Source organism: Melozone crissalis, unplaced genomic scaffold (genome assembly GCF_028551555.1).
Source record: "Melozone crissalis strain CALT ecotype California unplaced genomic scaffold, PUWL_Pcris_2 ptg000061l_1, whole genome shotgun sequence".
NCBI lineage: Eukaryota > Metazoa > Chordata > Aves > Passeriformes > Passerellidae > Melozone > Melozone crissalis.
In genome coordinates this window covers 11,354,264-11,608,611 of record NW_026535839.1, presented here as the reverse complement: position 1 = coordinate 11,608,611, position 254,348 = coordinate 11,354,264, and the positions used below count along the sequence as shown (strand labels likewise).

Genomic DNA, 254,348 nt, shown 5'->3' with positions numbered 1-254,348 from the left:
GAGGGATCAGGCTCTGCTGCCACGAGCACGGCGTGGTCAGCTGTCCTTGCTCTGGTTAATGGAAAGATAAAATGAAGTCCTTCGTCAACAGTAGCTCTTCCTTATAAAGCACTACCAGCATTTGTGGGGGGAAAATTTTTTTCCTTATATCATATGCACCTACTGGATTTGAAATACCATCTGCTTTCCCTCTTCTCCTTTCAACGCCATCACTGATTCAGTTTCTCTTCCTTCCTATGATGCTGCTCCAAGGAAGATCAAAATCCATATATCTTGTCAGAGATAACCTGAACTGATATCTTATATTGCAGTTACGCTATCTGTTGCAAACTTTATCCAGATTTTTAAATGAAATATTGCACATTCTGTGCATCCTCATGAAATGCATTATCTGTTTGTAACAGCACAAGAAGATTTTGATTTGACCCAAGAAACCAATGACATTCATAGCTAAGGCTGGCAATAATTTCCAAGGTGGCAGTCATTTTGGATAAGTGCCTGATATAACAGTCCAAACACTGCAATGATTTTCCTAAGCACAAGGAAAACTGAAATTTTGTTTATCAAAGTCCCCTGGTGCACCAAGTTACCCAGTCATTATGATCAGCCCTGAATAGCCACAGGTTATTTTAAAAGCTTGCAATGAACCTTGTGCTTAGTTTCTTGGCATTTCCAATGTGGTTCATCTCATTTTGATTCAAGGCTGTTAGCAGTGCACAGAAAAGTAGGGAACAGAAAAACCTACCCACTTCCCAAGGAAATGATAAGTAGCAACTTTTCAAATCACTATTGCATAGACTTAGTCTTGGTGGCTAGAGGGATTTTTTCAGATATGCAACATTTTCACCTTCATTTGCTCTTAGCTAACACAATTTACTGGTTTTGTTCTTCCACTGAAGTACAAGAGAACTTTGCTTAAGCAACAAGTAAACTGAGGTAAACTCAGCTGAGTTTACAAAAACAACAGAATGAATTTTTATTGAAGTACATGGATATTTTGTGGCTGTAAAACCACTGAGATCCCTTCCCCTGTCAATAAGGAATTAATTGCATTCTTAAAATGACTTTAAACTATTTTTTCTAGATTAATGATATATATTTACAAAAATAATTAAATATTCAACGGAGCTTTGATATTTCGTTTTGTCCTTCATTATTCATGAACAAGGAGGTTGTAAGTATATTTGCTCTGTGTTTGTCATAGGCAGCTGGACAGACAGATGGGCTGAAAGGTGGGTGACTGAATGGACAGAGATTCATGTACCTCTGTGCACTAAAATCTGAGCACTTGGAAAGCTGAGGCAGCTCCAGAGCCCATGAGACACAGCCTTGCATCTTATAGTTTTCTTGACTTATTTTAATTAGTATATAAACAATGGTAACTGGTTTTAGTTTACTGAAGTGTCAAGGGTTACACATGATGTTCTTTGCCTTTTTGCCTCCATGGACACAATTGCTGTGTGCCAAAGGATTTTATATTTTCCTGAGTTCTCACTGGGTGAAAATATTGACCTAAAATCGGAAGTTGCTCATTCTCTCTCAAATTCGCATCTGCTCAGAAAGTAGGACAAAACTATTTTTCCTCCATGGCTGAGATTCCTGTCCATCAGTGCTCACATGTAACCCAGATTTTATCTTTTCCTTTCAAAAGCTGTTATCGCAGTTATCATGTCATTCCATAGTAAACGCTAAAAATATTTGGATGTAATCAAACAAATAGGCTGGTTTATGGGTTATGTTATCAAAACAACTGCTTAAAAAAATAAAAGAAAATACAAATTGTTTTTACCAGCAAAAGTGCTCTTTTGAAGGAAAAAAACTGTCTTGCAATTCTTACTTTTTTCCTTTTCCATTTGAATTCCACTGACCCAATCGAAACATGACCAGGGGTAATGCATTTATCAAACAAGTCCAGCTGTGGATTTCAGGCACCTAACTTAAGAGAATGTCTTTGAAAATCTCAAGCTATATATAGGAATGTGCAGAGTACCAGGGAGTCTTAGGGTCATATGATTTCATTGCTGAACAAATTGTTCAAATGAGAGAGGAAAGAGCCTTTGAACACACATCTCCAGGTAACTCAGGTGATGTGCATCTCTGCAGCTTTACAGGCACATTTGGAAAAGGAAGATGTCAGGCAGATGTGTTCTTTTCAAGCCAGCTTGGTGACTCCATAAAGTTTTCAAAAGCAGTTTATGTCTTTCATGTTACATGGGAATGTAGAACTATATCCTTTATAAACATTATTAAATATAAACAGTCAGCCAAAGCCAGCCTGGCACAGCTCTGTGCAATGCTTTGATGATAGTGCATGTGATTAGTAGCAGTGAAGTTAAACCAATTGATTCCTGATTTGGTAAAATATATTTATTAAATTATGGATTAAAATTGACAAAGAGAAAGATTTTCATCATAGCTAGAACTGTTTTTGCTTTTAAATTTCTAGTTGGCACTTTTTGAAGTCTGGCCTATTCCTCTGGTATATATTCATATACATATATATAGTATTTAAATAAGTCACCTGGAAAGAATATATTTTTTCAGTCTTGTGGTTTTTATCATATTTTTCTTTCTGTAGGCAAAATATACATATGTTTTATTTTAGTTTAGGGATATATAAAACAACTGAAATTCCATAGCAGAATGCTTTGACACAATGTGTCCTGAATAGCCAAGGGATTTGAATAAAGCAAATGAAACTCAGAGATTTACTGGCATACAGCAGATCAGATGAAGAATTAAAACAGAAAGACCATCTGCTCCAAAGCTTTGAGCTCTGTTATTTACAAGTCCTGCTCGTGTGATTAAATGGAAATATTTTGTAAAATATATGACTCCAATTTGATTTTTATTTTAATGTGTTTCAGTGATATATCAAAAGCACAGTTGTTAACCTTTTAGTAGACATAAAAAAATTCAGCGGCTTAATTTTTTTCCCCTTTAATTTATAGCCACATTGAAGAAAATGGGATATATACTTGTCACTTAGTGGTGGAATTTTGTTTTGTTTTGTTTTTGTAAAAGGCAAGTGATGATATATAAAAAGGTTCATTCTTTTTATTCCTCTTTTGTTTTAAAATAAGGTTTTATTCATCATCTCTTTCCTCTTCAAAAAATTAGTAGACAGAGAAAAAAGAGTAGAAACTTTCAGGGACATGCAACTGAGAATCTTCATGAAAACAAGTTACACTCTTTTCAAAGTGTGACTCTCACTTACAATGTCCATAAAGACATTTCTTTCTAGAACTGTGTGAAAATTGGAAGTAGCACTTCTTTGAACCCATTATCTATTAAAAATGAAATAAAGAGAAAAAATAGCCGATGCCCAGAAACTTAGAGATGATGATTCTCTCTTGAGTTTTAAAGTCTTTGAGTACAGTATTTCAAACAGAAAACCCAGTTACTGACAAGTTCCTCAGATTTTCTAATCCACAGAGGCAACAATTAATTATGCCTTGCCATGCTGTTGCCAAACTTCACCACAAATTTAATGTGTAAAGCCAAACATGGAGGATTCTTCCCTAAATAATAATAGGATTTCTTGTTTGATGTCAGTACGGAAGAATGAAAATTTAATCTATTTTCTAAAAACCCATCATGGAATTCACAAAAACCAGCAAAAAGAACCAAAGTCACAACTTGGAGCTTTTGGGGATTACAGGAGACTTGTAAATGCAGTGGTGATCATTGCTGAGATCTTTGTCAGGAGGCTTTTCCTCCAGCAGCTGGATTTATCTGCAGTGGAATCCAAGCACCATATGGGGTCATCTCCACTCTCACTGCTGCTGAGGTGATGCCCTGACCAGAGATCTGCAGTTCCCCGGAGCTTTCACAGCACAACATCAGCTGTCCTTAAACAGCAAGGAGCTCTCCCCATGGAAAGGGAGGTGTGGACTCCTGGAATTTTGGTGTGTCTATCAGTTACACTTCAAAAAGAAGTGAATAATTTTGTGGCTTACTGTCCTTCCTGCCCTGCAGGTGGAAGAAAAGATGTGTTTATGACTCAGATCTCAGAATGATGACTTGCAGTTTGATATACTTCATAACAGTTCATGTTCCTATGGACCAATGAACTCATCTCTATCTTCATAGTTTCTTAAGTAACATTATTGATGATTTTTTCCTAAAGTTGGATAAGACAAAAATCTGTGAAAGGAGAAGTTCTAGATTACTCAAAACTCTTGAATGCTTACACTTCTTTCCTTGAAAAAAATTATCAAACCATACAATGTTTAGTGCATTAAGAAGCCTTGATACTGATTATTTGAGGATAAGGAAAATTAGTGACTATCAAAGGAATGGAAGTAGAGTGAAATAAATATTTACAGAAATAAGAAAAAATAGAATATATTTTTAAAAATTAACAAAAAATCTTTAAGAAAAATTTCAGTTCACCTGTCCTTCCAGAAATACTTGCCTTTGATTGAACTAGAAATGTAGAGTCAGAATATCTCAATCTATATTCAGGTAGATGCTTAAAACATGTTCAAATCCATCCCTTTCTCAGCCAAACATTTCAGAATCCACTTAAGGCCATGGGTCATAAATATTCTTAAACTTAAATGTGTCCCTCTAGGCTGAATTTTGCTGCTTTGCTGCTTTGCAAGCCAAATACCCTGCTGACTTCTCAGGTGACCTTAGACACATTGACTTTCTCTCCCTGTCTCTGTGCCTGTATCTGGACTGAGAGCAGCTTGTGAAGTTCAGTTAGCCCAAATTCCTGTAGATTGCAGTGGGAGCAGTGCTAAGAACTTTGCTGGACTGTTTGCTGGAACTTTCCTGCAGAAATGAAGCCACAGAAGTTTGTGCACAGGTGAGGCACACATTGCTGGATCCCTCCCCAGTTTGGGGTGCAGAGTTCCCCTCCTGCTGCTCCTGCCCCAGCCCCTCCCTGGGATGGTGACCAGGAGACTCCAAAGATGAATTTCTCCTCCAGTTGTGAGCCCCATGCACTCCCTGGCTGCTGGTGTCGCTGCATGGAGCTCTGCTTGCACACCCTGTCAGAGCTGCCCTGCCTGCGCTGTCCTGCTCCAGAGGCCCCAGCTGCTGCAGGAACAGCCACATGAACATTGCACTGATAGTCACATTTTCACATTTAATTTTTGCATGATCTGCTTGGTGCTACAAAGCGTAGTGAGGGATAGCAAATGGAGGTGGGGAATACACTGGGGCAATCATTAACAAAGGGATGTAATTCTATGATTTTTAGCTTAGCTTTTGCATTCATTTCTTTTATAGTCCTTGTCCAAAAGACAAATCTTCTCCATTGTCCTCCTATTTTAAAATTATTTATGTTTAGCTTTATATGTACTGAAATTACATGGGAAAAACCTGTGTCATTTTCCCAGAACAGCTGTGCTGGGAAATTGAAGCTCCAGGTGTTAGTGGTAGGCATTTAAAGGCAATAGAAGAGCAGAGTGTGGTAGATAGAAGCCCTTCTTCTGCCCAGGGATCCTTGTTTCTACTCATTCTCCTTCTAAGGTGGGTTTCTCCTGACTTATTTTCTGATTTGTGTTGCTTGTTTTTTGCTGCTACTGATTAAATCATGATTTATATGTTTTGAATTTCCTTGCAGAGCCCCTGGTGTTAGGCAGAACTTAAATTTTGATGTTAGCTAGAGAGCTGCTTGATGAACTTTTAATTTCTTTTTCTTGTTCATTGAACCACATTGATTCAACTACAATTTCTATTCCATCTATTTAATTAATAGAAAAATACCTTACAGTTGTTATATTTATGTGGCAAGTTTTTCAACATCAAATCTGCATTTGCAATAGTTTGCATGGATGCTTATATTATACTGAGAAATGATTGTTTTCATCCAGAAGCAGACAAAATAATCACTGGGCTATAAAGTCAAACCCCCAAACAATTTAAAATCAATATTTTTTGGACATTATTAATAAATGTAAATATTAGTTGGAATAGAAAGTGTTTTATAATCTAATTCTGCCCTTTATTCTAAGGGAGAGCTCTACCCATACCATTTCTGAAGGTCTTTGATAATCCAAGATGATCCAAGTGATATTTTTGAATGCAACCAAGTAGTTTTTTACTGTTGAACAGTATCAGCAGTGTTGTAGATGTAAGGATTAGGTGCTGAGTGTCTGTGCCCAGCCCACCTGAGCTGAGCTGAGTTAAGCTGGGTGTTACAGCTTGGTCTGGTCCATGCCCACCACCCATTTCAAACAAACTGGGAGCTGATTCAAGCAGGGAGGCCTGCTCAGGTAATGTGTGAAATGAGCCAAGTTCATATGAACCCATATTCAGCATCCATGGTCTTTACTTGCTGCTTCCATAAAAACTCTTAATATTTACCAAGTCTTTTCTGCAGGGATGTTGGTGTGCATTTTTACCAGCATTAATTTGGTTTTGGTTTAGAACTTAAGTTGTTGTTTATGTAAATTAGCAAATGTGTCTGCATAGAAACTGGGCCTCCTAGGTCAGTATTGGTTCCATAAAAAGGATTATTGAGCCTTTTCTCTTTTTACTGCTACCAATAAAGAGCAAAGCAATCGAAATTTGAGGGGTATTTGGGGTCTGACTGGGAGGGAAGCAAATTTTTCATTTGTGTTCTGCTGTGGGGAAAAGGGATCTGTATTTTTGGGAGTAACTTGCTGGCATGGTTATGTGGTTATGGAACCATCCTCTTGATTGCCATGGTCGACTCTTAGCAGAGAGAATGAGACTGCACAGGCTTTGGACAACACAAAGTTATTATTAGCAATATTTCAGAGACTGACAAAAAAGTTTTCATGACTTTCTCATTTTGTGGTAAGATAACCATTAAAGCAGTTCATTTTCAAAGTAAAACTGTTTTGCAGGTTATTAAAGGCAGGGTTCATCTCACCCATCTTCAGCTGTGATTAATTAGATTAAAAGCTTCATGTAGACATCATTTGTAATAGACAAAATATGAGATGTACCCTCACAATACCAATAAATATTTAGCTAAAGCTTAGTTGCATAAATGCAATAAAAGTCTGTAAAGTCAGACCTATAAAATATTGCTTCTGTGTTGTCACAGCTTTGGTGGGTTGTGCTTTTCATACTTTTTAAATTTTTCATCAGTTGAGAGTTTGAGGACAAATAGGCAATACAACAATATTTTGACCCTGAGCAAGGTGTAATGCCACAACAATATCCTCTGTTATTTCAGGAGAAAACCCTAAACCATATTGGTGTACAGGATCTCTTTATACAAAATAAGAAAAAGTGTGTAAACTAAATATAATTGTTGTTATATAGGGAAAAAAATACTGCTCTCAACAATGAAAGGAAAAAAAAATCTGTTTGGGAAAATGTGTGCTAAAATTGGATTATAACTTAAATTATTATTTACCCACATAGATTTTTACTGAGTTCTAAAGGAAGACAGTTTTTATAATTAGGGTGAATGGATGCATTTATTTCAGTATGCCAAGATAATACCTTCAGAGCAGCTTCTTTGACAGAAAAGATTTTTAAAGACCACTGCAATGAAGAATGACTGACAATATGAGCAGCACAGAAGGGACCTCATTAGTTTTTCACAGGAGGAAGAAATTGAAAGCCAAAGCTCTCAGAGGGCAAGAGTCAGGCAATGTAACAAGGAAGTCCTTATCAGATTGTGTCTGCTCATTTACTATATAGCAAGCACTGCAGTTGAAATTCAAGTGAGAGGTGTCTGAAGGTACTGCAGAGAGATGTCAAATATGTTTGTGAGATGTCCAATCCCCACAAAATTATCTACTAAAGAATTCAATGTAAAAATGCGAAGATGCGGACAGAGCAGTCCTGATAATGAGTAAGAAGCAAATACTTTTTAACTATAAGATGTTCTTGTTTGATGGCAATGATGACATCATGGTAAGAAATAAATATCAATATCAAATGCTCTTATGTCACTCATACAGTAGGAATAACTTAGAAGGCTTTTAAATGCTGTAGTTTGGAAACTGTGCTTTAGAGTAGGAGTGAAACTTTAAAGCAATAGCAAGGATTCAGAACTGAACAGGAGTTTCAGGTAATTCTACTCAATTTGTATTAAAATTTAGCAAACAAAAAAAAAAAGGAAGCAAACCGCCACAGAACAAAATTTATGTTGAAACTCTTTAAACTTGCTGGAAAATATGCTGGATTCTTCCGTTATTATAACCACATAAAAGAGTTTTTCCAGTGAAATGATGGGGACAGGCAATTCATAGAAATGCACAACAGGCAAGCTCCCTTCAACTTGTCTTAACACAGATTTACTGCTGTGGAGGAAGAAAGATTAAAGCAATGAAAACTGTAATCTTTAAAAGATCCTGAAGGGTGAATTGTCATCCTTTTCCTCTCTGACCTTCAAATACAGGATCTACATGTATACTCTACTCCTTGATAATTCTCTCAGACTATTGTAGTGTAGAACAGTCCCACACAAAAGGGGTGGTATAGGCTCTACCAGCACTGATAGAAAGTTTTGTTTCAGTTTTTCTTGCTTCAGCACCAGGCAGCCTTGGTCCCAGCATGGCCTGTGCAGAAGCATTTGTGTTCCAGCAAGGGAGCAGGACTTTATACCCCTGAGCTGGTCACAACAAGTGCATAAACAACCTGTGACACCTGAGAGTGTCCATGCATTGACATCTATGTTTCAAGTGTGCAATCATGAGACATAAACTTGCTAAGTGAAGGAAATTTGGTAGTTAAAGGTATAGCAAGAGAATTAAAGACAAGGCTTGCACAGGGAAGAATCAGCAAAGGTGTAACACCGCAGTAGGAGAAGCAAGATGTGAAACACACTCCTGATGCAGCTACTGCTCCTTTGAAAATATGGGATAACACATGTGCTTCTGAATTATGCTGAGAGTAAATCTAGCCAGGAAAACACCTTAAGGATCTTGCTGTAACAAAATGTGGAGAATTGAAAGTCAAACCTATGAAACACTGTCCAATTTATACTGAAAGAAAATATTGCAGCACTGTTAATGGGTCTGGTCTTGAACTTTACATCCATAATTTTTTTAAGCCAGAATGTTTGTTAAATTCCTCTACAGAAATTGCTCTTTAAAAGAGCATTAACATTATGTAATTTTAATACATGCATTATATGCTCAATTCCTAGTCCTAATCTCCCAGCACCATTCTTCAGCTATTAATATGTTTAGTTAAATAAGTTCTTTTACAGGGCTAGAGATGTAGTGAGTGCATGCCATTGATGAATTATGGAAGCAATTTAATATTCTAAACATTTATTTATATTGCAACATTTTTCATCAACTCAGAATTTGCAGTTGTTTGCTTAGAATAGAAACTACTCACAAATCAGGAAGTAAATCAAGGTTTCTGAAATTCAGTGTCAGTGTATGGTAATTGATATTTAGCCATGACAAAGGATCAAGACCTTAATCTTGGCCTGGTTTTGATGCTGTAACTATAGTTGCACTTATATCTTATGCCCTAGGTTATTAAGGATCTCTCTAAATCAAAGCTTGGGGAGCTCAGTAAGTTTGATTTATCTTGGATGCTCATTAGGCAGAAAATGGGTATGAACTTGCTCTTAATGAATGCAGTTATAAGTGTCATTTCTGCTTCGGCCTTTTATGTGCATTTCCAAAGCCTTGAGTTGGTCTGCAGAGGAATTAATGTATTGACTTGCTGGGATATTGGCACTTGTCTTGCTGCCACTTCAAAGCCCCTTTCAAAACTCCTCAGAAGATTAGCACCAGGCATGAGTAGACAGATAACTAACCTTCCCAGGAAAATGTGTGTGTCTTTTAGGAGCAGCTTTGCAGGTTTTTTGATTTTTTTCTTTTTTTTTTTGTAAGACTATCAAGAGAAGTATAAAAACACATGCACTCAAAATATCCTAATTTTCAGTTTCTCCAGGATTTCAAGTCATAAACATAAAACAAGAAAAGCTCCAGCATTAAGTCAATCCTTACTTTTTCCAGCTAAATTATTATTCGTATCTACACTTTACAAACACAGATTTTGACCAGGCACCTAATAAAATCAATCAAAAAGGAAATACATGACTTTATAAAACCAATTCTTTGTAACCTACATTCATTCTTTTTAAAACAGGGAAAAAAATTTAAAAGAATCTCTTCTTTTTATTCTTCCTCTCAGTACCTGGACACCTGCTGACATTCATGTCCAGTCAATAAAGTCAGTAGGCAGAACAAAGCACAGGAACTGATAGAAAATGTGAGGCTTTGTTTCTGTTCCTTTCCCTTGCACAATCACTTCTTTGCACCAGCCAAACCTCTTTTTTTGTTTTGTTTTTGCCATATTTTTTGTGTGACTGTTTCTCCCAAGTTCAAGGGAAAAGACCCTTCACATACGAAATGAGAATATTAACTGCCAATACCAGTTATTTGTGTGTCAAGGCATAAAACTGGTAGGGATTGTCAAGCTGCTAGTTCATGGTGTTATTTTTCATCTTCCCAATGAAAACTTACATTATGAAGATAATATGGATGAGATTTCAATAAGCAGAGAATAATGTCAGCTTTCTTCCCTTGCTAAAATTTAAGGACCTCTCTCAGTAAGAAATTCAGTTTGCACCTCCAATCTGAAGCTCTTTTGCCCTTGCAGTGTTTGTCTCAGTCCTTATCTCAGCTCATGAACACTTTGAGAACTTTTTATTCTCTCCTCTGCCCAGCTGTGGCAGGGAAGGGTGAGCAAGGAGCTTTGATGGTGCCTGGTGTTGGGCCAGTGTCCAACCACATCATCTACAAACAGAATATATTAGTAATTATGTGGGTTTGACTCTCTTAAAGGGTATTTTTCCACTTAATATTGTTATACTTCTATGCTGTAAGGAGATGTTTATGTTAAAATTCATCATTAAGTTTTAAGTTTATAAACAGAATAGGGTTTGTAATTGATAATGATATGTGCAAGATTTTTTTTATTATGTTAATGGAACTTTAACAATAACGGAGAATCTCTGAGACATTTGAAGATTTACTCAGTCAAAATTATGCATTCACATTTTATTTCAGTTGTTATGTCTAACAGACATAAAAGGTTCTAACAGAGCCTAAATAAAGTAGCAATCTTGATAGTCTGTTTAAAGCATGACCATAGGCTGCTTTTGGTATTCAGTTTACACAATCACATCCAGATCTACAATTTCCATAGTATATTTAGCCAGTGTATATAAGTATCCTTCACTGGAAGGTCTGAAAACACTTAAAAAGGAAAGTCTTTTTAAAGATGAATATGAAAATCTTTTCCCAGCACCTTTGTTACCAATATCTTCTCAAAATGGATTCAATTACATTACAGTGCCCTCACACAGTCTTGGAGGACTTCATATTTTAAGCAGGTTAAAAATAAATCAGCCAAATCATTCTGCCTTTGATATCAGTGAACATTTTTCCTCTTGGTTTCAGTTGTGTTGGTGACCTAATTGGTTGGAAAGTTTTCAAGACTTGGAGTTGTTTTGTCAACAGCATCTCTGAGATGAGGCTGGTAAGCCCCAGCACTGCTGGAGGCATCTTCTGCCAGGACATTGAGGAGATCTGGACCTTGTCTTTAGGCAATGGGCTTTTTCTTTGTTTGTGGGGAATGGATATTATTTTTTTTTAATATTAATTTTACCATATGCCCAGGAAACCCAGTTTCCCTGAGAATATGTCTAAGCAGGTCAGCAAAATAAGAACCCTTACATTGCAGTGCTGAAGAACATTATTAAAATACAGTAAAGTGTGACTAAGTATTTTCAGATTAAGTCTCATACCAGAGTAATGTTATTCAAAATAAAAGAAAAAGTCTTGCAGATATTAATGTCATTGGTCTAATCAGACAATTAAAGATGCTGAAATGCATATGGGTGTTTCAGGATGAGATGCAAATGACATAATAAATAGATTGAAATTAGGCTGTCTATAATTAAACCAAAACAGAAGTCTTTAAGTGCTTCCCAATTTTAGTCAATGGCCAGGTAGAAGTGTTCAATTTGGGTACAAAATACTTATTGCTTGATTCTCTGATTATAGAGTAGGATAATTAGAGACTGATGAATGATTTATTAGCTCTCTTAAAATACATACCATCACTTCCATTTTAGCTTCTACTCCTGTTCACTTGCTGAGCTAAGTATAGATTTGAAGGTCTGAGGGCTTTGCCAAAGATTGTATTGTCTATATTTATAACAATTTAAAAAATATAGCAGTCAGTATTTTAACAGGTATTCTTCATTAAGCTTGTATTCTATTCTCTGCCAGTCTCATTCCTATTCTGTGCTCAGCACAATCAAGTCTGAGCACCTGTGGGAGGTGAAGTAGCAAACACCAGCAGTGCCTGGATGTTTCCATCTGCTCTGCTGGAGCTCCAGCTGTGCTGGCTGGGACAGCAAGGCAGCCCCTGGAGGGCGCAAAGCTGGCTCTGCTCCTGAGTTCCTTGGTCCTGGGTTGGAGTCAGGGCTGTGCAGCCAGGCTGGAGATCCCCTCTGGGCTGTGAGAGACTGAGCTGGGGCCAGGAGAGGGTCAGAAAGGGAAATCTTTCCAAACTCATCATCAGCACAGCCACTCTCCCCTTTGGCCAAAGCTTACAAGTAAAAGTATATAAATAGTCCCAGTTAATAGTATAATAAAGTAAAATATATAATAAATATTTATATATATATACTATTTATTATATATTAAATATATAATAAATAATAGATAATAAAGTTAATATATAATAAAGTATGTAAATAGTCCCAGTTAATAGTATAATAAAATATAATCTGTAATAAATATTTTATGTATTTATATACACTATTTATTATGTATTAAATATATAATAAATAATATATAATAAAGTATGTAAATAGTTCCAGTTAATTCAGAGGAGCTGACACTTGAGTATTTTACTGAACTGAAGCATCCGCCTGGATCTTTTGTCTTTGATTGTCTTGTTTTGTTTCTATTTATGCAATAGATGTTTTTAATTTCTTAACTCCTCTATTCAGTGTCAAAGATAAATGGCAAATATAAAATTCATAGGGATTGTGTAAAGGATTTTAAATATTTCAAATTGTAGTTAAGTTCTAACAGAATATAATCCATACTCTATGACAAAGTAAGAAATGGATATTTCTGGGATGAAATTTTGGTAGCTCAAATCCAGTTGTGTCATTACATGAGGTCATAGATTCTGTTGTACCATTGTTCATAAAATAGTTGTATTTAGAATAGTCTTGTTCAGTATCTGCTCTTTGAAGTAGATGTGGACCTGCAGGATCCAGAATCCTTGGGGTTGGAAGGGACCTCTGGGGATTGTCCAGTGCATGGGAGGGTCACCCAGAGCAAGTGACACAGGAACTCATCCAGCTGGGTTTTGAATGTCCAGAGATGAAACATTCTGTATGTATGTAAATGTAGCAATATAAGTTCATAAATGTTGGCCTCATTTGATATCTTTTAGTGATTGAAAGCAAACTGATATGAATATCTGATTTGTAGCCATGATTACTGAAAAATAAAAATAATCATTATAAATTAATAGTAAGAGCTGCAGGTCACAGTTGAATTTATCCTTGACAAGAAAGCTTTGGCTGCAGAACCTAATTGGTGTGAAAAAAGAGTATAACTACTTCTGATATGTTAAAGTCAGCAGTGGTTTTGAGCCCACCCAGAAACTGTAGTTTGTATGGCAAAATCTGAAAGGATCTGGCAAATGATTTTGGCACTTGAAGATTGCTAATTAGGACATAAAGACTAACCAGAGCCCATAAATTTCCCCTTACCATTTCTCCCAGGTAGAGAGTAGCATCCAGCAGGGCCACTGGAGCCTACTCCAATGCCATGTGCAGCCATGAGATCACCAATATCCTCTGTCCTGGCTCTGAGGTGATGGCAGAGCTGCTCCCCAGGCTGGCTCTGCTGGCACAGCCCATGGGCAGGGGATGCCTGCTCTGAACTGGTGCCTCAGCCTGGAGCAGCATCTCCTCCATAACCAGGCACAGGGCTGGGAGCAAACTCAGGGGCTAAAAATGTCCTGGCTCTGAATACATTGCACAGGGAGAGGAATAACAGGGAACCTATTTTGCTGAGATCCGCTTTCTTTTAAGCATATTTTAAGGAGAAGGCAAAGCCACTTAGCAGCCCAACTCTCAGAGAGTGCCCTTGCTGGAAATGTTGCTGCTTTTCAGAAGGGGATGCTGTGCATGCTAATATGCTGGTGCAGAGCTCAGCTGGGGGAGGTGGGTAAAGCAGAGGAGTAAAGACCTTGTAGGGAGGTTATCCTCCTTCAGGAACAAGTCCTCTGAAAATACCTGCCATTTGAGGCAGCCTGATACACTGCAAAAGAGAGATTTTCCTCTGCAGAAGCCTCTCCCTAAGCTCCAGGGAGAAGTAATTTCTAGCAGGGATGATGAAGCAGTATCCAGTGAGGGATGTGCTGTGCTGGGGACAGGAAATCAATCCTGCCCTGGGTTTGGTGCTGGGATTCCAAGGGAGGCTGGTGAGCCCTGAGGGCAGAGCTGGGGCTGAGAGCTGGGCTGCAGGAGCTGGGTGGAGCTGCTCACTCCACACTGGGAAGTTCTGTTTCTCTGTTAGGAAGGTATTTAAATTCACTTGGCAGTCTAAGCACACGAGTTCTCTCTGGAAAAGGTTTACTGCTGAAGGTTATGCTGTGCTTTTCATTAAGTCACAGAGTTTTAAGTGTTAGAGTTCTGGATAGTAAAACTACAAGTAATTTCTATTGACCATGGTCCACTAGAAACTATTTACTGGATTTTTTTTAGATAGGGATAGTTTATCACAGTTCTGCTAATCTGTTCTGCAGGCAGGAGAAGATGTTGCAGCATCTTGATTGCTTTACTCTGTATCAAATATATTCTACTTCACCTATTTTTTGTATTTTATCTGATTTTATATTACAATGGGAGCGCAGTCTTTAATCATCCATCTCAGTTGTTAAACATCTCTGTATGGAGTGAGAGACAATAGAGAAAGCTGTGAATGGCATTGTGGCAAATATTAGGCTATAGACATTGTTTTAAGATGGAGGCCATTTTGACAAGTAAGAATATATATTTTTTGCAGTGTTTATTATTAGTTAATTTCATTAATTTCTGAATATGTTCTTCCTGTACAGTATCAGCCTCCTCTCCTTTGAAATACATAAATGACAAACAATTTCCACTTCAACCTCAGGAAAGCAAGTGTTGCTACTGAAATGTATTTCCATTTTCATTTTATTTGAGAATTATCATTTTTTGTGACTAAAATTTCTCCTTACTCCAAGAAGATATTAAAGCAATAAGGAAAATGGAATCTTGGATTGGAAAATTAGTCACATCTAAGAATAAAACTTGCCTTTGAAAATGGGGACTTTAATTATTAATCACCTCCAGACACTGTGCCCCAGAGGTTCTATGAGTTTTTCTTTATTTGGTTATATGCGTTTTTGACTGATTAACCAATTTTTTTATTCTTCTGAGTCATGAATTTAGGCACCTGCTGATTAAAGTGGAATTTATCAAGTGTAGGACAGCCTCTTGTGACAAAGCAGTTTAAAGAGCAGAGAAATAACAGGAACTGTTGCGTTTAGAAATGTTGAACAAATAGTTCAGAGGAATTTTCTTCTGTCTCTCACACACACCTTTACTGAAGACTGAAAATTTCCAGGCAGAGTCAGATTTCCTTTTATCGGTTCCTCTGTTTTTGTTTAAAGAAACTGAAGATAAAGAGAAGGATTTTTTTCCCTCTATCCCAAGTTGTTTGAGGGTCTCTTAGTTTTCTATTTGACATTGTCCTGCCCTGCAAGCAGCAGCCTTTTTTCCAGCTGCAAAGGACAGCACTGATGCTTTCCACAGCTGCATTTAGCACCACAATGGGCAGTGCAGAGCACAGGAGTTGTTTCCAGGTAACTGAAGCTTGTGCTGCAGGAATGCTGATGGAGAAGGATGTGCTCAGCTCCCTCTTTGCTTTGCATGTCAAACTTCTCTGGTTTATTCCCCAAGTCTGGCTCATAATTTAAGTAGTAGGTTATCAAATACTGAAAACATTAAATGCACTGCTCTGTGGGTTTGTGCTTGTCTCTGAGAATTATTTCAGTAGGAATCCAATAAAGATAATATAAGAGAAGTTTTACATGGTTTTGTTTCTTTTTTTTTTCTAGATTTTCACATATATTATGATTTTCCTCTGAAATGAAAACTTTCTTCAGGTCTGCACTTAATTCAGTAGCTGATGGCTGCCAAAAAATGTGCTTGTAAAAAGGTAAAGGATGTGAGATTGACCCCCTCCATTCCTGTGCCTTGAGTTTGTGAAATTCAGAGTGGTAGCATCATTGGCTTTGCAGGGCTGGCTGGCTGGCCCTGCCATTGGCAGAAAGGATCTCTGTTGGGAGATCTGGGCAAGGATTTGGTTGTTACTCAATTTCTAGCAGCTGTCAGGATCACATCAGTCAGGCTGGCTCAATGGACTGTGGAAGCTGGAGAGGGTCTGACATAATATTGTCCCAAACCTACCTTAAGGAGTTGAAAATCATAAGGAAAGGATTCTCACCAGAGAGAGATTCATAGAAAATAATAACTTTTAATTGGAGAATGTATTTACTTCCTTAACTTAGGATTTTGGCATTTTATTGAGCTATGAGATTAAGGTCAGATAAATTGATTAGAGTTCTACAGAAACAGGTAGGAAGTGAGAGATGCAAAATATCACAAGTCATTCAGTTCAATCAGCATAACAAGCAGCAGTGGTCAGTAATAAACATATCAGAAAAGCGGCTGTGTTCTGAATCACTTTTGCTCTGATTCTGTTCTGTCTCCTATGGATTTATTGCATGCAGTGGCACAGGGAGGCACAGAAAGAAGTTGTATTTTTACTGCAGCAGGCCTTCATTTGCTTGGAATGTTAAATAATTTCAAAATAAACAGCAACAGAAATGACTGAAGTGAATGCAGTCTGCTAAAGAATTTTGCACTAATGATTTCTACAAAGGGAATTCAGCCTTGTTAAGAAGTATGTGAGCAGTAAGAAGCAATTCTAAAGCCCTCTGATGTCAATTGAAGCCTTTCTATCTCAGAAACTCATATATGTTTGCTTTAGAAAAGCAGCTTCTCTACAGTGGAATGCTCACAGCAATTTCAAAAACAGCAAAGCAATTAGTTTTCCTGGGCTGGGGTTGTGAGGCTATGTAAAAAGACAAAATAGGAGGCATCTAAGCAATGGGTTGAGAGGAGGATGGAATAAGGATCTTTTATTGTGGAAAATCAACTTTAGCTTTCAAATCTCTCTATGAATCTTAGTAACCTACAGTGTAGCAGCAAAGGCATTAAAATAACACTAAATTTGCCATGTGATCATGATCTATATAATATTTTATCTAACTTGTTCACTTATAATAAGTTATAAGATAATAGTTCACTTTAATTCTTACAAGAAATGAAAAGTGAATAAATATTTAAATAAATATAGCCTGTTGTGCTGAAACCTTTATGTGAAGTTGGGCTTATCTTTCTTCAATCTTTCCATGGACATATTATAACTTTAAACATATACCTTTAGGTTTTTCATTGTTTTTTTAATGTGCTTCTAGAAATAATCCTGAAGATAAAATTGGTTTTCCATGGCATAAAATACTTATTATACGTAAGGCCAGTACTTAAAATTCAGTGCTGAAACTCATCTAGTTCTTTTTACCTGTCTTAAATGAGCATAGTTATGCCCAGACAAGAAACAGGGAGTAATTTTCTTTACTCTTCACTTAGAGAACACAATAAATCCTTATTGTGTAAGGGGACACAATGCAAGTGGATATTCGTCTTTATTTTTTTTCCTTAGTGACCCATCCAATGAACCCATTAGTGAGAAGCCCCCTTTTGTGACTGACTGTGAAGCATGGTCTACCTAAAATACAGCAAAAGCCTTCAAAGAACTGCGCTTATTCCTGGGAGAAACAAATTATCAGAAATATGTTAATGACCAGAGCTGTAATAGAACAGACAATTCTTGAGACAGAGGGAAGCCTTCTACCTTGATATTAGGAATTAGCAGAATAAAGGTACCTGACTGGTGATACTCAGTGTTCAAAAACAGTTATTGAAACACTTATTTTTGATCTGTCTGATAACCTCTTCCATATGTTGTGGCTTCAGGTATGCACTAGGCTGAGACTGAAGATAGAATGGGAGATTTTACTCTGTCACCAAATAGGCAGTTAAATCTGAGCTGCCCAGCTAGACTTCCTCACAGACTCCTTTCTAGGGGATAATTTTTGTCTGCTGGTTCAGACCATTGCCCCACAGTGGGAGAAGTTGCACCCAGACCCAACCTGGTTCTCCCCTGTCCCTAAAGGAGCCCAAGCTGCTGATGAAAGGGAGCAGCTTTTACAGCATGTGTGACACGAGGGCAAATAAACCCTGCCAGGAAAGGGTGCTCACCCCAAGAGTGGCACTGCAGCCCTTCCTGCCACAGAGCAAACCTTCTGCTGAATAGTCAGAGGAAGGAAGATTTTGTAATGCTCAGAGATGATGGCAATAGAACTTCTTTTGAAAAAAATGTTGTTGCCCAAGGCAAGCTTTTATTAACATTTTGTCTGTTAGTTCAGTTCAGTGAGTAAGTTCATTGCTCATGGCTTACAAAGGAGTCACTACAGAAGATGTTACCCCTTCCCTCTCCCTGAGCTGCCTATACAAAAGGCTCCTGTGCTGCTCATTGTTGTGTCTCCCAAGGCCCACCTTCCCCACTGACACACAAGGCTGAGTGAGTGCCACATCTGCTGAGCCACAATGGCTCATGACGCTGAGGACAGGAATAACTAAACTGTGAATTTCCTTCTACTGCATGCTACTTAACAAAATAATTAAAATTTACAGCCTTCTCTTCACAACAACAATTATTTTTTTCTGTTACACCATTTTTAGCTGGAGAGTTTAGAAGATCCCAAGTGTTATGCTTTCCACTCCTTTAATGTAAGATATTACATAATGTATTTGCCTGTCATGCCCTTGGACGAGGACTCTTTGCTCATTGATTGTTTACACAAAACAGAAATGCACAAGTCTCTGACAATAAGAATCTGGCTAATCAGTGTGACATTTGCAGAAGTAATCAGGGATTACAGAAGGGCATGTAGAGACTGAGCTCAAACTTCCCAGTTACACAATATCAATGCACCCAGCAGAGGTACAGAAATGGAAGTAAGGGGGAAATTTTCCAAGCAACCCAACTTCTGTTCAGTTTTTGTTTGTGACTCTTCACCTCCTAGTTAGCTTTGGCAGGGTTAGCTTTTTCCCTAGCATCTCCATGCCTTAGTCACTCCTCTGGATGCAGCTTGGACTTGCCACTGATTCCAGCTGAATGCTGGAGGCTTCCTCTAAGCTGATCAGTGTTGTAGCAATATCCAAAATATCATCACAGACCTGCAGTTCTCACATCTTCCCACGTGTTTGTGGCTCAGCAAGTATCAATAGGTCACTGGTGATGATCTGATTTAAGTAGAATGAGCAAAGGGATGATGTTTGTCGTATGAAATTTCTCAGGGAGCTGAAAAGTCTCTTTAAGTCATCCTCTTCTTAGGTTAAGACAAGGTTTTTGAGATATGTAGCTCTAGAAGCATGCTTATGTCTATGAGCTCAACATGTGAGTGGTTAATTTTCTTGTCCTAGACTGAACACAAAATCTCTGACTAATTAATGCTCTTGTATTAACTTCATGGGGGTATTGAAAGACAAGTTTTGACTGAGCATTGAACCATGGCTCTAACTCACCCAGAACATCAAACACTGAATCCTTGCTTTTAAACTGGACTGAAATATGATTAGAACTCAGCCCACACCTAATAGCTATTTCAAAATGGCAGTGGTAGCATTAGGTCAGTTCCCCCACTGGCCCTCTTGGCAGAACAAGAGGGTTTATATTCAATGCTCTTGCATAAATGAAATAGCAGCAGATAATAGAAATTCAACACCTTCAAGAGATGACCTGAGAAAGATGATCAGTATTTCTTTATTACAGACTTGTGTTGTGTGTTGGAAATTTGGGATAATTTTATTCCTACTTCCATTGTGCTGTTTTAACAGTTGGTTCAGCCTAGTCATGACTTGAATTATGTCTCTGTACAGTGAATTCAAAATTGAACCAAACTTCACAAAGATGTTAATAGACATAATGCTAGATGGGAGTTCTGGTTTTTCCCCATTTTTCCCTTAAGTCTGGCACAGTCACTAGGCAGGAATGATGTTTCCTCTTTACAAAGGACTGAGCCCTCTGTAGTAACCAAAGGGTAGAGAAAAGACCATTTCATCTCTGTTTAACCGCTCTCTTGTGTAATACTGTGAAGATTAGAAACTAATTTTTCTATGTATTATCAAGAAAATATTAAGATTTAATGACTGAAGAGCAATGAGGAAGTGGTTCTGTTTATACAGCTGTCAAATTTCAGCAAATTGAAAGGTTAAGAACTTGGTGTCTTGCAGCAAAGATTTTTAAGAATCTGATATTCCAAATCTCTATCCAGCATCAATTGCAGCAGAAACTCTCTGAATAATTTGCATAGCAACTGTTGCTAAGAAAAAAACCTGCAGCCTAAACCAAATTTCTGATAAATTCAAATCCTATCAGCATTTCCAGCAGCTGGAGAAGACTAAATATACATAGTTCAAATGGCTGGCTTCCTCCAGCAATAGTATTTTTAGATGTTTCAAAGAAAAATAATGATTCAGAACACACAAATATTCTTGCTATATATAAGCTTGGGGGGAGGGGGAATGGCCATCTCAAGGCAGCAGAGCCTCTGGGTTTCAGATGTGTTATCTAACCATGGGCAGAATTCATGTTTGAAATCAGATGCACCTGCTCAGGCCCAGTGACTGAGGCCCAGAGGAATCTGCTGCTTCCCCCAGGCCCAGGCAGCCTTCAAGGGGAGGGGAAATGGGTGTTTCAGAAAGGCCCCTGAATCAAAGCCTAAATTATCTCCAATTTGTAGAGTTTCCCTTGTTAAGTGGTCCTAAGTCACCGCAGGACTCAGTACAGAACCTCACTTTGGTCCCCACACAGCACTTCCAGCTGAGTTCTGTTCACAATTCCTTGGTGCAGCAGTGCTCATCTCCCTAAGGTTTCCTCTGGTGGAATGTTACTGGGAAAATGTGCCTCTGTAACACCTGAAATGAAGGAATTGAAGGTCAAAGAAAAGTGGAGTATTTCCCTTAGGAACAGGGGAAAAACATCACCCCTATAATGGACATAGTATGCCATACATTGATAAAATCATATTTGTTGACTCAAAGAGAAGACTGGAGTGATGGGAGCTGTCACCAACACTACTGATATCCCATATCTAATATCTACTTCTAAATGGCAGCATTAGGTCCTAATGGTAGCATTAGGTCAGTTCATTAGGTAATGATGATTAGGTTCATCATTAGGTACCGAGTAGTGTACTACAGACCAAATAAATCTGAAATTATTATTATTTCAGCCAAAACCCTTAAGTCTTTGGCTTCTTGCTGTAACAAACACGTCCCAGACAAGATCTAGGATTACCTGTAGACAGGACTGGGTAAGTGGATGACTGGATTGCCCAGCTGAAGGAACTAAATATCTGCATGGTAAAAATAAGGATGTTCCTATTTTGTTCTCTAAAACCAACTCCTGTCAAGCAACTCCTTCATCTGCTGCTAAAGGGAAAACAAATTCTTTCATTGCTACCAGCCTAGACTATGCTGTCTGCAGAAAACCATCAAAGCAGAGAGAGTTGTCTGTAGGTTTTGGGTGTTTTTCTGAGAGAAAATGGTAATCTCTCCTACTAAATGCTTGAAATTATATTTCTGTATGAAGTTAAATCTACATCTATTTCTGCATGGAGTTAAATCCTATGTCTGTGACTGATTTTGCTGATTTACAGATTCACATAGCCAAAACTTTTCAAATTATTTGTGTAGTTCTGCAGAATTTATGGTTTCAGTATTTCATCCTTCTAATGAAAAACAAACAAAAAAGGTAAAAAAAAGCTGTTTTATTTGTAAAGTTCCTGGGCTCTGTGCAGAACATTACTAAGCCAAGCATGCTGGCCATACCTGCTAACCCAACACAAACTGCTCCAGGCCTTATCTGCCCTTATGGCCCATCTAGTTTGTCCCATTTTGATGAGAAGTGGGCATAATGCTTTCAGCAGCACTGCAGGAAGCAGCAGCCAAGACTCCATTTTCAGGTCACTGATAAAAGAGTATAACATTGCACTCTGCTCAAGGTATCTTTTCAACATGCATTCAATCAGAATGTGTTTTTCTCTGAAAGTAGCTGGGTCAGTAGTTTACAAAACCTCAGAGGCTTTATGAAGTACCCAAATCTTGAAAATTTACTAAGTGACCTTTCTGTAGCTTACCTTTAAATTCTGTAGTCCCTATTCAAATTGTCTTTGGGCTAAATTTGCTCTAGTCCTTCCTTTTCGAGTTGAACTGTCTTCTTCCACTAAAAATCACAAAAAAGGTCTCACTATTTTCTTTCAGACATTGCTGCGGAAGTCAGAAGCAGCATGTGTTAGTAGTCCCCTTTTCAGTACCACTATGAATGCAGCAGCAGCTGAATGCCATTTGCTGGGCTGGATCCAGTGGCCTGAGCTTGAACTGCAGAGCACAGCAGCCCTGATCAGCCATGGCATGCCATGTCCATTGAAGGATGGGGTTTTTCCCCTTTGCTAAGGGAAATAGTCCACTTATTTTTCTTTGACCTTTCACTCCTTCATTTCAGGTGGTACAGAGGTGCGTTTTCCCAATAACACTCCACCAGAGGAAACCCTTAGGGAGATGAGCACTGATTAGTGTCCCCAGAGCATGGCAGGAACTGGCACCTGGGTCCCCCCAGCCACCCCCAGTCCCCTGTGCTGCACACAGCAGGCACAATGGAGTCTCCAGCTCTCCTGAGATGGTGGGGAACAAGCAGGGCTTTGAGTTTGCTGTGAATCACACCTCGTGCTTGCTCAGACCCAGCCAGGGCTCCCCAGCCCTGCCTCACTCCTGCTGTGCTCCCAGCACTCCTCAAAGGCAGTGCTGGGGAGAGCTGAGCTCTGGATTTATCACATCGGTTACAGAAACTCAGCCCTGCTGGCACATGCTACAGGCAATCATTTTCTTCAACACTTTCAGAACTTATCTCTGTGCCCATACAGAATAAAAGGGGGTTTTGCCTTTGAACGACAGCTCCATGTCCTACATGGACAGGATGATTCTGTGGCATTGTCAGCCTTGGGAAAATGAAGTCACTTAAGAATACTTTTTAAAACTATTTTTTCCATACAATTAGCACAAGATGGTCTCTCTAACATCAAGGTCAGAGGACCAGCCCATATAAGCCCAGGCTCTGTCCTTCTCCAGGGAAGGGGAGATCTCACAGTGAAATAGGTTTGGCACTTGGCAGCTGGACACTGTCCAAGCAGTCTAGAAAGCAGCAAAGGCAACAAGCACAGGGAAAGAACAACACAGCAGAAAAAGAACAGGGAAAATAAGTACAAGGGAAACAGAGAGACTGGTGCGTGGCCCTGCAGCTCAGTCTGCAGCCTGACAATGGCTAGGGCCCCTGTCCTCCCATTGTCAGAACCTCTGCTTTCTGAGAAGAGCTTTAGATTTCCCTTCCAGTTCCTGTCCTCTGCATTTCTGAGGCAAATGCTCATCCCCTTCCCTGAATACAGCTAATATTTGTTCTGCAGATGAAATTACTATATATCTGGAAAATCTCATGGGACATAGAAGTCTGATGTCAGAGATTCCATACTCCCTTGGTGTCCTGCATGTCTCAGCCATGTGTGAATCCTTCTCAGAAGGGGTTGGGCTAAGCCTGCCCTTGGGCCTGGGCTGTCCCTGCCAGGGACTCTGCATTCCCCTCCAACCCAAGGACTGGGAATGACCCACCTGGTCTTTGACTCCACTTGTCTCTGATCTCACAGTTCTGCTAATCACAGAATCATACAGTGGTTTGAACCGTTTTCATTAATAGCTAATAAATTGGAGAGAATAGAAGCAAAAGAATAAATAGAAAAACAAGAACATTTTGGCAATCAGTTGGAATATTCTACATCTCTAAATTCTTGAAAAGGACAGACTGGCTTTTAAGTACCATTTTCCAGAAAACAAGAGCTGTTCTTGAGTTCTTTTTGAAGGAGCAGATAGCTCTGTATGAAAATAGGAGTCTAGCTGTGGACTGCCATTAGATAATCTTTTGCCTGCTTTTGAGATATTTATGTCCCTTTTTGAGGCAGTTTGGAATGCTTAACTTAAGCATATAACTTTTTTTTTTTCCTTCTCAGTGTGTTTTGAATGAATGCTTTCCAAAGAGCTAGTCTGGAAGCTGGGCATTTAGGAAAAACATCTTTCATCCTGAATCTTCTGATGAGTTCCCAAGTACAAGTTCTATTTGCATGTGCAGTGACATTATGTATAGAAGTGAGAGATTTGTGATACTTTCTGAAAATATTTCTGAAGCTTAGATTCCATTCATAACGAAGACTTTTGTACATAGAAATACCATTTACCTCAAACACTAAATGTGATTGTACATCTGCTGTCTCTTTGTTGGCTTTCCTGTTGGAGAAGTCGAGTCTGTCCCCATCAGAGGTGGGGTGGGACAGAGGCTGCAGGGATGCATTTGGGAATGTTGGCAGCTGCTGCCATCGTTGGGAGCAGCTCAGCTTTTCCTTGGCCAGTGCAAGGCTCCTCTTTCTCTGCTCTGGAGCAGCCCTGGGCCTGCTCTCAGTTCAGCAGCTGGAAAAGGCTGAAAGTGGTAACTGAGGGCCAGGGCTGAGAGCCAAGGTTATTTTGGTTATTTTTTCCTTTCAGTTGTCTTTGAGGGTAATAAGGCATTATTGCTTACTTGAGCACTGAAGATTTGTGCTGATGGATGAAATGTATTCCTGCCTTACTTCCTTCTGTTCATTCATTAACAAATATAATAATAAGAGAAATTCAGCTTTTTATAAAGGAAATAATTTTATCCTGAACAGCAGACATTCTTACAGAAAATGATAGCATGTATTATTATAAAATACAGTGCAATATTAACGAGGAGGACTGACAATATATTAATACTGGCCTCTTAATATATGTTAACATTATTCTGGGTGTTTAAAGGGAAAAAATCCTACCCTTTCTCTCACAATAAGAATTTCTTTTCTTTTATTACACCCATCTGGAAGAAATTTGGGGAAGCTGAAATATAACTAATAACCTATTAAGATCTCAGCATGGCATTTCCTGGGTATTCAAAACGCCAGTGTTTGCTAAAAGGAATATTTTAATATTCTGCTATGCAAACAAGGTCATAATGTCATGCAAATTAACTTCCAGATTGGAGAGGTCTCCCATTCACACATTTGTTATGCTCCATTTTCATGGATGCTGATGACATCAAAGCTTTTAGTTAAACCCAATGTTTTATTGCAAGAGCTGTGCATTGAAATGATCAGTGGGTAATATACCCCCCTAATCACATTGCTTACTGTCACATCAGCAAAATAGATCTCTTAATATGAATTTGAAGGCTGATGCCAATTGAAATTAATGGTGAAACTTTTGTTGGCTTGATAGTCATTAAGACATTTTCAATAGTAAATGTTACGTTGAAATGTCTTCTGAAATGAAAAAATACAGTGGTTGTAATAATGAGCAATAAAGCAGAAAATGCCTTCAATAGTGAACTTGGTTAATCAAAGCTGCAGGGAAAAGAATTTAATATGAAATAAATTATAAATGGCTTTTTTCCCCTTTTTTTCCTTAATGCCACATATGATAGTGATTTTAGAAATAGGAGAACAGTAGCTGTTGTTGAGGGTTTGGTAAAAGCTGTGTGATTTCTCCACATCACTCTTTTGGCCAGAAGTCATGAAAATCACACTGCTGCAATGAAGAGTAAATGAAACTTCATAATTTTGTGAGATGCCAGTGAGTTGTGTGAATTTGTGTAGGTCTCCTGTAAGTGAAGTGGAAAGTCGGTTAAAGAACAAATAAAAAATGGTGATAATTCCTAATTCCGTATAGAAATTTCTGCTTCAGAAAGTAAATTAAGCCATTTTTATCAATTGCTACCTGAACATGGTGGACTTGGTGCATAGGGAGGTAGTTTAAAGATGAGTATTTTATTTGAATAGGTCTTGTAACTCTGTGCTTCTCTGTTCCCTGATTTCTACGCCAGCCCTGCCTGCTTAAACACATTTGAATTCAGAAGAGGTACTGCTAATTGCTAAAAGAAATGTCATTAGAGCCCTTCTCATCAAAGGGTTTATAACAGGTTAACTCTGGTTTAAGTGTTTGAAGGATGTCTGCACAAATGGACAAGTGTTACAGTTCAAGCTCTTTATCCAGATTAATTATTTCTGCTCTGTTTTTCCAAACCCTGTGCTGACCACATACATCTCAATTGCTTTGGGAAATAATTATTCTTATGGGAAGGCATCCCACAGTATTCCAACACCAAATTAAAAAGTAAAACAAAATCTGATTTATGTACTACAGAGAAACTACTGTGTAATAAGTTTTAAAAAATTATTTCAAGAAATACTCAAATGCTTTCAAAATATCAGGTTAGAATTCCTAAATTTTAGTGATCAAATGCCAATATTGAACAACTACATACATGCAGTTTTCTGCTTACTGTATTAAAAAGCTGGAAATTTGGATCATTCTCATTTAGAGGTGTTGGAAGTATTTGTGTAGAACTGGGCATCAAGGCTGCTAACTTTATTAGTGAAAAGGTTTCAAAATGACAGATTTGCTCCTTTGTTCCAAGTCATAGCACTTGTTCTGGAATTCTGACTAGGACTGGACAATAATACCAGCTTTGGTAAGAAAAGCATTATGATGTGTGTATTGCACAGACCCAAATTGTTGCCTAATTTCACCACAAAGAGCAAGAACTACGCAGTAATGTTTTAAAAAATTGATCTTTGGAACAAATTCTTTGTCTGGTAACTTTATCAGACAGCACCATTAAACCAACCCAAACAATTTCTATTTCTGATGGTTTGCACAAACTCTCAGCTTTTGATTAAGAAATAAAATGTTCCTAGAAATTGTAATAGTCTAGTGTTCAAAAAATGCTTTATTCCCTCTGTACTAGATGCATGATGGCAATAAAAGTTTAAAGCAACTTACTTTACAGAGTTAAAATGAATGTTTCTCACATCAAGGGAATCATTGTAATTATTGTACTGAGGACCCAGTGGCAGGATATGAATTTCTTTCAAGCTCCAATTATGAATATTCTTACAAAATTTAGAGGCTAGCAAAATAGCCTCCTATTTTGTCTAGAATGCAACTATGAAAGCAGAAAACTTTGTAACATCAAAAGAGGGAAAATATCAAGAAGGTATAGAATTTAGCAGAAGTTATAGGTTTGTAGGTAAGATTTAGTAAGTAAAAGAATGAAAATAAGTTCTGCATTGATCCTCTCTGGTTTTCACATCAAATTATCTTTCTTTGCCAAGTTCTTCCCCACTGTTTTCTTGTCACTGACTTTTACGGGGACAGTTAGGGCATAAATACATCTGTTCTGATGGAAACAGAAATTGTCACTCATCAGACTCCTATCTCTGTGTGGTCAAAAGTCTGGTGGCAAAAAAAGCTTATAAATTGATTATTTATGAAGCTTTGGCATAGAAAGAATAAATTTTAAATAGAGATTAAATGGGTTTAGAGTATGGATAAAATAGGTTCATAAATTACAGTATTAATGAAGTTTTGGCTGGGAGCTGCTGCTTGTACCCATCCCCTCGTGGGTGCTGCCACTGGGGGAGTGGAGCTGGATCCTCTGTGCCACACAGGGACACCCAGAGCATCCTCAGGGCACAAAGCCTTGCCAGGGTCCTTGGGGAGGCACAGTTCCAGCCCTCCTGTTGGCTGACTCCAAGGTTGCACTCTGGGGATCTCTGGTGCCAAACCTGTGGTTCTTTTGTAGGAGGGTGCTCCAGGATCTTCCTTTAGGAGCCTCCTCTGCCCTGTGAATGAGTGCTTGGTGCCAGACTGCCAAGACCAAAACCTGTTTGTGTTGGTGGAGGGTGAAGCTGAGGAGCTGCTGAGCTCCCTTCCTTCATTTCCAGCTCCAGCAGGTCACCAAAATCCTTCCAGGATTCTGCAAATTATCCAACTCTAGACATTCCAAGGAGATTGTGGTAGTTTAGGCTTGCCAGAACAGCCAGTCACAGGCCCCGAGAGGAGGAGGAGTTTCTAAAACCTCAGTATGACAAACAGAGCACGCTTTCTACAGCGAGTAACAGGAGTCCTTGGCTCCCAAAGTTTCTCTACCAGTCTCTTCATTGTTTTAGTTTCTAAATCCTGCCCCCTTCTGATATCCTTGTCCCTTCCAAAACTCAATCTGAGCAAGACAGGTGATTCATTTTATAGTTACAAGGCAGGAAATGTTTGACATTGAACCTCTGATGTGTGTGCTGTGAATAGATGCCCAGCATGTGTGCAGTTGCATGGGAATTGTATTTAGTCAGCAACACTCAGGGAAGGTTCCTGCAGTGGTGAGCCCCAGGAACACAATCAGCAGCCCCTGGGAGCTGCTGACAGGGCATTGTTTCAGAGTGAGCTGAGCTGGGGGAGAGATGGAAAGGTTAAATGGAGGTGGAAAGGTCAGGGGAGCTGCACTGCAACTTGGTGTGCTCAGACCAGCTTATTATTGCCGGCCAGCATGGGAGGATGCATTTAACAGAGGGTTCAGAATATGATGGCTCGTGTGCTGTCTGCTGGATAATGCAACTCAATTCCCCTTTCCCCAGGTCTCCCTTTATTATCTGAATGGAATCCTTAGGGTTACATCCAGAGAAAGTCTTTGCCTTAACTTAGAATTCCTGAGAGGGAAGCATCTCTTGCCAGGCAATTTTCAACTCCTGCTGGAGCAGACTGAGTTGTTTATCTGCTTTTTACTTTTCAAATGGTTAATGATAATGAACTGTAATTGAGAATTGCTGTGGGCTCATTAATATGCATGTTGTCATCCATTTATCTCCCTGTTTCCTTTGAAATCACCTTCTCAAGGGTTTGAAATTATGTTTAGTATTCATTTTTTCTTCCTGCCTTCCTGTTAATATTCACAGGTTTTTATTTTTGCGCTTTTATAGAACTGCATTCTTCTAAATCTTTTTCTGTGTAAGTTTCTGATTATCTTTTTTTATTTTACTGTTTCTGTAGGTTTTTTGATTTCTACCCACTCTATTCTAGGTTTTTGAATGTATTTTCAGTATACAAATAAGAGTAGAAAAATCTTCCCAACCTAAAACATTCAGGTATAGCTTGCTTGTTATTAATAAATCTACTGCTGCTGTCTTATGGATACCACCGAAAGAAGATGTCATTATTCTAACTTTTGGTTTGTCTTGAGCAAAAACCAATTATGGAGTAAAAATGTATCTGTGTGAGTGTTCTTGGTTTTAGTTTTATTTTGTGTTTGAGCAAGCTTTGCTATTGCTGCATACAAATGAACTCCTGGAGACTCCTTCTTATCCATTCCTGGTGTCTCTCTGCTTCCCAGCCTGTTGGAAGTGTGGGGTTTACACTGAATTATTCTGGTGTAGCCAGGACCTGCATGGCTCATCATCCCTGATTCTGTATGAATTAATGAGTCAGCACTCAGTGAGCACCTTTGAAAAACAGAACATTGGTACTGCTGGAATGCTGTAGGGTGCAGGCTGCTCACACTGCCTCCTTTGTCATCTCACCCCCAATCCTTGCTTGGTGCATCCTGAGGATCATCCCCTGGACCCACCCTGGGTTCATTTTTCATCTTCTCTACTTCCACGAATAGCAAATCTGCTTTCTGAAGCAATGCTCAAAGAAAAAGGGACATGTGAGCTCAGCTCTGAAAGCCTCATTAGTGTGTTTCAATCTGAGTGATCCCACATGAAAGAGTAAGAGGACTGTATCATTAGTAAGAGAAATAAATTTTGTTCATGATCATCCACAGTTAAATGGAGAGCTGAAAATAATAACAGATGAAAACTAATATGAAATTGTGTTTATTCTAGTTCTATTCACTCTAATTTTAGCCAGCCTTATGAGGGTACTTTTCAAACATCAGATTTGGAAGAGATACTCCCATCTTCAAGAAAGCCAACCAAATATACATAAAGCAACAGCAAAACAATCCTGAATATCTGTAACTATTTTTATGTCACATTGGTGCTTGTTTCCTGAAACAAGAGTTTAGCTCTCTGGTTTTAATGACAGCACTTCATTGTCAGCTCTCCTCCCTTGGCAACACAGCACCAAACATCAACAGCGACAGCTGGAAAATCTTCTGAGAGCTTCTGACAGGCACAGCTCCAAAGATGGATTGGACTGGACATGCCTCTGATTTAAAGGGGGGGGGTCATTCAGAATTATTAAGTCCTTATTTAATGATTCCCACCTCACTTTTCTTAACAGGGATCCTTCTGCTTTCTCTACTTGTTCACATTGCTCACAACGTTCACATTCTCATTCTGGCCTGCTACCCATCACCAGGATGCTGGCAGAAAGTTATTTGCTTTCCTTTTGTGTTTTATTTGCCCAAGATTTCATCCTAAAGGTTTTCCTTTACTTGAGAACCTATTTTAAAAAATATTTATTTAAAGGAGGAAATTTAGGTAATAATTACTGTGTGATACTATATTCCATATGAGGCCTTTTAGGAATGACCAACTGAGAATTTTAGGGTGGCACTCAGTGAGTCTGAAAGCAGTATGAAAACTCAGAATTGCTGAAGCTGCCTAAGTCTTTGTTGTCACACCTTTCTACTTTATATTTATATGAAGTATTTTACAGTTCAAAACTGCAATAAGGGGTTCTAAATACACTGCATTTTGGTGGAAAATATTTGTGTAGTGAGTACCAAAACCAGCTGTTAGAGGTGCTGCTCTGAGTACCTGTTTGTGAACCTTGCAGTGATGTCAGGCACAAATTGCTGAGCTGTGCAGAACACTGAAATCTCCATCCAGGTGTGTCTGTGGCCAGTGATGGCCACAGGGCTGCTCTGGCACAGCTCCAATGAATAAATAATGTTCCCTAGGTTCCTGGATTCATGAACTAACTCTTCTCTCAAGTGTCTCAAAGACCAATTCTGATTGCTGTGACTTATAAAGGAAACATTTATGTCACAGACATCTTTTATGAAAAATCCTTTCCTTAGGATTTTTTCCTCCTGAGGAGCTGAGAGGCCTCAGGAACAAAATGTAAACAATGGTTATCTGCTGCTGTGGAATGCAACAGGTGCATCTGTGATTGGTCTCATGTGGTTGTTTCTAATTAATGGCCAATCACAGTCAGCTGGCTCAGACTCTCTGTCTGAGCTTTTGTTGTCATTCTTTCTTTTTCTATTCTTAGCTAGCCTTCTGATGAAATCCTTTCTATTCTTTTAGTATAGTTTTTATATAATATATATCATAAAATAATAAATCAAGCCTTCTGAAACATGGAGTCAGATCCTTGTCTCTTCCCTCATCCTAAGACCCTTGTGAACACGGTCACAGATATATATGTATAATGAAACCTAAACTTTGGCTTCAAATACTTCCTCGTGTCATTTCTTTGCTATTACACCACTGCTGAGTTTCTGTGCATCAAATCACTTGATATCATAATTCTTGTCATTACTTTGATTAGAGGTTGAGAATTGTTTGACTATTTTTTCTGGTATGCAATGCTGATTCCATGTGTGCCTTAGTAAGCAAAACTTCTAGTTGTGCCAATTTTCTCTGCTTTCCCAAGTGGAAAATAAGCAGGAGAGTGCAATTGCATAATTAGAAAATATACATTTGTCTCTTCCCCCACTGGTCAGGAGGCAGCTTTGCCACCATGGCTCTTGCAGGTGGAGGAGCAGCTGTTCCATAGCTGCCATCCCTGCTGCCCCTCAGCCAGCTGGCAGAGAGGGCCATCATTGCCTCCCCCTTGAGCTCACAGATGTCCTGAGACATCTTTACACAGAGGGGGATCCGAGCGTGCCAGGCTGGGCTCTGCTGCTCAGTCCAACGGGGGAGGTCTGTGTCTGTGAGCTTGTGGCGCTGTGCTGGTAAAAAAGCTGAGAATGTGTCTGGGAAGTCGCATGGAATGTTGTGTCAGAGGCTCAAAGAGGCAGAGATGTGGATTGTGATTCCTGGAACTCCCATGGAGACTGTTTTTCGCTCACAAAGCACCAAGGGGACAGTGTTAATGTCAGCTCTCATGTTGCTGCTGCTGCCTAAGCGCTCCTTCTCTGCCTCCAGCAGCCTTGTGCAGGGCAATATCCCACAGGGATCCTCTCCCTGCTGTTAAACTGCCCCAGTTGGACACCCCGTCCAGCTTCTGGGGTGGGGAGAAAAGGAGGGACAAAACATTTATAAGAAATTTCAGAAAAGGAGAAGAGGAGTGAGTTTGGAAACATTTCATCCAGTACAGGGCAAAAAGCAGCAAAATGTGTCACCTCTAGGCAAAGTCAAATTAAAGCAGCCAGGTCATGTAGATGAAATCTTGGCTTTGTTAGGTGGTTCCTGTTTCTATCAGTGCTGCTGTGATCCTTGGGGCAGCAGTGTCAGAGGGCCTTTGCTCTGGCCGAGGAGCTGGGACAATTCCCACAGCAGGTACCCAATGCTGCCCTGCTCCAAAATGGCACCTCTGGAGCTCCTCATGCCTCCTGAAGGAAATCTGCATTTATGTGACTAGGAACAGAAAGGATTCTAAAAAAATATCCTTTCAACTATTACAGGGTGGAGGAATCCCAGAGCAAGTCATTCTCCTTTCTTTTTATCCACTCCCAAGCTACTAAGCACTGCAATGATGTTTATCTAATAACTCCATTCTCCTTGAGGCATATTTTCTATTAATAGTAATTATCTATGACTTATAATTTGTCTTGAATTCTCCTTAGTAGTGAAGCACTTGAACTGATTATGTACTCCCACTATTAGAATAAAAAATGATGTGACTGCATTCTTAATAACAGCTGCATATAAGTGTGTGCATAAAAATATCATATCTTCTGAAAGTGAGAGGTGTTTCTACCCACAGTGAGGTGGATGAATGTTCACCAATTGCAGAATAAGTGGGATGAAGAGGCTCCTGACATTCTCTTTAACAAGATAAAATGTCTCCTGACATTGACTTGCATGATTTAGAATACTCAAATAATTCTTAGTGTATTTATATATTAGGGAAACTCAGAGAGAAATGATGGGTTGGTGCTAATTGGGAATTTTTGGTGAAACAAACATAAGAAGGCAGAGACCCTGATTTGAAGAGTCTGCAGTGTATGTAGGGGAGACAGAAATCATTACTGTGAGGATTTTCCAGATATAAATTCCGGAGAAATCATGAACTTCTCAAGGTCATATGTGGGAATTTTTACTATATCAGCATAGAAATGTCCTCAATAGAGTTTAGTGCATTTACCGGAAACTTCACTATTTAACTGGTGTTCCTTGGGGTGAAAATTGGGTCCTCACTGCTATACCTGACTCTGGACTGTGGCTGAGGAAATTGTGTGTTAGTTCTTCCCTTCTTTAAATGTTGGAGCAAATCCACCCATTGGATACGTGAGTGCTATCCTTTGCCTCAGAACTCAGCTTTTGCTGAATGCACAAAAATTGGAAAGTTGGAAAATCCCAGCTAAAAGAGGAGCAGGTGGACTTTACTTTTCTGCAGAATGTTTTATTTTGCAATGGTACAACCCTTGGAGCTCCTTGTATGGTTATTGTGAGTGTCTGGTAACTATAAAATGTGCCACAGAGGAGGAAAGTGATGAATCCTCATTTCTTTTCTGTCTTGACTCATCAGACCTTGGAAAATTGCATTGAGATCTGTAATTTTGAATGTCTTATGTCATCTGAGATGTATACACAACCTTAAATTATTAAGAATTAGAATTTTCCAGTGCGTAGGATACTGACTGTCATATTCAGCTGGTGACCCTACGATCTTTGTTTTCTCATCAGCTAAAGAAACTTAAAGAAACCCAAAAAACCCACCAAAAAAAAACCAAACAAAAAAAAACCCCAAAAAACCTCTACCACCTCTGCATTCATCTCACAGGAATGATGGAAAATTAAGTAGTTTATCTTGAATAGTCTTCTGAAAAAATCTATTACTAAAAATAATTATGTTGTAAAACTGGACAAGACCAAAATAATGTGGACTTTTTAAAATGATGGCTCTAATTTTAAGCATTTTTAAAGATATTGGGGAAAATCGTCTGGCCCTTTGGATCCAAATCTTTCAAGTTTTATGTTCAGAAAGCCCCTTGTTTCCAGAATGGATCCTAATTTGCATTTCTTCACCCTATTTATAGACATAATCAATGCCTTTTTTCCAAAGGACGTTGCTTATTCTTATTCATGGCAGCTACAGGTGTGGCAGTGGCGGAAGAAAATTGTCAATATTTGGATGTGCAGACTGAGTGAGGGGTGAACAAGGCAGCCTATTTGAATATCAATAGGTGTAGAATTCCCATGGGCAGAGAATTCAGTGATGTTGAGCCCACCCAGCAAATTAAACAATAAACATGAATCTGCATTTAACTGTCTTGAACAGATGTTCATCAGCACAATGTAGTTTTTTCCTTATTTTAATCAAGAAGCATAGAACAAACATTAGTTTATTGGCTTGTGGGGGAAGCAGGGGGGTATGTAAATCCACGCTAAGACTACAACCATTATAAAGGTAGAGGCCACAAATCAGAGAACAATTCCATTTTCTTTTGAAACAAGCAGCCAGTGGAATCTGAATTGCAAAGCAAACAATTATGTTTTATTTTGTTATAGTAAATAATTCAAAACTGAAGGTGAACTCCTATGACCAGCAGCTGCTGCATTTGGTACTACCTGTCATTACAATATGTTCAAATTGCTGTTATATTTAATACATACATTTAATACACAGTCTTGCATGGAACATTAAATTCACATTAATAGTTTCATCTTAAAAATGCTTAATACAAATGCAGGTGTTTAGAATTAGAAAATGAAAGCTGCATCAGTTGGAAGTAAATCAGATGGTGAGAGATTATAATTAAAAGGAATTCAATGGCATGCAGAATTTAGTTTTGAAAACTCTCACAATTCTCCTTGTGCTTTTGGAATCAAGACAGTGAGTTATAGAGCCAGTGTCTTCCAAACTTCCATATGGAGTTCTCATGCTCCATGAAAATAAATGAAGGGGACTTGACATTGCTGAAGCCTATGGAAATTCCCTTATTTTAATGTCACCATAAAAGTGGGATATATTACATTAAATGTAAAAATTTATTTATCAACATAGAAATTAAATTTTCTTCTTCTAACCCTTGAAAAATTCAGTGGTTAAGTATCAGAAGTGCTGAATGGAACCAGCAGAGAGATGCTCTCCACTCACCCCTCAGGCTTTGCATGTCTTTGCTGGCAATGGCACTGAGCAGTTTTAATAGGGCCACAAAGTGAAAATTCCTGTGGAAGGTATGTTTATATATGAGTTTCCATAATTATCTTCTCATATTAACAAGTACCTCTGTCAATTTCTCCATTTAGCAAAATGAGTGAAGCCCCTGAGCCCTGTGTAGAGTTTTCTGTTAATTAAAGCAGGACTTTGATACCAGCTTTTGGCTGCTAGCAGGCAACTGCAAATTTTGCACAATTTGCAAGGAAGAAATGAGATGGAAATGTAAGACCAACAAGCCTAAAGCAGGAACACTGTTCCCTTCACAAAAACCTGTAAAGTTTAGTAACCTGAATTGCTTGAGAATTATTTTCCCAAACAGCATTTCTTCGGCTTGGAAATTTTGAATATGGGCTGATTGTATATATATATATATATATTCTGTATTTTGTACCTTCTTTTATTTTTCTCTCATTCCAAATAGCAGAACAATGCTGCCAAGGGGGTCTTCATGGTTAGTTTAGGATTATCATAGAGTTCATTGCCTGCTCCATTCCTGCAGCGGTAGGGAATGTCACCCTACAGAAATATTATATGAGATGGCAAAATAAGTGGTTATTCTCTAATGCCAGTGATCAGACTTCCATGAATTTGACCTATCTGGGCTTGGTGGTTTTGATTTTTGTTGGATTTGTTTCGTTGTTTTCATTTTGTGTATATGATGATGCCCTCATCCTCCCTTCATTTTCTGCCTCTTCTTGGCCTTATACTCTGGCAAAACTTGAGAAATTACTGTGAAAATATTCTATTTTTACTGTCCATATGCCCCCAAACTGGGGGTGAAGTGTGCCACTTGTCAGTTATGCTTAAAGGTGAAGAAATAGAAGGTAATAATAATAATGGCTGCAGGGAATTAATGTTTTGCCAGGTTATTTGCACTGGAGGGATGTTTTAGGTGTACCTAAACAGAAGCATGAAAAATGTGTCCAAAAAGCTTCACAATTTAAGTGACTTCATTATACATATATCTACATTTAGAAAGTATCACCACAAAGGCTATATAGCAATTTAACAGGTTAAGAAGGAAAAGAAACTTCCTTTTTGCTATTAAATTAGGCTTGCTAGAGCTGTTTTTGCTTAGTAGTGAGCTGCAGGTTTAAGCTGTCATAGTACTCATATTTTAACCAGGATAATAAACCCAGCCTGAAGAGCTGATAGATGAGACACAAAACTGCTTTCTCTACAATGACAAATACATCCAAAGGATCAAGCAGTTGGGTTAACAAATGTGCAAAATGGATGCCAAGTAGATAGAAACAAGATGTAAAAGACACTTTAAAGAAATGTTTGCTCAGACCTTCCTCAAAGTGACATTTGCAGCCAGAGAGTTACCCAAGGCACTTTCTGAAGTGAACCACTTTGCTCTTAGCAGTAGAAAAATGACAACTCCATTTCAAAATTTCTCTAAATATTTCCAGAGAGAAAATACTGGTCATAAAGAGACCAAGCAAAGTTAATGGGTGTTATTTAGCCCCAGTTTATCTCAATCTGATTTGATAGCAGACTGGGAGCTGAACTAGACTGAAAATCAGATGCTGACTTAGTGCTGAACTTTTGACTCATCAGTGCTTCATGATGTACTTGAATACATTTTTATATCCTGCATTACATAACATACAACCACAGCAATAAAATGAGATGGCCCTGGTATATTTAAAATTTACAGATATGTTTCTGACAATCTGTAAGAATTCAGGTAGGGTTTTTTTTTTTCAGTAAAAGATTTTGGGCATTCAATTTTTTTCTCAGTTTTGAAAAGCAACTCCCAGCTCTCTTCTCCTCTTCCTGTTCACCACAGATTAGTCTGCACTTTTTACATAGATACTATTAGAGAAATAGTACTGGAGAGTTTAATTGCAATTGTTAATCCATCTGTTGCATGACAAGATGTTTAGAGGCCTCTCAGCATATTTGTCTGTTACATTGTTCTGACTGGAGACATTTAAATCCTACATTTTCTGAACAATTACTTTGTCATGAGATTAATTAATCTGTGCATTCACTGGCACATACATACAACTCTTGCATTATTCTATTACTTAAGTGCAGCAACTCAATAAGATATTGACCTGAAATACTGTCTGGGTTCCAGCAAACCCTGGCATTTCTGTTCATAAACCAGCATTATGGGCACTTAATTGCATACACTGAAACACCAGATGAACATAAGTGTGTCTGCAAGTTACATAAAATTCAATAAATTACAGGGACCTCATAAGAATTTCAATCAAAACATTAAATAGTGAAAGGTAAAAAATGAACTCTTGAAGAAACTATTATGAAAAAGTAGCTTTGAGTCATTTGTAAAATATTTTTAAGACAAAGTGACAGCATCAACTTGATGGGAGTCTAGTACAAGGTTTTGTAACAGTGAATTAATTTTGATTTACTATAAATATCTGTATTTGGATGCAATCATGAAGGGACTTGCACAGAGGGTTTCCTTTCTGTAAAAAGTTGTGCATTGGACAAGCACTTGTTTGGAATTTGGGGATTTGTGAGTGGCCTTGGCCTTTTTCATGAAAACTTGAAATATTTTCACTCTTTTAAGTTGCCTCTCTCCTATTTAGAACTTGCTTAAAGGACTGTAAGAACATGAAAACTGAGGGGGTGTGGTGTTAATGAAGAAAAGTTCACTGACTGGCAGTATCAGAAGTGCCATTTCCTACAGTTTTTAGCAGCAGATAATTCAACTTTTAGCAGTTAAATTGTGATAGAGATTAAATATATGATATTAAAATACATAATTTTTTCTGTATTGTATGTGTGATAAAAAATTAAGGCTTACATCACTTTGCTCATGGAAAGTAATGCTGTATTTAAATAAAGACAGAGATATCTGTCTTTTCCTAAACCTTTCACTCTAAGGTGGGCATAAACCACAATTATGTACTATTAAAACCATGTTAAGAGCCTTGGATGTGAATTGGCATTAAATTAGTGGTAAGGTAATGAAATGTTTAATATCTCAAATTGCTCTCAATTTGGCCTGTCCCAGTGTATGTACCTACATATTTTTGTAAAAACACAGCATTTAGAATAACATAATGATTTAACTGAATTGTGTACCCAAGAAGGACCATGGGATGTAGGGTGATCACTTGTCTGCCTTTAGAATACTTTCTTTCTATCTTTTCAATAGCTATCTGGAGATGTTCTAGTCCAGCTTCCTTGTGGGAAGGCATTTATGAAAATCTAACCAGAGTACACTGCCTTAAAATGAACATAGCACATTGAGTTAAAAAACAATACAGTCCCAAATTATTTGGTTTATGAAAATAAAAGGTACACTAAAAGTATTTAGTGGATATTATTTCACTATTTCTAGAGCTGGTTCAGCAGTAATAAATAAACATTCCTGAATAATGAATTCAGCAGTCAACAAAAATTTCAGAAAGCAATGATTTGTATTACTCAGCCACATGTACAAAGACTATAATGTGAAAAAAAAAGAGATGAAGCAGTTGTACAAAGCAAGTTTGGGGTTTTGGCATTATGAAAGTCTTCGTATTTTGGAAGAAAATTCTTGAGTGCTGCTTTAGATGATGAGACTGAGATTGTGGGAACCACATTGGCAGAAATGAGGAAGGAATGCTGAGACTGACTGCCATGGCCTTGGGTGGGTGACAGTGGGTGATGGGACAGCCTTGTTATAAAGCCACAGCAATGCCCATTCCAAACACCTCAGTGGGTTACAATGGAGTTTGCTTCTCTTTCCATCATTTTTATTGGAATGAAGTGGAAAACAAATTCAAAAACTCCTGTGAAATTCAGCAAGCGAGGAATCTGTGAACCAGTTAGTTTCACAGATCTGGAACATTCCTGGACACGAAAAACCCTTTTTTGGCAGACTCAGCCAGCTAGTTTGATGACTGAAATAGCTGAGGCTGCTTGATTTCACAGTTATGAGAGAATCAGAGTCCCAGCTTGTCCCAGCTAGCAGCAGCTCATCACCAGTAATGAGGCCTTGGGTCCCTGTCAGGGAGTGTCTGGAACAGAAGACCTTTGGCTGCCTAAATCAGACTATAACCATTCTCTGGAATTAGGTCACAACTCCTCACTGCTGTGCATGACTGTCCTCACCTCCTCCTCTTACCCACAGATTGAGCAGATTACATTGCTGGCACATTCCTGGCGCTTTGTTCATTCAGCTTGTGTCCCTTTGAAAAAGTCTCCTGACACTATTGACTGTATTTTGTATCTTGGAAAAGTCTGGGGAGGCAGCCACACTTCTCTTGGTCCATGTGGGCTCTTCCTCTAGATTCTACTGCATTTTTACATGCAGTTTTACATTTTTATATGGCTCTGCTTTGTGGGGATGGCATTGGGTAGTGAGAGTCCTACCATGTTCTTTGTTTCATCTTTAAATTTGCAGCAGGAATTGTTGTCTCAAATTAAAGTAGTTACAACCCTCTGAATTTCTTCATAATGAAGGGCATGCCATCCCAGGAATAGTATTCTGGATGTGTGTCCTGCATGTTATCATTAATTCTGCTATGAAGTGATCCTTGTACCATCATTAGGAAATAAGTAACTTCCTTGAATGTCACTTTTTTACTTTCCCAACTCTCTTGCCTCTGGGATAAATTATAGATAACTAAATTTTGATCCATTTCTGGTGATATTGTTTTTGAATGGAAAATTGGTCTCTTCAACAAACAAAATTTTTGTTCACTAGAGAATGTTTTCAGGATTTTTTTAGTGAAAAATTATCTAGCATCTTTAGGGAAGGTGTGGTGGGGATGGTGACTTTGGACCCAAACTTAAAAAATTTTAGCCAGAACCATTAAAATGAACACAAGAAACAATTTTGATAACCAATGTTTTGATTTTAAGAGAATCACAACTTACATGAATACTCTGACTTAACCTGGGCTGATGAAAATCTCCTAGGGAGAGAAGGCAGGCTCATTTCTCTGTCCAGTTCTAATTTAAGCTCTCTAGTTCAAGAACTTCTGTGTATTTGATCCTCAGCCCTTTTTTTTCTTTCTCCAACTGGAGAATCCATCCAGCAGCCTTGGTGCAGTCCTGTCGTGCAGATCCAAACAGGTTTTGCATATGACTTCACAGAAATAAAAACATTACTCAGAATTCCTCCTAGACAGAAGGACCTGCATTTGTATTAAAAATGGCCTAAGAGGAAGTGACACATTTGTGGTGTCACTCCTGGCCACCACAAGCTGACCTAACCTCTCCAGTTTTCATTAAACTGCCTAGAAAAGAATGCAGAATAAAATGAGAACTGACAGAGGAAAGATGTACCCTGATAATTTCCGAGGAAATTTTTTACTGTCTCTAGAATGAAATGTTTTTCTTTGAGAGCAATGTCAAGCAGAGTTGTGCTGACTTGAGTGCTTTCTGCTTACCTTGTTGATGCTAATTTTCATGTGACACCTTGGCTTCCATGGGCGATGACATGTCAGTGCAAGAACACTTGGCAGCACGTGCTTGCACTGCACTTGGGTCCAAGTGTTATTTCATTTCTGCTGCTCCAGTGATGTGAAGGAACTACAAGGCTCCCTGTCCTTCACCACCATAAAAAATAGCTCTTTGCTCCTTGTTTTCTCTGCAATCATGCAAAAATCATTTCCATCTTCTCAGCCCTTTAGGAAATGTTAGTGTGGCCAATAAGGAATATAGCTCAGATGGTAAATGTAAGTTTTAATTTGTCTGTAATTGTCACTGTTCCTTTTTGGATACCATCACAAAGGACATTTATCTGAATAATCTCAATCAGCAAACTCTCCTTTGCAGAAATGTAGAATAACAAAGTCCAGTTTTGCCTTCTCCTTTCAGTACTAAAATCAGAACAGCTTCCAGTGACTCTTTTCCCATTACCAACTCCAGAAACTATTTTTTCCTTGCAAGGGGTATCATGGGAGATGTTTTGAGATTGCTGCACCTTCAAATGGAACTTGCAGGGAGAAAAAGTCTTAGCTTGCACATCACTGACCTGGATATTTTCCTGGTGATTTCAGAACATTGAGGTGTTCACTTATAAAATTGGTGACTCCACAATCAGCCCACAAAGGGATGATGCCTTGTGAGTGAATAAATTACTTTCCAGTCTTAAAATAAAGGCAGGCTTTCAGTCATGTGGATCTTAACTTGTAGTGCAGCTGGAATTATAAGATCACTTAGCTTTGTTTGTTCTTTATTGGTCCTGAGTAGAGCACATTTACCTGGTGGTTTTAATTTATTTCAAGCACACAATAATACTCCTGTGACTACTCTATAATGAGCTGTTAATGAACCGATCTCAAACATAAAAAGTGAATTTCTCTTTTCTGAATTTTATAGCAGATTTTCTGCTATAAAATCTGCAGAAGAGAAGTACAAATAGGTCCACTCTATATAGAGCTTCTTCTAAAGACTCTGTGTCTCTGTGGTGGTTCTGGCTTTTAAGTTCCTGCACCTATGAGAGTTTTCTTCTTTATTCACTGTTATAATCTCCTCATACTGTCTTCATAGGGCACATAATCAATGGCTTGACTTTTTTTGTTTTCACTCTTTATAAAAAGTAAATATAATGGGATTTTTTAATACAGCATTTAAGGATACATTTGCATTAATTCAAGTAATTGCTGAAAGTTATAGGTCACCCCACCTTTTTTTAGCAGGTCTTTTTTAAGCAATCTCAGTCTAAATTGATTTATGTAAATTTTTTTATTTGTAGTAGTTGGTCTATATGAGTTTAAGTAGTGCAGTGCTATTTCAACTGAATTATCAAATAGGCTTAAAAGCTGGTATTAAAAATAGTTTATTATATGTATCACTAGTTATTTCCTTTCACTTTGGCCTTACTCAGTCTGCTTCACTAGAATTACTCCACTTTTATTATGTTGGCAGTGACATCAGAATAAAGCCCTCAAAGTAGTAATGGTAAATCTCACAGCTTCATTGGTTTAAAAATCCACCTGACAAAAACTGTAGTCACTATTAAAACCATGAAGTCAAACTTATTTTTACTTTTGAATACATTTGTGTTGCAAGCAGACATCTCATATCAAACAATTAATGTTGGATTTTATGTGAAGACTGTACCAGATAGGAATAGTTTTTATTCATTTAAAATGAAAGGTTTAGGGTGTGTGAAGCATAATACATTTTAGCTCACAAGGAATTTATAAATTACTAAAACTTGAGAATGCACATTAATTATATTTATGGAAAAAACTTTAAATTTTGTTCACACAAAGATGTTTCTACCTTAGTTTTTAAAATTTCAGTTCAGTGAATTTTGAATTTTGGATGAAGCAGTAGGTTATTTCTGATCATTTCTAGTTACTCTCATCATCACTATCCGATCTTACCAACAGACTCATCTACGCAACAAACAATTCATTAATTTAACATCCTCATGTTAAAACCTGTGACTTTATTGCTTAGATCCCACTTTTTAATCTCCCATCCACTTCTTATGTGTCAATTTGGAGCACCATGACTTCATCTAGTTTACATGAGGGCACAGAGTCTGTAGCCCTTAGGAAAGTCAACTTCTAACAATTGATACTTTCTAGCTTTTTTTTCAATGTACAGGAATAACTATTCCTTTATTAGTTTTATTTAGTTTTAATTTATAAAATATTTTTATCTTCTCCATGAAAATGTTATTATAAACAAAGCAGATATGAGGTGGGGAGAAAAACCTTTGCTTTAATACTTAAATATGTAACTACATATGGCCTGGAGGAGGTTTATTGGCTCCTTAAGGCATGTAAAGAATTTAATGCCTTTAAACTATTAGAAATTACTCTTATTCATGGAGGTTAAAATAGTCTGGTCATAACTGAGGCCAGATCCTGTTTTCATGAACTAATGACTCCTTTGAGAACCAGCCAAGTGTGCTGCAAAGTGATTCAGTACAGATGCATGTTACAGGGTTTACGGGATTCCCCGATGCCTTGTATTGTCCTGCTTTTATGGAACCACATTAAATGCATGGGTGTGGGGTTTTCTCTAAATGTGATTGGAAAGTCACATATAATTTGGTTTTGGGCAGGAGTAAGAGTTTGTTTAGTCGGTTTTTTGTTTATTTGTTTGTTCTTTAAGGATTCCCAATAAGTATGGAATTCCCTTTCCTACTTGACAATTGTGGAGATGCTTTGGTTTCTTTGAATTCCTTCATTTCTCTTGGTAAAACTTGCTGGTTTATGACTCATATCTCAAAGCATGGCTGAGACTCATTTGTGCTCTGTCACCAACTTCTACTTCCAATACACTTTTCAGAGTTGCTGTGGGCTGTACCCAAGTGCTGCCTGGAAATGAGCTGCAGAGTTCATTCTGTGTGCACAAGCACCACTCCAGCCCTGGCTCAGGGATGATTTCACTGAAGCAGTGATGCAGAACTCAACTGTTTACTTCTCCATCCCTACCCATTCTGAGTGTGGGTAAGGACTTTTTCCTTCACAGATTTCTCCATAAAGCCAGGTGACAGACATCATTTATGCAGAGAGTTGAAAGGTCTTGATTGATTACCAATTAGAGGAAAATTCTGCAAGAATGAATTCATTAGAGAAGGCAGATGAGGAATGCTGCTCTTGTCATGAACTGGAAGAGAACCAAGAATGTAATGAACTAAGCAATGACAAAGTCACCTCTGAATTTATTTGCATATGAGTGAAAGGCCTTGAGTTTGTTACCTGGCAGGTAGCATCAAAATATCAAAACACTGGACAGGTCCCTTTATCAGGACATTTTCTTCACATTTATGGGGTTTATGCAGCTCCTGTTCTAGCTGCTGGGAGGACAACCCTTTGAACAGGAGTGGATGATCTCAAGGCTGATCTAGTGTGCCATTGCATAATTTCTATGTCTTAAAACTGCTGGGTTCTCATTTGGCTTAGAAATTATGAAAAAAAAAATGGGGGAGGAGGGGTAGAGCCCAGATGAAGAATAATAAAATTTATATGTAATCACAGGTTCGAATTTACTATGAAATAATTCTGTATTGTTGTTCATAGTTATGCTTTTTCTTGAACTTCTGATCAAGCAGAAAAGGCTAAAACTGAATGTAAACTACATTTGGTCACTTTGTATGGGCTAAAACCAGAGCATCCTTTTAACCAAGATCCATAGAAAGGGAAGTTGGTGGTGAATGATGGGCATCAGAGTGCAATAGCTCAATGAAATTGCACATCTCCTCCCCACAGTGCCCTGTTTCACACACAGAAATTCCCATCTTAGAGCAACCTTAGCTTCTGCTCTTCCTATTGCAGTACAGTCAAAAATACTGGGAAAACCCATATCCCTCAATTTCCTTTCAACTGGTGATACAGAAAGAAATATATACTCTTTATTATGGTATTATTTATTTATTATTTATATTTTCTACAGAAATACATATGTATATATGCATACAGAAATATATACATATAGTATATAACCTTTTTCTATTTCTCTGCTCTTTTACTGTCGTGCTTGGTTGATTAGTGTTTGACCATAACCAGGATTGTTAATAAGTGACATTAATTGTAAGTAATTGCATTTATCCTAAGATATAACTTGCCATTATTAACATTATTGATTACACTTGTGTCTCTACAAAGTATGTAACAGGAAAAATACACATTCCCTTCCTACCATTCAAAAAGCTGAGGAGAAACAACCCTTCTCTGTCATATCCACAGAAAAAGCTCTTTGGAGAAAAAAGATAAGCAGTCTTTGTGCTGATGTTGAAATCTCTTTTGAAAGACCAAGAGCTACTAAAACAATTTTAAGATGATGATACAGCTTCCTAATTGGGAAGTTACCACCATTTTATACATTGAATTACTACATTTCAAGGAAATAGTCACTGTTTAGTAACTCTCTGCATCTGCTGTGAAATTAGTATTCAGAATTCTATTAAGCAAAGACCAGATACAAAATTTAACTCCTTTAGTGTCACATGTTTTATCATAGCTTTTAAAAATTTTCATATTGTGCATAAACCAGTTTTAAAATACTCTGGAAACTCTTACAGATATTAATGTACTCAAAACAGGAATTAGTCAGTAAAGCAAGAATGAGTGTAGTTATTCAAAAAAATAACTTCTGGGTCCCTACTGCATAATTTGCTTTTTTCAAAATAAGATCTATTTAAAAATTATAAAATATTTGCCCAGTATGCATAGTTTAATTTTTTCTTAGAACAGTATAAAAAGGCTGAAAATAGGAAAATTTTTCACCACTTTAGTTTGAAAGCAAAATGTAGACAGAATTCCATGCACTTACAAATACATTCAAGTGTGCCAGCCTTCAGCCAGTCAGAAAAAGCAAATAGCAAATGTGACATTTATGTACAAACAATATTTATTATTGAGTAGAATCCTTAAATTGTTCCATTTAAGCCCTTCAAAGTTAGAGAATAGGGTGTGCAAAAAGGATTTCCCATGATCACTCCAGCTACCACACCAGTAAAAGCTCTAGAAATAGGAGGAGGAGAACAGCTGGAGCAAGGCCTTCAAACAGTTAAAATGGTCATGGTACCAATAAAAGAGTTGGTGACTTACAGGAATTAAGATGTTTGTGTAGACAAAGGAAATGCACCTGAATATCCTGAATCTCTGCATTATTTCATGTTTCTGTTAATTTTATTGTACTGAAATTTCAATATAGGATGGAATCCTTAATTTTTATTTAGCTTTATATAAAACTTCTTTGTGTGCTTCTGACTCCTCCCAATGTCCATTACACCTGCAATAATTTGGACTTAGGTTTGGTTTGATTTTGGCATGTGTTTCCTAACTACATTCCTGAGAAGGATCATGCAGATGAAGGGTGAATGAAGGAATTCTGTGACTGTTTGTGTTGAGAGTGGCAAAATATTATTTCCTTTAGACTCTGAATGTGCTGGCAGCTCTTTGGCTCTAGAAAACATTTCTAGGGAGTTTTCTACAGGCAATTCAGTAGAATCAGCTGATAAAAAGCTGTTCCTTAACTAGTAATCAAGGCCTGCTTCCAGGAAGTTCCCTGGAGCTGGAGGCTTGCATTCAGCCTGATGGGCAGCTGCATCTTTCTGTCTATTCATCTTTAGACCTTGAAAACTCCCTGAAATTCCAGTCCTCCATTTCTGCCAAGAAATTGCTTGTTATTAGTCTGGTTGTACTTTAATGGTGACTTTCAACAAAGTTACATTGTGGTAACCAAACAGCTAAAGCACACAAAAAATAGCTTATATTTCTTTTTTTGTCTTGTATCTCATTCTTTAGAAGTATCATCCCAAAGATGAAAATGAAATTAAAAATAATTAATAAATAATCCCTTATCTTTTATATGAAAAGGTTAAAACAGGATAGAACTACAGCTCCTTTACATAGGATTTCTATCCATCATTGTTTTGGGTCAATTTCAAGTGCTGAAATCAGTACAACTCCTAGATTTTCGCTGAAACTATGCCAAGTTCTACCATTTCAGAATCAGCTGAGTTTAGCAATCCTTATTCTATTAAAAAAAAACAAACCCTTTTATTGGTGTTTCATATAAATGTAAACATTCAATTGTTTACAAATGTTTTAGAAAAAATGAGCATTCTTTCCTTTGACAGTTAAGCAAATAATTTAAGAACAACTGTAGTACAATCATTGTAAGAAATCTTAAGAAAATATTAATTAGATCCCTAAGAAGTTTGCAGCTTCTGATTTTTCCAGAGTTTGCATCCAAGGTAATGTCCAATAAAAATATTCCCTGTTTGAAAACTGAGATCACCTGTGGACAGACAAATCCTTTGAAGTCTCTTCAATGCTCTGTGACCTTGAGTGATTTCCTTGAAATCCTGAGCTGTTCTTCAGTTGGACTGAGGGTCATTTCGAAAATGCATTGCTGAAGGTTCAAAAAACTGGAAGAAAAGTTTAGAGAGGTTTAAGCTGTGGATTGTTGACCACTTTTAGTAACAACTGAGTTAACCCACAAACCCATGTGATTTCTGACTCTCTCAGCAGACTCAAAATAGAACTGCACTACAAGGAGAATCCTCTTAGAATTTGATGCTCATTACCTGGATCATCAAAGCTCAGTTGTTATGCATGTATGGCAATGACTGTTCCTCTTAACCTTTATTTTTCCAGTGCTTAAACTGAAAAATGATGTAATGATATGCACTACAAGCTTTATAACACCAATGTACTGAAGCTAAATACTTTTCCTGCTCTTGTTTCTTTATTTTTTTCTTCCCACCTGACATCATTAGCATCTTTGACTTATTATGTAACTCTTCTCCTGCCATCCTGCTATGTTCTCTGCATCCAAATAATATCCAGGACTCAGCAACTTTGGTCCATTCAATGACTTTGTATCTTCCTGTGCTCCCAAACATAAAAGCTGCCTCTGCTTCTTTTTCTGGATTTATCATCAAAATTTTAACATCATCTCCTTATCTAGCTTGATTCACTCCATTATTCCATGTTTTATTACATGAAAAACTGTAATATAATGTTACATATAAAAATTAAGATAGATAAATTTAGAAATAAGGTGTGTGAGATGACGTGGCAGTGGCATATGCATTGTGAGTTATGTGGCAAAGGCAGTACTTGCTGCTCTTTAAAAGGGGGCTCTTTGCACTCTAAATCAAGCAAATTTTAAAATAAACTAAGTGTGAAATTCACCTGCCAAGGTCACTGTCATAAATTAGTATTCAGCTCAAGGACTTAGGAAGATTTAAAACAGAAAACAAAGCCTAAATATGCTGTATGACAAAGTAAAAATCGAGAATATCTTTTTCTTCATTTGTCAGAAAGGTTTGCTCTTCTTTCAAGAACTTTTCTATTTGTCAAATTTAGACAAATGTGTCTTTTTCATTAATGTTTAGAGCTTCTTGTGGATGGCAGATATTACTGTACCCTACAGAAGAACATGAACCATAGAAATGTGCCACAGAAATGTTCCATCCCCCATGTATAAATCATGGGGATGCTATATCCTCAAACTTTCCACCTAATTTAATTCACCTTACATAGAGAGGGACTAAGTCCTCTCAGAGTAACTCTGATGCTTTATTTTTTCCATACTATAAATAGCACAGTGATATCACTATAATTAGCACCTGTAGCATTAACTTATAAAACCCTTTGAGAGACAAGGGGCTTATCTTACAAGTATCTTACAGCATTTTCTGTGGTCTGAAAACTAGCATCAGTTATTTTGTACATTCTGTAGTCCTTTTCTTATATTAAGTTCTACCAATATACAGTTTTACGAAATGCAGACAGAGAACTTTGCTAGTTTAATTAATTCCTTTGTTTTGACCAGTACAATTTTTGTTCTTCAATGCTCTTGCTACTCCCCATCTACACTGAAATATCTTATGTATCAAGTTGCACAGTGGATGACTGCTATTGAATAAGAATGTTTTCCCACTTGTTCCAATAGAGAATTAAACCCTTTATTTAAATACTAAGACCAGAAGATGAATGTTATCCCCATCCATGTAAAAAAAGCATTCAGGTGAATTACTTAATTTTAAGCTGGATTTTTTTTTCATTTTTTTCTTCAGAGAATGGTGCTGGTTTTGATTTAAAATATAGAAAAACATTAATCTTGTAATGAAAGTTTGCTACTAAGCTTCCTGGTTTGCAAAGTTTGACTTAGTGCAGTATGTATGGAAGTATAAAATACAGATTTCAGTTTAAGATACTTTTGCTGTCTGTCCAGTCCTGGCTGCCCTCCCTGTGAGGGTGGTGAGGGCCTGGCACAAGTTACTCAGAGAAGCTGTGGATGCTTCATCCCTGCAAGTTTTCAGGATCAGATTGTATTGGACTTGGAGCAGCCTGGTCTAGTGGAAAGTGTCCCTGCCATAGGAGGGACGTGGAATTCTATGATCTCTAAGCTGACTTCCCATCCAAACCAGTCTATGATGATAACATTCAAATGTTTAAAGGTGTACGTTTTATTAAAAACACCTTCTTCTTTATACACACTTCCAAATCAAAAAATATCTGTGTAATTTACATACTCTTAGCTTACATGTATAGTAAGAGAAAAGATGATTAACCTGAAGAGAAAATTATTAATGGCAGAGGGAGAAAAAGTTATCCAAGGAGCACTTTCAAAAGTAGTCAGTCCTCAAAAGTTCTCATAAATCTTATCAGATACTGTACATAAAAATGCCTTTTTCATTTCTGTAACATATTATCTAAGCCAAAGAAAATTGCTTAGTAGTGTATTGAACTCGTACCAAACAGCTCAGAAAAGAGCTCCTCATTTCATGCAGCCCTGTGTCACTACACTAACAAGGCTGCTCCTTCCAGCCGAGACTCTGAATCCAGAACATGAAGTAAAAAACTCTTCTTGCTCCTCCTTCAAAGCCAAAGGCAGAGCCTGCCCAGAAAATAATGATAGGAGGTGAAAATGACCTTTGATTCCAGTGCTAATAACCTGCTTTTACAAACAGGGCTATGAAATGCCTGATCCATTCTCTGTGTACCTCCAAAGACAGGAGGTACCTGCTTGGCTTGAGCACATGAATTGCTGAATGATCTTCTGTGGTTCTAACTGCACTAATAAAAATCCTAGAGAGTTGCAGTACAAGAACTGGTGTACTGGAAATTTGTCTATTTCAAAAAATTAATGAGATTTTTTTCCTCTGTTTTTTAAACAAAAGTCCCATGAACTCAAAAAAGCAACTTAAAAAAGCTAATATACCTGAAATACTGCACAAAATGCACTTTTTAAATTGAATAAGCTGAATAATACTGTAACAACATTAAATCTGTTGAGCCTGAGGTAGCAAAAGATTAACTGCCCTTGAAGCATTCCATGCTTTATTCACCCAACTTTTGTATCTCCTCTCTTTGGAATTAAAAGCTTATATATTTTAATATATTTTTAAAGCAAAAAGAATCCTGGTTGTTGTAAGTAACAACTGGTGGCACAACGTTTGGATTAGAAACCTAGCAGTGTATATCACAATTATTATTAGTTCTAACTGACTACACAAATGCAGAAATGTAATTTAGGAAGAAGAGCTTGGTCAAAATTTACACAATTGTTTAAATTCTTCATAATTCAAAACACCCCAGCTGGATTTCTGTTGTTCTGTAATGCTACTACAGAACATCATTTCTCAGCTTCTGAGCATGTTTGTGAGCTTTCACAGTAGCATTTAAAAATATTTATAGTCAGCACTTAGTCCTAGATTTTGGAAGTATTTTAAAAGCCTGGTTCTAATGTTATTATTAATATACGAGGTTCAGTGTAAATATTTCATCACCACCAGGGGAAATGGCAAGTATATTCCAAATATTTCCAGATCCAGAATGTGAATGGTTTAATCACTGGAGTCTTGGCAAGCTGAGGAGCTGGCCTCTAAACAGAAGTTGTCATGATCAGACATGAGCTTTTCCAATCCCTCCTCTGAGATAAGTCATTTGCACACATAGTCAATATTTTAGCAGCAGGATCAGTGACTCTGGCACAAATGCTAAATTTAGCACTGGGCAGGGCTGGAGTGGCCAGGAGCTGGCAGCTGTGACCTCTTGAGAGACATCTGCAGGAACATTTGAGAGACAGTGTCTCCTACCTTCCTGCCCTCACAATTCCACAGAAGCTGCTTGGCAGCACACCCCATCTCTGAGAGACAGTATTTTCAGATCATATTGATAGCAGAAATTAGAGTCTGCTAGAGCAGCAGCCCTTCAGCAGAGGTGAGGTGCCACCATCAGCTGATCAGCGCTGACTTGTTTCTCTGAACTGCAACATCTCTGGCTGCCCACAAGATTTCCCTCAGCCTGCTTCACCTTTGATCTAGGAAATAAAGATACAGCCTGATCCCCACTCATACCACATTTCTGTTTTTATTGATGGAGGGACTTTGTGCATTTGGTGCTATCTAAATACCATCATTATCTCCTAGCTGTCCTAAATAAACTAAATGTACCAATCAAACTGACTGCAATGTACAGTGAGATCCAAAACTCTATAGCAACGAGGCAAATGAATATATTTTTTACCAAGGAAATAGGACACTATTAACTTTATTTAGGCAAAAAAGGGGAAAAAATAGAGATTTAAAGCATTAAAGAATTAAAGTTTAATGATTGACTACTGACTGATCATTCCAGACATGCTCAATTTGCAGGGCACATGTCTCTTCTGGACCTTATAGATATTTAAAGGTGTAATCACTCTCTGCCTGATTCAAGGAAACTTATGAAAAGATTTTTCAGCTTTATTTGCATAACACAGTATGATATATATGAAAAAAACCAGGAAACATATATTGAAATGTACAAAACTAGGGACTCTTGATTCACAAACTTCATACTGCAGTTATTAATCCTTTATAACAAACTTTTTGGGGAAACTTATGGTACTAGCTCCCTGAGAAAATCTTATGATAAAGTTCTTATCTCTTTCACTTCATGGCTTCAACAGATATTTCTAGCATTCCTTACAACAGCTAAAGAAATCGAAGATTTAAGATCAGTTTGTTTGCTAAGAATGTCATCCTGTGCTGTCTCACAGAGCATTTTCTGCTCAGTGCAGCATGAGTTAGAGAGAAGTGTTTACATTTCCCCTCCTCAAACAGCCTTTCTGCATTGTACTGAGTGCTACAGCTGATTTTTTTTGATAAAAATTCTAGTGTTACTCAGAAAGGACTGATGAACTGAGTTGAAACAGTAAATGAACAACTGAAATAATGCTGGGCAAGTAAACATATTACACATTATAGATGAGTATAAAGAAAATTTACTACTCACCTCCATAGTGTCTTTTGAAAGATAAACAACCCAGTACACCAGGTTGAATCCTGCAAATGCCACTGGAAAGAGGATCCTGGAATACTGGTCTATTTTACTTGCACCTCCAATGGCTGGTGGCTGTGGTGGGGCTGGTGGAGGAACAGGCAGAGGTTGACACTGGGATGCAGTGTTTGATATTATGCTGGGCTCAGGAGACTGCTCTGCCTGAGATGCTATGGAGTTCACCCTCTTCTTCAGGTTGGAGTTGGAGTCGGAATGCTGGGAAAGAAAAAAGAGGAAAAAAAAAAAGATGTTATTTGGATACAGAGTCTTAGGTTTTGTGACCTTTAGACTTCTTTCCACCTTCTAACTTAAATTTCTGATTTTACTGTTGCTTCTCTGCTATAGTGCAATATCACAAAATCACAAAAATAATGCATCTATACAGAAGGATATATATTTTTACAGCCTAAAGCTTTCTTGTAAAGCCGTGAAAGAATATGTGCTTTTCACATTGTTAACACTGTGATAAGTGGAAGCTCCAAGAGAGAAAAAGAGAAGATGGAGCTAAAAGGGAAAGAAAGTAATGGTGTATCCAAATTGTAGTAGGTTGGTGTGACTGAAGTGTGTGCAGATATGGATCAAGATTAAACCAAGCAGCAATATGGGCTGGCTCAGGTGCAATCTTCCTGGCTGGACCCATTGATGAGTTTGGTAAACACTGAATGGAGTCATGCAGGAACTAGAAAACTGCTGCACAAAAGGCACTGGGCTACCTTTACAGCTGCTGAAAACATGAATGCTGAATTGTCCTCTCGTTTTTTCCAGGATAAAATTTCATTTTAAAATATATCTCATAATTCCCACAGCAGTTCCATGCATACAACTGAAGACAAATATACTCAGCTGTAATGGGACTATTTTTATTTTCATTTATGGTGAAATGAAACCAAATTACTCCCATATTTTGTGCAGCATTTGCAGCCAGGTCCAATTACTCTTCAGAAAGCTGTATTAAAACTCTTCTGAAAATTCAGCCAGAACTCAGGAACATGTAGAGCTTACTAGGCTAGTGTGTATATTAATTTTGTACATCTGTTTTATTTGGGTCCACGTTGCCATTATTTTACTTTCCCAAGATTAGAGTTCTTCCTTCCAGAAATTATTAGGAACAGGAGCTACCCCAGGCTCTGAGCCTGCTCTAATGGATATCAATTGCTCACTTTCACAGTAGCGTCAAATAGGAGGGAATTTTCAAAAACCTTGCTGCTCCTGCCATATCCCAGCATGGCCATTTGTGGATGCATGGCAGCAGCTCTAAGATTTATCTGATGGCTGAGAAAATACAGAAGGATGACGTGAGTGACTTTGTTTGTTTGTTGTTTGTTTTGAGATGAAGTACTGTAGCGTTCTGTTATATGGAGCTTAAGCCTAAAACTTTGTCCATAAAACTCATTTCCCTGATTATTGAGGAAAAATCTTGTGCACAAAATCACACAATGTACACAGATGTTCTTGGATTTGAATACAAAGATTTTCTGGTCAGCAGAACGAGATGACCAAATGACTGAAGCAGATGAGGGAAGTCTTGGACAATGTAAATAACTCCCAAAATAACAGCACATACATCTATAGTGAAATGGAAGACTAACATTGGAATGATTTTAAGGTAGAAAAATGCTATTAGATAGGCAATTTCCAAAGCCATTCATTGGGAGTGATTTAATGACAACCATTCACATAAATGTAGCCTGCTGTCAGCATTTTTGGGATTTATCTTGCAGATTTCTAAGCATAGGAACAGATTTTAGTCAATCAGATAAATGACTGAGTCACTAAAAGGAAAGGAAGCATTTTCTGAAATGCATTTTCCACTCTTGTACTTGGGCCACAATTTCTAGATAACAGACTAACCTAGCACAGCTGGTGTCTCCTGGGTGACTTAGAATAGTTGTAACAGGAATTATCCTTCCAGAAGTCATCGTTACTGTCAGAGAATCAGAACAATTGACATTTCCACAACAGGATGCCAAGTTTTGTTCATGAATGAATGGACTGGTATCCAACTAAAATTAGGGAGAGATGGATTCCTCACAGCTGATTTTAGTATAAACAAAAGGTGAAGAGTTGAAGTAAGTTTTCCTTACTTCAAAAGGAAAAAGGTACTTTTTCTGTATGTATTTCCCTTACCTATTGCCTTTTTCTTCCCCTACAACCAATCACCACTTCCAGTTTGCCCTCCATACATTATATGGCTGGTGATGTTGTGAATGGGTATTAAAAAGCATTCCTGCTCTGTGCCTATCTGGAACACAGATGGTTCGTTTTGCATTTTGCAGTAACACAGCAAGCAGCAGACAGATTTAAATGGAGGATGAGCTACAGATGTGTCACAGAAACAGAAAGAGGGTTATCCATGTCCACTTGCACTAATCATAATAATAATAATCCCCTTCTATGAACAGACTGGCTGGCTGAGCCTGCCTTCCTGCTTTCACTCCACTTCTGTTCCATTTGCCTGCATGCCCTCCTTTGAACAGAACTGTACAAACTGTGAGGCATCTTGTTTTCTCAGTCCTTCTCAATTTCTGTGGAATAACTTGACCTTTTGTGAAGACTGTGTGGTTCCTAAAAATACAAGTGTTAAGGTGAATATTGGTCCTTTTTATCAACAATATTCTGGTATGAGGTAGGTCAAATTCTACTCTGGACTATTCAAGCATAAATCAGGAATTACAGTGCTGAGGTGATGGAGTTAATAGTAAGTAGAACAGATGTAGTGTATGGTCACTGGATGATGTTTAGTACTGAACATATTTAGAATGTGGAGGTAGGAAAATCTTTGTGATCATTTGAATAAGCACTTGGAAAAGTGTAATCCTGGTTATTATTTTATTTATATTTATTAAATCTCATTCTTACAGAAGGGGGACAGCTAAAGTAGGAGGATTATCTCAATGTGATTTCATCTCAAGAAAAAACCCTGAGCTGTTCTTCTCGCTGTCTTTAACAGTCCTGTGTCCCCACAACAGCAAGTACAGGGTCAAACCTATTTTCTTCTAAATCCCTACTCAGGATATGGAATTCTAAGTCCAAATTTATTTCAGATGTAATGAGGATGTCTCTCAGTATGGGAGTTTTTTGTAGACCAGACTGCTGCCCCAGAACCACAACTCATATTTTTCATTGGAATTCACTGCTAAACCAAGAACAGGAGGCCTGAGGATAAGAATATAATTCCTTATTACAGTCGTTCTGAACAGCAGCTACAGTAATTTGTCTACTGTATCGAGATTTAACTTCTCCTTTTGACAAAGATTACATACAATAACATCATGAAATGTTAACAAAACAGAGAAAATGGAAATGAATAGCCTATTTTGCATAGCTCCCAGAGCCAATCACTCAAGTAAGGACTGTTTTACAAGCAGCAAGAACAAGAAGCCTGAGGCACAGTACACTGTGTCGTAAGGAAATAATGGATTTTCTGGAGGTACTGAACCTTGATTCAGAGGTACTCTTGCACTCATGTGGAATGTTAGTCCCATCAGGCAATTAAACTTGCAGCTCTGTCTGAGCAGGCAGTGACACAGAGCAGATTGCCAGGCCATTGTTTAATGTGAGACACCACCACACTGCACTGCTATGTAGATGGCCTGTAAGGTACAGTCTGCCTTCTCACTGAGCTTTGCAGCCAAGCTACCTCATCCCCTGGAAAGCTCACAAAGCACTCTCATCCTCTATGTAAAGCTCTGCTCTCACAACCCTCCTCAATATCACTAGAAGCTGATTATACTCAGAATATCTCAGGAGGTTTTCACCAAATTTCTTGCCTTCCAGATCTAAAAAAATACATCACACATAACCTTGGAGTAAATAAAATTCTTTGTCTGCTTTTTCTGATTCCTTTGGTGCATGCTAACTGTGATTTATGAATGCACTTTGTTCTTATGTTTCTTTCCCTCAAGAGATTTCTGTAATTCATATTTGTAGAATTCTCTCCTCCGTTGCTTTGTACTGCAAATACATATTCTCACTATCAGTTTAGTTTATGATCTAACAGTAACATCAGTCTCTTATATATGCAACCCAGATACTGGCTAACTTGAAAAAAATGAATATCTGTATGTCCTTCCTTATCTCTCTTTTATTCACATCTTTTTTTCCTGCTAGCAATGCAGTAAAAAGAAGTTCATGAGAAAAAAACCCTAAAAGTTTAGATAAAAATAACGTGTTATTTCTTCTTCATAATTTATTTGATTAAAGACACTGAACTTTCCTTATATCAAAACCCACACACACACAAACCAACCTAGAAGTAGAGCTCAGTGCCTAAAAGGCAGAATGCCTAATTAAATACATAACATTTTTTGCCTCTGCTCATTAGTAGATACAGTTTGAGAAATTTCAACCATTACAAACATAACAGTATGCTAGTGACTTATCTCCCAAAGGGGGAGTTAACCATGGTTTAGCCCCTACATCCACCAGTGTGATCTGGAAAGCCTCTCCTTAGCTTTTGAACAATCCACATGCAGCAACCTCCAGCAGGAAAGTTCATTGCACTGCGCAACATCATCTTTTGGCCATGTACTAAGGAACCTCCTTCAATACAGTCCTGGGCAGTTTCAGTATCCATCTCATGGCTCAGATTCATTATAAACCCTAATTTGGACACTCTGAATGTCTCGTCTGTGGAATCTGATTTTAAAAGAAGTATATTGCAAATAATGTGTAAATGGCTATTAGCAGTGTCCTGCATAATCAAAAGCTGAGTATAGTTTAGAAGTCATTAATAGCCCTAGCTTCAGGCATCTCTTAAGGAAATTTAAATTACTTTTCCTAGAAACACTCAGGAAAAACATGCAGACTTGTTTTTATCATTTTTTACCCTATTAAAAGGGTTAAATCACTTAGGTTAAATTGCTCACTTGGAGCAGGAGGAAAACCATGTTCAAAATCTTTCTTAACCTCCAGGAAATGAAATTAACTTTTCTCAAAATACAGCCAAAACATCAAGTGAAGGTGAAAAGGGGGAGAGTCTGTTACCTATTACTTCAAAGCTATTTTATTTTGCATGGAAAAATCTAAAGATCTATATAGGCAGGAAGCATAACTGAAAAATACCCAATGCCCATTGTATTAAAACTGCTGTCATATAAAGCAGATATGCAGTAAGGAGAGCAGAGACTGGAACCCTGGTCATTCTCTTTTCAAAGGGAATGAGCTATGGTAAAGTTTCTTCACAACATTTATTTGTAGCATGCCAGAAAAAACATATAATTGGCACAGAGCCTCTCTGCTGTCAAAATATGTTTTTACATTAAACAGATTTAAATTTTCAAAGCCACATTTGGCTCTTAAATCTATCAGTGTCTGCCCATATGTTTTTTTCCCTATAATTAAATTTACTTTATTTTATTCTCACTAGCCACCTGAAAAAAAGTTGCTGGGATTATGTCTCAATGTTGTCAGTGAAGACTTTAAAGCATATAGCTGTTTTAGGGTGATCCTAAAGGGCAGTTGGTGATCCAGACAGAAGTATTCTGCTACACCAGGATGCTCATTAAACAAACTCAATATATTCTGACATAATTGTAGGAAACTAAATCCTCTGTACCAGTGACAGCTGTTCTGCACTAGCCAGGTTAAAGGGAATAAGAATCCTTTCCTGCCCAAGTTGTGTTGTTTTGAAACACAAAGCTGGAGGGAGAAGGAAGCTCTCCCACAGGTATTGCACTGCTCTGTGCTGATTTCTGTTAAAACATGAGGACTTTCAGAACATAGCTGTGAGCAAGCTGTTACAGGGTGGTTATCTTTCGTCTTTTACATGTAGCCTCTGACAGGGAAAGGATGTCTTTTGATCCATGGGGTTACTCCCTGACCATCCCACAAAGCATTTCTGCAAATAGTGTGCTCCTCACAGTATCACCAACTCCCTTCCCCTGCAAGTTCAGAATGGGGATCTCCCTGGGAAAAGAAAGCCACCAAGAGGAAACAACACAACTGATATGGAAAATATGCATTTGAAATGGATTTAAAAGCTAAATGCCATCGTGGTTTTATATGTGCATGTATAGGATGTTTGGTTTTGGCATGTTAAGCCAGCTTGGCCACCGCAGGAGTAAGAACAGGTTTGTGTCAGGGTCCAGATGAAGGCTCAGCTTGCTCCCCTCGTGTTCTGCAGAGGAACACCCAGAGTTTTGTATTTCACACAGGGATTGCCTGCAGCTGATGGAGAGAGCAAGCCAAATCCTGCTCTCAGTTAACTGAGGTAAATAGAGAGGCTTTCCTGGAGCCAGCCCAGGCCTGCTGGGCTCTCAGCTCTCATACTGACCCCACCACAGTTCAGTAGCTGCAGCATTTTCTCCTGCTTTCATTCCACACTAGAGCAGAATTTGGTCTTCTGACATATTTCTTTTCTGAGTGTACAAGTTTTTTGGCTAGATGATAAAAACCTGCATGAGAGACTTAAGTTTATTTGAATCAAATTTTTAAAAATGATAACTAGACTGAAGGGGAAAAAAGGCTGCTTAATATTTTAATTTTTTTGGTTTTTTTCAAAAAGCATTTAATCTGAAATTAAATATATATATATGTGTTCTGTAGATATGTTTATCTTGACTTTGGGCCCTCACTCTAGCAGAAAACTGAGTATTATGCTGTGTGCCTTAAAAATATCTGCCCTAGGATCAGTAATGCAGTTATAAAAGCACAAGGCTCAGGGAGAATGACAATCCAGAGGAAATGGTTATACACGTGCAATCAGCCTGTATTAAATACACTGCTAGCATTCAAATTAGACACTTCAGGTCTGTTTCATATGAAATTATATCACTGACTGCAGTATATCTATGGATGTGTCAACATAGAAAAGTTCCTTCTCCCTTATCTCTACCAAAGGGGAAAAAAAAAAGGAATGAAAAAAGAAAAGCTTCTTAAAATCTGTTATCCCATAATCACTCCTTTTTCCCAGAGTGCTCTTCTGGAAGGGAACCTTTTAAATCCAATAGCTAATTCTTCTAGAAACCTTTCTGACTACATCATCTTGCCTTCAGTTGTGAGTACCTTTTGTTTTTATGATCTCACTGAGGTTTGCTCTTTCTCTTACTGCAGTTCTCATAGACAACTGATCCTGGGAGAAAAACGTGGTGGATGCACAGGGCTTGAAAAAGGCTGTCTTGCTTTGAGCAAGATCAGGTCTGTCGAATTTTGTGGACATTGTGAGCTGTTTCAGAGACTGAGTTTACTTTGGGGTCTAAATGTTCTTGGATTTACTACTCTTCTAAATCTGTATGCTGTCAGCTAGATGTAAATAGTTTTCTTGAGCAGATTGTTGCAGTGAGATTTCTAGATGTGTATTTTATTCCTAGATGCTTTCTTTTTTCTTTTGTTGGTTTTTACTTGGAAAACCTAATAAGCTAATATTTACAAAACAGGAAAGAAGGTCTTCAGTTTGCTCTTGGCTTTTTAAGGCTGAAGAACTTGATAAGAAATTTGAGCCTTTTAACCTCTTTATCTTTTATTCATTTGTTCAACAGAAATTTTATGTCTGGTGTCTACCTTGGTCTGCTGTGATTCATAGATCATGTAAATCTGGAGGAGCCCTATCATCAGGAACAAGTTCTTAGCTTATCTGGGCAGAAGCAGGAGATTATTTTTTGGATCAGTTGTTTTCCTGAGACTGGGAATGTGAGGGGGTGGCCACAGTGGCTGTGAATGCACCAGCAGCACGTGCAGAGTCAGCCTGTTTCCATATTGCTCAGCAGGGACTTTTCAGTGAAAAAAAAAAAGTAGTATTTTTTGTTTTGTTTTTTCCTTTCTAGAAAGCCTCCTTATGGTTAACTCAAATTTGAATAAGGAAGTGTGTGAAGGACAGGTCCAAGCTGTTGCTCCTCTTCAAGATGTAGTAGTTATCAATATTTTCTTCATGCTATCTAAAACCAGGTAAACTTTTTCACTTTTCTGATAGCTTGTCAGCAAAACTTATTGATTATGATTTTAATAGTTTTAAAGTACTCAAATGTTGTAATTTAACTGCTATTTATCAGCAAATGTGGAAAAATTACTCTGTGGTGAGTAAGGTGTTGCCTTGGTATGGGCACCTCTTAGACTGACTCCCTTATTCAATTATGGATTTAGAGGTTTTGCAAAATGTCATTCAGATTGTTATTTCTCTAAAAATGGAAATCATGGTGGTAGTAAAACTGTTTTTGAAACAGGAAGGCCACAATGATAAATAGATGAACATATGCTGTGAGACAGCATTCACAATTTAGCATGAGATTTACAGAGTGAAATTTGCAAGCAATTCTGGCACAGATTTTGATACTAGAAAGACTTCCTCTCTTTTACGTGTACCAAAATCTATCCTTCGTTTATGTTTTTTTTCCCCCCAAAGCTTCCACCAACACAGATTTCAGTTAGGTAAGAGATGCCAAGTTGATGTATAGGCTAATTACCCATCTCCCAAATGTCTCACTTATAGTCTGTACCCTTGCACTACAGTGATCCCACAATCATCTGGGCAATGCACACGTTCATTCCATTGAACACTGTCCCACAAATTCTGCAGACTTGCTGGGAACTACAGCTGCCTGACCACACTGCCTACAGCATTGCTCAAGAGAAGTATCATGGATAACAGTCTAATGGCTTTCCTTAAATATCTAGCCAAATAAACATCTCCCTAGAAAATCATATTGCAAATTTAAATACACACTACAAACAAATGAAGTATTTTCATTTTCTGGAATCAGAACAATGTCTTTGATAAATAGACACAATCTGCTTACATAATCTGCTTCAGGTTAAGATCACTTTAATATTGTTTTGCATTCTCTACTTCAGCTGCCTGTTCCTATATGATGCTTATTATCAGAAAAGCAAGCAATTACCGAGACAATCTCGTCCTCTGCCGGTACAGTTGCTGCTGATAGTGCTGCTGCCAGTGCTGCTGCCCTGGCTGCCTTCCTCATTGCTCTCTGAGCCTGGAGATTGGTGAAGTAGTTGACAGCTGCAAACTCAATGAGTGCAGAGAAGACAAAGGCAAAGCACACGGCGATGAACCAGTCCATGGCGGTGGCGTAGGACACCTTGGGCAGGGAGTGGCGAGCGCTGATGCTCAGGGTGGTCATGGTGAGGACTGTGGTGATTCCTTGGAAACAGGACAAAGAATGGGGGGCATTAGAACTTGGCTTCAGCCCTGATACTCTTAAATCCACATATATGAAAAAAAAAACAAAGCACAGCACCCTTTTTTGATTTTAGTTGTCATCCTACTTCCCAGCAAGACTCCTAAGTATTTTGTATCCTTAAATAACTCATGTGTACTGGATTCAGCATCTAAAACGTCTTGAAAAATTTCCTTAATGCACTGATGAGACTGAAAGATAACAACATTCTACATGGGACAGCTTCTTAGAATTGGATAAACATGGCTATAACAAAATCCAGGCTCAAAATTTGAAGATTTTCCTTGGTGTGTTAGTAAGTAGAATGTTTGGCAGAAACCTGGATTTATATATCGTCATTCCCCAACAGTGATCCTCTCTTTCTCCAGTTGTAGTACAAGACATGGCTTACAGAACCCTCACTAAATCAGTCAAATTCTACATTAAAAACAGTCAGAGCCTGATCTAAACATTTCAAGTAATAATGCTTTGGTCCCCTGAGCTGTTGTCTTTAATCACTGGATACATTTTTTAGGATTCACTAAGAGTATCTTGATTTGAAAGCTCCCCTAGCTACAGATAGGGAAAGACAGAAAAGCTTCTCTAGAGCTGCTTATCTATTTTCACAGAGCAAATCTGGTCATGTAGCTCATGGGCCCCATGGTGTTCTTCACATGAATTCATGAATTTATTCTTTCTGTGTTGGAGTGTACAGCATTAATAATGTAGGAAATATACTTACTTCCTACTGCTGCCTGATACAAGCAGAAAATGCAAGAACGAACTCAATCATTTACATACAAGCCTCTGTGACTCATATTTACTTATAATTATGCCTGTTAGAATGTAAAACCTGTGGGTATTTAAAGACAGTGAGGTGGAGAATATCCTCTTCTATTTTCTGCAGTTGGGAAACGGTAGGTGGCAAAGTGAAAGATGTTTTAATGTCATACTGTGATGGTCATGTTGAGTTGATGAAGCAGTATGCTATGAGGGATGCTTGGAGGAAAGGATGCAGTGTCATAGCATATTGCAGCATACAGAAAGGGTGACATTATTTTCAGTTTCTCTGCAACTCTTTCACATGATGTGGCTTGCCAGCTGTCTGAGGTTAACTACATCCCAATGTCATTACTTATCACATATTAATGAAATACAAACAGGAGATGGTATAGAAATATGTAGCATTCCTACTTCTCCAAAACTGCCAGACTCATTTTATTATATGAATACAACTATGCTGAGATGCATTTCAATTTCAAAGGTCCAAAATGAACTTTTAGAAATGATGTGTGATTAGATTAGAATCTGTCCATGTGCTAGTTGGTAATAAAATAGATATATTCTGTGTCTGAATAAAAACTTACTGCAGACGGAATTTAACTTAGGAATAGGTCTCCTATTCTTTTACAGATATAGATAAGAATTCTCTCCATGTGGAGTGAATATTGATGAAATGCTTTTCACTGTGGAAAGCTACTTCATCAAACTGAATACCAAATTACAGTTGGTAAACTGCAACTGCTGATTGTTTACCCTTGTCTTTACATTTTGAACACTTCTTGGTAAGTTTTGAAGAATATGTTACATAATGCAAACACTGAAATCTGATAACTGGCATCCATTTTGGAGGTAAACAAAGTCCTTGAATTATTTTGTGCTGAAAAACTGGTTTAGGCACATCATTATTCTTCTACTATTAATAGCTCTTCTCTCAAACTTAGCTTTCAGACTTACAAGTACAAGTGAAAATTTATAATTCAAGTAGTTGCAAGATGATGCATTTTAAACCTTTACCATTTTAAAAATTTCTTTTTCAGTGAAAAAGACCAGAAGTCTTTTTTGGTCATAAAGAATTTGCCCTCTTTTCCTTAGATTAAGGTATTCAGAATCCATGGGATTTTGAACGAGTCTGGACTCCAAATTCAGACTATGTCCTGGGAGAAATGGAATAAGGATTGAAATATTCTTTTTAAATGCTAACATCACTATTTTCCACAGAGGTGGAGAGTTGCTTATTTTACTCTTTTTATAAAATGTTTTCTCAAATCCATGTCACTCTTCAGTACAACACCTAGGAGCTGTTATTCCAGTGTTTGGGGTATTTATATAATTATTACCAAATTGACTACAGACCTACTTGCACCCTCTTGAAGCATGTATTTACCTTCCATGCCCACTATGTTGAAAGCATGTTTTACTCAAAATGTAGAGGATGTAACTCTACAATCCCCAGATGTAACATGAAGGAAAATCAAGTAGCATCATATTTGGAGTATAAACCTCAGATATGTATGAACCAGGAGACTCAAAGCTTTGAGAGCATTAATTCAAACCACTGGAAAGAAAGAAAAAGGCCCTGCCATGCAGTATGGATACATCTTTCTCATTCTAACTTCAACCTGTGCTAGGGACATTATTCATCTCACTGATCTTTATCCATCTAAAGCCCTTGTTAGTTGTTTAGATACCTTTGTAACCAAGGGGAAGAGAGCACTCCAGGATGAGTGTTAGATGGGGTACCTTATGTTAGATAATAACTCCATTCCATTTTTTTTCCTTTTAAAGCTTTAACTCATATTGGTTTCATGAGACAGTAAATCCATAGGAAAAAAAATCCTCTTGAAAAAATGACATTTGCTTTGAAATTGTCCCTTTCTGCATATAAAAATACAATTGGAATACAATTAAAAATTGTCACAAACAAGTCTGGCCACCCAAACATTCTGAGTCAAGAATTTTGACCCTCATAGGCAAATTGACTATCATTTCACTTTAGTATTTACTTTTGCTGAAACCTACTGCTGCCTTTCCTAATCCCCCCTGGCTTGCAGTATCTGATTGATAGAACAGATTCAATACAATGAATGAAATGAATGACAAAAGGAAAACACAAATACCAGCCACGGTTCTTGCTGGAACAGATTCTTTGTTAATCCAAAACACAACTTGAGACAAGACGACAGTCATGATGCATGGAATGTATGTCTGAATGAGATAGTAGCCTATTTTCCTTTGCAGATGGAAATAGAGCAGCTGGAGTGAATATTCCCCTAAAACAAACAAGTAATGAAAGGAATGAATGAATGAATGAATGGTAGATGCTGAGCTCAAAGACCTTAACACAGCATACCAAAAACTGTCCTGGCTGGAACAGACTCCTTGTTAATCCAGAAAGACACCTGAGAAAGAATGACTGTCATAATGCAAGGAGTGTATATCTGTATCATGAAGTAGCCCATCTTCCTTTGCAAGTGGAAATACACTGTCATGATTACATATTCACCTGTTAAGAGACAAGTATGTCAGCATTATTCTGGCAACATGTGAGTGAACATTATTGGCTTAAACCCAACATAATATGTTCAGATGAAATCACAGACCTCTTAGTGCATAATAAAAATAAGCTGCTTAAAAAAAGGTAAAGTGACCTTATGGAAACAGAGCAGAATAATATTCATTTTATGCACTGTTTTTACTGGGGTGGAGAGGTAGTGGGAATTCTTACAAATATCATGAAAAAATTTTGTGTTTGATGGGAGGACTGTTTTGAAAAGCTGTCTTTTAGGAGACAATGGCTAGAGTCTTTATAATTATTTTTTTAAATGGCAAAAGATAAATTAATTCATTCTATATGAAAAAACCCTGTAATTTATTATCAAGATGTTGCACAACACCAGTAGTTTCCACATGGCTCCATCTTACCTGTGTTAGACTTAATTGTTTCACTAGATACAGTTTGTCCTATGAGGTCATACTGGAGAAGACTGGAAGACTCCTGAGGTACTTCTACTGAATGCAATGGTCCTTTTTTCCAAGTATAAATTATTTCACTTTTTGGATAAGCATCTGAGTAACAGAAGGGAAAATTACCATTACTAATTATGTATTTTATAAGCAATTAAAAAATAAATAGAATAATCCCTTTTGTAGCTCAAATGCCCACAGAAACATGCATCCTACTCCAGGAAGTTCCTAACCTCATTAATTACAAAATGAGAAAAAAAAGCAATGACAAGAGAATGGCTGAGGTGGGACCTGAGAGGAACTAGCTGTCACTTCTCAACTTGCTATAAAACATACATATTGATTACCCCAGCTCAACTAAATATTTTCAAAATTATATTACCACAATATTTCAAAATTGATTACCACATATTTTCAAAATTATAAGTAATATACTAAATGTAGCAGAGGTTTTAATATTTGTTGAAGGACCAATTTTGACTACCAGAAGTGTAAGAATAATAAACAATAAAACATGCTTCAGCAGTCACTCTTCAGTGGATAAATCCATGTCCATATGAATGGTCTGAGTCTCAGAGAAAAAAGTAAAATTCTAGTATAAAAATACAACTTAAAATTTCAGCCAGGTCACTAAGTAATATCTTACAGAAGGATATTCCTTCTGACCAAATGTGTTACTTTAAAACTGAAAGATACAGAAAAACTTACAGCTTCCAAATTTCAGTGGACAAGCATGTCCATCCATTGGGAAATTCACCAACCTCATAGGACAGTCAGCATTAATGGTTAGTCTAGAACACACAGTTGTAGATAATGAAAAATATGGTATGTAGGAAAATGCTGATAGCATCAGAAATACAGGTCAACAAAAGCAGGGCAAGCTCTCACCTCATAGTGTAAAGAATAGTTCCATTCTGCATAATTCTGAAAAGTTTGTTAGGAGTTGTCATATTGTGAGCAATTGATTTTTTTCCATTTCTAAAAAACGTGTCTGGTGTCCAAATTTTACTGACCATTAAATTGTTCAGTCTCAAAATTTCAGTTGGCCCACTAAACTTCAGCCTCTCATCAGTCCATGTCTGACGAAAGAAGACATCCATTGTGTATTCCTGTGGGAAATAAATAGGGTCTGACATCTGTGTGGGGGTCAGCAGTCCCAAGTGCCTATGGGGACAGTAACTCCATGAGACAATTTAACACACATGTCAATGGCATTTCATTTACTGCTTAAACACTCAATCCTATTATCATTAAGTAGTTACTAAAAAAGTCATCCATGAAAACATATTTGAAGAATAGTTACAAATGAATCATTGAACAGATAATTAGACATGATTAAGGAAAAGAAACTAACCCTCATTGTACTCTCATAGATACTAATTTAATTCAAAGTGACTGAGGTCTAAGGAAATACAAATGTCTCCCTTTCAAAGTGCAAGACCAAGCTATCAGTGTTTAATTGCCAGAAACAAAAAGACACGCTCGGTGACTCTTCTGCAGCTTCCTTTGGATATTCACAAAGTGAGGACTGATCTGAGTCACATCACAGTAGGATTATGGTGTCAAGTTAATATTAATCAATGAGACTTTTTTCCAAGAATTCTTAGTAATATTTTCACAACTCTTGAGAAAAGAGGCCTCTGCGGAAGTAGCTTAGGAAACAGAGCTAAACCCGGCCAGGGGCAAATTTTGTAAGAATGCTAGGTTATGCCTTCTCTTTGACTGATGAAGAGCAGTGGAAAAACTTCGGTATTACTCGGAGCCCACAGTTCCAGCCTGCAAACTGGACTGCAGGCTCATGTGAGCTGGTGTTAGAGGGGTGTGCAAGGGCAAAAATAGCAGCCCAAGTCAATGTCTAGAAAGAGAACAGCAATGCCATCCTCACTTCCATGACTTAAAGAATTCCAGAGTGCACCCAAGTCTGAACCTCTGTCTACACAGACTGAGTGCACCCAAGTCTGCGGCTGCCTGAGTTTGGGGGCACCCAGCAGGACCAGGGGCAGCTGTGTCAGCAATGCCACCATTCCCCTGCAGCTGCTCATTCGGTGTCCTCCCAGCAGGCAGCGTTCTGCAGAGCTGGGCTGGCACACGGCGCTCACCACCTTCACAGGGTTCCAGAGGCATCTTTTACCTGAGGCTGTGTGTGCCCAGCCCCGGTTGGCGGGCCGGGAAATAGCTGTATGCAGCTCTGGGCACACTGCTCTGCTGGGCCCTAGAGATTGTCAAAGAGATTAAGCCTCGTAATCTGCTTTAATGACGGTCAACTCAGATGCCACCGTAATGAATCCCGGGAAAACAGAGCAGGGGCGGCGAGCGGGGCCCTTACCATCTCCACGTCGGACACCGGCCCGAAGCTGGTCACGTAGATGTCCGTCTTGACTTCTGTCACGGCGCCTACGGGACACGGAGAGGGGCTGGGAGAGGAGCGGGACCCCTGTTCGAGGGCAGCGGAGCCGCCCCGCAAGAGCGGGGGCTGCGGGGCACGGCAAACTTTGCTGTTCGCTTTTGGGGCCCCACCGCCTCCCTCCTGCCGCGGGTGCGGGACGAGCCGCTCCTGCCCGGGCAGCCGGAGCGCCGCTCGCCCTTCCCCACCCGCCGGCTCCCCGAGGGGACGAGGCTTCCCCGCTACCTCCAAATCCCGGTCGGAGCCTGTTGTCGTAGCCGTCCAACAACTTGTCGAGGATGCGAGTGATGTTTTCCGAGTAGAGGTCCGCCCCGTCGCCCTGGTCCCCCAGCGCCGTCCCCACGCTGCGGGCAGAGGCGAGTCCCCGTCAGCCCCAGCCCCGGGGGGCGCAGGGAGGGACGGCAGAGCCCTCGGCTGCGGGGAGCCCTCGGGGATCGGCGTGGTGGCGGGGGCTCACTCACCTCACAGCCACACAGGCCCAGGCGAGCAGCAGAGCCATGCCGCAGGTGTGTGCCGAGACGCTCGGTGCCCTCAGAGCCGTCAGCTGGAACCGGTGTCGGCGCTCATCCTTCCCCCGGGCCCGGGTGAGGCTCTGGCAGAGCCCGGCTGGCTCAGCCCCGATGAGGCTCTGGCACAGCCCGGTTCCTCAGCCCCGGTGAGGCTCTGGCAGGGCTCAGCTCGGTTCCTCAGCCCCGGTGAGGCTCTGGCAGGGCCCGGCCGGGTTCCTTAGCCCCGGCCCCTCGCTCCCGGGCCGGGCTGTGCCCGCGGCCGTGCTCGTCCCTCGGCTTCGCCGCCGCCGTTCAGCCTCATCTGACCGCTCCACGGGGGGAATTAGGGTTTGAAGGGACGGTGCGCGGCCGGAGAGCAGTGACAATAATCGAATAAGGCATTAGGGGAGATTAAAAGGAAGAAATCCACTGCTAGTTTTGGCATGGAATTAGCAGGGACCCGTTAGGAAATCTGGAAAAGCGCTGGCATCTTGCTGATAGAGATTATGTTAGAAATGGCCTCAGCTTTTATTATGTTTATGGTTCACAGGGAGATTATTATGCAGCTTCCACATCATTAGAATTTTGGGGGGGGGGGGGGGGGAACCCAACAGTTTGCAATTTATTGGGGATTTTAACCTTTCTCAACAGTTTTCCTGTTGATCAGTTCTTCAGAATTATGCAGAGATGTCCAGTATGTAAACGTTGGTATCTGAACATTAGACACAAAAAGTTGGTTCTGGTTCAGATTTCTAGATTTGTTTGTTTGTTTTTCTTTTTTATTTGTTTTTGTTAATACTAAGCTGTTTTGGAGGGTTACACACACAGATTTTGCTCAGACTTTAAACCAAGGCATTACCAGGACTTTTGTTAGAACTGGAACTCCTTACTTTTAAACCACTGGGATTATATATCATTACTAATTTTGTCCTGATAAGTACTGGCTGGGTCATTACTGTCCCTTCCTTCAGTAAGTGTGTTAATGTAGTCTGCCCTAAAGGAAAAAAAGTTCATGCTGCTCCAGCTTTTTGTGTCGCCTTATTGCTTCTGAAGAAAACAGTGAATGATGTAACACTTATGTCATTTAGCTACTCCGTAAAAAAAGGAATTGAGTCAATTTTCTTTACATGGTAATACAGAGGGACTGATAAATACACCCAAATAAATTAATTTTTTTCATAATATTTTGTTGCATAAACCTCATTTTCTCAGCTTCTAAGAAAACATTTTAACTGTCAAGAAATGGAAAAGTGTAATCCCTTGAAACTAGGAAAATCATATATTTATTCAGGAGTAAAACTAGATTAAGACCGACACGAGGGTTCTGTGCTCAAGTTTTGTGTTTTAGAGAGAATGTGATGCTACAAAACCAGGAGAATTCAATAATGTAATTAAAAATACAAGATACCCTCTGTCATTGAGTCCCTTTCCCTTTTGCCATGGGCAGTGTTGTGATATAATCCACATAGGTGGGCTCTGCATTCTGCCAGAGCTCCAGGTCTGCCTTTAAACAGCTGGAAACATGAGCTCATGAGGGTCCCTGGAAGTGCTCTCTGAATACACCAATGTGAATTCTGTGAACTCACCATGGGCTGGTGTAGCTCAGGATGTTTGTTAATATTCAGAACCACTTATCTGCATTAATTTATTCATGGACAATACTTTTGCATCTATGAAAAATCAAAGGTTTGTGTGAAATACTGAGTGGACCAGGGAAAAGAAGAAAAGTGAATTCAACAAATCAGAACCTTCTGGGGTTATGTTCTTCTCTCTGGTCTTGATTAAAATCTACCATTTGAAACTTTACCCTATTTTTCACATATATTAAATCTGAGACATGTTTGAGTTATTTGAGTGCATCACTCTTGTCAGAATATTAAAACTGTACTTAGCATGTAAACATCATTAATATTCATCTTTGTAAATATGCTCACATTAATATTAAATATGAAAATACACTTAAAAGTTTAGGGCTCCTTATTTCTTCTCTTTTATTTTTCTGGACCCATTGGATCACTTTATTTACTTCTAAGGGGTTTATGTTCTGTGTTTTATCTTGCATCTCCTCTCGGCATAATGTCCTGTTCCTTTTTCAATAAAGGAAAAAAGTCCTGGCAAAATATTAACAGGAGTATTCAAATTTCCTTCACAAAATGTGCAAGAAGAGTTAACTTTATAAAATTAAGCATATGCTGTGTCCCATCAGCATCCCCCAACTGAATAGAACACTTCCAATTTGTCTTCTTTTAAAAGGTTTATTTTTGCAGCTTCTTTTAATAAGCATCCCCTGAGTATTAAAAGGCCAGTGCTACATGGGGCCACCAACCGCTCCTTCCTTCTTTTGTTCCCTTGTTTTATTGTGAATTAGGTAAACCGCATTTTCTGCTAATTGCATAATTGTCAATTACCTTTTCTTCAATAGCACCCTGTTCCAGATTAGACTCCTATTGTGCAAAAACACAAACTATTTGTCTCTTTCAGTAAGCGTAGATTAGGATGTGAGTCAGAGAGATAGAATTTTTTTTTCCCTTTACCTGGAAATTGGGGAGTTTAACATTTGCTTTTTGGACCAGGTTGGGATACATCCCAGGCTGGGATGTTCTCTGGACTCCCCTCATGGTCTGTTATTATCCCACTTCTGGGTCTAGCCCAGCAATTCTTGCATGGCAGGAAGGATCTCTGATGGCAGAGCAGGAAACTTGGGCAGTGGGCTGCATTCTTTCAATAAATTCTATAATTTCAGTATGGGATTTCTCTGCAGGAAAATAATGATAATATTCTTCATAAGAAATTTGCAGTTAGAGTGAAAGACATTAAAAAAAATCTTTAAACCTCTCAAAATATTCCAGCCTACTTTCTAAAATGCTAAAAGCAGCCTTTGCTTGGTAAAGGCAGTAGAAGGGGTTTTGCTGTCACAGAGCTGGATGGTTTCAGGAGCTGAAATAAGCTTTGGACAGATTGTTAGAGCTAATTTACCTTGAAATTTCTGTTAATGTTTTCTTTGTGTGGATGTGAAACTTTCAAGAGTGAAACAGATATATTCCGCTTCTCAGCAGTTTGGAAATTCTCTGCACCAAGGAGTACTCTTGTGTTTGTTTTCTGTTTATGAAATGTTCACACTATCAGTTGTACAAATTTCTCTATCAGAGAAGATCAAACCAGCAAATTGTATGAGGCTGATTATCAAACCAGTTTGAAAATAAGCATATCTGAGAAAATCAGTTGGAAATTAGAACTTTATAAGTGAACTGAGCACACTTTAAAAAGGAATAGTGATCATGGAGACGGCAAGAGATGTTTCTTGGTAGACAAAGCTCTCATGAGAATAATGAAAATGTTATAAAAGGCTTGTCAGCAACATATGCTTTGGACTTTTAATTAAACAAACAATTTGGAAATTTGTTGAGAAAATCGCAAGAGCTGAACAACAGGCTTGAAAAAAGTGAATGGCAAATTGAGAAGTGTGGTGGCAAGATTACACTTTCCAGCTGCTAATTTTATCACCTTGTAGGGTGTCATTAGCACTGAGATGAAAAATGAGATTTCTGATTCATTTGGGAATACTGTTGTTGAAAATTAGATCTTTTGCAACAGCTGAAAACTTCTTGAGAAATGTGTTTGTTTTCTTCTTGAAATTGAGGCATTTTGAAATGAAAATAGTCTGGCTGAAGTTTCTGTGGCAACTAGGAAGTTAAAATATGACAAATTTGGCACAAAGTTTACAAGCAATTGATTCTCTCATATTTGCATTTAGTCTGATACCTGCTATCTGTTCAGCCCCTGACAGAGAAACGCATCCCCCATTTATTTTTGTTCAGCATCTACATACCTATATATATATAAGAAGAAATAAGATTTTATGCTGTGGATGAGATTATAAATTAACTCAAGGGTCATAGGGAAACTTTATTTTAAAATTGTTCTTGCTTTGTGGGAAAAGCTTTCATTTCAAGGTTTTGTTGGCTTTTCTTTTTACAATCTTTATTTCCCAGTGAATTAATTATTTTTACAGGGAATATACAGCAGAGGTATGAGGCAAATAGTTTTAAGATTGTACAGTTCTGTGTAAATGGAGTGCCTGCCAGATTGGTATTCCTTCATGTTCATCTTGCTGTCGGAGGACAGTGTTTACTCTGTTTACCCTTTCAAGTGTTTCCTCTGCCTTCCAAAGCCTTCAGAGAGAATATATGCACATATTGTTACCTGTGCTGCTCACCCCACTCTGCCACAGGCAATTCCAAGTGTGGATGAGTCATCTGCTCACAAATTGCCTTCTTGGTACCTTGTAACACCAGGAGCTGGCACAGGACAGAGCAGCTCTCAGAGCTGAGGGAACACACTGAGGTAAAGATGCTGCTGTCCTATTTATTCTTGTCCTGTACAAAGCTCCACGACTGTGAAAAATTTTCTAATTAGTACGTACAAATTTATGCACCTGCAAAGACATATGCAGACATACATTCTTATTTTTCATATTAAATGCTTAACATTTGAGCTTATTTGCATAGGAGATTGAACCTGTATTTGCTTTTATGTCCAAGGAAGTCAGAGGTTCAAACAGACAGAAAAACCATAACACTTCAAATCTCAGGCTGGTTCTTAGACATTATTCAGTGTGCAGTCTAGCATAAACATTTCAGTAATAGAAAGAAGCTTGCTTTTGGCAGATCTTCTGGTCAGAAAATGAAACAAATTCTTCATTAAGCATTTTTGAAGGATATGGGACAGACTGCTGTTCAGTTGTTAGTACCTATTCCACCTACCATGCAGATACAAAAATGGCATTTCAAGGTACAGCTAGAGCTGGCTGACACTGTGTGTACAAATCAATACAAGTATTGTGTGGTTTCTTGGTTTTCTGAGTATTTCTGTCCTCATAGGAACTGATTGTTTCTGGGAAATGTGATGTATCCATGAATCATTCTGTGAAAGCTGGGGGCTCTGTCAAGACTCCTACTGAGGCATCTTCCAACAATCTAAACCAAACTGAAGGCCTTAGGCTCCTCACTTGCTGTACAGAGGTGAAACACCACAAAACAAACCTGGCAGGAACCACACTGGAACAAACTGTGCAACCCTCCTTTGCCCCAGAGCTTGAAATGATGCCTAATGATTTTTGCGTTTTTTCTTTTCTATATTCTGTGTATTCTTTACACATCTGTTTGGAGCTCTGTGCCTGTTATTGCATTCATAGCTAGTTCTCCCAAGACTATTCCCTGCCCTGGTAGGCAGAAAGACAAAACACATTTCAAGAGCCCTATGCTATCTTGGTTCTCCTTAGAAACCAAGGTTGAGAAACAGCTCTTTTAGACACATTTTCAACAACAAAGTTTAGCCCCATCTTAGGGGAGAGGATTTAGAAGGGGCTGAACTGAGGGGAATTATATCACTACTAGTGCTCCTTATTGGTGATTTTTGTCAATTATGCTAATTTACTAAACTTATAAAACGGTATTCACCCTGTGGAAGGGTGAGCTTTTGTGGACATTTTTTGTGGGCATTTTGTGGACATATCTGCTCCTGGGGCCTTTATATTACCTCCTATACTATTATCATCTCAAAGGTGTGTGTTGTTTCATTTAGAGATTCTTTGAGGCATTAGAAAGACCTTTTCTTTTGCCGGCATTTTTGCCACATGCCATTCCAGTCACCTCTCAATATTTTGCAGCAACTGTTTTGTGTCCTGAGCTGCAGAGGGAAGGAATCAGGGAGTGGCTTCAATACCGCTGTGTCATCATGTGCCTCTATGTGTCTCAGTCATCTGGTTTTGAAGCACCATCACTGACAGCAGAGCTGATGGCAGAGTGATCATTCTGTCACTGAACTTTTTGAAGCCTTGCTGGCTTTCCAGATCATCTCATTTATGTAGTCAGATTCCCAGTTACTAAAAGAGGGTGTTCTCTTGTACCTCAGAGATGCAATGCAGAAAGCAAAATCTGATTCACTGGGTTAATTGTACTTGGTAGTAGCTATCCATTTTTATTTCAATTTAAGAAATCTTTACAGAGCCATTCACAACTAAAGAATGAGGCTTAATATTAATTTGTCAGGAATAATATCCTTTATCTGAGGATAGACATTTATAGTAGGGGAGAGACAGGTTTTACTCCACATTCTCTGGTTTTTCTGGATCTTGCATAAACTCTCCTGTCTTGACTGTATTGGCAAGTGTCCAAGTCCTAATCTAGCAGAAGGAAGTTCTCCTTATGTCACTGTCAACCTGGGACACATTGATTCTCTGATTGTTTGGATAAGTGTCTGGAACAGGTGTAAGATCCAAGCTCCAAATGAGAAGGAAATCCTTCTTTAGCAGCAGCACCTGCGGTGGGAGGTGCTGGGAACTGCAGGTTCATTGTCCCTGACTTGGTGTGGAGCTTAGTGAATTCAACAGTGTTAACTAACAGTAATGCTTGTGATTATATAACTGTAATGTGGCAATGCTTTCTTTTCACTGAACAGGAACTCTGTGATGAGAGAGAGATGGTCTCTAGCCTGGCATCCTTCACATTTGAATAATCAGTGAACACCAATTGTTAAGTCTCAAGATTTTTCCTTTTCTGTAAGTCAGTCCTTTTTTACATAGCCTAGAGATAATGCTGAGCCCAAAAGCACAGTGAAAAAAATCCCAGCAAGTCTATGCTGGCTTTCTGTTAACTGTGTGGCAGTAGTTAAATGGGTTTCTGTTCAGCCATGGAGGTGGTGGGCTGCCAAGGATATACAGACAGAGCATTGACACATTCAATATCTTTATATTAAAGGTAAAGCTATCTGGTTAAACATATGCATGGCTGCACAAGATACATAAATTAGACTAATTGTTTAAGGGATTGTAATGTGCTGGTTGGTATTTTTTCCTTGAGCACATGTCTTTAGAAACTCACATTTAGAAAGTAGCCTAAAGGAACAAACCAACTTTCAGATGTGTTTAAAAAGACTTTGCCAACTATTGCCTAATGAGGTTTGTTTTATTGTACAGACTTAGGGTTAAAATTAATTTTTTTAAATTTAGTTTTGGATATAGATTTACTTCTGAGATATAGATATTTCGCTACATAATTTTTTCTTCCAAAAAGAAGATTAAAACTCCAGCTTATTTTAAACTGAAAGGAAGGTAAAAAATTAACTTCTGAATTAATCTTCAGTGGGTTTTGTTTGTTTCCTTTTACACAAGGCTTTAAAAAAAAGTGTGTGTGTGGAGCTTGTCTCTTACTCAGAGTCACTTAAACCCCTACATTGCCTGGATGACTTTTTTTGTGTCTAGTGAATCCATATTTTTCTCTTGGAATCTCCTAGTCACTGGTTTTTGGGTTGTACGGTAGCTAATAAGCTAACACAGAAGTGTTACTTTATTGTAGGGGCTCTGAATAAGATGTTAGGTCCAGAATTCCTTAAGTATATAATTTATTACACTAAACACATGAATATTGCCCTCTGGAGTGACTGTGAAATACATTGGTTACCACTATGATCCCTTCCAGCTCACATTCCTTGCCTGTCGTCAGGGGTTGGATTTATGTCACTTCCCTGTAGATACTCACCTAAGCACTTGAGCAAAATTAATTCATCTATATTTGTCTCTGTTTTATATATTCTCTCAAAAACGGTTATATAATTGAAATACATCATTTAAATGCATGAGTTCCAAAGTCATGCACTTGCATTTCTCTGCATTTAGGAATGTGCCATTAGCTGGGTACTCGAACAGAAAGCAAGAGCCTCTTGTAAGTTGTTTGGCAGTCACAAGTTAGACCAGCTTTTAAATCTTGCATACTGCAGAGCACCATTTATACAAAATATGTTAAGTATTTGAAATAAAAATTTTTAATTGTCCCTTTTAGTGTGGCAAATAATTTTCCTGTGTTTATAACCATGAGGCTTTCACCTGCTTCTTTGCCATCTCTGGAGGAAAAAATGAGGGGAGGGGGAAGGAGCAAGATTTCTGAAAGTATTACTTGTGGATTATTTGGTAATCCTTAAAGGTTTCTACTTATTTTCCTTCATTGCACAATATTGAAATTTCTTTTACCTGCCATGTTGGAGAGTATTTGGGTGCTTGCATAAACCACCCCATCTGACATCTGAATCTTTCCCTCTTGTTGACTGTTTGGATAGAGATAAGCCACTTAAGTGTCTCTTAATTAGGTTCATTCCCAATGTTGCTTGAAGTTATTAGAAAAGATTAGATATTTGCGTTACAGAAAGCAGCAAGATGCACATGTACTACTCTGTATTAGTAAAAAAATATCAAAACCATTTTATTCTGAAATTTCCTGTTATAATGTCAATAAATACAACAACAATGCATTTTATATTAATAACAATACAAATTATATTTCTCACACATTTCCCCTGTGGAGTTAGCAACTTTTCTTTCTCTCTACCTTAGTACTCACCCAGCCTGCATATTAATCATAATATTGAATGGGCTTTTTATTTTACACCAGTCCTAGCATCATCAAAGTTATGGTGCTGTAAAATATTAACTCACCAAACATCTCAGAAAATGTAGCCTTTGTAAATCTCCTGAGGTATTTTACAGTCAAATTTTTTGCTTACTTGTCTGTAAATATTTTGGACTATCAAACAGATGTGTTAAAATATTAATTTCTCATACTGCAAAAAATTTCTGTTCCTTCTTGTGTTGCAAGTAAATCACTATATATTTGTATACAAGGTGCTGCATTCGTTTGTTTTCTAACAGAATTTTTTAGGCCTCCTAAAGAACACCACAGTTCTGTGACTTTGCTGTCCACATCTGTAAAGATTGTCCTTAAATGCCTGTTACAAACCAGTTCAAACACAGAAGGGTGAGGGAAACTGAGCTTCTGTGAATAAAACATTTTAAACCCAGAAAAGTTCAAAAAATATCCAAGAAACAAGATTAAACCAAGCAAGGTTAGATGTTGGTGCCAAAAAATATTGGCATATTTTATTTAATAATAAAAGAGGCAAAGAGAGCCCAAAATTGAATCACTTTATTTTATTTCTGTCAATGAGCAATGCAGGTCAGGAGGGCTATGGAGGTTGTGGTGGTTTCTCTGCAGTTTTTGTTACTCAGTTTTGCTGTAATGGGCAAAGATGCTTCATGAAGATGTTAAAGCCATAAATGATAACAGGCCTCACTCTAAATGGGAGCTCAGTATGTCAGCCAATTGATAGATGGATTGAAAGCTTCAGATAAAGCCAAATGCAATGCAGTTAGGGAAGTATCTATTTATGTATCTTCTCTTAGCTTAAAAAGTGAGCATTGTTTTTGTGTAAATGATAAAAAAAACAACCCGACCAAAATTAAAGTGTGAGCTGCAGGGAAAAAAACCTAAGCACAACAAACCAAGAAAATGTAGTTTATTTTCAATAAATATAGTATGTACCCTCTTCCATTGCAATCCTGAATTAAAAAAAAAATTAAAGATGAGTGTTCATTTCAAAAATTTAATGCAGAATTATTTATATAGAAAATTACAGGAATCAAAAAAGATTGTTATATTAATCATGTCTCTGCCAAATATTTCATGTAAAATAATTTTTGTTCAATTTCATAAACCCATATAGTCTCTCAAAATTTTAATCATGTGCTGATTAGTGGTCCTCCAGTTCTTAAGAATTTTGAATCATCTGTCTCTCTTTTACAATAACCTTCAAAATTATAACTTATTGTCGTTTTTCCTATCTTTGGAAGTTTGTGGTACTGTATATGCTATTTACTACTATTTTTACAGTGGATAAAATTGTATTTCTTGGATGCGCATCTTGGAATCAGTAATTTGACACTGGTTATAAAATATAGAAATACTAATTAGAATAAGTGGTTTATAGGTATTTATAGCCTTTACTAGAAAGGGGATCTGGCAGTGGCTGAAATGAAAGACACGGAGAGAGAAAGAAAATAGATAAATTGTTTGCTTCAAATATTTGCCAGATGTTCTTTGACATGATATAAGGTAAAATAATTAAATATACTCCAGAGTAATTTTATTACAACAGATATAATACTTAGAGGCTTATCAGGTTGCTGACGCTTTTACATTAATGAAAAATGATCCTTTTAGTCTTTAAATAGAAAGATAAATAAACACAATGTCAAGAGTGGATTGAAGTGGATCTTTGATAGTTCTTCACATATGCATGATATAACCCAACCTGTTTATATGAATTAGTGAACTCTCCCATCTTCTACTGTCATCATCAGGACCCCTGCAAATAAAGAAATACAGACAAAGCTTAGAAAATCTGATTTGGAACATGAATTTTCATCCAGAACATTCTAATTGATAGACCTGGGGAGGGAGAGGTGTGATCCAGGATTCCTGCTTTTGCTGAGCACCATGAAGGGACGGCAGTGAATGCTCTGTGCAGGGCTCAGACCTTGGGCACAGAGCACCTGAGAGAGCTGGGCTGTGCCTCAGGACCTTGGGCAAAGGCAGTCCAAGCCAGCAGCTGAGCTGTGCCTCTCACAGCAGGAGCAATGTAGTGCCTATGACTGCTAACAGCAACCAAAAACTCCACATGTGCTTTCTTCCCAGCCTGTACAGTTCTAATTTGCACAGGGAGTGGGTGCAGCATAAGCATGGACACTGGATTTTGCAATCAAGCAAGGCTATAGTTTAGCAGATTTATTACAACGCTCACTAGCAAGGCTATGGTTTCATGGGATTGTGCCCCTCTGTTCCCATTCATCTCCTCCTGCTTCACTGTTGATAATTTTACTTTCTGTAACTTCATTCAAACTTGATCATAGGAAAAAAGCCCATCAATTTAAAATTAAATCCATCTGAAAATACATATTTGCTTCACCTAAATGCTTTCTATTTCCTCCACGATTTTTGCAGTACTGTGCTTATCATTTCTTGTATATAGTAGGTAATATATTTTTATACATAACCATATAAACATACAATCTTATTCAGCTGTGGCATTTTTTCATATATGTGCTAATACATGTAATATATGAGAGACAGAATAGTTTAGGCAGTGGACAAAACCCATTATAGGACAACTGGAAGAAAAATAACAGTTTAATGACAGCTATTTTTATCTTCTTTATCCTATTTCCCAGTATAATTATTTCTGGATCAGTGTCCTCCTTTTTGGATGCTGGCTTCTGTGAAGATACTGATTTTTTTTTTTTTTCCTTTAATATATCCTTACAATTTATTTTCCCCAACTTGCATAGCTATGTTTTCTCCATTTCTCACAAAACTATTTATAGCATTAAAAAAAAATTCAAATGCTTATATTATTTTAATGCTTACATGTCAGCCCTTTCTTCACAACAGTAATGGAATTCCTAATTGAATCTTTCATGTGATTTCCCTATGCAAATGCTACAGTTGTAGAAAATTAGATACAGATGCTGTTCCTCTCAGTTTAATCAGTGTGTTGGGTCACAGTGGCTTAAGTTCTTAACATAAATTCAGCTTTCTAAAGTCTGAGTGCTTGAGTGGATAGGAAGAAGGATGCTGGGTCTATTTTGAAATGCCTTGAGATCTATGGGAGCAAGTGGTGATCAGTGGATGAAAACTATTGTGTATAATTTCTGAACTGATGAAGTGGTAATGCTGTGTTTCCTCTAGGACGTGTATTGTAGGGGGATAGAAGATAGGAATAAAGATAGTGTAGAAAGTAATCTTACCCCTAAGGAGTTGCAGCTGGGCCAATTATCAAAGATCAGGAACAGGCCTGACTTTAACAGGCCACAGCTGTGAGCAATGAGAAGAAGATGCTATAACAGAGTGGGGTGGCTGGGTGAGAGGGGAACTGGAGTCAGTGGCTGCTTTGTGAAGAAGAAAGAGTCAGTGCTCTGAGGAGATGCCCATGAGAAACAGCAAGGTATGAAACTTTTGTGATAAGGAGACAACAGTATGGAACCCCTGCAATAAGGATGGCAATAATTTATGGGACCTGAGTTGGATAAAAAACAGCTCCTGCCTAATTAATTTTTGCCAGAGACTGCCATTCTTCTTCTTGGACATTTTGTACATTACTGGGCTTATTTTTTAATGCAATTTTTACCCAAAATTGATGTGAATAGAATTGTCTATCACCATGCTCTAAACTTTTTCCCAGGTAGCATTTGCTTTAAAAGTAGTGCCTGAAAAATACAGCAACAGTAATTTTAGATTGACTTTTGCCACTTTTTATTGTGTCCTGTGAGTTCCATCCTCCTTTGTATTCCAGTAAATGTAGTGCCTCACTGCAGGCTCATCATTTTACATTTTGAAGCCTCAACTGCTTCTGGTTTAGCTTATGTATCCCAAAATCTGAAGTTTTTAGTGGTGTGCTTTTTGGGTATACTATTCTAATTTTAATATTACTGAGTATGAACCTACAAGAACATACATTTAAGTTCACATGAATGCAAGAAGATTGATTCATGAGAAGGAACTAATATAGGTAAATCTTGTCTTATGGTAAAACTACAGCTGACAAGAAGATATGGGAGTCTGTTAATGGCCCAGCTCTTCCTAAAATTTATTTTCATGTTAAAATTTCTATAAAAGTCTATGCTAGTGATGAAGGATAAGTTGTAGCAATAGCCAGTTGGAAAAATTATGATGACAATAAAATTTCTTACTCATGACTTTTTATTGAAATAAATACTCTGAGAGACCTCTGAAGTTCTGTCTCAGCTGCAGAGAATCTGGGACTTCTTCCTATGAGGGGCATCTGTAGGCTTTGGAAGCTTTGCTGACCCAGGTCCTCAGCAGGCACATTGTCCCCTAAATAGGGGAACATGATCTAAACCTGCTCTAAGGACTCTGCCCTTACAACAGCAGCTCTGAACTCTTGCCATGCCTTATTAACTGGGCTCCCATTAACCACAGATCAGGAACACTCTCTTGGAAGGCTGCAATAAAGTCAAAGTTTTGCAGGAAACATCTGCATTTTGGGATTTTGTTATCTTTCAAAATCTAAATGTCAAAATCCATTGCAAAAACCCTTTGTCTTTTCTCAGTCAAAGGTAATTATGATACTGCTTTCCTTTTCCTTCTTTTCTATTATGTGTCTGCCTTTCTGATTTCGATGATGTAGCTTGCAGAAGTCATGATAATCTGAGTTTCTGCAGTGCTGGTACAGTTGGCTCTTGTGGAGTTTCTGCATGACAGCCTTCATTGATGTGGTAATGCTTATCTACTGCAGCTTTGAAAACTATTAATCAAATGCCTCATGGGAATTGCCAGCTTTCCTCAAGAATGTCTTTTCTAAACCAATGGCAGATTGAACAGCTAAATTTCAGTCAAAAATTCTTTCTGTGGGAGTATTGTTGAATGTCTGTCAGTTTCAGCAACCAAAGACTACTAAATAATCCCAGTTGTCATTGTCTGACAAGCAGCTTTTTATCAACAGATAAATTACTAGTTGTACTAACAGTTCTGCCCTAGTAAAATATTGTTCTGATTATTTTCTATTATGTCCTAAAAATGTTTTTAAAAACTCATATTTGCTTACTTTTTCCTTGTATTGTTATAATTATATTCTTGTTTGGTATATCTGAAATAAGGAAAGCAGCCATATGCTTTCATAAAAACCTAAAATAATTTCAGTTGAAAGGAACTGCTCTAGTCCTCTGCTCAAAGGTTGGATCTGGCTTCAATGTCAAATCAATTTACTTATGCTCAAATCTACCTCAGCTTTTCCAAGGGTAGGTTTGCAGAACATTTTTGGCTAGTCTGTTCCATTGTTTGACCAATCTTCCCATGAAGTTTTATTTCTATTTATCTAGCTGGAGTTTCTGTTCTTGCAGTTGTTTCTGTTTTCTTCATGTTTTATATCAGTGCCTTAATACTGTTTATCAGAAAGTGAAGAAAAATGTTCTCCATGTGTAAGGAAAACCATATCTAGAAATGGGAGGAAAGGTTTGGTGCAGGACAGAAAGACTAAACCCTAAACAAAAGTTCATCCTCTCATCGGGGAAACTCTTACTGTGTGAAATGGAACTTTCCAGGTGGGCTGAGTATGGTGTTGCTAACACAAAGGTTGAAGGTTCCATCCTTGTTTGGGCCATTCACTTGAGAGTTGGATGGATGATCCCTCCCAACTCCAGCTGTTCTGGGATTCCTCCCACCCTCTCTGATCTGCCTTGCACATCCAGATGTGCAAGCCTGCACGAGGTACCTGAAACACCACAAAGAACACAACACAATTTGATACAGTGAGCAACAGGAAACAATAACAGTCTGTGTGGCAGAGTTTAGCAGAGAATGTGAAATTCCAGAGGAAATGGGAAAGGAAAGGAGTGGGGCACAACAATGACAGAGTAGCAATGAGCCTCCTTTAGGCCACAGTGCAGTTGCAGGAATATTCCTACTGAAAGTGCCCCGAGTACCTGATGGGGAGAGCAAGTATTCTTGGCAACAAGAGCAGGAAAAGAAAACACGTTTTTTCCTGTGTCCCTGGCAGCACGGTGTCAGGTGCCAGGAGCTGGCCAGCAGCTGCTGCCTGCGCCCATCTCGTTTGCTTTCCTGTCTCCATCTGCTGGAGGCAGCACTGCACGGTGCTGCACTGCCGGGCGCTTACCGGGCTTGGGGCTGCCTCAGCACACAGATAAACCTCCGAGTTCTGCGACGCACCAAACGTGTGCTGCAGCCAGTTAGGATAATTTGCATAAGGACCATATTGGTTTAATTCAAATTATTGAAAAAATCCTATTTTCAGCTTCCTTTGCCCTGTAATATATAGGCACAATGTTAGGGAGAGGAACGTTCGTCATGAAATCTATTGATATTAACAGTTGATGCATCACTGATTTTTATTAAATGGTTTTGCTTCATAGCATTAATTAATTGTGTTAGTACTAATGTGCACTTATTAAATATTTCACAAAAAAATTATTGCAATAGGGGTCTTTAAAGTTTTAACAGTTTGGTTATGACTACAGCAGCAAATATTGTGTAATTTCACTCATAAATTCCCTAAATTAGAGGCATTAGTGCTTCAAAGTTGTCCTAATAAAACGTTTATTATTTTCCATACCCTTATCAAAGTTACTTTACCTTTTAAGTCTGCTATATACTTTCATTTGCAAAGTTTGGTTGGGTTCATAAGTTTTATTATCCACAATCTGCTGAATTTCTGTGTTGTAGGTATAGAGGAAAGTGGGGTTTGACATCTTTAGCTCATTGGTTGAGATTTGCATGATTATTGGTGATCAGCTGCTCTAGAGGCACTAAAAATTCCTGATAGGAAAGCTGCTGGTCTTGAAGTTGGCTTTTTGTGGTACAACTGAATCCCAGTTGGAGTGTAGAGAACAATCCAAGGAGAATATCTTTGTGCCTTTACTCTGTGCCGTATTTTACTGAAATATTTTATCTGAGAAAAAAACCATGTACACAGCTGCATGTGAATCCACCCAGCCATCTACTCAGCTCTTGCTTGAACTTCCCAGCTTCTTTTTACTTTTGTCTGAACATCATTATGTAACTTTTGCTCATTAGGAGGACTGATCCTGATTTTTTTTTTTTTTTTAATGTTAGCAGTCTGAAAATTTTGTTACTTATTCCAAGGTGAAGATCAGGCTGGTATTTATGTGCTTTCTTCTACCTGAACTATGCTGAACTATTATCAAAATCAAATTTTGATCTACATTCCTTATATCAGGATTTGTTCATTTCTATCCAAAGCCAGCAACAATGGTTTCAGAATGTTTAAAATATGAAGAAAATTACATTGGTCTTCCACTGCCCTGTGCTGAGTTTTTCAGTTTATTTTAACAATCAACTAAGTTAGATGTTATGTAACCAACTGAAATGCACATTGTCTTAATTTAAATGCGTATACTACAGGCAAGTGTAGTAATTTTAAGTAATTTAAAAAACCTGCCCTATCTAACTCTGAATCTTTGCATAATTCCTAAAATATTGTAATTTCATGCACCAAGAGAAGTCTCAATTTTGTGATTACCTTGCTAGCAATGTTTTAATACTCTAAAAAAAGTTTTTAGTAAGTTTTCCTCATTTTGTCCTCTGATAAATCTTATTGTTAATTTTCCATTATAATAATTTTTTCCAATAAGAAATAATACTTTAATTTTTTTTTCCAGAATCATAGCACAAATAAATCATCCAGTTTAATGAAACATTAAAAATTAAGCTTAAGTGTGGTTGAGTAAAATCATTAGTTGATCTACAGTAGAGATACATGATAATGATTTAACTTTCAATCTGTCCAGTCCTTTTGGGACCTCCCTTGTCTTTTTCAGTACAACTCTGCCATTGGAGTGGGGATGTTTCAATCTATCTATCTTTGTTTTCTTCTAATATTTTCAGTTATTTGGATGACTGTTAGGGCATACAATACCTAAGTTTCCTGAATAATGTCAGAGATAATTGAAGAAGAAAATCAGATCCTTTGGAATAGTTCTGAAGGTGCATAAGACAATGACTGAAACTAAAAAGAAATTTGCTGGTGTACTGAAAGAAAAATATTTGGTCTTTTTGGTATAACTTTGCCGTTTGATGTGTACAATTACATCTGTCACATGTGCTTCATTCCCTATAAGGACCGTTATTTCTTTCAGCACGTTCAGATGTTATGTTCAATACCTGTGTGTATTCAAGTTAACTAATTTTTCTCATTTTCAATACTGTAAACTGATGATCATTTTAGTTCTTTCAGGTGATAAATTTGTAAGTTTTGTCAGCAAATACAGTTTAGGTACTAAAAATTAATTCTTGAGGCAAATGAGAGAGATTTTTAAATTCTAAAACTGTGTTAATGGGGCAGAATGAGACCTGATAATTCAGAATAACTTTTCCTTATTTAAAGAAGACCTCCATTGCGTGAGAGGACTGAGAATTCAGGAGCCTTTGCAACATAAGCAAATTCTCCTTACAAGTCTTTCTGCCCTTCATTTCTGAAACAATGACTATCCCATTGTGAGGGAACTCACTTGGGTAAGGGAGCAAGCATTGGATGTTAGTATTGGTTTTATTTTGGAACTCAATAATATAATCAACAGAATTCACAAAATTGTCTTTTCCTTTGAAATATCCAAACTGAAAGCTAAAACATAATTCAAGGGAAAACTACCCCTACAGTAATTAAATTGGAATTCTGAACTTTATCATCTTTTGCTCAAGATTTCAATTTGATTCTCCTGATCGTTTCAAAGCCTCTAATTTTTTTGCTTAGTAAAAATAAGGTAAGGCTTCCCCTACTGGTCTATTTTTTTACTTTTTGTATGCAAGTAGGTTAAGCTACAGAAGTTTCATACACCGTTTTCCTGCCATTTTATTTATGACCTTGAATGTTAAAAAAAAAAAGGCAAAATAAAAAATTCCAGTATTCCAGAACTACCATAGTACAATTCCAATTCTTGTGCCAATCAACTGGACTGTTGATGCATTGCCATCCTTCTCTTCTGCAGGCTGTGGTAGCTCAGAAGTGTTGAGTTCCAAGGGTCACTTCATCAAGGCATGACCAGAATGGAGCCTGTCAGTAAGATGCTCAAAGTGTCCTGTGACTAAGGAAGCTCATTAATGCACTCAAAGTGAGCATTATGCAGAGATTGACTAAATTCTAGCTGCAAATATATAATCACAAGATAATTTTGGATAAATAACCACTGATTAGATCACTAGATAGGGTCATGGAATATGAATATGTGGAGACTTTTCCAGTACTCTGGAGCACAAGGTGTTTTAACATCGCTTATTTAAAACATTCTCGTTACTCGAATTTTAAAGCACATCTCTTTTTCCTGATTGTAAAAAAATTTGACAGCACAGGTTCACCAATAACAACAAAACTTCATCACATTTGGGTTTATAATCTGTAGTATAATCAGTGGGCAGTGGGCAAAACCTGCAAACATGTCTTTAGATCTGTAGAGTTATTCTTTTGTCAGATGATGGGCAGCAGCTTATTTGGAAGGAGAAATTTAATTCATGGCTGCCGGAATATCTGTAGAGAAAGATGAGTGGACTAAGTGAGGCTTTTCTGGTGAATGTGTAGGACCAGAACCTAACTTTGAATAGTTAACACTTTCCCTTGGGCTTTCAGAGAGCTTTAGAAATTGCTTCTCTCCCTTCATTCAAGTGGGAATAAGAAAACGCTTGGAACGGAAAGCCATACATGATAACTAGAGTACTCGAAGGGTGTGTGTTTTAGTAATCTTCCTTTGTAAAAACAAAACATATTTTTAATTTTTTTTAAGTCACTTAAGAATCCACTGCACTGAGTTCTCAACAGTTTTTTGCTCCTTTCACTGTTAACTTCAACTCCTGATAGCAAATATGGTCTCTTTTATCAAGAGTTAGACAGGTGACTTTAAAAATTAGTAGGCTTGTTAATCGCAGCTCATGCCTTTCACTTATCTTTCAAGTCCTTCTGGGTAACCACACTTGATTATTTTCCTCACACCATTTGAATTTGAAGTGTTGACTTGAGTGACGATGTACAGGTGGATGCTGTTTAGCTGGTTTTGTCCCTGTTCTGAGGATTTCTGTGGCTGGAAATAGAAAGTCCCATATAATTGGTGTCACCTCAGTCATGGAGGACAAGGTGGAAGATACAGCTGGAAAATACTTTCTTCTATTGCATTATATCTGTCTGATAGGGGCACATGGCATTTTTCCTACTTTAACTGTGACTTTGTGACCTAAAGGAGGCTTTGCAGAGGGAATGAAGAGGGGAGGGATGGGCACCTGGCCCCTGTAGCAGGAGGGAGGCAGAAGCTGTTCTCCTCCATGTCCCATCCTCTCCAGGGCAGAGCCTGATGACAAAGAAGCCTTGCTTGGTATGAATTCTTCTCTCAAACAACCCAGGTCCAATGATGACAAAATAACTTTCCTGTTGGTTTGTAAATTGAATCTAAATTAAGAACCCCAGAAAGATAAATTGCTGTCTCAGACATGCGTCTATGATACTGTCACCTCTCCCTTTCTTCTTATTTTTTCTCCCCCTGGGCACATCATTTGGACATGACCCCCAAAAAGTAATGATAAAATAAGTGTAACCAAATCATTGGGAAGACATTTTATTTTGAAAGCAGTGAAATTAAATGAAGACTTTATTTTGTACAATGAAGGCTAAGTAGGAAAACTTGGCAGTATTCTGGTTTTGAATTTGAGAGACTTCAATGGAATATGACTTCTGGGCTCCAAGACACTCTACTTTTTTAGTTACTTCAAATAATGTTTCTAAATAACTCATTGCCTCTTAACATCTCAATGTTGGTGTGACTGCTAAGCAAAAAGAAAATCTCTTTAACAGCTGAGCACGTTGTCCAGCAATGCTGAAGATGAAGAGAAGCATTTACTAAAGAAAGATCTATTTAGGTGCTTTGACGATACAGTCAGATGTTTAACAGAATTATTTAAAGGCAATTTAGACAGCAGTATCTACTTCCCACTGAATTTCACTTAGTCACTTCTATAAATCCCATATGTATCTTCTACATCTTTAGGCATCTTTAGGCACACAACTTTAGTTGAAAATCTGTTAAAGCTATAGGCAGACTTCTGTTTTCTGCTACTGGAAGAAAATCCCATTTTTAAGGCTAGGTCCTCAAATTAACAAGAATTTCAACCTTGGAGAGGGTTGTTCAATGGGAATATTAAAATTATTTGTGACATTTAGTCAGGATGGCCTGGTAGAAACATCTGTGCATATTACTTTTCACTAACATAATTAATTTGGTAAGAAATGTAACCGCAACTGCAATGCTTTCATCAGCTTTCCTTTTTCTCATTTCTTTTTTTCTTTCAGAAATTAGACTATTAAATATTGCTGGGTGAATACCAATTCTAATATTTTCTAAAATTAAAAATTCATAAATCTAAGTAAGCATAGCTATTTTCTTGTAGGAATGGAATAATCTGCTAAGTAACAAACTCCTACAGAATGGGAGACATAAATTTGTTTGGTGTTTGCTTTTTTCCTTTTAAATATATATTAAGCTTTTCTACTTTTAAGCTTACACACTAGTAGGGACTAGGGATGAGTAAAGCCCACACTGCAATGTTTTTATTCTAAACCAAGTATCCAAATAATTCTATCGATTTATTTAACAGATTACTCATATGGACAATACAATTGGAAAGCCATCTTCATATGCAGTTGTCTGTTATGATGACATGCCACAACACAGAAGGGAAGAGTGGGCAGTGTTTTTCTTTCTAGTCTCAACTGGTGTTACCATTTGTTTTTCTTGATATTATTCAACTGAATGCATGGGAGAGAGTTCCAGGTGCATCATTTAATGTCAAATATATGTTCAGTATGTGCTTGGCTTCGTAATAAATACAAATCTTCACTCTTAAAAATGTATTTAAGGTTAGTAGGGATGCTGGTATGGTGTCAGGCCAATTCTACGTACTCATTTTTAACACCTATTCTTATAATGAATCAGTTTATACAAAACCAGAAACTTAGAGCCTTAACATTAATACTTAAATCTGAGCTTTCAGGCTAGGGAGTTTTCCTTAATATTAATCATTAAGGGTGTTTAAAGATATAATTTCATGTACAACACAGAACAGGTTGATACCTGCATTTCAATAACAAAATCCTGTATGCAAGATTATTAATGAAAAGATAGCACATAAATTTAACAGCAGGTGACTCCACCTGGTAAATACTTTAATGCTTCCCAATAGGTTTTAGGATAATCTTTTCAGGAAATGAAAGAAATAAGAGGTAACCCCTGTGATGTTGGTAAATTAACTGAAAGGTGTAAAGGGGGAGCACATAAAGCAGCAGCATTAGTAGATTTTCAATAGGCCAGTACCATTTGTCCTGCATACACGTGTATAAAGCAGAAGGTTTATAGTCATGGCCTGCAAAATATTTTGCTAGAAGAAATAATAATGAATTGGTCATTTGCACATAGAGTGGTAAATGTTTTAGCAATTGCAAGCAGTGTGTGGAAGAGGGTCTGCTGAGGGAAATAGCCTGTGGATGATATACAGTAAGTGACCTTATTAACTCTTGTCAGCTGCTCTTGGATGCTTAGGCCCCAAAGAGATTCATGTTTTATTTGTGTTGTTTCTTTCTCTGCTGTATTTTTTTAGCATGAATTGACCATTTGCAAATTATTCTGTGCCACTGTGAAACATTCTGGAGATCATTATTAATAAATTGATGCCCAACTCTACAGTGAATTTTATCTAACCCAGATCTCACAGCTCTTGTGTTAGCTAATTGTTAGAAAACCCTGGATAAATAGCTGTAACTTATTGAGACTAAAGTAGGCATTGCTCTCCCCTATGTGCCCTGACAGAGATGCATTTAACTAAAAACCTAGATGAAAAATGGTTATGAAAAAAGGGTGGAATACAGAAAGCTGGACAATCTTTGATAGGGCAGGTTGCAACTCATTGCAGGTTTAATGTTTTCATACACTCAAATGGTGTCTGGTAGGCAGGGAGTCCTGGCTTCCCTCTGACATGCAGGATGAAATGGAAGCACTGCAGAGGTTTCTAGGGCAAGAGACTTGTCCTATCCTTTGAAATCCTATCCTTTGAAATCTACAGTGAAACTATGCAATATCCTAAATCTACCAGAATAAGCTGCTGTGCTTTCATGCTGGTGATGATGTGACCAGATACAAGGAGCTCTAGACTGGTCTACCAGGATCACCACGGATCATGGCAAATGCCTATCTGCTAATTTTAAGTGCTAGTGACTTTCAAGGACTGTCTGAAACTGATTTATTTTGGTAGTCTACCAAGAGTGATGAATAAAACTCAGCATTGAAGGAAACTGATTGCAGGGACAGTATTTCCAGGCAAGCTATATTGCATGCTCATAGCACAAAGCAAAGTACTTTCTAATGTATTTATTTTCAGAGTTGAAAAGAGTTTTACTTATCCTGCATCAGAATGTATATATAAGAGCTGACATTTTCATAAGGCTGTTGCTGATTTCATGGAAGAAATACACTTCATTCTAGCTAATATAATCTATTTTTGTAACAGACATTTGGGTCAATCTGTTCTCATACAAATTTTTAATAAACACATTCTTTCTCCCACCCAATGCTGTCAGAATAGATGGGGAAATGGGCAAGCTAGGAGCATTTCATCTTTATATTTCCAAGAAATGTTGTTATTGTTTACTACTACATAGTGTGAGGACAATAAAAATAAATCTTACTTTTTATTGTGGTCTATGAAGTTTCAGGGTACAGTTTAAAAACTCTATTTTCAGAGCTGAGGAATAAAAGCTGGTATTTCTGCTGACAGATGGCTAAGGATGTTGTTATCCTGCCTGCATGTGCAAACAAGGATTAATGCAGTCTCATTGCCTACACCTTGCTTTAAACTTTGGCCTTTCTTTTATTTACAAAGCTGTTTATTAAACAACACAGGAAGTTAATTTCGCTGTGCCTCTTTTTTCACAAGGCTTGTAGAATATAAATGAATTAGGGTTATGTTCTGAAACTATTTTATCTTACAGCAAGATTTAATAGGATGTACATGTAATTAAAATTAAGACTTGATTGCCAACACCAGATCTACTCTCATGCTTATATATTTCATTATCTTAGAGAGTGCTAGTGTTAAATTTTTCAGTAATTGAAAAATACTATTGCATTTTAAATTATTTAGCAATTATTGCACAGTTTTTAAATTTAATAACCTAACCAGTTTGGCTAAAATTACTCAGATCATTTGAGTTGCTAACACATTTCAAACTACTTAGACCAATCTGTGAGCTTGTTTCATTCTGCGCTTTATAAACAAAAGACAATTTAATATCATCCTGAAGGACTTGCTTTCATGATATACAGAGTAGAGAGAAATAGTCCAGTGACTGGAGTCGGTTTGTGTGTGGCTTGGGTTTTCTGCTTTGGTTTTTTGTTTGTTTTGGTGTGGGTGTCCTGGTTTAGGGCAAATTTGGGAGGAAACTTCCAAAGGGGACCCTCTGGAAAGCAGATTCAAGCAGCCACTCCCCCAGCTGGTTCAGGAAAAGGTTTCGTTGGAGAAAAGTGGAAAAAATTTGTTTATTTAACAAGCAAAGTATTCATAAGCATAAAAAATGAATAATATTAGACCCTTGCTCTGGGAACCAGTCCTAAAAGTGCAGAACTTAATATCCAGCATAAACAGAACAGACAACTGGGGATACAAACATCATCAAGTCACCCTAGGATGGTGGGGTTGATTGCTTTGGTTTGGGGCTTTCTTGGATAAGGCAAAGCATTCTTTTCCTGATGCAGAAGAATTTTTTTCTGGAGATCAAAGGTTTGGGTTTTGATGAATTCACAATAAAACCCAAGCCTCAGGATTGTATTAGATTGTGGGGAAAGTGGTGTCTATCCACTATGTGGCTTTGCACCAAGAAATGTGACTGACAATCTCTGATCAGGGAAGGTTCAGAATGGGAGAAGCTGTGCCAAGGTGCTTCTCAGGAAAATGTTCATGTACCAGAGCCAATTATCAGGTGTCAGTTATTTATTCTTAATAACAGCTATTGAAAAAGTCCCAATGCTCAATTCTATTTTCACAGGGCCCCTGTGTTGCTAAATCCCAATTTTAAGCATTTAAGTAACAGAAGCTCAATTTGGCTCCAAGATTAATTTTGCCCAGACTATGATTTTTTTGGAGATATTTTAATTAAAAGAAACTAGGTTCCGGAATTCTGGTGTGAATGTGAAGGGGGGCAAAAATCCAAACAAAAATCCCAACATTTTTCCCCCTGCATATTCTGCTTTGATTGAGAGATGGGGTGAGGAAGAAGGGGTGAGAGGAGAGCTTTTCTAATGAATAAATAGGAAAGTACTATTGATCTTTTTTTTTTGTCTGGAGAGTTTTCTTGGGGGCTGAGAGCTGAAAGTTCTAGCATAAATCTATGTAAAAAACAGTGTGTCATACTCTCTCATGATGAAGGCAGATCACAAATAAATATCAATTAAGCAAAGTATTTACAGGAACAAAACAGAGAAGGTGTCCTAATTGTGCTAATGAGCTGCAGCTCTCGTTTTCTGTGGCTGACCAGGGAAGGGAGGGGTCCGTACTGTAGCTGATGAAAAACAGAGCTTCAAGAAGTCTCTGCAATCTTCCTGAATCACTGCAGACAGGAATTTGTCATCGCTGTCTTTTAATTCTGCTTTGGCCTTTTTGCTGCTGGTTTTGTCAATACTAATTTAGGAAATTTTTAGCATTTTTTAATATACAATCCAAAGTATTGAAAAAAGTGGCAATGTGGCAGTGTTTTTGTGCATTTCTGCACTGCATGCAGCCCATGTCAGTATCTTTGTTGGTTACCTTGGAAACTGTCATGGGGGACAACGTGATTGGCTGCATCCTGCAATTGATTATTAAAGTCATGGGCAGTTTGAAGTGCCAGACATCTCATAGGTTGCACAAGTAAGTAGCACTAAATGATTCACAATTTCAGATTCTTTTATTTTGAAGTAAGCCACATGAAGCAGTACATCTGCAATGCCTTGGAAGTTTGACTAGAATGAGTAATGGATTGCAAATTTCCTCTTTGTAGAAACTATAGTGTTTTGGGGGATGTGCCTTGGTTTTTCTTCTTCTTCCTGGCTGCTTCTACTGTGGTACATGCACAGTATATTTGAGAGGAAGGAGAAAAAACTCCCAACTTCCCCCACAGCAACAAACCCAGAATCCCATACTGAAACAATAAATAGTTTGTTAGATCTGTTACAAAATATAATCTTTTACTTTATGTTGTGAGAGAATAGAGAGCTGCTTATAGGCTTTCCCCTTTTTATATCATAAGAACTGATATCAGAGTTCTTAACAATTGTTTAATAGCCTATTGATGAGTTGATAAATAGTGATCGCCTGCAGTGATACATTCAATATCTTAATTGTGCTATACATACATTTTTTTAACAATGTAGGAACGCATCTTTTATTTTCAACCAAAAATATGTAGGTGACTAAGGCCTCCTTATGTCCAGTTTTCTCAGTTACTTTTGAAAAAAGCAAGTTGTATAGCATAAAGCAAAGTCATTGTCTTGAGAATATCTTTAGAAAGTCATGATTGATAATGTAGTTCCCCTATGCTTTCAGTATCTGATGTTACTTGACCATCATTGCCTACAGAAATACCTGGTTTTAGTGAAGAGTTGATATCACGTTGCAACAAGTTAATGGCCCAAATTATTCTTGGATGTTTCTATGATTGTATTAGGAGTAAAGAATGGGTTTAAATTATAACTGCTGTACCATTTAGAGATAGTTTATTATCTTTATTTTTCAGCAGCTCCTTTCTTAGTAGCATTTCATTTGTATCCTTGAATGACTCCAGGATTCTCAGAATTGTAGATTTTTTTTTTTAATTCAGAAAACAATGTATAGAATATCTTCACCTCTGTGCTCAGCCCTGAAAGCAGTGAATTGAACAGGCTGCCAAGGAGCTTTTTCAGTCTCCACCTTTGTAAGTTTTCAAGACCAGACTGGATAAACCCAGAGTGATCAGAGCTGATCCAGTTTTTAGCAGGAGATTGTGCTAAACGACCACTGAGTTAATTTTCAGCCTGATTTATCCTATGCTGTGAACCACCTGACTGAAAACTGTGTCTTATTTCCAGCTAATGTTTATCTGACTGTAGCATTTAACCATTGGTTCCCATTGCTCATTGCCCTGTTAAGGAATTTGTTGGTACTCGATGCCTCTCTCGTTGTGAGTGAATACTGAAATACAACAAGCAAACCAACTCCAGCCTGTTTCAAGAGCAGCAGCTGGACAGACACTTGGTTTGTCTACCCTGTAAGTCATTTGCTCTATTTTGCCTTGGACAGGACAGCACAAAATAAGGAAACCTTTTTTCAAATGCATATATTGAAGCAGGGTGCAGAATTCCCCTTTTGGAGTTTCCAGTGGTGGCCACAGAAGTCTTTCCACATTTCTTGTTTCAAGGTGGTCAAAAATACTCAAAACAGATATCTGGATCAGAAGTGTTCTGATCAAATAATTTTTTGTGCAACTTTTTAAGCTATTATTTGTTGTGTGAAAAACTGAATCTGAAGTAAATTCTATTGTATTTCTCACAACTTCCCTCACCAGCTGGGCAGTCAGACTTTAAGCAAAGGCAGCCAGACACAGGGATCTGCAGGGCTGCTCCAGTCTCAGCTCAGCTGCAGCTATTATCACTCAGTCTTTTAAAGCAGAAAGTCCCAGGAATTTAAGGGCTAACCCTCCAGAGCAATCAGGTACCTTTTTCTGCATGGATGGAGCACAATATTAAATTCTGCTTGTTTTTGATGCCTTGCAAAAATTAAGTTTATTACATGCACGTGATTACCTTCATCAACAAAGTTTGTAATCTTTTGAAAGAATAAAATCAAGCTTTTAGTCCAGACCCAATTTCCTCTAAAATAATTTAGCTGTGAATTGAATATATTTCAATAATTTATCAAACAGTTGCAGCAGCTTTCCTTTATGTTGCCAAGAACAGAAGTTGGGCATCTGGCCTGTGGTTACCTGATTCATCCCTTTTGGCTTTTTTAGTATGGACACAACATTGCCTCTCTTCTAATCTTCTGGAGTTACTCCAGCTTTCTATGATTTATTAGAAAGTTAATGCTAGCAGACAGGAGATTGCCTCTGATTCCTCTCCTTTAGCACTCTTTGGGGTTTTTTTGTTTGTGCTTTGTTGCTGTTGTTGTTTGTGTATTTTTCATATAAAGCATTACTGGTTGTACTTTTTAAAATTGAATCTCTAATTATTATACTATGAATTATATAACTTGTTACTGTATTTGTACTGTGCCTATTTTTTTCTCTTTTATTAAAAAAAAACCTCCAAAATTTATGATTAATTAAAAATGACAGAATTGACTTAATCTTAGCTGTCTGACTTTCTGGGAGAGGATCCTAGAATCAAACTGAGACTGGATTGAGATGATTATATTTCTTATTGAAACATGAAGAATTGAACTTATTAAGAGTTCTTTGTACCACTAATCCTAAAATAAAACTTGAAAATTAAGAACATGCTTAAATATCTTTAAGATATGTTGGGCTAAGGGCAATATCTCTGTCCGTGCTGCACGACTTTTAATTTCTATCACTTACTATCTTCACTTTTTAAATAATCCTATTTCTACCATCACCTGATCACTGAAATGATGTTGCCTCTTTCTGGCACTATCATAAACTCAGAACTTTTCATATTCTGATTTTTAGCAACCTTTGAATTTTCAATCTTTGTTTTCCTAAGTATTATTTTTTTTTGCCCACCACTGGATTTCTGATTTGGAGGGAAAGTGACCCTTTGTAAGCGCTGAAGATGGGGAGTGCTACCTGTTTGTTCGTGCTGAAAAAATCAATCAGGATAGTTAGTAACTAAAAGAGCAGCAAAGTCCAGAACAGGTTCACTTGCTGTGTTGGAAAACATTATAACATTTTACTGCTCTGGCTGCAGAATAAGATTGTTGGCCAATCTGCCACAAGGAAATTCTCCTTGCGTGTTGCTGAGCCCATGCATTCTGGGTTGGTGTTCAAGATCTGTTCTGAAGGCCTATTCAGGGATGAACCTTCCTGGCTTTCTTAGAGCATGGAATATACATTTACAACTAAAATTTTGAGTTTCTTGACCCTCTGAAACAAATGATGAATTTCCATCTGTATTCTAATTTAAATAGATTTAAAATTTAAATTTAAAGGGATTTGAATTCTGGTGACTACCAGCAGCAATAAAACCAATTATGTATGTGTTTGTTCCTCATCCAGGAGAATTTCCAATTTATCTTTCATAACAGCTTATGAAGAGGGTGATAGAATTCATACTTTTGGTTATATCTTACCCTGCAACCTAAGACAAGATCTGACATCCTGTTGGTCAGGGTGGTGGCAGTCCAATTAAATGGTGGCTGCAGTCCTGTTGGAGTGATGGATGTGGTTTTGTTGAAGCTGTGATCCTGTGGTAAAATCTGCTCCTCCTCTGGAAGTCCAGTGGTGGTCATTGAGCTCTTGTCCTCTGGGAATCCAGTGGTAGGGCTCTCATGGTGTTCCAGGCCTCAGATTATATCCAGGTAGGAATGTTTGATTCCTCCCTTGGCTGGGCCATCTCCCAATGGGATGGTGTAACTCTGTGAGTGATGCAGTGAGAATAGAATAGAATACGTGGGAATGGAATACATACTTGTGGTTGCACCTTTCATTGTAACCTAAGACATTTAGCATCTCAATCACTGGTATTATGTAATGCTTTATTGATGATTTTTTACTCCTCTGTTCAGAAAGTTTGCCTCTTATATATAAAGGTTCAGGTTGCTTCATTCAGTCTTTCTTTCTCATGGAATCTCTATTCAATATTACACAAATTCATGTTATTAGCTTCATACCAACCATCCAACTGTTTCCTTCATTGTAAGAGCTATAAAATATCAGTTTTATTTTCTCCTCCCCCTTAAGATCTACTCTTCCTTAAATTGAACAAATATTTACCTTTATTTGGTTTGCAGTATTGCCTTTATAACCTTTCTTCTATATCTCCAATTCTATAAAGTCCTGATGCTTATGCAGAATTCTTTAATGGAATCTCAAGGGCCTGGAATGTTGCTTAGTGCTTTCTCCAATGGATAATTCAGTGTTTAAGATCAGATTCTGACACAGAGAAGCACCATCAGGTATCATCTGCCAGGAAAACTCAGCACTGCATTAAGGCAGCAACTGCTGCTGCCTGGTTTTCTGCCTGGTGAATCTCTGCCTGTTCCACTGCATTCTGGCCCCCCTGGCAGTCTCTAGATTTGCCTTCTTGCTCTCTTGCTTCAGCTTTTCTCCTTTCAGTTTTGTTGCTGTTGTTCTCTAAGGTTCTGTCACGCCCCCAGTTGTGTCCTGTTGTGCACAGGACTGGGTACACTTGAATTGCACTGCCCAATCTACATTCTGTGCCAACTAAAGAGATTTGGATATGAGGAAGGTTTTTTTCAACTTGCATGTCTAAATATAGTTTAAGCATTTTCCCTTTGTCTGTACCTTATCCAAACCTCAAAGATTTACTTGGGCATGTTAAATGTTAAAAACTGGGGAGGTACTGAAACCCATGCCCCAGATAAAGAGCTGCAGTGTAAGGCAGCTCTGAAAAAGCATCCTTGTGTACCAAGTGATTTCACAGGGTGTTAGGTGCTGCTTGTAGCAACAAGTCCCCATGGCTGTGTGTGAAAGAGTGGGGATACAGCAGCACTTAATAGAGAGTGTTCTGAATATGCAGTTACACTGGAAATTGTCTCCTGTAACACCTCACCAGTTAGCAAGAATGAGCTGACTTAGCAATAGTGGTACCTGGCAGGCTGTGCCTGACTTCAGTCAGCATCTCTCCATCAAGAGAACTGTAAAATTCTCAGCCTGATTGTTCTTGTATCAGTTCATATCTGCATCCTAGGAAACACCACTGTGATGAACTGGAAGATACAGAGCAGCTGTTACAGCTGCTGGTAGATAGAAAACCAAATTACAACAAAAAACCTCAAACCAAAGCAAAAAACCACCCTCAAGTCAGTGATTGTCTATCAATGTTTGATTGTATTTAGGCTGTGTACAGGCCTGTATTTTCTGTTAAACTAAATCTTTTCCTGGCTGGATTTCTGTAAGAAAGGGCAGGGCTGCTCCTTGCAGCCCATATTTGATAACAGACATCTTTAGAATGCAAATAAATAGTGCCTGGCTGCATGAAGCAATACTTTTTTCAAGAGGAAAGAGGTAAATCCAAAGTGAAATGCTTCTCCTTAACTATGAAGAAGCTGCTATGAAACATGGTTCTATCTCCCTTTTGCCTGAAATTAGGCAAGTTATTTCCTGTATTATACTAACTAGATAATATTGCAGGTGCTGAAATAGTTCAGAAGCTGCTTGCTACTCATTTAGTACCTTTCTGTATGCCACTCTGAAGCCTGAGTACAGTTTATGGTGTCTGTGTTATAGATACTGTTCTGGACAGAGTATTCTATTAGCAATATTAGAAAAATCTAGCTCTCTAAAAGTAGCTTTGTCTTCTTTGTCTTTCATATTGTTTGGTCTTGTTACTATTTTTCATGGTCCCAGGCAAGCAACATTAGTCAGGCTGTTGTGTGGGGGGTTTATTTTTAGGTTTTTGTTGTTTTGTGGGGGTTTTTCTATTTCCGTGAAAGCACACGTTTGACTGCTAGCTTGACGTTAAAAAAAATTTGATTCAAATTGTGTAAATAGTTTCTGAATATATTATTACAATCTATTGAAATAAATGCAGAAACTTGCTTACAGAATGGAAAAAGGATACCTGTCTGTCCCTTTTTTCTTTCCAAAGGTATGCTCAGACTAGCAATAATCTACAGTGGCTCAAAAGTCATGCAACCACTTGTGCTAAAGTAACATCATTAGATATATATTTTGAAATTCCTAGCTTACAGTAATGAACAGGCATTTTCTTGTAGGATGTAGGAAAGCTACACAATTCAAACTTCAAAGTTCTTATAGCTGTCCTGACTGCAGCTGCTCTAGCAGTGGGTGCTGAGGTGTGGTTTGAGGATGTCTTTGCCTGACTCAGGAGTGGTCAAGCAGTAGAAAGGGAATTCAGAAATTCTTTCAGTCCATTGATGCATATTCACTGCAAGATGCCATCTGCAGATGATGTGTCAGAGCTTGGTCCCTTTGTGCCCTTTTAATAAAGAGACAATGTGTGAGGGAGAGAAAGCAACTTTTTACTGGGATCAACCTAAACACAAGAAATCCAAAGCCAGTACTTCAGATGAAATTTGGGGGATTTAGTATGCATGTTGTTTTGGAAATGATTGCCATTTTACAGTGTTGAAGAATAATTAATGTCTTTAAGTTGAATCCAGCATTAGACTAATTTGACATTTTAGATTGTTACTACTCTTCAATCTGTTAATTCTCTAAGCATTGGTTAGTCTTTGTTACTAAGAAAAAGAAAGGGGGGAAGTGTGAAGGTCTAATTAAAGATGGATTTGTTTGCTTTTCTGTCTGCTACTTAATAAGAAGCTGTTAGCAGATTTAACCTTGGAGGCTGGAGATTAGGCCTGATGTACTGCACTGAATATTCACAAGCAATTTTCAAATACATTTTATTTGTTATAGGCTCTAATCCAAAAGTTAAATTATGAACTTGGAGAAAATCCTTAGCATACAACACATAGCAGTTGCCGTAGTTTAATATGTGACATCTTTGTACACATCTTTATTTATGTGAAATGTTGAAATACAATCAAAGATTTTGACCAAACCCCCTCTAATTTAAAACCAAAGTTGTCAGTTGAGACAGGTGTGCTGCACAAAGGGGATAATGTGCAGATGAGCTACTGCTTCTCTGGGCAGTTCCATCAGCAGTCATAGGATGCTTCTCACTTTGGATTACTCTTCCAATGCCTTAACAAGGCAGATTACCTAATGTAATAGCTCTACTTTAAGGGCAGGAGGAGAAACAGAGAGATAAAAATAGGTATGCAGATGGAAACTGTTTCACTTTTCCATATGCTAATAGCAAACTACAAGGCCTCTTAATCATCCCTCTCATTAGCGGCTGCATTTTCTAAATGGTCTCAAAAAGATCTTTAAATGTGAATAGCCAGAGAAATATCTGCATAGATAAAATTGAACAAAAATTTGAGGAAGAAAAAATTAGATACCAAGAGTTATCATGGAATAACTGGAATGCAATTTTGAGTGTGCAAACAGCTTGCAATTTTTTAATCTAAAAAATTACTTCAAATACCAATCTTTTTGAACAGTGTAATGAGAAATGTTTTACATTATTTCCTGTAGTCAAAGGTGGCAACTTTCTTAAAATGCTTGAATAAGAATTTTTGTTGCTTTGGAAACTTTGAGTATGAAGAACAGATAAGTCTTAAGGCCAGGGACTCACTGGTGCCAAGGACAGAGAGGTAAAAGACAATGATTATAGGTGGAAATTTAGTGAAAGCCATGGAGTATTCAGCAGATTTATTTATAGATGCACAGTAGAAGCCTCAGATTCAAATGTCCAATTGTGTGTTTTTCTAAAGAACAGAAAGCTACTCTTCAAACATGGAAAATAAAAGTAACTCTCCAGCAATGCCCTATATTGCTGATGCTATCAGTGGTCACTGAACAGTTTGTTATTATCTGTTATTTTAGAACTAAGGCCTTGTTTGTTTAGAATTTAAGTCAAGATAAATAAAATGTGTTGCACATTATGTGATTTGTTATGAATATAAAATAAGACAGCTCTGTTCCTCTGAGATTTTTATGACATGGTTGAATTTCTCAAAATGGACATGATTAATTTCTAAGAGTCATGAAATTATGGCAGGAGTCACTGTCAAGTTGCAACCAGAATCCTCCTTAGACTCCCTTTACCATAATATACATTGTATAGCTTTTGCTTTACTTTGCAAAAAGATTTATATTGAGCCTTCTAAACACTAAAATCTTCTTAACATAGATCCCATCTTTTCTACATTGTATGTGATAGATTTTGATGGATTCTCTGGAGCACAGTGGAAATAAATCATATCTACCCAGTGAATACTCACTACATCCCTGATTTATCTTATTTGCAGATGGACTTTTTTCTGCTCATATTTTGAAAAAGCTATTTGTAAAAAGGTTCTGTATTAAGAATTATTTGTTTGATATTGAAAAAAATGTATTATATCACATAATGTGTGGTCTTATGACTGTATCTATTTCCAAGTCTGTTTCTTGAATAACTAAATTTATACAAACTTTAATTATTGTTTCTGCCCATTGGACTCAGTGGAATTTGCTACTTTGTAGAACTGGTTTGCTACTTTATAGAACTGGTTTTAAAACTCCTTTCCAGCACAGTTTGTAATTAGGACATCAGTGACTGAAAAAGTTGAGATAAAACATGATGAAATATTCTGGGGTTCATGGCTGGGCAAAGGGATGCTAAGCACTAGAACATTTTAGTATCCCCAAATCCAGCCAGTTCTCAGGGAAACCACAGGCTGTGGGGTTAGAAATTCAGGCTCCTGACTCGTTGGGAAAAGCGTTCCTGCTCATTTTAACTTTAGGAATCAAACAGACAATACACAAGCTGAATTTTGTGTTTTAAAGCCCACAGTAAGGAAATGTAGAACTTGCAGATATGCAGCTATTTTAAATAATTTTAAGAAAGCTGTTCAAAGTACTGAAACAAATCACTGGTTTCTAATCAACTGTGACCTCTTCAATTCTCCAAGAGTTTCTAAAAGTGATTGCTAATGTTTCAACTCTTGCATTTCTAATCTCGCTTACCACCTGTAAAAGCTATTTTATTACCACTTTTATTTTCTTCCAGCCTTAATTCCTTTGTTCATCTTTATTCTTTTTTTATAACACATAGGCACACACACCTTAAAATGTATTAATATAACTTGAATTTAATATAACATTATCCTTTATATTCCCATCTTCTCCTAATTAGTGGTTCCTTATTCTATGACTATTTGGAGGACCTTTAAAAGTCTCTTTTTAAGAACAAAGTTTCCTATTCAATTTGTTGTACAACTTTATGGAACAGCACTGAAAATTAAGACCATAAATGTAAATTTTCACATATTATTTAAAATCTGTTTTACCAGCAGCTTATTATTTGAACTCCTTAGCCTTCCTCTAGCATTTTCTTATTGAAAATTCACTAATTTCTTTTATTCACATTTAGGTGAATCTCAAAGTCTATGTCTTCCCCTGTATATGTCATACTTTATTTATATTTTTAATAACTTTTTTATTATAATAACTCAATAAATCAATAAAAATTCCTGATATGTTTCATGTACTGTGGAGTCTCTAAAGTTTTTCAAGCTCTGTTTTTCAGGATCTTGTAGAGGCCATAATTTGGAGAGAGTAGATTATTCCAGCTTTTGGAAGAATTTACCTGTTGCCAGAATTCACTGATCACTTTCATAAGGGTGTTTCTCTTTGTTGGTTTGGTCATTTGGCAGGTTTGCTTGCTTGGTTTTTTTCAGTGATGTTTTGTTGTTGTTGTTTTTTTGTTTGTTTGTTTTTTGTTTTTGTTTTATAAGGGAAAAACCTATTCTTTAGGAATTGTATGTTTTTAATGTATCAGAACCAATCTGCCAAGAATCAGTAAGTTGCCTTGTGAGTGTAGTGACACAGAGGAACATATTTAGAAGGCATATGGTAGAGAAAGCAGGGTGTGCTGCACCCTGGGAGATCTCTTCCTATTTTCCTGCAGCACTTCACTGAGTAGAGTACATGCATATGGGGCTCTCTTGAATGTGTATTAATTGAATAAGAGATGATTTCCTAATGATGAATTCTATGCTCATTTAGTTTCTTTCTTGTTTACAAAAATAACACCCTTGAACAGTCAGTATACAGTAATTGCTGGTCTCCCCCATGAGAATTAAATAACATGCTTTTGTTATTCATTATGCAGTTGTTCTGTGCATAACATACAACTTCCAGCTGAAGAAAAGCAAAGAAAAAGCCAGAAGACACGATATAGGTGTATGGCCTCTCTATATACATAAATAGAGAAGGTGTAATTAAGATATGACATAACATGAAATAAATGTATCTGTTCATGCCCAGCTGCCTGGTGCCTTGTTTTCAAGCACACATGAGCAAAATGCATTTTTTGCAGGGCCTTCCCTAGTGCAGTTACACAAGAGCAAAGGAGCTGCTTGGGCTGGTGTGTGTTTCAGTGCCAGCAGTGCTGCAGCCTCGCAGGGCTGAGCGGGGCCTGCAGGAGCTTTCTGAGGAGCCTGACTAATTAGTGCATGCTGAGCCTCATGCTGCTAGAGCTGAGCTCCTGATACCCAGGCTAAATATAATTCCACAAGAAGCCCTCCAAGGATGCAGTAGTGGAGATGTGTGTTTTGAAAGGTACAAAATGCAGAGGCAATGCACTGCTTCAGTCTTCTCATTATACCCACTGCTTGCAGAGTTTTTGCTGTCTGTATCTTTGGGAATGCTTCAAAAGCTGCTTTCTACTTCAGTGCTGTATATGGGTTTCTCCTTTTCACTTTAAAGAGCAAAGTAAAATTATTGTCTCACTGAAAGATCTCTGGGGGTACTGACATCCCACATGCATTCTGCTAAGCTTCCAAAATTTGGGTTTTACTGTATTTAGTTCTTATTTTTGGCAATCAGATTGGAATTATAGCCTCCTAGGCAGCTGTTGTTAGAAATCTTACTCGCTGCCATAATCTGAGTCCCATTGATAAAAAGTGGCTTCAAGGCCAACTTCATATTTGAACCTACTCTGTTCATTGCATTTTTGTTGATTTAATATACCAGTTTTCAGAGTTTTCCCCCGAATTTCTAACAGTATGGTGTCCAGGCTGCTTCCTACAGATTCTAGTTTTCTATTCTTTTTACTTCATTGTCTTTTGAACTGCTATAGCCTTCTCATTTAAAAATAATTTTGGCTCCTGAATTCCAGTGTTGCAAAGTACCACTTAGTTTGGTCTCACAAAACATGTCAAATTTAATTATATTTTTTCTGTAGCAGGTCAATCATTCTTACTTACAGGAATTATTTCACAAAGTTACTTAAGGCAAAGTCAAGAATAGCCTTTTCTCTTCTGTGCTTCAGACCTAGCTCTTTCAAGATGCAATTGTCTGTTACTTTCAAAATTGTCTTTCCAATTTATGCTGTGATATATTTGGTATGATAGTTGTCCTAACAAACTTTGTTAGAGGTTGTTCTAATCTCTGTGAAAACCAATTTCCAAAAAGTTGCAAATGAATGACAGCAACATCCATGAGCACCAGAAAAGAGAACTCTTACCCAATAGCCCCAACAGAAAGTTGTGACAGTGGATCTCTGACCTTATAATAGGGAAACCTTATAAAACCTTATACTGGGAAGAAGATGGTCAAGCTCAAAACAGAAAAAAATTCAACTGGACTTAAAATTTGGGGAACTAGACAAGAAAGTGTTTAATTCATAAGTTCTTAATATGTTCAAGTGAATCTTGATGCCTCATGGTGATGCAGATTATCTGTAGTTATAAAGTATAACTGGAGAAATGAAAAGGTAGTTGAAAGAAGAGTCCAGCTCTTTTTGAACTTGAACTCTGAGACAGAATGAATATGTAAGTAATTCATGTATAGAGTTAGGATTATGGAGATTTGTTGCAAAATCTGCATAAAGCATACTTAATTGTTCATAGTGAGCTAAACAGATGCATGTCACCAAAATTAGGGGAAATATATAAATAAAGAGGCATAATTATGTTACTCTGCAGAGAAGGTCTTTCCCTTAAATCTATTTTTAGATTGTTTTTTGGTGGGTGTGGGTGTGTGGATTTGGGGTTTTTTTGTAATGGTATAAAACCTGTAGAGTTGCTCCTGATTCACAATGGCAAAAAATGTCCAAAGTTGCCATGGTGAGAGATAAAATGCAAAGAAGTGCTTTGAATTTGCTGTGTAACAACATCAAGTATGGGTATTACTCAGCTGCTTTTGCCACATATGAGAATAAATTTACAAAGTTAATACCTTGATTAGTATGACTACCCAGAGCTGCTTCCAGTGACAGATTCTTGTTCTGGCTGGTTCATTCACAGCTCTTCCAAGTGGCTCTGAAGACAATTTTGTCACCCTGTTTAAGATTTCCCTGAACTGCCCACATCTGGCAAAGCAATCAATAGGAGCTGTTGAAGTGACCTTATGGTCGGCTTGTGTGGAATCAATACAAAATGTCCCTAGGCATCAGAGGGGAGGTCACACAAAACAAATTCATCAAGGCTTCACACCCTCTGTGAGCCCCCAGTCACTGCTGGAGGACTCAGCATACCTGTGCCTTTGACCTCTCCAATAAGACACCTAGTTTGAAAGGCTAAGGACCTTAGAGGATCCAAGACACCTTCTAGTTTGAAAGCTGTAGCCTCAAAAGATATAACAACCTGAGGATGTTTTCATTCCCATCTAGTAATTCATTAGATAAAAATTAGGCAGTATTTTTAATTCCCTGTAAATGTGGTAGAGACCAGGTTGGTAAAAAGATTGAATAATAGTCTGTTGGGTCTCTTACAGTTTTTTAACACAATGCTTTGTATGATGGGTATTGATGTTGCTGTTCCTGACCTGAATGTGGGTTTTGTCATTAGTTTCAGTAGGGATTGTCTTGGGTGCTGAGCCAGTGTGTGCTTCCCCTACCTCACCTGTGAACCTGGCATGGTAATATTGTACAAAGTGGCATGAATGAGATCTCTTCCAGATCACAGCTGTTTGTAAACTACCGTGTCTGAGCACAAAATGGGATGGGTGGAGAGAATGAAAGAGAACTCTCCACAGTAACACTGAAATATTTTAAAGAGAGATCCTTGAATGCAAAGTGGTAAATACTGACAGTATTCCTAGGGGGTTTTTGCTGTGTATAGCTTCTTGAAAGGGATTATTCCACAATAAGTTTTGTGATTGGTTTGAGTGGGGTTTTTTTCCTGTCCTGGCATTCTGAATTTTCCCAGGATTATCATAATGTCCTCTAGGCCTGAGTAGCAACACAGGTGCCTTGCCATCTTCATTGGCCCCCAGCCCGCCTCCATGCTTTCCCTTTAGGCAACAATACTCTTTCTGTAGAGGATAATCAGCTCTTTAAAAACACTCTCAACTCAACAAAACTGGTTTATTCAGACTTGGGGATTGCTGCTGAACAGAAACATATCTCAGTGAAATTTCTACCTTTTAGCATCTGGAAACAGAGGCAGATCCCAGGTAAAACAAGTATTGATTCCATGAAACACAACTTCTTTCTGCAATCTGCTTTCAGCTGAATCTTACACAAACATCATGAAGGAGATTTAGACACAGAGTGACATGATCTTAGTGCACATTTTTTGCTGTCTTTTAAGCATTTTACTATCCTTACCCTATGCAATCACTCATTCTGCCTTGCCCTGCCTTCCTATCAAAGAATATAGATGGTGCAGACATTTCTTAGCTAAGTGCCAATGTAGCTAAAATCAAGGAATTAAAAAATTGCTGTCTATATAGTTGTTAAACTAATTTATTCCACCACCTTGAACAAAATAGGGCAGCTTTTTGTGGTGATTTCATGATTTGATAAGAGGACTTCAGTTCTCAATCCATAGTAATTCTCAGTGCCTGATACTTTGTATTTTTTCAGTCCCCACTGAGTTGCTTCCAACTGTCTGCAATCAAAGCACTTGGGGATGTTTTGTACAACCTTTTGCTTGCCTTTTTTTTTTTTTTAAATCTGTAATTCAATTTCACATTAAAAGACTTTCTTCAATATATACTTAAGTTCTGCTGATCCTCAAGCTACACAAATGATTTTTGTTTAAAGATATAACAGATCCTTGACTCATAAAATACTGCCTGGGTCAAGAACTGGGGCAAGGTCTTACCTATAGTATCTTTAACCCTGTGGAGATGCATGTAGTGAATTACAGAATGAAAAAATGAGCTCCAAAATCTAAAGTCCTCCAGAATCATGCAAACCAAGAAGAGATTATTATTTGCCCCTCCAATTGGTTCTTCTCTTATAGTTAAGTGACAGTCATGGTTTGGATTCTTTTAGATACACAGTAGTTGAAGCTGATGTGAATCCCAGAAAATTGGGGCTATGAAAAAGTGAATTCCATTGCCCACGAACAGCAGAATCCAGACACTTGCATGAATATTTTTTCTGTGTTTGTGATGTAACAGGTGTCTTTATGCTGACATGCTGATTGCTAATGGGATGGTGTATGGTGGCACACTAGATCTGGAGACCTACAGTGAAAGTAAAGACACCTAGATAAAGTATATTGAAACCTTGTTCAGGAAATGTCTACAATGGTTGACAATATTGTGTTGTCTTTCAAATGAATTTATATCTTTATAGGATTTGTAAATTGAAATCATCAAAATAGTTTATTATTAACATTCTTCTGTTAATTAGATAATTAAATGTTATCTGATACATGGAAACAACTTTCACCTGCATATTTCTGATACTGCTGCATCTTATCCGAATGCTAGAAAATTCAGGACTTTGACAGAACACAAAAGCCTGTTGAGGTGCAGTGAAAATAGTTTTTTTTTAAGTGGGATTTTGCACTTGTTAATCACACCATTTGTGATACAGGACTATTGTTCTTGGGGTACCATCAATCAGCATCTCTTCTGTCTCTACTGACTTGAGTGACTGAATCTCTTGAGAACCTATCATGAAACTCTTACTCCATCTGGGAGTTTATTTTGCATAATGAACACATTTACAGCAACCCATCTGAGAACCTTTTAGAGTTCTTAGTACATGGACTGGGATATTACTTGTGGTGACAGGAAAATAATGCTGTAGCCAAGGGTTGACAAGATGAGTAAGTATGATGTTACTTTATTGCCCATTTCTTGCATAGCACCACACGCTGCTCAGCAAGGACTGTGCACCATTATTTCAGAGTATTTTGGTTTTGAGGGGTATTTTTTTTTCCATCTTGAAAGCAAAGAATCAAAATACTCTGCAACTGCCATTTAAAATAGGACCATCTTTGCTGGCTTCTCTGTGAGATTACAGCACTTCTAGTCTAATTGAGATATTTTTAGAACCAGAAGCACCCAGCTGGGAACCAGGTTGTTTGCCCATTGTAAGACACCCAAAATCTTAGCAACCCTTATACATGCCACATGAACAGTTCTGCATTTTGCTAATACTGGTGTTCACACCAGTTATTTCCTTCACTTTTCAATCAAATACACAGACACAAGTGAGAACAAGAGGGAAACAATTTATTTGACAAGTTACTTAAAATAAATGGAAGATTTTGAAGGTGATAAGAAATTTTAACTGGCAGAGATAGACCACAACCCCATAGTCAGAGAAAAAGTGGTATTGTCAAAAGTGTATAGCAAAGCATGAACACATTTGTAGAAGGAAAAGTGTTGTATGACTTTGCACACTGTCAATAAGTAATGATTAAACCCCTAGCCCACAGGCTTGTCTGGGCACACAGAGCCTGCAGGGTTGCTAAGACAATGTTACTGCTACAGACACATTTAGATAGTGGTGTATTTACAGCTAGCAAAAATAGTGGGTTATGCAGATCAACCCAAACATGGCTCAATGGAACCTTTATATTTCCAAAACCCAAGGATATACATTAATTTTCCACATATAATGCACAGTGATATCCACTTATATTGAATTTGCTAGAGAAATGTTCAATTGCTTTTTGCTAGGATAGCCAGACTGAGAGTAGGTTTCACCACACATGATACAGGGGTGCTCTGGGCCTGGAACAAGTGTTCTCTGACTATCAGTGCATGCACCAGATCAGAGATATTTTGGCATTGCTTGAATTCTTCTTAATATGAAAATCAAAAATTCTTGTCATTCCAGCACCAAATATTACCAACCTTCAGCATCAGGTTCGTATTGATACCTGGTCATATTCAGGTGTGGCAAATGACACATTTCTGTGATGTAGTGGTAATTAATAGCAGACACTCAGAAACAGCTCAGGAGTGTCAGATGTGCTCCCAAGTTAGCACTAGCAGGTGAATTTCACAGTGCAGGATTAAAGTGCTTTATCTTGAGACCTCCTGGTCTTATCATATGATTGCAGAAAGCAAAAAAAAAAAAGTGCCTATTATACGACTAAAGTGAAATGATTCACTGCACAGCATATCCACCATCTTCTTTTCAGGGCTATACTTGAAGAGGTTTGGCAGTGAAACAGCCGGGCTGTGTGAGAACAGAAACCTCCGCTGGTGAGCAGGGAGAGCGGCTCTGTGAAACCAGCCACGGAGCGAAAAGCTGCAAAATGGGGTGGAGGCCGTGGGTGTTTTGATTTTAAAAACGCTTAAAGGTTCTTTAACTTAGTTGTTTGGGGTTTTTTTTCCTATTGAATACATAAATGAGAAATTTATCACCCACGCAATCTTGTCTGTTTCAGCAGGAAAAGTGTGTTTCCTCACTCTGTGCAATTCCAATTCTTACAAATGGGAACAGGTAGTGAAAACGACATGACGAATTGCCCCCAGCCCCCTAAAGGATGGCTATTTTGTTTCTGGGAGGAAAACTCGAGCAGCCACTTACTCGAGGCGCAAGGCAGAGCGTGTTGGTGCGAGGCAGCGGCGGGGAGGGGCAGGGGCACGGTTTGTGCCCCGGGAGCGGTGCCAGGCTGCGCTGGCAGGCCGGGCCGGGCCGGGCCGAGGGGGAGCCGGGGGCGGCCCTGGCCCCGCTCCAGCGGCAGGGCAGGTGGATGCTGCGGGGCTTCCCCGCTCCCGGGCGCTCCGGCCGGGGTGGCTGTCGCTCTCTATTAAATGGCTGCCTGCTTTTCGGGGCTGCCGACTGATTCACGGTTTGGCTGTTTATTTATTTTATTTTTTTTTTTTTAGCAGCTCTGCCGTCTCTCGGGGGCAGCTCCCCCCGCTCCACCCCGCCGCTTCCCTAGGTGAGGCTGCATCCACCGCCTCGCCGTCCGCCCCCACCCCGGCCCTTCCCGGGGAGCCGCCGCCGCCTCCTCCCCGAGCATCCCGCCGGCCCCGCTCCCCTCCTGACTCTCCTGCTCCCCGGCCAGGGTGCGCCTGGATGCGGGCTGGGGCCGGCCCGGCCGTGCGGGGCGGATCGCGGATTCCCGGGGAGCGGGAGGCGGTGGCCGCTCCGGGGGCGGCGGGGCAGGGCAGGAGCTCCGGAGCGCCTCAGCCCGCGCCGGGCACCGCGCCGTGCCGGGGAGCGAGCGGCTCTCCAGCCCGCCTCGATCTCTGAGCAACACCTTCACCCTTGTCCCTCCCCCACCACACGCCGGTTTTTCTTTTTTTTTTTTTTTTTTTTTTCCTTTTCCTCCTCTTTTTTTTTTTTTTTTCCCTATTTTTTTTTTTTTTTCGCTCCTCCACTCTCCCGCAGCGAGTTAAATATTTCTTTTGTTAATTGACGCCCAAAGTGTTCCCAATCCCTTCCCCGCGCCGCCCGGGCCGACCGAGGACGTGTGCACGCCCAGATCCGCTCGGTGAAGCAGCACAGATCCGCGGGGCCGAGCGGGTATGTGCGTGAGGAGGAGGAGGAGGTGGTGTAAAAGGAGCGACGGGCACAAAGCAGATTTGAGAGGAATAATTTAACTCCGGTGTTTGTTGTTTTTCATGGGTTTGTTTTTTCCCTTCTCTCTCCTTTCTATCTCGTTTTCTGCTCAGGATTTAAATGTCACTCACAGCATCCCCAGATCAGCTTTCCGCTCGTCTCCGGCTTCTTCCGAGGCATTAACTGGATCACACGCTGCATTTGAAGAGCCTGGGTGTTTTACCCGCTAAGGTAAGTGGGTTTATGCACCTGCGTGGGCTCTGGATGGTCACTGAAAGCCCTTCAGGGTGGTGTTTTCCTTCCCCTTGGCCCCCCTCCCCCAGCTCCGTGGCCAGGTTCCGTTCTACCTGGAGAACTCGCATCCCCGGGTTAACCATCGGGCGATGTAGGGAAAATGCGCCGGGGGGCAGCGGGGTCGCGGGGGCTCCGTGCCGCCCCTCGGGCACCAGCCAGTGACCAGCGGGAGCCGGCGACCCCCTCGGTTCCCAGCGCCTGTGCTCCGGGGATAGCGCCTGGCATCACAGTAAGGAAAGAAACAGCCTAATCCCCTCTTACAAGAAACTATTCGTCATCATTTTTTTTTTTTTTTTCTCCTCCGTGAGAAATATTGTAGGCGCTCATCTCCCTCCTCCCCCACCGCCCGCCCCCGTTGCCAGCGCCGGCTCCTTTGCCCGCACCTCTCCTCGCTTCAGGCGCTTCCTTCCAGGGACTAAAAAGTTAAGCAGCCCCCTCTCTCCCCCCACCTGCCCCCATACGTACGCAGTGCATTCTCCTTTTTAACTATTCTCCCTGTGCCTAATCCGAGACCGTCCAGCCCCCCCAACGCTTAAACTAGGTTGCAAAGCCGCCGTACCTTGCAACTCCTAAAACTTCTCTTCTTGCTGTGATTTATATTCTATAACAACAAAAAGGACAACAAAATATACTGGATCCTCCTGTGGATTACTTTTTTTTTTTCTTTTTTAAATAATGCATTTCCTTCTTCCCCTTTAATTTTTTTTTTTTCAAGGAAATTTGCTCCATCTCCAGCAGCAACCACTGCTCCTTTTGATGTTGTGGTACGCCGTGCGCATGCGCTTCACATTAGAATTACTGCACTGGCCAGAATAAGTTGGATCTCTTCTTCTCTTCACTGAAACCTTAAATCATATCAAAAGCTAAAGGGATGCTGAGAGTCCGGAAAAAGGGTTACTTTGGGATTTGGTCATTCCCTTTAATAATAGCTGCGGTGTGTGCACAGAGGTAAGTGATTAAGGTATCTCTTTTCCTTTACTTTGAATTGCAGTGCATGCTGCTGCTGAGAGAAATGTACAGCTGGGGGCTGAGAAATCAGAAATAATACAGTATTATTCTTTCTTTTTTCTTTAGTGTCAATGACCCTAGTAATATGTCACTGGTGAAAGAGACCGTGGATAGACTGCTGAAGGGCTATGATATTCGCTTGAGGCCAGATTTTGGAGGTAATTTGACTGCTTTTGCATAAGAGAGGTTGCATATCCGGGCTGGGTGCGTTGTGTATGGGGGCGGTTTCAAACGTCTTGTGGGTGCTGTTGCTTTGGGGGGTGTGTGTATTGCCATTTCCTGTAGCTGATCCAAAGTTAAGCCCATTGTTTCTCAATTTTCTTAGCAAAGGATGCTCTTAATGCGATCACTTAAATCACTTGTATATTCCTAATCGGTCCCTCATTGTGTGTGATGACACTTTACCAACCTGTAATTAAACCCTTGCTTAACTGGTTTTATGGAGATGCAAATCTCCCTTAAGTTCACCCATCGTTTGCTCCTTTCAGCCTAACGTGCCTGTGATCACAGCTACTATTTTCGAGTACAAGACGTGCCGTTAACTGATACAAAAATGTCATTTAACCCCCTGCGCGCTCCCACTTCCAACGCGTTTGTTTATTTCGGACGTGTTCCCTGTGGGTGGCCCTTTCCCCCCCCGCACACAGACACACCTTGTGGCCCCCATCCCTCCCGGGGCTCGGTGCTCGCCGTGCCCGGGCTGAGCGGGCGCGGAGCGGGCGCGGCGGTGCCGCACGTGTGCGCTGTTACATAAAGCACCGCCTCGGCCCGGGCCCGCGGCCGCGCTGGGACCCCGCTGCGGAGGGCAAACGGGGGGGGAACACTTCACGCCTCCCTCCCGACTTTCTGCATGTCGTTTCGTATGCGCGCTGCGCGTTCGCCCTGCTAACTCTGCTAAGAACGAGTTCAGTTCTTCGAGATCACATTGCGGACCATCTTGTTCGTTTGCAGGTCCCCCGGTGGCTGTTGGCATGAACATAGACATTGCCAGTATAGATATGGTGTCGGAAGTCAATATGGTGAGTACTTGGGCTTCGGGGCTGCTCGCTCTCCGAGGGGGCGGCAGCCGCTTCCCCCGCCCCTGCCGAGGCGGAGCGGGGCGTGAGGGGACCCGGCGCGGCCTCCTGCCCTGGGGAGGCGCCGGGGCGGGGCACGCCGGCTGCTGGGGGGTCGGGGGCGGCCTTCCCCCGCTGACGGCGGCGGATCCCGGGCAGGCAGCGGCGGCTCCGGGCGGGGAGCGCGGGGCCGCTCCTGCGGCAGCTCCGGGGGCGCGCCCGCCCTCAGCGCCTTCCAGCGAGCAACGGCGCCCCCTGCCGGCCGCGCGCGCGCACCGCAGCCGTGCCCCGCGCAGCCGCCGCGCCCCGGCCCGGTGCCCTCCTTGTGCGCCGGGCTGAAAACAAATTATAATCAGTAATAACAACCTCTGAGCCCTGCACTTGCCATTATAAACAAAAATATAGGGGTTTGCTTCTGTGCGTGTTCAAAATTTACCTCTTTTTTTCCCCCTTAACCTGATACTATTTTGGATGGGGATGAAAGAGTCGATGATTTTAGGAGTTTAATTTTTCCAAGACGTTTGTCTGTCTTATTTAGAACTGACTGTCCTCAAATACTGAACTTGTTCAGAACGTAGTAATTTGACGTGTTTCTTTCTGTGTTTCACTTACATCCCTGGAAGACTAATGATGTGTGGAGAAAATTGGAAAAGTCTGATTCATACTTTAGAAGAAACTGTTCTTGACTTAGACTAAACTTTACCAACATTCAGTTTTATTATTTGGGAATTTTTGGGGTCAAATTTTGAACTTTTTATCCTAACTTGCATCTTAATTGGTTAAGCACGTGGAATTTGGCCTAGCACTCATAGGGGCTTATAAAGAACGACAAAAGGCACTAAAACATAGTAGCACATGATGCAAAAGTGATCCAAAATAAATGTGATTTTGTCAAGTATTTGTGAATTCGCAAGTTTGTTGTTTGAAGCAAACTTTCCATTATTCTTAAAGAAGTTCCAAGTAAACATTTTTCTAAATACAGGTGTGATTTTAGAGCTCTTGCTGTAGCTGTAACCATGCATTTGAAAATAACACTTGGGAAGTTATCAGTTGTTTTAATAACATTGTACTACTAAAATATTTAGTTCCTCGGTGTCATGCTTGGGTTCTCAGAGATGTTGCACTGGGTGAATTGGCAAACATTTCTTTTTCTGAAACTGAATTACTTGTGTGATGTACAGGAGGTTTTTCATAATGTAGAATAAAGCCCTTGGCCTAATTTGAGGGTAACATTACAGGTGATTTTACTGTGGGACAGCGAGGTGTTGGTGACCCAGTGCTTGACGCTGGTCTTTTTCTAGACACCAGGAGACCTGACTAATTTCACCTTCTGAAACATTACTTTTGGGAAATTTCTAAGTGGCTAAAGGGTCTGCCAAGCTTTGTATCACAAAACCTGTTATCTGGTGTTCTACCTTCAGGAGCTTTAAGTGCAGAGGAAGAGAAGTACATTGTATTTTAAACCACTTGTGTTTCATTAACAGAACTGTGGGTAGGAGAAACATGGACACAGAGTTATTTCTTAGCCAGCCCTGAGCAGTGAGGGAAGGATGAGGGTTTCTTGTTGGGGCTGCAATCTACCAGGTCAGTGTAATATCCTCCCATCCCTTCAGAACTGGAAAGTTCACGTGAAAAAATTGTTGAAAATCTTCTGATTCTTTTCTTTGTTTCTTTAAGTGGTTTCTAGACATTTGGTCTCCAGTTAAAGGTGATAGCATATCAGAATACACTTACAGCCCAACTATATAAGGCAGTATTATTTTTAGTATTCTGTAGTCAGTTTATTGTGTTTCTATAATGAAATGTTTGACCTTTCTGAAAAAGTCTTTTCAGACTATCTGCAGAACTCAGAGGAGGAACTGTATCTACAATTTTGCCCTACTAATTTGCCTAAAGCATTTAAGCTCTGGGTTTATTTTACTCCAGGAAGCCACCTATTTCTTAAACCCAGGCAATCACGTTACATAATTTTTTTTTTTCACTTGCAGTTTCAAAAGAGATACCAAACCAAGATTATAATCTGCTTAATTGCAAAATGTAACACTTGATTTTACAATGATCTGTATAACATAGCAAGTCCCAATATACCCTGAATATAACCTGAAATGAATGAGGAGAGAGACAAGGAAACAACAAAATCCTTAGTATGCAAGGCCTTGGCTTTTTTGCTTGCATATTCACCAGAATTTGGAGTAGAAACCAGGAGGAATACCATGGAATGCCAGCTGATGCAAAGCCTTCTGAGATAACAAGAGACACAGAAAGAACCTTTTGGATTTTTGGACCTTTTTTTCCGAAGCATGGCCTTCTTGTAGCTTTGTTTGTACTCATGGCAAACACGACTGACTTTAGATAAAGGCAGATCATTGCCTGGACTCATGTGCTGACATTATTGGGATCAAACTGATGCCTCAGGAGAAAGGCTAAATAACCATGGTTCTTCAGCTTGAGATAACTTCTATTAATTTTAATGTTCATTTATTTTAAAATTGCATTTCTTTCTCAGTCTGGATATATTGCAACTACCATGGAAACTTGTGCCACCCTGCAGGGAGAATGTTCATGTCACTCCAACGTCATGGAGTAAATCATGACTTTTCACTCTGTTGAACAGGATAATTTAGACTTGCTTAGAAAGAAAGTACAAGTATGTTAAGGGTTTTAAAGAATATCATTGTTGACTTTGAATTCTTAAAGAGGCGATGAGCACTTGCATCATAAAGAACTCAGTGTATTGGGCTTTACAGGCACCTTATAATTATTTATTTTATGGAACAGAGCTGAAACTGTAAGCTATTTACCTTGGGCAGTCAGAAACTTGCACTAGCATTTGTCAGAGTTTGCAGAAATGGTTTCAAAGTACTGGTACTTGTGAAAACAGTTTGTTCCAGCTCGGAGGAACACACTGAGTGCACATGAGAAAGGTGGGAACTTCAAGTGTTTGTGGTTATCAACAAATATCATGACTATTTGGACTAATTTCTTTGTATTCTGCAAAGGAAAAATCTACAGCAGGTATTTTATGTGATGCAGGAATGATTATGGCTAATTCCACACACTGCCAAGTCCTGCAATATTGTTGAGTGTATTTCTATTGTGGTTATAGTGTAGATTTTCTTAGGGATTCTCTTATTCAGGTAACAATGGAGAACAAAGATGGAGATCTGTGAAGGCTTCTTACATGGTTTTCCTGGGCTAATGAATTTGATGTTATGTAAGATTAGATATGGTGCACTGGGTCTACTTTCGTTTCCACATTTTCCTCTCAGTTAATTTTTGGAACAGACCCCTTGAAAATGTAGCAATGACGACCATTCTAATTGTCTCCTTTTTTCTCCCAACTATTCCCTCATAAACTCTTTGAAAAATTGTTACAGGATTATTAGAAAGTACAGAAATAAATTTTCTTCCCTAGACACCCCTGAAGATTCTGTGTAACATGTTCTGCATTTGATCTATCTAGATAAGACATGAGGATTTCTATGGATAATGTTAGTCATGTGTTAGTTTTCAATGTCTTGGCTTATTCCCTATTAAATAGGTCAACATTTCTTCCTTTTTTTTTTTTTTTCCCTTGGTCTGTGGCTATTCTGGGATTCTAGTACAGAATGTCTTGAAAAGAGAGAGAAATATTCTGTAGCTACACATTTTACTCAGAAATATATGCTTGTTGAGGTATTGGGTTGTATATGTGTCGTGGGGTGGCTGTATGGTCCAGTATCATTATTGTCTCTTTTTTTGGTCTAGATATAACTATAATTAAATAGAACTATTCACACTGTGGGTCATTGGGGTCTGCAGAGAGGAGCATGAAGTGTTTATTTAGTTCCAATGTTTGCCTGCCTAGTGTGCAGGTTTTGGCACGTGGAGTCAGTGCTGTGTGTGGAGTTAGAGATGATATATTGGTTTGTCTTAGTGGGGCCATTATTGTTGATTGAGAACATAATCCTTCCATCAAGTGGGAGTTGGGGAAACAAAGGAGCTGTTACCATCTATCAGGGAAAGGTTTATTTCTTAGTGTGTGCCAAGTTTTACATAGCAGAGCCTAACAGCTTCAAAGCTCTAAAAAAAGCTTTTTATTTTTTCTAATATTATATTTCACTTCTGTATTTGAGTTATGCCAGAGTTGCACAAAACAATAAGTATAATTCTTATAGATCAGAATATTCTCAGAAACATGCAGGCATAGCACGTAATTTGCTGGTAGACCTCAGATTCTGAGTTGCTCTTGCTATTGGAAGCTCACTACTGGTTTACTTAAAATCTCTCCTTTTTCTTGAGGTATTTTCAGTAGGAGACATTAACAAAGATCAGGGTTTAGATTATTAAATAGGTTTAGATAATGGAAACAACGGGACCTGTGTTGGTGCCTCTCAAGTAGCAGCAATTATCTTTATGTGTGTAAAGGGAATAGATGACTTGTGATATAAAAACAAATGGGCTTTAAGTGGTAAGAAAATAGGGTGGAGCTCTTCCAAACCCCAAAACTTCATGGAAAAGTCCTGATAGAGAAAATTGAAAAGAGGAAAAAATGTCTCATATACACTGGTGTAGAAAGAGATGAGGAAAATGGTCATGAAAATGGTTTCTGTCAGCAATATTTTCTTTTTTTAATCCTTCCTAGTTTATGTTGCTGCACATACTCTATAGAGAGAAAGAGGAGAGAACAGGGCTGAAAATGCATTGAAAATGAAATATTGGAATATTGAGAAGGTGCTGCCTTGCTAAATACTTCTGGTGCCAGAGACAGTGGGTTTTATTAGTTTCTCTGTGTCATAAATGCATGTGTTTCTTCACATAAAATTGCATTTCTCAGCAGACAGTTTGAATTTGGCTCTTGTCAAATTATTGTGCTTATGCATTACTGACTCATACTGAAATGTGTCTACAGAGACTTCTGTGAATGCAGAGCAGGCGATGTACATCTTAGAAGTGAGAACTTTTTACTGAAAACCTTGTTTCACCTTTTCCTTCAGTTACTGTCTGGAATAACATTGCAGGACATTTTTGAACTGAACTAAATTACATTAGTATGGATTTCCATTTTTTTTTACTATATGTCTCTAATTCAGGCATTTTCCTCTCTTAGTTTAAAGGTATGTGAAAATAAATAAGAGCTCCCATGTCCAAACAAAATATTTATTCTTGAGGACCAAAATGAGTCTTCCTCTTGATACTCCACATGTGGATTGAAGTTTTCATGCTGATTTTGCTAGAATATGGGTAGCCAGAGCATGAAAAGATTCATCTAGAAGGTATATGCAGGAATATAGCAAGTTTGTAGGTACTTTTACAAGATAGTTCACAAGTAATAAATTACTATGTATATTTATATATATATTATGTGTATCTATGTTCTACATCTCTAGAAGGGTGATGTAATTCTCATTCTACTTTAAGGTCAATATAATGGTTTGTTAATTGGATTGCACTTTCAGGGTGCTACAGTGTTGCAACACTTTAATCAGTAGAAAAATCTTGTTTGGTTGGTGGTGATCACTCCCTTCTGCAGACCACGGGATGGTTGTTAAAAATTTAAAGAGATTGCCTTGAAGTTGATTTGCACTACTGAATTAATAATTATTGTCTTCTTGGAGTTTTTTTTTTTTTTTTGTTTTGTTTGTTTTTTCCTTTAAGAAAGTCTTGATCTATAAACATTGAAGTGTTTTGGCTCTTGCCACTGAAGAAAAGATAAATTTATCTTTAATGTATTTTATGGGCAGTGTCTTGGTGCTAATGCGTGGGAATGAACATGAAGTGCTCTTGTTAGCTCCTGCTATAGGCTGCTTTATTTCATAACTCCTCTATTGAAAATCACATAAAATCTTTATAGATGAGCTGTGTAGTAGAATAAAAGATTTTTATGTTGTACTCTGCAAACTTGTTACAAGTTTAAGCTGTTCCAGTGGTTGTATTTGTGCTCCTTAGTGACTCCAAAGTCTGTCAGTGCATCATGACTAAATCCTTGTTATTCCTCCCTCCCTTTTTTATCCTCATACATCATGCAACCCTCTGCAAGGTTTATAATAGAACCTTTAGTATTCAATCATGTTGAAGAACAGTCTTGTATAGTAATTTTTTTTTCCCAGAAGTAATCCAGATTCCTAGTAGACTTCCAGTGGTTAATGCTGTAGTTCTCAGATAGTGCTTCTAAGAATTAAGTAAGCAAGGTTCAGTCCCCTCATTTCAAAGGATGGTGCTCATCCACAAGGTCATTTTTGTAAGTCCCTTTTAAGACATGGAAGATGGCATCTTGTTTGTCTTTAGAGATGATAACTTCAGAAATAGTAAGATGTCTGTAGTTATTAAAACTGAAAACTTTGCTACTATGAGAGAATGCGATATGTCTGTACCTGTGTATAGGTATATATACATATTAATTGTAGCCATTAACAAATATTGTCAATTGTGGTTTGCAAAAAGAAAACCAGGACAGAATCATCCTTTGTGCTCTACTGTAATTACCCTAACTGTGCTTCTGCAGGGATTCCCACCCTGCTCCCATTTCTAGAGATGCAGTGTACAGTGGATGGATAACAGCCAGGACAGCGCAAGCTCTGGAGGAATAGTGACATAGGGGCATATTTACAGTTTCAGTCTTGCCTGACTGAAGGCCAGAGAAGGAGCAGTGCTCTCACTTCACAGCTTTTCCCTACAAATTTTTGCATGCAGATTTTCTGGCTAAGTATTTTCAAATTAGTTGAACAATGCAAAGATCCTCCCAAGACTTGGAATCACACCAACTGCATGTGACATTTTTGTAGGAGTTTTTCAAATAAGAGTGTACTTAATTCTCAATAAAAACTAGAAGTTCTGTTCTAAATAAGAAAGCATTTCATATTCAGGAAATTGACATATGTGCAACTGAATACAGAATATGTAGATCATATTCAATGTAGTTTATCACAGGTCAGATAAAGCTTTGAGTGTGTGACCTCTTCTCCTGTCCCCAAACTTAAAAGAACAGGAGTACTGTGCTATTTCTATCTATCTTGAGATTCTTTTTCAATATCCATCGAAGTTAAGGCCTAGTAATTTTTATTCTGTGAATACTGACAGAGGGATTTACTTGTTAGTTTTCAAGTAATAATTTAACTGTGTGGGGAGACAACAAACCTTCTGAGAGATGCATTTTGCAGCTCAAGGGTGTGCTGTTATAGTAAATGTGTCACTTCTGAGTCTTTCCACTGATTTTTCCTGTATACAAACCACTGATTCTTTGTGATTGTGCTGAAAGACAAACTCAACTTCATACATTTTGAACAAAAAAATTACAGAAGGCTTGGCCTTGGACAGGAGCAGTATATTAAATTACCCTAATGAAAGCCTTACTCAAAAAATTCAGCTATTATGTTAGACATTACCTAAGCACAATCATTTTGTCTGTATTTGCATAAGATTTAAATATTATAACCTGTCTGGATGGGCTTCAGTGGGAACAACATGCCTGCTCACCTGGAGCAGCTCCTTCCTGAGTAGATGTGCACTGGGAAAGATAAATCATCAAAATGGCAGAAACTTGTGAATTTAATATGTCATAGTAGGGCACGGAATGAATGACACGCACGCTGCAACTTTTAACGTAAAAAGAAGAAAGTTTATTTGTTGACCTCTGTGGGGGGATAGAATGTAGGAAAATAAAAGATGGTGCAGAGGACCATTTGCAAAAATAGTAAACACATTAGTTTATGAAGAGTCTTGGGTTGATATTCTAGGCTGTGAAAAGCAACACTAAATCAGAACTTATGTTCTTACTGTGGCATGTTGCCTGAACATTTGTGTAACTGTTAGTCCTAAGTGAGATACGTGAATATGTTATAATATCAATTTACTTGAACATATCTTCTAGAGATGCTGCAACTTGGTAATTAAAAGGATGAATTGTGGGGGGATAGAATGTAGGAAAATAAAAGGTAGTGCAAAGGTAATCTCACCCCTGAGGAGTTGGAGCTGTGCTAATTACCAAAGATTAGGAACAGGCCTGCCCTTAACAGGCCCCAGCTGTGTCCAGTGAGGATGAGTGCTATAAAAGAGTGGGTGAGCTGGGTGAGGAGAGAGCTGGAGTTTGCTGGCTGTGCTGTGAGGAAGAAGGAGTCAGTGCTGCAAGGAGATGTCCGTGAGAAATCACCAAGAAGGTATGGGAGCTTTGCAATAAGATTGTAACAGACTTTGATATATATAGAATTCTAAAAGTGACTCTGGATTGGAGGATGAAATTGCTATTTCTTTAACAACACTTGTCAAACTATCAGTTTATCAAATTTCTCCTCCTCCAGAAAGGAATGCAAAACCAATCATTATTTACATAAAAGTGTGTGAGAAACTCCATTACAAGAATGTAAACATTAGAAGGCTTATAAGAACAGGGCGACAGTAATATTTTTTAGAAATTAGTCACCACAATTTCCTTGAACAGTTGGTTTGGGTAAAAGGCCCTAATATGCAAAATGTTTGAAGTGTTGTTTATTTTTAGATACAACCCTTGGAGAGAGGTTGTTACTAGGTGTAGAGTTAAGTAAAGGTCATACTAAACCCAACTGAGATGAAAAGGTCTTCCACAAATGCCTGTGGATGCTCATATATTTGGGATGCCTCAGAATGGTGACTTGTGATTTAGTTTTCAGAAGTCTTTCTCATTCCACTTCTTGCATTACGTACAGCTGTCATGTAGCCAGAAGTTCCTATTGCTTTCAAGGAACTGAAGGCATCTATTTCTCAGTGAGAACCAGCTATTAAAATGTAGTAATTAAGTACTGGAAAAGATACCAAAGCCTTATTGGAAACCATTCACTGCCATGGATGCAGAAGCCTTTGGAAAATCTGATCCCAATTTCTGTGGTAAATGGATTTAATTTTCTTTTCCATGGAAGTTTTAATTGTTTTTAATAATTGGAAGAGATTTTCTTCTTGATTTTATGAAATTTGTGTTCACACTTTTAAAATTTTCTGTATAGACCTTTAAAAATGAATATTGTTTAAAAAAGAAGGCGCATTACTGCAACCACAGCCAAAGTAGTGAAATATTGTTAATTCCTTTTGGTCAGTAAGGGTGAATGCGTTGTCATTTGCATAACAGTTATCACCCAATAGTCCCAAAATTGTTATGGTCCACTGTCTAATCCTTATTTGTTTCTTTTATAAGTGTATTTTTGAGTTAATAGCTCTGCAGTTCCGAAGAACTTGTAGAGCATTGTGGGATTTTTTTTTCTTTCCAAAGGACTGGTGACCCAATAGACTCTGTTGGCTCTCTCAGGTGTGTCATAATAAGAGTTTTAATCCATGTTTGACAAGATGTGCACCAAAGGAGGCATAAAATTTAAGTGGAAAAAAGGAGTTTGAGGGTTCAGTAGAGTTAATTCATGAATTAAATAATTGAGGAGTGTTTAATTATTCCTTATTAGGAAATGATTTATTATTTTAGATAATATACAGGGAAGAAAGAAATAGGATTAAGCAAACATGCATGTCATTTACACATGAGACGGAGCATTTTTCTACTTATTCCGTCATTGTTTCTTTAATCATGTGGGTCCAGAAATGACCAAAGAAGCATTTTAATCAGCCTGGAATCTTCCTTAAACTTAGGTGACTTTTCAATCTGTTTTACTGTCTAATTGCTCTTTTTCACTGACATTTTGTGTTGTGAGATACTTGTAGGAAGTCCATCCAGAATTAACAATGCTACAATTTATATCTTGTAGCAAATGCTGCCTTAGGTTGCTCAAAATAAAATGCTCAACAACCGCAGTAAATAGGAAAATGAGGTAAAATTACTATCTTTTCTTAATTTTGTAGGAAGTCTTTTCAAAGGTGTGGGAACATTTCCTGAATAATGCATAGCTGAGACCTTTCATATCGAGTTTCAGCTAAAAATATATTATTATAGCTGACATATAAATCCTCAAAAAATAATTTGTAATGGAAATTCCAGGGGACCCTTAACTATAATCATTCCTGTTAGCGTAAATGCCTGGAAATAAATACAGTTTTTCATTAATGTACTATTATGTGACACAAGTGACCAGTTACAGAGAAATCTATAATAATTCTAGTGAGCCTGCTGCATTCAAATCTGCTGTTAAAAGTTCCCACCTCTGTGCACAGGCTCTGCAGAATGCTTTTGTGAGCTCAGGTCCCACGTGAGCCTTGTTTTGAAGTCTTAAAATGTGTAAATGTGATGCTGATTTTTCCACAGAGGCTATTTCTGCATGGGTTTCACAGATTTGTGGGCATTTGAGTGACTTGAAATGCAATACAAGATGATTCTTATAATGCCTCAGCCGTAAGTGTAAATGGGACTGGGTAATAGTCTCCAAAAATGTTAAAGTGTTGCTATGCAGTAGGTGCTCTTCTGAAGTGAGTAGATGTTACTGGTGGTTTTAATTGGCTGGAAAGTCATAAATAAAACCTTGCTGGCAGTTTTAAGGGTATTTAAAATCCTGTTAGTCCAGTCATAGGAAGAGCACACTTTTTTTACTCTTGGTCTTGTGTTTGTGTTGTAACCAAACGCATTTCTGAGGCAGCATTAGGAGGTTCATGTGGGTTCCTATCAGGGCCATACTTTGCCTCTTGTTAAATAGGAGACATTACTTGACATGAAAATCTTTCTGGCATTGTTTTTTCACTTTCAGTTAAATGAACAAAAATGAACTTTTTAAAATCATAGAATTGTAGCCGCATTGCTCTTCGCAGAGAAAAGCAAGGCACAACTTCCCAAGGGTACTCTGGGATTCATATTCTCTGAACCTCAGAGAAAGAGAACACAATTCTGATCTCATTTGCTGCTCCTGTGTTGTTCACAAGTGGAATGCATTGTGGAAGGTTGTTCACCTGCAGGGAATTGGTGATTGGATTCTGGTGTGAGTGTTGTGATTCACTGGCCAGTTGGATCCCGGTGTGTGTGTGTGTTGGGACTGTGGGCTGACAGTCCTGGGGGCAGTTGAGTGGAGCTGAGTGCCTGGCAGGTTCAGTTTAGATGTAATGTAATATGCAATAATATAGTATATTAAAGTAATTAATTACCCTTCTGATATCAATGGAGTCAGAGGCATCATTTCTCCCCCTCACAGGGGTTACCTTTTTTACTATATAGAATCATCTTGGGTAAGCTAGATGGTACTGCAAAGTCTAAAGTGTTGAGTTAAATTTTGATTAATTTTTTAATTGCATTGATTTTTTTTTTGTTTATGTAAAGGTGTATGAACTTTTGATATAGCATATGGAAGTTTAGGATAGATACCTATGTCTCAATAATATGCTGGCTGGATAACAGTTTTGTTTATTGATGAAGGCAGCAATTATTTAGTAAAGATTGAGAATATGAGATTTCAATTAAAATTGCTGCTTTTGGACATGTAAAGGGCTTGTTTTAATCATTGTCTCAGTTGTTTTATTGAGGAAATGTTTTATGTAGCTTAAATTACCTCTTGAGTTAAACTTCATGAAAACAAATCATGTTTATATGTGTTTTCTTGTTGAATAACTCATATGAGCTGAAATGCAGTCATGGAGTTCTTTGTATTGCACTTTAACTGGACTGCAAGCCTTTCCTGGTCATGGCTGCTCTGTTCCTCTACTGCTTGGTCTTGTTCTTGTTCGTTGTTCATTTCTGCCAGTTTGGCCTGGCTCTGCAGTGCCTGTGGACCCATACCTGGGTCTCTTTTTTCATTCTGGCCGATAAAGTGACGCTCTGTTTGAGCATCAGTGTGAGCATGTTTACAAGCAAACCCAGTGGAGTTGTAGTGTGTGAATATCTGACCATCATCAGCCTTAGTCTGCCTGGCCCTGCCCTTAGCTCGTGGCTCTGGCTGCAGCAGAAATGACGGCCCAAGATGGGAGTTCTGGTGTTCTGCCCTCACATCCTGGTGTGGTGAGGGCACACACCCAGGAGACAGAAGCATGTGTTTGGGGTGAGGCTTGGGTTAGCTTTTGCTGAGCTGTTTGGGATATGTTTGGGGTTAGGCCTGGAAGAGTTTTGCTGAGCTGTGTCCTTTGGATCATCCTGACCACAGAGTGGAGGTGGACGTGGGGGGAGTTTTCTGTTGTCACCAATGGCAATGTCACAAACAGGGTTTATGTCTGGAGTTGTACGTAGCAGACTAGACAACCATCAAGACAGAAAATCTGTTTCCCAGCGAATATTCCAAGTGATAAAGAACCTTAGGAGAAAAAGATAAAATGTGATATATAGGCAGAGTTGTTTCTATGCAGAATATTTTTTCAAAATTTCCCTGGAGGGATCCGCTGTTCTCTGAGCATCCAAGAAGTTCATTGTGCTTCTGATCAACTTCCCACACGTTCTCACCCACACTACTTTGCTGTGTCATCTTAATGTCATTTTTAAATACTAACAAAAGTATTTTGTTTATAATGCAGAAATAAAAATCTTGAGAGGGGAAAGAATGCCTTTTGCATGCTATTTTAGCAGATCAAAGCTGACTCATGAGTAGCAAATATGAAGTAATTAATGTATTTAAAATTCACAATTCCTGAGTTGCAAATTTAAGAGGTGTTTTGATTATAGTCATCAGATTCCACAGACTTTTTAAAATATGCTTAGTATTATTTTTAGAAAGTTTACCTTGCTGCAGAGTATTACATTTAGAAGATAGAGGAGTACAGCAATTTGTAAAGCTAGGTATAACTGGTGTTTTAAATAATTGACTGTGCTGAATTAAACAGTGTTCAGGTACACTGGAGGCCAAGCGGAAATATGGAAAAACAGTCTTTCTCTGAGGAAAAAAATGCAGTTATCATTTAATCTGATTGGGACGGGAAGTTTTAACCTTTGTTATTTACTGCTTTTGTGATGGCCTGAACTTCCTATAAATACAGGAAAATGTCACTGGCACCATTGCAGGCAAGCACTCCTGCATAATTTTATTTGCATCAAAACTAAAAAATTTCAAAATTAGTCAGTTTGCACCGGATAGAACCTTGGAATTGCAAGGTGAAACGTTAGTTCATGAAAGTTCAGTAAAACTTCAACCAGTTTCTTCTGGGAAAAAAGGAGAAAGGTGTGGATTTGGGAGTGAGAGCTTTGACTTGCTGGCCCAATGACACAAATGTCTTAAAGAACAGAAAAATAATCCAGATGCACATGGACTCACGGGTAATATTTGAGTAGCAGTGGAAGAAAAATTATTTGTATAACTATATCACATATCAGTAGAAGAATTGCTTAATTTAAGACTTAATTCAATTTTTGTAAAAGATAACTTCAGCTTTTAACTTTGGCTCTATAGTATTGTGGGCTTCCTCTTGTATCGATAAGAGTTTCCAAACTATGGGTTATGAAAATATACAGTTTCTTTTTATTTTGCAGTAGCAGCCACCAAGCTGTGGTAATGACCCCTTTGTAAAAAATGGCAAGGAACTCTTGATTGAAGGAGATTGAACTGCAATTTTTGTCCCAAGTGAGAACTAATAATCCAGCTCCCATGCTATCTGAAAGATTCCCCAAAAGATTAATTTTTAAGTGTGTCTAAAAGGTTCTACAGAAAGCAAGAGAAACATTGTGGGGTTGTCACTGAATGCAGTATTTAATGGTAAACATTTTTCTAAAGCTCTGCTAAGAAAACTATTTCTAGAACTGGTGGTAGTGTAGCGCAGGTTTGCAAACTTTCTACTCTGGAAACGTCTCCTTCCAGAGAGGCCAAGTTTTATCTCACCTGGGGTTTTTTCTGTATATAAAAGCAAACAAACCAAACCAAAAAATTCAAGAAAAAAAGCCCACATAACACTTACTTTTCAGAAACCTTAGAACACAGGTAAGCCTACAATTTACAGTTGTAAAATGTCTGGAGTTGTATGTTTTTATGTGCAGTATTTTACTGGGATGTGTTAGTTTATTTTTTTTCCTGTCTCTGCTTGTGTAGCTGTACTTCTGGTATTAAGATAACTTGAGTCTTAGAAGAATTGTCATAAAAAATCAATGGTGTGATACAGAAATAATGTTTTAATTCCTCCTCTCTGAAGACCTCAATGTAATTTTTTTATCAATTTGAGCATGTGTTAAACGTTGGAGCCCTCTCTCGAGTTAGGCCAATGTTGCAGGAATTTGTTGTTTCCTAGTTCCAAATTCACCCATTTCAAATCTCTTGTTCTAAATTACTGGTTGACCTTCTAAAGCTGGACAAGGTGAGGGAGGGCAGTGAGTTTTTGTTTACTTTCAATTTACCCTTACATCTACTTAAAGAAGGAATGGGAGAGAGAATGAAGCTATTTGATTACTTTAATTGTCAATGGGCATTAGCAATTTTGTCTCAGCTTTTATCAATATGATGATAATCATTGCTTATCATTATAATATGATGAGAACTTAAAATCTTGGAAAAAAACCATGTGGATTTCAGAAAGACCTCTCCATCCTTCTGAACTCGATCCTATTTCACAAAATCAGCTTGTTTGCTTGACTTTGAGCAATATGACTGTTACCCATCCAATAGTTTTATGAGAGCTGATTTTTCTCTAATGGTGGAACTTCACTATCCTATGTGCCTGGGCTTCCCAAATGCTACCTGTATATTTTTATGTGCTATGGAACAATGGTTCTGTTCCCTCTGTCACCTCTGTGCACCCCCAACAAGGATTTTGCACAAATGGCTACATTATCAACAAGGCTTCAGTTTCACAGTTGCAAACCTTAAAACGTGGTTTATTAGCAACCTTGTGTTTTCCCATCCTTCAGCCCCTTTTTCTTCTAAAGTTATTGATTACTAATTCACAGCTGGAATTTACATAGATTGTGAAGGTAATCATCATAATCAGGAAGGTTAGAACAGTTGCCACATTGCTTCTGTCTCAAACGAAGTCTTCAGCAGAAAAGAACTGCTGTGTTGGGCTACTTGCCCTCATGTTTCCTAAATATAACTCAACAGCAGTCTGGTTCCTGAAGCCATCTGCATTAATACATCTAGAGAAAATAAAATATCATATTAGTCACTTATTTTTTAAGTGAGCAAAACTTGGCAAAATTAAAAATAATTTCATAAGGAAATACCCTTTTAAGCAAAGACAGGATTATTAATGAGCTACAGCAAAGAGGTTTTGTAATACTGGTGATTGTGCCTCTCTTCTGTTCATAGTACCCAGTCATGGAAGTGCTTTCAAAATATTTTTTAAGACCTAATTTTGAGAGAGCAGTAATTATTCACCTTGCTCTGAGATTTTTACTTCCTCTTTTTTCAGCCTAAAGCATTGTCTCTTAGGAAAAGGGTAATGATTTCTCTGAAGGTGAACCACAGTAGCAGACAGGGGGAGGTTTTACGTAAAGAAGTGGAACTCAGCTAAGCCAAATGTTCCAGCATATCAGCAGTATCAGTTTTCCAAAATCCCTGTTTTTATAAAAATAGTCCTTTAAGTGGACACAGGCAAAATAAATTGACCAGTATTTCTGCTTGGAGTAATTAATCATAATCAAGCTTTTCTCACTGTTCAGACCTGCAAAAGTATTCATGTGAGGGCAGTCATTTAAAGGTAGCCTTCTTTTAGTTACTATCACTCAAATTTTGTAGGTTACTGTTCAGTATTCCTCTCTTCTACTGAGAAAGGTTATGCTGTCATTACATTGCAAACCAGAACTGTGGGTGCAGTTCTCCCAGGAATTCATCTGCCTGACAGTGACACACAAAATCCTCAGGATTATCTCTTTGGCTGGTGTTCCATTGCTGTTGTTACTTTGCAGTTCTTTATTTCTGTGGAATGTTTTTTCTGACTTTTGGGTCCATCTTACCTACAGTCTTTCTTTTCTGAATTAAGGTGCGGCAATAACAGGAGATTCATGGTTAAGTATTGGGAGGAAGTTTTAGTTTTCTTGGTGCTTTTTTAATCTGTGTGTAGATTTGTTTTGGGTTTTCCTTCAGGGTTTTGTTTGTTTGGGTTTTTTTTTTCTTTGGCGGTTTTTATTTTGTTTTTTAACCCAAATATTTTTTCTGGAGGTACTTTTGGTGTTAGTAATCATGGGAAACCTTTCCTCATCGTGCTACAGTCGAGGAGGTTTGACTTATGAAATGTCTTCTTTAGGCATCTGTTGTCAGCAGCTTTCTCTGGGAGCTATTCATTTTGGCTGCATATGCCCCTTTTTTGGTTAAAACTTATTTTCGTTCAGATATCAATTTGAGAGCTGTAACAGTCTTCAGATAGGATATAAGACCTTCAGCTCTATGTGTGTTTATCCATAAACTTTGACTCGGTTATTTTAAAAGATTTGAAATAGTTTCTGCAGTGACTGCATTTAATAAGTCATCACTTACTAGTGACATATATACAGTAGCATTTGAGCTAGAACATTTGTATGGTTGGAAGTAACCACTCTAAAACATCATTGAGTACCAGCTCCAGATAAATACTGCCATTTCCATTTATGACCCTTCTAATGCACCCTTCTATCTTTTCCATGTAGATAAAGTTTGTTTTTATTTTTATCCACTGCATGCTGTTCATGCTATCCCTTTTCCTTTTGCATCTTCATAAATGCTCCTTTAGTAGAATGTCAGCGTGTGCCTGGAGAAGGAAAAATGTCTGGAATACAGCATGCAATTCTCTGGGCTGAAAAAATAATCTGAGGGCAATTTTAGTGCCTCATCTCTTGGATCATCTGGACACTGTTGCAGGGTTCCTCTCAGTTCTGTAAAAAAAAAATAAAATTCCTTGGGTATTTGGAGCTGAACCCTAGTTTCCTTTAGCCATATTTCTGCTTTGAATCCTTGAGCTTGAAAGGCAAATTAGATGAGTGGACTAGTTAACATTAAATGGCTGATTATGAAGTTTTGTCCTGGTGTTTGGCTGTCTGTAGCACAGAGGGAATCACTCATGTAGTGCATGTTTTGTTAACTAAAAAGTAGTGACAGAGGCACTTTGGTTAGAGGTTGGTCTCAGAGTTCCATAGTCTGTGTTCACAGAAGGGATGACTGTGTACTAAATACTATAATAGATGATTGTTTGTTAACAGTTTCCCCAGGTATTGTCAGCCCCTTTTTTTAAACAGCTGGTTTTGAATTTCTCCCTAACACCTTCCAAACCTCTACTGCTGAATGATAACACTGCATAAAAAAAAAAAAAGGGAGATAAGAGCATTAGGAACGAATGTGAAAAACAATTCTGTATTACTGTGACTATCCAGTGCTTTGAGAATTTTAATGGAGTACCCATTCATACTGCCTGGAAGAAAACAAATCCAGCACCAGGGAATGTGAGAACATCTGGAGTGCAAGCCAAGTATCTAGGTCAGCAAATGACAGTTAAGTTATTGCTTTAAATGGTGCAAGTTAAGGATAGACAGTGGTTGAGCCTTAGTTCTGCAGGATTATCTTAAAGTCATGGTTTTTTATTGTTGTTCAGTGATTTAATTTATCTTTCAAGTTGCTGGGAGAATATAATTTTCAGCTTCAGCAGCTTTCCACATGCCATTATTCTATGGCCAAGGTAATTTCATTGATCTTGTTATTAAAAGTGTGATTGCAACAGACTTTGTCACAGGGGAGCAACACATCTTGAGAGACACTTGTAATAAAGAATGATGTGCCTTTGATGTCTGTGTGCTGGTTCTCCAAAGAGGAGAGCTTTTATTTATATTTTCATAAAACTCTCAATATTTTAAGTCCTGTGACATAGACTTTAGTGCAGCCTGAGGTTATTCTCATGCTGATAGAGGGCAGGTTTGAGTGGCCTTGAAGACGTGTTATGTGTCTGGGAGGGCTTTATTATATGGATAAGTGTATTAGGTTGTATAAAAAATGGTGATGTGAATGAGGAATTCAGCTGAGTAGTAATGGACATGTAAAAGTAGTTTGACCAATATGTCATTGTTTTGTTATCAATATTCTACAGTTGTACAATGCCATATTATTTTTAGCAGATTGTCTGGAGTTAATGTACTTTTAAAAATGGAAATGAATATGTGTGAAATAAATGTGGTTGCCTGCAGCAGAATCTTACCTGCTCTTCTATAAGTGTATTGAAAAGTGAATTACTCTTATCTCAGTCTTATCCTCCAAACAGAAAATACAGTTTCACTTTTAAAATAATTCCAGTTTGGGTTTGAGGGCACTTGAATCATACACATATACACTATAAGCAGCCTTTAGAGTCACTACGTTCTGATGGAGAAAGAATATGTGCAGGAATATGGATAAGAAAATTGGAAGTACAAAATTTAACTTGGTACTGTGCACTGTAGCTGTCCTTACATTGGGAGTACCTTATTTTATGTAGAATTTTATTTATGACTAGGCATTTTTCAGAAGTAAGCATCAAATTCTGTTTTCAAGGTACAAGATGTATGCCTTATTCCTGTCTAACACATTTATAATCCATAGCATTTCCACTGAGCTGAGAAATGTGTTTCTTTGAATATTTTCTGCCAGCTGATTATCAGAGTTAACTGCAATGTAAAAAAGCTGGCATAGCTTTGCACGTTTGTGTAAGCATGTTTTGTACTCTGTAAAAAGCAATGCAGGAAATAAGTCAGCAGTGGGGCTGTGCTCTGCTTGCCTGAAACACAGCTCATTCTTTATGCATTCCTAAATTATTATAAAGAAGCCTCTTGAAAAATTTAGTAATTTTTGTAACAGAAAATAAAGAAAAAAAAAAAGGAGGCAATGCATAGAACCAGCTAAAATTAGTAACCAGCTAATGGCCTGCTTGTTGTTCAGGGCTATGTGCAGCTGACAAGTGATGTGCTGGCAGACTGCAGCCAATTTCCATTAAAACTGCACCCAGGGTTGAAGCAATCTGCAGCTTCCTCATGAGGGAAAGCTCAGGTGAGCAGTGCCAGGACCTGAGGGGATGGCCTGAAGCTGTGTCAGGGGAGGTGCAGCCTGGAAAACAGGAAAAGGCTCTGCACCAGAGGGTGGCTGGGGGCTGCAGAGCCTCCCCAGGGAGGAGGTCACAGCCCCAGCCCGGCAGAGCTCAGGCAGAGTTTGGACAACCCTCTTGGGTACACAGTGTGACCCTTGAGATGTCTTGAGCAGGGTCAGGAGTTGGACTTTGGTGATCCTTGTGAGTCCCTTCTAATCCAGAATATTCTGTTATTCGGTTAAGGAAATATTTGTCTTATGTATCGTGAAAACCTCAGTATAACATATATTAAAAGTCTCCAGAAAAATTCTTGCACTCCAAACCTCTTCTGGCACTTTAGAGTTGTCACATAATTCCAGATCTATACTCCTGATGAAATTGTCACTTCTCCTGAGAGCAGACTAGTTATCATCAACGTGTGCATTGAGCTCTGTGGGACTGTTTTCAGGGACCAAGAGCTGTGTAGCATCCTCATGGCATGTGCTGGACCTGATGGGAATTGGGCTTCCTGGGCTTCCCAGGAATTACTTCTTGTATCTCAGGTCTGAATTGGAAATTGGAAGTAGTGACGAAAGACAGAAGTGTGTTCTATATTAGAAATTGTCACCTCTGCTTTTGGGCACACACTCCAAACTTGTGTTTGCAATGCAATTAAAAATCACTGTTGTTTCAGAGGACCTTAATTATATGGAAAGTGTGGCTCAAGAAAGCTTCAGTATCTTGGTAATTGACTTTGGATTTAAAGTTTAAAAAAAAAGTATAAGTGAAGTGAGTCATATAAAACCAGCAGGCTCTTAGTGATGGATGGTTCCTCTAGACTACAGCTGCATGCCTTAATCCCCTCCTCAGCATCAGTGTGGACTGGTTCCATTCCATAAATAGACCTCATGGTAGAAAATTTTGTCTTTATTTCCACACTTCATTTGCATAATATCTCAGTGGAAATGTTTTCAGTTGAGATAAGAATGAAAACATTGGAGTCTGAAAACTGTGAAATACACATTTTAGAGCAGAAGCCATTAGCTTTCATGTTGTCGGTTTTTCTTAGCTGATGTTTAGTAGTCAGAAAAGTGCTTTGTTTCTTAATTCTACTTTTAATTTTTATGACAAGAAGTCAAGTGAACCAAGAGCTAAAGAAGTGAATGAAGTTTAACAAAATAAACTAGAATTAGTGACATCATTTTATTGCTGTGAGCAATGTATAACTGATTCATGATGTGATGAGAGTAAGGAGAGAGATCTGTTTTGTCTGCAATCTCTATGAATTAATAACTGATCTTACTGGCCATATCAACTGTGTTACCTTTCTGTCCTCATATTTTAGTTTATCTGGACATTTTGGAGATGAGGATTTTAGGATTTTTTTTCAGTGTTGAATGTGAATCTGTTCCCTTTTTGGGAAATTGCACCTTTTCCTCTCTGGTCACATGTTTAGTTTATAAATTGGGAGGTATATAGGAGGAATTAAGTGCTCTAAGCCAAGGTTCAGGTTTTTCATTTGTTCTTGCTAACCCCTAGCTAACCTTTGTAAAAAAGAGAGAGAGTTGGATTTTGCTTTGAGCTTCTGACATGCTCTCCTTCTGAAGGTCACCTGCGTTTGCTCCCCACCCTTCAGTGTGGGCTTGTGACCTGGCAGCTGCTGCCTCCTGTTTGCAGGGAATTCACTTTCTGGAATGTTCCCCATTTCTTACTCATGACTTCTCGTACCTTTTAGTAGAGAGATTGTTGAGGATTTTCTGATGGGAAATGAGAGCTGTGGTTTCATGAGCACATGTCTCTTCAAGTTTGCAGCATCCTTAGAAGCAGGTGAATGGTGACACAGGTATCTGTGTCAGAACCACAGAGAGTTTGAGGGTTTCTTCTTTTGAAGTGTATTTTTCTCATCTACCTGCCATATTCTGAACCTTGTTGCATAAAATGCATGTCGAGACAAAAGACAAAATGTTGATTTTAAAATGTAAGGGACCTCTACTTCCTACTGAACAACCAGTCATTTCTGGAGCTTTCTGTTGTGCACATGGATCCACAGTGTTCCTGTGGATGAATTTGCATTTTAATTCAGAAGTACTACAATAAGAAAGAAGTCATCTGGCCAGTGCTGAAAAGTGCAAAATGACACCAGGGAGGTTGGTTTAGAGAGTGATTTGGGTGAGGGAGTCAGACCTATTTTAGAATGTACATATAGGTACTTAACTGAGCACCACAACAAGAGGAGGCCAAGCAGGTGGCCTGTGGGGAGTCAGACAAAACTGATGACTCAGATGGAAAGAGCTATGTATAATTGAAAAGCACAGCATTTCTGGTTTTTGAGGTCAAAGTCTGTGAGGATGCAGCTTTGGAAATTTGGAACAGTTGAATGGTATGATATGAACATTTTGAGGCATAGACCATTCTCTTGTTATGTGTTTGGCCCAGTCTGAGCCTACTGGGGCTTTAATTTGCAGTGAGAGTTTTAGAGCACTGTCCACAGGCAATAACATTTGCACAGTAACATTTGTGCAGTTACTGCTGTCACACAAAGAACCTGAGGCAAGTGGACTTTGGGAAAAGGCATGACTCTGTAATTGTATGGATAAAGCCATTAATTACCAGCAGATTTCTTTCCAGAGCTATTATTATACATCACAATTTAACCTGTAACACTGAGGAGTTTAAATAGACACTGAAACATTCCTATACTGTCATTAGTAAAAGCAGCAGGGATGCCAAGAGCCATTACATTGCTGGAAGGTGGGAGGTAAGGAATGCAAGACACCTTGCTGTAAGGCTCCCAGTGGCTCTATGGAAATGAGGGGACCTGTACAGGGACACACTTCAGGAGGTGTGAAACAAAAAAAGACAGCTTGAACAAGAACGAAGAAGATATTTAATGGAGCCATTTGGTTAAGGGATGGAGAATTATTATGGAGGAAGAAAAAAGTAATTTTTCAGAGATCCTGCAATAGAGGAAGAACACAACTATGTGAAATTTGTATTACAAAAAACCCCAGCCTTTAATGATGTTACCCAAGTGAAATCAATGACAGGGGATTTATTCAAGTTTATGTACCATTTGTTTTCACTGTCATAAAGGCTATAATAGTTTATATTTCACAATAGTGTTTTATTTTTTGGATGTGTGGGAGTAATATTTTTTGCCTGACCCAAAGCTGGGTAGTTTGGCAGTCTGGTCTATCCATATTTGTGGAGAAAGGGATACATTTTTTACAACTATTTACATTCTTCTCACTGTAATATTCTTTGTTGTCTCATGATAAATCTTCAGGCAGACAAAGCTGCTGCTTGTCTGGAGGAACATTGAGATTAGAAATTTTAGTGGAATCAATATGCTTCTTACGTGCTTTCAGAAGTATTAGAAAGCCTTGAATAGCAGTGGTTCCAAATCCAAAGCCTCAGATGAAAGTAAATTAATTTTTCACCTCAGTAACAATAAAGATGCTGGCTTTTCTTTGTTTTTGTTTCCCCTCTTTCTGCATAATTCTCCTTCTTCACTCATTCAACAAGGTGAGGAACTTGCAATCTTACCTGAATCCCTGAGAATGTTCTATGGCAGAAATAATCACAGTTGGGAAAATCTATTCCATTCAGGGTTTTAGTAATTTTTTTTTAAAGAAGGGTAATTTATGTAATAAATTCTCTGAAGTGGCTTTTGGGAGGTCTTACTTAAAGGACAGGAGATTCAGAAAGACAAATGTCCTGTTGAGCCAAAGCAGCACACAGGAATGGTCAAGATAGACAAGTCTGGACCTCAAGAGCTACTTGAGCACCATTTTTAAGGGACTTGGGGTTTGGTTCTGGTTTTTGGAGTTTTTGTTTGTTTTTCAATTGACTTACTTCTGAGAGCATTTGCAGTTATGTTAACTAGGGTAAAAATTTGGTGATTGGAGAGTCATTTAGCTTCAAGGGAGAATTCATGCGAGCATCTGGTTCTGGAGAGAAGACAAACATGTTATTTAGAGATTTGCATTGCCCTGCAAGGCTTCTATTAGAGGAGACATTAACTGAAAAGCTGCTACTTTAGCAGGCAAAAGATTTTTGATCACTATTTTTCTGTAGATGCTTCAGAATTTGGTTTTGCATTGCTCAAGAGATAATTTTCTTTCAAACATTGCTTTTAAGCATATTACAAAAGGAAATGACATTTCATGAATTACTGAGAATACTACAGGACACTTCCCTATCCACCCCTGTAGATTCTCAGTGGCCAAATTACCACGTATATGCTGTATGTTAATTTCACACCTAATTTGAAGCAGGAGGAATCTGAACAGTTTTATGTACTCTGAAAAACATATCTTTATTGTGGGGGAATGATCCAAAATGGTGAGAAGAAAAGAGGGAAATGTCTGTGGTTTAATTTTAGCAGAGGGAAGGCATTTGGGTTGGTGGTACTGCAGCACCTGTGTTTAAGGGTCTTTGCTGTTTATTATCCTGCTCTGTTTCACACTATGAGTTTGTTGGCATTGAGTTTAGGATTAAAGGAGTTTATTTATGACTACAGAAATGTGGTCACCAATTTATTTTCATATGACCTTTTCTGACTTTTTTTCCCCCTTTGATATGTGGTAATCCCCAAATTTTTACACTTGGAGTTTTTCACAGTACCTCATTAATATATATCACCATGCTTTGAAATTAATACTTGGCATTGTCTTTGCACCCTTTACGCCTGTTACATATTGCTACTATTACAGGATTTCTTTCTGTAGTATACCAATAATATCACTTCAACATTTCTGCAGCAGTGGCAGGTTTTAAGTTATTATTTTCAGAAGTGCTTTAGACTTTTTGAAGTATGTGAGACAGAAAAATGAAAGAAAGGTGTTGCATTGCATTTTTAGAAAAATGAGTAAGTTCTGTTCTCATCAAAGCTCTCTTCTTATCCACAGAAATATGAGTGAGAAAATAATTTTGGTAAACTTTGCCACATAGTCATGTCTAAGTGTAGTCATGCAGCAGTAACATTATTATACATCTCTGAAAAAGAGTTTTCTTTGGCTCTTAGTATTCATGTATTTAGTATCAGCAAAGGTTTCCATCTGTTTTGGTGTTATATGCACAATGAATTTTTTTAAAAACGAGACAGACCTGAAAGGATAAGCATATTTTATGGCTAGATGATGCTCTGAACCATCTGAAATGGTTTGGTAAGAACCATAGGAGGTGCTTTTTGCCCATAACAGAATCTATTTAGCTCTGACATTAGTAATGCAGTATTATCTGAAGACAGTCAGGTCAGCTTTTAATGAGGCAAAAATTACCAAGAAAAATGGCATGTAATGTTCTGGAAACAAAAAAGATAGATAGACAATGGTTTTGCAATTGAAAATAGATGCTACCAGCTGTTTTATAGATTGGTCACTGGGGCTTTAATGTGAGATAATTAACTTGACCTCACATAAGGTAAATTATGCTTTTACTCTTTGAGTGCTATGAATGAGAAGCCCTTAGGAACACATAGAATGAACTGTAGGATCAATTTTTAAGTCTGTCTGGTGTTGTTTACTTTAGCTGCCACATTACCTTATGCCATAGGGAGTATAAAAAAGGAAATAACCATCCTTTATCAAGACAAGCAAAACCACAAACATGCAGCACGTGCAATTTTAGTCTGCCTCGAGAGCATTGGTGGTATTTTGATGTCTGCTGAGATAAATTTAAGTATTGTAAGATTTCTGGTCAAATTCTAGCAAATTTTAGCATTTCCAAGTCATATAATGTACTTAATATACTTCTGCTAGCAGGGAAATATAGTGAACTTACAGAATGCCTTAACTGGTTTCTTCCTGATCCCAGAAGTTTGTGGAAGGCAGAGGAACATAACTGAGGTTTAATGACCAAATCTCCAGATGAACATTAGACCATAAAATGAGGTCTGCATAAAAAGAGAAGAGGATAAAAATGCCCTGGGCCTAATTTGCTCTCCCAAATGAAAAAAAAACTTAAAGAAAACTTAAAATTTATTAAGACTGTATACTTTGGAGTTCCTTGAGAGGACCATTTCAAGATTTCATGTTGCATTGCCTTCACAGTACCACTTCCTGGTCTGAGCTGGATAGGTGCTGAAGACATAAGTTGCCTCTTAATAACTGATTAATAGGAATGATTTTACTTGTGACAAATTTGGGGCTTTCTCTTATTGTGGAAGCTCCCTGAGAAATTACTCATAATTCAAATACAAACTGAAAGACAAAAATAATGCCATAGAGTTCTGTGCAATATAGTGGAGCTTGAAGTTCCTAATAGGAAGAATTGAAGCTATACAGTAACATTTAATTCTAAACATGAGATCTGTGGTAGTTCATTAGAGGAAGCTGAATGACAATTGTACCAAAAAAATTGAACTATTAGAAGCCAGCTTATAAAAATCAACACTGTCATGACGTTTGTAATGTAGCACTCTTCTATCAGTTACTGAAATGAACATGATTATCATTAGAACAGTCTTGGTTTTCCTTCCCATGACTGTCTGTATATTGTCTGTGTTTTGCTGTGAATAAGCGTGCGACTTAAGCTCCCAAAGTTCAAGATATTTTCAGTTGTTAAAATGTGAAACAGAACTTTTGTGTCTTTGTTCTCAAGCGCCTGGTGTCTGAGTTATAGTCAAGTTTAATTTTTTCTCCATTCCCCTGGACCACAGGGGAATCCTTGCTTTAATTAGTATATTGCTCTGCAGTTATGTTTTTACACAACCAATCATGGTTGAGTTTGCATTGCACTGTGGTGCTTATCCACTCTGTCAAGTTTGTGTTGGGAAAGCAGCTCACCAGCTGTTAGGGAAGAAAAGCAGCCAGTTGGCAGCTCTTTGTGAAACCTGGAGGTGCTTATTCAGAGCTGAAGTACTGGGCTGGGAACTGAAAGGCTCAGGATCTTCAGCTCCTGATGGTGTGACACTGCTGAGCCCAGCTGCCCTGCAGGCCCACAGGTCACTGTGTGGGGCAGAGGAGATGCTGCTGCCCCTCATTTGTGTGCCAGGAGCCAGCAGTGGCAGCAGCGCTGGCAGACCTTCCTCACCAGCAGACATTTGTGCGAGGAGAGCCAAGAGCCTCTGCTGTCACTGACGTCTTGTCCTCTGTGGCTCTGGAATGCCTGATGGGTTTCCATTTTCATATGAAGAGTCATTTAAGCTACCTTTAAATATGGAATAAGTGCTTCTGTCTCCAACAGCACTATGCAGCTGTTGCTCTCCCTGCTTGCCCGTGCTCTGTGTGTTTTAGGGTGGCCCTTGATGAGCTGACACTGGCTGCAGTTGCTCTTTCTACCCACTGCAGCTTAGTGAGATCCATGGGCAGGCACCAAGGCAATCACCCACAAACCCTGCCATCACAGTTCTTTTGCACTAGGCTTCCCCATCCCAAATCTCCATCCACCTAAAGAAATTGGAAAGCATTTCTGAAGGTACAGCTGCTTCATGGACATGTGAAGCCTCACTCCAGTCATCTGCTTTGCCCTGAGGAGAAGAAGGGTTGCAGGACCTTTTCAAGGAGTTCATCATAGTGTAAAAATTCAAAAACTAAACATTTTTAAAGTCATGCTTCTGAGACTGAACAAATCTGAGTTACAAGAGCTTGAGGCCCCTCCTGTGCAGGAGTGAGAAATAAACAACAACTTAAAGGCAAGAGCCATCTCCTCTGTTTAGCTATGTGAAGTCCTGGAAATATGATGTCTCCATGCCCTCTTTTTGGCATCTAGAATACCTCATTTGGAAGGCTCAAAGGATGCAAACTCTTGGTGCTGCTGGTATAAAGCACATCCAAGTTTTTATGTGCTAGAAAATGGTGCAAACCCCAGTAGGAAGGTGTCCTGTAAGGTTAAATATTTCTCCATTTTGTTTCTAATTGTTCTGCTAAGCTGTACTATAAGGTAGGGTGAGTCTTAGTTTCTCTATGTGCCAAATGGCCATAAAAATATAAATCTAATGTTATTTTAAGACTTTGCTGATGTTTATGTGCTGGGATTAAATGGTGCAAAGGCTGCAGGTTCTGTGGGTGGTCAGTTCAAACTCTGCAATTTTAGAGCAGCACTTTTGAGCAGCTGTTGCTCTGTCACAGTAGCAAGTATCAGATCAAATGATTGAATCAATGTACCCTCTTCAGTGTAGTAGAAATGCCATTTGTACTAGAATATTGTCATTGGAATAATGTCCCTTGCTTTGCAAGTGGCTTAGCTGTGCCTTGCCTGTAATAGCAGCAGGAGACCATTATCCTCTAACAATGCACTATTTCATTGACATTATCTCTTAAGTAACACATATTGCACAAAGAAATTTTCAGGTGTGTTTCCTTCTATACAGAAGACGAAGTGTTTATGGTAGTTCATGCAGCTAATTCTGTTGATGTGCTTTTTCCCTTCATTGGGATACGTTTGTGTTAAGATTTTCTTAAGGTATTAACAAATGAAGAAGGAAAATTTTATGATGATTTTAGAAGAGTGTGTGTGGGATCTTAAGGCTTTAATTAGAAAGCCACATAGCTAGCCTTCTCCTTTTTGAAAGCTGCATCATGATAGGGGGTTGTATGGTTCTGTTGTTTTCTGTTTTGGTTTTTTTTTGGGATTTCAGCCTCGGTAACAGCAGGCTTTTGGCACAGATGTCACCCCTCACTGCATCAGGTCCTGAGTTATGCCATGTGTTGTGATACCAGCCTTCCACGTGCTGCAGTAATTTTCTTGCGTGTTTATTTTTCTTTTTTGCCAAACTTAAAGTGGTTGGTGCAAAATCATCTACTAGATTTGGAAATCGAAAAAAAATAAAAAAGAGAATAAACTTCTCAGGCTGTTCTGTGGCTGAAATCTGAAACGTTATTTGTATCTGGAGATCTCTGTAGAACGACCTATATTCTCAAACCCCACAATTTGTGCTCATCTATTCCTGTATTTGCCTCATTGCAATTTTTCTTCCTTGAATATGCAAATATGTGGTTTATTTTTGTGGAACTAATATTGTTAATGTCCTGTCGCTATCAGGTTTGTCCCAGATGTGGAGTACCCTTAGCCAGTTGCAGATAACTTTGCTTGGCATAACAAAGTCATATCTTTAGAGAATAGCCATGCAGAACAGGAGGTGCTAAGTCTGCAATAGATGCAGAAAAATCCACCAGTGAAAGATTGGAAGCGGTCTGTCAATTGGAGGTACCAAAGTGATTTCCTAAATCTTTATCATGTCCATGTTTAGGCTTGTTGTTCATGTGTAGCAGTGGCACCTCTTGCTTTTAGGTGTGATGTTTGGTTCTTGTTCATCAGACATATATCAGGGTGAGGGTTTTAGGTGTTGTAACTGACATTTTCAAACTTGCTGTTTAAGATGTTTTGGATTGTTGCTCTTTCAGACTTTGTATTCTGTGCTGTAGTCTGGAAAATTTCCTCAATTTTCTCATACCAATTTTGCATTGTAATGTGGAATATTGTGATCTAGGTTTCAATAACTTTTTCATATAGTCATTGAAATACCATTTTTACGGGAAGACAGAAAAAAAAGAGATTATGTAGGCAAATGGATCATTACAAGGAAAATAAAAATCAAAATATGAACAACTAAGTTAAATGAATGCATAGAAGCATCCAAACATCAGTCCCTAACCCCTATTAACTGTTAATAAAATATTGAAAATTATCTCTTTTATTGAAATTCTCAATGAACCCTTCCACATGTGACATGATTAACTCATTTTATAAATACCTATATTGCATAGTAATATATCTGTGAGTGATTGAGAAAGTGACCTGGAGGAGGAAGTGTTGTGAAGAGACAGCAGCACTCAGCTGTATATTTTAAACCAAAAGATTCATAGATGAATTAAGATGTGCTTTCCAGCATTATTGGCTCTCGATGCAATTTGGGGTTTACCTGTGGATTTGGATCTGGGTTTCAGCATGATTGACATGACACCAGAATGGACAGGCCCCTGCTCTGCTGTTAAAGACCACAACAACCCACTGGGGTTTTGTTCTGCTCTACTCCTACAGCAAGGCTGGTGCTGCACTGCCTGGAAATCATCAGTGTCAAAGAGAGAGAGAGCTCTTGACTGCATAATCAAAGTGTTGGCCCATTTACTCTGAACAAAACAATCATCTGGAAGGTAGCTGCATTTTCCATGATAGAGTATTAGGAAAACAATGAGAAGTAATTAATTTGTGTATTTTTTGATCTACTTTAGGTATTTAGCTGTATGTGAAGATGTTCACTTAATATATTTCAAGTCATATGCACCCATGTAAGTGTGGGTAAGATCATTGGCTTTCCTGTCGATTTTTGTGTAGAAGTAGTAGATGGAGATTTAAAAATAGTGTTTCCTTGGGGTTGGTGCAACAAGGTCACCACGAATCTCATGCACTTACATGGCACCAATTTTTTGCACACATTCTGTTGAGCTGACCTTAGGAAGTTAATTACTATTTAGTGGCATTATAAAGTGATCTCAAAACTGCAAATTAATAGAATTACTGTGATGTACAATGCTTTTGATAGTGCCCTCTGTTCCTGAGGTGGAACTTGAAGACACAAGTCACTGGAGTTCAAGAGAAAATAACAAGTTTCAATTTTTTTCTTCTTTCTTAGTTTATTTCCTTTTCTCTTTTTGATTAGGGATGGCAATTGGAATAATTCACTGCTGATTGTATGATGGCACATTGTCCTAAGCAGAACATTTTCCATAAACATTTGTTCCATAAGTAATTTTAACTTATGTCAAATACTTATGAATCATCCTCTTATCACTTACAAAAAAGAACTTTTAGTCTTCCATCTGTTTCTCCTTAATTTTCAGCTTTATTATAAAAGCAATTACAATTTTCATCTTCTAAAAAATTCACTACACAGTTCATTTCCAACAGAAGGTAAATGAATAAAAATTTGTTTTCTTTAGTATTAGCCTGTCTGTTTTCTATGGTTGGCTGGCAGCCAAGAATATTGGATTTCAATATTCAGGTTTTACAAATGTGACTTTTAATGTTAATAACAGATAATATGTGTGGATATAGTGTAAATTATCCAGTGGTTGGATCTGAATCCTCTTTTACCCCTTCTTTTTCGTTTTCTGTTTAATTCTAAGCAGAATGGTTAATTATACTGAACTAAGATCAATGTTAAAAATTGCTATTGTGCTACAAATAAGCATGAAGTAATGAATAGACTGAGGTTTCCCTATTAAATAGGAATATCCTGTGAGATTGGGCTGTTCTTGAATGTAGAAATTATAAAATGACCTATAAATAGCAGCTTTTCCCAGCTCACTCACTGCAGTTGTTGTATTGTCATGTTCTAAAGTAATGAAAACCTATCTGTTATGGTACTAAAGTGTCATGATATCCTTAAGAATGATACTCAGTAATTTAGTACTTCTGTCTGTTTTGTTGTAACTTCATCTGGGTAGAAGAGGAGGTTAAATTTTAAATACATGACGTGATCATAAAAGGCGAGGTCTGTGATGTGGAGGGGTACATTTTTGATTAAATCATCCAAAGACTTATTTACAATTATACATTTTTACATAGCAGGGTGCAGAAAGAATTTTTTTTTTTTTTTGCTAAGAAAAATTAGAGAAGTTCAGGGCCGTGTAGTTTTTTTTATTTTTATTTCTATTTGAATCAAAGCAATCACACTCAGGTAAGGATTTAGAATAAACTTAGACTAGGGAATAAAAAATGTATTTACTGTTTATTTAATTGATTAATGGGTACCTTTTTTACAAAGTATGATAGCAATGTAAATAAAAAGCAAATGAAATGAAGTACAAAAAGGCTTTTCTTGCCCCCTGATCTAGAGAAGTAAGGACCAAGATAAAACCTAAGAATCAAACAGAATCTAATGAAGAATCCATTTTTAAATGGCTCGCATTTATTTCCAGTTCTGAGAAGCTCAGAATTGTCACTGTCATTTTTGATTGTCTGCATCAAAAATCCATAGAAGTTTTGTTTGGGTTTTTTTTCCAAAGCCCTATTCTGAAGTGAATCCATTATTTCACTGGATGCAGGATTAGCAGACGTGTCAACCTTCTTGCCTAAAATCTCTGATCTGGCATGAAACTGAAAGATCTGGTTTTGCCTGTGAATTTACCTGGTTTGTCCTCGTTTGGTACCAGGGATCTGTTTTTGTTTTTTTTTTTTAAGACCCTTCACAGTATTGATTTGATGAAGTGTTCCTGTGTTGAACCCTAAATGATACGCTTAGTTTTAAGCACTTAATATTTTCCTTAGGAAAGGTGCTTTTATTTTATAGATGGCGCTATTATTAGGTGTTTTATTATTATAGAGGTACTATTGACTGTATTTACTTTCTGTTTGTGCAAATTTTGCTGTAATTAGTTTTAGGTATTTTTTCCTATTTAATCTAAAGAGTCTTTAATTCTCCCGGGCTCAGAGTGTATCTCCAGCTGTAAATATTCCTTGCTGAATAGCTGAAACAAGCAGACACTAAATTCATGTTTCAGTGAGTTCCTAAATAATTGTGTGTGAGAGCGCTGCATTCCAAGTGTAATTGGTTAATTGTGAGCTGCTGTAGATAATCATGTTATGCTGTAGGCCAGCTGAGGTCTAGCTTGACTTTTTGAACACTGTAGAGATGAGGAGATAATTTGAGAGGAGTACTTAATTGTAATATTTGGTGACATTAATCACAAGTTGTCTAATATAAGAAATGAAGCAATTAATTTAGGGTGTGCTCGTCTCAAAGCGCTCATGGAACAGCCCAGGTTGGGAAGGACCTCAAAAGATCATGTGTACTTGCTTATATTCCTTTTTCTTCCCTCTTCACACCCACTGAGGGGAAAAAACAAAAAAAACAAAAAACCACCACCAAACAAACAAAAAACCCACCACATTTTCTAGATAAGACCGTGAAGTCTGGGTAATATTTTCAGTAGTGAAATCACTGCTAATGCAACAAACTCCAAGCATCTGCAACATCCTGCAGTGTTCAGGAGGAGACCTTGGTACAGGTAATGAAGAAATGTTGCATCGAGCAACACAACAAAAACAAACAGTAAAAAACTTGCCTTGATATAGAGCAGAACCTCAAACCAAGTTAAGTGCAAATAGTGACAATAAATGAGCTACTTTGAGGAGAATCAAAAAAGGCATTTTTAGGAGTGTGTAAGTGCTGGTTCTGAAATGCTGTTTGGAATGAATAGCTACTGTTTGTTTGAAGATTTTTGCCCAACTTTAGGATTGGCTTAGGTACTGGGATAACAGAGCCATGAGAAAACATAAATACCTGTTTATAGGAAGATTTATTCAATAGGATTTTCAAAATCCTTTATGTGTTTATGATTCAAGTTGGTGTTTGAAAACATGGTGTATTCTCATAATGTTTTTTATATTTTAAGTCAAAACAAAAAAAGTTTCCATGCTAACAATTTTTAGTCATTGTGTTGATTTAATTTATTTCTATATATCCTCTCTTTGTACTTAAATTGATGTTTAGGCATTTGGGAAGAAATAATATTGTTGCAAGAATATAACACCATAGCATGATTTCTTTTTTTAAGATCTACAACCCTTACCTAATCTACTCTGTATGTTACTTATTATAATGAACACAGATACAACAATTATTTCAGGAAAGCATTACCAACAACAGAGAGCTGTGGGTAGAATTCCCATATGCCAATCTCATTTGCCAAACAAAGTTTCTGATAAATTTATACCTTTAAATACCTTTGGGTATGGAACTCTTTTTTTCAAAATAATTGTACAGCTATTCTCTCCTCAAGAACAGGGCAGAGCATATGGGCAGTACTTAGCAATTTACTTATTTAAAAATTATTCTGAGCAGTGTTGCTTTTCTAATTATTTCACAGCAAAGATTTCAAGCTTCCTAGTGGTTGTTTATGTGTTAGCTGGAAACAATAACATAAAAAACCCTCAAGCCCTGCTTGTAAAAACAAAGGGTTTCTTATCCATGGTGCTGGTATCAAATTTGGGTTCTGTTGTGTTTGCTTATAAATCTGGATCTGAATGCTTCCTCATTTTCCCTGTGGCTTTCTGGGAAAGATGGTGGTCAGAATTCAAGAATAGAATGTTGATAAGTAAAACCCAGTAGGTAAAAAAAGTGTAGTGTGTAATGCTGGAGTGTTAGTGCTTACTCTCTTTCTTGCTTACTTAATGGGAGGGAGGAAAATGAGGAAGAGAGAGACTCTTTCATAGGAGTCAATTATCTCTTTCTGACAAGTGCATTACTGAGGAATTCACTTTTTAAAAATAAAACAAAATTATTCTTAATACAAAGAATTTATAGAGCTTCTTCTTCCTTTGGACATGATGGTGAATGCATCTCAAAGAAGAGTTTCTTTACCAATAATCCTAAATTTCAGGTAGTGTGTAGCAACATAAGAATATGTTGTATAGCACTTTGGTGACTCTTGAGACAGGAAGCATGCTGTTATCTTAGGGGAATAGATGTGTCATCAATCAAACCAGTGAACTGCTGGATAAGTGCATTTCATGCATGGATTAACCAGCTGCTAGCCAGTAGATATCAAATCGATGTGTGCTGCTTCCCAGCTAACATGGAACGTGCTCAAGCACAAATACTATATCCAGCTCATGAGGTCATGGCTACAAATACATGAGCTACTGGAGGTTTTGCTTGTCTAGCACCTGCTAAAGCCCTGCCCTTATTGCTGTGGCTCTGCACTTATTTACTGTGGTCTAATAATTTGGGAGAAAAAGCAAAGCATTTCAGTTTGAACCTATTCATTTTGAACCTATTGTGAATAACATATTTAACAAACTCTTTATTGTTAAGGTAGAAAATCCAGTGTTGGAAATTCATCAGGACTGATGGAGCTGCCAGGAGATGAGTCATTGTTTTCAGGACAATCTCAGTGGAGTCATAACAGAGTTTTTTTGATTATTTTTCTGTCTTTGTGCGTTTGATTTGTTTTTTATTTTCGTTTCTCTCCAAATTTCTTACAGTAGGACTGCAAAATAGGTTTGATATCTTCTGACCGTTGGAGGGAAAGGGAAATAATGGTTCTGTCATAAACAAGGATAGAAACTCTTTTACCAGGTTATCTTATGAATGAAAGCATGTTTTGTGTAAGCTTTAGGGAATATTTGATGATTAGTTTCTCCTGCAAATTTAGTGTTTGTTTCTGATCCATGGATTAGTTGGTTTCCATATCTTTATCTTAAATTTTTGAGTGTTTTTAATGGAAGAATTGACACGACACGTTTTAAGTTGGAATACGTCCTTGGAGTTCTTTAAAACAGAGCTTGTTGACTTGGTTAATTTTATTTCCAAATATATAAAAATGTGAGAATCATTATCCAATTCCACATGTCAAAAAAGGATCCAAATGCATTGCATTCTTTTACCTGTGAAAAAATGACTACTGCTTTTGGAAACCCTGGTTTAGTGTTCCTTGAGCTGTGAAGAAAAAGCAAAACCCTTTCTCAAGGAGTTCTGAAGTATTCATAGAGCTCTGATTCTCATTTTCCAGAAATTTCAATGAATGTCAAGTGTGTGAAGTAGAGAGAAGGCAGGAAATGTTGTATCCAGACTGCTGGTTTGGATGGCCAGATGGAAGGAGTGATGTCAAGCTGAGTCCCAGCAGGTTGTGAAATGCCTTCCAGTAAGAGTAGCTGGAGGGAACTGCTGTGGAAGTTGAAAGTTTGCTCTGTGCAAGGTCTTAAAATTGCTTAAAACCCATCCATGTGTCTGCCAAGTCAAATGCATTTAAAGTACAATTATAATGAAGCAGCTTGGTTTAAAATGTGATCTGTGTTTCTTGAATAATTTCCTGATGCACTTATATGGATACTTGCTAGAAGGGCTAAAAAGCGTGGAACCAGTGATATTTTTATTGCCATTTCCCCAACAAGAAGTCTGATCGGGGGGGAAAAAAAAAGAAAAGTAAGGTATCCTTATTTTGTTAAAATAGGCTGGATTTGTATTAATGCCAAGTAGGAAATACTTTCCATGCCGTTTCCATTTACATGTACCTTTGATTCCTTGAGAAAAGGTTCTCTTGGGTCTTGTTCTTGATCTTTTCAGCTGTAAAAACAGTTACTTCTACTCACTCACTGAAATACAAGGCTGACTTGAACCCTGGAAGAAATAGTGAACCACAAAGGAGGTGACAAATTTTGAAGGTTGAGATGAGGTATTTAATCAGACACAAATAAATAAACCCATTTGGTAGTAAAGAATGCCAAATTAATTTTTTTAATTATTTTGATTCTTGGATTATATTTCTGAACTGATAGTACAAGGGTAGAGACATTATTAGCTCTTGATGAAAAGATAGCTTCAGTCTTATAAAACATAATCAGGATTGTTTACAAAGTATCTATTAACAGTGTTGAAAGTGGGAATAAATTATTTAATTTCATAGAAACTTCTTTGGCACAGATGGAAACCTTGAAGATTAAGAGAGAAAGAACAAAAAAAGGCAAAAATCATGTACTGTATAGGAACAGGGAGCATTTTCCTGAGGAATTGTTGGTGCCAGTTGAAGCATATAGGAAATAGTGAACAATGGCTGCATTCAAAACCTCAGTGGTAACAGAATCCTGTTGATTTCTAAGTGTCTCAAATAGTAGTGAGATTAAAGAGTGGAGGCAGTTGCTGGGAAAATGACACAAAAAGACTGGAATAATAATACACTAAACAGAGCAGATAAAAGTGGTAGTGTGCAGTGGCTCTAAAATTCAGACAATGGGGATTTTGAATCAAACTGAAATTAAGTTGCAGTCACTGCTGGATTAGAGTGACCATCCTGATTTTTCCTTTTTGGATGATAGGGAGCTTCTTTCTAAATGCAAGTAGCAGTTTCATTGTTATTAAAGTTTTGTTCTAATCCCTTTCCAAGAGCTTTGAAAGCCCTGAGCAACTTGGTCTGTCCTCACAGTCGATCTTGCTTTGAGTGTGAGGTTGAACTGGGGGAAAATACACTTTTGTGACAGAGGCACTTGTAATGAAATTTTTGCTGTGAGATATTCCAGTAGGTTTTGGCTTCTCTGAGCCAGGAACAATTTAGAGTATAATTCATTACTGTTAGAGATGCAAATTTTTTTTCCACCTGTGATTTTTTTCAGGTTTTTTTTCCTAGAGCATAATAATAATTTTTCTTTCATCTGAATACATCATTTTTTCTCTTGCAGTGTCTCAACTCAGTGTATTCTCTTTGCTGAAGTGTTGTGCTGTCATGCAAATTGGACCTCCTAGCTTCCACAGGCTTGTCATCACTGAAAGAAATTATATGTATTATAATAAATCGTCATTTTTACTTCAGTGCTGCCAGTTCTCTGCAGTGCCTGACATTTTTGAGAGGAAACAGCCTGTCACATTGTGGGCTTCAGGGAGGAGAGCTTTAAAATGCAGGAGAAGGTCTAGGTGACATGACACTATTGCCTTTTTTTTTCATCCTCAGGCTCTTCGCTGTTGAAATTTCATTAAATCTGTACGCAAAGTTTCAGTATGCAAGAGATTATTGGCTGAGGAAGGGCTGAATCAGGGTGGCTTGTCTATTCCCACAAAATTGATGTGCAAACCGGGAGGAAACGCATCAGTTTGCAGTGCAGCCTCTGGCATATTGCACCAAGGTACAGAAACACTTGAGGGGATGTTTCTGGGGAGATTTGTGCTCTCCAGAGCACTTTGCTCCCTTCAAGGTGTCAGTTTGTTAGTGCTGGATTAATGAACCGTTTCAGAGAGCTGGGAATCGGCAGGGCAGAGGATGAAGTGTTGTGGAATGTGACAGTGTTTAACAGGAGGGAGCTGCTGCTGCTGCTCCTCATGGGGCTGGGAATGGCATGAGAAAACTGCCAGGTCACCCTTGCCTAGAAACAGCTCTGTTTCCAAAGTGCATGTGTTTGACAAAGATTTAGAAGAAAAAGAAAAAAAAAATAAAACAACACAAAAAATGCCAGGAAAATCAGAATAAAAATCTACAATTTAGGACATTTTTCAGAAGTTAGCTGCAATGATCTGGAGCAGCATTAACTTGCAATTCTTTGAGTCTCTGAATGAATTCTTAAAGCTTTGTTGTTTGTGAAGGAGCTTAGGAATCTGTAAAGCATAAGGAAAAAGAGCACTTATTCAAATGTTATGCCAGTTTAGTTCTGCAGCTAGGAAAAACTTAAATTCTCAGATTTAAGCCAGAGTCCATCTATCAATAACTATATTCTTACCTGGAATTTCTCCCTCTGCCCCCTCCCTCCCCCCAAAATATCAGACACTCAGGGTTCTGATTGTTGTTTCTATTTTTTCACTCTTGAGTCTCTTCTGCAAAACAATATCTTAGGCCACCATCTGCTCACACCAACCTTTCAGCTGGATCTCCAGTTCTTCTTAACCACAGGTTTATTTCCACTCCACTTAACAATTATTATGATTTTGTTTTTCTTTAGTATTTTCAACAAATTCTCTACTATTTTGCAAGGCAATTATATAATATGCTATAATAGAAACAATATAAATATGATTTCTGTTGAAGGTATTTACCTTTCTGAAGATCTGTGGAAGTGTACAATAACATAGGGAATGATCTGTGAGCTCTGGGAAATAACTTGAGATACCCAAGTAAAGAGAACTTGGAAATTCAAATATAAATAAACTTTTGGATGTTTCTTGTGGCCTAAAATATTTTATTTTACTTCAAAGACACAACCAAATAATAATTTTGTCTGAGGCAGAAAACTGCTGTTTTCATAACTTCTTTTAAGTGAGAGTAGTTGCATTTATTCATTGTACTCTGAATTTGCTTTATTCATCTGAGAATCCTGCAGTGCTGTGTCAGGATGACGGGATCCTTTAGAGGAGAATAATCTCAGGATCTCAGACACATGGGTCTCTTAACCAAGCAGCAGTTAGATTGCACTTTCCACTCCAGGTTCGCTTTAATCAATCTTCCTCTTATTAACAAGAGACAGCAAACCGGAGGGAGCTGTGGCAGAGCTCTCTGGTTTCAGTGATGTGCTCATTGCTGGCTCAGAGCAGTGCAGTGTCATGATTCAGTCTGGTGACCTGTCAGAAATTCAAATCAACTGTCCCAGGGTCTTGCTAAACTAATTAAGGTTACAGGAAACTTACCAGCCAGAACTGCTTCGTTTCATTCAGTGCATGAAATCCATTGTACTGTGAGGCTGTGCCATTATCTAAATCACCATGGAAAAACATAAATATAACAGCAATATTATAAATATTGGCTACCCTCAGGAGACACAGATTCATGCTCTTGATGCTGAAATCCTACAGTCTCTTATTTGAGATTTCACATACTCAGGGTCAAAACTTTTCTGCTAAGGAGTCAGGCTGTGCTGACACTCATTTGGCGTTCAGACCCAAGCCTCTTGCTTGATTCTGTAACACTGTTTTTCTGAGAGCTGTGGTGGGAGATAAACAGCCCATCTTGGCTGCTTTGCTCAGCTGACAAATGAGAATTGCTGATGAATAATTCCAGGAGAGTTGCAGCAAAATAAATGGTAAGCTTGGTGTTGGGAGCTTCTTTTTGGAAAGATTGTAAACTTATGAGGATGTAATTCCCATCAAGGAAAACTCCCCTAGTAAGTTTTAGGAGACTCAGTTAAATACAAGTGTTTCACAGATTTAAAGCCAGCTTGGGAAGTTGGATTTCATAGACTGAGAGAATTCAACTTGAATTCTGTGTAAGGTTCCTGATGTCATTGTTTGTGGCTTTTTTATATGTTTTGAGGAATTTTTTTTTAATTTTAAAGTAAAGATTTACAGAGTGTGAAAAATATTTTTTTCTTAAGGGCATATGACTATTTTGGCGTTTCTTTGGTATCATACATTCCTTCAACCATTCTTTCTACTTTTATAAGTCACTTTGTGGTGTTTCCAGCATTAAGCATAATTTTTACATTATGTTTTCTCAATGAGAGACTGAGATGGATAATTTTGAATCAAACATTGTAGTGGTTGGTTTTATTTAAAAAGAGGGTTGAAAAGATTGTCCATTAGCACTTTTAAATGTTGCCAACCGTTTTTTAAATGTACATGTTAAATAAATATAGTGCTCAGGCAAAATCTTCAGCTGCAAGCATCTTCAGAAGGGAATTATTTTGTTTTAAAATATCCATATGTGGAAATGTAGTAAAACATTTTTATAAGTTAGTAATAATCAGGAATGTGATGAGGAGTGGACTTAAGCCAAACCACAAATGAGTTCTCTGTTCATTACTGCAGAGCAATCATTAACAGCATCTTCAACTTCTCTGTCTTACACTGTGTACAATATACAGAATGTATATTATATACATTAGATTATGTATATAGATTTTTTTTCCTCTGAAATTTCTTGTCTTTATTGCTTCCAGTGTTTCAGTAGCTGTTTTCTAGCCCTGTTAATACAAGTGTTGGTTACAGTTTTAAGCTGCAGTGTGAATCAGTCCTGATTTGTGTAATGCAGAAGAAGGAGCTATATTTTAAATGTGTTTTCTCACATTGGACCTTATTATTATGCTCTGAAAAAATTTACATCTGGTAGAGTCTTTTGCATTAGACACCCACTGTCATTGTGAATATTCATGACCTCTATTTCCTTTTTTGCCTTGATCCTTTTTCCAATATAAAAAAGAGGATCAGCAATATGTCAGTTATTGGCCCATGGGTAGGTTTAGCCAAGGCCTGTGTTCTAATCTTTTGAAACTAATAATAGGCCCAAACTGATTTTTCTTTTTTTTCCTTCAACATTTATTTGAGAGCATGAATGAAATGTCAGAACATAAATAAGAATGCCAGTATTCCAGTATTCAGATGTGATGCTTTCCTATCCAGTATCTTCTGTTACATAATTGAAATGGATGGCCATTCACTGACACCATGTCTGTCTGTAATACTTGTATTTATCTAAATAAAAGTTTAAATCCTCAGTGTATTTACACTTCCAGCAGCTAAAATGTTTGAAGGCAACCACTGCAGAATAAAAGTAACTCATGAATATGCTAATACTAATGAAACTGTTTGATAGTTTTTTATTCATATGGAAAATTATGCATAAACATTAACTTTGTCTTATATTTGCTGCTCTTTTTTTCATTGTATGAAATAAAGAAGAGGGAAAGTGGAAAGGTGAGGTGAAGAAAAGAGACATCTTTTCTTTGATCACAATAGAATAGGGGTAATGATCCATTTTCTGATGCCTCAATTTTTGCTCTGGACAGAACAAAAAAACTATTAAATTTAAATCTAGGCAAATAATAGAATAATAATGAAATAAGTAAAAATAACGAAACTTACAAAATTGATAATATTTACAGAAAATATGTTTGCTTCTTTATGTTCTAGGTTTTTCTTGCAGCTTTGTCAACACTAATACAGTTTTACACAGCTTTTCATGTCCAGGGCAACTGAGGAACCTCTTTATTTCTGTGGTAGAAATGTGTCTGTGTGGCTGTGCTGCAAACAGTCAGTGCCTTTGTAGTTTGTGTCTGTGCAATGGTTTGCACTGACCCCATCATCAGGAGCTTTGGGCTTGGAGTTCTCTCAGCTCAGCAGAATTAGTCCCTTGTGCAAGGCTGTGAAAATGAATTTGCTCCTGTTTCCTCTTCAAACTTACACTGGTTCTAAGAGTCCCATCTTGTGAATTTAAAAGGATGCTAAACCTTAATGAAATAAAATCATCCTTTACTTCTTTCTCTACTTTTGTGTGCCTCTCTTCCTAGAGACAAGATATTTACACGTTTGTTTTGCTATTTATCCCCAGAATAGAGGGGAATGCCCATATTTAATGTGAGTTTACCAGACTTTTTTCTTGTAGCATTCCTAGATGAGAGTGTTAGTGTCAACATGTAAAGGATCTTGGGATACTTTAGGGACATTTTATACCAGCACACCTTTTTTGAATTACTCTTTCATTTGGGATTTTGAAAACAGATGCCTCTCTCCTTTCTAAGGGATAGATCAATTTACATGACAGGTTTTGCTTTTTTCCTGTCTTATCAATTTCACTTTGAAATATGTAGCTTGGAACATCTTTGGGGTTTTTTTAAATTATAATTAAAAATAAAAACCTAAATTCAGAAGCTTGTGAGAATTTTATAACAATTTCAAAGGAGTTCTATTTTGACCATTAGAAACTCCAGTCACGTCTGAAAACTAGGGCCAACATATGACAAATAATTTTTAGTCAGAACACCAGCTCTTTCTGGAACACAGTGTGTTTGATTTTAAACTCCAGCCTGGTGACTTGGCTTTTCTTTCAGCTATGCCAGTGCTCCAAATTTACAGTTTTATGTAATTCACTTCTATGCAGTGAACCATGTATGTTTAGGGTTTTTCCTCCTCTTCTTTTCCTCTTTTACTGAGGTGTAAAAAGGAAAGCATGTTCTATGCATTTATGCAGAATATTAATACATGTAGGTTATTCCTTGGAGTACAAATAAAATGCAGCATTCCAAGGATAATAGAGAATCAATTGCTGTAGATCATTACTTGATTATGTGATATATTAGTACAATAAAGACTAATAAATTTTCCTACTGGAGATTTTCTGGTAGCTGGTTATGAATCAAATCCTGCAGAACAGTGATGAAGCATAACAGTAAAATTCTTCACATGTAGGTGGAACGCTCTTGCAAGCTCATCTCATCCTGACCCAGGGGAGGTGGGAAGAGATTTCAGACTGTTAAAACTGATCAGGTTGTAAAACAGCACCAGGTGAATATATTTGGTATTTAAACACCTGGGAAGGCTTATTTGGTGTGTGGCTGCTTGAGCCCCTGCAGAGGGGCTGTGGTGGCTCCTGGCCAGAGGTGCTGGGGCTCCAGGCATGAACAGGGGTGCAGCCAGGGAAGGGGATTGCCCTGGAGCCAGTGCAGGCAGGAGCACTGCAGGGACAGCAACACCATCTGTGGTTTGTGTTGGGCAGGAGGAAACGCAGTAACTGCTCACAACAGAACATGTATTTCCCTCTGCTTCACTGAAAATTGAAGAGGCATTTTCCAGCCCATGTACGTGGGCTCTTCTGGAGAGGGATGAGGCAAAAATAAAAAAAAAGTCTTTCCTCCACTGAAATGCATATTTCTATTAAAAAATAGCTTATACTGATTCTTCTGAGTGCACACTGTTCTGCAGAAGAGGCAGGGTCACTTAGTTTCAGGGTTCTGTGTCGTTGCTTACGGAATTCTGCTGAAATAACCACAGTTCTCACAGACCCTCTCTAGTTCAAGGGTGGGTATTGTACATTGTAAAGAGTATAATTACAGCAACCCAATTTCAGTGATTTCCTACTGGGATGTTCAGTCTGGGAAAGTGCAGAATAAGAAAAAATTATTTTTGTATTATCTGAGACATTCTATATAGTGTTCTCATGTCAAATATCCTTTTAAATGAGAATGCTTGTGAAATACACTTGTGGGCTTTTAAAGTAGTTCAGCAGGAGGATAAATTTTTCTTTTCCAACTGTAATAAAAATGCTTTAAATAGTGGACTCTCCTTTACAATATATAGCAGGGAATAAGAACTAATATTGCCATTTATGTGAGTCTTTCTCCACAGGGTTGCTCTCAATATATTTTTTGTACTATTTGTAGAGGGTTTTTTTAGCATTGGCTAAATATAATGATTGTTCTGCATCTGGATAACAATTTTGACAAAGGTGTAACCTTTGTAAATACATTCTTTAAAAAACCAAGAGGTCAAAATATCTCTGAAGCCCTGTACAATGGTGGTCTGCATCAAGTACAAGTCTCATAATACCATGAGTAATTACTGAGATGCTAATTCTGCTCTCTGAATTGTCTCATTGAATTAACCAGAGTTAATTCATCTGTAAAATTAAGGCTGAGTATATAGCTTAGGAACCTTAAAAAATTCCCATTGGTTTCAGTGCCCAGGGAAAAGTTAACAGACTTGGAAGAAATTTTAATTTAGGGAACTCTTTGGGTGGTGACTGCAACCTCAGAGACAGAAGACTTGATCCAGAGCTCTATTGGATACAGTGGAGACCTTGAAATTAAATTTGGATTTGTGAATGCTCCTATTTCCTAGAACTCCCAGGCTTGTAAAGTGCTACAGGCTGTTAAATGTCTACAATTTTTTAAGTTTTATTTTTAAATATTGAATTGAGAACTTCGAAGCTATTAATAAAATTTAGATGCCCCATCTTCTTTGTGTTCTCACTGCTGTTATTACACGCATTCAAAATGTTCAGTACCATAAAAAATAAATCTACTCATGGAAATTCTGAACAGAAATGTTTGCCTTTAGGAACAGTCACAATGAATACATGTGTATTTGCATTGTCATTTTTTTTGCATACGTATCTTTCAATGCAAACCTGTTTTGGTTTTTTATTTGTTTTTTCTGCCCACAGGACTATACCTTGACCATGTACTTCCAGCAAGCGTGGAGGGATAAGAGGCTGTCCTATAACGTAATACCTCTAAACCTTACCCTGGACAACAGAGTAGCTGATCAGCTCTGGGTGCCTGATACCTATTTCCTGAATGACAAGAAGTCATTTGTCCATGGTGTTACTGTGAAGAACAGAATGATTCGTCTGCATCCGGATGGAACAGTCCTTTATGGGCTCAGGTCAGTATGAACATTGCTAACTCTTCTGCCTCTTAATTTAAAACCATGATTAAAAACTAAAAATAAAAATCCTTCCTTGCTCTTTTTTGTTTGTTTTTTAAGGCTTTTTATTTCTGTATTCTATATAGCTGATGATATTCTAGGAAAAAAAAGTATTCTAAGCTTGTATTCTAAATCTAAGGATTGTGTTTTTATACAAATTTTTGAGATAAACTGCCATTTTTAGTGCAGTTCAGAGACTTGTATTAAGAACAAATAAGACTGTAAATATTATTTGAAATGCTCATTCTGGATTAAAAGCCTAGTTTAGAACTGCTTCTTCAAAGGAATTGAAATATGAAATACAAAATGAGGATTAGAGGAGAAAACAGAAAATGTATATGACAGCTGAACTGGTAGTTTAACTGATATACTTTAAATATGATTTTCACTGAGATGAGGTATGACTTGAAATGTTTTATGGCCTGTTGTTGTTCTGTATGACTGTATGGAGAGGGGTGACTGGAGAAATCAACAAAAGGGCTTCACTCTTGAGAAGCTCTGAAAACTTGGGAAATTGTCTGCTTAGTGATGTCAGCAGGATAAATTATTGCTGAGAAATGGATTTAAAAATAGAACTGAAAAAGGTGACTGCCAGTGCTGTGTGGGTAGGAACAAAACAGCAGGAAAGCATTGCCTGGGTTAACAGCAGGAAATGCTGCAGAGCTGGGGATGGTATTTACCAAAGTTTCTTGTGTCCAGTTGTGTTTTCTGTGGGAGCAGTTCAGGCTCTGGCACTGTGGCTGTGAGCAAGTCTGGAGTTGTGGTTGTTCAGTGAACCAACAGATACTTGGTTCCTTGAAATGCAGCTGTAGTTTAAAGTGACATATAAACCAGCTACATAACACATATTTATATTAATGGAGTGAGAGCCAGCATAACAATGGTTTGTTTTCAATTTAAGATTCTGAAATTATAATATCTATTATTTTCTTTTAGAACAAATTAGAAATAAGTATCAGATTTAATGTCTTCAGTAATGCTAAAGCATACAGATGTTTAAGCACTCAGTATAAAAAATGGCACATTTTTTTGCTATTTGTGCCATTTTTTTATTCTGAGTGCTTCAGTGTCTGTAATAATTTCTGATTTTTTAAAAGGCTGGTAAACAGTAAGTAGAGCTCACAAAAAATTGTCCATAGAAGAATCAAGTAAGATAAAGTTTTGTTTTCTGGGAGTTTTTTTGATGCTCGTTTGTTTCTTAAAACCCTCAAAACCTTTCATGAAATAGACTTTGTTTAAGGTTTTGAGGATTTAGTTTGTTTCTTTTCTTTGAGCTGAACTGATGTTGATACTGCTTGATTGTTTTGGGTGAAGCTTTTCCTCCTTTTTATTCAGCATAAATAGCAAAGCAGTTTTACTGTCTCTTATGAGATGCAGTAAAGTGAAATGGTATCTATTTTTCACTTTAGCTGTTTAATGTAATTAAAAGAATCATTATTAATGATTTGAGCCTTTACTTCCCAGAGTTATTTTCTTCAATACTTCCAATCCCAATATGTTATCCAAAATGGTTTTGGAATAATTCTAAAATGGGATTTCTTTTTCTATTGTAGGGCTGGTGCACGGCCCAGAGTTAAAGGTATTTAGACAGGTTTTTGTTTCCTAGGTAAAATAATTTCACTTTAGGAGATAATTTTCTAGTATTCTGGTATACCTAGCAATCTCATATTTGAGATTATCAGTTCTTACGTCTCTTTTAAGACTGTACTTGGTACATTTTAGGGTGCTCTTTGCCCTGTGAGCTGGCACAGGATGAATGCTGGCTGTGAATTGTGCCTGGGGGCAGGGGCAGGGTGAGTGTCACCCGAGGCTGGGGATGGCAATTGGGGACTGCAGATGGGGACTGCAATTGCCTCACTGCTGTGGCAGCTCTGTCCTTGGGCAGCACAGGGGTGAAGGCACGGCTGGTTCTTGTTGTTCTGGGATGGGGACTGTGGAACATAACAGGTACCTAATAGATGACACGTAAGAAAACCCCTTCTTACATGTCCTAATTGTTAATGAACCCCAGATAAGTCTTGTGAGATGTAGAATTGATTCCTGCTCCTCAGACTCAGCCCAGTAGGGCTCAGAAAGGCTCTGTGGCTCAAACCCCCTGGGCTGGATGGGGAAGATGCACCAGTGGAAATACACCAGGGTTATGTGACTGCCCATATTCTGCTTTTGCCCTCCCTGGATCAAGTGGCAATCAATGATCTCATTCTAATATTAAGGTTTTAATTTTGTAGCTTTAAGTAGATTTATCTATTTCATCTAAATTCAATTCAGATTTATTGTTATTTCAAATGTCCACATTACTGATATATTTAATTCTTGCTTACTAGTAATTTCCACATCTTAAAAATGCCTGCTTAGTTGTATTTCTCACATATCTAAAACCCCCTATACACTATTTATTCTGAAAATCTACTGTTTTATCTACTGCATTAATTTACTTTAGCTTATACTTGCAGTCACACATTCTTACTGTGGGATTCATTTTTCTAGACTGAGATTCCTTTAAGTATCAGTCTGAAATTTTTCACCTCCCTATACATTTATTTATAAACATCATAACATACACACATGTATAAATGTTGCTGTGAATTTGGTTGCATTTACCTTGATTGCTGTAACCAAATCCATTGAATAGCAAGTGATTTCATCAGTATAAATGTAAGCATCCCTTTCTTTTGCGTCCCTACATTTAATTTCTATTTCATACTGCAAGCACTGATCCCTTAACATTGTTCTCTTTGTTTCTGTGAGCAGAACCCATACATGGTGTGCATGTCACATCTGGTTAGATTTGATGTGGGGAAGGTAAATTTCAGGAAGGACTAAGAGGCAGTTTTGTGAGCACCTGGATTATGCTGCTGCAGAAAGAGGGGAGAGAAAATGGGAGAAAAAAAATAGAAATGGCTCATAATAAATAGCTAATAATGGATGGAGGCATCTAAATGGCTGGGATGTTGTCCTCATAGCCTGCCCTCTTCACTGCAATAGGGCATTAGTTAAGGGCATAACTAAATTCTTGACCTTGTTTTTACAGGGAACATGACATGCTGGTCGCTTTTAGGTTAAGAAGGACTTTTATTTCTGAGGGATAACTGCCAGCTATTTATGTTTTGGGAAAATGTTTTATTTAGTATTTTTTTCATATTCCATCTGTCAAGAAAATTATTCACTGCTGCCAAGACCAGGACATTCAGTAGATGATATACTTAAATCACCTAAATGGTAGAAAATTGTAAACATGTAGTCTTAAATGAAGAGTCATTACAGGGAAAATTACTATGTTGGAAATTAAGATGACTTGCAAGAGGATATTAGTGATTTGACAACATTTAGAACAGTAAATTTAGGCATTCAAATCTAGGATAGCAAACAGTATAGGTTAAATAAAACTTGCCAATTTAGAATTACTGCTTTTTGAGTAACCACATTATGGTGTCTCTCTGGAACTTGCCCCTTTTCTTGTAGAGTCTTGTGATGCCATGTGTCAGACTAAGGGGGGAAATGTAGTTTAGAATACAAGGATTAAAAATAGTTGAAGAAGTGGCTGAAGACCAAGATGTTTTGTGTGGTTTTTGCACCATTACCAGGCTGTTTACAGAGATACTGACCCTTGCATACACCTCTCCCAATATTCCTCACAAGAGAGCTCTGTGACTCTGGGTAGAGAACTGATAATTACTTAACCAAGAGCATTGTGTGCTATTGTATCTCTTCAGTAGGATGGTTTTATGCTTTCTGTAAGTGAAGTTTGTGGGTGTTTTTTACAGAAAAATGGGATATATACAGAACACCTGATACAAACCATGTTCTGTGAGGTAATGACATTGCTATCCTTTTTAGCCAGAAGAAGAACAAAAGGAAGCAGAACAGAGGAGTTTTTTAGAAATTAAAGACTTTTCCAATTTGAAAGCCCAACAGTTTTACTTGCCAAGATTTATCTAATGCATTACCAACTGAGTCTCCAACTCATGCAGCAATAATTCCTGTTTGACTGATGGAACACAGTAATCTCCCACAAACGAGAGAATTATGTGTATGATGGCCATGCTTTGTTCTCCATTTCCTGCTACCTGCATTGAGTCACAAAATCCTAAACAGTCCTGGATGACTCTATTTTGTGTTGTCTCAGCTGTGCCTTCTGCTGTCTGCTCACTCAGTTTCAGCTGCTTGGAAATTTTCACTTCTGCAAATAAAATAGATTCTGCCATATTTTTCTCTGGTAAGACAGCATTGGGCATTTTTGTTGCATTATTAGACGTGTTCAGCAGTTGAAGTCCTCATAGGCACCTCATTGTCTATGAAATCCCATGGACAATTTTAAAAGCAATTGCTTTGCAAATGTCTTTAGTTCTCAGACCAAATTCTTTGAGAGGTGAAGTGCTCATACCAGCTACCCTTCAGTAAAGCATTTTATCTTTATTTTGCTACATTTTTCTTTTTTTTTTCTCATTTGTTTTTGTTTGTTTTTTGGGGGTGTTTGTTTTTGGGGGGGTTAGGATTTTTGTTTTGGTTTTTGGGACTTTTTTCTGATAGGGCATAATTTTAATTAAATGCTAAGCATAATTTGGAGGTACAGCTCCATTCTTCTGTTTTAAAATATTAAAATAATTTCTACTAGCTGGAACTCTGGAAGTGTTCAAGAGGAAGCTCAAGAACCAGGTGGGAGCTGTCCCTGCTTATGGCAGGGATTTTAGGACTGGATGGTCATTAAGATCCATTCTAACCCCTTAAAATTTTGTGATTCTGTGAATCAAAATTAAATCTTTGGACTGCCTACAATATTTCCAATACCTTTGTTATCTCAAAATATCTTCTGCAAAAAGGCAGCAGACTTGTCTTACCTTTTTGCTACAATATGATGTTTCCAGAAGCTGGACAGAAGGTGTTTAAGGACTTTTAATGCACATTCATGTTAAACAAAATATTTTCTGAAAACCTTTTCTCTTTGGGGATTTCAGAAGAGATAAGAAGAATCTGGATTTCTTTTCTGGGGAGAATATATTATTTTGGATGCTCTGCTCTTGATCATGATGCCTGTCAAGGGGGCAGGTGTTTCTGCTTCCATCACATTGGTGCCTCTCTTGGCTTTGCAGCCCTTCACACCAACTGGGGGCTTTTCCAGCCTCAGGGGAGAAAAGGAAATAAACATTATAATGAGATACTCTCTAGGATAAATAGCACCAACAGTATCTCAGAATGGTGTTGCTGTTTGTTAAAATAAATAAGTGAATATGATGTATATTTCTATTAGGATGTCTGAAGTGTCAGTAACTTTCTGTTCTCCAATTAAAAATACAAGTTTTCTTAATTTTGGATATATAGGCATTGCAAAGAGGAAGTAAAACGTAATTTTTATAAGACTTGTTTGAACATGAGAATATCCATCTGTGAAGAAGCATTTCCATTGTGTTAAGTGGGTAATTTTTTTGTGCTGGTGCTCACACCTATAGATGCAATTACTGACTTTTCCTTTGCCAACACTTGCCCAAGCTAATTCACAGTCTGGCATGCAGTTGTTTACTCTTACCCAAGAAATGAGGTTAATTCCATTTCTGTGTCCAGGTTTTCAAGGCTGTTAGTGTACATAGACATGTGTAAGAACCCCTAAGTCTTGTATGCAGGTGGCCAAAGCAAGAAATTTTGGGGAACTTGCAGAAATAAATGCAAATGAAGTAAAACATTATTTCAAACTGAAATCATGTAGCTGTTGCAAAGACTTGAAAAAATTGAATACTGTACAATTATGTAGAATTTTAAGTACAAAGAATTTCTGCATTAACAAGGAATCATTGCCACCCCAATCTGATTATCTGGAAATCCTGGGGCAGGACATGTCTGATCATGGCTCTTTTCTTGCAGTGTCAATATAGATCCAGCATAAGGAAAGGAACTTAAATTCCAGTGTGTCTCTTAAGTGAATTTATTGTTGTTTTAAATTAACAAGGTATTAGCTCTGGCCCAAGATTTGCCCAGATGCTGTTTTCCTTTCTCATGCAAAGAGTTCTTTTGTAAGTTCCAAGGAATAAAGCAGAGAAATGCAACTACTGTTATTTCTAATAACACTGTTTCTGTGAACTGAAGATTCGGACACGAAACAAATCATCCAGCTTTCTCTGCTCAGTTATTCCATTTGGTGAATTGAACACTAAAACCTACCTTCTCACAGGGGTGTTGTGAAGATTAATTAATTAGTTTGTAAAGTGCTTTGATCCCATAAAACACTACACAAGTGCCAAGCATTATTATGAAGAATTATAAAATGCCAGCCCTCATGTGCACCTTGGGATGGCTGGGTTATGGATACAAATCTGCTTTATTTTCTCAGAATCCCATTGTTTCACTTTCCCTACATGGCAGCCCATTCACAAAATGAGCCAGTTTTAGCAAAGATGCAATTTCTGGGAAAAAAAAAGGAGATCATTGACTCTCATAAATATCTCTTTTCAATTACAGACTCATAGATTATTATGCATTTTTCTGTAGGATTTGGAATGGCATCTTTTCACCATTCCTCCTCAGCAGGAGGGAGAGTAGTTGTGTTTTAAATATCTCTCCTATCTGAAAGAAAACAAAGATATCTTTCTATTTCAGTCCCTTTATTAGATTTTAAGTATGGGATAAGTATTCAGAAGGGTCTTTTGCTTTTATTTTTTTTATGAAGTAGCTGTTAAATTAGTATGTGAATAATTAATTCAATTAAGCTTAATTAAAAAAAAGCTTTAAGTCATAGGAATCCTTTCCGTTAAAAGCCCTATTATCCAAAATTATTACATTGCAATGAAGTGAAAAGAATTCTGAGTTTTATTGCCTAACAGACAGACTGTGGCATTTAGTCTTTGTTAGTAAGAAAAACTCCCATCAGCTACAGAACCATGAAATAGTTTAAGTTGCTCCAAGGGTATTGCATATTCCAAAAAACAAATAGGGGTCATCAAACATTGAATCTTAAATTAAAATATAGTAATTTATATAATTTAGAATTACAGCAATCTATCATTTCTCTTCTGCAATGTCTTTGATCATATTTGAGCTGGTGGTTGGTGACCCTGAGAAGGGAGACTTTCCAGTTGGAAGGACATCCATAACATCTCAGAATTCTCTGATCTAGACTCAGCTTGATAGACGCTAAATGTGTGTATACAAACACATGCTTACATATATGATATATATTTCATGAATAAATATATTATATTTTATATGTATAAATTCTACTTGAAATATTGGGGTTTTTTACTAAAATTGGTAAAATGTGAAATGGATATCAGAAGTAGGAGCAGGGTTGGGGTCCTTGCGTATGTAACAAAAATAAAAGTTAGCACACTTTCGAACTAATAATACCTCTTGTGGGTCATAATCACTTTCTAGTTGTTGTGATTACCAGATAAAGCTTTTCTTTCACATTTTAATGTGAGACATTGTAGAATACTATTTATTGAATGGAAGAATATGGGCCTTGAATGGAAGAATTTGTCCCTTCCAAATGTCATATCTGAAGGAGTAAGTACTTGGATTTAGTTTTTATTCTTGTTAAATATCTAGTTTGGGTAACTTTTTCACCCAGAACACATTTCCTTTATGTTTTAATGCATTTTATGGGACGATAATTACTGATTTGTTCACCCAATGTTTTATCCTGCTTCGATATTTAACTTTACAGAATGATAAAATGTTTTCTGAGAGATAAGGATTACCTAAACTCCTCAAGTGTAAGGGGTTTGTTGGGGTCTCTTTTACTTGCATCTCCTGGGTCCATTTCTTTATTTCTCTGAAAATTGAAATTTCTTGTGGTCTGCAGTGTGCAGATTGAAGAGAGCTCTTCTTGGAACTCAGTCCTGCTTAGCAGGAGAGAAACTAGGATAAGTTATAAGAAATTCGGAGGGTTTGTGCTTCCAGATATGTTCTCCAGATTCAGGATGTGTGTGAGCCTTAGCAGAAGAGCACTTTAAAGCTGTGTCTACCCGTGATTTTTAGACTATAATGCAGATATTTCTATTTGCTGCTCAGTGACCAGATATTTTTTCCTCCTCTAAATTTCTTGTGTAAGATGATATTTTTTCTCTTTCTGAATAGTCATTCCTAGAACATTTACTGCATCTGCTAGTCTAGAACTATCTGAGAAGAGAGAGAATAGAAAATGTTTGGAAAACCCTTTTTTAAAACGTACATGAACGTGCCATCTGTACGAGCAGATGGCAAGGATGTCTCAGGGCCAGGAGGAGGCTGTGAGATCACATCCCAAGGAGAGAGCTCCATGAGAAATGTTCCTTGTGTCAGAGCAGAGAGGAGCTCAGCAGTCCTGGGGGCTGCTCCCCAGAAATGGCTGTGCCAGCACAGAAGGGGCTTCAAGGTGGTGCCATCAATGCAGGGAGGGTCCCCAGGGGTTGTGGTCCCTGGACATGATCTTTCCTGGCAGTTGCTCTGAAACGAGCAAATCTTCAGCACCCTGAATTGTTCTCACAGATGGCTGTGAGTCCACATTCAGCATTTCCCAGGGAGGGTTTGCCACAGTGCCTTATCCTGCTCGGCTTCTGAATTGAGAGGTCACCGCTTTCTCCATCTTCATGTGGTGCAGTGGGTCATTTTTGAGAACAGTTTTCTGAAAAAACTGCATCAATTGCAGCATATGGAATACATGCAACATCCTTCAATGGTTTACCTTTATTTTTTGCTTGCTTTTTTTTGTGGCAGGTATCAGCCACCTGTCTTTTCACCATATCATTCATTCTCTAAAAGATGGCTCATGTCTTTTCCCTTTGGTTCTCCCTGTAGAAAGCAGAGGTGTCCATCAGTGCACAAGATGGAAAGCAAGACAAAGCAAGGAGGCAAATGCTGAGTATTCATCCCTCTCTCCTGTTTTTCATTACACACAACAGGAGAGCTTATTTCCTAGTTCCCTCCCAGGGTGTATCTTATTCTTGAAAAACAACTGAGAGTAAAACACTGTGCATCTTTAAACACCAATCTGTGGGCTGCTTCTCCAAGGGGGTCTCCAAAGCACCGACGGTTGGAATGTACAAATGTTCCATTATGGTTATCCTGAAATGCCTTTGAATATTGTTTCACAGCATTAGTGTTGCTGCAGAAATGGCACATAGAGCAGAGAGGAGATGACTTTTGTTGCTGTTGGATTTTTAAAGAGGTGGTAGAGTAGCTATAAGAAAGATATGCCATTAGTCATTGCCATGTAACAGTGCTATGCCTTCCAGAAATGCATTCAAGAGCTGCAATATTTATCTGAAAAAGAATTTTCTAAGGACACTGCTGTGTGTTAAAGAAACATCTACCCAATCTCCCAACCAGAGTAGTTTATTTCTTTTTGAAGAAAGAGATACTGAAAATACACTCAAGATTACTTTTTCATAGCCTTCTGTCTTCATCTTCTAATGCAACTGGTTTTATGTTATAAAGAACTCACACTATCATTTCAAGTAAATGTTTTGCCCATTATTAAATTTGAAGGCTATGGATAAAATCTTGAATGCTGTTGTTCAGGAAGGTATTTTTATTTTGCAGTTACATATGTCTGTAATAATACAAATACAAAAAAAATTAGCCTGGCTTCAGAGGGTCGTAGAGTAATTTCCAGGTGAGTATACTGCAGTATTCAGAATTATGATTTTTTTAAAAGAAATAGATTTTTCAGTTGTTTTTTTTTTTTTTAACTAAGTTACAATCTTAGAAGAAATTGAAATCTGATTGAGGGTATAAAGATCTTTATAGACAAGGATTAGGAGGAAACCTCTCCCCTGCACAGGTGGTTCTGGAGGTTACCACTGATGCTGCAGGTGGGGTCCCACTCATGCAAATCAACTGCAGCTGCACTTTGCCATTTAATTCAAGCCTCCAGTCATCATCTCTTTTCTGCTCCTCTGATTTAACTGAACAGACACAAAGCTTGTATCATGGTGCTCTTTCTTTTTTTATAACTGAACACTTAACAAAACTCTGTAAAAGAGGTTATATGTAGGGATATCTCAGAATCTGATACTGGGGTATTATGGTAAGTGTTTTGGTAGTTTTTTTAGTTTGTTTTATTTGCACTTTTTGGGGTTCTTTTTCTGTGTTAATATTTTGTTTCCATGAGTACTGAAGGTATTTTTCTTGTATTGAAGGAGATAGAGTCCCATTCCAGCTGTCTTATCTGGTCACATCTTCTCTGGTTCACCTCATTTAATTTTCATTAGGGTTCATCTTTCCATTTTATTTCAATATGGCTTTAATTTCAGTACAATCTATATTTATGATTTATAGGATTGCTAAGAAAATTGGCTGTGTCCAGGTTTTAGAAATAGGAGTAAAACTGAAGCAAGGCAATGAAATTGTTAACAGTGGGGAACACTGAACCCCACAGAACTGAAGACAAGTAAAAGAGCATGGAGAGTAGTTATTATTTAATGTCAAGAATGAAAATAAATATTGAATGTTACCTGCCATTACAGATATTACAGAACTTTATCAGTAATTAGTTCAGAGGAAGGTATGGGTTTAACATCAATATAAAGCAATTAGAAAATACATGACCATTAATGCAATGCTCAAACTCTAGATAGGCAGAGGTAGTTAGTACCTACCCATTTGAAAGAAAAAAAGCATTGGTAAACCAGTTTTTTGTACTTGGATGAATTTTTTATTAAGCTATACTTGTCAGTGCAATATGTAGTAAAAACAGGATTTTGTTTTGTTTTGTAAAGTATTTGATCAGCACATGTGATGGTAGATGTGTGATGGCCAAGCTGATAAACCTGGAGAGACTTCTGGGCTGAATATCATTCCTAGAATCATGAATTTCCCACTCCTGCAACATAGGGTGGGAATGCAGCAAATTCAATATTGTGCCCATTGCACAACCCCTAATCTAACCCACTATTTATAGAAGTAAAGAATCCTTGTACTTTGAGACTTAAAATTCTGTTTCAGTTGAGAGAAATGAGCAGGGTATCAGGATTCATTTTTCTTGTTAATTTAGACAGGGGTGAAAAGTGAAAAGTTTTATTCCTCACAGTTATTTGTTTTGCAGCACCCCTTACTAGCCCTGGAAAACATGATGTTCAAAGAGCTTTTTAAAAGACATTGACAGTTCAGGCCTAGTGTGACTCTCTATCTTCTGTTCTGAAAGTGTGATGCCAGTTAGGAGAACAGGGTGTCAGCTCTACATCAGGGGATTGATCAAATAAAAAAGTTTTAGTGAGGATGTTTTGTGCCCAGGAACATGGGAGAGTTTCCATTTAGTTAAACAAGTCCCTCTCAACTCACACAAAGGGTGAGTTTCAGCAAAACCATTTCCCTTCTCTGTTTGAGCATAACTTTTGTGTTATTTTCAATATTGAGTAGTAATGAAAATAGCACCCCTGGCCCTCCCCAAATTTTAATTCATCAAATGTAGTCTTAGCACTGACCAAGTTTTCCTGCTTTCTTATGATTGTTTTGAAAATACATTATCCTCTCTCCTTCTGGCTTTGCTTAGTTTTACTATTCCATCTCTCATCACTGTGCTCATCCATGCTTTCTGTTTAGCAATTTTCTAATGAAAAATCTCTCCAAGCTCTAAAACTTTTGGAAAAGCAGTGTGGTTTTGTAGTCAGTTTTTCATTGAATTACAGACCTTTATTATCCTGAGTTATTGTTTTTCACTAAAATTTAGCATGTGCTCTATTTTTTTTTTCTCCTAATTGTGAAAGGGGGAGTGAAGAGGGCTGCCTTAGATTAATAGCACTGGTTTGTCAGTGCATTTGATGTCATGCTTCTGCTTACCAACTACTCTTTCAAAAGGCATCATTTTCATCCAAATCCAGTGGGACCATTTTTAGAATATTGTTTTGGAGCCGCTGTGATAGCTTCAGTAAATGTGAATTTTAATTTATTTGTCTAATGAAGATGAGGACCTTGGCTAATGACTACATAGTCATAAGTGATGATGCTTTTCCTCCTACTCCCTCACTGCTTAGAGCATGTATTAATTGTGCAGATGGTAGTGGCTTAGCTGTGTGATATCTCCTCCTCTGGTGGCATTTACACTGTGCAGAGAGGGTGTATTGCCATCTCATTATTTAGCAGGGTTTGTGATTCATCATCTGCCTTTTAAACCCAATGCTGTGATCACATCTCGTTGCTAAGAGGCAGAATTTGCACGTGCGCTTTTTTCTTTTAAGTACACCTGTGCCAAGCTTTGCCTGAAACCTCCAAGCAAATCAGAGCCAGGAGCACTGAATTTCCATCTTCATTCCTGCTAACAACATGTGACATTTGCAGTGCCAGCTTTATGTGGGTAACTGTAAGTCATTCCTTATGTGTTCAAGAGATTCTCAGACTCTTCAGCCTGTGAACTTGCCAGAACTTAAGTCAGGATTTCCAGATTTTGAAGTTTCACTAAACGCATTTGTTTTTTTTACTTTCTAGAGCCTAATTTGTATGTGACAGGTAAAAAATAAATACTTTTACTGCTCTATTGTTTTGCTTTTCTTTTCTACTCATGCATATATTTGTTTTTATCGCTTGCAAGAAACAACAGGAGTAATTTAGGCGCAACTAATGAAAAAAGTTCCTTAAAATTTTATTTCTTCTTTGATTTTATCTGTCTTTCATGGCCATTCTGCTCCCCAGATTTTCTATTATTGCTTCTTTCACACAATAGTATTGGCATTTCTGTGTTCAAACATTTTTTGGGTCACAGATTTTTTATGTGTTACTTATGATTTAAAGGCTTGCTTTCTTTTAAGTATCACTGCTGTGTACCTGATCATTGTTTGCAAATACCAGGGCAGTTTGGTTTGGTCTATTTTGCCTGTTTGTTTGGGGTTTTTTTGTTTAGGAAAGATCCTGTGCTGCAAGTGCAATTAAAGAAAGTTTATAATTACTTAGTAAAATCTACAGTTCTTTTTCTAGCAATGAGAGTTGTACCACAGGTGTCTCCTTAGCAAGTACATATTTGCTGTTTGTGGCCATTCGGGGATGAATTCCCCTCCACCTGCACTGCCTGCAGGGTCTGGGGGACAGTGAGCCTTTGGGAGTGACACAAAGTGATGCTGAGAGAGGGGGACTCAGGGCTGCGTCTGGCATGTGTCAAGGTTTCCAAGATATAAACAGAAATGGGAATGAGGAAGTGACCTAAAAAGAAGTAGAATGAACCTGAAGAGAGCCTGGTTTTCCTCCATACAGAGTTGTAGGCTTGACCCAGAGCATGGTTTTTGTTACCTAACCCAGAAAATGCAAAGGCTTTGCATAATATGAGTTTGCTCTCTGAGTCAAGTGCTGGTGTTGTGAACTTAGGAGTGCCTCTGCTATTCCAAGAACAGAGAAATTATTAATACCCTTCTAAGGCACTGCAGTCGTGTTTGGATCTGTTGGTAGAAGCAGCCTTCGAGTAAATGGGAAGCTGAGGCAGATCCACTGCACCACAATCAAACTTGTAATAGTTTCAGCATTAAAAATTTGAGATGGTTACTTTTGAAAATTCTGAAAATTGAAGCCATTTTGAGCAAGCTGGTTATTGCCTCAGCTTCTTTGTCTCCACAAAATATGGATCACAATATAAACAGACTCCCATCTAAATTCCCAAGAATTATTTCTGTAATTCAGTACTGATGTTCATGTCATGATGTTCATGTTCAGTACTGTGGTTTCTCTTCTCTTTTGTCAGCTTGGAGGGGGCAGCAGGAGAAAAACATTTAACCGTAACAGGGGAGTTATTAAACTGCTGAAATTGTTCACTAAATTTCTGGTCTATGGTTAGATACCTGAGAGAGATTTTGCAGTCACTGGCTCTAGCATTAGATTAAATGAACATGGGTAATTCATGACAGTAGTAATGAGTTCTGGCCAATGCTTGAAATATCTGAAATTAAATTTGTATCAAAAATACGGATATGTTGTGACAATTAAAGAACCCTGAATGAACCCAACAAAACCCAAACAGATGGATGTTTCTCCTAACACAGCATTTAACTGCGTACTTGAGAAGGTGTACTGGGAAATGAGAAAAATGCTAGGCTGGCTTATAGAGAATTGTCTTACCCATTTAAAACATGTCACAGATAATTTTCATATTTCACCCCATGTTTGTCTCTGGGGAAACCTGCTTGCCCATGGAAGTGTGCCTGTTTTGTTACACGGTGTCCTCTCCTTCTGACCTCATATTGCAGGCAGCACCAACTTGAGTCCCCGTGCCTGCTCAGACTTTGCTGCTAAGTAGTTATTTTTTAAAAATCGCTTTCAGCATGTTTCCCATGAGCACTCTGCTTCATGGAGGGAGTGTTGGTTTTCTTACTGTGCTGGTGTTATCCTTGTACACTAAAATAGTTAAAAGGTCTTGCCAGGTGGGCAATGGTGACTTTTGACCATGCTGAGTGACAGCAGTGCTGACATATCCGTGGTTCTGTGGGTTTGGCTGATGGCTGTGGGTTGGTCACTGCTCACATGCCTGGCTCAGGAGTGATGAGGATGAGCAGAGGGGACACAGCAGCCACCAACCCCTGTGCTGAACCTCGGGGATGGCTCTGTGCTCAACCTGCTGTGCTTTTGCTTTGTGCCAGGGTTTGCAGTCACCTCAAAGCACCTGTGCATTTAATCAAGTAAATGCTTCCCAAGGCTCTGAATTTGATTTACTGAGTTGCAGCATGTGTTGTCCTATTGTTGATGTATAAAAGACTTTTAAGTAAAGCATAATTTTAGAGATTGGTTAAAAAAAAAAAAGAAAGAAAGAAAAAGGTGTACTTTCTACAGCCATATGATCACTTTAAAAGTTTCCTGAATTGAAGGAATGGGTCCTGGACAGATCTGACATATCTGAGATAAACATTTAATTTCTCAGCACATGTATGTTTGCTGTGTTGGGTAGGATTGACATTTTCCATCTGACTTTTCATCTACCTCAAATGTGAACTAGTTTTAAATTGTTTCTTGGAGAAAAGAAGGTTCATGTATAGACAAGGTAACAGAAAAAGCAATGGGGGACATATTTTCTAAATTAAATTAAAAAAGTGCACACCACAAAGAAATCCTTCATATGTAGCCCATGTATTGATTCAACTTTCAGTGCAGTGTGAAGCATTAAAATGCAGCTCTGGCTGCACAGAATGTTAAAAGGGATCCCCACTGTCTGCATAAGTCTATGGGAAGCCAAGACCTGATTAAACTCTGATTAGAATCAGTTGAACTCAGACTCTCTTTGAGACTGAGGATGTCAAAGAGAGCCTGAGTTGAACTGATTCTAATCTGCCTCAGGTCACACCCTCTCTGCTAATGGGATTGTGAACAGCATCATCCTGGGCTGGTTGCAGGTCAGAGTCACGTCTCTCCCACATCTAATGGCTTTATTGATCATAAATGCAAATAACTTTGACTGCAGAAACTGATGGATCTAGCTAGCTTTAGAATGGACAAGAAGGGACCTTGGTAAGATTTCTGAAGCTTGTCTTAAGGGAATGCAGATTTAATTTATTTAAGAGCATTTCTTGCAGGAAAATGTAATGAAGAGGAAACTCATTGTGTGTGTGTTTGGGTTTGGTTTTTTTGGTTTTTTTTTGCAATGTATGGATTAGTGTTCTGGCCACTGAGATATACTTAGGGAGAATTTTCAAAGGTTTAATTTTGTAAACAGGACAGAAGCAACTGAATATTCCCTATCCAGATTTTCTATTTAGATTTCCAGCATTCAGTGTGTCACACAGCTTATCAAGCTTTCAGCTCTTGCCAGTATGATGCAGCTGATATGTCAGAAGTGTTTTGGGTGGTTTTCCTGTTTCTGTTTGGAAGAAAGAGACAAATGTTCTGAAATTAGGATGAGGAACAGAAAGGTTGTGACTGAGCATCCTAATTTTGGCACAGGAGGAGATGTAGCCCTTGGGAGCTGGATTCCAGAAGGATGGCTGGAGTTAACTTTGATGCCTTGTTAATTTTAGTCATTAGGTTTGACTCATTGTTATGCTTCTCTCACACATCCAATAAACTCTTAGCTAAAGCTGAGTTGAATTGATGTAGATACAGATTTTGGAATGTTCAAGAAGGACATGGCCTCCCATTCTCAAAATAATATTCCTGCTGCTTTAATAGTATATTAAAGCAATAAGAGTATTTGGTGTTCCAAATGGATCAGATATGAAATGTGCAATACAAGTCTAACAAAATAGATGGGGAGAGTGCTGAGGCCAGATATGACATCTGGAATGTGATAGAAGGCAATTCTAAGTAATTTATTTTTTCATTGTCAATATAAAAAAGAATTGTACTGGCTTGGGCATGTCAGTAGACCTATCTGTCAGAAGAGAGAAAAGAGAGGAAGTAGGATCAGAAGTAGCTGCAAAATGGATTTTCCCCACAGATCTCCACTTGCAGATTAGCCTGAGCAGGAAAAATAGCCATGTTTAAGAATAAAATGAGCAGAATGAGCTTGTTCATATTTTGCTCGTGTCAGACCTATCCTAAAGCATTTATATGAATAAGGAGGATCTTCTTTTCCCAGCTCCCCATTACAGCATTTTATATAAAAATCATCTGTAGATGTTTTTCTTGTCTTTTTCTTTTCCCCTCTCTACAGGAGCCTTACCTAAAGTCACTTGATGATAATAGAAATTTGTAATTTGAAACTTATTTGCTGTGAATTAGGCCTAAAAATATCTCCTAAATCTTTATTCATTTCCTCAATTAAGTACTGTTCACATGGGAGTAGTTGTTGAGCTGAGGTATATAACTACAATGCAAACAGGTGATTTGTTCAAGTCACCTTAAACAGCCTCAGATCCAGCTGATAACTGGGCAGGATAATTGATAACTGACAATTGTCCCACTGGCACTCTGGACACACTGGGCTCAAGTGAAGGGTGAGGATCTGTAGCTTTATATCCCCAGGAGTTAATTCTTGGTGTGCCCATAGAGGATGATATATGCAATATGTCTCTTTCATCTGTGCTAAAGCAAATATAGGTAATAATTTAATACAAATCGAATAAATTGTAGCCATTTTTAAGAATTCTAGTTGTCATTTTAAGTAAGTGATTTCTATAAATTCAAAATGTTGTTCTGGAATACTAACTGTCTGTATTTGTACTGTCCATGTCTGTCAGATCTTATTTATTCCCTGCAGGATTTGGTGTCCTGTTTGGTATACGTGGATATCTGCTTAGGTAATTTGCAGGATTAAATATAGGCACTGAACCTTTAATTGATAAGTAATGCATATTTTTTAAAATATTAATTAAGAGTATATTCTACAGAATAAATGATGTGATATCCTTGATGCAACCAAAACAAATCTTCTGGAAACAAAAGCATCACTTAAAGCAAAATGAGGCAATTCAAAAGCAATTAGCAGCAGAGTTGCTTGTCCTTTTTTGTTCTCTAATACTGCCTCTCCCCACTTAGCAGTGCAGTGTAGATCATGGCAAGCAGGTGAGGAGGAGCAAAAGTGAGAAAAGTAGTTGAAAGTAGTCTGTAATTAGCCACATTGGACTGAAAGATTTGAATCCTAATTGAGGTTCTGACACTGAAAGTGTTCATTCTGTCTTAAAAACGTCTTCATCCTGCCCCTCTGCAGTTTTGTGAGATGTCAGTGTCTGATGCCTGTAATGCACTGAGACCCTTGGATCCACAGCTCTTGCAGTCCTGAACTTGTGAAGTACTGCCTATATGGTGCAGCCTTAATATTAACACCAATCTCAAAAGTTAAATTTTATTATACATGTATTTTTTGGCTTTTGGTTGTTTTTTTTTCCCATATTCTTGGTATCTAACTACCTGGAATGCTGTTGACCACTAAATTTCTCCCTGTTCTAGGGAAAAATGCTCTCATTCCTAAGTGAGAAGCTGACACTATTCAGTGATCACTACTCTATGGACATAACAGTTGCTGCAAAAGAACCATTCAGAGCTTCCCCCAAGGGCTTCTCTGTAATTTTACAGGGCCTCTTTTAATTCTGTGTGATGTTCCAGGTCGTTATGTATTATGTCAGTTGTACCACTCCAATATCTGGAAATAGGCCCTTGGTGCTGCCGTGCAGACACTCCTAAGGGCATGAATTAAACACAGTTTTAAAAACTGCCCAATGGTCTCTGTGTGCAGTGTGTGTGATCTGCTGACATCAGAGCTGTGGGGAAAAAAAGAATAATCCAGTCCAATTATCCTTATTACATTTTTGCAGTCATATAATGGTAACTTTTTTGCAATAAAAACAAAACCTAAAATCACTTGGGATAAAATGATAGGTTTGTTGGCAGCAGTTGTATTGTTTATTTTAACAGCTACAGGAATCAGTAAATCAAATGATGTAAAAAATTAGATAAAAACAGTGGTACAAAGTTGAATTCTTAGGAATGCAATTATAGATTGGTGCTAGGTATTAATTGGGGTCTCGTGACATTAATATTGTGGTCAGCTTCTGTTCTCTGTCTTAAATCTAAAAATTGACTTAGGTGATGCAGTAGTGAAGTAAAGTTCAGGAATTATTAGTACTAAAGATTTGTATAAAATCAGGGATAAAAACTTGGTGAGATACTTCCCAATCATGGTCACACAATCCTTATTACCCTGTTTGGCAGGGATAGAAAATGGTATTTGGCTGCAAAAAAAGGAAAATACAGCCGCAGAGATAAGCCCTAAAAGTCAGAAAGAACCTTCATCAAGTATAATTAAGGAGCATATGTTATTTACATTGTTGTGTATATATGTGTGTGTGTGAATGTATTTGTGTTACTTGTCACTCATAATGAATAAGAATATAAAATGTAATGAATAGTGTTTACTGATATGGCTGCACAGTTTATTGAATTGTTCTGTGTGTTTCAAAGCTATTTTTGTTTTCTTCCCTTTAAAAAGATGCTTTCATGTACTTTGAGACCCACTGTATATAGGAAGAAAGATACTTTTAAGTATTTCAAATCAGGGTTTCATTTTCCTTTGAGTTAAGTCCTGAAAGACATGGCTTTTAAAGTATCAAGTCACAAATTGGTAACTGCAAGGCAGCAGGCTCACACATAATGATGTAGTTGTAGATCTGCTTGGAGGAGGATTTTTCCCTTACTCATTCTCTATTGTGGTGAGCAAATCATAGTTGTGTGTACCATGTCACTCTGACATGCTGCTGAAATAGTTTCTGATGCATTTCAGGGAAGGTCAGATTGTCTATAGACAGAAAATAGAAGAAAATATTAAGAAAAGGTGAGCAAACACTTCATTACTAGCTCTGGTGAAGTTCTTTCAAAGCAGAGAAGAGGAAATGTTTGTAAGCTTTCCTTTTTTGCTAGAAATGCAAAGGTAGATAGTAGATTGTCTAATAGGGGAAGAAGCATAGAAAGTAAATTGTCTAATTGCAATCATACACAGAGGCAGTGCAAGTCTTTGCATTCCAGTCTGTGTTGGATAAAAATTTCTAATAAAAATTAGGTTAGGTAGTGATAACCTGTGTCTGCTATTCTACTGTGCTTCTTGCAGCTCACCTTCATGCTGACTCTGAACTGTCTCCCTGTTGGATTGTTTTTAAAGTGTGACACCTGTTTTAGGACAGGGAGAGGTCTTTTTTCTTTTGTTTCAGTGTTTTGTAAGAAAACACTGGGTTACTGGGTTATTGTATGGGTTATTGCATGGGTTACTGCTTTATTGTAAAGGTGTTGAAAGAAACCTAATAATTTCTGGTCTGTGCCATAGGGGATTTTTCTGATTTTCCCTCCTTTTTGGATCTGGGAGTGATTCTGCTTATTAAGACTACTTGCATTTATGATTTCTATTGACATTTTCCTGTGGGAAATAAGCTGTCTGACTCACAAAAGCCCAAGGAATGGGAGTTTTGAGCTCTTATCCTACTATTTCTGTAATTACTAAATAAGCTGCAATCATAAAACTTCTCACTGAATATTGTTTTTACTTTCTACTTGAGTTAAAAACTAATCTGAACTTTTTTTCCTCCGGAACAGTAACAACACCTTCCACTCAGTTTCCTGGAATCTGATACATGAAATACATCTGATAAATCAAATACGCAGAAACCATGGGTTAAGAACTCAATCAAGGGGCTGCAGTTTCTGTGTGAGCTCATTTTCCAGAGCACAAGCTCCTCACTAACAGAGGGAGGTGCAGGTTGTGTCAGCAATAAATATTGTTAGTATAGAGTACATTTACAGTGCAATGTACTTGTTAGAGATAAGCACGTTATTTTAGGTGGTGAGAACTGATTAAAAACCCACTAAATTCATGTGTCCCCTTGAAAAGTTCTAGCTCTCTTCCCTAGTTTGAGAGTCTGTATTTGATGTGGTGTAATATCAGAACAACTGGTTTAAAAATGTTTTGTATATAACATTTATTTTATGCAGTGTGACTTGGATGGTAATGATATAAATTTTTAAGAGAAAGAAAGTGAAATAATGCACTTTTTATTTCAATGCTGGCATTGAGTGAAGTAGACATGTCATTTTCCCAACCAGAATAAGAAATATTTTTTGTGAAATATTTTAAGACTTTCACATTTTCAGTGATTGTTAGTAAAGCAAAAGGGCTACAATCTCTGGATAATGGAGGAGATGTAGTAACTCTTTATTCCAAGGTTGCTTGTTTCATGCTACTGATCATGCTCATGTTGTTTCATTTTCTGTAAGTCCTGTAGTACTTTAGCATAACTCCCTTTTATTTATTTCTTTTGAAAGGGAGAAGTGAAGTGAATGCTGAAAGACAAGGATACATTTCTCTGTGATAAAATATTAAAATTATCAAGTGCTCCTCTGAGCTTTTCTGCCATTTTATGTAGGTGTTATTTGCTGGAGAAGAACCTCTTACTTCAGAGAAAGGTTTGAATGAATTCAGTCGAAAGCTGAGGTTATTGTAGCAGATGATTTTACTACTTTGTGATGTGTGCTTTTTGCAAGGATTTAAATTATGACGTTGCTATGGCTGAATTTTGGACACAGTGACAGGATAGTAGGAAATGCTATCTCACTTGAAGAACAATTTATAGAGCTACATATATAGCATATAGCAGAAGATGGAAAGGAACCCTGCAGCAAAATTCTGATTCTTCTGTGACAGAATTCTTTTACCATGAAATAAGAGCCCAATTCTCTGGTTTTCCAGGACTCTTCCCTTCTGGCATGCAGATGGCACAATAGGCTGTACTTCAGCAGGGCAATGCAGAACATCTTCCCAAGAAAGATCAGAGGCACATAGATTTTAGGTTCCTTTAAAAATCCGATCTGCTTCTTTTACCAATAATTGCAGCAACAACAAAACTCAATGAGGTCAAAGTTTCTGTGTGGATTCTGACTCTGTGTTTTATTAGCTGCAAAAGTTTTCTCCTCTATTGTATTACATTTAGATAATGCTTTAGTGTAATATCCTTCGTATTCTTAACTATTATGGTTATGCCTTTCAGCTTTGACAAATAAGTGCTCTCAGAGAACACCTTACTGTCTAAGGATTGCACACTGCAGAATCAAGGGGGAAATATCTACATGTCATTACTTCCAGATGGAGTAAGAAAAGTGAGCTGTTGGCACTTAGGTTGGAATACTCAGGAAATGTTGAGGAGTAGTGAGAAGAGAGCACATTACAGGTTCTGGGTAGCATGTGTATATTGTTTCATCTCAAATAGAGACATCAACATCAATAGAAAAGCTGTTCTTTTCCTATAAAACTACACAGGCTCTATATGCTCTTTACAGTTGAAAGTTTATAGCTGATTAATAGTTGAAAAATTCAGTAGCTGAATTTAATGTTGATTTAATGTTGAATTTTTAGAAACATTTTTGTTTCGAGTTTTCTACAGCCAACTCTTTACCTATGATCACACAAGGGAGGCTTTTATTTTCTATGAATAAACAGGAAAAATATTCTGTGAACTCTCTAATTAGCAATAAATTTATTTTATTTAAAAATAGATCTGTTATTATGTGTGTTAACCTTGACACATGTTTAAATCCAATGTTATCACCCAGGACAGAGGTTTATCCCCCTGATGTTTTGTTCCCAGAATTTCCAGGTATTTAAAATTGGTTCTGCTGGCTGCTGCTGTCACAGGTATTTCCAGCTGTCATGCACGAGGACTTTTTCCAAGAAGCAAAGGTGAACAGTGGGTTTAGCTGCAGTAAATTATTTCAGCAACTAATTTAGAGAGTTCCTGACTCTCTTTCACCACACACAGAGAATTCTTATAAAATCCTCAATAAAGAGATTGAGTCTCTTGTCCCTGTGAGCCGTTTGGATTGCTCCTGGTGCTGGTGATGGGTAGCAGTCAGCTTGCAGCTACACAAAGCTGAAGCAGAATTTCACTCTGCTTTCAACAGGATATATGTGCATACATTTAGAGAAAGAATTAGTTTTTGTGTTTTCCTCCTGGGCTTCAGCTCTTGAAGTCCATAGGATCATGGTCTGTTGGAGCTAGAACAGGAGAGGAGGGTGACAGAGTTCTTGTACTAGCACTCTACTCAGGAGAGCTATCTGAAATTGTCACCCTCTTGCTCATCATTCCTGTGTGTCTGTAAACCTGTAATTACAGGTCAGGGCTGCTCCCAGGGCAGAGATGAGTTTCTCTTACTGCTTTTTCTCCACAGTTTTGCAAAGCCATTGCAGCTCCAAGAGGGAATTGGATTCTGTCCATCTCCACACGGCATTAGCATTGCTCTCCTGTCTTCCTGTGCTCTTTTTCCTTCACTAGTGATGTCAGAACTGTTTAAGTTGCTATTTTGGATTTCAAATCATATTTAGACTTGTCAGAAAAGCCAAATTTATAGGATTTTGAAAAAGTGTTCCCTGCATAGAACTGCAAAATAAGACCTACTGGCACTTCTGGGATAGTATTATAATAGGGGAATTATTTTCTGCCTCACTTCAAGTTTGCAAGTGTTTAAAAAAAGTTCTTTATGGCCTTCACATTTGGCCTCTTAAAGTAGTGAAAATTTCCAACTCTTATTTGAATCACAAACCCTCCAAAGATATGGAGGTGAGCAGATTTTCAGTTTTCTCAGAGTTTTTCTGAATTATTTTGAATTATTGACAGCAAACCTTACTTTCCCTGCAAGTCAGTTGTGGTGCAGATTTTTTGCAGTGAAGCTGTGCTTGTTTTAACACAAGAAGTTTTCTCTAGGTCTACTTCATAATACTTTGCTTAGTCAGTTTAGTGGTGCTACAGGGTTTGCTTTTTTTATTTTGTGCTTCATAATCAGTCTATATTCAAAATATGGTGCATAAAAGAGGAATATGAAAAAACTAATTTCCATTGTTAGGAATCATAAAATATCACAAGGTTCCTCTTTCTTTAGGAACAGATGAAAAGATGAGTGTATGAGAGAGAGTTCTGTGATGTGTTTCATTTCATGTGGTGCCTCTGAGTCCTGGTATTGTGTATCATCCCCAATGACTGCAGTGCCTTGAGTCACTGTGTTGTTTTTTAAAAAGCTTTCACTTTTTCACTGTTTGTTCTCAAGGTTACATTATGCAAAACACAATGTTATATTTTTTGCACTAGTACAAGCTGTATAAAAATATTTTTAATCCTGCTGTGAAAATTGAAGCAGCTCTGCTCTGGGAGAGAGGCTTTGGGCCTGTTTCAAGCATTCCCAAGTGTTCTAAAATGAACTTCTGTTTCTTCCTCTATCTGAAAAGGTGTGGGTCATGTCTCTTGCCTTTAAAAGTATTCCAAGGTGGTAATTCTTGCACTTTGTTGCTTTGGTAAATTGATTTATCTAATCACCATGAATTGGGAACCACTAACAATTATCCAAAGGTAGTTTTGCTGTTTAATTAATTATGAAGATGAAAGATAACTTTTTCTACTTTACTATTAATGTGAGAAGCCAGACTAAAAATATGAGGGAGGTAAGAGGAGAGGACAGACTACTGATTTTATTTCAATGGATTTGCATTATGGATAGGAAGGAACAAGCAACTTGAATTTAATACATTATTCAAAACTTCTGGTTTTGACTTGATTAGATCCCTGCTCTGAAAATCATTTTCCTTACCATGCCACTTTTTCCCCCTTTACTTTCTAGTGAGGTGCAGGGCATTGTGTCCTTTAAAAATTTCCTGAGGTTCCCTGCAGAGCTTTTGTCCCAGCTGTCTGCAACCTTTGGCCCCTCTTGGTTTTTGCACCAGAAGTCCTCTGGAAATGTGTGAGAACTGTGAGTTCTCCACTCCATCAGTGGGTGCAGACAGTGTGCAGAGGGCAGCACGGGCTGGGGTTGTCTCTGTGTGGAAGCCTTGGATCTGGTAGACTCTGGGAGGAAGTGTTTAGTGCAGAGAAAGCTCTGAGAAACTTAGTAGTCAACCAGGTTAGCTTTTACCATAACTCTTTTGTGCATTTAAACCTTGGCTGTAAGTCTATGCTCTGCCTTTTCCTCTGTGAACTACTGAAACTCCTGACTATAATATACAGGTGAGTGTGGAAGTACTGAGGAAATCAAAACAAAAAACTTCCCCACAAAGAACCCAAACAAAAAAACATGAGCTGTATTTTTTTTTCTGGTCTCACTATAACTTTCTTGAAGTTTGCTCCAAAATAATCAGTCTTATATTGATACTATAACAGGGTAATTTCTTTGATTTTTCTTTAAATTTAAAAATAAGGAACCAACTATTAACTGCTAAGAGGTTTTTTTACCAATATGTGTTGCTGCTTGCTCCATTTGCATTTGATGTCAACACACATGTGTGATTTTGTTAAAATCTGAAATGCTTTCACTGAGAGGCACCAAAGGAGCCTTTTTCCCTGTGCTTTTGTCGCACTCCAAAAAACTTTCTTGTGAAGCATCTCTGGTAACACACACTGATTAAAAACATTATATTGTCCAAAGCAAGCCTATGAGTTACACCTACATGGAGTGAACAAAGGACATGCTGCCAAAAGATGTTTGTTTTCTCTAAGAGACCAATAAGATAGGATAGTAAACATACTTATGAAGATTGTTAATTTCTGCCTTGCAGGAATGATTGCTACAGTCAATTTTGAGTGAATTTTGACTAGACAACTGTAATTTTCTGCCACTAATGAACACTTTTTGGGTATTCAAGGAGAAAGAATAGAATCTGTCAAACGAAAGAGTTCACTGAAGTTTTTTTACCAGAATAAAGAATATACAAAAGGTTTTTGAACTCATATTGAACATTGTAAATATCTACTATGAAAGGCCAGTAGTAAACTGCATAGATGACACAGGATTTTGAGAAGAGAACTGTTGGTCACCCAGTCTCTCATTAATTCCTTGGAAAAGACAATTATCCTGTAATGTCTTAGTGCATGCATGTGCTGCAGGCACTCCATCTGGTCCACCTTGGGTCCCATTGTGGAGATCACCATCTTGGATTTTGCAATTTGAGCTCATTCCTTTGGTCAGCCTTGCAGCTTGAAGAAAGCTTGTACAAATGGCTGCTCATTATTCTCATTGTGTGGAAGCAGCTTCCCCAGGTGCTTTGGCCAACCAGCTGTGCTTAGCACACAGCAGAAAACCCCTGTGCTGAGGGGAGCTGTGCTGGGAGGGGAAGCACTGGTTACCAGCCAGCAGCAGACATGGCACCCAGGCAAATCCAGGCTGAGCATCAGCCATGCAGAAATACAGATTCTTCTTTCCGCACAGTGTGATGGAGGAAAGACTGGTACAAAGCACGTTAACAAACTCTTCTCCTTCCTTCCCAGAATTACCACAACAGCTGCCTGCATGATGGACCTGCGGAGATATCCGCTGGATGAGCAGAACTGCACGCTGGAGATTGAAAGCTGTAAGTACTTCTGCAAATCCTACTTATTCTCTGCTCAACTGCTCTGGAGTTTTTATTTCTGTTGAGTTCTGTTTTTTTCATGTTTTGTATTCAGGTTTTTTTTTTGTTTTTTTTTTTTACATGCTACTAACCCAGTTGTCTTTCTGTCTGATGATGTTTAGATCCTTGTAAACACAAGCAAAAAAATAGCTTTCCAGATGGATTAGTAATTTGTGGCACAAGGATTAGCAGAAGTTATTCTGTGTTTTTATAGACAATTTACAGCTTTAAAAGTCTCATTCAAATGCCTTGTTGGAGTTCATGTGAGGAGCACAAGGATTATCATCAGTTCTTTATCCTCCTTTACTCCTGAACTGTGTGGCAGCTTGTTTCCATTTATAAGTGAAGGCAAGAGGTTACAATTGTCCTTGAAATAGGTGTTCTGTGGGTTTTTATCCTAACCACTGTGCTCTAGTTAAACTTTCAAAGCATGTAAACAGTCTGTTTATATACATTGATTTAATGGCTGGTGTCTATTGAATGTATATAGATAAAACTTGTGAAGTAAAATCTCTCTTCTCTGAAAAAGATTCATGATCACTTTTATAATGACAATATTACCAGAATGTTATTTAACACTCTAATTAAGATTATATAAAAACTTTCAAGACTAATGTAACATTTTAATATACAGCACACAAGTATGTGTATTTTTAAAATAATTTCTGTATTATGAAATATGTGGGATTTCTGTGCTCAATTTCTGCTACTGTCTGGTAAGAACTCGCTACAGCTGAACTTCTGTTTGAGAATGAATTTAAGAATATGTTTTACATTTGTGTCCAAATTTCATTCATCTTATTGGAATTTACAGATATGCAAAAATTCTTGTGACACCGTTGCCTGAAATAATTTCCATGCATAAGTAAGCAGAGTTGAGACTATCTTTAGAATTCTGTGTACTGATATTCACAAGCAGCAAATACAGTGGTGGACTTGGCACTGAGAGTGGATAAAATCTAGTTTGTTTGGGGTTTTTTGTAGTTCTGTGTACAATTTCCATTGATAGCATTTGATTCAGGATCTCATACCTGTAACCAGAATATAGGTACTATATATATATATATATATATTAGGTTGATTATAATGTGTGACAAAACTCTTGGCATAATTCAGGCTTACAGAGATTTTTATTGAGAGAATTTTTGCTGTGACCGTGTCTTTTAATTGTTCTTGCAGCAAGGACCTGGTATTTTTCTCTTTTCCAATTGTGTGTGTATGGTGGGAAGCTGGAGAGTCAGAAGAAATACTTTCTCTCTGTTGGCAGCATTGTTTAAATGGCCAGCAAGGTCTTGCCATCTCTCTGCATTGCTGAGATGACTAAGTCTTATTGGGATTCACGAAGTAGATATCCCTCCTCTCATCTTTTCACAATCTGCTCTGGAAAATATTCCCAGGAAATACCTGTCAGGTCAGTCCTTGAGCAAAGCAGAAAATTGTGTCTCTGCTTTTCAATGAGAGCTCTTGTTCTCATTCAGACTTAGAATGTGGGACTTGTCAATTGAAATTTCTCTTTTATCTGATTTAGAGTAGAGGTTTGATGCAGATCACTTATCTTTCTAGAAACAATCCTAAAAACTGAGGTATTGAGTGCCTCAAAGTTGTTGCTCCACTCAGTATGAAAACTTAATGCTCATCATAGGATAGATAGGGTAGAAACTGAGTTTACCATAGAAGTTGGGATGCCTGGAGCAGAGGTCATTTGGGGATTTGTGAGCTCTGTTGCAGCACCACAAAGATAAAATGGATTTAAATGAGGATACTAAGTGTAGCCAGCCTGTCTGTCATTGCAATGATGAAGTCCACTAAAGAATGTGGATAAAGTAACACTGAACTATGTTTTGAAGCACTGTCAGACTGCTTTAGGAAATGATTGTTCTTCATAAACACCATTTTGTCCTGCTGAAAACCTGTGTGTCTACTCCTCATGAATCACTTAAGGCAAGAGTGCTGGTAGGTAGATGGGCAGGGTGAGTAAGATTGAAAGTGACCGTCCAAGTTAGTAAATGCAAGTGCTGAAGTCATAATCACTTGTAAAAAGTGCTTAAGCTGCATGCCTGAAGAAGGTTGGTTTCTTGCTCCTGTGATCCTCTTAGATGGCTGTTTCACCACTGCTTTCTTGTAGTAGTTCGATATTCTGTGAATTCCTACCCCAGGTCTTTTCATGCCTATGAAGGCATGGAATTAATATTCATTGCTTGGGCCTACAATTTTTTTTTTTAATTCAGTGTCTTCTCTGACCCTACTGGGACCTTCATAACATATTTAATGAAAACACTTGCAGTTTCTCATAGACTTCATTTCATTAAACTGATTATTCCAGTCTTTTTTAGCTTTCTCATGCAGGAGTAGGTTAAGAGAAATTCAAAACTGGCATTAGTTCTTCATTAGGAATAACTTGTACCATGAACAGTATCCCAGATGAAATCTGCATTACACTATGGCATTAATCCTGCCTTTCTTCAAAAAGCCACCTCTGCCTTTCTTCACAACTGCATATCACAGGTGAGAGTCTTTTCTGGAACAAAAAGTACAGTAAGGTCTTTCCCTTCCTCACTCATTTTCCAGCAGTGGGTTCTTGCTGGCTTTTTGAAGAATTTTTTTGCATAATGCTAAGAACACATGACTTGGCATTTCATAACACTGTTCACATAAATCAGTGTTCTTAATATTGCTACAGTCCTCAAGGTTATCCAGTTCTTGTTACATCCTTGTTCCTGACAATGCCTGCTGATTTTGTTTCATTAGAAATTTTATCAACATACAAATAGTAAATATTAATGTCAAGAAGGAAGAGCTTTGCTTACAGTCGTTCTCTGTATTGAGCATGACCTTTCAGTGCAGCACAATTTCCTACACATCTTTTAGATATCTTTACTAATTGTCTTTTCTTAGTCTTATAAAAATATTTCTATGAAATCCAATTCAGCTATGCATTGTTCAAAAAAGAAGTTATTGTCAAGTCAGGTCATTTGAGTTGTAATGGTATTTTTATTCCGTTTCAATACATGCTACTGTCTCTAAAGTCCTTCCATTCTTTCTTTGCTTCCTTCTTCCTTTCCTCCCCTCATCCTCTTACTGATTCCAGAGTTGAATGCCTTCTTAAATACCTGGGCTTTTTTTATTCTTCATGTCATAGTGTTTACTGATGTTTGTGGCCAATATCAAGCTTTTGTTAACCTTGATTTGCATTAATATAGATTAATTTGCAAATTAGAAATTCTTGTGCAAAAGGGTTGTATAAAAAATATAAAGCATGATATAGAGGGGGTGATATCATCTATTAAGATTCAAGAGACACAATTTTTAATGGCAGTCTTAGTGAGATGCTGAAAGTATAAGAGAGGACTATTCCCCATTAGTTTAAAAAGTATCAGTTTTGAGGAATGAAATCCTGTTTTTTTTCCAGTATAGCTAGTTACAATCTGAGGTCCTTTAAAAGCAGAAGCTTGTTGAATATTCAGTTTTGCTAAGATGCTTCTGAACCTGTTGGCTATGATGTCCAAGGGGACCTACTCTGAGCTATTCTACTTCTCCCTTTTTTTTGTTACTCTCTAACATACTGAACAGCAGGATTATGATACCAGAGGGAAACCAATTTTCCTATATATTAATTTTTCAGTTTTCCAACTTTCAGGAAACAGAGAGTTTTTTCTTTTTTAGTTGAATATTGCCTTGACTCGGTAAATAGCTGTCTGTTCTGCACCCTACCTGGGCCACTGCAGTTTGTATTGCTGAGTTTCTGAGGATTCATGAGAATGATTTTATTTCTCTGCTGTTTCCTGCCTCTCTGGAATTGTAACTGTTGAGAGGAATGTCTTAGCTAATCATCCATAAGACTAGTGAGAGCTCAAAGGCAATAAGAAGTACAAGACAATTTGATGAATACTTCATATTCCTATAAACTAATAAAATATCATATTGCACATCCTCAGCCTAGCAGAACACAATTAATTGTGGTTCTTTTGACTATTCTTAAACACATTTATTCAAGATTCATGTGCTACTTCTGGACCTTTGTCTGTTTCAATTATGTGCTGCCACATAAAAACAAAAATTTACTTCAATTCCTTCTTGTCTTGTTTCATAATGTGTTAGGCCTGGCTGTATTTATGGTATACTGAGGTAAAATTCAGAATCTGCCTTGTGACAGCGGGTTTTGGGATTTATTTTTTTTTTTTACATTTCTTTGTTGCTGTGGAACAAATAAGAATTCAGTGAGTTTCTCCTCAGAAACACTTTCCATGGTGTGTGGTGTTAAAGCAGCACATTCAAGCCCTTGGCAGACAGTGAGCTCTCCATGTGGCTGTACTGACCAGGGAAAAGCACTCACAGACAGGCAGGGGGATTTTTTGCTGATGAATGAGAAATAATTGTTTTCAGGACATTTCATTTATGTGAAAGCCTGAGGTGTTCAGAGCAGAAACCATTAGATTTTTTTTCTACTTCATGACAGAACCACCAGAGAAGCATACTAGGTTAAAAGGTAGAGGGACATCATTCAGTAAGAGGATGTGGAAAAAGTCAGAAACAGAATCAAAAAGAGTGTCATTCCTGCCCGTGGCAGTGCAGCCCAGTACCAAACACTTTGTAATCAGATCATCTGTGAAATCTCATCAACAAGAGAAAGAGAAGTCATCTTTGTGCGCTCAAGGTGACTTTATGAGTACTTTGAAGGCGCTGAAAAGAAATCAAAGCAGCCTTTTGCTGGAGCTTTGAGTACTTTGCAGATGGCTGCTCTGGCCATCGATCAAAGCTGTAATCAGGTCACAGGGGACAAATGGTGGAGCTCCAGGAGCTGACCAGGCAGGGCTGTTCTGGGTTAGGGGCCGATGTGTTTGATGCCAGACTAGGAGCTGCGGTCCCCAGCTGTGGGGCGCTCAGCACAGCTGGATGCCATGGCAATACGTGACTTCCACAACTGCACAGCAAGGGGAGAGCTAAGCACATGACTCTTGGGACACTGACAGCTAGAATTTTAAAAGTTGTTAATTTTCTTCTTTTGATCAAACATAATGTGTATTCCATCCCCTTTGTTTCTTCAGCTTGAAACTGTTTTGCATTATGGCTCTTGCAGAGAGGCTGTTCCTCTATCAGCAGAAGGTGGTCTTATCAAGGTGCCCCTTTTTTCATCTTGTTCATCATCTCCATATTCAGGTTTCCTAATTTGGATTCTGTGCCAATTCAGCCTGTACAGCACTGTGTGTGGAGCACAGATGTGTTGTTTAACCAACAGTGATGAATTCCACCTCTGTCTGTTGCCTTTTTGGCACCGTCAGCTTCCAGTGTGGCTTCCTTGGGACAGGTACTTTGTTCTTTATTTGTCCTCAGTAATTTCATCTCGAGCATGCTGAGAAGAGAAAAGGTATAATTTCAGTGGCATAATGCACACTGAAAATGAACAGGAAATCCTTGACTCCTCTTCAGAGTGGAGATAGGATGATTCAGGAAGAGCTAAAATAATCCCCAGCAGCGGATGATTCTTGTGTGTCGCCTGAAGAGGGGAAGGAAATTCAGACTCACCAGCAGTGCATATGATCAGGGTGGGCTGTGCACAAGGGAACCAGTGTTTGTAGGGTTTGATAACACACACCCCCACACCCAGCTGGGGGTTGGGCTTGCAGGCTCAGCTCAAACAACACCCGAGATTTATTACCCTAAGGTAGGCAAGAGGGAAGTATTTTCCTTTTTTTGTTACATCTCAGTGAGTCTTTGCAGCAGTCTCTGCATCCTGGGAGTTCTCATAGCACTAACAAGGTGATGTACTGTTTGCAAATGAAGAAAGAATTGTACAGGAGCTCTGCAGCAGACTCTTAATGCTTTCAAGCTACCTGGAGTTAAATCTAAAAGGGAATGCAGTATACAAATATCTAATCTCTGCCTTTCAGCCTCAACCATACCAGCAACACAGATTTCCACAGAGAAATTAGTATTTTTAAGTGCTTTTTTTTCCTTCTCATTCTGTAGTTGAATATGGAGAACACATATAATCAAAAAGACAAAATGCAAATGTTTTTAAAACTTTTAATGCATTTTGTCTTTTATATTCAATTTGAACAATAGTAAATTTCTCCTTATTACAAATAACCTGCATTTTATCAAGGGATTGTTGGAAACAAAAAGGGCCCTTTTTAAAAAGTTCATAATCAGAAAGTATCAAATTTAATTGCTAAGGTTTGGGGAAAAAAATGAGAAGACAGTGCAAATTTTGACTGTCACACAGTGATCCTATACCTGTGAAAAGAAGTGAAATATATTTCTACAGCCATTTTATTTCCTAAAATAGAGGGCTTTTCCCCTATATATAACTACAATTGTCTTTTGTTCATCAATTACATTAAAGAATGAATGCAGTTTTTTCAGATTAGTTTTCAAAACATCTAGGGGCAGGAGGGCACTGGAATCTGTCACTGTTGTCAATCTGATCTGTGTTTGCCCTTGGTCACTGATAGCAGCAACTCCAACAGTCAATGCCAGTGCTCTTGCTAATGCTCCTCAGCTCATGCTCAATTACTTAAGTGGGGGAAGAATGAAAATGAATATTTGAGTCACTGCAGAACTGTGGATTCAGATGAAATCTGATTAGGAATTTTGGCCTGTTTACAAAACAACAATGAAAATGGGACCAACTCTTACCCACACTGGCAAAGGGTCCCCTGTGTCCCCATGGGCAGCACAGCTGGGCTGCGGTGAGATGTAACAATGCTCATTGGGTTCCTGCTCTGACAAGAATTCACTTGGCTGCTGGAGGAGCAAGCCAGATCACCGGATTGGTGAGTGTGCTCTGTATTTGGGTCACTGATACTTGTCCATTTGTCTAAGTTTCTAGAATAGGAACTGGAGATTCATCTCTCAAATATGATCTTAATGTTCTTCATTAGCTGTTGTTAAAGAAAAGAAATAGCTGTGTTCCCCAGAAGCGTTGTAATTTTTTTGTTTGGGTGATTCAGTTTTGGTTTTTTTCCAAACTCCAAGTTTTCGTTACTTTTTCTTACTGATGCTCAAATGCAGAATATTGCATCATTGGTCGCTGAGCAGGAAAACAATTTAATTGGTTTTGTTTCAGCAAGTAGAAGCCAGAGTGAGTAATGAGATCATCTTTAGTTTTGATTATGACATTAGATTTGGTTTGAGGGAGGGTTGACCTTCCAAGCAGACAAGTCTAGGAAACATTATTTTACTTTGGTGGAACAGAGAAGAAATTTAATTAGAAGCAGCTTTGGCAAAGTTAAAATTTAAAATATTTTCATCCCTTGATCACACCGTGCTAGTGATGAGAGCTTTGTGAAACAAATAAATTTTGTCTTCATTTGCTCATGTTATTTGGTACTGCTCATCAGGCTGATCAAATTGATCACCAGTTGCATTGGTGTGCAGGTCTACACAGGGAAACTATTCCAGATTTAGAAATGTTTAATACCTATTCCACTCAGAATATCCAATGTGCTTTTGACACCCAGTCCAAATTTATTTGGATGGAAATTCAAGGTATCTTTTGTGTATGAAATATTCTAACTCTTAGATAAACTTTCTCATGATATGCATTTGTTCTGAGCAAAAATGAAACACCAGTAATACTGTTATTACTCTAAGTAGCCTGAAACATGTTTGGTGAATGAACATTTATAAAGGAAATGATGTCTAAGTGGTTTAGAGAAATAAAGATTATAGTCTTTATCATTTATGTTGTATTTATAAAAGAGTTGGGGTTTATTTTTGTCCTTTTTCTTATGCGATAATTAAGGTGTGGAGTCTTTTAATGTTGCTTTTTACGTGAGGAAAGAGAAGTCGCTAAGTAGATTAATATGTACTTACATTTCAAGTTATACTTCAGGAATAATTCAGGATGAAAGGGACCTTAGGAGGTCCTTAGTCAAATCTATTTAAAAAATGGTCAGCTCTGTGGTCAGACCAGGTTGCTCAGGGCTTTGTCCACTCGGGTCTAGAAAACCTCCAAGGACAGAGATTGAAAAACCTCCCCAGACAACCTGTTCCAGTGCCTGACCATAGCAGTGAAGAATTTTAATTGAAGTTTTCTATCTGATTTATCCTGTCCTGGGATCCTACATCTGCCTTACAGCATCAGGAATAAGTATTCACCATTACTGATCTGAAATAGAACCTCAGGGCTGCGTGACCTGCATGGTGAAAAAGTTCTGAGTCATGGAACAGAATGACGATTCCATGAGAATGCTCTGAATAAATGAGTGTGCTGTGCAAGTAGCCTTGTAATTTAACAAAGAGTTAACAATGCAGTTTTTCTTCCGTGTACAGTCTGTTGTGGGATAATCTGCTCCCTATCTCTTTGTTCAGGTACACAGCTGCTATTCCCATTATATAGACTGAAGTGTGTCTGTCACTGCTTGTTATGGTTTAAAAACTCTCAAAATAAGGGTTCTTTTCCCCAGATAATGATCTCAGAATTTTCTTTATGATGTTTGGTTCAGTAACATCTTCGTTGTTACATGCATTTAAAAGGCAATTCTCTGTATTCTATGACTGTGCAACATACAGGTTGTCTTTATTGGGTATGGAACACAGCTATAATTAGTTTTGCAGGAATGTATTGGAAATGCAGAGATTTTGAACCTGTGGTATGTAATACCTCTGCTCTTCAGCTGCAGAGCAATCCACTGTGTGCATTTCTCTCAGACAAGCCTATCTCATCTGGTGACTGATGTGTCACTGCAGCCAGAATTTGAGATGTTACCTGAGCCCAGCCAGTAATCTCATATAAAACCAGGGTAACATAACAGAAAAAACAGTGTGGGAGTTGGTATTTGGCTGTATGTGTAGGAACACACCTTTCCTCTCTGACATGATGTGCAACACTGGAAGTAACACCTTGTTAACAGGAGGAGCCTGCAATGGATGGAGTCAGGTACTCTGCTGAATCCAGGCACTTTATTGATGTGCCAAAATTGATTATTTGAGTATTTGGTGGATTTTGCATAAACTTATGTGTCAGTTTCCTGGTTAAATCACCACTTTTAGCTGTTTCCTTAAACAGTGAATTGACAGTCACCATACGTTACAAGTGAACATCTGTCCAATATCAGACCCAGCATTATTCAAGGCAAACACCTATTGTGGGGTGCTGTGGGAACAAGTTCCATAAAAGCACAGCAGGCACCTGAATCTGACTGTGTGGGAGCCCATCAGTGAACATCAGGGCACTCCAAGGAACCAGCAGTTTGTTGGTGGAACAATCATCCCTTCCACAGCTGACTTGTGGGAGAATGATCTGCACCAGAATGGTACATGGACAACCTGAGTGATGCTGAAATGCTGGTAAGTTGCATTTTTGCTTGTGAATTATGATTTTATTCCTATGGGGGCTTTTTGTGTCTGGAAGCCTGTAACCTGTTCCTGACACACAAACTGGGGAAAATTCTGTAAAGAGACAAAGAGCAGAACAGTTTTCATTTTACCTATGGTCCCTCTCTATCTTCTTTTCTTTGCAGACCAAAAATGAGTAATATAAAGAGTAAAATTAGGAACTCCTATCCTGTTAGAATTATTATCATAGTGATGGTATTCATGCCAAGGAACTTCTCATTCTCCCCAAACAGCTAACAGGAATGTTCAGGGGAGCAGATGTGCATCAGTGCTGCAAGTGTGATGCCTTTATGCTGTAAGCTGTTTATGTTGCTGTAGCACAGGTAGGTAGTGGTGGTACTGTGCACATGTACTAGTTAGATTATTGTTTTCCTTTCAGGTTTCAAGAACAACTTTCTTCAAGTCCTGCCAGTTCAACAGCATTATAGGTAAATGCACTTTTCTCCTACAAAATCAACCTGACTTCATGTCAAAGTTGTTGTCTTGCTGCTCAAGAAGAAATATCTTTTACTTATCTCTATTTTTATTAATTTTTGGCAAGATGCTGCTAAAGAACTGGGTTTTACATTTTGCTATGATGGCAGAAAAGCTGGCATCTCACTATGTCCAAAATTAGCATTTTACCCTACAGTGTGCTATGTACAGCATAGCTGTCTCTTCTTTTTTTTGTTTTTGCCCCTTTGATCTCCTACTCTCTTTCTCTTTTCCTCTTTTTCTTTCTCATTTTCCTGTTTTTTGCCCTTTTCCCCTTTCAATGACCCTTTATGTACTGCTGGTACTACTGTAGAATTGATTGTATAGGTGTGGGAAACTTGCTTGCATTATAAAATTACCAGGTGCTTACAAAATATGTTAGCTTTCTTTAAAAAATAAAATGGTGGTTTTAACTTTCATATCTGTGTGTTTCTTTATGAGTGCAATGCAATTATGAACGCAGCAAAACATGGACAATATTTGAAATCTGCTGAGAGAAGATGACTGTGAGGTCTGAATGTCTGACAGCTAATTTTTCTATTTATACATATAAAAATATACTTTAAAAATTATTTTGGATGGAGATTCTTCAAAGTGGTGCAAATATAAGTGGCATTTCTACTGTGCACATTCCTGTCAACTTGTGCTGCTGAGTGATCCATGAAGAGACTTTCAGTCACCTTTTTTTGAAGATAGGTCTTTGTAACTGAACAGTGAGTTCCTATTTGCACGTATTTACCTATGTGCTACCTCTTAGCTGGCCTTGAAGCTGTTCTCAGGGACACTTTGTTCCATGGCTGGATGCCAAATTGCTTTTGATTTTAAGGAATTTAAAAAAAGATATTTGATAAATTAGGTCAATGTGCTTGTTATATATGATATGGCCATAATTTTGCCAGACATTAAATGGTAAAAGCAGTGATGTAATTATCATTTAAGGATGATTTTCATAGTTGTAATGGCCACATATGAACAAGCATTGTAACCTGTTTTCATACTTTATATCTCAGAATGGCTTGCTTTTACAGGGAGCTCTCTAGGCTGATTAAAACCGCACTTTTTTTCTGGGCATGAAATCTGCTGTTGGAAGATGAGCTTTTTTTGAAAGGGCTGGAGCATGTCTTTCCTGCTTGAGCACTAGCCAGCACCTCCCACCAAGTCCAGCTCCTCTGGCTACTTCTTTGAGTTTGTTTCTTCTTGGACTAGAAAAGTGTTATTGTGAATGAATTCTGAGATGTTAATATGGCTGCTCTAGAGGTGAGTAGGATGATAGAAACAATGACCTTTTGTGATTTTTATTTCTCTTATGGGGAAAGTACTGTGGTTTGGAGTACAGCATGTTTTCCATAAACACAAGGCAACCTAGAGCAGCTGTTTGTTTTTGTTTGTTTTTTTAATTTTTTTTTTCCTTTTTGGGGCTTGTTAAAGTCATCTTTACCTTCAGGGATTTGGATTATTGTGGCAAGTATTTTAGCCAGAAGGTAGAACACAGCTCACTAGGGAGACTCCAGCTGGGACTGAAAATACAGCAGTGTTGGCTCCACACGTTCATAAGTCAACACATGAGGCCTCTTGACCAGCCAAAAATTCACTCAGCCTGTAAAAAAGGAGGCAATACCTTGTTATTACAAATATATATCCAAATTTCCTAATTTGCTTTTGCATAATGGTTATTCCATGAGTGTCTGACCTTCGAAGAGGATCAGCTCTCAGCTCAAGCACTATCATCCCTAGTGAGCTGTTCAGAATAGATTGCAAACTGCTTCCATAGGAAGGATGAATGTAAGCCCTAAATAATTATGAGAATGATGACTAGGCAAGCCTTTTAGTTAGATCTTTCCTTATCTAAATTGTTTTTCCAATCATGATAAAAATATCAAAGTATGCTATAAAAATATCTGAGCAAAATATCGGAGTCTGTTGCATAGAGGAAGATAATTAGCAGATAGTGTACATCTGTTCTTACAGAATCAAAGAAGGGCAGATGAGCTGATGTGGAGCTCTGTGTACTTTAACCTGGACTATTTTCAGCCCCTTGGTTGTCTTAGATTTTGTCCACTGCATTGCAGCTGTCTGCAGAAGGCACATCTATCAATAAGCCAGTGCCATTTCCTGTAGCGTGTGTGGGAACAGCTGATGTCAATGTAGTTTTCTGGTCAACATAGCTAAAAGAGATTCAGAGCCCTTATCTCTCACTAAAATCTGATCAAATAAATGTTAACCAAAAGCTTTCACCCTTTAAAGAGGTTTGCATAAGAGATGTTCCCGTCTCAAGTCATGGTTGTTGGAACTGGAACACGCAGTGCGAAGTGTGTGGTGCCTCTTTTGAGCCAAGTGTTGCTGGTTTCTCATAAAACCTGTTACTGTTGGTGTGTGCTGATACCCAGTCTTTAATAAGCGGGTTTGTATTCCAGATTTTTGGGAACATGTCATCAGTATATGGAGTTTTACCCATGGAAGCATTCTGCTGTCCCCCATGTGGCAGAGTGGCTGAAAGAGATTTATAAAGTTCAGACAAAAATTTTCCCAGTCTTTTCTTGATGTCTGCTCATAGATGTCCAAGGTGTGAGGTCAGTCTGCTCCAGCTGCCATCTGGACAAGGCAGGGTTTGGTGCTTTGTGTTGTCTCAAGGAGATGCTGTGTCCTGTGACTCTGTCCTAAATTTGCTATCAGTGCCTCAGTGTACACAGCATGAAATCCTTCTTGACTGACAGTTCTCAATCTATCAGTATACCAATGTTTGACCATACAGGATTATGATTAAGGGAATAAATGCAAAAATCAATGCTAATTTTTAAAACTGGTCTGATTTTCAAAATAAATGTAATACAATTTAATTAAACACATTTAAATAGAAGTTTTCTTTAGTTATAACAGCTTTTGATGAGGAAATTATTGGGTGTTATTTATTGTGTGTCTGCAGCTAAATCGCATATTTTTGCATTTTAAGTTGTTGAAACTAGTACAAAAAGGCCTTGGGAAGTGTGTGATCAGATAGATTTCCCAGAAATTTGTTTTCTAAGGGTAGACATGCTGGCTTATGGAATGCACATGCTTGTGCTTCCATAAATCTTGCTAATGGTTGAATATTTCATCTAGGGGACAGGTTATTCATTCCATATCTATTTTTTACCTGTCTGTATGCTCTGTATGGCTTCTCTGAAAAATGATGATAGTAAAGTACAAAAAAGTTCTGCAACTTTCAGGGTATTTTAAGAGAGAAAAGGTGGTCTATTGGAGTTGGTGCCTATCTCAATATTCTCTTTTCTGAACATGAAGGACTCTGATCTCCTAAAAAGGAACTGAGCCAGTTCACTTGCTGTGTGCTTGATGTTGATGATTTGAGTTTTCAGATTGTTAGAGTGAAATATAAAAATTTCTGGGAATATCCATTCTTGCTTATTAATGTTCAGTGCATGAAAGAGGGGGAACACTGACGACCACTTTGTTTCTCATATATAAAAGAAGGTAAGGTTATCACAGGCCTCTTGAGCAATGAAAAAAAAGTCTTGCACATATCTTTTAAAATTCCACCTATCCCTAAATTATCAGAATTTTTTCAAAGCTCCACAAAGTCCACATTCAGCCCAACAATTTGGTAATCCCACAATGTCAGGATGGGAGCCCAATACCAGCTTTGTAGTTGTTATCCATCTTTTATAAACCAAGTTGACTCCTTTCATGTTCCCCTGTTATTTCAAGACATGCTAATTACTTGAATTCCTTGTGATTTGTGTCATAACTCCAGACACATTAAATGTCCTGTGAAGTCCATACTTATGACCAGACCAGAAATTCTTTCTTGAGTATTTTCCTAAAAGGATGTCATCCCACAGAAAATTGGCAAGTAACCTTTATGGCTGCGAAAGCAGTTCTGTGCTGCTTGGATTTTTGATTTTCATTGCCTTTTTCTGTTTTCTATCCCCACTTGCCTTTCTAGTAGTAAGTGCATGGATGTCTTCGCCTCCCTGCTCTGTTAAGTGGAGCAGTAACCTGCCTCACTCAGAAATATTATTTCTAGGTTTTTCCTTCCTGCCTTTCAGAGTCTGTCCTGGGCTGTGGCACAAATGTCAAGAGTCAGTGCAGTTGGTGTGTCTGCTCTGCCACATCATGGGCAGTGTCCCCATAACTGCACCTCACCACTGATGGTTCCATGCTAATCCTGATATTTGCTTTCTGAGCTCTTGTGTTTGAATCATCAATAAGGGATTGCTCTCCTTTCTAACCCTTCTTTAATAAAGCATTCACCAGAGTGTTTGCAAAGCTGGCAGCACAGTGAGACCTTGCCCTCTGTGCCAGCTGAGGAGCCCTTGAGGCTGCTGCCAGCACAGTGGCACTGTTAGAGGCTCAGTCTGCAGAGAAAAACCACCTCTGGGCAGTCACAGTAAGAGCTGGAAATGTTAATGATTTTAAATGAGCAACAGAATTATTTGTCCAATTAGTATTTTTAAACCTCTAGTCTGAAAAAATGGTCAGCTGTCTATATCTCCCCCCCAGCCAATGGAAATATCTCCTTTTTTTGTGACTGCTTTTTCCATTTTGAACCTAACACTCCTGTTCATAAGTGGATCCCATGTGGTGGTGTCTGGATGATTTCTGAGCAGCAGAGTTGTTTGCTGGAGGCAGTAGATGTCCTATATTTTGACATTAATAAGGCTCCTGATGTTGTATTGAATGACATTCTTATAAACAAGGTGAGGAAACACGGATTAGAGAAAACCACATTTGGAAAATAACATGAACATGATTATTGAGTTTTCAGGAAGGAAACAATTTTTTATCAAGTCTCTCTTCACTGTTTTCATTTAATGATCTGAAGATTATGGAACTTTCAAAACATTTGTGCAGCTTGAAAGGATAGAGTTAGGTTGTCATGGTTCTCACTAGAGAGGTGGCCTGAAAAAAAAATCAAATTCCCAATTTTACATCTAATACTGGCATCTCAGAACGGTGAAATAACAAGGTTCAAATGGCAGCCCAGGGCAAGGGTGTGGGAATCAAAACAAAATAAAAAGCCCAACCTTGGGGAGATATCATGGATTGTGATGTGACACTGATTGCTTGGCAGCAATAGTTAGGCTGACATCAGGGTCTATAAGTGGAAGTACTATTTGTAAAATAACTGAATTTTTCTGTTTGGTCCTGTAGTGGCAATACCTGGTGGTCAGGCTATGTCCTTCTAAGCACTGCACCTCAAAGAAGGTTTGTATCGGTTAGAGAATATCCAAGGCATAGCAAGAAAGTTGACCCAAGTCCTAGAAAACATGACTTAGAGGAAAGAGTTGTTTGGTAAAGGGAATTTAAGGAAGAGAAGTGTGAGTCTTGTAATGTACAATATGTACTGCAGTGGAAGAGGATAATCTGTTCTGTATCATGTTGGTTGGGACAAGAAGTGAAGATCTCAAATTGCAGCAGTGAAAGTTCAAAGTGGAGGTGGTAGGAATGGGAAGTAAAAAGAGAACCACAGTGAGATGCAGGGACGGACTTTCACCCATTGTGATGCACACCAGGAGAGCTCTCAAGACAAGCAGAAAACCATTTGACGGGATCTGTGGAGGTACACTTGCCCCTAACCTTGCCGAGAAATAGATTTTGCATGAATGATGGACACGATGGTAGATAGACCAGCATTAAATTATCATTGTATAAACAGTTGATTAAAACCCAAAAGTAAGGCTTGATAAACAGATGAGCAACTCAACATGTCTTACTCAAAGACTATATTTGCATTTTCCTCCTACCAGTCTGAAACAGAGCTAGAATGAGTGTCTCTGAGTATAATCAAGATCATAAAGGTTGTTTTATTTTCTAGTAGAAGGTTGTCTACACTTTCTCCTTGTGATGATGTGCACTCCCTCTTCAGGTGCATACAGCATCAGCAAATAACAAGTATACTGCTGTACATACTGAGTAGTATTTGATTTGCATAGAAGTGTTTATCTTTCAGTATTTGCAGGGACAGGACAGCTTGAGCTGTATAAAAGGCTGTGACTTTGTAAATTTGTCTCATGTTCTCCTCTGGAATAGCTGTGGGAAGTAGTTACCCTCTCTATTACCTTGTGTGTGCAATTTCTGTGCTATGAAAATAATGTAAAAGAGAATGAGTATTAGAGGTTTCGGTGGTTGGGTTTTTGGGTTTTTTTTCTGAGAGGGAAAATGCACAGTACCCTGCATCAGTACTGTGTGTGTTTCTGTTGCTTATAAGAGTGAAAGAAGAAGCCCATAAGTGTGTGCAATATTATTTAAAATGTCCTCAGGCGCTTCTAGTGGCATTGCCGGGCTTGAGCAATTTCAGTGTGTCAGTAAACCTGGCTTTTAGGTGTTCGTGAAATTGGAACTGTTCTGGGTTGCTGTTTAAGAACAAATATATTTCTGTTAAATTTGCTTTTCTTCCAGTGTTCTGGAAATTAAGGAAGGATGTTCACCTTTTTTTTAAGCTTCCTTAGATATTTCTGCTTAGTAGGAATCATGCTTTTGGGTTTCAGGTATTAGTTCTTGCTAGTCCTAATACCTAAAACGAGGCCACTGTGAAGAAGCAGTGATGATGTGGTTCCACTTTTCTCTCCAGAGCTGACTCAGCAAGGGAGAGCATGGCATGCTGCATCATTTGAAGATCACCTATTGCAGCAAGTATTTCCAGGAATTTTCAGATGAATGAAACACAATGAATGAAACAGAAATCTAGTTTTAGATACTTCTTGCCCTGCAACTTCTCATTATCTGTAGCTTCAAATCTGGAAGTCATCTTTATTAACGTAAGAATTTCCAAGAAAAAAATTTCAGCCTTCAGCAGGAAGGGAGAATACATTTTATTCCAATATGGATATACCAGGAAACTACCCTGACAGCATTCTTGTGAAATGTGTGACCTATGCTCTGTGCCATGAAGGGGACAGAGCCTGTCTGTTTTCTGTCTTCAATCATTATTTTATGGGTGTTGTATTCTGTCCTGCTCCTTAGTTAAAAAGTTCTTAGCTGTGATTAACCTTGGCAGGTTTCTGCTATGACAGGGAAAGGCAGTGATGGCATGTTTGCAGAGCCAGTCAGTTTCATACTATTAACTCTATCTAAACAGATTGCAATAAAAGTAACAAAACATGTGGAAGCCAAGTCCCACACGTATAAAATAACTTATTAATCAGCTAAGTACTTTTAAAACAATACGCAGTGTCAGTGCAAAATATTTTTCTTATAGAAGACATAAGTCAAAGAGCAGCCTTTGCTGTGTTGTAGCATATGCTTGTGCTTGGCAAAAGTAGTGGCAGAAAACATGTCAAACGACAGTGCTTAGAGTATTAAAGTTTTAACAAAATGTCAGAGAAAACTGGAAGCTGGTTAATCCACAGAAATCTGTCATAAAGATTGCATTGTAAGGTGGCTTCAGCATGAATTCTGGTGACATATGGGAGCTTAAAATATAATCTAATGATATATCTCTATCGGTGAGATGTTTATGTAACATGATTGCAACAGAGATGTCTTTTCTTGTTAATTTATTAGGATAATGAAAGTTGCCGTCTTTGTAGAACAATGCAAAGAACAAGTTTTATTCAGAAAAATCTTACTGTCAGAACCAAAATGCTTTTTTCCTCCGTATATGTTTATGAAAAAGAGAAATTATGCACCTAGTTTGAAGCATGCTGAAGACTGGCAGTCTGTGGAAGTCTGTGCTGCTCTGGCTTCTGTTCTGCTCTGGGCATTAGCTCGTGTGCCCAGGAGAAAGATCTGATGGAAATACAGGTGAAAGACAAAACTTTGTTCTGAGAAAGCTCTGGCAGAAATAATAATAATTCCTGTAATTTCATATGGGAATAATCAAGTGAAGGTCTTTTTCCATTGGAGCTGGAATTGAAAATCTCTGTCTATAATGCTGAAGAAAAATCCTGAATTATGTCAATATGCAGCAGTTTATAAACCATGGGTTTTATTTCTGTGCTGCTTGGTTTTATAGAAATTACGAAAGAAATTTTGAGTTGCAGTGTGGTTCCAGAATTCATATTGGTCCTAAGTTTAAAATATTTTTGCGTTATGGAAGGGTTTTAATTCAAATAATTTTTGATGGACACAATTTTTAATGTGATGGGCTGCCATGTATCACTAACGAACCATCTGATTTTGTCAAAATCCCACATGTGACACAGTTAAATTATTTTCTCATACCCTTTATGTCAGTGGCGATACTTACGCATTTTATTAATTGCATACTTACAAATACTGTGACAGAGAGCAAGAGTCTCTCTATCATTTCGTTCCTCAGCTTGTGCTGAGCCCTGAGGGGCCCTTTGCAGCTGCTGCTCTTTGTGTGTGAGGTGAGGAGGCCTCTCCGGCAGGGCTCTGGGGGGCCCAGGTGCAGAGCAGTGTGCAGGGATGGCCTGTCCCTGCCAGCTCAGCGCTCCCTGGGGAGCAGGACAGCCCTGTCACCTCCCTGCCACCGCCCTGAGCTCTGCAGCTCCTGGCAAAGCTGCCCTGGACAGCCCTGTCACCTCCCTGTCACCGCCCTGAGCTCTGCAGCTGCAGGGCAGGGGCAGAGCCCAGGAGGGGAAGCTGCCCTCGCTCCTCCTGCTCTGACAGTGACGGCTTGGAAGGGCTCAGCTCTGCCCATTGATCAGGCACACTGCATTCTGGCTACTTGTACAGCTGTCTAAATAGATTTCAGCCACCTTTTAAAAGCTAGGTTTTTAATTTAATAATTATTTTAGGTAGATCGGAGGAGGACTGAGGAAATTCCTGTCTAATACGTTGCTGTAGAAGAGCAGTCCTTTTAAATAAGGATGAAAGTTATTACTGCATATGTATTCACATTTGTTCTGAGTGGTTTTCTGGTACTCTGAAAGATGTATGCAACTGGATATTATACCTCTCTCACATATTCTTCCTTTTCTCTCTCTCTTCTTTATAACACTCATGGTTGTGTGAGAGAAATCAATGCCCAGTTTTGCAGGTTCTGTAACAGGAAAGCACATGCTTGCCACAAAAGATACCCATGTAAACAATTGCTTTTAGCTGTTGAAATATTTTCTGTATCTGAGAGAACAATAAGTCTCTGTTGCCTTGTTGTGTGTGGTAGGGAGAGTTGTGTGGGTAAAATGCCATGTGATTGCCTCACTGTGGGCTGTGTCATAATGCAAGTGTACAGCACAGTGAGTTAAGGGAACAGATTTCAACTAGAGAGATTTACTGTTGGGCTTTAGAGCCCCCATGTTTTATTCTTCATATAGTTTAGAGAAGAAAGATGTTGGAGGATATTAGTCCTTTTAATGTTGTTATGTACATGCCAGCAGCACACTCCATGTATCTGTGATGCTTTACAATTCTTGAGACTATTAATGTTCACAGCAGATATAAAAATGGCACAGTTCACAGGCAAATTGAACATATTTGTTTCATGACTGTGGCTTGGCTGTGTCTGCGTAATTTTTTTTTCCCTATGATATGAGACCAGTATTAAAAGCAATTCCATCCTTCGGTTCAGGAGAATGTCCTTGTGTTCTGTGATTCTGCTGAGCTCTTGTAAATGCTAAGAGAAATAAAAAACACCCTTAGAGTAGCATTTGTCTGATGTGTTAGTGTTTAGCTCACCTAAGGACAATCATGTAGCTAAATAAGTTGTTTAGTCTACCTGGATTGCCAATGGGAAGTTGTACATCCCCCAAAATGAGGTCATCAAACCTGACTTACAAGGGGATGTAACCTTCTGAAGGTTAATTCTTTCCAGTTTCTGCATATGGAGTCCAGGTGTCTAGTCTGAGTCTCAAGATTAGGATTGTGAGTTTAGGGATGCTAAATCTCTCTCTAGCCTGAATTGCACTGTTAAAGTCCTCAGAATTCTCAGTATGTTAATTTTGTCCTTTTGCCTATGAACATTTAATATGTATTCTGTCTTGTTTACTCTGCTGGTGAAACTGGAAATTTCCTCAAATTCTCATGTTTTGTGTCTATGGAATGTACATTTTATATCCAGGCAGCAACTTAATAATCTGGAGAATTGATCACGGGTCTTAGGGCTCACCCATGAGTACCTGTCTTTTTATATAAATATATCTGAATCCTAAGAGGCTTTAATCATGGTCATTCATTCAAAATGAGAATGGTTTCAGGTTAGGTATAATCATGATTTGAAGGACTGTGTGTCTTCAGTCATCTTCTTTTATCGCAGGGAAAAAAACCTCTTATGTGTTATAAGTATTTATATCTCTAGATTCTCTCAGAGGAAATTTCTTAATTCCAAAGTAATCTTTGGAATGATCAGTCATCTGGGCTGGAGGAGCTAATACCATAATGTCAGAAGCAAGGCTTAGTGTCTCTGACATTGTGTGCACTTTTCCCTTGATATTTTTTTCAATTCCCAGGGTATGTGAGCACAGCCCATCACTCAACACTGCTTCCTACATGTTGAGCAGAGCCTCTGCAGCTCCGTCCTGTGCGGCTCAGGGATTCAAAGCCAGCCTGGTGACATCATGCCAGACTCATATGAATGGTATTTCTCTGGCTGTATTTGTGTTCTGTAGAGAAAACTGGCGACTAAATGCTAATGGAAATGTGAGTACAATTGTTACAAGAAAAGGGAGCAGGAAATGTTAAATATCTCAGGTGTGTAACCCGCTTGCAAGTAGTGCACACTGGCACCAGGCCCTGGAGGCTCCACCTGATGAAAATTCCCATTTGAGGAGTGCTGCTCTAAGGTGTAGAGCAAGGTGCATTTCTTTGTGTAGCTCAGGTCACTGATTGTTGTTATTAGATTGACAAAAATGTGTATCTCTTAAAGAAAGCTCATTTATGAGAGTTGTGTCCCAGTCAGGATGAGCAGCTGGTGTGGAAAAGCACCAGACTGGGAAACAGATTTCTGATTCCACATTCACTACTAATTTGGTCACTTCTGTGACCTGTGGTGACATATCTCTGTGCTGTAGTTTCTTTTTGTACTGTATTAATGTTTCTCTGGCTGTTGTAGCTGTTGAAGCTGTTGTAATCTAGAATGTCAGGAGCATAGAAACATTAGGAAGAAGCTGCCCATAGTAAGAGAAGTGAAATATAATATAGAAAACAGTACTACTGTGAGAGAACTGCTTAAGTAAATTGTATTTCCAGGTTAGCAGCAATAATTGCTGTCAACATTATGCCCTTTCCATGTAATTACCTCTTTATTTAAAGCTGGTTTTGTAAAGCTTTTTCTATTCCATGTTTTTTGATTCAGGCACCTAATGACTCCCCAGGAGAAAGCACACCATGCACAGATTGGCCCCATTAGTGCAAACTGCATAATAAGATAATACTATAGACTGTTACACATTAATTTTCCAAATTTTTTTGCCTTTCTTACAGATTCCAAGCAGAAATTGATAGCATTAGGCAGTGTATGGGAGCACAGTAATCTGATTTGTCTCTCCCCAAAGATTACAAGCTATACACCGTCTGGCCTGCTTGAACACAATTAACTGATTATATTATATTTTTGCTACATTTATTAAAAATATTTTTTATCATATCAGTATTCACAGACAACATTTTAAAAAGAAATCCAGTATTTATTTATGTATTTTGAAGAAAAGCAAATTTTTTCAGGTAATCAAGAGATTTTGAATACCAACAAGATTTGAAAAATAGAGCAGGTATATTGAAATCCAGGGGATTAAATGCACTCCACCTGATTGCATTTATGTAACATATGCATGAATTCCTGATTTTTTTTTTATTTCTTTGACTTTGGACTGTTTTTTTTTTTTTTTTTTCTTTTCTCTTACAAAACAGAGAAGTACTTGGAATTTATCTAGTTAAGAGAATGTAATTTTCAGGAATGCTCAAGCCAGCCTTCTTTTATCTGAAACATCCAGTTATTGCCTTTTATTTTTTACTGTATAGGAAGTTGGCTGATTAAAATTAAACACTTTGAATTTGAGGGCATTTGCACATAATAATGGCATTGCAATGAGAATAAAACTTCCTGCTTTTGTGTCTCAATCAATCTCCACCAAGGACAGAGAATTTCTTATCTTATAAAACTGTAGAATATCAAGTATGAGAATAAATTCTTGTCACAAGAAACAGACGTTCCTTTGAAGAACTCAAAAAGCCACCAAAAACCCCAAACCAGAGATCAGAATAAGCCCTGCTTCCCATGTTATTAATAGCAGCAGAGCTCAAGGAGACACAAGGATCTGGAATATTTCAATGAGAAGCCCTCAGGTCAGAGATTTTAGGAGAACTTGCCCGACAAGGTCACACTGGTTTGGATGCTGCAGTTATGTTCTCATCTCTGCGAGCAGCCAGAGCTTTCATCTGGTTGGTAGGATGGATTTGAAAGTGGATTGTTGGGATTTTTGGGGTTTTTGTTTGGTTTTTTTTCCTTCTCCTGTAGTGTAAATCCTGACAGCACAGGTGAGAGGCCAGAACAATTGAGGGCTGAAGATTTAGAGGAGATATGATGCTGTGTGAGGCTTTCTGTCTGACATGGGGTTACAAATTTAAATGATGAGATTATGCTATTACCTGCTTTTTTTACAAAGTAAAATCTAAAATTGATGTGGAATGTGTGGAACAGATTTTTCTTGAGATCAGTGACACTTAAATCTGATTTTGGAAAGAGGCTAAATTTGATCTGGCTGCCTTCACTGTGTGAAAGCCACATATGTTAAGTCTCCAAGGTAGAGCCTAAAGTTAATAGAGTGTTGATCAGCACTGGTAAATCATGAATCAACCCAGCTTTTATTGATTAAATCTGATGGGTTTGATAAATATGTGATGAATAGAGGCAAAGTCATGTATTTAAGCATATTCCTTGCACATTTTTCTATTTTCTTACAGCTGCCTTGCCCCATTTCAGTTTTCAGCCTTTTATTATTAAGGCAATTCATTATTAGGATGAAGGAGAAACAATATTATGTGAAAAAATAACATGTTAAAGTGACTTCTCACCCTTGCATATTGATCAAAGCTATCTAAATGCCAATCAGGTGGGACTTCTCCAATTTCAGTAACAGCTAATCCATTTCAGTGGTTCTTCCTAGACAGAAAAGAAACAATTGGAGTTATTATTCTTTTCTGTGAACTGAATTAGTGATTTTTTTTTTCCAAGTACATCATTAGGACAGGGGGAAGGGATCTGAGAGTGGAGGACTTCTGATTTCTCAGTGATTGCAAATTTTTCAGTATATTCCTGTAGTTCAGTATATCTTTAAGGAAATAAGAGGAATTTATAAACACTCAATGGGGAAAAAACAACTGTATAGATCAAGTCTGAATCCTTTAAATTGGTCTGTGTTAAAGATATGCAATGTATATAAATACAGATATATGCATATAAACTAACATGAGGTAGCATTTTTGTTTCTTCTAAAGCATCAGTTCCCTATTTAAAGTACTAGGTGAATGATATATGTATGAATGCAGAAGTCTTGGGTTTAGTTATTCAAGTTCATGTACAGAAAATCAATAGAAGAGGTGGAATGTCTGTCTTCAAAAGCTCCATTATAAAGTAGAGTCATGTATCTAAATCAAGAGTGATTTCTGCCTGTAAGTGATTGAAAAGTTCCTTTGTGCTCCCACAGAAACACTTATTTGCTGTTTAAACTATTGAGCAGCCAAAATGAACTGCTGACAGATTTTTTATTATTTTGCTATTCTTGCTAGGTGTAGTTAAAAGCATAGAAAGTTCATTGTCTGGTAGTATCAACACCAACCTCCTTCAACAAAGACAGAAAGCATGTAACACATTGCTCGTTTTAATAAGAAAGATGAATTAGATGGGTGAGAATTTTCCAGGAATTTTCATTTCATAGTTATTGAATATAAGCGAGAGGAAAGTTAGAGTGTGTTCCTTTCACCTTGAAGTTACTTTTCACTTTAAAATACAATAAAATAAAAGGGTTTCTCTGGTTCTGCCTGTATCATCTGTGGAGATCCTTCAGCCGTTGCACAGTGAAAGGAGGGAAGGACTCTGTGAGTCCCAGCGTCAGCAGGAGGATGTTTCTTTCTTGGCACCCACCTGTCTTCTAATTTTAGTGACTCCCAGAGCAGAGTGGGGCATGGCACATCCTGAGGTTCCCCAGGTCTGTAACTAACAGTAAACTAACAGTAAACCCAGTCCTGTGTTTCTGTCACAGCCCAGTGTGCAGAATGAGAGCACAGTGAAAAAAATAGCAATAATAATCAGCATAACAGCAATTAAATCATCTCTGCTGGGAGACAGGGCAATAATGGAAAATGGAAATCCAAGCCTATGCTACAATTCTTTATTTAGTGGGCCTTTTGTCAGCCAGAGTTAGAGAAATTCAGTTTTTAGGACCAAAACCCCCTTTAATGTATCTTAAATTATGCTTTAGTCTCTTAAAATTGTTGATTCCTACATATTGCTGAGATTTAAAAGCAGTGTTGCTGTAGGAAGTATTAAAATACCTGATTTTATAAATGCAGGTTATAATTGATGCAGGGTGCACACACAGGAATTGAGGCATTTCTTCAATCAACAGCTTGCAGCCACTTTTCAGCAGATAATTAAAGTCACTTGCTGACTGAGGGCTGAGTTAGGGTAACCAAATGCTCTAGGTGAGAAGTGGGTTGGGAGGAAATCCACAGTGCACAAACAAATAGCAATCACACAGCACATACCGTGCCCTGGAGCTTTCTTGCCACTGTAAAAGCAACTTTACAAAAGCAAACATGTTTTCAAAATAAATCAGATTTGTTAAAGCCGAATATATTTAATAAAACCACTTCAGAACATACAGTAATATCTATTGCTTTGGATGGCTTGGTGAGATGGACTTCTGAAGCATTCTTTTTTCCATTCAGGGTTACCAGTAATTGCTTTTATTTCATCTACCCTAAGATGTAGCACTTGGAGAACCAGTAATATATAGATTTAATTCACAATTTCCCAAATCACAAGGCTTTATTTTGCTCTCAGTAAAATTAATTGAAATTTTTATTTTCTATATTGAATTAAAATTCTTATGTGAGAATTACAGTAATGGTGCTCCATATTTCTAATATTCAAAGGGCAGCCTCGAGGCAAAAATGATTTTTTTTGCAACACTCTTTGCTTTAAAAATTATTTTCTCTCTCATTATTTACGTAATTGTCAAAGCTCAAAGCTTTAATCTTGATGCTTTATTTGTCCTGCACTGTAGCTACATGTGGATTTACTAACAGTAGGGTTCATTAATGCTGGGTTTCTGATATGTATTTCTTTCCTTTCATCAGTAATAGGATAGGATTTTTACTCATAAGTATAATGCTGATGGATATAATGAACAGCTTAATCAGTGGCTTCATCTTTCATCAGTGAGGTAGTCCAGCGACTTGATGTTAATGATAATGAAGTTGCTAGTGAACGTAGAGAAAAACATTAACTGCAGTCATTAAAGATAGTAGAATTGAATTTGGATTTTAATTCACATTGTTAGTGAATGTAACAACTTCCCAGATGTAGAAAATGCTCTTATTAGACAATATATCCCTACTAGAATTGTAAATGAAGGGTATGTTTCCAGGGATGTTTTGCATGTGGATCAAAGGAAATACCAACACTCTCCTAAGCAAGTAAAAAAAATACCAGAAGAATATAACAGAAAATGGTGATAATTCAGTTCATGGCTTTAATTAATTTTTAATATTTCTGCTGTTGGGAACACTTAAAAAAATTAATCATCTGTATTTCAGGAGGTATTCAAATATCTTTAGGTAAGTAAGTGTCCTCATTGCTACTTTGGGTGTGCAAAAGGTAAATAGTGGAACTCAAGAAAATCTTGAATTAATTCAACTTGGAAAATATGATAGAACTGAGTTTTTTGATTCTGCATTTGTGGCTGGGCAGGTGCTGTGGACTATCCTCCCAGGTGGGACACTCTGGGTGAATCCCAGTGAGGAAGCTGGTTTCACTCACTGAAATCCTCCCTGCCATTCGGACCTTGTTCTCTGACCAAGGGAATGACCTCAGGCTCACTTGCCCGCTTCCGTGTGCTGGGGCACAACCCTCATGTCCATGGGCACAGCCCTTGAGCCTTGTTGACACAGCCCTTGTGTCCATGGGCACAACCCTTGAGCCTTGTTGGCACAACCCTTGAGCCTTGTTGGCACAGCCCTTGTGCCCATGGGCACAACCCTTGAGCCTTGTTGGCACAGCCCTTGTGTCCATGGGCACAACCCTTGAGCCTTGTTGGCACAACCCTTGTGTCCATGGGCACAACCCTTGAGCCTTGTTGACACAGCCCTTGTGTCCATGGGCACAGCCCTTGAGCCTTGTTGACACAACCCTTGTGTCCATGGGCACAACCCTTGAGCCTTGTTGACACAGCCCTTGTGTCCATGGGCACAGCCCTTGAGCCTTGTTGACACAACCCTTGTGTCCATGGGCACAACCCTTGAGCCTTGTTGACACAGCCCTTGTGTCCATGGGCACAGCCCTTGAGCCTTGTTGACACAGCCCTTGTGTCCATGGGCACAGCCCTTGAGCCTTGTTGGCACAGCCCTTGTGTCCATGGGCACAGCCCTTGAGCCTTGTTGGCACAACCCTTGAGCCTTGTTGGCACAGCCCTTGTGTCCATGGGCACAGCCCTTGAGTCCCGTGGGCGCCCACGGCTGCTTACAGGAATTTCTGCAGCTTCACAGAGGGCAAAGATGCGAATAAATGGGATTTAAACTGCATGCAGAAGTAGGTAAATCAGCATTTCGGTGCTCCAGCAGTACTGCTTGGGCTGGATTAGGATTTTGGGATGAGTCAGAGGCTGCTGCAGCAGCACTGGGAGCTGAGAGCTCAGCACTTCCCCAGTCTGAGGGAAGCAAGGGTCTAAATGCCACTGGAGGAGCTGTCTAGCAAATGCAACGCGAATTATGACCCAAATCTTTGTTACCACATATTCCTTGTCACTTTACACTTGAGAACAGGTGTTAGCCACAGTCTTCTGGCAAAATTTTCTCTTTGCTAATTAAATTCTGCCCTGCTAAACTCCCCCAGTAATTTTAATTGGATTTTGCATTCCTCAATGTATGCCATAAATTGTTATGTGAGGCTACTTTGTGCAATTAAATGGCTGCATCTAATTTGTAGCTGGCATACTCCTTAACCCCTAATACATATAATGATAATTTGGGAAGTGATTTAAAATGCATAATTTTTCGCAGCTAAAATTCATGAAATCTTCATCAGACAAAACTCATTTTTGGTTTCCTTTAGTTTTCTCAAGGGATTTTATTTGGCTAAAAACTGTGTTAAAGAATTGTCTCTAGGGAATGTACAGGTAGAATTGCAAAGAGTTTCTTTCTTAAAAAAAAAAAACTAAAAGCCCACTTTTGTCCATGCTGGGAACTAATTAAAAAAGAAACTACAAAGAAAGTGCAAAAGAAACTAAGCTGAAACATTATTCTCAAGAGATAGAAGTCTAGTACAAAAAACTGGTTTTCTCTGTGCTTTAGACAAGTTAGCTCTTCATAAGATTATGTATTAATTTGCACATAACATAAATATATGGTTTAAGTGAATTTAGGTAAAAAGAGAAACATAAACACTTCTAGTCTACCAAAGGTGAAGACAGATTAAAAGCAAAATTGTTTCCCTTGGATTTTCCTAATGTGTTTCTGAATCATTTTCCTTTTTAAGAAGGGCCTTTTTTGTTGCAATAGGTTTTTGCCTTTTCCAAATTTGATTTACCTTTTGCATTTCTATAATTTCAGTTCTGAAACACATCTAACCTTTCCAAACTACAATGATTTTTCCTTTGATCACCCTGTTTTTTTCATGAATGAGTCTCTAATGCAGCCTAGTGTCGTAGTGATGGTAAAAATACGCATGAAGGATGAGCCCAACAGTATTTCTGATCACCTTTCTGTGTGAAAAGCGTTTGTTGGTAGATCTTCAACAGGTGTAAACCCTCAGGAATCTGTCCATAATCAACCCTATCTGAGGCCTTGTCCCTGTGTCATTTCATTTCAATGAACCAAAATTCTGAGGTTTCTGAGTTACAAATAATTCTGAAATATTGACATTTGGTAATTCTGCAGAGCAGAGATGATGGAAGTGCAGCTTCTGTATTTTGCTCACTTAAAATATTATTCTCAACAAAGTCAAGGAAAATTCTTTTCAAAGGTGTCATTGCTGGACATGCAGCTCTGATGTAAATCCATGGGAATGTTGCCATTGTTATGCACAATAATTATACATATGATAATGACTTCCTGTTTTATCTTTTTCCTAATATTAATTGTTATTTATATGGGATCTTTCTTTATATACTTGATATTAAAGTAATGTTATATTCATGGCTTTATGTATTAGGCTGTGTAATGATGCCATTTAGAGTGGTTACACATTTTAAAACCTGGATATTCAGAAGGAAATATGGCATATTTTTAAACATATTTTCAGAAATTGTTTTTTAATGTTTTCTGCTCTTTTAAATTGATTGTTTGCTAGTGTGTCAGCCTCTTTAACTGTTGGCATTATATTAGTTCTACATTTTCAGCTACCAACCTTCTTCCCAGTGCAGTGATCCTACAAAATGTTAACAATGTAGAGCTATTTGCTACACTTAATGGTGCATCAAATAGCTGTAATGGATAGGTCATGAATACATTTGGGTTAGTGAAGAGCACAAAAATGCAGCACCGATTTTTGATTTTTTTATTGTAATTAGGCTGGCAGACTGCCTTCTATGTGTTCAATTTCATCCAAAATCAAAACAAATAAACAAACCTACCTTTGAAGTAAACTTAGCATTATAGTATTAGGTCTTTTAAGTGTTCTATAGATGTAGATGTATTTTATGATGCGATATTGGAAGGTTTTTTATTGATGATGTCAGCCAGTAAACTGCATGGAGAGTTCAGAGTGTGTCTGAGGAGGTGTAGAGGTTGTTTAAATCACCTCAACTGAATGTGGGGCATCCTCTCAGAGAGCTGCTCCTCTCCATCCTCCTCTTGCTGGGTTTCTGGTATTCACCATGTGACCACAGGAATTTGGATGCTCGGTTGGGGATGACCCGTTCTTGATGGTCACATGCATTTCTGTTTATGGTACTCAGGAATATTTACCATTACTGATGGCCAGGCACTTCCATCCAAAGGAAGGCTCTAATGGGCCTCCAGGGAGAGCTGCTCCACTTCATCCCTTTCAGGTTTGTCCTTGGCATGTATCTGTACTGACAATTTTGAAGCAGCACTGCATTATTATGAGCCTATAGACCTGGAAGGTTCTTGGTTTCCTTGAAGAATAAGTGCCCTGTGTTTTCCCTGTTGACTTGGCAACGCTTTTGTGTTTCAATAGCTCTTGATGCTTTAAAAAGCAAGAATCAGACTCAGTCTGTCTTTCTGTATCTATGCTTGGTACAGGGAGGAAATGAAATTATTTCTTAGCTTCACCACTCTACACACAAATTGGATGTTATTACAGATCTTGTGCCCAGGACAACATCAGGTTTGCATACCTTCCATTTGTCTAACAGTTCCCTGAGGTGCTCCAAGTCACAGGGGCAGTTTAAAGCCACTTGGGACAGGTCAGTTTTTCAGTGTTCCCACTCCTGACTTGTTACAGAATGACATGATAAAACTCAAATGACAGAGATTATTATCTTCAACTCCGTGCCTTCCAAAGATGTTTTGTTTCACATTTTTTATTTACCACACAAGAGGCCTTTCATTTTAAGCTTTGGACAAATAGTTGCTTTATGCAATCATAGTGATAAAAATTTTCCCTATAATTACTGCAGCATAATCGTACTTGTAACATAAACAGAGTACAGCAGTAATTTAATGATGCAAAGTTGGGAGGACCACAGGTAGGACAATGGTTTGATAACAGTGTTTACAAGGTGGCTGTTAGATACCTGCCTCAGGGATGTTCCTGAGCCCTGACAGCTTCCTGGGCACTGAGGATGCTGCAGAGCAGAGGAGGAATCCAATTTTCATATTTATGGTAGCAGAGCTTACTGTACTTTCAGTTTCTTGCTTCTGCACTGAAGCAATGTGTTCCCTACAAGTAGCAACTTTTCTGATTCATAAAGCCCACAGACACATGCAGGATAACACTTCCAAAGGAAAGACAAAGTTAGAAAATAAGAACATAGATGTAGATAAGGGCATATGTGATGCACATAAGCCTTGAGTTGTAAGGATAAGCTAGAAATTAATGTCACTGTGTAAGGGAAAATGCAGTTTAAAGAAGGAACAGACAGACACAGGTATGGAACACTGTAGGTTTATTTGAAAATAGCTACACTGGTATTTTGGTGGGTTTTTTTGTTGTTTGGTTTTTTGGTTTGTTTTTTTTTTTTTTTAGCTTGGATGTGACTTTGACTCATAACTCCTCCAAGAATGATTCTGTGCAGTTGTGTCAGGAATGTATAGTGATTATGAAGCACTACTTATAGCATATTCCATTGCTGCATGGTTTATTATACATTATTGTATTATTCATGTGTTTTTCTCTTCATTTTTTCTGAAGAAGGGTGTTTATTTCAAAGGCACGAGAGAGGTGCAGTCCACATGGGGCTCTCAGCAAAAAGTAATAGTTCTTTAACTTTTGTATTTGAGGCTGATTTCCTTTTATATATGTAAAAATATTGTACTGGATTCTTCTTAATGAACATTTATATGCAGATATTCTGCCCAAGAGGCAACCTTATGTAACACATATTTGCATATTGACACAGTTACAATACTAGAGCTAGAGGAAAACAGAATAAAAGTCAACAGGGTGTTAAAATGTGCTTGCAAGGAAAAGTCCCTTTAAGGCTTGGCATTATCTTGTCTCAGCCACATCTACTTCATGAACTAGGCATAGCCTCGGGCAATGCCTGCAGTTGCAGCTCAGAAGAAAAGTGAGTGTTAGGAAAGTTACAGACAATTTTGTGAACTTAGAAACTTCTAAAATGCAGTAATGAAACCTAGTATGGTACATGAATGAAGATCAGAGGAGGATAACAGATAATGAGTAAAAGAGTATATTACCTATAGAGCAGAATTTAATGCAGCTTTGTGGTACATAAAAGCCAAAACTTTAAACTTGACTAGGGCAAGTGGACTTTTCTAGTGAAAAAAAAGTGGGGTGAGGTCTCATGTGCCATGGATTTACAGAAGTAGCTGCTGAATGGTGTGTTTGAGGCTCCCAGGGTTAGTCTCCTGTGCCAGATAGGTGCAGAGAGCTGAAGTAGCTTTCATTCTCCTTTGGCCTTGTCCCCATCTCCTATTAAAACACTTCCAACTCCTGCTACCTTGTGCACACCCATCCACAACCATTAGCATCTTGTGACCCACCAAATAACTGTTCTCTGTGTTCCATTTCTAAAAAGCTGGAGGGATGGGTGTCAAAAGAATTTATTCTGGCCTCTTTCAGCATCCCAGGAAAGTAGCTGGGATACTGCCAACAAACCTGTGCTGTCTTTTCTGATAGAGGTGTCACAAGAGAGTTTCCTGCAGGAAAGTCCTCTGAGCCTTGAGGCACACAGCTCCCTCTGAAATATTTTGAGGAGGCAGCAATGTGGTTTCTGATACCAACCAAGCTGTGTGAAGGACGCAGAAATGTTACAGGGCTACTGCAATTTTTAGAAAATAATGATGTAGTTCTAACAATATCATGGTCTATAATTAAAGTTCCTATAAGCTTCATTCACATGGTACTGTATAAATAGTTCTCCACATCAAAGGTAGATGTAATTATCCTTGAAAAACTTGTAGATGACAGAAGACTTATCCAGATAGGAAAGATAAAGTTCCCAAATCTACACATGTGGATGACTTTAGAAGGAACATTAATTATAGCTTGCTCATTACTAAAAGAAAATTAATTTCTGCAGGTTCAGGTAAGTGTCCAAACCCAATCATTATTCTACATGTGTAAAAATCTGTGGGGGTTTTTACGTTCTAATGAACATTTCGCTCTTGGCAATAACAGATTTTAGCATGTTCCTGCTGGACAATCTATGAGACCACTGTTCCTAAACCTTCATAACCAGACTTGTACCTAAAAGTAGGAATGCTTTAAATACTGTGATGTCCTTCAGGCAAAGATGGAATAATATTTCAGAATATTACCTCACACTTCATTGCAAGCTAGCATATCATAATGAATAAATATTTTTCTAAATTGAAAAAATGGCACAGCCACAAACAGAAGGGCTTTCTTCTACAAATTGCATTTTTCTCCTTGTGGCCTTGTATTTTTAATACAGCTATGGGATAATTAAGCAGAGTGGAGTATTAATGCAATTTTATAAATAAGGTTGCCAGATGTTGTTCATTTTTTCTCTCTTTTTTTAATGTACATCAGCATTCAAAATGTAGGCTGGTAGTGGGTTGCAGGAAACTTAGAACATTTGGTCTTACATATCTTAGGTATTAAAAATTGAGCTTGTGGAGATGATGCTTTGCTGATTCATTTGTTTGGATATACCCCTCATTTCTATTTCCAGTTTCAAAAAACCACTTCTTAAATCAGACAAGAGAGCAAACAGCATACGCAGTCTTTTTATTAAGTTTCTTCTGAAATAAGCAAATTGTGAGATTTGTTTGTCTAAGAGAGAACAATATTCAATGACCTTCATAACTTACAAATTACATATAATTGCTTTGGACAGCAATTTTCCAATGCATAAATTAGTTAATGTAGTCAAATGAGATAAAAGTATAGGAATCAGCTCAAATCGTGAAATACAGGCTGCAGTGATGAAATTCATGGTAGGGTGCAAATATAAGTATCTGGTTTCCCTACATGATCCTTGTCCTTACTGAAGGGAGACAGGAGAAAATAATTTGTCATTTACACCCACTCGTTATGGATGTGCATTTTATTATAGAAGTTCTGTTCCTGAAATATGGCCTTTCAAAAGTAGAAGACAGTTGCTAATAATTATTTTCAAGGAGCAGAAACAGTGTTTAGTTTTACATAGAGAGTTGAGGGTTAAGACATTTCCATCAATCTTCAAAAATATCTTTTCAGAATGCAGTTGAAAATTGTGTGTGTGTGTGTATATATATATATATATATATGCATCAAAGTACCAAAAATTGTTCCCTCTGCACCCGTGCTGGTTATTTAATATGATGCAAAAAGAACACTGTCCTTCCTATTTGGATCATTACTTATACATATCCCTCATTTAAAAACACAAAAGAGTTTTCATATTTGATTGTGGGGTTGATGAGATTACCAATGCAAATTTATGGACTTTTGAAAATGATCCAGTTAATATATGAGAGGCACCATTAATTTGCTGAATTGTTCAGTTGAACATTTTTAGCCATGTTCATTAAGGTTTGTGCACTTCACTACCATGCTCTTTAAACTGGAGGCTTTGGGTGTGGCAGGAGGCTCAAGCAGACCTTGAGTAGTCTCTGGGCATTGCAAGTTCTCTCTTCCATGTAGATCTCCCAGTTCAGCCTTCTGGGACTTGTGTTCTGTCTCTGATTGAGATTAAATCTTGTGAACTAGGGTAAACAGCATTTGTTTTCCTGTAAGCAATTTCTGATATCTGTGAGATATTGAAGGTATTTTTTATTATTTTTTATTTAACTTTGACTTTTTTTCATTGATTTAAATGTGGAAGCAAATAACTATCAATTATGTAGTAAAATCTTCAGTCTTCAAGCATAGGAAATAATTTGTATTTTCACTTTGTTGATCATTCTGGGAAAAAAAAAGCCTATTGCCTGCTTATACCTGATTGCACTTGTCTTTTCTCAGTGGTTATTTTCACTTGAGTTCTGTTCATTTTGTGATTTAATGGCATTGAAATAGATCACTTAAGTATTCATGTATTCATTTTTATCCTATTTACATCAGTTCACATTTCAATAGAAATTTATTTCTGCCTAAATGTTGCTTTCCTCAGCAATGATTGGTATCATCTTCATGGTTACATATTGCAATTTCCTACCGCATCTTTGCAGCTCCACCATTGCAAGAAGTGAAAGTAAATTTCTTGGCTTCTCTGTGTCACTGACAATAAAATTGAGATTTAGGGAAATAGTTTATTATATTGAGTTTCTTAAGATTGAGTTTGAGTTTTCTACCATAGTACTTTTAATTGCAAATGAAACTAAACTTCCCACCATTTTTTATGTCTGGGACAGATTTGTCGAGTCTCACGTAGTAACTTGTGTGTTCCAGAACTCCTTTTTTTCTGTGGTATGTGTAATAAGGAAATAATAAACTTGACTGCATAAATCTAATATATACTAATCTGGTTTTTTTAAATTTAAAGATTAAGGGCTTTTTTCTTCATAATTTTAGTAGTAGCGGATGTGAGAAATATGTTTAGCTCTAACTTCATATTGACAACTGTTGCCACCCATGTTTTCCTCACATATGTGCTTAATGTCACCCATGCTACACTGAAATATCCTTCAAGATGATCCAGACTTAATCAATGTGCTGACATAATGCTGACAACCTTATCCTCAGAAAAGGTCATTGCTAAATGAAGTGGGTGGGTTGGGGAATACAAACTGTGGCAGAAATGGGGGAGAGGATGTTTCTGTGCGCTGTATAAAGCATCATCTAAAGCTGTTTGTTTGCCTACAGAAATCAAATACCTAATTTCCACAGTGATGCAAATCCCTGGGTTTTAGCCATTTAAATAAATAAAACTGAGCCAGATGTGTTGTACTTTATGGTGTTCTGGGATATGTTTAATGCATTAACGTGGCACTTGGTCTGCAGGACAAAAGGATGATGGAAATCAGAAGGAAAAAGATGGAGAGCATCCTTGTGTGCAGGAAGGGGGAAAGATCTGAGCTCCAACCCACCCAGGAGGGCCCAGCTCTCCCTGGGGCCCCAGGAGGAGCTTGGCTCTGGTGCTGGGGCACCCTGTGTGTGCCACCCAGCCACCATCACCTCCCTGTCACCAGGGACCTCTGCTCCACAGCTCTTGTTGTCTCTGCTGCGTGAGGAGCTCCTGCGCTTGCAGCATCTCCACAGTGTTGAACCAACAACATTTTAGATCATTCCTACTGGTGGGAGTAACTGAACTTATAGAAGCAAAAAAGATTGTGAGAAATTGCTGTGTTCCAGGAGATAAAATGTTTTTGGATGTTATTGCATGGGTACAGTTCTCCCTATCTGATTCTGATCTTTCTTTCCTTTCCTACAAGTATTGTAGCAGTGGAAATATATTTATGAAAGCATTTTGCTGCAGGAGGTACTCTAAAGTATGAATGATTTTCAGTGAAATCATTAGGGGAAAAAAAAATTAAAATTAAGGAGTCCCACCAGGATACCTATTCTGTAAGTTGTCAGGCTTCCTGTAAGAATCAGCTTGAAGTACCTACATAAAAATTAAATTGATTCTACTGATATCATGGAAATCCCACTCTAAGGCCTGGAATCAATTTTATCATTTCGCTTCTTCATCAAAAGATATTTTTTGTTTTTAAATAGCTGTATATAGTAATTACAGCATCACGTTTCTGTCTCTTTCTTTGACCTACCCTACTCTGCCCAGTAAGGAGCCATTTGTACAACTTGAAGATGATTGTTTTTTGAGAATGTTGCCAATTTAATCTAAAAATCACTTGAATTTCACTGCAGTCAGAAAACTGTACATCCTCTTTGTATCCAAATCCTTGGAGCCTTAGGGGAAAAAGCCTTTGAAGTGGAATGTAAGAAGAATTTTAATGTTTTATGCAGAAAGATAGAATTTAGAGGGGATGAGAAAGAGGAGAAAGAAACAAGTGTGATGTGCTTTTTTCCAATTGCTCTGGCACACAAACTCTGGTTTTCCTACTCACCCTTGTATCACCCCACTGATTTCAGCACCTCATGTCTCATGTTCTCCTCAGCTTTAAACATCTCTGCAAATTCAAGGAAACACTTCTAACTTTCTCTTTCTGGGTATGTTTTTGAATGAATAAGTGAATTGAATAAGTGAAGGCTGAAGTGATGCAGTGAAACAAGTTTGAGATCTGAAAGGCTTCTGAATTTCAAAATATGCTTTGCATGTTACTTAGGATTTTAAAAGTATTTTTGCTGTTTATTCTGTGTGAATGCAAAGCTGCTGAAGAAAATCTTGAAAAACGAGCGAGTAGTGGTTCTATGTTTAAAAATAAATTAAATGTATGGATATTGCTACTAAAGGTACTCTACAGTCTATTTTACAAACAGAATTAATCACTTAATATAATATTTCTTTGCAGCATTCATCTCATTTTACAGGGCCTGTACATGTCAAGTTCTTCAATTACTCTGAAAGTCTATGACCTACATTTATATAAGTTAATGTATTATGGTTGCTAGCTAACAATATTTTATATAGTTGTATTCAAAACTTTCTCTTGGGTATAGATGTCATACATGAGTTCTCTCCTTTTTATTTTGGGAAGCTACCATGAGTTGCTAGGCAAAGAAAATCCATTTGATAGCAGCAGGAGAAATTAAGAGCTTGTTACTCATTCCCTACCCATGAGGCCATAGATTTTGTATATAGTAATGTACATTTGAATTTTTTCCACAAAAATATCATGTGTATAATAAGTCTGTTATTCTCCACCAGGTATAGGCTGTTCACCTTGTAAATGGTTGCTTTTTAATAGTATTTAGGTCCAGAATCTGCTGTAAACTGAGTTCTCATGTGTTTTTTATTGGTGAGCAAAAGACAAATACCTCAGGTGCTCCAAGGAGGGGTGTGCTCCCAACTTTCACTGAGTCCCCAGACCCACTCAGCAAAAATTTTGAAGTAGCTGAGCTTTGCTTCATCGTAATTGCATGCTCTCCATGCTCAGAGTCACAGATCCAGGTTGAAAGTAGAGGAGCAGCTATTTGGATAAGCTTTAGCAGCTGGAGGTGGCATTCAGACAGCTGCCAGCAGGATGCTTTTGTCTCCTGAGGCTCCTGGTCAGGGCTGAGGTGGTTCTCCTTAGCTCAGAGGTGATGCAGGATGTGTGCATGCACTGCCCAAGCTCACACAAATTGCTGATGGTTCAGAACAGAGACAGGTTAGGGCATGGCCTCACAATCCTCACCCTTTTTTAGGCACATTTTCACTGTTTTGCATGTTTATGTCATTTCTCTCTCCCTCCCTCCCAAAAAAATCAGCAGCTGCCTTATGTTCAGTCTCCAGGTGCTGCCATGGTGTCAGTAATGTGAGCACTTGGATTCCTGCACAGTGCACACTGGAGATGTGTGGATGTAAAATATCTCCTGGCTGGCTGTCATGTATAAACTGCAGCATTGTGAGGCAGTGAATCCTGATGAATCCTGAGTTTTTCAGAAAAATCTGCTTCTTTTCTTCCATTGTATGGTGTTTCTGATAATTGTCTTGTGCCTAAATGTTTTTGTTTTCAGTCAGTAAAGTTACAGCTTTCGTTTTATGTTGTTTGTATTAGAAGAATTTCCTATTTTTGACTTGTCTTGCATAGGCTGGAAAAAAAATTGGTGCTTTTATAGTTTCTGTGTGAAGGGGGTTTTATTTTATGCTCTATTAGTTGTTTGTTTTTCCTCCACAGTGCTTCGTCATCTGTCATCCCTCAATGCATACAGGATGATAAACTCCCTGTCCCTGTTAATGGGAGCTGAGAATGTTTTGCTTCTCTCAGGATTGGTGCCATATTACCAGGACAATGTATTGATTTGGGTGGCTGCCAGTGTGTGATGCATGACAGAAATGAGAAATTGAACTTTGTGAACGTGAAGTAAATCGTGCTGATGATGATATATAACGGACTGAGGGAAAAGCAATCAATCAGATGCTCTCTGCTGGCAGCTGAGCTATGTACAATTTAATATATAGTAAACCAACAGTTGTTTACAGTCTAAATCAAATAGTGTTCTGTGCTAAACTCATATTCTTGCAAAGATTACTTGGAACATTTTTGGGTTTAGTATGCTTTCCTTTCTGCTTTACCAACATGTGATGTCTGATAATTTAAAAATATTGAACTGACTGTATTAATGCTTGTTTTTTCTTGTCAAGAGGTACAGATTGTTTTTCTAGACTGCTTATTACTATTTTAAATTGGTTGATCTTTAAATAATTTTAACTTGTAAGTAGAGTTGTTTTGAGTCCCAGATACCTGCAGAAGGAGTTTATTATAGCCACAGGTAATTGGACTTTACTGTAAAACATACACTAGAGACATGAATAGTCCCATTCTCTCTTTTGGCAGATGTTATGCAGATATTACACTTATATCCAATTATCTTTGGGTACTTTAGCAGTACACAAGAGCATTCATGTGCAGATGACTGTGATATTCTTTGCTCTCCTTCTCCACACACTGAAATGAATGGGATAATTTATCCTTTTTGGAAAGAGAAGTATTTTAATGAAAGCTTCAAGAGACTTCCTGAAATTCTCCTTATTGATAAGTCCTGTCATTCTGGGTCTGTCTCAGGTTATCATTTGCCCAATGTAAAAACCCTTCAGCAGCAGGGAATTCTGCTCAGTTCTCCGCGAAGCCACCCAGAGCTGCAGAGTTTGGAATATTCAGTTTGAACTTTGGGGTGGGAGTTTCCAAGGATTCCTCTCTCCTGGAGAGTTGTCAATGTTTGCTTTGTGTTAAGGCTGTGAGAATCCAGGGAGAAGCTGAACCACGAATTCCTGGTAGAGGGTAAAGCTGAAGCATTTGGCAATCAGCTGGAATGAAAATCCTGGAGGTCTCTTGTGTGAACCCTGCTTTTATTAGACAGTTCAAGGCTAAACTGTTCATAGACAGTTCAGCAAAAAAGTTCTTCCAACAGATATTCTAAAAATTACAACCAAATAAAAAAGCCATTTGGGCTTTTCATAAACTTTTTCTCTCACATAGAAAAGTGGGGGTTTTCCCTGCTGAAACTTATTTTGGCATTTGTTTTTTTCAGAAATACACAAAATGAAAATAAAATACTAATTAATTAGCTGTGAATTTAACAGTTTAGGTACCTCAGAATTAAATATCTTGCCTTGATTAATTGCCTTGATTACCAAGGCAATTGAATCCAAGTTTAGTAAATGGTATTAGAATCTGGAACTTGCCATTGGAGGGCAGGGTTGATGTCAGAATATCAGCAAAACTTGACAATATCACAAAGATACTCCCAAAAAACTAATATTGACCTTCCTAAACTCTCTAAGGGTGTTCTTTTGTATTTTTCATAACATGAAATGCAGTAAGTTGCTTTTACATCTCAATACCAGGCAATATAATTATTCATCTTTATTTAATTTTAGACTTTATTTTATTTTAGATTAGATTTTATTTTATTTCTCTCTCTGAAAGCCTAGAGGAAGACTTGACAAATATGAAGTTTCTAGGCAAGGAAACATAAGTAAGCTGTTGGCCTCTTTTCTGAAGACAGACTTGTGGGCAGGAAAGCAAAGGAGTCACACAAAACTCTGGAATTGCTATCAACATGCTATAGGAATGCATCTACCAAAATACTTTTTTAAATTATGTGTATTAGATAGATTTTTATAGTTGTTTTAGTGGTTTTACAGATTATTTGGTTCATGTCTTCAAAATTGCTTGCCTTCCACTACAGCTGAAGTCTAGATTCTACTTGGACTATCAAAAATTAATGATGCACAGGAGCAAAACAGATTCTATGCATTATTCCCTGAAATTCAGTGGTATTTGAGCGTTTTTAAATGGTATTCAGTGTTCAATTTTGTCCTTAGTTTGTGGATGAGGACTTAAAATCAAGGTGTTTTATATATTTATTATCTCAATTTGCAAAGTCATGGTCATTCTGTGTTTTAGTTTCAGTGACAAACATCTTTAGATTAATGCATAATGAAACATTAATGAATATTTTATTTCCTGGTTTTGCAATAGATTTATTTCTGATGTCTCACGATCATTTCTGTACACCAACTCTGGAGCATGGAACTTGGCTCAGGTGCCATTTGGGAACCCAGATTCCTTTCTCATGGATGTTTTATCACTGTGTGAACATGTGCTGTGTTCTGAGGTGTTTTGTTGGCTGGTGGGAATTTTATTTTTCTTTGTTTGGTTTCTTGTGGGTGTTTTTTTTGCCACTGATGGGTGTTGCATCTGTTACTTCCTACGTGGCCTCTTACAAGCCTCACTGAATGTGGCTGTGTTTTACTGCATTTAAGCCGTTTTAGAAAAAGAACTATGCTGGTTTTTACAGCTGAAAACTAAACATTGCCAGTGCTGATGTTTCCGCTCAGGGACAGAAATTGCAGAAAACTCATGCTGTTTTATCCAGCCTTGGGATCAGAAGTTACCTTAAGCTGATGTACAGTTGCTATCTAGAGATGGGATATGTGTAGTCTTAATTTGGTTTTAAAGGTTTGTTTTGTCAATACACTCATGTAATATATCTTTTAGAAAAATACAAAACCAATAAATATTAAAATGTGCCTAGGATTGCCTTTTGAAGTTATATTTGGAATGACCTGTATCTGTATGTTTATAAATGGTTTCATTTTAGAAATATATTTCATATGTTTTGAGTAAATGAGCTGTTCCCCATGATGTCAGAAGAGATTTGTATCTCACTTGTTTGTTCCTGTTTTTATAGATGGCTATACAACAGATGACATTGAGTTTTACTGGCGTGGGGGTGATAATGCAGTCACAGGAGTGACAAAGATCGAGCTGCCACAGTTCTCCATTGTGGACTACAAGCTTATCACCAAGAATGTTGTTTTCTCTACAGGTTTGTGGAGGGGAACCTGAATGGGGCATTCTTTTAAGGACTTTTAAAACTGGATTAATTCCCAGTGTGCTGTTGGAGAGCAAAACTTTTAGAAGCAAGAATAAAACAGAGCAGCAGCTGTGAATTTGGAAAGCAGAGGTTTTTATTAAAGCTTCCATAGTGTGTAAGGCACTACTCATTGACATAATAATCTGTCATGTTAAGGCTCATCAAATGAGCTGTATTTTCTGTTTACCCATGAAAACTTATTAAGCCACTTATACACCTCTGTTCCCCAACATGTAGGATATTTAGGAACATTTTTCTCCACATTTTTAGATGTTCCTTTTGCCAGGTTGGGGATGTATTAGACTAATTACTTGGTCTTCAATATAAAATCTTTACAATGCTTTTTCCAGGATTTCCAGTTTAGCCTATTCTAGTAATTGTATGACTTTCTGAAGGCTGAAAAGATGCTTTCTGAGAAGTAGCAGAAAATCAGATTGCATTTAATGAAATAACAATAATAATAATTAAAAACACCCTAACATATTTCAATGACATTAAATTGTTGAAGAGAGGCGAGAGTTGAATTGGGCTGCTACTAGGAGATGTTTTCTACCTATTCTAATGGAGAAAGCCATTAGGTGTGTTAAAAAAAATTATCTTCAAAACTCACTGTCCAGATATGGGTAGAAATCACCTTTGGAGGGACTAGAGAATGATTGTACATTGCAAATTCTTCAAAATCAAGCATAAGTGCAACTTGAAGAATGATTTCTAGGCACCCATATTAACAACTATTTCAAGCACTACAGTATTTCTGGTGTCCATGACAAAAGAGGAGTGTTGCATTTCTTGGAGAGAAGTTTAGGATCAGGGTCACACTGAAGCTGGCATATGAGAGTTTGTCAGGGAAGAGGAATTTCTGTGCTTTGCTGCTCTGATTTGTGTTTTGGCTGTTGATTGTTCAATGTTATGATTACCAGCAGATAAGCAACTAGAGCATCTTTGTACCGTCAGCATAAAAGATTATTTAATCCCAATTCTTGCTAGAAATTCTGCCCCTGAATATCCTGGATCTTTCAGCTCTGAGTGTACTCTACATTGAATGAAAAAATAAAATGACAGAAAAGAAAAATGTTTTCAGGCATTATACAAATAAATTATGGCCATACCAAATATTCTCTTTTAGGTGCCTACCCAAGGCTGTCTCTCAGCTTTAAACTTAAGAGAAACATTGGTTACTTCATTCTGCAGACCTACATGCCTTCTATTCTGATCACCATCCTGTCCTGGGTTTCCTTCTGGATTAATTATGATGCTTCAGCTGCAAGAGTTGCTTTAGGTAGGCATTTTTACACATCTCATGCAGTGTGCATTAGCTGAATGGTTTTTCTAGCTTCTGGCTGAGTGGATGGTGCATGATTTGAAAGTAAAAAATATATGTGTTAGATCTTTTTATGTCTGGCTTGTTAAGCTTTGTATTATTTGAATCAGCATTTTAAACATCAGAATTTAAATAAAAATTAACGTGATTTCATGTCTGAATCAGCTAACTTTATAATCATTGTAATCAAAATTAGCCTAATTGTCTCAACATATTCTGTTGTTCTTTTGCTGCTTGTTTTTCCTCTGAAAAGAATGCCCTTAGTTTGCTTTTGCCCATGGCAGTCCAGAACACACGTTCAGCATTGTGTTATGGATTATAAATTGTTTTTACTTTCAGGAATTAAATAATTTTTTACTAGGTTTGTATAGCTCACTTGTCCTTATGTTGAGGGAGTGCCTCAAACCCAGTTCCTGGTTTCTCAATTCAGGACAGACACTGAGGGGCTGGGATGTGTCAGAGAAGGGCAGCAGAGCTGGGGAAGGGTCAGGAGCACAGAACTGATGAGGAGCAGCTGGGGGAGCTCAGCCTGGAGAAAAGGAGGCTCAGGGGGACCTTCCTGCCCCCTAAGACTCCCTGGCAGGAGGGTGCAGCCAGCTTGGGGTTGGTCTCTTCTGCCAAGTGAAAGAACAAGAGGAAATGGCCTTGTGTTATGGCAGGGGAGGTTTAGATTGGATCCTAGGGGAAATTTCTTCACCAAAAAGGTTTCTAGCCTTGGCAGAGGCTGTTCTGGGAAGTGGTGGAGTTACCATCCATGAAGGGATTTAGAAGATTTGAAGGTTTGGTGCCTGGGGACACGCTTTAGTGGTGGATGTGGCAGTTCTGAGTTAAAAATTGCATTCAGTGAACTTAAAGGTCTTTTCCAACCTAAATTATTGTGAGAGCCTGATTACTTTTTCCTTACTGTTACCTTATTTTACAGAAGCAAAACTGTTTCCCTAATTAATCTCTAGAGTACTTGTCTATCTCATCACTAGTCCTATGTGTATCTGTTTATTCTGTGCCCCTCATCATAAGGAGCATGTTCCAAAAATAAGTATTATCTATTGCCAAGTTTTGTCAAAATCAGACTGATTCCTGCCAGTACAGCTCTTGTATAGCTAAAATAAGTAAAACCCCATAAAAGATGCCATTGAAAATTTGACATTGTAATGTTATAGAATACATCTGAGTTTTACCAGACCTTTCTGTGTAGCCTTTTGCCTTAAGAATTTCAGACGGCAGACATCCTGAAAACGCTGGAGGAAAACAAGATAAAGCAACTGTAGCCTGTAATTTTTAGCTGAGACTCATTACAGAAGGTTGTAGTTTATCTGTTTAAAAATACACTTATGGAATCCAACTACTGTTTGCTTGACTGAGCTCAATTTCTTACAGGTGTAATGTTTTTTATGCTATGCAAAAAATCCAAGTCCAAGATAAGGACTGAACAAGATGTCCCTGAAAAAATTCAAACATAAAAAGGAAACCTACAGAGGGTGTTGGCAAGGTCAGGTAGCCTGTGAAAAATGCACAAAAAAAATCTGAGCAGCCAGGGATCAGGTTAGGTAAGCTAAAGCCCTAAGACAGAACTAAATCTGTCCAGGGACATCAAAGGCAACGAGAAAAGCTTCTGTATAGGTACGTCAGTGCTAAAAGACGATGAGGGAAAATGGGAGTCCTCTCTGAAAGGAAACAGGGGGCCTGGATAGCCAGGATCTGAAGAACACTGAGGTACTGAACACCTTTTTAATGTTTTGCTCTCATGGAAGTGTGCTCCAGACACATTGCCCAAGGTGCAGAAGGCAAAGGCTGGCACTGGGAGAATGAAGAGCCACCTGCTTAAGGGATCTTCTTGGAGACCCTCTAAGGAACATGGGGGTCCCAAGCACAAAGTCCATGGGACCTGATGAGATGCATCCACAGGGCCTGAGGGAACTGGGAAATGAATTGGCTAAAACTCTATCCATCATATTTGAGAAGCCATGGCAGTCTGGTGAAGTTTCACTGACTGGAAAAGTGGAAGCAAAGCCCCCTTTTTAAGAGGGGGGAAAAAAGAAGACTTGGGGAGCTCCAGAACTGTCAGTCTCACATTTGGAAGTGTCAAGGTCATGGAGCAGATCCTCCTGGAAACTGTCTAAGGCACATGGAAACCAAGAAGGTGATGGATGAGAGCTAGCCTGGCTTCACTAAGGACAAGTTGTGCCTGACAGAGTCTGCGGCCATCTAAAGCAGGGTCCCAACACTGATGAGATGAGGGAAGAGCAACTGATGTCATCTACCTAGACTTGTGCAAAGCATCTGACACTGTTATCCATGAGATCCTTGTCTCTAAACTGAAGAGTCATGGATTTGTTGGATGGACCACTCAGTGGATAAGGAATTGGCTGGATGGTTGCACTCAAATAGTTGCAGTCAACAGTTTGATGTCCAAGTGGAGACCAGCAACAGGTGTCCTCAGGGGTCTGTGTTGGGATTGTGCTGCTTAACATCTCTGTCAGCAACATGGAAAATGGGATTGAGGGCGTCCTCAGCAAGTTCCTGAGCTGTGTGGTGCTGCCCACATGCTGGAGGGAAGGGATGCCATCCAGACGGGGCCTTAACAGGCTAGAGAAATGTCACAAAGATAGTTGTGTGACTGAAGCACCTCTCTCTATGAAGACAGAGTTGGAATTGTTCAGCCTGGAGCAGAGAAGGCTCCAGGGAGACTTTAGAGCACCTTTGAGAGCCAAAAAGTGCTCCCAGAGAGCTGGAAAGGGACTTGGGACAAAGGGGAATTCCTATAAAGTGACAGCTGAGGACTGAGGATTTAGATTAGATCTTAGGAAGAAATTCTTCTCTGTGAGTGTAGTGTCACAGTGAATCAGTTGCTGGAGTTGGGGGATCCCTGTCCCTGGAAACATTCAAGGCCAGGGTGGATGGGGTTGTGAGCAGCCTGGTCTAGTGGAAGGTTCCCTGTCCATGGCACTGGATGGTTTTGAGGAGCCCTTCCAACCCAAACCTTTCTAGGATTCTGTTAATATGTACAATGGTTAGAGATATCTTTTGTCCACCAGGGGAAAAAAAGTATTTTTCAACTCCATAATTTGAATAATATAAATTATTATTCTAGAAAATAAATAAAAATTATTTCAATCACTAGATTTCTCAATTCTTTTTTCCAGGAATCACAACTGTGCTCACAATGACAACAATTAACACCCATCTTCGAGAGACTCTTCCCAAAATTCCCTATGTGAAAGCCATTGATATGTACCTTATGGGATGTTTTGTCTTCGTTTTCATGGCTCTGCTGGAGTATGCATTGGTCAACTACATCTTCTTTGGCAGGGGACCTCAGCGTCAAAAGAAAGCAGCAGAAAAAGCTGCCAGTGCCAACAATGAGAAGTTGAGAATGGATGTCAATAAGGTAAACTGTAATGGGGATACATTTTTAGCATTTTCCCAGGAAGACAGGCTCTCACTTGTGTCAGACAGTGCTTTAAAATGTAATTTCTTGTAGAAAATGAGTGGAGCGGAATTGTGATGACCTTGTCTTAGCTCTGCAGAGCAGTGTACTTAGGCACTTCAGCAGTGAATGCTGCCCTCCAGCCTGGGAGGCTGAATGTCTTGTTTCTAAAGCATGCAGTCAGTGAAGTTTTACTGAGAGATGTTTTCTTAGTCAGAATGTAGACTTGAATATGTACAACCTGTTTCCAAAGGAATAAATCCAAAATGATGGCTGTATATTCTAGTAAGAGCTGTATGGAACATTGGAACTAAAATCTAAATTTAACCTCCTTTCATAAATCTTTCAGATGAGTTGGATAAGAGATATTTGCCACAGAAGTGTTTAAAGTTTGAGAAGTTTGCATATTTTCAATGTCTAATGGGCCAGAATACTATTGACTAAATGGGGAGCTTCTCAGAAATAAACCATCAATGTGCTGTGTACTTAAATTTGAATCTCAAAGTGGCCCCCTAGGGATGGAGAATTGAGGCAGAAAAGGTATTTGCCAAGATACACACTTCTGGGAAAAGTATCCATTATGCTTAATGAAAATTTGGCACTTATCATAAAGCACTTGTAATTTATCACTTTGACCATTTTGGAATGAATTTCACACAGTGGCAAATCTGTGCTGAATGCAAAAATATTCTCAGTCTAAAATGTGTAAACCTTCACACGCACGCAAAGTTGCAAAGTTAAATAAGGTTGAATTATCTTTGGGGGTTTGGGGGCTTTTTGGAGGGATGAGAGGGTTGTGGGATTGTTTTTTGTCAGGGGAAGCTCTTTGAGTTGTAATTCATCATGACAATCCAAAGAGAAAAAAATCAAAGTAAAATCTTAAAGAAAAAAAAAATCTGCATTAGAAAAAAGCAAGGGATTATTTGTCAATTGGAAACTTAAGTTTCATACAGCTCTAATACTGAAATTTCTAATGTTTGTACAGAACCTCTACACACATAGTGGGTCTGCAGACAGAAGAACTTTTTATTCCAAAAATCCATCACATATTGATAGCACAAATCTGTTTTACAGGTTATAGTTTATAGTCTTTTAAGAAGGAGAGTTATATCATCATGTTTCATAGCTCATCCATTTTTTTTTCTTTTTGATTGGAGAGAAACATATTTTAATGAATAAAGGCATACTCATAATGATGAGTTGAATTTTGATGTTATATTACCATATATCACCTTTTAGCATTATAAAGTTCATGAAGACACTGTAACACGTTTTTATTTCTATTGGTGATTTTTCAGCAATGAAAAAAATCTGTGAGTTTTTATTTAAACTCTTAGGGTTTTTTTTTCTTTTTTTAGATTAAATTTCACTTTTCAGGTGCTATAAACTACCCTGTAAGTAATTTTGCAAGATTAAACTTGCATTTACCTGAAGTCTTTCTTCTAACATCAATGGAAGTTTAAGATCCATAGATGTCAGAGTGCCACCAATAGCTGAGGTATATTTTTGTATGCTTTGCTTCACTTGTGGTGTTTCAACATTCTTGTTCATACAGTAGACTGTGTAACAGAATAGCCAAAGCCCAGTGGCAATTTGCTGGTCGTGAAGCAGAATTTGAAAGCATAGCTGGTGTGTTAATCAATTCACTAGACAGAGTAAATTAATTTCAATAACTGTTGCAGAAGTCTACCAGTTTACTGGATTGACACAAGGTATGCTGTGGAACACAAGGAACAATCTTACATTATTTGTATTTTTTTCATAGTGAGGCTTTCAGTTAATGCTCTAGGCCAGCATGGCTAACAGTCTCTGTCAGTTCTGCTCTGGTACCCAGATCCACTCTGATCTGGTAATCAGGTCTGCAATCCTTTAAGCAATAGGCAGGGAATCAAACAGGAGAGGATCAGAGAACTTGTCCTGCTGCACAGACTGCTCTGGGGAGAAGGAAAGGAGCTGACAGCTGTTAGTGTTGTTTGACCAGCAGCGAGAAAACATATTAATATTTAATGGACCTGAATATTTTATCTATTAAAGGGAGACAAATATTATGTAATTATTTTCATTTAAAAGAATCAAAAAGGGGTCTGAATTGCTGAAATTAGTTCAGAAACAGTTTTGCATAAAAACCAACATATTTTAGAAATGGGATCACACAAAGACTCCATCTTTAACTAGGCTCCAATAGGGAAGGACTGATTTTACAAGGTATGAGTGTTCTTTTGGGATATGACAAGATTCCTCTTGAATCACTTTGTGCAATATTATGAATTCATAAGAATCAGATACTATACAAGAGAAGATTGATGCCATGAGGAATAAACCTCAAAATATAAGGATGAAAACTTCTACACAAAACTTCTGTTGCTGCATTCAGCATTGACACTGTAAAAGAGGTGGATAAATAGTTATTGGAACTGCTTTTTATAGTGCAGCATCTCTGCTTGTACTTTATAGACCAGAAAATCTGTAATGGTTTTCTTGCAATTCCAACATTCTTATTTAGTAACAATCTCATAAAACTCTCAATCAACAGAATGTGGTGAGAGGAGAAGTGCTGACTGGTCCTCTCATCCACAACTCTGCTTGCAAAATCAAAGGAGAAGTTAATTCACGCTCCCTTTATGCTGTTGGATTCTCTTCCATGGACAGATCCAGGGTGGACACAGGCATTGGTAATCTCTCTGTTTTTGCTTGGTGTTATTCAGAAGATAATAGGGAGCCTATAACACAGTGTGCAAGGGAGGCTTTATTTCCATGGCTGTGGTTTCTGCTGAAGCCATTGCAATCTCTTGGAGATTTGGTGACTTAGGTGTCCTTGTGTTTTCCATTTGAGTGAACTTCATCAGGCTGGCTGCAGAGCTTCCCCAGGGTTATTCCAGATGAAACTGTGGCCACATCTTTCTTTAAATTTCACATCATATTCTTATCATGTGCAAAATCTGGTAGTTTGGGGTTTCTTCTGTCTTTTTTTTTTAAGTCCTGGAATAGTTTGAGTCGGAAGGGACCTTTAAAGGTCACCTACTCCAACCTCATTTTAATGAGCAGAGCCATTTTCAGCTAGATCAGGTTGCTTAGGGCACCATCCAATGTGACCTTGGATCCCTATTTCCAGGGATGGGGCATACACCACCTCTCTGGGCAACCTCTTCTGTTTCATCACTCTCATTTAAAAAAAGTTCTTCCATATATCTAGTCTGAATCATCACAGAAGATATACTCCATTTTCAAAGATTGTTGATCCTGTTTGTGGTAATGGAAGGGTAGGGAAGGAATTGGGCCTGTATCTTGATTTGCTTCTTGGATACTGTAATCTGAGTAATAAAATCATGTAGAAATTTAAAAAACATAAAACTCAGACTCAGTTACCAGAGGATACATTGCCACAGACTTGTTAAATCATATAGGACTTACTTGATTTTCTTTGCAGTGAGTTCAGATAAAAATGGCAGTATCATCATTTCACTCTTGAAACTTCTCAAGCTGCATTTAGCAGTTTGTTCCTTTAGTCTAACTCATCATCTTTTGCCTTGTCAAGACTAGTTCTTCGTTCTGTAAACAATCTATTGTTGCTTGTAGGTAAATCACTGCCTTTCTTCTTTCTCTAGAAGAGTATTTACGCCTTCGTTTATTTGAGATAGCATTCACATAATTTCCTCACCTCTCTTTTCAAGTGTTTCATCTTATGTCTTGAAATGCCTTTCTTGCCTTGGAGGTCTCAAGTTTCTTAGTCTCTTCTGTTCTGATTGACAAAGTACTGCAAGTGTACATAAGGATAGGTACACTGGGAGTGTCCTATGTCTGCTTGAAGACCTAGCATGTCATAAAGCATAGTATATATACTGTAAGCCACTGTTATATCTTTTCATTCTCTGAACTTTTGTGTTTAAGAATGTTGATGGTCATCAGTGTCCTTTTGGTCCTTTGCATTTCATGAATCTTTATGCTAATATTGTCTGTGCTTCTTCAAGATGATTAAGATACATTAAAATACAGGGCCAAATTCCTGCCTCTGACTTCCCAATATCATGCACCTGTCTTCCTGTGGGTAATTATACATTCATCTGGGACATGTTATCCCTTCTATTTTAAAATAATGTACCAAAGGCTTTACTGAAATCCATAAATCATATCTCCTCATACAAATGGTCTAGAAAGATTTGGTCTAGAAGCCTCTGTGACCCTGTTTTTCTTTCCATTGTGATTTTTTTTTTCTTGTTTCTTTTTGGGATAGAAGGGGACTAGGGGAGGGTAAACAAGCCACTGTCATGATTTTTTTTCAGATTTTCTCCCTGTGAAGTTTGGCTTTGTCTCCAAGAAGATGATTCACCTAACCACAATTCCAGTGTAGAGCCTGGTACAGCTGCAAATGATTTCTTAGGCAGACTCCCAGCCATTTTAATAAGTTTAATTTCTCTTATGACAGCTCAGATAATGAGTTTCTTGGTGCTCTCTCAGAGCTGATTTATTCCCCTTAAATTTTTTCCAGAATCTAGGAGCCAAGTTGTTTTTGGTTAATTTTTAAATATACTCTTAATTTGTTGTTTCTAATAGTTTTACCTTGGATGTTTCCATCTTGGAACTCTGATTTAGATGGGCTTGCTGATGCTGACCACTGTGATGAGTCTGATATATCTTCTAGACATTTGCTGTCTGATCACCTGCCAAGTTCTATATTTTCCATATGTTTTCCTGTGTTACTAAATTTCCTGTCAGCCAGCTGAATAAGCTGCTGATTTGTCTATTGGATTCTACTGCTGATTTTTCTACAGTTGCTCATCTGACTCATTTGATCCAAAATACGATGTACATGAACTGACTACTCTTGAGATGTAAGTCGGGTGAAAATGCTTTTCAATGTCAATTCAATCTATATTTGTTATTCTGGATAGATCAGAAAACCTTCGTTAGAGTGGTAAAACCAGGACTGTCACTTTAAAGACCATGGTAAATGAAAGGCTGACTCTTCTTCCTCTGTAAAGAAGTGCTTCTTGCCATCTGGATGTTTGACAAGAGTGATTCCCACGGAAAAGCAGCTTTGTGCCATCCTTTTCCACAGCAGCAGAGATGGTACTCACTGTGAGTATAGGGAGCACTTCCTACAGGAAGACTCTCATTAAAGGAAGAGCTACAGATCTGTCTCTTTAAGGAGGTCCTGGTCAGTCTCTTCAGTATCATATTGTTGCCTCACTAGGACATTACCCACAAACAGGATATGATACTTCCTTTTTTCAACTGAGATTTCAAACCTTACAGAGGCATTAACACATAATGATTTAGTGCACCTTTCTTCCATTTCTACTCCTTCTAATTCTTACTGATATGTCATTCAGGTAGTGTTTAAGTTATTTCTATGTTATTTAATTTTTTTCTTTATAGTTCAATCATCAAGGTTTATAAGAGTTAGCAAATTAACATTCCATACATAGAATTTCTTAGCTATGTTCTTTCAAATAATTTTATTTGCTACTTCACAGAAGCAGCATTACGTTTTGCATAATGTAAAATACATCACTAAATGTGGTTTTGGATTGCATGCAGTTGCAGTAATGACTAAAGTCTACATGCTTCCAACTTAGCTTAAAGCACAGAGAATGCTCCAATGCACAGGCAATAAACCTGAAGTATATGATAACATAAGTCACATAAATAAAACTACCTTTAATTTTGCAATCATACTTGGTTATTGTGAGCAGTAACACAGCAATTTCCCTCTGGGAAAGAGGGGAAAAATGTCAGCGTATTATGCAATGCTTTGTAAAACTGTTTATGCAGATTTATTCAGTCATTTTCTGTAAATAAATGTGAAGTGACATTGCTAACCTCTGCATGTTTAGATAAGGTTCCTTTTTAAACATACTGAGTGTATTTTTAAAACAATGAGTAATTCTTTACTCAGACCTCTTTCTATTACATAAGGTACTGAAAAGTCAGCACACCTGAAAGGGACAGTGCTGCTCATAGTGCAAGCCATGAACAAGGGAAGCTGCCAGACTACTGGCATTTTTCCATCCAAAATTTGGCTACCAAGAACATGGAATGTCAATATGACAATGACTTTAAACACATCTTAATAGATTTGAATACAATATGAGTGTTCTCAAAAAGTTAATGAAGGGCTTAGGAAGGTAAGAGGGTTTAAACAAATAAGGTATCTTTGCAATTCATTGCCCTCCTGGCCCACTGTTGTTAAATCTGGATTAGCACAAGGGTGCTAAAGGAGGTGAGATGGCAAACCAATGACAAATAGAAACTTAACCTGCCCTCAGAAACACTTGGTAACTTTCTTCCCCTTCAAGTTGTCTCAGCTGCTATTTTTTTCCCTACAGCTTTTTGACTAAGGAAAGGAGTCTGACTGAGTTTAATTGGACTAGTTTAGTAGTTCTCCTCAGATCTTTCACTCTTAGGGAACTCTGTTGCATTATCAGAGCTTTGAGAGAAATAAGAGCAGCCAATCACCTGTTTCACAAGTGATTACATCTAATTATTTCAACTACACTGGTAGGCTAAGGATGGAGTGGCAGTTTGTAATCTAGCAAGGAAATGGGGCTCCCCCAGCATCCTCATTCCCCAGATGCCCACTTTCACATTCACTGTCTAATGTAAGGGGGCTCTTGGAGCAGGGACACTGAGAACTGTCTAGTCCATTGTGCCAGAAATGTCCTCTGTTCCAGCAGCACACTTGGAAATGGCACAGTCAGTTCAGGTGCTGCTGTGCTACCTGACATTTCCCATGACAGCTTCCAAACTTCTTTTCACCACTTTACAAGAGAATAACTGGAAGAGCCTTGTGTTTTTTTTTTTAATCTGTCGTATCCATAGATGTCTCTAGAAAAGGAGGGGTGAGTTAGATGAAGGAGTGTGTTAACCTGAGCCAAAGGGAGTGCTCTGATCTGTACCTGTGGCTTTTTGCAGCTTGTGATGGCTTTCAGTGCACTGCAAACAGACAAGGTCACTCTCCTCAATTTTCAGGCTGTGGTGTGAAGATGCATTAGCAGGGCTGTAGGCCTGAGATAATAGACCTTGCTCCAAAGCAGTGCTCCAAAACAATTAGGCTTGGCTAATGCCTTTATTTCCCCACTGATTTACTGCTGGCTTGCCACTGGCCTTTTCAGTTCATAGCAATATTTGTTCATTTCTATCTGAAGAAATCATATAATGCATCTTCAGGGAGAAGAAACTATTGCAAAGGTACCTAAAACCAGTCAGTACTTAATACATAGAATGGCACTTTATACCCTATGGACTAGACATACTTGTAGTATAAAACATGAGTAAGCATATATAGCATGTAAGTGTATATAACATTACAAGATGTAAAAGCTTTTGGTAAAAAGAGGATTTTTAAACTGGTCATATGCACAGACTCAGTTAATAAACTGAACAGGATATTAAAACACTAAGGCAACAGGAAGCTCTTAAAATTTCAGTCTCAAATCCTTACTGCTCTATATTGCAGGAGCTAATGCTGCCACTGTCCAGATGTCAGTGAAGGAATTCATCCTCTTTCTTTCTCTCCAAGGAGAGTTTTCCTTTTGTTTGCAGTACAGGTAAAGCTGCACAAGGACTGATTGTTGATCCAGGATCAGAAGGTATTCCTTCCACAGCAGTTTATTGAAGAACATGTAACAAAGCAGGCATGGATGATAAAAGCTTGCCCTTTCTCCTAAATTTCCATTCATGCATTCTCAGGGAACAAGTTGCATATGAAGCAGTCAGCAATGCACAGGGTGTCTGGCCAGCCTCTGCAGGTTTTATCAAACCAGAGCTTGGATAGGAGTGAAATTTGAGGAGGTTCCAGTTTTGGCTCACAGCACTTTGCAGAAGCAGTCAGAAGGTGATTTTCCACGATCTGTGCTGGTATTCCACATGACATCTGAATAAAGGTCAAGGCAGCTGCGTTGAGGCTTTTTTCCCCAGTTGCACTCCTTTGAATGCCATATTTAATTAATGTAAGACCGGTGCCGGTACACTTGTTTAAAACACATTCTCCTCTTTGCTTTTGTACTGCATCTACAGCCTGTGACCCCGAGCAAAACACAACTTTTAGTTCATAAAAGAATCCCTTAGTGCAGTTTAGGTAATTAGATCAAGTTGTGAAGAAATAAGACACAAAAAAAGACAAATTATTGTCTTGAATAATTACAGTGAAGTACCTGCAGTCCAGAAGGTGTGTCTGGCTAGGGAAATTTAGTGAATTGATTTCCTGAAACACAACACATTTTAATTTAGTCAGATTTGGGGGTTTTTTTTATAATTTTAAAGCAGAAGACTTGTCATTGTAATATTGTCAGGACTAGTCCTCTGAGCCTTGCAGTATCTACAGCTGTGGAACTGTCTCTGTTTCAGGCTTCTTAATCAGCAATGAACTGATCATATGAAATATTTTTCTGGATCTTTTTTAATTTGGACATTTGTTGTAAAATGTTAGAAATTCATCTTTTTTTTTCTTTGTAACAAAATCTTCTCAGTGATTTTTCCATAGAAAGATTTCAGGAATTTTCTTTTAGTTTTGTTGTTGTTGTTGAATTAGTTGCAGTTTCTCTCCAGAGTTTTATCCTTGGACCTCTTGCTGTCTCTGAACATGTTTGTCTTTGGCCTGGGCCCAAGAATTATGTGTTCTCCAAAACCACGAGCCTGAATCTGTTGACGAGTGAGTATATCATGGTCAGACGGATGGAGCTGGTAGACTGCCATTCAGCCCACCCACTCTCATGACAAGGATGTGCTGTGCAGTTCTTTGCACATTATATTTGGCTTCAAACAAGAAAAATATCTTTAGTATATTTTACAGACGCTGTTCTAGAGGAGCAACTTAAAAACCTTATTTTTACCATCTATTTCATATTTCAAAACCGTAGCTATATCCAAATTATACCCTTGAAATTTTGAAAGTTGTGGTGATAATTGTGTGTTCAATGCATTTTTTTTGTATCTTTCACAACACTTTCTTATATAACCAATTTTGCTCTGTTTCTGTAGTAGATTTTTGATGCTAGATGTATCTGCTAAGTTGTATTTTGTAAGATGCCATAATGGGAGACTTATGATTGTTATAAAGGCTTGATCAAAATTTGATTTTGTCACAGATGGAAGTGAGCAGCTTGAGATGCAGGTTCTTGCTGATGTGTTCTTCATTTATATTATCTTCAAGAAAATTAATTGTATTCTTTTAAATGGGATGATATTTTTAAAAAGAAATAACAATAACTTAATCAGAGTAGTATTGCTAAAAGTCTGGATTGCCCAACACCTTGGTTTTTGTGAAACAGGATTTAAGCTGTTGTTAATTGCTACCCCAGACATCTTCTGTCCCAGATCACCTTCCTGTGCTTCCTCCTAAATGTCTCAGTAGTAAAAATATTGTTGCTGAAAATTGTATTTGAGAAGACATTGATATAAACTTCAAGCTTATTGGATTCTGTGCAGAGGTTTGAACAAGCTCATATTTCATGGGCTTTTTTCAAATGTCATCAAAGCAAAGATGCTTTAGCCTCTCACATTTCATCTGGGCACTCATTCTTCAGTGCCTTAAGTACAGAATGCCATGTTTCAGTAATGCATACTAACAGGAATTTATATTTTCAACCGTTTCTCCATAATCCTGCAATACTTGCAACTAAGTTATTGGTGGGTTACTAAAGATAATTATCAAGAAGTCACATATACCAGAAGGTAAAAATGGATGTCTAGAAATTGATTTACAATTATTTAGAGCAATGTTCAGATCTTGTATTTTTTCCTCACCTCCTTTTTTTCTTTAACTCTTACAGGTTTCTTGCAGGGTCAGGGTGTGCTTAGATATTTAGTCTTTGAAAGGTCAAGAACCTGAAGAAAATCCTTCTGTAAAATTTGCAAAGTTTCTCTGAAATTTCTGATCTGAAACCATGTGAAACAACCTGAAACTATAAGACTTCCCCATTACTGTCCTCTAATTGCACTCTTTACAGTCTGACCCAGATTTTATGTGTATAACAATGCATGCTAGCCTGGTTTCGTATACAGTAACTGAGTTTTGTACAGACAATGGAAATGCAGTGTTTGTTGCATTGCTAAAGACATTGTTTCACATATGGGTATTTTGAAATTAGGCATTTGTGTCTTAAAAATTTCTATAGCCTTCTCTCAGCAGACTGGCTTATCATGTCAAAAATACCACTATAACTTTAGGCAGGTGCCTTTTGAAAATCATTAATTGTTTTTTCATCCAGAGTGAACCCAGCAGCAGCTTGCACAGATCTGTCCATCTCCCACACATTGCCTGTGTAGTCAGGGCTGTCCCCAGAGCTCAGGGGTTCCCTTCCATAAGTCAAACCTTGCTGATGAGGTGGAAGATCCCTATTACAGGTAAAGTGCACATCATACTTTCATCCGGTCTTTCTAGAGCCCCTGAGACTAGTCACAAATAGAATATTACTGGTTTTCTAAGCAAACCTCAGCTTTTAAGAGGTGGGAAACTGTGATACATAGTAAGGTTTTAATCCGTAACAAATTAAATTATATATCTAGATATGTCATGTAAGTCTTCATTGAGAAAGGAATCTTTTTCTGTCTTCATTTCTTAGGAATATCACTTCACAGGACGTATAACTGCTATATTTCAGGTTTTAATCTTTGTAATTGACTGGGTACCAGTTTAGACTCCATGGTTTAGCTCACCAGATTTTGTTTTAATCTACTCTATAGATTAGCAGCTCTACTTAATAAAAAGTAAGTTTTCAATTTGCAACTGTTTTGTTTGAAAGAGTTTTTTTATCAGGAATTCTATTCCCACTCTCTATTTTATACACAGTTTCTGAGCCAGTCTACCATAAAATGCGGTTCCTGCCTGTCATTGAAGGTTACAGGTGAAAATGAACAGTGTATGAGAAAGGAGAAATGTCAATGTTGTATCTTTTCAATTCATCAGTATAAATTTCTCTTGTACAATAAAGATGTGTTTGGCAGAGCAGCAGACCCTAATCACCAAGGAACTGATTTACTGAAAGTTAATAATTTCAGAGGTCTGGTCATCCTTGGAGGATTCCTAATGAATGTGTGTGGGAGTTGTAATTTTCTTGTATTTAACTGTTGCTAATGTATTGTTGTAAGAGGAATTCCTCAAGAAAGCCATCATTTTGGAGTTCTAGGTAATAGGAAGAATATATAATGGTAACAATTCTATGCTTTCCTCTGTATTCCCTTTGTTTGAGACCATCAAAAAAGTCATGGCCGCTTTCAAGGCTCCAGAGTCAGCTTTTCTTCTGTTTGACCTGGACCTGTAAATGAATCATTTGCATCATCTCTTTTGTCGTTCACATTTAAGATTGATTTATAAAAACCCCAGTGTCTTGCATGGTTGCTTAGCTCTGGTCATTTCTCCTCCACTTCTGCCTTCACCTTTTATTTCCATAGTACTTGCTGCTGCTTTTTCTTCATCTTCATCCTCCCTTCCTTTCTCGTCCTGGGAATTTCTCCATTAAGTTTGAACTGTCCTGTTCACCATAAAGAGTCTAGTTCTATGGTTGAACAATCCTTCAGCACCAAGAGATCTTTTTAACCTTTCTCCACCTCCTTTTGAAACCACTTTTACACTTACTTTCCCCCCAGAATAATTTTAATAATTGTTTTCATATCATCATATCTTCCTTGGTCAAATGACCAGTTGGAAAAAATACATTTACATCACAACATTATGTTACCTTGAGGAGCACAGCAAGGCAGTAATAGCACCTCTGAAGCCAGAATGTACCCATGCTAATTGTTGGCTTAGAGGTCCCTATATATTTTAATTACTTGTCCTACTATTATACTACAGTGCTTTAATTTTAAATGAAAGATAACAGCTGCCTTATCTCTAAGGAAACTGGTCTTGATTTTATTAACTTACAGGACAGAAGAATAATTGGCACATATCATTGTCCAGAAATGTATTCAACAAAGGTATCTTTCATTGTTTTCTAATGTTTTTATCCTCAGAGACGTAAAATTCAGGTCTTGACCGGTTATGGTCATTAAAGATCCCATGGCACTTTTTTATAGCGTGGTCATCTCAACCCCAAGCACCTGGGCAAATATCAATTTGTGTAACTGTTCTGCTTACCCAACATTCCCCACCACCACTCACCCACCCCATAGTTTTAATTGGCTACAACATTCTCCATTTCCTCGACTAAAACAAAGTGTGTTGTTCTGCACTGTCAGTCACCACATTTCACCTCAGAGGTGATTGGGCTTCACTGGGAAGTGAAGTGGTTCTTCTTTCTAATGCTTGTAAAGCGCTTTGGGATCCTTTTGAATGGGTGCTGCTGTTTACAGTAAATGTAGATCCCTGTCATTCTATCTCAGGCGTCACTTCGTTACAAAAGCATGTTTTAATTAGAGCTGGGCAAATCTACTTGGTGGAGAAAACCAGAGCTGGAGTCCCAGCTCTCTGATTTGACAGGGAACCTTTTGGCAAAGGTTGAAGAGTTAGATTCCCCCTTCCCTTCCCTTCCCTTCCCTTCCCTTCCCTTCCCTTCCCTTCCCTTCCCTTCTTCAAAATATGAGAAAATGCATTTATTCTTATGGTCAGTTCATTATTCCAGATGCAGGAGGATCAAATTATTGCTCAAGAAGCAGCTGAATTTTGTGGTGTTTTCCTGGGTATTGTAACACTTGAAGGTTCGCCCATCTCTAATATTTACTGTATTTTGCATTATTTCTTCTGAAATAGTCTTAGAATATTGAAAAATGTTGTGCTTTAACTCTGATATGAGTGTGATATGTACAGAAGAAGACATTTTTCCCTAGAAGATAGTTTAGAGTATTGCTTAATGGTTTTTTCTGCCCAGCTTCACTAATCTTACTAACTGCTTCCAAGATTATAGACATCTGCAGCATTTTGCTGCATTAAGAAAAAAAGTTGACTGGAGTGATATCATGCTGCTAAAACATGTTTGTGTCTAACTCTGGCAGACTAAAATAGCCTTTCTTGCATGTGTGCTGCATAGAATGTATGCAAATATGTAAAGAGCACTCAAATTTCTAATATCATTGCAGATCAGAAGGATAAAATGGTTAAAGTAGATTCATCCTAAGAAGATTTAAGATGTGAAAAAATTTTTGGCACTAAAGTATTTTCAAAAATAGTATCCTAGAATGCACAACATTGAGGTGAAAATAACCCAGGCTCTGGGCTAAAGGGTAAACCCATTACATTAGTGGATGTTATATCCAACTTCCCCTGATGTCACAGGAACTAAAACTTCTTTACTTGAGGTTATATGAAAATAAAGAAAATGTAGTTTCCAAATGGCTTTGCACCCCTCATGTAGTAAACTTACCTCTTGTGATTTTAGACATTTTGGGATCAATGAATGCCAAGTACCTGTAATTAATTGTTTTATTTTTAGGACCCTGAGAGTCTTATGATTGGTCTGAGATCTAATAACAAAAATGAGTCCCCTTTCATTTACCCCAAAAATCAGAAAAGAATTTTCCAAATAAATACACTCATTAGAAAATAATGTTTTAAATCCATCTTGAGAAGTTTAATAGACCTATTTGAAAGCTTTTGCAGATATTTGTTTTTGTTTGAATTACAATAGCAGAATACTACTATTACTTGTCCAATGCAGATGAGAACTGATTTTGATGGCCTTCCTGGATAGAAGCACTGCTCCCTCACTGTTTTCAATGTCATGCTACAGAGCTCTTAAAGAAATTTCTCTTGAGTTCCAGCTCAACTTTCACATTTTTCCAGTGCTTTTCCAGTAAAGATTGATTTCCCACACTATGAATTTCATAAATATCATGTGGCTCTTATGAAAAGCTAACAGAAAAGAAAGATTTTGTCTTTTTCAGATTGAGTCATGACATTTGATTTATGATTAAAATATAATGAAATAGAGGGGTGCAAACTCACACAGATAGGGGAGAAAAAAGAGAGGGAAATTTGTCATCTCAGCAACAGTAGGTTTTCTGCATCACTTGAACAGATGTAATCACTCAAATGACAGTGTTTCAGTAGGTCCAAAGTACCTTTGTGAGTGACTTCTCAGTTCAGAACACTGGGCAGAGGGTGCTACTGGTTTAAACCCAGTTCTCTCATCTTGCCATGGTAAATATTACACAGGGGGTTTAATAATGATAAACAGTCTGCATTGGGCAGTGCAGGGTGGTACAAGCTGCTGACAGCTAGTTTCTAAATATTACAGAATATACTAATACCCTGTTATTGTTTAGAAATCCACAAAGGTCACAGTTTTTGCACTTTGAGTAATAATCATAGAATATATTCTGTACATGAAAAATGAATAATGTGGCTGAGTTATTCTTAAAGGATCTCTGGGACAGTTTTTTCTCTTAATTGGCCTGGAGTGTATCTGCACTACCATCACTAATTCAATGTAATTAATTAGCTTCTCATTAGCTATTATTGTTTTTAAGAACTTTTAGTTAATTATAATCTGTTATCACACAATTCAAAATATATGCTTAGAGAAAAGGCAGAGAAGAATTAGAACTTCCCTAAATAACTTCTATTTGTTTTCTATAAATGGATTCTTTTTTAAATCTACTTCCACACTCCAGATCTTCTCCAGATTGCCTAGGAGTGGAACTGAGTTCCTTATCTTTGAAATCCTCTTGATTGTCTGAGGGATTTCTCTACAATATTGCTTTATTTTTTTTTTTCACTGAATTGCTTTAAAAAATGCATAGCAGCTAAATCTACCCATTGAAACAACTGTTCAATGTACATTTGATGTGATTACATTCTGCATATCTTTCCCCTTGCTTGAAATTGCAGATGTCTGCTATTACAGCAGCATGCTATTACAGCATGCATTGTATTGAAGAAACTTGTTAGTACTGGGGCATGGAGTTTCCACATAGCTATAGCCAGACTATGCCATTGCCTTTCCCCAAGTAACCAGCACTCCTGTTTGGAATATGGGGACCTAAAATGTGCATTCTCTTGTGCAGTGCTCTGTACCTCATGCACAGAGGCAGAGAGACCTTGTGAATAATGGAAGTTTATGTCAGAGCCAAAGCTTTCGTTTGAAAGAAGAAAAACCAAAACAAAGCAGATCTTTTCCCATTTGATTTCCTTCCAAAACCCCTGAAAATTCCAATATTTGCCCCAGATATCCTACTCAATGACAGAATGCCATTCAGGACCTGAGTGTGTTCTCTGTTCCCAGGTATTGCTTGTGCTTGCTGGGCATCGGGTCCAGGGAAATACCATTTATTGCTTTATACTATACTGGCCCTATTTCTCCTTGAGGCCACAAATAAATGATAATAAATATAATCCCAGCTATGCTTGGAGTCCTTCAGGCTGACATCCAATCAATTAGCAATGCTAGATACGGCCCTTACCAGCATGGCTTCATTTTGCAGCTGACCGGGCTTCCTTTCCCTCCTGCTAAATCCACCTCCTTACTTTTTTTACAGATGGACCCACACGAAAACATCTTGTTGAGCACGCTGGAGATTAAAAACGAGATGGCTGCCTCGGAGGCTGTGATGGGGCTTGGGGACCCTAGGAGCACAATGCTGGCCTACGACACCTCGAGCATCCAGTACCGCAAGGCCGGCCTGCCCCGGCACAGCTTCGGGCGCAACGCGCTGGAGCGGCACGTGGCACAGAAGAAGAGCCGGCTACGGAGGCGCGCGTCGCAGCTGAAAATCACCATCCCTGACTTGACTGATGTCAATGCCATAGATCGATGGTCCCGCATCTTCTTCCCCGTGGTTTTTTCCTTCTTCAACATCGTCTATTGGCTTTACTATGTGAACTAAGAAACAAAGCCACGCAGGAAGAAAGAACTGGATTTTCTCTTCGAATCTGTTGTACAGCCAAAAGTGGGACTCGGAAAAATTCTATTCAGGACAAAAAGTTATTTTAAAACACCTTAGTTGCTGGCCCACTCTATGGTCTGTTTTTATAATGTTTTGGTTGTATCTGCTAAACCATATATCTGTTAAGTTGCAGTATGGACATATCCCCTTATCAAAATATAAGTGCATTTTGAGTGTAAAGGCAAATTGCGTTTTGAAAATCATTTCTGTCTCATTGTCCCTCGCTCTTTTTTTTTTTTTTTTTTTACTTCCCAATGGCCATTTGAGTTTAGTGGTACAAATTATAGAGCAGCATTTGAGAAACAAGTTTTAATTTCAACAGCAGTACATGCCATTCTAGGGAAAGTGCATATCCAAGGCATGCATATACACTGAAAGAGTGTACTAAGTTATCATGCTTATGAAACACATACACTTTACTTTTTAAATGTGTAAACTTGAAAACAAGTAGTGCCTATCATCTTTCCAAGATGATGATGGTCAGAGGTTTCCCAACCATATTCAGGTATTTCCTTTTATTTATTGAAAGAACTGAACCTTTGACTGATAATATTGGGGTTGGGTGTTTGCACAGAAGCTGAAGCAAGAAGCACTAGTTTGTATTTTAAAGAGAGAACATATGTTCAGTCGCAGTGACTGTGTTTGGGATCAATAGAGGAATGTAGAGACAGTATAAAAATGCATCAGCACTGAAAGGGTAAATGCTGCTGGGTTGTGTTGAGGAAAGGGAATCTGTCCAAAGTGCCAAAATTGATTGCCCAAATAGTAATTCTGTAGATGGCTGAAGGAAGCCAGTGGTGCCCTGCCTTTCTCCAGGGCAGGGAGAGTGAGAGAGCAATTACAAAGTGCAGGGGCAGGGAGACAAGAGGCAACATATACATAAAGGTGTTTGTATATACATATATATATGTGTGTGTATATATATATTTATGTATATACATGGTGCAGGTGAATGTTGTCAGTTGTACACACCTTAGTCTGAAATAGTCATGTGGAGTTGTGTGATTTCTTCCAGGTTTTCATCTTTCCAGCATTATACTTCCTGCTGTTGGTTAAAGGTTCTGTACCTCTTTCAGCAGTTGGGATCTGAGCATTTCTATTTCTGTACAAGAGGTACTGACAGGGTGTGTTCTCAGTCTGGATTAGGCAATAACATTTCACATTTTGTTTTCCTTAATGCACTGTTCTAAAGGAAAGAAATTCATAGCAATCACTTTAAGAGTTTGAGTACACTCTTGAATGTTTCCTGCTTTAGGGTGATTTCCATTGAAAAACTAGAAAATTTCTGTTTTTCTTTGGGAAGCTTCTTGAATTAAAAAGTTGATATTTTTTTCATTCCATTGAGGTTTATTTTTACAAAATAGCAAAATATATAGTAGAAAAAAAAGTTAGACAAAGTATTTTGTCACTTATTCCACTGTGGAATTCTTTTTGTAATGAAAACAGCAGTCACAAGAGCTGTATAAAAAGTAAAAATTCTTGATGGCTTTTACTAGATCAGATCCCCAATATTGTTTGACACAATCTTTCAAGAAGCAAAAGCCACATCTGTTGCATCCATACTACCTCTCATCTGTGTACGAGTTTTTCAAAGAGACTAGAGAGTATAAATGGTTTTTTTCAGGGTACTAAAAAATTATTTAGATTATTTTTCATAAAATATATTTTTTAATTTTTTTGTTCTTCAAAAGAGTAATTTTCTTACAAGTTTCTGTGGTTTTATTTTTGATTCCCCCCCATTTGATAGTAAATGATACTAATAGGAGGAGAATAGTTCTGAGAACTAATAGGCTAATATTCTGACTTTTTTTTTTAAGCACTTCGTATGCTTATTTCTGGTTCAAATAAGAAAGGATAGTTTCAGAGCCTGGGATGGGATTTGCAATACACCCTGCCTGCGAGGAAGCTGTGTACATTCACACACTGCCTCCAGGCTCAGACTCTGCAATATGTAGAGGCAGGTTTCCCTCATGTGATTAACTCTCCAAGTGAAAATTTTGCTCTTTGTTCACACAGTAAATTTGTGACTGCATTTCATGCATAACGCAATAACCTTTGTAGATGCACTTGGGATTCCAGCTGATAGCTATGAGTCATGTTGGATTCTTTTTTTCCCAATTTTAAGAAATGGAGCATATCAAAATTCAGTATTTCTCCTCAAAGTCTGTTCTTTGCAAATTATATTAATTAACCTAAATGAAAGCAGTCTTATGGTATTCTTCTGTATAAGCTTTTCTTTCATTTCAGAAATTGCTGACAGCTCCTTTTATTGTTTCACAGAAGCAGAGTGTGACTGCAGGGAGCTCGCAGCCTTCCTGTGGTTGATACACATCAAATATAAAACCTAACAGGGAATATGTTGACTCTCTGCATTGGTAACTGCTTCAGCTATTACAAAAATCACAGAGATCGAATCCTGGAACTGCACATTAACTTTTCTGAAGCTACAGTACAAGCCATAATACTCTCTGATATTGCTATTCAGAGAGTGAAAGAAAATGTTTGGTTTCTGCTCAGGTGTCACTAGGAAAGATAAATTATCTGTGGGGAAGGAGCACTTTTGCTTTTACTATGTTCTTCTGGCTATTAATGTGATGTATAAAATTAGTGAAAGAGAAAGATTCTACCATTTTGTACTAAGGCTTAACACTGTGATATAAAAAGATGGGGGTGAGAAAGGCTGGTGAGGCACTATCAAGGAAAAAGCATAACTCGAGCCCCAGGTAAGCACTTACTCCTGAGATACTTGAGTGAAAGTGGGAAATGATGCCAACAGATGTGAGAATGGGGTTTTCTATGTGTGCTACCCTCCAGGTAAACTAGAATAAATTTACTTTTACTTTAGAATTGACCGAAAATAAATATTCTAGATCTTTTTAATCGTGTTAATTGTTGTTGGTTTCAATAAACAAAATAGCAAAGTTAATAATTTAGATTAAAAAACAACTTGTAATATAATTATAGTTGCACATTTTATTGTTCTATTAGACAAAATAGCCAGCAATTAAGGTGTTTTTCATCTTTGCGAAATTCATGGGGGAATTATGACTATAACATGGCACAGTTTTAATGAAATCTTTGAGATCAATCTGTAAATATATACTGTACATGACTGCTAGTAAGTATGATACACATTTTCAGAACTGAAAATTCATGCAACATATTTCTGTGTTTGCATAAGGAATGTTATGTTTCTATCCTATCGCAGTTCAATGACTGGGAAGAAAGACTCAAGCAATGACATTGTGACCATTTCTTTTCTCATTCCCAGGGGAGGAAAACAAGATTCCTAGATAACAGCATGTGGCAGAGGTCTTCAGAGAGTTCTTACATTCGAATAAAAAAAAAAAAGACATAAAATCTGTAAGGTACAAAAGCACAATGCATAGAGAAAATCAGTGGTGGTCTTATACCTGGGGAAAATATCCTATTTATTTCAGAAAAATGTGCATTAAAATTGAGCCTCAATTTATTTTCACTATAATTAGTAGACTGTGTTCCAATCCTACAACACAGTGCAAAACATAAGTGAACAGATGTGAAACATTTTCCAACTGTATGTGCATATGGACGGACCCCCAAATGTCTGTATGGACATATGTGTGTCTATATACACGTGCTGAGTATATATATATATATGCACACACATTCACATGTTGGTGTGTTAAAGGAATAAGCTAATAATAGTTTTGTTTCTATCATCAACCAGTGTATGAATATATTTTTGAGAAAAAAAAAAAAAAGAGTAATGTATTTAGAAAAAAAAAAACCAAACAACTAACTCTACAGGGTAACTGGGCATTTCTATATCAGCAGATCAATGCTTATGATTCGTATGGAGTATTGCACCGTTTGACATGATGATAGTACTGTACCTCCTTGCATCTGGAATTAGACTAGTCCTCACATTGCTTGCCTATTTCTTCTCTCTCTTTTTATAACAGCATTGTCCACTAGTAAGTTTTCAAAACCAACAAATTCCTTAGGGAACCAAGAAAAAAAAAAAAGGCAAAAATAGTAACTATTTCTAGAAAATAATCTAGGGTGGGATGGCCAGGGTACAATACTATATCAGTAGTGATCAAAACATTTTGCTATGTGTACATAGAACATACGATGTGAGCAACCATAACTTAAGCTGAACGTGTGTAAATATTATCAGATTTCTTAAACATTTTTAACTTCTAATTTGTACTTTATGGTAAGGCAAAAAGCTAATTCTACTTATGGTTTAGGTTAATGTGTCCTAAAATTATGTAAATAATTAAATAAGCTGTAAATGAGCAGTCAATAGATACAGTATTTGTTTAGTGACTTTTTTTTACTAAGTACAATAATTGCAGTGCTCTAGCAGAGTAATTTAAACACCCTTTTGCATAAACAGATTTGGACTCCAGATATAAAATAGTACAGGAAGTGCTGTAGTGTAAAATAGCCACCGTGGCAACGTTCCTGCTGGCACAGCTGATTCTTTTGTACGGTTAAAATGTTCAGGCCACACTGAGTACTCAGACTAGCCAAAACTAACAGGGCCTGGTTTTCACTTACAGTAAGGCACCTTGATGTTGCTCCAGTGAGCGGAGAGGTGAAGGTGTCTCCAGGTAAGTGAGAATTCAGCTGTCGGCGATTTCATTACAGAAGCCTGCATATTGCATCTGTCTGATTCTGAAATCTGTCTCTTATGGTATTTAATAGTAGGCTTATATTTTTCTTTAAAGAAAAAAATAAACCACAGGATGTTTGACTGTCGTTAGATAGCATAGTCCCCCAAAGCCAAAGAATCTTCACTCCAGAAATTGTTTAAAAGGGAAATCTAAAAAGTCACTGCTTAACACCAAAGGTAAAGCTTAGTAAAATGCACTAGGAACTTTGTCTAAATTTTTAAGAAGCAAATGGAATGTTGTTGATCAAACAGACTGCCCTATTCTACTTTGTAAAAATACTGAGAATTTAAATATCCATTATATAAAATTGAAATAGATAATCTCTACAAGAATATGCAACACTAGCATTTCATAAATATAAAATTATTTTCTTTGTAAGTGCTTTGACAAAAAAATGAAACTTAAATGATGAAAAATCTCACCTCTACTTTCATACTAAGGGTTGTATTTTTTTAATGTTTTTCAGACATGAGGTCATCTATTCCAATTTGATAGCATTTTGTATGTTTTCACTGTTCCTGTCATTTGGCAGATACTCACCAGGCTGTATGGTTCATGGTCTGTCCTGTTACTTTCAGTTGAAGACAAAAAGAACATTTGAAACATGATTAATTCTGACAAACTGCCTATGATTTGACTTCTATCACGTTTTTATTGGCATGGGTGTTTAAATGGTTCTGTTAGTACTGTCTTTGCACAGTTCTGAGTTATCTTTTACTTAGTACTATTTATTTCATAATGTAGTAATCATCAGCCTTACTAATGACCTTGTAGCCTTTCTTATATGCACATAATGCACATTTTCCAATGGCTAGAAAATGCAAAATACTAGTGGATATCATTGCATCAGATCTTCATGTCTTTCTCAAAAGGACTGCTAACCTCTGGGATTTATGAGGTAGTAAAATGATGATTGTAAATGAGTAGCACATAAGAGATATTTTCTTGAATTTAAAATTATTGCAGCCAGTTTCAGCATGTAAATATATAATAATGTTGGCTAGTGTGTAATTCTTGAATTTAAAAATATAAATAAAGAAAACCTAAAATATGTACATGTAGTTGTGTTATGTTGGACAGGCTCTTTTCTCAAAGCTGCAGATTTCAGTTCTCATCTGAAGTGAATAACTCTGAGTTTGGGTCAGAAAGGGACTCAGAAGTTGGGTATTGAGGCACCTGAAATGTAGGTGTAGGATGGGAAGGGGGGAACCATAACATGGTGTTAATTTGCCTGTGCAGCCCTTGGGGGAGCCGAGCGTAAGCAACGTGCAGTGAGAAGCCTGGTGCTGGTCAGTAAGGAAAGGCTGAGAGGAGGGGGAACAGCTGAGGGGTTCAGCAGCACCTCCTCAGAGCCAACTCTTGTGCAGGTGTTGCTGATGGTGAGTTGCTGGTGTTACCCTTATAGGAATATGGAAGGTTTTGTTTGCAGGGGGGTGATATTTCATTTTACCATAAATGGTCTTAAATCTGAATATGTGGACTTCAGATATGGAAGTCCCAAGTTTTATTCCTTCCTCTTCCTACTTTGGGTCCAACAGGAGAGATTCTGGATGACAAATTATTGTCCCTTTCAGGATGGAGGGTTTAGATTCTCCTGGTTGAGTGGTTCAGTTGAAGAACAATTCAAGATGAGCGGAGGAGAGGAGAGAGCAGTCTGGCATGGTCTGAGAGGCTCTGACTGCTTTGGACAGGGATTAGAATCTGGGTCTCTCATTGTGCTCCAAAGAAGTAAAATGTCCACTAACCCAGGTCTGGTTTTGCTGCTTCTTTGTGTCTTAGTGGAATCTTGAGCCTTAAATATACCTCAGACTCACACCTGTTTGCTGGCTGTGCTGGGTGAGCAGTTTGTGTCTATTGGATTTTCTTGTTGTCTGCTGTCCCAGCTCTGATAAAAGGAAGTCCATAGCTGAGTTTCCAAACCCCAAGCATTACTACAAGGGGGATACTACAAGGTGTTCATTGGTAGCTGTAGCTGCACATTCCTGCACTTGATTCTTTTCAGGGGGAGCAGATGGTGCACCAGAAAAGGGAACAAATGGCCATCAGACTAAAGGCTGCCAAAGGCTAAAACTGCCAAATTCTCATCTTTGTCTGGAAATGCAGACAGCAGTTGGTAATTCCTTTTGAAGTTGTCCACCTGGCTATTCTCTGTCCCAGCCCCACAACAGCACTGCTTTAATGATGGATCTGTTCTCTCTTTTCTGTGGATGAAGGGCACCAGCTCTGCAGAGAGTGAAGATGGGAAGGCTTGAGCCTTACAGATGGTACTGAGGTGAGGAGCTGCTGGTGCAGGATGCTGACTCTGTGTCAGGAGACACAGAACATGAGAAGTTAAATATTCCAGACTGTTATGGAAAGCTCAAATATGACTTCCTTCTCTCACTGTTTAAAATACCACATCTTCCTCTGAAGCTTCTGAAAAGTAGAGCAAAGTTCTGAAGACTGAAATGTCAGCACATTTGCTTTATTACAACTCTGTGAAATACTCTTGCCCCTTATTTTCAGGTTTATTACAAGATAGGAAGCAAAGTATTTCAACTTTAAGACTGGTTCATGATTTCAGAGACTAAAAATATTTATATTAATTGGTGAGTATCATTTCCAAATCAAAAATGTCTATTTTATTTGTCTGGGTTTATAAATGTATTTGATGTTATCCCATCCTAACAGGAGTTAAATCAAATCAACTGGCACAAAAATAAGGCTAGTACTATAGGGTATTTGAATAATTTATTTCCTTTACTCTGAGTTTTAACACTTCATGACATGTAGCATGGTCTCTCCTTCATTCAATTTACTAGATTGCAAATTAGAAACCTTAAGAGTGACTTCTTATGGGTAAATTGCGCTGTTGAATAATCTTGATAATCTAAACTTAACAAAACGTGAGAGAAATTATCTAACATCACAGTTCTTAGCTTATAAAAGGAAAATGAGTATTTTAAAGAATGAAATTATGCATCTGTCAAATACTGAACAGCTGTGAAACAGTGAAATAATGGGAACTGGCATCTAACACATTGTAACTGCTGCATATAAATAAATGCAACATTATAACTACATAGCAAGTATGTTCACTGACATAAATTCTGTGGTTATCAAAATTAATGACCAGTGTGACATTATTAATCCATAATGCTTGTTGTTCTTGAGGGATATCTGGAATGACTCATTTATTATGGTGTTCATATGAGTCTAATCATGGGATATGTTTTTTTAAAAAATGATGGCTATGCCAAGAAATGTGGGTTGGCTATTCAGGTGATGAAAATTGATTGTATAAAAGGAGATGTGCTTCCCTTGTGCTTCCCTCTGGCCAGGTTTTCTGGGGAGAGGGGGAGTGCTTGTTTCAGTGTAAGGGCAAAATTTCTGAACACCTCTTATTCTTGGAGCAAAAGTATTTTTTTCTCTCTTTCTGACAGATTGTCACAGCTGACATACTACATTCATTTTGGCACTCTAATGGCTAAAGGCATACTTCCAGCTGAGACCACCTTTTTTTTAAGTTTTCTCTTTTTTGGAAAAAAATATAGCCAAGGAAACAAAGCTTTCTTAAGTTCCCTTACAAATGCTTTAAAAACTAAATCATGCAAACTGCACATTTTTGGTTTTGGTGCTGTTTTGTTTTCCGATGGGACTTGAGTAAATCTCTGTATAACTGTGAATGTTTATGGTCACACACAGATTTCTCACCTTGGTTGATAACATCTGAAATCTGCTGCTTTCTAAGCCCACATGAAACTGGACTGAGACCTTTGAGGTCTCCTTGTTAAACATCCCCAAAGATCTTTTCTGAAGGGTCTCACTGATCAGGGCAGCCTTTAATCTTCAACCCTTTGCTGAAATTTCATGGCATTGATGCTTGTGAAGGTGCTGTGAAGAGACATCACAGGAAGCACAGGAGTGCAGTGTCATGCAGGAGACAGGGCATGAAGCCCTGCCATATCCTCTTTGACAGCAGCAAAAAGGGCAAGAGAGGCAGTGATAAACCCACAGCACAAAAGCTGCTGTGGCCATGGTAGGGTCAGTGCAGTTCCACTGCTGAGGGTGATATTTCCACTTCCATGTCATGCCAAGAAATTGTTTCTTCAGGTGAGAAGACATTGACAGGAGAAGCAATGTGGATAATAAACAGATCAAAACCTACATGTCAGGACAGCAAGATTTATCTGCAAGATTTGCAGACATATTGGATTGCTTTTGATGTGCTTCTGTGTTTTAGGTTATGAAAAATCAAGGGTTTTTTATTGCTGCTGTTAGTCATCATTCAAACGATATCTGAATTGGAAATATGTACTAAACAGACAGGAGAAAAAAATTGCTGGACAGAAAAAGGGAGAAAAAAACCCAAAAAAACCCAAAAAAAAAAACCCAAAAAACCAAAACACACACACACACACACAAAAACAAAACACACCAAAAAACCCCCCGAAAAACAAACCTACAACCAAAAAAAACCCAGTGTGGTGAAATCCAGCAAATTCCCTCCCATTCTCTCAAGCAGCCATGAAGTGCAACATGCATCACCTAATTTATGTTCTCTTTTCTCCCACTCATAACACACTTTAAAATTAGAAGGTTTTAAGACTGTGGGAAGGACAAAATTTTTCTTTCTCCTTTCCCAGCCTTAATTTTAATAGCTTTTTTCTTAGACAAGCTTGGAAATTTAGTGCGATAACTTTGGCTAATTCCAGAAAAAAATCTAAGCCTTAATTGGTTTTGGAAGGGTCTCTAGATCTCTTTAAGAAAGGTTGAGCATTATTTATTTGCCTTCATTACTACCCAAAACAATGTGATTACTGAGAAGGTTTGACATTCAAACTAGTTAAGAATGAGAAAAAGAGGCAGAGGGAAATCTTTTATGGGGTCCAGACAAAAGGAAGAAACATAAAAATGGGAAGGACAGACAGATGAAAAGTAAAGGCTGTTTCCTCACTCGTGCTCTAAGATTTTAGAGTAAATATCACCTGCTCCTCTGGCATAATGTGTTTCCCTGTCTTTTCACTGCAGCACAGCCATCCATCACCTGGGTTTTCCCATTTCAGATTGCTTACAGGAAAGTGATATGAGATAATAGCTCCTGGTGTTGATGAAAGGAAAGGATGTCCAGCATCCAAATCCTTACACTTTCCCCAGATGTGTATTTTGCATTTGACAATACTTGAAAGCAAATACCAAATCCTGCTCCCTTTACTCTGCCCAAAGGATTTCCAAAGGTGTTAAGCACCCATTTCCATTATTGTGCACACTCTGAGAAATATTTTAGCCACTGTATCAATGGAGGAGGGGAGGGAAGAGCTTTCTCCTTTAAAAACTGATAACAAGTCAAATCTGTTGCCCTGTAATTGAAAGTGCTTTGCCTAGATATTGCAAGCAGTCATGCACAATGCTGAAATAGAAACTACAATTTATGCCAAATCTGTACACTGCTGAGAAGAGAGTTGCCTTTGCTCATTTCTGCAAGAATTAAAGAGACTTATTTCATTCTAATGAAACAGAATGGTATGGACATTGGAAAATAGAAAAAGTCAAACTGTAATGCCCCTGCATCATTCTTTGGCAGACACTGAATGCCTCTTGCTAGATTCTATGTTTGAGACCCAGCTCTGGAACAGGACGACAAATGTGTGCAAGAATTGACACTTTGCTATGAGGAATTAAATTAAAATTACCAAATCTTTTGCATAATGGGACTTTGGAAAGGACTTCTGGGATTTACAAAAACATTTGTTTGATAGACAGTAAGCCTGCTGTCAGATTGGGACTTGCCTCAGGTTTGCATCCCATGTGGCATCCCCCTTCTTCTCTGCTAGACACTTTACTTCCACTATAGTTGAATTAGATGTTAACTATCTCATCAGTAGTATTGTTATACCTGTGCCTTAATTATATCATTAATTGATAATTGCAAAGTGTTATGTAACTAGAGCACTTTGTTACTGTTATTTTGACGGGAAAAGTGACAGAATGGGAGAACGTTAAGTGAAACTCTCATCATGCTAATAATAACTTTAATAATTTCTCATGTCATGAAAGGCTTGTAAGAAATTAAGGTATAAAGATGAAGTTTCCAGGTCTTGAAAAGCAAGAGGTTAACCTAAATTTTCATTAATTACAAGGTGTGCAGATCACTGCACTGAATGGACATGCTAAATATCCCCTTATTTTGGAAAAGAGCACCTTTAATCTGTTTATCATGTCCCACACTCTGTGTGGGTTGTTAGCATCAGTCCCTGGTAGCCATGAACAGAACAAATAGACACCCTCAGCCTACCTGCAAGGACCCTGTGAACAAATGAAGAAACAGATACATCACAAATAAAGAGTGCCTTTGTAGACAGCTGGGGCCTAATTAATGTGCAGCACAGCTGAGGAAAGCAGAGCCCTTGGCCCTGCAGGTATCCCTGGATTTTGTTACTGCACCAATTACGATAAAGCTCTGCCAGCACAAACAGCAGAAAGGCATTTGCTGTGCACTTGGAGAAAAGGGTTGTTAGTTATTAGTCTGCTGGAAAAGTGTATTGTGATCCTTTGTATTTGTTTTCTTTATTTTAAGTTCTTACTCCAGACAAACAGGAGATCTTCTGGTTTGGTTTTTTCCTTTCTGGTGACCAATAAACTGACCTCCCCACTGCTCCTGTCTGATCCCAGATAAGTGGGATCTTCAACATGATGCTCCTATAAGACAAGTAGAGCAATATTCCTTATTTCATTGGAACCAGCTCCTTTTCTGACTGCTATGGTTCATTATGGTTAGTCCATTATAAATTACATGGTGTCTCCAGGGACCTGTTCTATACTTGAAATATCACAAGACAGCTGTCATGCATAATGCTGCAGAGGGCTGCTAAATTTATATCCACTAAAAATGTGCTTTATGTTGCAGAGTGACCCACTTTAACTTTGATGCATAAATGGGTTGGTTTTCCTTTTCTTTTAAGGAATTATCTCTTATTTTCTGTTTGTCCACAGACTTAACTTGCTTAGAAAACGCCTTAGAAAATCTGTTATTTGTGCTTGGTGTATTTTGTGATTATCATTATTTTATAAAACTTGGACATACTTCCAAATTCCCCTAGAGACAAAGCATGCAAAGGGCAAATTTTCTGCCAGCCCATGTAAATTCCATCAGACTACATAAACAGACAACAGTGGCAGATTGGCTCCTGGAGCTTATGGTTTCCTCTGCTCCTAAGCAGTTTGCACAGCAAGTAGACAGAAAAGATACTAAAGCACAAGTTATCCTAACATATATATAATGGCAGTTTACTTGTACACTTTTCAAATGTGCCCTATGAGACAATTTCAAAAGCTTTTTTGCCTTTTTTTTTATGAGAATAAGAATCCTTCAAATTCCACCCTGTTTTTAACAACATTTTTAAAATCAGATATAACTCTCTGATTCCATGTTAAATTTCCACCCTCTTAGAGGGGAGAAAGGGAGCAGAATAACTCTTAAAATACCTTCAGGACAGTATGTACTATAAATCATTATCTACAGGAAGCATGTCCACAGGAATCCTGCCCTAAAATTTACTTGTAATAAAAAAATATACAATAAGACATTT

The 254,348-nt window shown here is 38.0% G+C and overlaps 2 protein-coding genes across 5 annotated transcripts; one reads left to right on the top strand and one right to left on the bottom strand.

Annotated features, from left to right (window-relative positions):
- Positions 1 to 47,081: 47,081 nt before the first annotated feature.
- GABRA6 (gamma-aminobutyric acid type A receptor subunit alpha6) lies at positions 47,082 to 67,798 on the bottom strand. Its single transcript, XM_054287631.1, has 11 exons — positions 67,761 to 67,798; positions 67,525 to 67,643; positions 67,222 to 67,289; positions 65,784 to 66,004; positions 65,604 to 65,686; positions 64,854 to 64,997; positions 64,282 to 64,434; positions 64,049 to 64,201; positions 60,873 to 61,132; positions 51,994 to 52,254; positions 47,082 to 47,132 (listed from the first exon to the last, which is right to left on the bottom strand). The coding sequence occupies exons 1-11, from the start codon at positions 67,796 to 67,798 to the stop codon at positions 47,082 to 47,084; spliced, it is 1,551 nt and encodes a 516-aa protein (XP_054143606.1).
- Positions 67,799 to 108,359: 40,561 nt separating this feature from the next.
- On the top strand, positions 108,360 to 243,924 carry GABRB2 (gamma-aminobutyric acid type A receptor subunit beta2). Of its 4 annotated transcripts, none has more exons than XM_054288248.1 (12): positions 108,360 to 108,377; positions 109,800 to 109,917; positions 110,696 to 110,928; positions 111,055 to 111,146; positions 111,940 to 112,007; positions 155,117 to 155,337; positions 180,981 to 181,063; positions 221,361 to 221,498; positions 222,673 to 222,825; positions 226,011 to 226,255; positions 238,163 to 238,213; positions 241,709 to 243,924. In XM_054288248.1, exons 3-12 carry the CDS (start codon positions 110,852 to 110,854, stop codon positions 242,054 to 242,056), a joined length of 1,476 nt encoding a protein of 491 aa, XP_054144223.1. In that variant the 5' UTR covers positions 108,360 to 108,377; positions 109,800 to 109,917; positions 110,696 to 110,851; the 3' UTR covers positions 242,057 to 243,924. The 4 variants fall into 4 exon arrangements, with proteins under 4 accessions (XP_054144223.1, XP_054144222.1, XP_054144221.1 ...); XM_054288247.1 differs by lacking the exon at positions 108,360 to 108,377 and adding an exon at positions 109,048 to 109,063; XM_054288246.1 differs by lacking the exon at positions 108,360 to 108,377 and adding an exon at positions 109,495 to 109,650.
- The last annotated feature ends 10,424 nt before the right edge of the window (positions 243,925 to 254,348 follow it).

What these genes read in the sequence shown, in the direction of transcription:
- GABRA6 (XM_054287631.1), bottom strand. Translation starts at nt 67,798, where the DNA reads ATGGCTCTGCTGCTCGCCTGGGCCTGTGTGGCTGTGAG. An exon ending in GCTCCGACCGGGATTTGGAG is followed by an intron (nt 67,290 to 67,524) that starts GTAGCGGGGAAG and finishes CGTGTCCCGTAG; the next exon opens with GCGCCGTGACAGAAGTCAAG. An exon ending in CGGTGTCCGACGTGGAGATG is followed by an intron (nt 66,005 to 67,221) that starts GTAAGGGCCCCG and finishes TATTTCCCACAG; the next exon opens with GAATACACAATGGATGTCTT.
- GABRB2 (XM_054288248.1), top strand. Translation starts at nt 110,852, where the DNA reads ATGCTGAGAGTCCGGAAAAAGGGTTACTTTGGGATTTGGTCATTCCCT. An exon ending in CACGCTGGAGATTGAAAGCT is followed by an intron (nt 181,064 to 221,360) that starts GTAAGTACTTCT and finishes CTGTTTTTATAG; the next exon opens with ATGGCTATACAACAGATGAC. An exon ending in AGCTGCAAGAGTTGCTTTAG is followed by an intron (nt 222,826 to 226,010) that starts GTAGGCATTTTT and finishes TCTTTTTTCCAG; the next exon opens with GAATCACAACTGTGCTCACA.